Source organism: Strigops habroptila, chromosome 1 (genome assembly GCF_004027225.2).
Source record: "Strigops habroptila isolate Jane chromosome 1, bStrHab1.2.pri, whole genome shotgun sequence".
NCBI classification, from domain to species: Eukaryota; Metazoa; Chordata; class Aves; order Psittaciformes; family Psittacidae; genus Strigops; species Strigops habroptila.
The window spans coordinates 133,913,800-134,184,330 of NC_044277.2; the positions used below are offsets into that span (position 1 = coordinate 133,913,800).

Here is a 270,531-nt window from a genome sequence, read left to right on the forward strand (position 1 = left end):
GATCTCTACAAGTGAAATGAACCGGTCTGAACCAACTGGGCTTCAAGGGCCTCCTGCAGCCAACGTAGCAGTAGGGAAGCCATCATTATGAGGCACAGCACGGTCTTGCCCAGGCTGTGACCTCTCTTGCAGCACCAGGTATTTAACAAACACCCTGGCATCATGGAAGATCCAAGAGGACCAACACAAACCACTGACTGCCCTCTTTGGCTGCTCCAGACGTACAATCTAAAGTGAATAAAAGAGCCAACTGAAGAAAATTAGGGTTTCAGAACTGTTACAGGGCCTGAACAGTGCCTCACGGCCACTACTGTGCACACACAGATTCGGTGGCTAGAAAGAACTGCCCCCTCCTCCTCCATTTATGTAGGTTTAAATAAAAGGTGGCAAATGCCATTCCTAAAAACCCCAGATATTCATAAGTTGAAATGAGAGTTATTACTCAATCAAGATTCTAATGGTCAGTGGCAATGGAAGTACTTCAGAGATCGACCATGCTCTTCTTCCCTCCACTGCAAGGGCAGGCACAGGCAACACGGGTCAGAAGTCAGAGATGATTGTTTAGTGGTACCCACAGTGGATCAAATGAACTCTTGGTAGAAGAGAATAGAAAGGTTGAATTCAGTAAGTTAACAGATGCTAAGAAAGATTTTTAAGAAAACCATGCAGACAGCTTGGGTAACAAAGTCTGGCAAGGGATTGGAAATACATGCCAGGATAGGATGCGTCTCCTTAGATTTTGCTTTAAAACTGTTTAAGGTATCTAACCTATTCTTTCAAAAACAACATCTGAGACCTCAGGGTCTTAAGCTTTCTGAACCAAGTCAGCTCCCAGGTACAGTGAGAAGAAAGCCTGCACGTCAGTCATCGGACAAGGCTTGGAAGCTGGAGTTTGTTTTTTGTTCTGTCGTTGAGTCTGAACAGCAGAATTTCTAGTTGTCTCTGTTTCAGTTTTAATGAAAAAAAAGAATGTAAGGTGTTTTTTTCCTCTTTAAATATTTACTGGCACTAACGGTATTAAGACAGCTTGCAAGGCTCTTCAGGTTCCATATTACTCAACTCTGTTTACAGTTACGTGGTGAAATACTGCAAGGTTCCTTTCCCAACCTTGAATATTGCTACAACATAGCTCCCTCCATTCCCTGCTCAGTTTATTCTCATGTGAATTAGCACACAGCACCACGAAAGCACAGATAATTCAGATACTGCTTTATTTGAAGACAAAGAGACTGTGATATCAGAAGACTGGGATACTAGAGACTGGGATATCAGGTTGGCAAGAGTTGCAAGAAATCTTCAAGTCCTGCAAGCAGGGATACTCATCTTCTTTCCCCATCAGGAGTGTTTGTTGCAACATGAGTTGTAGAGACAGGAAAAAGCCCATGGCTTGAAAATTCTAGTCACATCTGTAACCATTTTTCCCCCAGGGAAAGGAAGCCAGACCACTTGCAGTTTTCCTGGGCTCTGCGTAACTGAACAACTGAAAGAAAGGCTCTTTCTGAGGCTGCCGGTTCAGTCTTTCTCTCAGTAGACATGATACACGGATCAGACAAGTGGCCTCGGTGGCATTTACAACGTCCAGCCAGGCGTTTGCTTCTCCTGTTAAGCAGTAAAACAAAGGGATTTTGTGATAAGACTTACAGATCATTATAAATATAATAAGATCTGTTAAGAATCAGTTGCTTTGCACAGTGGTTCCTTTACACTTAACATTATTAAAAACCATATGGGTATTATAGTGAGAAAAGGACTCCAGAAAAAGAAAAAAGCCAGTGCTAGCCTCTGCAATACGCAGAGGCTTGTATTGCATCTCCTCATATTTAGGGTCTCAGGTTTCAGTCTGTAAAAAAGACCCAGGTTTTATAAATCCTTACGTACAATTTTTTATGTTATTTTTACAGTTTCAGATTTATAAAGTTTTTTAATCTTAATCTAGTTTTTTAATCCTAATTCCTAAGAATTCTTCTCCAGCCATCCCATCAGTTTCTGCAGCATATTAAAGGATTATAAGGAAGTCGTCACAAATCATTGAGAGATTACTAAAAGAGGCAATAATTACCGGTCTTTAAGGATTTGCATGGATTTGCTGGACCACCATCAAACATTTAAATACTTTTTCCTGATATTAAAATGGATTTTGCTGAGTTCAAATCCAGACCTCAGCAGTGGTGTTAAAAGTTTTAACTACTTAATAAGAGATTATAAAGGCACTTCTCTCCAAGGTTATTAGTCTGATTCCAACCAGGGCTGGATCACCAGGAATTATCGTTATCAGGAATCCATGCTTTTTAAACCAAAAGCACATTGGCAGAGCCATAGAGCAAAGTGGCAGGAGATGGGGAAGGTGGTTGTAGTCCTGCTGGCTCCTCCTCCAGCTGCAGGCAGGGAAGCCCTCGGAGCTCCCTTGCCCAGCCTGTCGTACATCAAGCCAGAGAGTATGTCCTCCAGAGCTGCCGTTTCCATCAGCACTCACCCTCTTTATTCAGGTTTCAGTCTTGAAGATGGGAAGGTCACTGATCCAGGCGTGGAACTCGGCTGTATGGACACACTCAGCACTGTCAAAAACGTTCCAGGAATGATGCACATGCAACAACTTTGCACAGTACCTGCTAGGCAGCAGTCGTGTGTAGTGTTCACTGTTGCTTACAATCTTTCTACAGGCTTATCCTCTCACCCAGTTACTGCATGATTAACAGAAAGGTCACCACAAACAGGGGGGGTTGTTTATGCAATAAAGAAGCTGAGCTACCAGGACAACACTTGAGTACATCTCCAACCACTGGGTTTAATGTACACTAGAACATAAACAGAGTATGTTACTCTGGATTACTGCAGTAGTTGTTGCCTTTAAATGGACATCATCTCTGGGCAACGCAGGAAGGCCAGTTCCTCTGAAAACCAGAATTACTGGGTTGAAGAATGTGTAAGCGTTACCTCATGCTCCTTTTTAGTCATCTTCATTATAGCTTCAGTAACAGCTTTGGGATCGTTAGTGCCTTTTGGGCAGATGTTAAAAGCAGCAAAACTTTGAAGTAATTAATTTTTAAGTATTAACTTTTTTTAACCAAACATTTATTAATTCTTTAGCCTGGTAGATAAGTCAGAATTTTAAACAAGAAAATATACAACCAGGAATAAACCCAAATCAACCAACTACAACCAAGATCCAAGTTTAAAAAGTGTGTATTTCTAGCTCTGATTGTTCCCAATATATTTATATTATTATTTTTGAGATATCCAAGTGTGGAGAAGCAATAAAGAGTAATAGGAGGAAACATGAAGCAGGAGACAGAGAGGTCAAGGTTTTGTTAAGAAATTACAAGGAAAACCTTTTTGATTACACTCTTGGCAGGGGGGGAGGGATAGAGTGATTCTTTGTTAGTTTTGAAAGCCAGGTTGGACGGGGCTTGGAGCAACCTGCTCTAGTGGAAGGTGTCCCTGCCCATGGCAGGGGGTTGGAGCTAAATTATGTTTAAGGTCCCTTCCAAGCCAAATCATTCTGTGAGACTATGATTTTAATAGCATCCACTATTTATGTGACTACACTACTCTAGAAGTGACAGCTCAGCCTAGGAGATTAATACTAATTTGGCATTTTCTCCTGCAGAACACTTAACCTGAGAATTTAAAAACACGTAAAATGTCCCACAAGTCAGCATACACAGAAAGCTGAGCAGAGCTGGTTGTCCTCATTCCTGAAGTCCATTTGACTTGGTGTTTTCAGGATAAAAATGGTTTCTTTTATTCCAACATACTGCTTCGGTGGTCCAGCCAAGGCTCACTGCTCTCTCTCAGTGAAAATCCAAGAGACTGCTTGGATGAAGGTTGTGACAATAACAGTGCCTATTCATCTGCACAGAACGAGGAGGGTTTCTTTTGGAAAGACTGAGGTTCCAGGATCACTTTCCAGAAACGAACAGTCCTCCACTGAGGTATGAACACTTTTTTAAATACAAACCCCTCGCCAGCCACAGACAGCAGCATTTGTTTCACAGAAACAAGGAACCTTCTGTTCCTTGACCTCTCATTAAGAAAGCGGTCTCCGGCCACAGTAGCATGTTCTTTAAACAAATCACGTTCCAGTTTTGGAGTAAGACCATATTCTAATAATAGTCCAATTATCACTTAACAAGGCACAATTACTGTCCTACCCGTACTGCCAGGTAGTAATGGAAGGATTTTCTTTGTTCTGTTTCGGTTTTAAGTAGCAACAACCAAATACATGCAAATCGCAATCTACAGGCTCACTATGTAAATTCTTATGAGATAGATGAGGCACGAATCACACAACTCTGAATTGCTAAATGGAACATTAATTGTTTGTAGTGAGACAGATCTTCAGCTCTTTAAAAGTTCACAAAACTTAAAACTAATGCAATTTAATGCAGTGAAAAAGTTTTCTTCCTCAAGAGGTGAGTGGCAATGAAATGGAAGAGAGGATGATTTCTGACTGACGTAAGAAAACAAAGGTGTTCGACAGCCCTGTTTCCTGTATTTGCCTGTATGCTGTATCCAAATCTTTAACTTTTACACTTCCATCATCCACGCACACAGTGATGGATGAGGCTCAGTCTCTACTCCCCTGATGATGTTTCAAGTAAGGAGCGACCCTGCTATAAACTGCCCTGTGGCTACAGGCACCACACCCCGAGATAACGTCATCTTGAAGCCAAACAGCAGGTAGTGCAGGTAATAAATCTCATCTTTTCTCAGTTCCTTTGGATCAACAAAACCTGGACATTTCACTAACAGAAATACGCAGTTGTTACCATTTCAAGTAACAGGCATGCTACTTGGCATTCAAAATCAGATTTTCCATAAGTGTATGAGGAAAATGGGTCTGCTTCGCCTTTGTATTTAAACAGATGCCGTGAATCTCAAGACAGGCCAGTATGTATTTTGAGTGCTGCCTGCACGCCCAGCTGAGGCACGTATGTCACTCCCACACTGCCCCATGCTTGAAAGACTCAGAGGGAACAAAGTACAGAAATCACCATCTCCCCCAAGTCATCTAATTCTGCCCACAGACAAACATATTGCAACAGGAACAATGAGCGCAGGCACAAATGGTGAAGAAAGTGGTACTTAAAAGGAAGCCTAAAGGAATAAAGGCGTAAATGACATTTAAAATGCTTTTAAATTGAAATAGCTCACCTCCCCTTTAGAATGAAAATGCTGCAAAGCCTTTGTGAAGATTTTATACATTCTAACAATTCAACAAAAGAGACTTTGTCATTAATGCTCGGTAGATACAAATAAATTATTCATTAGTAGAACTCACATTTGGGTTTTATTATACACCGTAAAATATACAGGAATCTTGAAGTACTGAAAGAGTGCAGGTAAATACAGTATTCAAGCAGTCACTATTTCTATGTACATGCTCATTAATTCTTCAAAAACCCCTCAAAATTATCAAATAGATCAAAATATTGTCCCGTGTTTCCGCACTATGTTCAGAAAACCAGCTGATAATTTACAATATCATAAAGATTTCCAGTTTCACAATACAAAAAGGATAAAAAGGAAATTGGAATCAGTTTGTAGTAATTTATTTGTACTTTACCAGGACATGCAAGGATTCCTTGCACGTACATAAACAAAGTCACTTGAAAAGTAACAGTTATATTTAAAGCAGAGCCAAATAAAGTAAATATTCATATTTAACAGACAAAACTTCAGCTTAGGTCAGTTTTTTCATTCTCCAGGCAATTCAACCCCCCACAGTAGTCTGTTATAAATTAAAAAAAAATAAAAATATCCGGGCACGTCTGAACTACCTTTACCGGGACCTGTTCCTGCTCTTTGCTTTCTAAACGGAGCACAACAAAGATACACAGCTCTTCCCACAGACCAGACACGGTTCTTTATTCTCTAATAGGGAAATATACTTTTGAATTCACCTCCCCCACCCCCGTAACTGCAGGATAAGGAAAAAAAAAAAAAAAGTGATAGGGAGATAAAATTTTAATCTTACACACAGATTTATGATGTGAGGATTGGACAAATTACTGAAAAGAACTCTCAGTCACAACAGGGTTATAGAGACATTTCAATTCTTTTATGTAGGTTCGTAATTTCCAGGTTACTCTTGGATTTTTAAATTAAAAAAGAAAAATCTCAATCCAAACCCCAGAAATTAACAAAAAAAACCAAGTCTAAAACTGTACAACAGTTACCGCTCCCCTCCCACGGCTCCCACCCCTGCCCTTGTTTATTACACTGTACACGTTTCACCCTGACTTCACCTTGTTAGCTGGTTTAAATTTAGTATTATAAAAGTATGACAAGTTTGTTTTCATTTCACCTAAAAGAGAAAGAAAATAAAACTTAAAAGCACATCTGCTTTCTTTCATGGTACATTTAATAGTGTCGGAAGGCTTTCAGATGATTAAAAAAAAAAAAAAATAAATCAACATTTAAAACCAAATCTAAGCTTCTTTTCCAGAAGTAATTAAGGTTTGGTTGAAATAACTTCTCAAATAACCTACTCCAGTTTTCACAAAAACTTAATTAAAAACAAAACAACAAAAAAAAAATCTTTAAGTTATTTGGTCCTTTGGCAATTTGCAGCACAAACAATGCCTCCTGTACCAAACTCATTTATTGCCTTCAAAATGGTTTTAGTTTCATTGATAATATCTAACTCTAGCATCCTTTGCGTTGTACGATAGTGTCGTTCATTTACATCAAGTAGGGTGCCCAGTCTGCAGAAATTACTCCCGGCACCAGAAACAGAACGGTAGAATACAGATAAATAAAACAGTTTGACATTCTTTTTTTTTTTTTTTTGCCATGGATTCCAAGTACTTATTCAAGAATTTATGCTTCTTCTGCAAAATAAGCTCTTAAAAATCCTCCTAGAGTCTCACAGATTTTAATTTTTTAATATGCAACCACATAAAAAACATCTTCTCAAAGGTCTGTCCTCTTTTTGTGTTCAGACACGGATAGCTTTATGGCAGCACAAGTCTGACCTTCCAGAGTTGACAGTGCGCTCTTCAGACCTACAAAACGCAGCTTCTAATAGGTCTCAGAATCTGAGTCATTGAGTTCGTCTTCTTCTGTGTACGGGTAGCCACCTTCCCTGCCAATGTTGTTGAAAGTACAGTAGGAGCTATGGTCACTCCTCATAATGGGCAAGGAATCGAAGGTGACAGTTTTTGAGGTGTTGGTGTAATGATTAATGGCATTGAACGTAAGGGAAGGTAACGTGCTGCTCGATGAAACAGGCATCATCGTGGCCAGAATGAGCGCGAGGCAGTCAGCCACATCCTTATTGGGCGCACAGGCCAAAGCTGGTGTATAACCTAGGAAGTCAAGAGAGAACAAAACCTTCATTTAAAATGAAGACAATGTAAAAACTTCCCCAAGATCATGTCATCTTTCAGCTGCAAAAGTATTTCATATCGCTTAGTTCCGCACTGCTTTTTTAAAAAGTCAACACACAACCACCCTAAAATTAAATGCATTATCAATTAGAATCTTTTAACTTTCGGTTACAAAACCAACCCAGGAGTTAGTGGGCTTTGGAACAGAGATGTAAATGTTCTATTAAGCGCAGCCAGACACTCCAGGCCAGGAAGAAAAGCCTGGCTATGAAAATAGTGAGGCAGTCACCCGGCTGGGGAAAGGCAGCTAAAGGCAAGCAGGAGTGATGGGTGAAGGCATTCACTAGAGAGCCACTGTAGAAACTGCAGCTCAACATGTCAGGGATTTCTTCATCCAGAAGCTTCCAAGTTCACCACGGACAGTTATCTTAATAAGACGTCTTATCTCAGTAACAAGCTGGTTAAAGCATGAGAGCCAGTTAACTGAAAAGGCAGAGTGCTCTATTTCAGTCAACCTATACTTTGTTACAACATATAGTAATATAAACTATAAAGCCAAGGGCTAACTTTTATTTGAGGGATATCACTTAAGAAATCCACAGAAGTCTGCGGAAATGCCAGCTGGATTAGCAGGCTACAACTTGCAGAGAGAAACTACCTGATGGTCCAACTGGTGTGGCCAAACTCCTGCCAGGCAATGCTACTGTGACAAGCCCCAAATGCAGGGGGACTCCAGCTGTGGAATGATTTGCAGCCAGGTTATGTAGTTGTGAAGTCTCTTCTGGGTAACTGTGGGGGGGCACTGGAATGGGTTGCCCAAGGATGTTGGGAATGCTCCATCCCTGGCAGTGTTCAAGGCCAGGTTGGATGGAGTGGTGGGTGACATGGTTTAGTGTGAGGTGTCCCTGCCCCTGGCAGGGGGGTTGGAACTAGATGATCTTAAGGTCCTTTCCAACCCTGTTCTATGGTTCTATGATTCTAAGTACGACCGCAGATAACAGCCGATTCTGCTCTCAAGACCCGCACAGAAGAGGTGGCCAGATCACCTTGTAGCACCCCTGCTGTACCTATCACCACATGTGATAGATATGCCCACACTGAACTGAACAGGAAGACTCACATTCAGGTACATTTGGAAGTCAAGTCCTGCACCACGCTCAGTCCACAACTTTGAGGTGTAAAACATCAAGGAAAAAGGCACACAGGTAGTTTAAAATAACAAATGGCTTTAAAGCAAACCGCACGATGGATTTCTATCCAGACTTCAGGAAGGCATGGCAGTGCCCGTTCTACCACAAGCTCTTCAACTGCTAAGGAATCATCTTTATTGTAGAAGTAAATCCAGGTCAAGTTTTAGGACAGAGCTCATGAGTAGTTACTGTGTCATACAACCACACAGAAGTTTTAAACAAGTGGGCACATTATGGAATATAACTGTAGGTACAAACTGAGAAAACGGCAAGCAGGGACAACCCTGCAGTTGATTATTTGCTCAGGACAGACCTTGTGCTTGATGCTTGGAACAGAGTAAGAAACAGTCCCTGCCCAGAGGAGCATACAGTCCAAGGAAACACACGGGTAAGTCAAGCACAAAACGCACCAGCTGACCATGCGATAGGGCCGTACAGAAGTGCAGCGCAGCAGATGTTTTCATTGTTAGTAAGGTATCACAGCACTTAAACAGCTCAGTTAACAGTCTGTAGAAGAGATACATTTTGAGAGGATTCAGAAGCAAGGGCCAGAGCTCGCTACATGTGGGTGAAAACTGCATTTCAGGCACGTAAGGCAGAACAGAAGGCTCAGAATTGATACTCAAATGCACACAAATCAATATCTACAGTTGCTGGAGGTTGTATGAAGGCAAGATGACACACAGTTTATTCAAGCTGGCCATATTCAACACCAGTTCTTTCACTAATGTGATTTGATAAAAGTTCAAAGGAGAAAAATTAGCAGTTATCTGCTACCTTTTTGGGTTTTTTGGTTTGGTTCCACTCCAGTCTGGGTCGTGTCATCCCCCTCCCCTTTTTTTAAAAGACTCCTTCTTGCTAAGATCTTGAATACTCACAGCTACGTTCCTTCTGGAACAGAGCATCCCAGTTCATCACAAAAAACATTAAAGGCCAACGTAAAGACTAAACAGATTACTTGTTTCTGTTCAAAGTTCTCCAAACCCAGTGTTCATACTAATATTTGGTGGTAGGTCTTAAGCTCCTGGCTTTCGTAAGTAGGAATGAAATATCAGAGTTTTATTCTTGCCTTAGACACAGCCAAATGAAGTAACTGCTTGCACCATGAAAGACTGACATCTGCATCCTCCACCACTTTATTTTTGTCTATGTTACTTTAAAATTATAAGAACGAATTATATTTTTATGTCTTCTAACTGCAAAGTGATTGTTTACATGTCAGGACAACAGTTATCAATACGTTAAATTTTCTTTGAAGATGACGTTGGTAAAGGTACAAACTCCACTGAAATACTCTTCCTCAGTTCTCATACAATATTCCCCACAATCTGTACTTGTAGATGGAGCAATAGAAGCAGAGCAAGGTGAAGCAGCTTCCTCACACAACAGAAAACAGAGCCTGTGTGATGGACACTGCCTTAAGAGCAGGGCTCCCCCCACCCAAATGCAGAGCTGCTCCTTCCCTGGGGCCTGAAAGGTTCCCTGAAGGAGCCTGCAGGGAAGTCAGAGGGTTATTAATGTGGTCAGTGCAAAGACAGCTCTCAAGATAAACTGAATGAAGTCTCACACTTGGGAAAGAGAAGAAAGTCATCCGAGGCATGAGTCATCTCGTAAGCATTTACAAGAAAAATTCTTTCCAGAAAACTGGAGATTCCAATATAAACCAGAATACAAGTAACGGAAGGACCGGAAAAGAACTAAGGGGAAAACATAATAACAATTTCTCCCCTTTTTTCTTAAAAAAGCTTTTTAAGAAAGGCCAATGATCACCGTAATGATGAATCTAGAAAATAAGAGAAACCTTTGTGTTATGTCAGTCTCTGGAGTTATAGAGAATGCCCCCTCTCACTGCTGTGGTGCACGTTAATAGGACAAATCAAAGATAGGCTGTAGCAGAAAATGCAGCTAGCCTAGCAAGTTACATAGCGAGGGAAAAACCCAAAACAAATGGAAAATTGAGAAGCTGGCTGAGTGACCAAAAAACCCCAGAACCTTCAGATGGTGTCAAAGAAAAAGCTAGTAATCTCTTTCAAGACCAATAAACTTGCATAAATAATTCAAACTCAATGCAATTTTTGTAGATGTGGGTGATGGCAAAATACCATCATCACAGGTGTGGAAATATGGGCAAAGAACTGAAAGATCTGAGTGAGAACTGATACTGATGTCACCCCCCAACCTTAACAACAACAACATTATGATTATTACTACTATTACTATTATAATAATTATTATAATATCATAGTTTTTCCAAGGCAAGTATACCAAGAGCCCATCAGTACCCTTTTGGGTCCTTGAAATGCCTTCTCCTGTGACGGTCTATACCAAGGATGCATGGAGCCTCTGGATACATGGGGTGCTTTTGCCACTCCTTCCCAGTTAGGCTGATTTCAGCCTCCAGTACAGTCAGCTCTTGGGATCCTCCTGTCACTCCAGAAATACAAACGGGTTCCACCCCTTGATACCTTGATGGCATCAGGGTACACTGTGCACCGGTATCTCCTAGAGCCTTATACTCCTGTGGGACTGATGTGCCAGGCCATCTGATCCACACAGTCCAGTACACACCAGTGTCCCTCTCCTCCACCTGGCTGGAGGCAGGGCCCCTCGAGTCCCGGTCACAGCATTTTCCATTTACTTCTTGTAAAAATTAGAATTTCTTCCATAGGCTCAGGAGTAAGATCAGTCCTTCCACTCCCTTTGGGGAACTGCCCACTGGAGCAGCAATTTTCCTGGAAGAACCCTCTTTTGTAATTGCTTTTCCTTGCAACTCACGCACCCATGTCTCTACAGTTAAGGCAGATTTTCCATCCCACTTCCTCATGATTGCTCTGTGGTCAGGCAGGTAGAATCACAGGGTACCCCGTGGTCTGTACCTTCTGTATCCTCTTAAGAAAGAGAAAGTTTCTATATCCTCTTAAGAACAGCTAAAATATTCAAAAGTGTTTATTTCTTCAGTCTGCTTTGCTAAACACAAAGCTTTCACCACTAATCATATTCTTAAGCCTTTCCACTAAAATAACAGTTTCTCCTATATTTTTACTTCATTAGAATTAAATAAATTAATGTAATTTTTTTGGTTTTGTTTTTAGAAACACTCCAGAGGTAGATGCTAAAATCTAAGACAGGCAGACCTAAAACAGAACCTGGCCATCACTACTGCTAGCTTTTCCATTTAATGTAAAAGGTACAACTATGGAAAATCGAGAAGACTTTTGCAAGAGGTTTTGCAAGCCTGCTGGCATACTCATACTTACAAGAACTAGGAAATCAAATTAGTGGCAAGTGAAATATATTGGTAAATCCCATGAACGTTTCCCTTGATCTCTCACAACTCAAAGTATCTATCACTTTGCACATACTGTACTTCAAGCTGGCACATTCATCCAACAGAAAAAGAATTCATTATGAATATTCTCAAGGCTTCTTAAAATTTTATAAACAAAGCAACTGTTACCAGAAAGAAAACCACAGCGAGGAACAAGATTAGTTCCTCAGTTGGCACACTTGGGATGAGAAACAGAATCAAAAGATAGGTTTCCCAATCTTTCCATTTTAGGGAGTTTCATTTAGCAGTTACCCCTGACCCTTATTTTAGGCAAGGAACGATCTTTAGATCACCCATGTCACTTTAAGCAGTGTAATCTGTGTTTCTACAAAGTCACAGTAAACGTTAAGAAAGGAAAAATTTTCCAAACTGGAAATATAATTAGAACTATTAATTAGGCACATCCCAACCTGATCCAAAAAACCCCAACTGACAACAAACCAGGAAAACCAACCAAACAAAAAAAATCCCCATAGCAAATCAACAAAAAAACCCCAATCCCCAAACCAACCCCCAACCCCAACAAACCAATAACCAACCAACCAAAAAAAGCCCCAAGCAACAAGCAAGAACATTCTCTCTCCACCCTCAAATCCCAGCTACTGCTTTCATTTAAGACCCACTGGGGTATGGCATAAGAGCAGGAGCTCTTGAACGCTTTTAAAAGCACAGCTTTGGAGGAGCACAGATGTCTTACAAGAAAATACGCAAATAAGAAGTCAGTAGATCTAATTTTCTTTTGTTCTTACAACGGGTAGGACTTTCTGTGAGGAAGCAGTTACTTTTTCTTACTTCTACGTACCAAAACACACTAAAGAGCCAGAAGCTTGAGACCAGTAACTGAGATCTGTAATTTGTACTTGCTTTTAAAAGATAACACCAGTATACCTACCATGGCAAAATGAATGGCAATTCAACCCAGATTCTTTACAGCTGAAAGTTATATTTTACTTTGAGCACTACTCAATGGTTCTTCTGACCATTTTCAGTATGCCAAAGCTAGTGTATTTATAGGGTATACATTATTAACTACAAATGCAAACCAAACATTTCTGTGCTGTGACCTGCATTGTTCTGAAAGTTTTCACTCTCCTTATACTTCTGCTGCTTTGTTAAAATGACCCATCACCAACGCATTTTTTTCCTATGGGGGAACGTACTGCAAGGCTCAAAGGACATTTCCAACAGGTTATTGCTTTCCAGCGGGCTGAGTTTAAGATCACTGTTCCTTATGGGGAAATAAAGTTAAATTTTTCTTACCATTTTCATCTACAGCAAGTACACTTGCTCCCTTCCCTAAAAGCTCTTGAACTACAACCGTTAGTCCATTCCGAGCAGCAACATGCAGAGGTCTGTGAAGACAAGCAAACTCTTATATAAACTTAGAACAAGATATTAAGTAAGATAGGTAGCTTGTATCTAGTTAAATGAATATTGAAATATTTATACTTGTATGTTATTTACACATTATATAAATATTGTGGATATAACAATTAAAACAGGAAAACCAGCAAAACTCTTCTCACTGCCAAGAAACTCTACAATAACAATTGCGTATTTTCTTCTTTTTAATGGCACCGCACAGTGGGGAAGTACCTACTAGAAAAGGCCTGCCTGCTTGTGAAATTTATCACGTTAAGAAGACCCTACTGTTGATAAATCCTTCGCTGAACTCCTGCAACAGATCTTGTCACATCTGAGAGTTACTGCACATCTCTGGCAATAATCATTAGCATACTAACAGCACAATGGCAGTCATAGTTTATTGCACATAAATGCTTTAAAGAGAATGCAGCAGCATTTCATCCTTCTTTTAGAAACTACTATATCCCATTGTGACTAGAGACTAAAAAAATATTTTAAGTATAATGCATGAAGCAAGAGAAGCAGATTACTTTTCAAAACCTGAAACTATTAACCATAACTCCATTTTGCAGTGACTTGATCTATCAAGAAAAGTGTAGCTTTATCTCCAGTATTCTAACTGTATCTTTTTCAAATGCAACAGTTTTTCAGCACTGGTTCCCACTGATTTAAAACCCTGCCACCACTCAACAGGAACAGAATAATCAGCTTACTTCCCTTCTGCTTTATACTGCTATTCACTCATTTTGAGATTCTTAAAATTGCTTGAACTAAGTGTGACCTATATTTTGATTTGGAAAGAAGTGACGACTTACTTAGAGACCAGGAATGCAAAAGATACAAATAGGAGCAGCGGTATCCATGGTGCTTATATTAAAGTATTAAAATTCAAGAACCACTGCACACCACATATATACTGAAAAATGTACTGTAATTAAAATAGTTTTAATATAGAGGCCAACAATTTTATATGCTTATCTCGCCACAAAGAAGGACATTGTTTAAGCTGGTTAGAAAGTCAGTTTAGTTACTAAAACACATTTGTTACACCAGTAATATTTTAAACAACTGTTAAAATCTTGCAATTTATATAAACATTTCATGGAGGTGTGAATATGTACCTATTTTTCCCTGACATTCCTTGATCAGGCTACATGAGCCAAGGCATGTGGGTGGAATTACATGAGCCTGTGGTAGCATACTTTCCCACTTCTTTTCCCATCTCATTATTGCTTTCTCTCTCTTCTCTCAGACAATCTCACCTAGAGCTTGAAATAAGGTAATCAATCCCTTTCCTGCTTCTGGTTATTTCATGCTGCTTGAGGTATGTTATGGTGAGCAGCAAGTGCAGAGGAAGTCTTAACTCCTTAGTTCAAGGAGATTTCTGGGAATAGTTGGAAGAACTGTGGTAGTTCAAACATTACACACTCCAGAAGTGATGTAAGGCCAGAAAAACACATGAGTTGCTTACGAGTTCCAGTAATAATAATGTTTGTTATTTTTATAAAAATAACAAGTTTATTATTTTTATTTCTAAATGGTCTGTGATAGCATTATTATAGCAGTCTAACAACTCATGTAGATAACTCAGCTACATATAAAGTGACAAATACTGCCTGTAACATAAACACATTCTTTAAAAGGAAAAAATGCAGAGTCATTTTAATAGCTCATCCTGACATATATCCTTAGTATGACATACCACTCCATTTTTAAGTTTTCTTTATGATTGCACTAACAAATAGGCTTAATTCTACTTGAGAGACCTTCACGAAGTGTTAAGAATACTGTATTATCCATAACATTGAACAGGAACAGAAAATAGTCTCTCATCCTAGTAGGAATAGGTGTCTTTTGCTACCAGAAAGCATGCTGAAGAATAAAAGCATACTTCAGCTAGGTTTTTTGTTTTAATTAGCTACCTTTGAAGAGCAAGTCTTAGTTTGCCTCGAATGAGTTGTAAACTGGAATGAGTTTGAACTGAAAAAATGTGCTAATTTATAAACCAGGAAAATACTGGTTTACAGGTAGTCTCAGTGGATCACACTAATTCCACACAGGATCTCCTGAGTCACAATATGGTAAGATTTATTTATCATACCTTTCACCCAGCTAAAACTAGAACTTTAAGTGTGAGCAAAACACTGTTTCACTTCAGGTCGGTTCAACTCTTGGTACTTATTAAGCAATTAAAATTAAACCAATTTGGAAAAAAAAATCTGAAAAAATATTCCTCTGTGAACAAGATACACAAACAAAACTCATCTGTAAAACACACTTATTGCTGATACGTACGTTTGCAAGGCTGCATTGGTGGCATTGATGAGGTTTCTATCCGTAATCTTCTCCAGTATTAACAAGGCACTAGTTTCATGACCCTTAATACAGAACAAACATCTGTCATATAACAAATACTCTTCAAAAATTGCTTTGGATGCCTTTTAAAATTAACAAGTTAGTATTTGCAAACAGTGCTCGATAACATTCAGCACTGGTAAGTCAGACTACATACACACCTTGCTGCAAGCCAAATGGAGTGCTGTGTTCTTAGAACTGTCTTGCAAAGTCAGATCAGCCTTAGCACTGCTAACCAGCACCTCTGGGGAAATAAAAGACTTGCCTTAATGTCTTACATTTGTGCAAAATGAAAGCATAATTTTGACAAAATATATCCACAAGAACACTAACTATAAGGCAGTTTTACCCATAGTAAGATTAACAAATGTAAGGGCAGAAACATGTTAAGCTTTCTCTTTACCAACTGTATTCGTCTGTCCATTTTCTGCAGCCATCATTAAAGGTGTTTTCCCAGAAGAATCTACAGCATTTACTTGAGCATTGTGGCTGAGCAGAAGCTGTAGACACTCAACATGATCTGTAAAAGCTGCTGCGTGAAGAGGAGTTCTACAACAGATCAAAAGACAATATGGCCATGTTCAGCCATGCTTTCTACTGTATTTAAAGTGGCATCCTGACTTGTCATCCTGCAGATACAAAAGACTGGGCAGTCCCTCCCACTGATCCTTTGAAGTCATTATTAAGTTGTGACTGCTGTCTTCAGAAAGTCATCTTCAAGTAATTTCTCTATGTAGTTTATAACATAGACAGATACAATTTGATTCAGAAAAAATAATATATACATAAGATACTACCTACCAAGTGATACAATTTAAAACATGCTCAAACTTGCCTATTCCAGCCCAAACCAGCATAATCATAAAAGGCCAATTCAAGTTTATTGAATCAGAACAGGATTTTTAAAAATCTAAAATTTATTGCTAGCATAGAATAAAAATAAAATCTTCAGAGAATAAAAACGGGGGAAGAGGGAATTAACCTAAGTAGTAAATACACCCCCCCAATTATTATATTCTTCCACTGTGCATTTACACTCTTACCTTCCTTTTGAATCTGTTGAATTTACAATACCAGCACCTAGTGTATCAATTAACATTTCTGCAGCACCTTCATTGTCATTTATCCTACAATGAATTAAACAGGCTGTTATTTACAGAATGATAAATCTTTTGTTAAATACAGCAATGAAATCAATAAAGAATAATTTTGCGCTTCCTTACACAGCACAATGCAATGGACTGAAAGAATTTCCTTCCATTTTCTGGAAAATTTCCTGTTCCAGGAGGAGCTCTACACAACTGTCATGACCTAAAGCAAATAGAAGAGTTAGGTATTAAAAGAAAAGGAAAAGGTCTATTTATGGATTACAACAAAAATTACGTGTCTAAATCAGATTAAGCAGTATTTTATTTGAAAGCTTCAAAGACACACTGGTTATATTTGATAGGACTACATTTAGGAACTAAGACATTTTTAGAATCCTGAAAATCAAACTAACACTTAACACTGTAAACTTTGTGAAATTTAGAAGGGATGTCATGCTGTCTGAAGAACATCCAGAACAGCTTTTTTTTGCCTATCAAGGTTGATTTGAAGCATGTTTAAAAAAAGATTTAATCTGAAACCATTCCTCCCATCCCTGTGAAGGTTAATTTTTTGGGGATGTGTGACACTTCTATTCACAGGTACTATGCTTAATTTCTTGAAAGAATCCTTGAAGCGTAAAATTAAGCAGGCAGTTCATAACAAAAATGTAGTACAAAAATAAACACCTCACATTATGGATCAGATGTTAATTAATTCCCCCTCAAGGTATCATGTCCGTCATCTTGTCACATTGACTAATATAAACTGAAAAAGGACAGATTTTATATGTTGCTTTTGTAAGTAGTAATAATTTCTATCTCAATATCAACGAACACATTTAGACTTGTACTTTACCTTGAATGCACCTTACCATTATAGCAGGCCCAATGCAGTGATGTATAGCCGTGATTGTCTGCTATTGCAGGTACTGCATCCGCAGATGCAGCTGACTGCAGGAGAGCTCCTAGAACACCTATATGTCCACATGCAGCTGACAAATGTATAGGGGTTCGTCCCCTACAGTCTCGTAATAAGGACTTAGCACCATGTTGAAGCAATGCTTCCACACACTCCTCATGCCCAGTAACTGCCTACGAGAGACAGACAGGTAATACCAGTTTTGCAAATATTTGTATTATAAGAGCAACAGTGTACAACTAAAGCAAGCAAATGTCAGGTAATTTCTTACATTTTCAAGTAATAACAAAATAAGCACAGTTTTTTTTTTATTCCTAGAAACAGCCATTCTGTTGGAAAAATAGCAATGTATTATAATATCGATGACAGAATAATTTCTTGGAATAATAGGGAATGAACTGCTAATCTCCAGGGCTCATTCAACTCTCTTATCTGGCAGAGACTATAAACAATCAGTATTTGGCATATGGCATGCATCATCCTTTTCTTCCTCCTGTTAACACTAGCCTCCACCCCGTACCAAGCAGCTGTACTCTGTGACCTCTCCAGTCTACACTTCACAGCAAGATTAAGAGACTCTATGAGTCCACAACAATTCTGATGGTACGTAGCAAACAGGCAAAAGCCAGACCTTTGAAAGCACCTAAAAAGACAATTAAAACCTAATAGCAGCAAGACGAGAATAATGAGAAATTCGTTAACACTACATATTAAGTCTTTATTTGAAATTAATACGTATAAAACTGGAAAGGACAGAAAAGGAATATTCTCTTACCCCTCTATGTAATGCTGTCCTTCCCCACTTATCTTTGGCATCTACATTTGCTCCTTTGTTAAGGAGTGAATAAACACAGTCGGTGTGCCCATTGAGAACTGACAACATCAGAGGAGTCCTAAGCAGAGAGTAAAATGAAGTGTAATCTACATGGAAATTAACAGACTAGCATTCAGCTGAAATACCACAATTACTATCTTTCTGGTCAATACTGTTAAAATTTACATCATCAATGATCTTCTCTAGCACTAACTTCACTCCAGGAACGACACTCATATTTCCTTTTTAGACTCCAGAAAATAAATATCCCTGTATCAGAAGGCCTGATTAAGGTACTAGAATCCATTTTTCCAGCATATAAGACACAGTTTCCTCCCAACTGAACAAGAACATTTTTCATCATCAGTATCATGTTTATTGCAAAATACACATTCACATTTGTCCTAGTTGAAACATCTATTTATGAAGTGTCTATTTATTAAAGTAATAAATTAAAAATCACCGATGTAAAACATTTAGGTTTTCCTTTTATAAAATGCAGTAACTTGTGAAGAACAGAACGTGTACAGTTTAAACTCACTGTCCATTTCCATCTTGAATGTCCACTGCGTTCTGTGGCTCTGCATTTCCTATCAACAGTCGCAAACATTCTGAATGACCATTGGTAGCTGTAAAACATCATAAAAATATGTGCTTTACATTAACTGCTTTTGAGTATACAGCTCAGACAGAATGGTAACCTGCTCTGACTAAAGCCCGTTAGCTTGACAACCCACTGTACAGCTTTACCATTGTTACAACTTTAATTAAAAAAAACCAAAAAAACAAACAAACAAACCAAAACCCATTCCCCCTCCAAAAAAAGAGAGAAATGAACACTAGAAAATGATTTCAGAAATCTGACATTCTCAACTGGATAGTATTAAAAGTAATTGATTCCAACTGTCAATTGCCAACAGGTATTTGTTTTTTTGCATATAAATGAGGTGGCACACATTAACCAGAATTAGAATATATGCTTATGCAACATCCACACGAAGAAGTAATTAAATACAGTAATTAGCATAACTTTTGCTTGTTTTAAGGCCCAGGTAAACACACAACTAGCCAATCATACACAGATTTTGTTAGCCAGTGTAGCATTTGCATAGTTATGAAATATTAACTGAAACCACATTTAGAAAGAGGGGAAGGAAATGTAATGCATAGAAGTAATTAACCAAGCAGTTAAAAAAAAAAAAAAAAAACGAAAAAGAAAAGAAACTAAGAGTTGAGAAATCACATTTAAATGCAACTCATGAAAGATAAATGATTGCTTGTTGGAGGGGAAATTATTTCTGACATACAGCTGCTGTATTCAGTCCACATAACAACAGTGACAATTCATGCTTCTCTAGCTGACAGAAATGCTAGCAGAAGTTAGAACCTAAATCAAATAGATGAATACAGCTTGTACTCATGGACAATAAATTAAGTGGTTAGAATGATGTTTTGTACATAATGCTCTTTTTACTGCCACATTTCTAAAACGCTGTAACTAAAAATATCAATTTAAATAAGGCTATTTTCAAAGAGAGGGGAAAAAAAAGAATATATCATGAATGCTAGACTTTGAGAAAAATAGGCTCATAGACATGTTCTAGGAAACCCAGCAAGAAAACGTTGCAAAGGATTGCTGTTATTTTGAAAACACTCAGCAGTCATTTAAATCCTTGGAAAAAACCCAAAGGATAGTTTTCATGTCTCTTCTCAAAATGGCAAAATTCTCCAAGACTCCAGTCCTATTTAGAAGCATTTTACTGCCAAGACAGGCAACACAATTCACATCTCCAAATTTGAGCCTACAGTCTGGGCTGCGTGAAAGATGAGGAAACAGGAACATGTCACTGAGGCCTGTCAGCACAGCTAGCCTAGCGACTTGAACGGACGAGAACAGTGCACCCTTCCAGAGGGCAGCACTCCTGCAGCCAAAATGATTTATTGGGTTAATACTGTTTTGTACCTGCAATGTCTTTGTTACATCTTTCTCAGCATAGCATATTGTCATTGTAAAATTAAAAAGTCGTTGTACATTCCTAAATACGCTTCTTAGAACACCAGTGAGACTTCTAAATACAAAGATGATCCACTTGAAAAGCCAAAACTTTAGAGGTTGGTAGTTAGCACATACCTGCAGCATGTATTGGGGTCCTCTTTACAACATAATCTTTCACTAAGATTGATGCTCCCTGGTTAATGAGCACATCTACACATTCCACATGTCCCTTAAAGGCAGCAAGATCCAGTGGTGTCCTTCCATTATTATTCCTCACATCAAGGTCCAGTAGCGACTGTACCAGCACTTCCAGAGCTTGATGGTGGCCATGATAGGCCTACAAGAGTAAGAAAATGCTTCAGTTTTCCTGTTCTTCTCATTTTTCCCTTTCTTGCCAGGATTACAGAAATGAAACAGTGAAAGCTGTCTTATGAAGCAAGTTTGAAGTGAAATGCAAAAACTGTCCTGTATAGCTCATTCAGGAATAGTAGTACATACTTCTGCATTTCATTTATTGTTATTGATCTATTTAAAAAAAACAAATCAAGAATGAATAAACCTATGTCAACAATTGTCTGCAATTAGATGAGCTATCATCACTAAAGAATGAAATACTTACAGCTAAATGCAGTGGACTTATAGGTGCTCTGTTGTCTGAATCATTCAGCATGTCAGTACCTGATGTTTCCATTAGCTTAGCAGAGAGAGAAAGTCAGAGTAAGTGCAAAACCCCCCTCGTCTTTAAAAACATTCAGCATAATTGCTACAGTTTCCAGTATACCCATATTGAAAAATAAAGGAAGAAAAATAATAATATAGGATTATAGTTTCCTTAGGAATTCTAGATCTCTTCCAATCTTTAAGAGTCAGAATTGCAGTGACTGCAACCTCCCTCCCCATATTCATCTCCCAAGATCAGTTGTTTAATTTTGCATACCGAGGCAATAATTAAAACAGAAACTAATTTAAAATGAAGCAGTCATATGAAATGATATAGATAAAAATGCATACAAAGGGACAATAGGGACAGGTGAGAACAGCTGTAGTAGGAAAAAACCCCAAAACCAAACAAGTAAGCATTTAGATTAGGTGAAAAGACAGCAAGAAAACAATATGAAAAGCCAGAAGGCAGGAATGATTTCTCAGAATAGACAAACATTTCCCAAAGAGAACAAATGGACCCAAAAAAAGATACAAACATTATAAAATAGGATGAAAATATCTATGCGTATACATTTCTATTTGTTACTTTCAGATGTGTTCTAAGATTTTAATTATTGCTCTTTTCAAGACCATATTAAATTAGTATACTAGTAGAATTAAAACATTAAAAGCATTTGAAAAACACCAAATGTATTCAGATCACTATGTTTTCATTATCACGCTTTTATGCCATGGTCATAAGAATGTTTAAGTAAAAAAATAAATAGCTTAAAAATAATTTTCTATTTTAAAATTCTGGATTGCAATTAAATCCAAACTGCAACTGAAATGAAAGAATACATCTATGCATTGAAGGAATGGTTGAATAAGTCTAAAAATAAACAGTATTTTAAAAATTACATGTTACAGTAGTACTTTAACGTGAGAAAGGATGTACACTTACAACATCAAGAGGCGTTTCGCTTGCAATCTGCAATTAAAAACATTCAGAATACAGTTTGAATACATTTGAATATAAAAGTATAATTTGTATAAAAACACTAAGTTGTATAACACAGAGAACATAAAATTAGCATATGAAATAACATACACAGTTTTACAAAGGGATTATTAAAAAAACTACCTGAGGCTTTATTATCTAAAATTCTATTATGTGGCCATTAGTTTCTGTCACTACATGAACTATTTTAAAAGGCATCTTTACTTTACAGGTTTTCCCTACATTTTTATTTGCTCCTGCAGACAACATTTGTGAAATTTCCTAACACTTCTCAAGTGGAATAACCTGTGGTTATTTTACTTCAGCCATCAGGAAAAAAATTTCGCAGTGTATTTTAAGTTAAGGAACAAACCAAAACTAATATCCCACATACTCAACCAGTTATCTCTTCATCAAAATGTATTATCTTTTTAGGCCAGTATCTAGCATGTTCTAGGTTCTCACCTTGCCCTTTTTACTTTTAAAGTGTACCAAGTGCTTAAATAGCCTCACAGGGGCTGAAAATCACTCTTGACCTAGCTTACAAATGAACCATCAAGGTGGAGGAATCCTCCGGCCTCTGCATCATACTCTGTAAGAGCAGCTGTTACAGCTTTCATCTACAATAGATCTTCTTACCAGTTCAAGACATAAGCGATGACCATAAGCAGCTGAATAATGTACTGCATTGTATCCTTGTTTGTCTCGGATCCCCGGATTGGCATCGTTTCTTAGCAAGTATTCCAGGCACCTATTTAAATTGACACATGCAACCATATATCTAAATGTTGAATTTCAGCTATATGTTAAGTGTCAAATTATTCAAATTCAATTGGAAAATAGAATACAGCACACAAGAACACTGATTTAATGTACAATATTGGCTAGGACTAGAGAACACCTAACTCATTACGCCAAGTCTTAAAGTCAAACACAAAGCTTCCAAAATTCAAAAGAATCCTCCTCTGCAGACATCCTGCCTCCTCTGAATTATCTGACTTGGTTAAAGCTAGTATTTCATGGCTATTTTCCTCCTAGCTATTACAATTGCAGTTATCTTTGTTAATATAAATGATTACCACTTTTGTATATTTTTCGGTAGCAGTACACTCTTCTGTACTTATAGAAGGAAGAGAACCAATAGCTGAGTTCTTCATGGTATGTATCCAAGAGTCATGCACACATACGCTTCCACTACCAGACACTAATTTATCAATTTATTTATATAATAAACACATTTAGTTGTTGGCATGCTTATATCCTACCATTCCTTACTTTCACCACACAAAGTTATAAGGCAGAACATGGTCATCACAATTTCAACCACAGCCAGCCGTGAGGATGAAAGATTAACTCATCTCCCTTTCCCTGTTTTTCTGTTTTCAAGAGATTCCATGCATGCACATAGAACAACTCCAACCAATAACCCTTCCTATTAATAATTTTTTGTTGTCTATCATTTCAGCAACACTTTGCAAAGTCATCATCATGACCCTGAACTGGATGGTGAAATCCCACAAAAGCAGCCATTGCTGGCAGGAAGACAGCATGACCCTGCAACAGCAGAACTCTCTGTAAGTTTTTTCAAGGAAGGGGTCAGCAAATGTAACAGGACAAGTTCATCATCTGAATGAGGTCCAGTACCAGCTGTGATGAAATAGAAACACATTTCAACATGAGTAAGAGACAGCTGTACTGGGTCAAGGGCCCGGTAACCTCGTGTAACAACAGCGATCTGCTGAAGACCTGACATTTGCTTTTCCAGTCATAGGTTGAAAGTAACAAACCATGTGGTGAAGATGAAAGGGAGAAAAAGCTGCAGGAAAAACTACGAACAAGGAGATGTCCAATTACAACGTACTCCGTCTCATTACAAAGTCGAGACAACAGGAGTACTCTCACCATGTTGTGCCCAGCATAAAGGAGATAGGTGGGTAGTGAAAAAAGGTAAAAATTCTCCAGTTTTAAAGAATAACACACATAAGATAAGATATAAGTAACTTTACAACAAGTTCAATGTATCTAATAAAAAGCTACTTGTAAAGCATATCTATGTTTGTAACCAACTAATTCAGGTTTTACTTGCCCAGTAAACAAATGCCTAGATTCCACTAGTGGCAACTGAACCTGCATGTTTTTATTTGAAATCAAACAGGATGAGATTTCTGAGAGTCCAAAGACAAGATAAATTGTCCCACTAAGTGAGAATTACTGTTCCTACATTTTATTTGTCCAGTCACCTAACTTTCTTTGTTAACCAGTGATTTTGTATTAACATTCATGGCTCATTTATAAATGTTAAACACTACTGGCCTTGGCTATCTAAATCTCTATTTCTTTGTTTTCTCTATTTGTGTGCTCACAAAAAATACAATACACTAAATACTGCAGGAAGCAAAGTCTACTAAAAACCCTTGAGCACCCATTCTTTCCAGTGGAAAACAGGTAATTATTTTTGCTGTTTGTTCTCATCCAGGGAAGAGATTATATTTGCATCTTTTGCATACTTAACTGCCCTCAACAGGCGTCTTTCAAAGGAGATAACAAAACTTTGTGAAAGAGCAGATAAGTTAATTTTATTTCCCATTTACTTATTGGTGTACTGTCTATTAAATAATTCCAACACAGAAGGAGCGTGGGCTTTTCTCCCCTAACAGCCGCTTAGTTTATCTCATTCTGCAATGATGTTTCTTTACCTAGTCTTGTCAAAACGAGGCTCGCTGGTGTTTGGTCCAGATCAGAAGCATTTGTTAAAGATATAAAAGAAAAACTTCCAAACAGGAACAAACCAGAAAATAATTTTCAACAAAACCGTCCTTGTCCCTAAAATCTGTCTTTAAAGATGTCTCAACAAAGACTATAAAATGCCCATAAATCTGTTTGGAATTTCTATGTAGATAATTTCCTGACCTTTTTTTCCCCAGGCTTTATATTCCAACTCAATAATAATTTTTAGCTTTATTCCTATTCTGAATATGAGCTGAGCGGTTCTGGTTTTCCAGCTGTTACTAATCATCTTGCTGCATCAATAAAAAGCTTTTCCTCAGGCTACTCTGCTTTGCAGCCTGTCTCTAGAAAGCCAACTGTGAATCAGAAGGGCAGTATCATGTGGCTTCCAGAGATGATTCTGTGAGTTATCTCCCACAGCTCTGCAGCATTGCCACCATCATTCTTGCTTTTGCCTTTTATAAGACAGATGGAAAACGATGTCATCTGAAGAACCACTATAGTTTGGAGGTTTTCAGAGCAACTGTGAAGCTAAAATTAACCCTAGCTCAACTTGTAACAGGGCAATTAAAGTAAGATTATCTCAGCAAACTCCAGCAGGAATTGAAAGTATATCTAAAAAGGAGCAGACAATTTTGTTTTGAAATAAAAAGGCTTATACTTTAAATATTAAATGACCATGTAAGTATTTTTTGTTCATCTTTCAAAACTCAATCTGTAAGTTACATGCCACCTTGTTCGTATTGCTACCTCATCTTTTGAAAGGTACCTTATTAAATAAGATGATGTGGCACGATGCAGCACTCTCTTCCAGTGAAGGTGTCGCTGGGTGCATTTGAAATGCGATGCTGCACACCAGCTTGTTCTGACCTGTGTGTGTGAGTGTGTGCACATGCAAGTGGTACTCTTCCCAAGTCTCCTCAATATATACAACATCTGGAGCTTAAGTAACCTCATCAATTTTGTGCTATCTGTGTCAGCTTTGCATGTAAGCATTTAAGTAGTTAATAACTATGTTAAATATTACTGTTAGTTACAAAAAAAACCAAACCAACCAACTTACAGGAGACATTTGTAGATTTATGGAAGTCTCTGGATGCGTTTCATTAACAAAAGTCTAAATACATCCCAAAAATTTATGCCGACAAGAGATAGAGGTTTAATGCCAAACATGATTATTTTAATCAAACACTAATTGGATAGAGCATTTTATACTGAAATGTTAATTTCGATCCTGATGTAGGCCTACTGTAACTCAGTCTACTTTTACAGTGTATTTCTGGCACAGATGTTGGGGCAACATTAAGAACCCTACCTAAAACACACCATCCTTCATCAGAATTTAATTTTAAAGCAAAATAACCCTACTGCACACAACTGTCATAACAACCCCCACAAATGAGATTTACTCAACCACTACACAGCAGGTGGGATTAAAAACTCTGTTCCCAGTGAATTACTGAATTAGGATTTAACCAGAACATACAGCACTTTTTACTATTGTTAATTTTTCACAGAAATACTTGTTACATAAAATATTTTATATACAACAAAAAAATTTCATATACAACGCAACACTGCCAAGTTTAATCTTTAAAAATGTAAAAAAATGCATTTGGCATTTTTTTCTGAAGGCAGAACATACACAAAATTCACAGCTCAAATGTTTCTAAGGAGAAAGGCTTTAGTACAACGCATGACACTTACTTTCCATCTGTGTCTGATGCAGCTGCATAGTGCAGAGGTGTACAACCCCTCTCATCAAGGTCATTCACACTAGCTCCAGATCCCACAAGGGCAAACAGGCACTGATAATTACAATTGGCAGCAGCATAATGGAGTGGAGTTCTTTAGTACACATTTAAATAAAAAGTACAATGGTAAATAACAGCAAAATAATATTTTAGAGACAGAAAAAGCAAAATAAAATGAAACTTAAATCCTCCTTACATTTTTTAACAAGTATTTGTGTTGAAGAATGCATCATTCCAATATTAAAAAATGAGGCCATTCTATAATGCAGAACAACCTCTAGGGGATCTATTTGACAGCCAAAATATGCACAAACTTTGTATTAAGGGAAGGTCTATACGAATTTTCTTGTGTAAACATACAGAGGAAAATGGAGTTTACATTAGAAATACTCTTTTGAGTTAAGTAATTTCAAGCCACTTGGAAAAATATGGACAAATCTAAGACCTGCACAGTAACTAAACAAGGCCAAAATAAAACAATTGACAAGTAGATGTTTTTGACAAACAGATCAGAATTTTGTCTGAGAGAGGCAAGCATATTTATTTTTAATTACAGCAATACCTCTGTTATGTTAGCAAAGAAAACTAAAAATATGCCTTGTCTACTTAAAAAAAACCCCCATAAAAATTAGTACTTATGTATATTCTCAGTGAAAACTTATTCCAGCTTCAAATACATAAACAATTCTCTAAATAAACCACTTTTTGGATAAAATTTCAAAACCACCAAGATGACTTAGAATTCCATTTTCTATTTTTAAAAAGAGATTGCTACTATAAATATCTCAATTTTGAGGAGACAGTCCAGCACTTTAAAGGGTTCTACCTTTTCCCTCTCCCTTAAAATTACTTTTCCCTATTTCTTTCCAGTTTTAACTATTTAATTTTTTTCCTCTTCTGAAATAATTGCTCTATAAAACATGCATGTTAAATAAAAAACCCAAACCAACAAAAAAGCAGCTTTCAATGACAAAAGTTGTGACAGATAGTTGTTCCTTTCTCAGGAAAGAATGGAAGTGGAATTTAAAGCAAAATACATCATTGACTCCCTAACGTTCTCCTCAAGTCCTATTCCTGCCATTCACATCCTGGAAAGTCATATTTTCCATGATGTGACGTGCAATTTTACACAAGTTCTGATCACGCCATCTAAACTTAAATATTCCTATACTAAAAATAGAAATTAATGTCATTCCAAAGAGTTCAGAGCATGAATGAGGAAACAAAAAGGAATGGATATAATGAAAGGAAAAGGTGAAGCAGTTGTAATAAAATAATGGATTTTTTAAACAAAAAAGCCTAGAAGTATCAACAGATTTATAGATTTGACTGACATATTACTTGGAAAACATACTAATGTCCTTGGATGAGAGCAATTTAAACTCATTAAATCCATGTTATAAGCAAAAGAGACTCAAAAATATTAGTCTAATATGGAACTCAGTCTTTAAAAACAAGACTAAACACCTACTTAATAAAACACAACAAACAAAATATGTTTGTAACTTTTGGTAACATGCTGAAGCATAGTTTCTTAGACATTGCATCTTAAAAAAAACATTTAAACTGGAGCATACAGACTTGCCCTCATAGCAATATGCTACTTCTGTAATACTTTTAACAGTCCTTAGCAATATACAGATCTAGAATGTCTTACCTCCCAAATCTGTCCTTTTTGTTGAAGTCTGCACCAGTATTTAGCAGAAGATTTAGGCACTCCAAATTCCTATTAAATTAATGCAATATTAATTCTGATTGCAAATTTTTTTTCTTTAATAGTGGCCTCTGCAAATATCAGAACTGCTACACGTACACATATCATATGTTGGTTTTAATGGAACTGAACTATTGTATGAACATTTTGAGAAATATGTTTTTCTATGTAAAATAGATTTCAGAATTGCAGGGCCAAATCAGGAAAGATTATAAATTATTTCAAATCCATATATAGAAATTTTATTGATATCAAATGGCATGCATAAAGCACATAAACATTTACCTAATTCAACAGAAATGTAAATTCTCTAAAGCAAACAAATAATAATACCTGCATATCACATGCTTTTTGCTACCAGGATTCCAGCATAGATGCAAGTTTTCACTATATAGTTATTAAGGCCAAATAGAAGTTGCAACATAAATATTTCACTTTTTAGTGTAATCTGTTTTCAATTCAATACAGTCATCATAATAGATGTACTATACTTCTTATTTTTTAAACACTATCGTAATAACTTTCCTAAACTGGAGATGAATGAGGGAATGTGTCACAAATTATGTGGTTTTATATGAAAAGATAGCATTTTAAACCTATTCAATTGCAACAAGGGTGTATCTATCAAGTATCTTTTGACTTGGAATGATTACTTAACAGTATTACTTAAACAACATTGAAACAGAAAAATGAAAATAGCAATATCATGGAGTTCTTGTGTCCCACAAAGTGTATCATGAAATTTATTACCCAATTCTTCCAGGCAATTTTGAGTAGCTGCTATAGAAAACCTACAATACAATAACAATAATCAATATGGATCACAACTCAAGTGATGAGCAAGTAGTTCTGACTACTTCATCCACCTAAACTCTGGAATTTAATTATGGCTTTTAATTTAGATTGATATTTTGTTTAAGGATTTGATAAAAACATATTTGCCAAAGTTGCTGTTCTCCACCTCATGCCCTACAGTGATCTTAGCTGGGCATGCCATCTTCAAATGCTATAAATTCTAAAAATTCCATTCCTCCCCAAGCATAAACCTAAGGCAAGGCTTGGACACTGCACTCCAGTAATTACTTATTGACCTGAATATTTATTTTTGTTTGTAGATAGACTCCATCTTGAAATTATTTTACTGTTTACATAAATTCCAAGGGAAGAGGGCAGGAAAAGCATGGAGAGGAAATAATAAAAAACCAACAGGAACGATCAGCAATTGAAAAGAAGAATGCTAAATATGAAAGCATGAATGCTTTTATTACATACCCTCCAGCTGCAGCTGCATGAAGACAAGTCCTGCCAAAGTCATCTGGTGTGTCAATGTCAAAACCTACAAATCAAGTATTTTGTAAAATGGTTATGTAAGACCACCTTTCACAAAACTCTTCTCATCTACCCTGAAGAGAAATGCTTGCTAAGCAAACTTAACAGCTACTTGCAGAAAAGCACTTCTTATGCACTGAACATTTACTTCATTTGCAACACATCCTTGCTATTTGCAGTATTCTGAAAAACAGGCATTCAAGTAAAACTGAAAGGGCTAAGAAAAAAAGACAAGTAGCTGCACTGAGGCAAGAGGCTATATTCTTTCTTATCCTATTTACCTCCTAATATTTCTGTGTAAATTAGTATTGAATATAAAATATATGAAGGTAATATGAAAATTTAAGAATATGCTAGAATTTACCAGTGTTATGCTGAGATTTATTTATTTATTTAAGGGGGAGTTTCAGCATTACTAAATCCAGAAGCTACTTACATTTCATCCTTGAGTTTAGCTCTTTAGTCCCAGAGAAAGAACTTTGTTAAGCTGCAGCAAAGGCTGTAAATAGTAATTACTTGCAGAGGAGCCCTTCAGAGAACATTATAGCTTTCTCTTCTCCATATGTGTGAACTACGTAACTTCAAATTTAAGATCACAAACTTTAACTGTGCAATTCCATATCTAACCATACATTTAGACATGAAGATTGCTATTTCAATCAAGTTTAAAAGCTATGTTTTTGGTTTGAGAAAACTACTATATTCTTGTAAGAGTCTTGCTTTTGTGTAACAAAAGTTACTCATTAGATCTCCAATTTTAGTACTTTTGCCTGGGAATGCAAGTTTGGGTGGTTTTGTTTTTGTTTTTTTTTTTTAAGGATTGTTTAACAACGATAAGTAATCACTAACACAGGATGTGTTATTCAAGACTCTTTTCCTACTCCATATCCCCCCAAACATGGGTTTTGTATGCACTGCTCTGTTCTCCCATTTCAAAAGGCAGTGATACACAGCAAACAATTTATGATAGTTTACCAATCTGATCTGAAGAGCAGTCTTTGATGCCTTTCCACATCTTTAGGTTGCCTGTCTAACACCACCAACCACATAAATGTCATTCAGTACTGGGACAGGGCAGATTGATGATTTTTTTTTTATTATTATTATTTTGTTTTGTTTAAGGTCTGCAGATGAATATTACTGAAATTAAAAATCAGAGATTCTCGATTTACGTAAATGAGACTCTTCCTCCCAAAACCTAAAGAGCACATTGTTTGCAGATACCAATCACACCAACGGTGTGTATCAATCAGCTGTTAGCAGTACCTCAGTCTTTCCAGTCTGAAGGCTGAACATACACTCTTTAAGTCCTTTCTGCTCCAGGCTAGATTTACCTCCAAGTTTGCTCAACTCATGTAAAAGTCACAGAAACCACTTGCAAGTCTTCCACAGGGATTCCTTTGCCATACTGAATCTTCAGTCAGGGCACAGCCAGCACAGCACCGTGTGCAGAAAGGAGAAAGAGCCAGGGTATTCCTCACTTTGAATTACAGAAATACTGTAAACTACAGGACAGTTCTTTCCTGAAGCAAATCCTTGCAAGCTTATCCATGACAGGGCAGTGAAATAAAAAGCCTCACCAGTGGCAGTTTTAGTTATACTCCTTTAGTTCTTCTCCCAGGCTTCCCTAGCAGACAATGTAAAGCTCGGGAAGGAAGTTCTTACTCTTCCTTCTCCCCAACTCTCTGTCTGTCACTTTTCTTTTTTCAAAACACATTAAGTGCCTTCAGTTTAATGTACAACCATTTAGTTTATTTTTCTTCTTCTGTTCCTGACATTTCCACAGTCCTTCAGACAAATCTACTTTCTCAGAACTGCAATGGTTCTAAGAGCTCAGAATTCACACCACAGCAGACTCTAGACAACAAGGAAAGTAATAACCTTGCAACTCTCTCAACTTCAGGGAGGAATCAAACAATGAAAGCAAAGCAAAGTTCAGGTCACATGTAACTAACAACAAACCACCAATGCAATGATTTCTTAACGTGGCAGTCCACAGAGTCTTTGGAGTTACTAGGCACCGAGTGCAGGAATAGACTAATCTGTATTAAACTAAAAACATGATGGAACGGAAATGGAGAGGACGCTCCATGAAGTCATTTAAGAGAACATTAGTCTTTCTCCTTGAAGTTGAATTATGGTCTGAACCAGTCATCTCACCTCTATGGCCAACTTACACCACACAAACACAACAAACTATAAATATTTTTATCTATTACTAAATTGAGACTTAATTAAAAGCTATTCTATGGAATAAAACATATAGTACAAAGCAGCTATACGATTTTAAAAGAGTATCCTACCTGATGAGAGGAGCTTTCTGCAGCAGTCTGAAAATCCACTTAATGCTGCCAAATGGAGAGGAAACATCCCATGTATACCCCGCCTAAGATACACCATAATCAGGTATCACAGTTTCATTACAATTAAAATAAAACAAACATGATTGTGTCCCAAAGTGCACATGCATGGTTTGTTCAGCAAACCACTTATTTAGAATACTGAGCCTTAGGAAAACTTCACATATTAAACGCCTTCTTGCAAGCTAGCAGGATGCATTAAGTCAGTGCAACAGCCCGTTAAAACTTTCAGAGCTTTTACTTCACATTAGAGGAAAATCCACTTCTCTTTCTTTTTGTACAAATTCCAATGTACTGAGTAGCTACTTAAAAGTACAGTACAGGCTAACACACACAGTATTTCCTATTTCAAGTTGAAGATGATATTAAAAAAAAAAATCATACTAGTCTTGTTAATCTAATAAATACAATTCTAAATTCTCTCAGTTTGCATTCATGTCAGTAAAGTTACCTACTTTGCAGTGTCAGCACCACTCGTAATCAGAGTGTTGATTAATAGCTCATGGCCATATCTAGCTGCTATGTGCAAAGGAGTATTTCCATTCTTATCTTCACAGTCTATTTCAGCTCCTACAATAGAAAGTAATTGCTAAGTAGGCATACAGATACTTTTGTCAGAAAAATAGAATCATAGCACTGATGATGATTTACAACTGAATGAGTACTTTGGATTTAAAAGTCTATATAGCTTTCAGTGCTATTTAGTAATAATAAGCCCCCCTTCCCCTCTTTTTACCATTTTGAATGATGGTTTGGGATCTTGAAAATCTACCATGGATAGCTGTCATGTGCAAAGGTGTTTTCCCATCTTTACTCTGGAAAAGAAAAAAATGCCCATGTTTACGTATGGCCAGTAATAGCCACAAAACTTCTACAAGATGGATACTGGCAGTGACAAGTCAGCATGACACGGCAAGCTTTTCAAAAGAGCTGCTCTTAATCACTCTTCCAGCTGTGAGTGACAACTCAGTGTTGCCCACTCGCTCATGATTATGCCTTTGTGATAATCACTCTCAAGAGGATGATGACAGCGCACAACTTTCGCAACAGGCCTGCGCCCAATTCTTCCCCCGCCCAAGTCTAAAACAAAACAGTGATTCTTTCTTTCTAGAAAATAAGTGTATTTACTATAGAGGTTTACACATTATGTTAGAAGACAACACAAAAAAAAAAAAAAAAAATCATGTGTTTCATGGAACTTTCTGTGAAGTGATATTTGTAAGCAATTTATCATAATCCACAAGTAATCCTAGGGTAGAACTATCCAACCATAATTGGTACTACATGTTTGACAGACATATCAAATGTGCACTTAAGTCATTCACCCAGTAAAGATGTCCTTCAGGTAGGCCAACAGTAAGGCAGAAGGTAATTTCAATTTTTAACAGCTCAATCAACAGTGCACTTAGAAAACCTTCTTTTTTTCCCCCCTGTTACTATTACTTTTGGATTACTTGCCCTACACCCATTATCTTTATCACAGGTAATGGGAAAATGCAAACATGACCCTCACAGAAAATAAAAGCACTCTTGGGTGTACATGCATGCCACATCTTTACATTTTAAATGCTGGCTTTGAAGAATATGATATGAACATATGTATTGAAATATCACACATTGCTGCCATGTGCAAAAGTGTCTTCCCATCTTTACTTTTCCTTTGGAAACAAATGACAAAGCTTCTATGGATGTGTTACTGAAAGTCTGCTGAAGACGCTTTTAGGCAGAGTTGTATGTGGAATTTTCAGTTGTGCCACTGCACAGAGCAGCATACACCACCTAGAACAATGCAATTATGGGAAAAGTTGTATTCTCAGACCTAGATTGAAAGAAATAAAACACCTGATAATGAAAGCCAAGTTATCTCCAGATGTTCCAGCTAGCAGATTTCTTTGACCATAAGGAATCCAAAAGACACATCCACATATCCATAGCAGATGCAAAGAAATGCAGAAAATCGGGCTGAAATCCACTCAAGAAGCAAAATAATTGTCCAACTCCTATCAGCAGAGGCCTGAAGGCCAAATAAACACATTGTAAGTAATGACTTCCCCAAGCACTCTCAATGCTCTGATTTTCTTACAAAGAGAATTTTCTTCTTATGTCTACCTTTCATCTTTCTCCCCACGGTTTAGTTCTGCTCTCTTTATCCAACCATTAATATTCTCTGTGTCAAATTTTTTCCCTCCTTTAAAACATTTTTCACAGATCTGGCGTCTCTTTCCCTTACTTTTCTCCTTTTTTAAGATGAAGGACCGATTAATTAAAAGGAAAATGATCATATAAACTTAGTTGGAGCGAGTGACTAAAAGTGGCTTTGGTGACTAATGTTCTGAACTTTAAAAGGGGAAACTCTGAGAAAGTAAGGAAATAAATTAGTGAAGTAACAGAGAAGAAATTAAGAGCTCAGATAACACAGCCTGCAATCTCACTGGCTCAGATATGCTAAACCTGTATCTCAAAGGAAGGCTGATGAGGAGTAAGATGGAACAGAAGAAAGTAGTTATTATCTCATTAATAAAGTATCTCCCATTAATAAAGTAGCACATTAATAAAGTATCTTACAAGGACATAAAAATAACAGTATTAGAAACTAAGGAGCATGGTGGTCAAGTGAGAACCCTCACAAGACAACTTGAGTAAGATCTTGCAAAAGACAGCAAAATAAGCTGCTAAATAGTTTTCCAGTTGTAAATGAAAATCACAGTACAATCAATAAGAGATTTGTAGATTTACTCCACTCAAACTTACTTAAAAATGCACTTAATGTAGATTTCTAAGACATTGGGTTTAATTATCCACAGTGCCTCTTTTTAGTCTAACAGTGCCCAGTTCCTTTGCAACCCAGGAATAACATAACACAACTGTCTATCAAACATATAAACATAGAACAGGTATAAAATTATATGAAGGTGATAATTTCCATGTTGAAACTAAACTGCTAGGTATAGAATTGCATTCAGAATTCCCTTCTTAGACTTCACTATGGACGAATGTACAGAATCAGAACCAGTAGCCAAAGAGTTCTTTAAGCAACAAAACAGGAAGGCTCTATTTATTGAACAAAGCACCGTTTCCTGAGATGCTAGGAGGCTGGACCACATAAACAAGGAGGTATCTTCAAAACTAGCTTCAATTTCTTGGGGTTTTTTTATGCCTTTATGGTCTATCTAAATATTACATTAACTACTAAATCTGATTTTACAAGATCAGATAGGATCAGAGCACATGACAGAATAGCCATGAGCTAATGATAACTTTCGCTGTCTTCGCCAAAACTCAATTAAGTGCAGTAATAGGAAAGAAATCACCCAAGTCTCCTCTATCACTAGAGAAAACATCCACAAAATACTTAAGATCATACGAAATTTAATTAGATCAATAATTGCTATTAGACAGAAAAAATTGACACACAGGACAAGGTGTTCTATCAAGTGATTACTTGGATATTAACTGTATTCAGACTACTGAGCTTTACAGAGGGTCAGGGGAAATGTGGGTCTATCATTCCACAGGATCCCTCCAAGTGAAATCTCCTCCTGGCAACAATTCTGATGTTATAGTATCACCAAAGGAAGTAAAATACTTTTTCTATTTAGGTCACTGAATTTTCGAGCAGCAAAGGGGCCCATAAAACAATTAATCCTGTCCCATTACAAGCTCATTTCAACGTGCTCTTCCATGCATGGAAATCCTGAATAGTGAGGAGAGAGTGCTGCAGTAATGAGCAGTACTTAACAGGATTCACTGTTCTACAGCACTACATGGACATTGACAAGACTTCAAAACCAAGTATGAAATTATGTCCTTTGTCTACAGAGGTGAAAAAAAGCATTTAACATATTTCTACTGTTCCATTATCTTTTGCTACATAGTCCCTTCTTGAGATGAGGCCCCCATCCACATATATACACAAACACCCTCCATCTGCCATCAAGGATAAGATGCCAGATGTTTCTCTTTTGCTCTCCCCTAACTAGGCTGTTCACAGCAGAAAGTGCTCTAATAGTACTGTCTAGTCTGCACCTAGATTATCATCCATTCCCTAACCTATTACCTCTAAAAACCACAAAACCAGTTGCACAAGGGAGGGAACTACTGCATCATATTACACAAACAATATATTTATGATGAAAAGTAAATACTTCAACAATTTTAAGAACTACTTTGAACTTCAGCCTTAGTATCTGTAAACTGAAAAGGCTTGGTTTCAATAAATACTTAGTAAGAATGCTCTAAAAGCATCCCATTTTAACTCTACAATTATTCTTAGCTATACAACATATTCTAATTCAACTTCCCTTTGCTATTTTTAGCGATTGTTCTGCTGATTAAATCCAAGATTTATCCTTACAGGCCTTTGCAGGGAAGCAGAAGTTGACTTGGAAACAATTGTCTTTTGCCTCAGTTCTTGCTTTTCAACTGTGCAAGTGATAAGTTTCCTTATACAAAATAAGGCTGTTCACACAGCCAAATTCACAGGCCAAACTCAGCCATACGGGTATAAATCCACAGAAACGCTAGTAACAGAATTACAATGGAGACACATATTGGTGCGGAAACAAGGAATAAATGCTGTTTTCAAGCTGTAATTGCTTAAAATCCTTATGTGACTCTACTTGCACCTAACAGTTCTGATCCTTACTAAAACACCACATTTTAATTACAGCCAACCTATAGCTAAAATTACTAACCCTTTCCACTGTAAAGACACTTTTCTTCTGCAGCAGGTTAACTTCAGTAGCCAAATCTTTATTAAGCTACTAGACTTCAACTGAAATTATCAGCTCTATGATATGCTTCAGGCTGCATTTCCCAGCCCCACCACTAAAATGTTTCAGAAAAAAATGATTCTATCACCTGAGAGTAAGCTTAAGACAAAGCCTGGGTTTACTCATACTGAATCTTCTAAGGATTTCTTCTTTTTTTTTTTTTTTTTCCCCTTCCTCTTTTTTTTTAATGTTACAGAAACTGACAAATCTATACTTTGGATCACACAACTTCAAACTGAATGGAAAAGAAGGCAGCAATACATCTCTGATGTTAAAACACCTTTTGTCACTCCAAATAAAAGTATACACACATTACAAACTTCAAACAATTTGGGAAATTTGCCAGTCACTTTGAAGATATTAGCCATTCTTTGCACAATTTCTAAGGTTACTTTGTGTTCTGACTAAATTTAGTCAGTAACTACAGTGTATACCATACATAAAGATTCTTATTTTAAGCTCAAACATAATGATTATAGTAATCTTTATCAGTGTTTTATTATGCTAACAGAACGTTGGAAGTTGTTTATTTTCATTCCTAACCTACAATTAAGGTGTATTTGAACATGAATAGCCAGAAAAACTATCATTTCTTGCTGTACATCTTTCTCAGATGAAGTCCTCCCCACTTCTACATCAGAAATATGTGCAGTCTTGAACCCTTGCAACCAGGTATATAGGAAAACAGTAATGTTTTACTTGGTAATATTATGGTTTTGTTCTTATCTGTGTAAGTAACATACATATGTAATCATTACTATATTTAACTTTGTGGGATTATTTTCACAACAGAACACATATTGCTGAGAAATGATGTTTCAAGAATGTAGGACAGAAGTCAGCCCTCTAAGGCTAAACCCTCAGTCACGAGAGGCAGAAGTTAAACAGCTGACAGAAATCATGAGAGAAATAACTAAAGAAAACAGGAGGCTGAAGTCATCATTTGACACCTTAAAGGAAATGAACAACTCTTTAAGAAAAGAGGTAAAATTAGTTATTTCCTGTTATCAGTAATTCTACAAGTTACAGTCAACAATTTTAAATATTTAAACTGCTTAAGTTTGCCAAATTGCTGGTTTTCTGTTTTCGTAAGACAGTAATTGTGTGAATGGCTTGAAGTATTTTCTGCACCTTTTTCTAGTACTTGAAATTTAGCCTCTCTGATTTTTTACAGTATAAAAAAGGTTGGACTTATTCCTCTGACCCACTAGCAACAGCAGAGCCTTATTCTTTCCCTTAGAGAAGGGAAAGACCTAACTCTTAGAACGTTGATGGTTCTGGTGCAACCCATCTTTCCCTTACTTCCCCTCACTACAAAATCTTCATGCTTCATTGCCCATGGCTGGGGGTTGGAACTGGATGAGCTTTAAGGTCCCTTCCAACCCAAACCAGCCTGTGATTCTGATATGTTAGGTGATGAAAATAATGAAAGCTAGGAGAAGAGGCACAGTTAAAAAGACTGTCTGTAGAGGGTTTATAGAATCATAGAATCAACCAGGTTGGAAAAGACCTTGAAGATCTTAAAAGTCCAACCGTTCCCCAGCACTGCAAGGCTACCACTAACCCATGTCACTGAGGGCTGCCTCTACACGGTTTGTGAACACTTCCAGGGATGGTGACTCCACCACTGCCATAGGCAGCCTGTTCCAATGCCTGACTACCTTTTAGGGAAGAAACTATTCCTTATCTCCAGTCTAAACCTCCCCTGGCGCAGCTTGAGGCCGTTACCTCTTGTCCTATCACTTGTCCCTTGGGAGCAGAGACCAACCACCTCCTGGCTCCATCCTCCTTTCAGGTAGCTGTAGAGAGCGGTAAGATCTCCCCTGAGCCTTCTCCAGAGTAAACACCCCCTCAGTCCCTTAGCTGTTCCCTATCACATTTGTGCTCCAGACCCTTCACCAGCTCCGTTGCCCTTCTCTGGCCCTGCTCCATCACCTCAATGTCTTTCTTGTAGTGAGGGGCCCAGAACTGAACACAGGATTTGAGGTGCAGCTTCACCAGTGTCCAGTACAGGGGAATGATCGCTGCCCTGGCTCTGCTGCCATGCTATTGCTGACACAGGCCAGGATGCTGTTGGCTTCTCGGCTGCCTGGGCACAAACTGGCCCATGTTCAGCGGCTGTCAGTCAGCACCCCAGGTCCTTTTCTGCCAAGCAGCTTTCCAGCCACTCTGCCCTAAGCCTGGAGCGTTGTATGGGGTTGTTATGAAGGAGAAGAAAAACCTTGTGATACATTAGTGTAACATAATGAACAACACAGAATAGGCTAAGCAAGTGTTCCCATTTCTTCTTCGTTGCCAATAAAGGAAAGGGGATAGCTTTTGAAATTGAAAATTCTCGTATCATTCAGATTTGGAAAGTGCAACTGAAGCATAGCTGTTCAAAGCTCACAGAAGAAATACCTCCAGCTTTGTGGCCAGTTCAGCACAGCCAGTACCTCAGTCTGCAGGAGGGGAGAGGGAGGCAGCCATGAGGAAAGATCACGAGGAGAGAGCAGGGGCAGCACTGAGGGGTGAGGGGCGGCCATAAGGGCAGAGCATAGGCAGCCACAGGGGGTGAAGGGTGACCATGGAGGGAGATCTTGAGGGGATATGAAGGGTGGCCATGGGAGGTAGGGGCGGCAACTATACAGTGTACGCCACTATGGGGTGCAGATGAGGGGTGGCTACGAGTGGAGATTATAAGAGGCAGCCATGAGGGGAGATCTCGAGGGGAGATCAGTTTGCCCTTAGTGACACTGTTTAGTGGTGGGCTTGGCAGTTCTGGGGTAATGGTTAGACTCGATCTTAAATGTCTTTTCCAATTTAGATGATTCTATGATTCTATATCCATTAGACATTATGCAGAGCAGAAAGGTGGCAACAAAAATAAACGGACTGTGACCTGTGTATTTTAGGACAAGTTGACAATAAACCCTGCAACACAACTCCCTATTTCTCCAGGGCACCTTGGTGATGAATTTTTCCACAACTGAATTTAAGAATGTTTTCATTAAATGAGCTGAATGTTTAAATAGAAGTGAGCAGTAACACATCTAATGTTTTTTCCACAGCAAATATCTCATTTTTGAATTTGTCCCAAATTTTCAGTGAGCTACTGATTTTGTACTAACGATAAGTCTAAAATTGTATTTTAGAATTAGTTAACTGAAAATCAGTAATCAGTGAGAATACCTTATGTGAAGTGAGTCACAAACCCTGTGATTTTTAACAAAAAACATTGTTAATATTCACCTCTTATCCAGATTGTGCTGAAATTCAGGCCTAACTAGTAAACAGATTCATTTATTTCAGAAACTAAAGGATAAATTATTCTCTTCCTGCCACATGTGGAGGCAATCAGATATTTTGTAAGAGGAATACTTGGACTTTTCATGCCACGTACCCGTTTCTCACTTACCCCAGAGCCTGAAATCTCTCAAGACAGACACTGCCACTGAATATTTCTGAACGCAAATAAGTTTTTATTACTAGAGTAAAAATCAACTTAATACAAAACAGGAGGTCACATATCTCCTCTCTCACATCTCAAGACCTTACCCTACACACTAGAGAACATAATAAAAGATACAGGTTCTAGTTTGCTTTTATATGTGTATGGATTAGAAATTCTTCCTACACTAAGACTGGATTCTAAGGAATATTCTGCAGCCAAAGACTTGTGACCAAGTAGAGATGTAAAGCATACACTGACTCTGCTCACAAAGTTTTGCTGGAGTAATTAAAAAACCCAGATGTTTAGGACTTTAGCCTAATCTACACCCGTCATGCCCTGACAGATGAACCCTGATTAACTAGATTGTAGGATCTTACATTATCAGCTCTTCAGCTGCTCCAGCAATTAGCCTGTTCATACCCATTTCTCTGGAATATCCTTATTTTTTTTTCAATGTGGCTTATTTATAAGAAAAACATGTTCTTTTGCATTTTTCCATATGATTTGCTCTTACTCATAGACTACGGAAGACAATTATGCGGAATTCTGACATTTAGTATAACCAAGATTGACCAGACAGTATTGTTATCTTTCTTCTTTACCCTTTTGGGCTATTTATTACATCCCATCGAGGTTTTTGGATTCAGATCAAGCTCCTTGAAGCAACATACTGGCTCATTTTTTCTACAGTACTTTTCACAGAAGTACTCCATCAATCAGTGGACATTTCTAAACATTATGATAACAAAATCATAAATGGATTTTGAAAAATTACCTCTGATAAAGACAAACTGCAACTTTAAGAGTGAATGGATGGCTTTGGATTCACCTACCTTCATATTTACATCTGCTCCGTTACAGACCAAAAGCTCTAAACACAACGCTCCATGTGTTGATGCAGCAGCAAAGTGCAGAGGTGTAAAACCCTTCTCATTCATTTGATTTACATTAGCACCGCAGTCTATGAGTTCGTTCACTACAACATCTTGCCCGTTGTAGCAAGCTACATGGAGAGGTGTATTTCCATAGGCATTTGGTTCGTTCATCTATCAGAGAAACAAAGCAAAACAAAAAAAAAAAGATCAGTTAGTAGGCAACAACCTGTATTACTGCAGCATTTAGTTATGACAAAGAAACATCATGACACAACTTTGTCATTATGTTTTGGAACTTTTCAACACCAGAAATTAAAGGCAAGTTCTGGATGTCGTAGTTTGACCGAGAAATGCGTACCGGGGAAGAGTACAATTACTTTATAAGTGAGCCAACCTCCTGCAATTGTCTCCACACCAGTTTCCTGCATGTAGTATGCAACTTTACAGAACACACACATGGAAACAACGTCAGCAGCGGCAATTTGCACAGACAGTACAAACTAGAGCACAGCACAGAGCTCTATCAGTTTTCAACAGCATTTGTGGGCTTCCGTTAAGAACAGAGATCAAAGGGCAGGGGCGGAGTGTACTGAAGTTTAAGTTGTTGTTATGCACAACATGATAATTCTGATCTACTTCTCAAGATAGAATTTTGGCAGCACCCTCCAGCCCTGTAAGGCTAAAATGTGATTCACAATGTAGATTTCTTATAGTTTCAGTTTGTTGTTAACATACTTTCTACATGCAGATATTGTACCATACAGCCTCGTAATTTAGTTTGCGTTCCAATATTAATTTGACCTTCCTTACTGCAGTATGGAAGTTTCTCACAATTTTTTGTATTACCCAAAACTTACGTGATGTAAGAAAATCAGTAATGTCTATATTTTACAAGTAACTGCAGCAACACAGTTAATTTCCTGCAGTTCAAAAACGATTGTGTAGCAAAGCTACGAATGGAATTCCTGACTTCTGATCCAATGAACTAAGAGTGAGAAATACCAAACCAACCAAAAAAATCTACTAAATACAAATTTATGTCCAAATAATTGTGCAAAATCTGTAAGGCTCTTAAGTTACTTGGGGGAATAAGGTTTTATAACAAAAAACCCCCATGTGAATAAAGACCTTTGGAAATACTACTTTCACTATATCATATCCTGCCCCTAAATAAAACAGTGTGCTACAAGACTAACGAGCATTTCAAACAACAAAAAAAAATATCACTTTGTTTTTTTCTTCCTTACATCAACTCCAAGATCTAGAAGATATTTGACTACACTTATCATCCCACTAGACGCTGCAGCATGTAAGGGTGTATACGATTTCTTGTCTTTGCATGTCACTTCAGCTCCGTGGGCCACAAGTAACTTCACAACTTCAATATGACCTAAAAGAATAAAGATAAAAAGAATGAAGCTGCATTTTGTATTAGGCAGCACGAGTTTACAAACTTGAAAATCATAGAATTGTTATAACATGAACAAGACATTATTCATTTGGACCTAATATGGAAAAGAAAGAATTGTTCTTGTATTCTAATTGTATCATGATCTATAAAAGCAACATAAAATATTATTTCCATACACCCCCTCCAATAATCATAGTATTTATACTGCAAAAATAATCTTGTATATTAAAATAATAAGATCTTGTCTTCTGCTTACACAAGATTTTTTTTCTTTTAAGACTTGAGAACTAGGGAGGTGAAATCACCTTGTAATTATTAAACATTTACTGCAAATTTCTGTTAACAACTTGAGAGAGAATGCGGCTGTCACTCTTCCACCTTCACCTCAACTGCTAACAGTCCCATTCAGGTTTTTAAGAACTCCAGCATAAACTTCGAAATAATTGCACAATATGAAAACAAGAGAATATTATATTTTTAAAAATATACACACAACCCCAATCCTACTTCCTTTACTTGCAAAGCCTTTAAAATGTGGACCCAAATCATACATGAATTAACAAAGCTCTATTTTCACAACTGACTCAGGCTGCTGAGGAACTTCTGAAAGCACCAACTATTCCCTTAAGGCACTGGGAGAAGAGGAAGATTCGAGTGGGATCGTGCGGAAGGGATGACCTGTGGGAAGTTCCAGGTAAGAAAGTGGAAATGGGAAAGGAGGGCAGGGAGCTCCTTCAGGGAGCTGAAGTAGTGGGCAGCCACTCTCTTTGCCATTTTGTGGCTGGGCCAGGGTCCCCAGCAGCACACCACTGCTGCAAAGGGCAATGAGCGTTCCCCTTCACCCTGCCTGCATGCTCCCCCGCTAGTTTGCATGCAGTTGTGACACTGCATGCTACGAGAAAAGCTATGAAAATGGAGTAAGCTAAAAAAAAAAAATGTCAGTCATTCTTGCTCAGTTGTCAATTTAACTGCCAAACAGGGCAATCACTGAAAACACATGAACAATCATGAAAACATCGCAGAATAAAGGAGCACACTTGAACTAAATAGACCATGATGCTTTTAGTGCTTTACCTTTGTAACTGATGCATACAGACAGATGTGGAATTCCTTGTTTTACCTTTCAACTGACACCTTAGTTAAAAAAGGGGTGGGGAGCACACTGAATACTTCTGCTTATCCAGTCTAGACATGTAAGTAAAAAGTATCAAAACCAGCCTTCAGTTTAAGTGCTTAATAAAAAGTGAGGGTCTTTGCTTTCTCAATAACTAAGAGAATTTGCAAAAGTTTGAATAGGAAGTCTCTACTCAAAGGAATACAGACAAAGTCAGTCACCGTGATAACCGTTTTATGCTGCATACCCGACAACACACAAAAGGACATTTCACCTAGCTATACTGATCAGAAACATGGAGTTCACCAATGCAGTGTGAACTGCTGCAATATTTCAGTTCTGAATTACTTCAGTATTGTAGGAAAGATGAGAAAGAGACATGTAAACATGATAACCATCTTCTGACCAAAATATAATGAAGATAAGAATGAAAACAAGCCCTATATGAAATAAAAGTATCGAAGATACTGAAAGCAATGAAAGGATGAGAGATACTGAACAGAACAGTGACAGAAAAACTTTAGAGAGAAGAAAAAACAAAAAAAAAAATCCCTGACCTGCATTGAAAACGCAAGCAGCAATCAGTGGAAGACACTCAAACAGAAGAAGAAGGTACTTGAAGTGGGAAGCGCTGAGGAGACATCCCGATACACTAATGAGGGCAACGCTAGCACACAAGAATGAAAGTCCATTTTAGTCGCAGCATTGCAGCTAGACAGCAATGGAGCCGGGTGAAAAGCAGGAAGGAAAGGAAACAATGGATATAACCCTAGGAAGTTATTTATAGTACAGTGACGGAAAGCGTAACTTCTTTTTTATTCTATGGTCAGTTTTATATGATGGAAAAGCTTTAAGGCTTTCTTCAAACAATTGGAGCAGTGTAAAATGGCTCAAAATTGGGGGAGAGAATGCCACAGTTGGGTTTTTTTCCTTTTTTGAAGACTTTCAAAAGCTTTTTTGTCTGCAAGGATATTTAGGTTGACCAACATCAGATAAATCACATTTTTTCCAAACAGTGTTCATTAACAGTTTCCTGTTAATAGCCTATCAAGCAGCATCAACTAAAACTGGAATAAATGTAGCTTATCTGAAAAATAGAAGACTTTGCTCTCATCTAGGTGAGCACAAGCCAGAAAACATCTCTGTCCTCTCACTGACACTCATCAGACCTCTGCCATCTCATGTCCAAGTTTCATTCAACAGAATTTGCAATAGTCACCTTGCGTAAGGTGACAGCCTGTCACAGACACTGCTTTGCATTTGAAAGTAGATTAGAAAATACTAACATAAAATAACACAAAGAACCTTCAATCAATAATGAAGATTGCTCTTTAACTTCTTAGGTTCAGGTACTGGTATTAGTAATTGAGATGCAATATCATGCAACTTCAAATTAGAATAGTAACGCTGTGACAATCACTTCGTAATTCACTGGCACATCCAAGACTTTTCCTCTTAAGACAGCTCAACACAGTTCTGTGGTTCTTAACATTTCACATATGGATTTCACTGCCTCATTTTACATTGCAATCAGATTCAGACCTGTGTTGTCAGGGACGTAAGACTAATGTGAAATTGGCCTGAAACACAGTTGTGCAAAGGCAGCAGTTACTAATTCCACTTTGGTGTGAGAAGATCACTTTTACAACCATTGAGATCGTACAAGCAAGCTCAATTTTGTAAACGTGTGGGTTTGCATTTATAAAGGACAAAATTTTTAGTCCTCAGACCAAAGCACATTTCATATAATGAGTGAGTTATTATCAACCCCCAAAACTCAGAGTAAGGTATTTGGCAACTATATTTAAATAGGTACTGCCCCACATGCTGCTGCTCATTTGTTTTGCTCAGTATGTAAATTTAAAATTGTATTTCCACTTTTAAGTTACTGCTTCCATTTGCTCCTTCCTGGCAAGACTAGGAAACATTGCTTGGACAAATGTAACAACTCCAAAGCAGTTATAAGTTACTCAGTGCCACAGAATAACCAATGAGTTAAGCAGCAACCTTAAGTCTGTTTTTAAGAGCCACCTCCCCACGCATACACATTGCACAGCATTATGCCTATTTATGAGTAATTCTCTCATTCATAACAAAGAGCATTAATACCAAACTGTACATCAATACATAACAGGAACAAAAAATTACAGATAATGAAGTCCTGTTTGCCCATTTCATCTTCAAAAAAATTCCCAGGCATGCAGATTTATACAATACTGATGCTAATGCTTTTATTCTTCTCTCTTGGCTGGATAAAATTACAAAGCGATAAGCTAAAACACTGAATGACAATCAAGACCATGGAACCATCTCAACTGGCTTCTTCCTGAAACTGACACTGAAACGTAATTGTTCACTGCTCACATATGACACGTCACATGTGTTCAAGGGCATTTTTAGACATTTTCTTGAAGTTAAAAGAGGCACTATGTTTTTATGGCTTCTGAACAATGTATTCTGCAATAACAAATGCAATCTGCAGTTGCATGTGAGTTACTTAGAAACAAAATGATCAGTTGAAGCTAAGAACTCTGCTATTGTCAGCCTAGGACTCTTAATATGCATTGTCTATGATTCACCTTCCAATGGTTTATATTGCTCGTATTTTAAATGAAGCTTGAGACACAAAACTCTACTATTTATTATAGCTATGCTGAAGAAAACAACTCCTACCACTTAATAAAATGGAAGTCTGGTAAAAGGCAATTAGGTGCATTACTCTGACAGTACTGCCAGTGCGTTGATCAATACCATGAGAACAGGAATTACCCACCCCTAGAATAAGAATAGCTAGGCAAGAATTTGCAGTTTTAGAGATGAAATATTCTTCTTTTGAAATACAATGTCCAAGGTTGGTGTAATGATTTTGTTTCAGGTGCCCCTTGTATTAATTGCTTACTTTCTATTTGGCATTATTGCAAAAGTTTTCACTTGTCATTTTACCTAGAAATATATAAACCCATTAAATACACATTATTTTTTTTTCTTTTTACTACCACAACAGTAATTGACTGAAACATGTACATACCCATATATGCTGCCCAATGGATGGCTCGTCTGTCTTTCTTGTCAAATGCATTAATATTGGCCCCTCTAGATAACAGTAAGCTGACCATCTGAGATAGAAAGAAATCCTTTATTCATAATGGAAACCTCTGCTTAAGTTAGACAAAGAAAATCATAGGAGAAAAACAAATATATGTGTTTTCAAAGGATTTCATTGTGTTGTTTCTTTGAGTATTCCATAAGCTTGAAAAAATTGGCTGCCCACCTTGGCAGCAATAATGAAGCGACTGTGAGGAACACAACTCGTCTACGGAAACATTTCCCAGTTAAATATGGCAAATCTGCGGAATCTTTGAAATCTTCAGGCAGGCTATTACCAAGGAATTCACTAAAATTAATCACTAAAAGCAAGCCTATTGCCAACTTGTCTCCAACTACCTATACACAATTACGATGGGAATTTCTCAGCAGTCATTTTTCAGGGCTTGAAAACTAGTGAGTTAGAGCTCATTACAAGCATTTCCTCCACATTTCAGTGAAAACACATTCAGTATGTTCACTATCTACTGGAGAGAAAAATATCTTTTTTTCTCATTTAAAATTTATCTATTATTAGTTTAACTCCACTTAACTCAGGCAAATTTGCTTCTGTCTTAATAAAGGTAAACGTTGCAATAACCTTCCAACTAAATGACGTAACATGTATTTTTCACAACCATTCTGTACACAGTTGCATACAAAAGAAATTCAAATACAAAATAGGGGTTGGGGTATTTTGAGGGGATGGGGGAAGCATGATTTTAAACTGAGAAACTAAACATCAGAAACATGAGCGACAGAACGACGAGTGAGAAACAAGCTAAGAAGAATAACTCTTACCTCGACATGTCCACTGAAGGCTGCATGATGCAATGCTGTTCTACCTGCTCGATCAGACAGATTTACATTGCTTAGGAGAGGCACCAAAGCTTCAGCACATTTCACAGCTTTGTTTGCAGCTGCTATATGTAGGGGTGTCTGCCAGTTCTTATCACGAGCATTGACATCTGCTGAATGCTTTAACAGCACCTGAACAGCATCCTGAAAGCATTTACAAAAAAAGAAGCCACTTAGTAATCATTTGAAATGCCAGCCTTAAATCCAAGGACAGTATAATGGAATAGAACGATCTGCGATTTGTTCTTTTGTGAACATCATCTTATACTTTGGGATTTGTACTTTACCATAAATCCAGACTTGGGCATGTTCTCAAGAACATGAGCAATATACTCCCTATGGGGTTCAACTGAATCAACTATTTCCAGGTGTTTTATCCAGTTCCTTAAGCTGGCTGGTAAACTGTTTTGTCATCACAACTAATTTCCAAAGGTCAATAAACCTCCTTAGGATTTCTTCCATTGTTAAGGATTAGTGAAGTACTATGAACTTATAGTGCATTTTCATCAATTTGCCAAGCAAAGATTTTGAACTGTTGGAAATGGCAAAGAGAAGAACAGCTTATTAAACGCACATTTAGAAAACCTTAGATAAAACAGAGCGTGGTCACAAAAAGTTTCAACATATACTGTTGCAAAACTCTTGCAAACCGTTTCTAATGTTGCACTGAATTCCATCTCACAAAGATTATTCACTTCCTTTTGTTAAAAGTACAAGCTGTGAAAATTTGACAAATAAGACTGTAATTCTTACAGCAAGATAAACAAATCTCATTAAAATATGTGCACACAATTGGGATGCATTAAAAGAAATAAATAAATCTGTTGGTCGTATCGACATGACGATGAATACTGCATTCTGCATCAACTCGGCCACCTTACCACAATTCACTGCTTTCAGTGACTTTCCAGCTCCAACACTTGGCATACAAATAAACAGTTGGCATGTTGAACTTAAAGTGTTACTGCAAGTCGTGACTGGAAATTTCTAATTACCCTCTGGTACAATAGGTACAATATACAACAGGTATATTGTACCATCCCAGAAAGCACAGCAGGCATACAAATATAGATGCCTGGAGTGTGACAGGAGTCACATGGAGTTGCTTGAACTTGTGCAGTTGATAGCCAAATCCATAATTCCAGCAATTTTGCATGTTTCAATGACCTTGTTTAATTGCAGCTGTCTTTGCCTCAAGAGTAAGTCCATTTTTTTTTTACTGAAACAATTATCAAGAGTTTTTTCATTACAGTTTTTTTCATCTAATGCCCAAACCCCATGTATGTCTGCCAGCTGGAAAACAGTGTCTGCATGTATCAACCACATATGTGGGCTCCTATGACTTACTGAGTTTACAATAGAAAATTTTGACAAGCATCTATCATCGCCTTTCGGGTAAACAGTCTGACTGGTTTACATGTTTGGTTAGTATTTTCTTTAAAATATTCTACAATTAAAAAAATATGACCGTGGTTGGAGTTCTTGAAGTTATAATTTAAGTCCAGTTTGTCTGCAGCACCCCCCTCTGCAAGCATTACTGACAGAAGGAGCTTTTATTGTCCCTCAGCTCCGAAGAATGAAGCGTTTGATGCTTTGGTCAGCTCCCAAAGGAGCAGCCTAAAAATACCTCAAGAACAACAAATAGCATTTGGGAATAAGGCGCCCTTGAAGATCCTTTTTCAAATGCTGTTTTGAATAACACAATCTCCACAAAACTTAGCTATTAGTGCTAGTGACAAAATATTGCAGTTTATCCAGGAAATTCTAAAGTGAAAACTGAAACAAGACTTGCTTAGATAGTTGGTGGACGAAATACTTGAAGTTCAATGCTTGTTAAAAGTATCCATCTTCTCAAACAAAAATTTACGCAGAATCCTTAAAAAAAACCCCATTTTTTTTGTTACATACTGAAACAAGCATTGATTTGACTCAGTGTCTCTGAGGAGAAAGTTTTGCATAAACTCTTCCATGTAACAAGCTCAGCATTTCTCTGTTTTTATCTTCTACAGGCATTTAAAATTTTTATTAGGACATCAACAACAGGAGAACAATAACAGAGGCATTTCTTACGTTACTATATTCTCCCAACTGTGTGACCGGTAGACTTAAAAAAAAACTTTCTACATACTTAATTTACAGTTTCTGGGGTGATTCTCAATACTATCAGTACTCATTAATCACTTTTTTAAAAAGAAAGATGTTTGCAGGCCTTATAGAACTATTTATTTCTTCAATGTCTGAAGAGACAAGCATGTAAAAAAAGAAGAAATGCAAAGATTATGCTATAAAAGCTGTACTAGATTTTAATCTCTACTTTCATGGTGAATCATTCAAGTTACTTTAAGAGAAGTAAATTGGACACTAGAATGCTGCATGCAGAATCCTCTGCTAGGGAAATGGTAGAGAGCAAAGCTGAGAACTGGAAGTGTAGAGTTTTCCCCCTTTCTTCCCACTCGGGCACATGAGAGATATACATATGTATATCTGTGTATATACACACACAGAGTCTCAATAGGAAAAACAAAGTAGCAAAAATGTTCTGCAATTCCAAACATTTGGAGTAGTTTCACTTTGTAAAAACTGAACAATGAACAGAAGGTAATTTGACATGTCTTATTTTAACACAAAGCAGTCATAAAAACCAAGCATACCTCACTACAAGATGCCACAGCTCTGTGTAAAGGAGTCAACCATTTGCTGTCTTTGGCATTAACTCTAGCTCCTGTAACAAAAAATAAGAGTAACAGAAATTTATAACACATTTACAGAAAGACTTGAATATTTTCAGTTACAGAGATAGGACTATCTCTGTAGCTACTTATTCTAGGCTCCTTAATACAGCACCATGCCAAAAATGGAAAGGTGTCTTTTCTCCAGTTGAAAAAGTCCACCCTTTGAAGAAATTCCTTGTACACTGCACCCATAATAGTTTTCCATCAAAGTGTACTCATCTTTTTACACTAGGTAATCCTCTCTCATCTTTTGCACTTCCAAACATAAAAGACTGTTGGGTAGAAAGACTGGCTCCTTGCCTTCATTCAGCAAAAAAATCTCATACTTTCCCACTACAGTTGAAATTCTCCATTAAAATAAAGAAAGACGCTACATTTATTCCCCATGCCTCCAGTTTCCTTGTGATTGGGGAGTCTCATGTGTTGGTATATAGAATAATGATGCTGGGAATTTGGGAATGAATCTTCTCTACTCTACCAGGTCAGCTAACCCACTTCAGGACCTCCCAGGTCTCCTTTCATGAGCTCAACTGCAATAACCACACCTCTCTGCTTCTAAAAGAATACCTGAGGAACAGCCGTGTCTCCTCCCACCCAAGGAAAAAGGTCTCACAAACATCTGTAAGGGACACAAGCCTGGGTTTGGATGTTAACTTTTTTTCTTAATAATAAAAAGAAAAGAAGGATTTGGGGATTTTTTCCTGAAGGAAACAACTGAACTACATTCTAACTTCCAGTGGTCTTCAACAAACCAGAAAACTTAATGATTAAGCTCAATGATTTAATTTCTTACTGATATACACATGCACATGTGTATACATGTGTGTATATATATATACACATACAATCCTATTAGTGTGCTCTAGGTGACACTGCTTGAGCAGGGAGGTTGGACTAGATAACCTCTGGTGGTCCCTTCCAACCTCAACCATTCTGTGATATGTGTGCGTATATATACACATACAACTGAAGGTTTTGATACCTTCAGTGGAAGTTTAGCCATCTAAACAGCTGAGATGTTACAGGATCTCATAACTTAGACATAATGTTATTGTTTTGAAAAAACAGTTTGGAAGTAATGTTGGAAAGACTTCACAGAACAATATATACCACATTACATGGTTAACATTAATGCTACATGGTCAGAGACTATTAACTTCTCAGGCTAAATGTAATATTGTTATGTCAGAACTACCTTTTTTTCTATGCAAAAAGTGCAAAAGGATGGAAGGCCAGTGAAACAACAAAACGTCAAACAAGCTGCTGGTCAGGATACTCAATTGAGAGACAGGGTATTTTGATCCAAGTCTCCCAGACCTGCACCAGCGAAGAAGTCTTTCCCAGTCCAGCTGAACCAAGCTGAACCTGACCAAGAAACTTAACAGTCTGCATAAAATCATGGCTGCATATACTAGGCAGTTCTCCAAGTTAATCAGTTTCTTGTCAATCCATCCCTTTCAGGCTTAAGAACACAACATGGAAGCTGATGCTGGATCCAAACTCCCTTTTTGACCCTAGGTCTTCCAAGTGTCAGACAGAACTTGAGGTCTAATCGGTGGCTACAAATTTCAGAGATTTCCATCTTAGCCAAATTTCAGAAGCTGTGGGTGTCATCCTATTTTCCAAGTTCAAAAGTTTCTGAATGGGAAAAGTCCAAGTCCATCTGAAGACACCCCCCCCCCCCAAATCTAACAAAAATCTAAGACACTTATCACAAATATCTGTTTTTGTCAGCCATCATAAGGAGCTAGTGTACTGCACCATACTGCGTACCATAACGTACTGTATCAAATTCTGCACAGAACTTGAGCAAAAAAAGAATTTGAGGAGTCTAGAAGATACCAGAAACGTATTCGGACTTTTGGCAACCCTTCCCAAAAGACAGTAACATGAATGATCAGTAAATGAGAATGTAATCAATATATTTCAAATGTATTTGTAATTCTTGATTGTCTTCCAGGCTGTCAGCCACCCCTTGTTTTTAGCAGACAAGACAAAAATAAGAGCCAAATTGTACTCCAAGCTTCACCTGACTTCATGTGTACAGCCAACAATCAAGTAATGAAGACTTTCAAAGCCTGACTGATTTCTACTTCTAATTTTAGGATACAAATATTTTTGAGGCATTTTAAAGGAATTAAAGAAGTTGCTAGATCATTAACCAAACCACTCTCCTGATTTTCCTAGTGAAAATGCATTTGCAAGATTTGAGATCAGGTCGATCCACCCAGAAGATGAAGCCTGGGACAGGAGAAACACCAGGCCCAGCAGAAGGGGAGAAATGCACATTTCCACTCCAAAGAAGTGGCAGTTACCCAAGCTCTAGTGAGAATGTGCTTAGGGTCCAAACCGTGCTTATGAGTTCAGCTAAGTTGTTCACTGACCTTTCTGGTACTTTAATACACAGCCTAAAAATCTCCTCAGAAGTGAACAGGAATAAATACAAAAGATACTACACAAAAGGTTTTCCCAGTGGTAAATTAATAAAAATTGCTACGACTAGAGAAAAGGAATATCTGAAAATGCTTATTGTTTCTGGTGAGAAAGAAAATCAGCATTAGCCAAAGAAATACCTAAGGAAATTTGAAGCAATATCTAAAAGTAGCATGGTCCTCTCAAAAGAACAAAATCAACAATATCTGCCCCCCCCCGTAAGTCATCTTCCACCCAAAGCAGCAAGAAAACCTAGGTCTAATATATCCCAGTTAAATTAGTGCAATGTGTAGACACTAAAATAAGTTAACTTTTCAAATGCACAAAAAAATTGTAGATTCTCTGACAAAGTAAAAAATCAAAGCTGACCTTTGACAAAAGATCTAAACCTCTGATGGACTTACATAAGAAATAATCACCAAGCTTGTTTCCCTTCCCCCCACCCCCAAAACAACTCTTAAAGAAGTTCCAAAATTGAAAGACAAAGTCTTTAAGTAATAATCAGAACAAGCACGCTACCAAAAAAACGCATATGCACTAATAATGTGAGAATCAGGAGTTCTATAGTTCTAGATATGTTAAACAAAAAAGTATTTTAAGTTAACATAGAGATACTTCCCCCTTAAATTTCTTCAAGAAATGCTGCCAAGAACGATTTAAATTTCACAAACCACCTTCTCCAGACAGCCTTGTATCTGAGGACATAATCCCTCTCTAGGTTGTTCTTTATTCCCTACCACATGATTTGGGGAAAACATTACAATTCCTCCCTTTTCCTTAGGATGCTTTCTATGAGATTTAAAGCTCCCTCAAACCTTTCATACTCCTACCCATGCAACAGTGAGGAAGTTTACAGCCTTCATCTGCTGGGCTAAAGCTCTACTCCAGATCATTGGAAACAAATGTTGGAAAATATATTATACCTTTACTGAGTACCTGTTGCTTAAAAATTATCTGCTTCAGGGTTTGCTTGAAGGCAGTTTGAACACAGGTACGTACATAATTCACTGTACAACACTGCTGATGCAACGTTATCTCTGTGAAGCTCAACCTGCTGACGTGTTAACCAGGGCATTTCTCACGTTTCAAATGCCTTCAAATGCCAGTTACGCAGCTGTTTGCTCTTTCAAAGCACAGCACAGAGTACCCCAATCCCCAATTTGTAAAAAAACCAACAAAAACCCCACCAAACCCAAACAACTTCCCCTCCCCAACACTAGCTCTTCCAGACTTCAGGGGCCTGGTCTTAACATGGTTATTAAAACTGCTCAAATATTTAATCTTTCAGTGTAAAATTTCTTATATTTCTTTCTTTTAATGCCATAGAGATCACAGGAAAAGGATCTGTGGGCTTGCCAGAGATACAGAACACAATACTGCAACACAATACCCATCATCACTGCTTGAACTTAAGAACTGATTATGTGAATACACTCCCTTAAAACTACACCTTCCAAACCATGTTGGTTTTTTATTCTTCCATGTTGGTGCACTAAACTGAAATACTAAACAAGATCTTCCCTTTCACCACCAACTTTGCTAGTATACAAAAAGCAGGATTTTTGCTCTGTAAAAAGGAGGGAAGCAGCGTTACATATTTTTTTCCCCCTCCCTCTTGAATCTTATATTTCATTTGGCAAGGGTGCATTCACAAGAATGACAATTACAAAGGCATGTTTTATTTAATAAATCTATTACAGAAGCTACTGAAAAGCTCAGTGATGCTTATTCAGGCAACAAAGGACTGGGCAGGAAATGCTGCAAGGAACTGCCACGCACCTCCTCCTTCATACATAAACTACCATGTAACTATATATAGACACATTTCAGCACCTCAGTGTTCCTCTTGTAAGGACTTTTGCTGAGATTCTTGCTGAGCAACTCTGCACCAAACTCTTCCTATTTGGAAAGGTCCTCAAAGACTAATGAATGCAGTGGCTACATTACTTATGCGTCACTAGTCGGAAATAGATTCAGAAAAGAAATGCAACAGAACTGACAAGCCATTTTCATCTTCTGTTTGAGGTCTGTATTTTTAGACTGATGGTATTTTCCCTTGTTATTGTACAAGATGTGCAAGTGATTGAACAATGTAATATAAGCAAATAAAGCAGAAGTGTTTTCATCCACATATACAATACAGACACCTGATGATCAGTATTTGAAGCTCTGAAATGTTTATTTAGGAGTAAAAGGTGTAAGATTTTCAGATTACGTTTTAAAAAGCTAGCAAACTTTTCTTAACTAATATACAGAAATAATTCCAGGAACGATCTTTATAGAAACGAGGGAGATCCCAGCTATAAATCACTGAGAACAACCAGCAGTCCTACTGTAATTAGATCCTATTTAATTACAGGCTAGTATTAACTTGAGAAGTTTTTCTTTCTTAAATGATCCACTTTTTATCTAGAGATGATGACCATGGAAGTACTCAGAGTGGCAAGCAGAAATTCTCAGACTACAGTGCAGAATGAACAGAAGGAGAAGAAAACTTTTCATTAGATAGAAAAATAATGTGAACATTCAGAAGGAAATACAAAAAAAGTTTGTAAAGTGAAAGATGATTTGAGATGAATTGGAGCAATCAGTAATAGATATCTAGGTTAATTTCCTATTGAAAACTTGGATACTTGGAAAATTATTGCTTCAGAAATAATGACTAAGACCTTACTGGGAGAAAGCTTCTTATTTATAAGCTAAATGCACAGTAGAAGATCTATAGAATAGTGAAAAAAATCTGAGAGGGACAGGACTGGAATGCCTCTTGAGCAGCCACAATGATGCTTCAATAAGATTTTATTTTTATTGTTTAAAACAAAATAACCAAACAAAAAAAAATCCACACACCAAAACAAACACCCCCTTCCCCCACCAAAAAACCCATATGGAGATACACTGGCCACAAAACGGGAGGAAAACCACAGTCTCCACAACTTTGCTGCCTTGTCAATATAAGAAGTCCATTTCCTTTCGCACCTTCATAGTTTCTGCCACATCCCAGCCACCAACTCCTCGAGCTTCAGAGAGCTGCACAAGGTCCTCTGACTCCTTGAACTACTGAATGTTTCTACCTTTTCCTAAGCCAGCTTCATTTTCTCTCTGAAAGAGCATCAGGGCTACTTTCTTCACAGCAACTGACTGTTACTGCTGCCAGAAGGAAGTTAGGACAGCTCGAAAAAGAAAACAGCAGCCAACATCATTGTCAAAAGAAGAGGAAGCAGCCAAAAGATACAGCCAGTGCAAAAGGAGCCCCTGTGAAATGCCTCTGGCATGTGGGTACATCTGCAACCCAAACAAAGGGAGCTTCATGCGGCTGTTATAGCTTTGCATCAGCTGAGCTGTGTGACTGTCATTGCATGTACTTTAATACTTGCATAGCTTCAGAATTAGATGAAAAACATAGGTAGAGTGGAGTTAACACTGGAGGGTCTTTACTATCCTCCAAAATCTGTTCTTACTGTAATCACAGTTATCCAGCGTCAGCACAATTCTTACATTTTCCAGCTGACTCAGAGGAAAGCACAACAAAAACTCATGGGCTGCCAACCCTTACTGAGAGCGAGTTTCACAACATATTCATGCTGGGCTCCATGCAGTGAAAATTTTGGGTTAAATAAACAGAAATGTGTTGTTAGTATTTTAAGTATCAATGCAATACACTAACTAAAGATATTGAGAAGAAAACAACAGATAATTCAGATGTTTATTTTCATGAACTGTACTAATTTCAGTGAAAGCAGTAACAGTCTGCATGGTAATTTAAAGAAAACATGAAAAAAAAATATGACTCAGAAGACGAAGTTCTGGGATCACATTAATCTGTTCTGCTTTTCACGTGTCACTTGCCTGCAGAATAGACTCTGATGGCATTAGAAGAAAGCATAGGACAAAGAAAGAATGACTCTTTATAAAGCCTTCCCAGAACAGTTCACATGCAGGACTTTACTGAAAGAAGGGTTTGATTTTTTTAATCAGGACCTCTTGGAAAGACCAAAAAGTTGGACATTCAGTTAATTACGTCTTAATCATTTTACTTTTCTACTTCTCAGTAGTTTGCCATCAACTATTTACACAATTAAAGTCACAGAATCATAGAATGGTTTGGGTTGGGAGAGACCTTAAAGCTCATCCAGTTCCAACCCCCTGCCACGGGCAGGGACACCTTCCACTAGAGCAGGTTGCTCCAAGCCCCGTCCAACCTTGCCTTGAACACTGCCAGGGATGGGGCAGCCACAGCTTCTCTGGGCAACCTGTGCCAGCGCCTCACCACTCTCTTAATAAAGAATTCCTTATATCTAATCTATATCTACCCTCTTTCAGCTTAAAACCATTCCCTCTTGTCCTATCACTACATGCCCTTGTAAAAAGTCAGTGCAATTATGCAAAGTAGACAGATGTGTTTGTGCACAGGGATGCAGAGTTGTACATACATCATAAAAATACAACTGTGATGTGTGTTACGACTCTTCACAGAGTAATACAAAAGAAAGAATGCTTCTAAAATTATGATTCTCAAGTGACTAAACATAAACCTTTGTTCCATCATTCCATATACTATAAACAACCATCTTCATGCCTCTTATTTACTATTCACCTCCTTAGCTAACAAATTTAGGAATGCTAATTGCTTATCTAGGTGCAATCTAACAGCGAGATATGATTTGAATACTTAAGACTGCCACAGACCACAGTGGTATGACAATTTGCTGGCAAGATGTTCACATCCTCAGGGGACAAGTTCATTAGTGTCTGGAGAAGATCAGTGTTTCAAGATGAAAAACAAAAGGCAATGTAAATGTCCCAGCCCCAAACTGGAGCAATTTTCTTTGCTGTTCAGTGTCTGTATCCAAACCATCACCTTCAGGCCCCTTGCCCACGTGAAAGACTACAATAGGGGAGGTCACAGGGCAACCCTGAGGTTTGGTGGGAATATATCTCGAGAATTCAAAAACTAAGTAAGTATGCTTGTAAAACTGCAAACTTATCCCACAAAAGTCTGCAAACAGGCTGAATCAGTTATATCTTCAGAATGTGCAATATGCGCTGCTTACATCTATAGCAAAGTAACACATTGTAACAGCAACATATGATTCAAAATACATACTTGAAAGCAACGTGGACTCCCTGGAGTGGGATAGAAAAGATGTTCCAATCAAATTAAAAAAATCCCTATGTCTAGGTAACATAGGATACACATTTTTTAATAGAAAATAATGAGAAAGAATCATGTAAGAGCCACTGAGTAGCGGAAAGATTAATAGTGACTTCAGTCATTTTGAGGTCCAGTTTAAAGAAAGAATGAAAAAGGCAAAGCAAACAGTCTTTGCAGTATAGCCTGCACAGAAGGAAAACTGTGAAGTGGTTCCCAATAACATTCCAGCAAAACTGTATTAGAGGACATTACAAGTTGCAAAGCCAAGCTCTCACAACGTGAGAAATGCTAGGATGAAAGTAGTCTACACTTCTTAGTTCCATCCCTTGTGCAAATATACTACATTAGGGCAATTAAATGCCACATACAAAATTTTTACTGCACAGAGGAGATTGCTGTTCAGAAATGTTATTTATTCAACAAACTGTTTTCTCATTGTTCAAAAAGAGGTCTTGCAACACAGCAAGCATTCTTCAAACCTTGCTGTGGTAACAGATGTTCTTTATTTGCTCCCTAATGCTCATCTATTAGGACAAAATGTAACATTATACATCTGTCTCAAAGGAGAGATCTGATTTCCAGCTGAAACACAATAGATGAATTTTCCCTATCTTTATGAAATGGAGAGGATAAATACACTTAACCTCTGTGCCCCCTCTTTCAATTGAGAGAATTAAAAGAAAAATCTTGGCTTGTGCTTTTTCAGACACCTAGACCTGATTTCTCAGAGAAGCAGCTGATGCAGCACTTCAGATACAGCTGTGAGCACTCACACTTCACCAACCTCAAAGATTTTAAATCCCGCATTCAGAAATGAGCAAGACTAAATTGGTGACTGCTTTTTAAAGAGTCTGGTTTAAGCTGCTTGCCTGAAATCACAGCTTGCAAGCAGGTAATATACAAATCAGTGGCCAAGTACAGCACAGGCTTTCAAACTCAACAGCCATAACATGCAGACATCGCTTTCTCATCCTGCAATTAATGCCCCTCTTCATTCACATACAGATGCATCAACAACTGGCATCTGTGCCTCCTTCACTGTACCACCCCAATTCATTCCCAGCGCAGCACCCCCTCCCCGTGAAATTCATGAGGCTGTGTTTTTATAGCAAGGCACAAACACGGAACTGAAGTCTGCGGCACTGCACATGAGCACAGCAAGGTTAGATATTGACAGATATTGATATTGCCTATACAACGCACAGCTTTTGAAGATCTTGATTTTGCAACTACTTAACCCATTGTTTTGTGTAAGTAATATTTATTTAATGAAAATCAAGATTTATCTGAGACATATCAATGCCTCCCAGTCTTCCTGAACAATCTACAGACACGGCAGCACTCCACAACCTCTCCATCACACAACATCTCAACTTTGGACTATTCATACAGCCCTAACTCTTAGTTCTTCACTTCTCTCCTTTGTTCACCCCAGTGACAAGTCATCCCCAGGCTATGTGCCCAAACAGCATGATGCACCTTTCTTCCCTTGCTGCCACCCACCAATCGGCATCTTGTTTCATTAATATTTGAACTAGAACCTTGCTCCTTCCATAAGCCCTTTGTCCATGAGAGGTTTTTTCTCCGATCACAGTTCTGGTAACTGGACTCTATTCACCCAAAACAGTCAGAAGCTCCACTCCCAGAAGCACCTGATTATAACTTTTCAATGTTTGTACATGGCTAGTTATTTGGGGATTTTATTCGATTTTGTTTTAAATCACTGTGAAAACTGAAACAAAAAGAAATATCCTTGCCAAATCCAAGATCTCTTTTCAGAATAAAGGGTTCATTATATATTTTCAAGAGTCACCAGAACTTGCTTTTTTTCTTGATAGGGAAAACCAGCACCTTCTCAGCAACACAGATGAACTCTTCTGGAGAAGTTATGACTATAGAATACTTCCATGAGAAAAAAACCCCAACAAAACACCACCATAATGTGATTCTAATTAATTATAAGCATATATAATTATATATAGAGAGAGTAAGCATATGTAATGAGAAAATTATATTTTGCTAAATTATAAAAAATTAAATTGGGCCTGGCAATTTCAATTGAAAGCCTGGAGTGACACCTACAATCTTAAAAGTGGTATTTCCTTAAGGCAAAATTTGTTATTAAAGGTTCATGGAGAGGATAGTGGTGGAGTGTGGAAATAGCCAGCCTTGCACAGGTAAGGTGCACCATTAAGCAGACTCAAGATCGAAGTAGTTCTGTGGGACTGTTAAAAGTTTTAATCTTTCTGTTTAACCTTAAATCTCCATATCAAGAATTCAGCCTCAAGCTATCTGATAGGTAGATTTATCCAAGCTGAAAGACAATCCATATCAGTCATGAAGTTCTGCTTCCAAGTTTTTGGGTTAGTTTCTTGGTTTTCTATGGGTTTTTTTTAAGACAAAGTATACTGTTTTACAGAACTTGCACTTTGTCTTAGTACAAGCAAATAGGAAAAAAAGACGTGAGATTTTAAAATACTCAGCTCTTCCTGATTCTATTCTGTGCATTTAAGCCAACAGCAAAGAATACTTAAAAATAATACAACCAACTCTGGATGTCATCACCTATGTTCAATTTTATCTTTCTGAAAACAAAAGCAATGCTAATAACATCTACCTATACAAACTATCATGTCTTTAAACTAGAGTTAAACTACCTAAAGCTGATCAAGCTATAAATAAAAATAGCTGCGAGAAAGGTTTCTACAAAGAAATATTTTAGAGCAGAACTACACAGTATTATAACACTGATAAGTCTTGAACCCAAAATTTCAGTACAAACATCTTTAACTTCTATTGCATTAAATATCTCAATAAATGCTATATAGACTATGATGTACATAAATATTTCTTTGGATGTGCATAGAGTTATTTTTTTCCATTAACAGGAACAGAACATACCAGATAAAATAAGTAGTTCAATAATTTCTGCATCTCCCAGATAGGCAGCAGCATGTAAAGGGGTCCTTTTCTCATTATCCTGTGGTAAGAGGGGGGAAAAAAGGTTTTATTTAAAATAAAAAAGTATGTTTTAGCATTCTGTATGAGTTATGAAAAAAACACTGCATAAAAGTGCATCTTCCAAATATTGTACATTTGATATTTTAGAAAACAATTATGTTAAAGACCTTAGTCACATTTACTAAGACAAGCATGCTCCTCCCTAAGGAACGCTTAATACCTACTCAGTCAACTAGTGTTTTCCTGACATACACAGATTGACAGATGCTCATCACATCTTTAGATTAACCCATTAGTTAGAAATAACCACTTATTTGTCTCTAGAGAGAGGAACTTCAGGCTGAATCTCCATATGCAACAACTGGTGAGAAACATTTTCTTTGGAAAGTTTAAAATTAGTTTCAGCCGTTACTTTTTTAAACATAAAACAGAAAAGAAGCTGGAGTGAGCAGGGGCAAAAATACCTAAATCCAATTTCAACTGGTTTGTTTACCGTAAACAAACCAAGAGAAGGTAGATATGCAATTTATTTTGCACAATAACACTCTGGAGGATGCAAGTAAGACCCAGCACTATTGATTAGTTCAGGCTGATCTAAGGTTCTTTTGAAGGTACAAGTAAGAGAACTTAGCCATACACAATATATACTGATGAAGATTCACTTCTGAAAGAGTAGCATGAAATACTTCTCAACTCTTTCAGGATCAGTGCCAATTTCTCTGCACCAATTTATAGCTTAATCAAAAGATCACTTTCATATCACAGTGAGTGATTAAACTGAACAAGAACCAACCAGTTTGCTCTATAAGGGAAGACTGCTGAGAAATCAGAAAGAGACAGACCATCGATCAGCATTCTGGTTCTGGCCTAAGCTCTGCTTAGATGGCTAGAGCTGCAAATACACTGGGGGTGAGGGATCAAGACTATAAGCAGCAAGAAATTTCAAGTCACAAGACACTTCTATTAATTTCACTCAAGTCACAACTACAGTAAAATTAATGCATATTTTAATTGACATTTTATTGTGAAGAGCATTCCTCTCCCTTGCTAAAATAATCTTCTTCAGTGAATCCCTACTTGAGAGCTAGGAACATACAAGATGGAAATTAAAGTTAATATCAGGAGAGATCTGATAGTAAAACTAGAGGTGAGACCCAAGAAGTCACTTCTAAAACATAAAAAGCAATTTCAGAACTTCAACATTCACCTCCACATACCCCAAGACAACACCACACACACAATCCCTGGCCCCAAACAAACTACTCCCCGTTTAGTACCTGCTCAGAAAACGCCAAAGTTACACAGTCACCATTTTATCAGTGTTCCCTAACATAATTTTCTGAATTACACACAAGTCATCCCAAATTGAGCAGTGCAAACCTGACACTGATGCACCCTGAATGAGGAATCTATACTACTTATCACTAACACCACACAATGCCTCACAGTACCAATTACTTGCCAGCATGTCTCAATTGCAGATAACACATTTATGACAAAAAGACAGCCCCAGCACCAAGGACTTGCTATCTAGGGAAAAAAAAGAAATAAAAAATAAAGAGACAGACACGAAGCACAAGGGAAAAAGTAATACACATATTAAACTTGCTTCCCCTACCCGAAGGCAGGTAAGACCAGCCAGCAACGAGAAGCAGTATTCATTCCTCCAGTCTGGAGGAGTGGAGTGACTGTAGCTAGCTAACACTTTGCAACCCTATTTAAGCCTGTTTGGCAATGCTAAAGAGCCTATACCCTGTAAGATGAAGGAATACACAAAACCAAGTATGATATTATGCTCTCTGCAATTTCGCTGCAGAATTCAAGAAAATAAGATGGGTGATGAGTTTGTCCCTCTGTAGAGAGAGTATTTGCTCAGGAACACAAAAACTGCATTCCCAGCTTGAAGGGCAAAACCTCATTATTGTAAAAATATTCATCACATTTGTTGTCATAGAATGTTGGTTTGTTTTTTTCATTTGGCTGTTCATTTGTAGTTTAGGGTTTTTTTTTAATGTCTCAGTGACAGAAGTCACACAAGTAACCAATCTGATATAACCAATCAAAAAACATCCAATAAAATGGTGGGGAGAAGGGAGCTAATCATCACCAAACCCCAGATTTATTTTCCTGAAAAATCCATGGTCCAAATTTCTGGTAAATTTGAGCCACGCTTCTCCAAACATCCAACCTCTACTAATGGAAACTGTTGAGCATCCTGAAACCACCAAGATACAAATACGAAAGCAGCTCTAACACAAGCAACACAGTCATAGAGTTGTTTAGGTTGGAAAAGACCTTTAAGATCATTGAGTGCAACCACTTCCACTCCAGCATTGCCATGTTTCCAAGCTGTTTCCAGTCGTGCAAACATTTCAGTTTTGGACCAGGGTAGCCCTGCTGGGATGCTCACAGCTTGTCATCTTCTGGGTCAGCTCCAGAGACTGGTATTTCGACACTCCCAAGCCCTAGGGTCTCTATCGACCACAAGTTTCCTGCATGCCGAGGGTGCGTTCACATAAACCCTTTTTTTTCCCCTCCCTAGTTTCACAACTGATGCTTCCAAACAATTCTTTTTAAATTTAACTTCTGTGAGAAAGTTTTTGGTTTTGTAGTTAAAAAAACCTGTTTTTCAGAACTTCTTACAAAAGCAGAAATGCTGCATTCAGCAAGCTATCATCAGTATGCAGATCAAAAGAAAATCCTAATTTTGTTCCAGTTGAAGTTTTACATTCTACTGGTGGATTTTAATAAGTTAAACCTGAGCAAAATTAAATATATTTGTATTTTAAATGCTACTAAAGTACAGCTATACAGACCAACTACTTTTTATTAAAGATTTGATGAACAAATTTAATCTGCAAATACAAACTACTGCATATAAAGCATAAGAGTAAAGAATGCTAATCAGGCTTTCAGTTTGAACAAGGAACCTTGGAAGCAGACATCTTGCAGCACTGATATATCATAGAATCATAGAATGGTTTGGCTTGGAAAGGTCCTTAAGATCATCTAGTTCCAACCCCCTGCCACGGGCAGGGATGCCTCACCCTAGACCATACGAATATAAATACTGGCCCTAGTGTTGTTCCTTTAATTTCATAAACTTAAATGGCACTAAAAGAAACATTCCAATAGAGAAGCAGTTTTATACATAAAAGGCACTGATACACAAAATGTAAGATCTAACACTGTTGGTACTATTTAATTCCAAATATTGCAGTGTTACTGCAGTATTTGACGGTACAGAAAAGCAAGTGTTGTGCCATCTTCATTTTCCAGTTCAAAAATCTGCAAGGCAATTGGGACTATTGCAACTGTAAATTGGCTGTAATGCTCTTATGGAAACACATCACCCTAATTGCATTAGGCAGGTTTTACACAGTTGAAAGAGAATGCTGGTATTCCAGTAGAAACAACAAAGAAATTTATATTCCTAATAGGGAACGCCAAAGTTTAATTCCAGGTATTGGTCACCGCTGTCAACAAACTAAAAAGCAGTAAAATGCCTTGGTCCTTAAGCAATCAGTTTTCAGAATGGCAGTTCTGAAAAACCCCATCATCATATTTATATGGACCTTTGGACTGCATTACATGACAAACATATAATCCTTCCATTCCTAATATTTCTACTTCTCAAGTTTTCCAAACATTTCACCTACACAGGGGTTTCTATAGGGATTACAACATGAGAAATACATAGGAGGCCTTATGACCCTGTTAAAGCCAAATGTGGAATAAAGTGACAGGGTAGTGGTGCTACAAGATTCTTCTTAACTCCCCTAACCTAGAAAAAGGATAATGTTGTCTCTGTTTCATTTTACCTAAACCACAGGGTTTAATTGTTTCACCATTTATTTCATGGATCAAAACTTCTACAATGTTTTATTAACCACTAATAACCATTAATTTAGTCTAAGGCTAATTCAAACATGCAGCATTCAAATCCACCTCTCTTTAAAGTAGTAAGTGTCATTTGAAATGTAACAATTTATTCCTGGTTTGGGTTCTATCTCAGCAACTGATTTAGAATAACTACACACAACTACAGAGAGCTTTAAGGAACTAGATGCCTTAAAGGCAGATCTCTTATCCCATATATACCCAGTAAGACTGCCATAACCTGACTATGCCTTCTCCATGAGTACATTAGGCTGTAACTTCAACTTGTCCTTCAAATAGTTCAACATTGACTGATCTGAAATCTCTGAATTAAAGTATTTGTTGGAAAAGCATGAATGCAATGTCCCCCTTCATAAAAACTCTCCTTTATGCGATCTGCTCTTCAAAACCAAATTTTGCAGTATCACTTTTAAAAAACTCATTATTTCGTGATCACACTTACAAAATATCATTTAATAAGTGTTTTCTGCTGCATCACTTGTCAGCTGCCTGCTTCAATACCATCTGTTCTGTTTCTTCAGAAATCAACCCTAAATACACAATTATAAATCTTGAAAGAGTTTCAATTCCAACATACCCTGTAATAGCTTTAATAAACTTTCCTTGCAAGTTGAACTATTTTTAAATATAACACTTTTACAGTGTATTTTTCAGCTAGGCTAGAGAGAGAGGACTATTCAACCAGCATGATTTGTAACTCCCGGCTTCACATATAAGAACATGATTACAAAATATTTCCAATTCTGTGAGTGTCCAAAACCACAGAGGTCTCTCCCAGCACGAAGCCCCAGTGCTGCACTTGAGAGTCACTATAACATAGAATTTTATTTGCAGATTTTGCTATAGTTTTGAGAATTATCATTTCATAAGGTAGACTGTCTGCTCTCTTTTTTTTTTTTTTATGTACACATTTAAATACTTGGCTTATACGTTCCAACTTTAAACTTCACAGAAGTTTAGTTTAGATACATAATTCTGTAACTGAGGCCATTCTTTGGAAGTGTCTTACCACAAAGTGCTCTTACACATATCTTAAGTTAGTTGTATGATTGTCAAAAAGATTAAGTATTAGGCTTTCAGAACTCTTAAATCTGTGTCTAATTAATTTTGTATTCCTACCCTGAGTGTAAATAATCTGATATTTCTTTGGGTTTCCCCCCCCAATATTTCTTAACTCAATTACAAGAACGTCACATTGCCAAAAAGTTAACAGATTTTAACTAATGTTGACTAACAATTTTCAGCAGCAGACTTCTATTTTCTCACCATCTTTCAAATGTAAGATGCACCTCCAATATAGTGAGCAAACCCAGCAAGCTACAATAATGGTCTTCTGCATGCTTAGAAACAGGAGGAAAGCATGCTATTAACCACAAAAATAATACATATTACACAGCTAACCACAAAGTATCATTTGAAGCCAGATGATAGATACATCATAGTTGACATGAAGAGATTTGTCATGCTTGATGCCATTAATTACTGAACTGAAGATCATGCTACTATTTGCATAAACACTTGTACTGCATTTCAATGAGAAAAGAGGGAATGGCTTTAAACTGAAAGAGGGGAGATTCTTGACTGTGAGGGTGGTGAGACACTGGCACAGGTTGCCCAGATAAGTTTTGGATGCCCCATCCCTGGAATTGCTCGTGGCCAGGCTGGATGGGCCTTTGAGCAACCTGGTCTAGTGGAAGGTGCCCCTGCCCAGGGCAGAGGGGTTGGAACTAAGTGATCTTTAAGGTCCCTTCCAATCCAAACCATTCAGTGATTCGAAACTTTCACTAGTGTGACTTTATCACTACACATTACATTTCAGGGCATATCCTTTTCATGCTATCTATTAGGACGCTTCCAAGCAATCACAAAAAAAAGAGAGGAGGAATCTTTGCCCTCTTGCTCATTATGACAACAGTAACCAGTGACTCTAGAGACCTTGTCTTGCAGAAGAAGTGTATTTAGCAACGAGGGTCACTTCAGCTGTAATCTCCAAACCTGAGTGTTTGTAGTTAAGATCTTCAGTACCAATTTAATAGCGCATGCTCTTTGACTTGATTCTAGGTAACAATAATAAATCTGTCACACTGTAGGTTAAACCACTAAATAATTTACTTTTGAGTGCCACTGTAGCTCGTGGAGACCTTAAAAAAATTAGACGGCAGTGATAGGTATACAGTAGAAAATAAAAGGTAAGTCAGAAGAGAACTACAAAGCAACCTGGAAAAAGGTTACAAGAACATCATTTTACGAAAGACCAGGAGTTTATACAAACATATAAGCGTCACCCTAAGCATGCATGTTCCTTGAGAGCACAAGCTTACAGTTTTCTGAATTGCCACAAGAAAAAAACCCCTAAAAATCCTGTAACAAAGTAATTTTTAGTGGATCTACAGTGACACACAAAGCAACCAGCAAGCACACTACTTTGAGCATGTTAGAAGAAAAAGCTATTACTATGTAATTGTAATGGAGACACTAATTCTCCCCTCCAAAATTTGGGTTTTCAAACCAAAATCAAACTTTCAGCAACTGCAAACGGACAAACCATAGAGATGTTCAGGTTTTGCATATGGACATATTTCAGAACTAAGACAGAAGTTTAACCTGGACCTGGGTGAATGGGCAAAAGACTGAGGAACCCATGCTGAGTGGCACTAGAAACTACAGAACTGGACAATCTTATCTATTCTGATTTTGTCACTAACAGCAATGACAAAAGGCTAAGAAATGTGGCTATATAAAACTTCTGAGCTATGTCCACATTTCCACCGTGAGAAATGAATGAACAACAGAATGAACCTTGGCCAGGAAACCTCCATCCATGGGACAGTAAGGTATCTGCCATGGTGAGAGTTTTACAGGGAAAACCTTAAGTATCACAGACACACCTTTAAATGGAGTTTTAGAGACTATAATAATGGTGACCAACTAATGCACTTCGTAATAGAACAGCTGTCCCTTTCTTTTCAGGTTATTGAAGCATTCCAGACAATCACATTTCTTCCCTAACATGAAACCTGGAGGGTACTGGAAGTCTTACAGAAAAATAGTAGGTCAAACATTTGAGTTTTACTTTCACCTAGAGGAGAGCAGAACGACACTGCCTGTCTCATATCATTCCACATTACAAGACACAAAGGTAAGTGGGAATCCCCACCAAGGAGGAGGCAGGGAAGAATTCATGTTGCACGACTTTGCTGGCTGGACATCTTTTGCAATCCCAAAAGCATCCTCATTTATCGTGATGCCTCCGGGCATTTTTTAAATTGAATTTCTGTGATTGAATTTGCTGTTCACAGAACAGCAGTAGAATCCATGCAAAATAATTTATTTCCTACTTAGCTCATGATTATTAGATTCTACTCATAGAAGAAAACTAAAACTGATAAAAAACTCTATCCTTACCGAACCATTATATGCAATTCATACACAAACTAAAATCTTATAAATAAAAAGCTCATTGAAAGTTTGGTTCCTTTCTAAAATGCCTGAAGAGTAAGAGTAATCTGGTGGGAACCATTAATACTAAGTTTGCAGAGAAAAAACATCAAGCATTCATATGTATATATTGTAATGACATATTCTGTTTGAATACTCGCTTATATTCAACCACATTTATTAAAACTTCCTTTTTAAGAACACATAAGATAGCTCAGTTGCATCTTTCTAGTATTTTTGAAGTAACACCTGGAAGTACCTTTAATAAAAATTGCACAAATAATATCACGAGTTCAAGTTACACGAGCAAACATCAGATGCCGAAGTGCTCTTGTCCAAACGTCAGTCTGGGTCTTTAATACCGGCACTACTGATGACAGCAAGGGGATGGGAGAAAATCTGCTGGTTTACCTTTCCTCAAATCCCAAACTTTAATGTCCACAGCAACTTAGGGAAGTGTAACCTTGACTGTGAGTTGGTACCACACTACAAATAAGACCGATGAAAAAGTAAACCGAAATTCAGAACAACTCATATTGTTAAATAACACTATTCTGAATATCTTTTAATAAAATTAACTCCTTGAATGCTAGCTGTGCCACTTCACAAGCATTAGGCACAAAACGCCATTCAGGTGTGACTGTTTGAAACTCTGCTCACTTAAAAGAGGGGCACCAAAAGCAAGACACACAAAGATAAGAAGTCACATTTAGCACAAGGAACAGCTGTTGAGCTTCTAGTCCATCTATGATTATGATTGCTTTGACCCCACAGTCAGCTAAACTCTCAATCAGAGAACGAGAGTAAAAATTTCTCATGTAAAAGATGTATGCTCAAAAAAACGCCTAAGCTATTTTGATGTAGTTAAGATGTTTTAACAGTGAGATTCAGTTCATGAGCATGCCTTGTTCTCAAGCTAGGCCATTCTGAAATACTAGATCTTAAAAAATATGCTGTTTTACTATGAAAAAAAGACAAAATTTTGTCAAATACAGGGTGTTTCTTTTTTATTTGGCTTCTGGAAGACCATTATTTTTGTCTGCCAATGACAAGAGAGAATTAAGTTAAATCTCCTACTTCTGTTAGAAGTTATATTACTTCTAAAGGTCAGAAATTATCAGTAGCAACACATGAGGGACAACAGGGATTGAGGTATTCTGGCAGACACTGCATCTTTATTTCTCATAACCAAACGGGTACGCAGCAAGGAGACTTTGTGACTTGTCATCAGTATTTCAGGAGACATATTTTGAAACAACCGAGCATCTGTGTATCCTTCCACTTCCAAGTAATTAACCTCAAAAACATCTCTCCAATTTTTGCTTTTTGTAAGTACTAGTTCGGGTGCTTTTTGGAAATACACATCTTCCCATACCCTTTAATCTTTATGTTCCATGGAGGTTTTGTAATGTTGCTGTCACTGTTGCAATTCTTGCTGGTCAGGTTTTCAAACTTGTGTACAGAACAAGCACAGCTTGTAAGAAAAGCTGAACCTAGGTCTCTGTTCTATGAAAATGTCTACATAACCTCTTTTGCCCAAATTATAAAGGCTAGGATTCCTTCTGAGTGAACTCAAGCATTGGATAAGGACCTGAATAACCAAGCAGGTTTTGTTAGCTGCTCCCTTGCACTGCAGGTTCCAACATCAAGAATTTGTCCCATTTACCACTAATAAAGGCTACTGAATTCTTGCCCAATACTTGGAACACATAAAGAGCTATTTGCTCTCCTTTGATAAGAGCAACCTGATCTCACAGAACAGCTGAAGCATTTTGGGTCTATTTTCTTTCCTCTAACTCAGGAATTAAAACAGAACAATTTTTAGGATCAAGACTATTTGTTAATATACCAGATCATTTGGGGGGAGGAAAGGGGGCAGGGCAACAACAAAAAAACCCCATCATTAAAATTTGAAAAAATACCCACCCACAAACCTCTGGAGCATTCTTAACTACGCTATATTTAAAAAAAAAAAAAAAAAGGATACAATAATATCTCATTAAAAATACTTTCCCTTGGCTCTACCCTTCCCAAATACCAAGTATATGATATGTAAACATTTATCTGGCACGTATGGCAGAAGCAAACCCCAGCTTTTAATCAGAATGCAGATGCTGATAAGAAAAATGATAAATAACCCTGAAACTATTTTTGAGAAACATGAATCAGGAAGAGAGCGGACTTGCCATAATGAGGGTACAGTGAGATGGAGCACATTTACGTAACCCAGCCTATGCTCACAGAGCGGGAGGAACGGGGGACAGTGACTGCCTCGTCTTACCCTGTCATCTATCTGTAACACTTGAGGACACAAATAAGAAAAGATGCCAAGAGTGAAAACAGTACAATACAGGCTCTGTTTCTGCTCCAGCGAAAGATCACACCACACTAGGTAAGGTATGCACATCACCACCACAGTTTAAATCCACCACATTACGTTTGGGTCAGTGACACTTTTGTTCAGAAAAACTGGGGCTTCTGCCTTTTTCATTGCAAAGGCTACTGCTAGAATGACAACCCTACACCTGCCTGATGTAAACCAGGTATTCTTCTCACTAACTGCATTGTCTTGGTGACAGGAAAAGATGTGGTTGTGTGTTTAATGTTAGCACCTCTTCTTGAAGTAAGCTAAAACATTATGTTTAATAGCTTCATAAAGTAAGGTCATCTGGCTGCAATATGTGAAGTCCTGTTTAGAGATCCTTGCACTATTCTGATCATCTGACTCATGCTAGCAGACAACACAGTCTGCAAACTGTGTTGTCTGCTAACACAGAGGCAAATTGTTAGGCAAGAAAAATCCTGCAGAATATATCTATTCTGAAGAGTGAAAATAAGAGTAAAAAAATCCCTCCACTCAACAGTAAGTGTCTGCAATACAAAACAAAAAGTCCCCCCATTGAACAGAAAAGAAACCCAACAGAAAGCCTCTGCTAGCACAGATCAGAACTCCTCCAAAACTGCTGGTAAGCTAGGATCACAGGATTTTATTTGCACTATTCCTTAGGCTAAGTGGATAGGGGATAAGCCTAGAAGATACATGTCATTATAGGTAGAGCTAGGAGCAACTACAGCAAGACATTTGCAATCCTTTGAGACAATAAGCCAGCATCAAGTAATTGATTTATAAGTTACCATAATTACATAAATACATATGCATAACTAGTATTTCATGCAAATAAAATCTGAAATTAATGATAAGGAGGGACCACAATAAAGTAGGACTTCAATAAAGACTGAAAAGAGAACAGAATTTCATTGCTTTTGGAGACAGAAAGGTACAGGCTGATGGTATCACAGGCCTGAGAAATTCCCCTCAAACTTCATATTCCAGACAGACACTGTATAAGAACTTGTGGGGCATGGGGCACACTCTTCAGCAAGAACCCAGAGAACCCCTCATTGCAACAAGCTTCCAGCTGATGTGGTCTCAGACATGACACCAGCACAAGCCTTTCTAGGTCCTACAGTCACTTACCAACACTCAACAAGAGCCCTTGTCCTTGGGCATTTATGGAATAGCCCTCCCTACAACATGTAGCAAATGAGAAACTCTTTTCCCAGTTTTTGATATACATCCATCCTTTATTAGAGTAGATTTAAGGAACTTAAAAAGGTTTATCTGCCTTGCACGAAGCCTGTGTACAAGGGCCAAACTGGATGAAGGAAATGGTGTTCACTGATAATGCATTAGCTATTCCACAGTAGATATGGCAAGATGGCTTTAACCACTTGCAAAGCGGAGAAAATTCTCTTGTTCAAGGGTATATTGTAGATGCATAAAGAGTTTTCACCCAGAAAGTTACTGCAAATAATCAGTAAATTCAAATCCTATCTTGCTGTTACTGGCCATGCTTTCTTTAAGGACTGTGTCAATGTTGGAAGTTAATGCACATTAAGTCTACTAAGCTTTTTTCTTCTCTCTGCTCTTTCAGTGGGGATGTTCTGTTCTCAAATACCAATCCTTTGCGTGACAGGCACAGCAACTGCCAGGAGTAACCCCAGTAAGCTCTTAACTATTCAAGACCTTGCCTCTAGCTTGTTTTGTAAAAGCAGCAGGAAATGCAGAACTTCAATTATGCTTTGAAAGTTACAGTCTTTAGTAATAATCACTAACAGTAATATGGCAAATCAGACATGATCTACAAAATCATTATCACTAAGAATCACACTGGAGACTCAAACACAAAATTCCTGAAACATTTAAACTTGATCTAAGTCTTCATGGTTCTCTACATCAATGCCAATTTTTCAATGTTAAAGAAATAACAATGACTGAAACAAAACCTGTCTGTCAAATCCCCAATTACTGCAAAACAAGTTGAGTGTACAGCCAATACGGTAAAACACTGCCATGTAGATATCCAAGCTTGTTTGCCCAGTTTAGCAAACAGTATAACCATATTAGCATCATACTCAGCAAGCTTACTAGACCTGATGAGAAGGAGGATATATTAGCCTGAGTAACAGACCACACTAATATTAACTCATACTAAGTCTCTAGAGAATATTTCTCATTACCTGTACAAGGCAGCACCATGCCATGTAACCACATTCTTCTTTTCAGAGAGTCCTACCCTTTGCAGTGGTGACTTTTTGTGAGAGAAGAGAATCAAAGGAATTCACCATACCAAGTAGCAACTTCCTGATGTTAGTCAGATTATCCCATAATTCTGTGGAAGGTTTGTTTGATCACTAATAAGAGGCACTCAATACATCTGCAAATCTCATTTGCACAGGCTAAATACAGTGTTATCAACATGAAGCAAGGCATTATTCCTCTTTGGACTGGCAAGTTTCTCTCATTAAGAGTTTCAATTCTGAAGAAAAATGCCTAATTATACAGAATTGTACTTAAAGCACTCTGAATCTATTTCTACACCAGAAGAGGAACTCACCACCATTTGGACACACTTGATATTGAGGCTGAAAAACATGATTCACTCTAAACCACTAAAAAGGAAATAAGACATCTGATTATTCATTACAGATGATATGCTTGAAAAACATTCCACGCTAATGAACAGGAAATCCACAACTTTTAAGTTCAGTAACAGTAAATAACTGTTCTATTATGAATTTAAATCTTATTTGAGTAGCTTGTGGATACTCTTCACAATATAACTTGCAGCAAGTTTCCACAAAACTTGGAAGAATTAAGTCTCCAAAGTCTCGTTTTCTGCAATCAGTCAGGCTTCAGATCCATGGATCAAACAGCCTTGTAACAGATCCTTTAGAAGCAGCAGCAGCTTTCCTATAGTAAAAGCTTCCCTATATTCCTTGCAGTAAAGCTTCTTCCTATCCCTCCAGATACAGAACATGAATATTCATGTTTTTAAGAACTGACTTAATTTTTTACCAAAATAACCCCTGGACATTCCCATATAGTAGTGCTGAACTGTATCGACTCCCTTAAAAACACCTCATTAAAACTTGAGCATATTTAGTGGCAAGATGTTGCACAAGCTAACTTTGTATCTTGTTAACAAAACACCAAACAGATTTGCCAGTGATATTCACATAATGCCCTTCTGAAAAACAATTCCTAGACCTTCTTGCACACAAGATACCTCAGCATCCCATTAAAACTGATACTTGACTCTAAGTTCCGAGCAGGCAGAACCTGCTCCTATCTCTTCACAGGATTACAAACTTTCTCCCATAAAATAGGATTCTTCACAGAATTTTCCTGCCATTCTTCAAATGTAAAGAATTTTCAATGAAGTTAACACTTTATAAAGCAGGAGAGCCTTAGGACTCATCATTTTACCAGGCTGGTCACACAGGAAATGGGGGTTCCTGTTAGTGGTGGAAACATTTAAGAAAATTCTTAAAGTCCATAGGCAAACAGCATAGAGAAGATGAGTGCTACCATTAGTTCCTGAGACTATATACTATTTTCCTCTCTCCCACGTGTATGAAAAATATATGTACATATACCGCATGTGAAATGAAAACATACCAAACTAAATAAAGCCATTAACTATAAAAATGGCTAAGCCTGTTTTGTGATTTATGCCCATCCTGACTCCACCTGCTCCCTGTGAGGTCTCATCGCCCCCCATTTGCCCAACACAAGATTTCTCAGACTCTCTGCTCCAGCACGCGAAGCTGGGTTCTAGGCAGGGGCTGCCAGGCAGGAGCTGCTGCACTGAGTCAAGGCCGATGCTCCCCAGCAGTGTTTTTCTACTGGAGGGATTCTCATTATTAGTATTTGTTTATACATGAATGTTTTATTTCTTCTCTGACCTCCTACAGTTATTTCAAAGGACTGTTCTGACTGCCAATTCATTACATGTTTTCCATCATTAACATCAGATAAGCTACTATACTTGGTAAAATATATGATTATACACACGTTTTCACGTAACTTTTCTGTGTATATATGTAGACACACACATGTACATATGTGTCTTTTCAATATACAGTTATTATTTGTGGGAAAACTCACAGTGAGTCACTGTGCTGGATAACCCAAAGGATGAAACTACATTAAAATTACTAGTACCAAATTCAGTTGTAATTCATCCTATGTTCTCATTATATTGAGAAGTCTTTCAAAAACTCACAAATACCTGTAATTTTATCCCCCAAACCTGATACACTCTAAACTGGAAATAAAAACGTATCACAAATAACGTTCAACCAAGCGGAAACCTTTCTAGTGGGAAAAAAAAAAAAAAGCCCAAAACAACAAAAACACCCCCAAAACCAACACCAAAGCTGAACAGGATTTTAAATAGATAAATTATTTGGAAAATTAACACACAGCTTTAAAACAATTTTTCCTCAATAAAACCTGAAGCCATAAATCTTAAGAATCACACCAGCTATAACTAGCACATTATAGAGGATGGGAAACTAAAATTTGCCCTCATTCCAAATCTCTAAGAAAAAAGTGTTCTCAGTAGTGGAAAACATGCAAATATTTCTATGTACTTTATTAACACATCAAAAGTCACTTTGCTGTGATTACAGACTCAAGATATTACAATATTTTTGGAGAGAAGGTCTTAAATTTAAGATTGTTTTAAATAGGTCTAAATTGTGCGTTCCTCCAAGGCATTATTACAGCTACATGTTCACATTGTCAGTCTAGACAGTTCAAGTTACAATAATTAGTGTCTCTTCATTAAATGTTTGTCTGCAATTGGAAATCAGCAAAGACCCATTAAAATAAAAAAAAAAGTTGTTTTCTGTTTTAAAAGTATTGCTCAAGAAAGGCAGACTTCATACCCTGACCTATTAACATAGGAACTACACCAAATAAATAAATTGTGCTCTTCAGAATATCTTGCTGTTTTCTGGATGCCTTTTTAATTCCTCCCTCACATTTACATCAGCAAACCAGAAGTTAAGAGTGCTGACTGCACCATCTGTCCTGCCAGGGAATACAGAAGAGGCTGCTCCACACTACCAAATACGTTAGTGCAAGTTTTTGGTGCCAACTCCAGCTGCCAACACAAAAAGTCCTGCAAACAGTCTACGGTGCCTGCAGGACCATGCCAAAATAGCTACCGAGACTGGATCCAATGCGTGCCTGGGACAAACAGACTAGTTAGCAAACACGTAATCTCTCACCTCTTCAGAAACAGCTTGAAGAGTTAAAAACTGCACAATTCCTGCTTAGCCTTTGCTACATTATGCTAGCTTTTAACTCCTATTTCTCCTCACCAGTTCAGATACAAAAGCCACACAGTAGCTTTGCTCTGACTGCCAAAAGCTTTATCTAGTAACAAGAAGCGTTACAGATGAATTGGCCTGGAAAATTACTTCCCTGCAAGCCTACTCTGGGTTTACCGAATCACAGTTACGAAACATCACAACCCTTTTCTCTGATCAATGGTCACAGTATTCCTGAAGTGGAAAGGAGTATGATTTGGACACGCCTGCATTCCCATTGCTTTTATCTGGCCTGTGCAAGTCTCTCTGTAAAACTGCCAAAGTTTTCTGTCTCCACTGTTTTCAAAGCTATTTCCGCTCCCTGTTAAGAACAGCCTCCCTGAACCCCCTCCAAAAGCACAGAAACATGGTATGAACCACCACTATCTGAAAAGCATTATGTATTAACCTGCTGAGCACTGACTTCCAGTTGTCCCAACCAGCAAATTCTTATACAAACGTGACTCTGAAGTTACAAAAGGCACAGATAAAAAAAAGGTATAACTCAAACAATTCATGCAAAGTAATGCAGAAAGAGGTTTTTAGAAGCACAGGTACGTCAAACTGAAGTGAATTTACATCTGTAGCTGTACGCATGCACACTTCTTATCAACAATAACAAAATACATCCACATTAGTCACTGGTCAAATAATTGGCTACAGAAAGATGAACGTAAGGGTAAAAATACTCCTAAAGATTACTTTTACTTCATTAGACATTATGGCTTTTTGTTTATTTGTAAGGTTCTTTACATTGAAAGATATTTCAATGTAATTGCTGAATTAGGCAGCAATTGTAGTTTCCCAGATAATGACATATAAAAAAAATACTTTAAATATATTAAATAGGTACAGAATATATTTGTATGATCAGAACCGAGTACGTTCCATATTTCAGTCAAGTCAGGATTCTCTGTTCTAGGCTGCATTCTCAAGTCTGCAGAAAAAAAACAACCAGTAAACCCACAAGGTTAAGATGAAAGCCAGGAGACCATACATTCATTACCAGTTTCTGTCCTATTTTACCTCTTTTAGGACTTTGCATCACAAACAATCCTTCTTGGTTTTTTATACTGTGCTTTAATTTTCATTATTCATTCCTGCATTTCTAGGATATTTGAAACTCCCAATAATCTTTCTCCTCATACTCACACTCAATGCATGAGAAGTGCTGGACTTGTCACCAGACTAACAAACCTATTTTGCTCTCTTTCAGTATATGTAATGACCTGCAGAGTAAAATAAGCTAAAACATCAACAGGAAATCAAATAAGATATCATATCTTACCCTAGACCAACAACAAGCAACATTCTCCTAGTACGCAAATAACACAAAGAAGTTACACAAACTTTGGCAGGACTGGGAACGGAGCCCACAACTCTACTGCAACAGCCATCCACACAGCAACCCTATTGCTCAAAACAACAAATTCAGATACTTACACTTAGCCCCCCTGTTTGTACCTGGTACTTTGGTGCTACCAGATCATACCCCTTTTAAGCACCAGGAACAAGACTTGTGATTTATGGGCAACACTTTAGTTGCCCATCTAGTACAGGTGGGGGGTAGGGAGGGCAGGCAGGATTGTTTGGTTTTATGGTTTTCTTTTCCCTTCTTCCCAAAACAGTAGCACAGGTGAGCTTTTATTTTATTTTTTTGGTTACTTACTATAGAAAACAAGACATTAAGAGCTGTGCTGAATGGCAAGTAGTCCAGAATAGAAATCATACAGATAACGCTGATTCCTACAGTCCTCGGCACAGTATGTGGAATTTCACTCTCCCATCTTATACCTTATGTTGGAAAAAACCCCACCAACTCACACATAAAGCAGCTTTAAAGTATGTTTCGTAGTTTAAATTTATTTTAATCTCACAAAGCACAATGAGCAGTAAGATACAGGTGTTTTGTGTTTAATGTATCACATATGTCAATATCACTATCTTAAATAGGAGCAGTGAGCACTTTTGAACACTGGGAAAGATCTGTGTGGTTTTGGGATTCCTCCAAATAGAGCACTTCTTTGGCTTAGCATAAGGAGAGCAAGGGACACACTGACACCAGTTCCAGAGGATCAGATGTTCATCCGCTGAGCTAAGATGAAGTGCAATCAGGTTATAAAAACTGCATATTGGGTTACCTGAAGTATCAATTCCATGGCAAGAAATATTATCCTAATAGGTCTAGGAGGAGGAAAGATTGTTCTGATTTTGAACAATCATTTCAATAGTCAGATCGGAAACCTTTAAAATATTTTTAACAGTAAACTTGTATTCCCTACACAGAATTGTATTACTAATAAGTAGGTGAGATGAAATATTCCAATTTCATGATCTTTTAAACTGAGCTTAGATCCTAAAAGTTTTGGTTACAAACAGAAATAGCAGTTTGCAACAGAAACAGGTCTCCAAATCAGAAAAAACAAACAAACAAATCCTGATTTCTGAAAGGCAATGCTGAAATCATTTAGTTAGCTGAAACTAACTGCTGAAAAGTACATAAAATTCAAACCAGCCATACTAATCTAATCAGCAAGAGCAGGAAATGTTGAGGAACCCCATTAACTGATAAGATATTAAACGTGCCGGTTATGACAAGACTTTCCTTATTACCAAGTCTCAAAAGTTCAGGATGGTACCAAGAAATAATAATAATTAACACATACACACACACACACACACACACAGAGCATAGCAAAAGCCATGCATAAAACAAACTGTATCAGGCTTGACATATGTGATATATGCAATTTAAGCCTAATCCATGAAACAAAAGCAGCTACTGTTTCCCAAGCTTTCTTGAGGAAAACAGGGGAGTGTGGAAGGGGGTGAGCAAGCCTTTCTCCTCCATTTTTCCATTAACTGAGCCTCAAGAGAGTTCACCTCCCAAATAATACATTTGAACAAAGTTCCTATAAATCAGTTTTGTCTATAAAGATGCTGCACACTTCCAACTTGCAGAGAAGGTAAGTCTTTTTGAACCACCATTTAAGCAGCTAGGGATACACTCAATTTGCTCTTTCTTCTCAAAAGATTACAACCGCAGAGTGGAATACAATACATACTTTCTAAATCTAGACTGAGCCTGTGACTCAAGAAGGCTGGTGTGGCATGAACAGAGAACAATCTTCTTCCTGAAAAAGCCTGTTTGCTATCAGCACGTCATCTTACAGTTGCACGCAGCGACCCATGTTATGAAAAGCTGCCTATCTCAGAATTTTTCTAAATATAATACTATGGTAGAAGACATCATCTGGTTTAGGAATAATGCTCTAATATAGCCCAACCTGGGTACAATCTTTAGATATTGCCATAATATCTAACAGTTACCACAGCCTCACTTTAAGAAGCCAAATGTACAGACCCAACTCCCTTAGCTTTAAAAGATTATTGAGCCAATTGCAATTAATGTTAAAGATAACATACTCTGGAAATAAGCAGGTAAAAGAAGCTAGATGACAAAAGAAGGAAAAAGCCACCCGCATTTCATCAAGACACCAACAACTTCCCTAGATGAATGTCACTGTCACAATGAAGACCTACAACAGCTCTATCTTGAGTACACTTCTGGGCAAAAGTAATTTGCAGAACCCTGCTCGGTCTCCAGTTACAGTGTCCAACCCATGCTCTGGGGACAGGAGGAAGGAAGGAATCTCAGCTATTAGAATACAAACTGCAAAATAATTAGTTGCTCATGAGAGGGGGAAATGACTCTGCAGAGGCATTGGAGGGAATGACTCCGGAATTCAAACAACTGTACTGAAGCACTTGGATAGCAAAGTGGAAAAAATCTAACATATACACTCCTCTAACATAATCCACAACTGTCAAAGCAGTTTATCACGATCCTTCTCTTTATTAGGAAATACACATAACTACTTCATTTTATTCACTTTTTCCCTCCTGTCCACACCAATTTTTAACATGTAATTAAGGGGACAACTTTGGATCTAGACTATGTAGGGACATATCATCTCCAGCCAAGTACATATAGCAAACGAAAACCCAAGGAAAAGAACAAACCACAGAGACAGATACAAAAAAAAAAATCCACCAGGCAGTTTACTTCATATCTACCAAGTAATGGGTGAATTTATATGCTCTTTTAGTTCCAACAGCATTTGAAGGGTTACAAGTGAATGTAATATTAAATACTGTAGTAGGACTACAAGTGCCATGGTAGGAAAGAGTGGTCATGTGTGATTAAGCATCTGCCTAAGATGAACAAGGTGGATGCATATTTGTACTGGATGGATTCTAAACACACCTTGGGTGTTTTCTAGCCTAAGATGCACACACATTCTGTTAAAGGGACATGTACCCACAGAAAGGAATAATAACCTCCAGATTTTGAATATTCTACCTGCAATATATTTCTTCACTGTTAACTACCTGTTAGCCTGAATTAACCATCTTCAAAGACATCAAACAACTGTCTGCTTTCCTATTTAAGCACATCTGCTGACTTCATATTTATGGGCAACTGTTTGTCAAAACTAGAGATAAAACAGAAACCAATCCCAAACCACTACCACATACGTACTGAAGTCCAGCAGAGGCTTTTGTAATAGTAGTTTACATTGTAAATGTAAAATCAAAAAAGCAGAAAGATACTAACCTAACTTTGTTCACAGGTGCTATAGCTATGAATGGTAAACCTGACTTACACATGAAGGAATAAAAATGAAACAATATAGACTAATCAGCTTTTAAGAATAAAAATGGCAATGTGACCAGAGCATACCTATGAGAAAATTGGGAAGATACACAGCTAATGCTCTCATAACTAAACAGAAGATTGAGTCTTTTGATATTATATTATCCATCATACCATCTTGCTTAAGAACATGCAAAGCTACTGAAAAACGAAACACGTCCAACCTCATTAAACAAAACTTCAGATCTGACAGCAAGTTGACTTATATGGGGTCCTACCTCAAGTTCTTCAAGACAATGTGAGGGCTCTCTTATAGTTCAGCTGGCATTGGTCAGACAAAAATTCTGCATAATGCTTTTAAATGTCAAAATACACAGACCAAACTATTTTCTTTTGGTTTACATCTCTCATGAAGAAAATGTAAAGAATTATCATGGTCTTGCATTGGCCACTACATAGCACCTAGATGTTAGCCTTTGCTTTTTAGCATCACTCTTGCTCTGATGCATTTGAAGGAGAAACAACTACATATATTCCCATAGTGTTAAGGCCTAAAAAGTTTATGTCAGTCTGCTTTAATAATCAAAGCAATTTCTAATCAAGGTAAAGAGTGTATGTTATATTATCCTGCATAGTGTCAAACTTGTATTAGAATTTCAATAGAAATTAAATACAGTAACTGCATGTTCAAATCTTGGAAGTTCACCCAATGAAATAAACTCCATTTCATTTCAGCAGCGCAATGTCTGGGTTTGCAGCATTGCAAACAGGACAGATAAACAGAATTTCTCATTTTTACTTATTAATATAATCGTTAGGCTTGCCTTTTTAAAAATCCACTATTAAACCTACCTACTGAAACCCCAGACTATTTTCTTATAACTGTCTACTTTATACTATACACTGTATATAATCAAAGTCTACATAGCATCACACTTGTCTAACTTTCTAAAAAGTCTGATGCAACTGTATAAACAAGCTTTTCAGTTACCCAAGCACTGCAGAAGTAACACTTGAAAGGAATACAGAATTAGGTCTTTACTATCAACACAAATCTACAAAGCTACACTCCTTCCCAGTATTAAGTGTAGGTGTAGGCTTTACTTTGCTTATTATAGAAAAGCATTAAAAGGTACAGCTCACAAACTGGCAAAGTTTTAAAGTGATTAGTACAGCAGAAAGCTGTATCAAAACAAAACTAAAAGGTACTCAAAGCTAATGGTGTTTGTTTTTACCTGAAAATTAACATCTTCTTTCTTAAAAATCAGTGCTCGAACTTCATCGGGATCTCCATTAAATATAGCTTGAACCAATGGTGGCTGAAATGAAGGAAAAAACCCATCTTAGAATATAACCCATTTTAGTTTTTAGAGATACACGTTTTTTTTCATACATAACACAAACACAAGATGATGACAAAATAAAACATCCCAGGCAGTGAAATAAAGAAACCAGCAACAGCATTTAGAATTGAAGAAATGCCAAGTTTCAAAAACCTCAAACACATGAACATAATCTAAGTCAATGAAAGATTAAGGGGGAAAAAAGAAAAAAAAGGGCCCAGAAGATTAGCTTATAACAGCTGGAAAGAGAACTAAATTAGGGCTTTTATGTGCTGCAAATTCTATACAATATAAGCAAGCAAACCCCTTTTACATTAGCAAGTGACTAAAGTTACTAAAGTTTTTCCACCTGTTTAGACAGAGTGGGAAAGCAAAGTGCATCAGATAAGTATGGTAACAAATTCACACTCACACACATCTATTACTAAATATAGCAGGGTTTCTTAGTAAGAAAAGCTGCTGAGGTATGCTAGCAAGTCAAGTCAGTCACTCGACAAAACAAAATAATTTAAATCAATGAAAGCACAGTCACCAGTGTTGATCATTTCCAGAAAGTGGTAATTTGAATCAGTTACATCAAAATTATGATTTATGCTATTTTTTATTTTAGCTTAGAATAGCTCTTGCTTGACGTACATTATATACTCTATCAGTTCTCAAAATAAACACAGCATATTACTGCAATGCAATGATTACATCAGTTTCTAAAGCAGTATTGCATAAATGTACCATTGAGGAAGGAGGAGTGGAACGGGGGAAACCATTTACTTCAAATACAGTTTACAAAGCCCTTTAAAAATCCTCTGCTATTATACAAGAGTTGAGATCTGTTATTGCTGCACCAGAAATAGTTACACGGAAAAGAATGGGCCCTTGCAAATATTAATTCTACAGCTAAGTTTCAGCTTTTCTCCTCTTCAGTATCAGCAGTTTTTACCACTTTGTCCTGTTTCAGCATCATGCATGTTCATGTTAAAATTAGTACTGGTATTTGCGACAGTACTGTAAGCAGGAAATATGCCAACAAAGGACATGCCTTACCAGCACGTTTCCAGGGGGCGATGGACGCAAAGATACATTTTCCTGAGGTAATTTGGAAATGAATGTGGGAGAATCATCTTCCACCTCCTCCAGAACAACAATACAGACTCGACTCATTCGATCCGTTTGAGGAAGCAAACGCAAACAAAAAAATAGCAGCAATGGTATTTTTGGAACCAGACCGCAGGTATCACAACAGGGACCATATGAGGAAACACTTTCACCTGTTTCACATGCCCTCACAAACTTGTGAGCGCTACCGCTGGTGCACTAGCATTTAAAACAGGACACTGCAATCCCCCCTTACACTTCATCTTTCAGATTTAAACACACTGAGATGCTCAACACAACGCTGAAAAAAAAGTTGTTCTCATTAAAATAAGATTTCCTTAGGCATCGAAACCACAAGAATGACACTGTGGAACGGCTGATAAAAATATCCCACGATCCAATTCCATTCGAGCAGCACTCACTGTCGCACACAGCTGTCCTCTCACAGGCAAATTTGTCTTTGTTAATGTCACAACTTCCACGGTGTCCTTCTGCCCTCACAGTGAAATCATTGTTGCAGAAGACACAACACCATCCTATTGAGGACAGAACAAGGAACAATTGCCCTGAGAGAGACGGCCGCAGCTATACCCGCTCCTGCAAGGTCAGTTTTAAATCAACCGTCGCAGCCTTTCTGGTGACTGAAAATAAACGCGCCTTCTGATCATCCTGTCATTCTACGGCTTCCTTTCTCAGCGTCAGAAACAGCCCAGCCAGAAAAACACATCTCATTTCCAACAGTTATTCAGGACCTGCTTAGAGGAAAATAATTCTTTCCCATGCAAGAAAAATATCTGCAACGTGCAGCGCGGCTGCAGTACATTTACATGCGATGAGTCAGACCACAGGGACAATGAACTCCTTGAATAATGCTGCCGGTGGAATCCAGCCTCCCCAAACGACCGCAGACGGTGTTACTCCATCAGGGACACAAGCAATGCGGAGTGTTCGATTCCCCTTCACCGGGCAGTAGCTCCATCAGAGAACACGCTAGGCAGAAATACTGTTGAGGAGGAATGCTTCAGCAAAACAAGCTAGCTACTGCACACAAAAGCTCAAATTACTGCCTGAGACTTCTTCTGCAGAAGCAGTTCATCACTCAAGTGTTGCTTTTGATCACCATGTGAATGCGGTTCCCATGATAGTCTTCATTCAGATTGAGGGGGAGAGGAAGGAAAAAAAATCAGACTCCGAACATCTTCTCTGAGCCAACTTCTTTATCCAAACAGCTGTCCCTGTGCCAACCTGCTTCTCCTCTTCACTTAGAGCTTCTGCTTATCAGGTTTTTTTACTTGACAAATTAAACTACACAATCAGCAGATAGCCTTGCAGAGCTTAGAAAAAGCCTGGCTGTCCGAGCCGGTCACTAACAGCCCGCAGGAGCAAAGCACAAACCACTGCCACAGCAGCATTCCCAATGAGCAGCAGCCTGGCGAGCAGCGACTGCAGCCTGGCGGGATGAAATGCCTAGTAATGCTCACATGTCACACTTACCAGAGCGCTCAGCCACTGCTCCCAGCGCAACTTCCTCTGGCACAAAAAAAAGCCGCCTTTTTCTCTCTTCTGGGGGCAGTCTTTGCAGTTATGCCTGTGCCAGCCCTGTGACTAACGCAGCCGAAAACGTAAAAATCCCATAACTGAGGAGCAACTGCTTAATATTTTCCACTAAAAGCCGCAAGAAAATCTGGTGTACTGGCTCTGCTCTGACTAACAACGATTTGAGCAGTAAACAATTCCAGCATTTTAACTGCTCTCATATGGCACTGGTCAGAGCAGCAAAGCAACCCTCGCTTAACTCATTGAAGACAAGGAACTCTCCATATGAATCATCTGAAAATTAAGTAAAATCAATCTCAAAGTAATCAGTTGACTATTAAAAAGACAGGTATTGATGACCAAACCCATGGTTATTTGCAACCAGTATAGACAAACATCCCCTCAGCTTGACAAAAACTACATTGAGTATAATTTAAACATAGTATTATAATAATATAATAAAATACAATATAGAGCCCTACAACTTGCTGAATAAATCTTTCAGTTTCAATCTGCCTAAATGGTGCTGGCTTGTGGGTGTATTATGTAAATGGCTTCTGTCAAAGTTGCTGGATAAGCTTCAGTGTTACAGGAACAGAGGGAGGGATTTTGTTCCTGCTGTGCAGTATGAAGGCACTTCTCATGTCCTTCAGTGCCTGGAAAGATCAGATTTTGTCAATGGTGCACAAGTTTCTAGCTTTCCAATAAAGCATTTGCACTCGGGTTTCACATACGAATCCCGGCAGAAAGACAGGTTTAAGCAGTACATTAAATGGCTTGGCTATTAATAGACATACTGAATTCCCACCTTTGGAGGCCACAGACAGGAAAAGCTCACATCACCACTCTTGAAATAAGTCTATGATAGCTTCACTGCAACATAATGAATTGCTTAACACACACCTGCTGACACTTCATGCAAGTGCAGGGTTTTATAAATGCAAAAGAGCACCTTAGCCTCGGGCTCCCTAAGCTCAGGACTGCTGACCTGGCTGAATACAGCACCAGTTTCTGATTCACCATGAAATTTCAGATTCAGATTTTCCCAAGTGCTCTCATTTACAGCATGTGACTAACAAACATCTCTACAAATGTATTTGGTTCATTATATAGAGTCTCATTGTTTGTACGCTGCACTGCTTTGTTCTAGCATTTCAACCATTTATTAAAAAGAAACAGCACAGATTCACATGAATACATATGACAACTCGTGTTCTTCTTGGCAACAGCAAAACCAGTTTAAATAAAACCATGGACATCCTCAAGGCTCATCTACTTAAACACTCTACTGCCTGCTCAGGAACACAGCAACCACACGCTAGAAAACAGTTTGCCTTCTATTTGTGAAAAATGCCCTAAGGAACAGACACTGTAGCTTACTTGCATAACTAAACACTCATTAAAAAACAACACAAATTATTAATCCCCCCCATACTTTAAGTCTACAAGCAAAGTACACTGACAAAATGCATACTTGGGTTTCATACTAGACACACACTTGTTAGATAATGGTTTTCTAGGTAAGGCCATATGTTTAGTGAAATGAACACTTTTCCCGAGTCAGTACATTTATATAGCAAGTAAAAGCTAAGGGTTCGACATGCTTTCTTTGGAATTACCAACTGGACATGTTGCTAGAGAGCGATAATGCCCAATTTAGTTCAAATTCTCCAAAAGCTAATGTTCCAAAGTACACTTAAAATCAGCTAGTTACCTTAAAAAAGCATGGCTTCACGCTCAGCTAATTGTGAAAATTCAGAAGAGTTAAGAATATTTGGATCTACCCTGATGATTATTCTAGAATTCTTACATGTAATTAAAATAAAATTAACACAAACTATTTCAAAAAACAAGTCAACATATTATATCTTGCATAACATTATATAATTTTGAATGGTGACATTACTAAGGTCAAAGAGTTAAAAGCCAATACAGTTTGAATTAGAAGAGAACCAACACAACTGAATCAATATTTCATTGATCTTGATAGCAATCTAAACCATGTAAGTAAGCAGAAACCCCTCCTGCTTGCACTAAGAATGTGCATGTGTGTAATTACTTCCATAACTAAAGGACAACCCAGTTCTAGAAACATTTAACTTCTGCTTACAGTGACGTAGCACTTGGAGGTTACTTAACAGAACAATCTTCTGCCCTCCCATCCCCTTCAACTGAAGGTAGTGCCTTCACCTCAACGATAACACCGTCTCTGATCATCCAAGGTATCCTGGTGCGCAAAAGACAGATTTCTAATGCTACTTCACAGCTACTCTGAAAGCCAAAAGCTGCAGGTCACAATTATACTAAAAGAAATCAAACAAAGGTTTCAGTTTTTCAGCAGATTATCTCAGACTAATAACTTTCAGTGCAGGAGAAGAGATAACAGCAACAGAGAATGAAAGCAGAGTAAATTCAAGAGGATTAAGTTAAGCCTCCTCTCCCCAAACTAATGTAGGAATCGTAATGGATTTTTGCAAAGGTATGAAGAAAGAACATTGCATCTCCCAAGAAAAACTTCTCAGTTTATCTTCATAAAACTTAAAATAACTCAAGAAGGTCATCAGCATCCATCTTCTCCAAATGTCACATACTTCCAATAAGAAAGCTTATTAAATGAGTTGTAGGAGAAGAGTCGAAAATGGCCTAACTTTAGAAAAAAGAATGCCATGTCTACTGGGGCTTGAAGGGTGATAATCCAATATCCACAATATCTAATTGTTCACAAAGGAAGATTTCCATACTTAACTCTAAAGTTTTAAGAAGTGCAATGGAGAGAGACTAGAAAGAATTTTCAAGTGGACAATAGTAAGGATATGCATTTTGCAGGGGGGGAAAAAAAAAAAAAAAACCACCACAAAACCAGCCCCTTTGTGTTCTGGCTCCAGTAGCTATTTGCAAATAATAAAAATTAATAAATAAATAGGTGTTATAATTTTCAAATTACACTTGCCTTTAAGGAAATCAAGTTCCAAGAGTCTTTCATGGGTGCATACAAACAGAATGTATTACAAGAATGCAACCTGCAGGTTAAAACATAGATAGCAGCCATGTCTACACTAGACAGTAAAAACATGAACTCTGAATTGGCTAAATATAGCATCCTTTTCTACAGACCTACCACTGCTGATGACATCGAAGACCTCACTGAAGTACATTCAGTATCAACGATCCTACCCAAATAAAGATTTCTCTCTTGCCAATCAGCATTTACCAAGCCTTTTTTGGGCTGAGATTAATCCAACTGGTTCAATTTTCTATTTTGTGTAATTAAGAACCTAGGAAAGGAAGGAAATTGTTCTGTCCGTTGCCAGAAAAAATGAAAAATTTAGACCCAAGTCTCTTGAATTATTTTTTTTAGACAATCTGTATCAGCTCCACAAGGTAAAAACCCAAATCTATGGATTTCTTCAGAAGACAAAGATTGCTTATAATAGCTACAGCTGTAAGTACATAGGCATGTCCCAGTAAAAGCAGATTTTTATATAATTTAGCTAGAATATTTACTAAAGTGTTGCCCACATATAGACAGAGATGAGTGTTCAGCATCACCATGAATATAAGCTACAATACTTCTAGAAGCCTCGTGAGTCACTCATCTGAACTCCTCTGCTGTTTCCTCCCCACTCCTGAGGGAATGAGGTGGAGTCAGCAAAAGGAACAGTCTAAAGCAACAAGAAATTACTACCTTTCTTCCCAATTTTACTCTGTTTTTTCCAGAGCACAGCTGGAATGCAGAAAAAAGAGAGTAGTTTTAACCTCTAGATTCCACATTTCTGCTTCCAAGGACAAGCAAAATAGCTTTGCTTGCACTTCCTGGATACCACAGGCAGTTCTTATTTTTTTTTTCCTGATGCAAGTATACAGCTTCTGTTAAGTCTCAGAGCTATTTTCATTAAATTAAGACTTCGCAATTAACAAAATCCAGTAACCGAATAGTCATTGCAACAAGAATTGAGACACAAGCATAACAAAGAAGAACAAAAAATCCAGCATTCATCCTAACTTTACTGGAGCAGCATAAGAAAAGTTTGTAATGCAAGATGTCTGTTTATGATTAAGATGTAAACTTAACTTGTATACTTAATCAAACTGTTACCTTTCACATGTACGTGCTCTGGCGGGGGGCTCCTATTGGTTCATCATCTGCATCTAATCGCAGCCATTTCCCTGTCTTTTGACTGAAACCGAAGGCAGCTACTACACCCAACAGCTTTCCTAATAACAACCATACATGTCTGATGGTGGAATTGTCATTCTTATAAAATTAACCAGAATTCAAAACAACACCTGTTTCAGGGAAGAGAGACCACAAAAAAAATGCATCTATCCACATATGTTGTTACGGATAGTTAAGATAAGCCTGTATCCATGAAGACAGACAAATAGATATAGACAACCTATTTCAGGTAGTATGGTGTGGGTTTTGGACAGGAGATGAGTGGTTTTAAAGCAACTTTTCTTTTTGGGAGAAGGTAAGTGACAGAAGACAACTTCTGTTGGAAAACGAAGAAGGTATTACCTCAAAATATCAGCACAGTCAAAGAGAGAAGCAGGCAAAACACTTCAGCATTTGTTAAACCCACACAAACCCACAGTTATTAGCTCTACACTTAAGGGTGTTTTGCAAGTATGACAGCTTTTAAAAAATGCTTTTGTAATACGAAAAGCAAGGCCCACTGATAGGTTATAGGTTTTTTTCACCTGTTGGCATAGCACAGGCAGAATACTTCTGGTCCCCTTAGTTCTTTCCAGCTCAGACCATATCCACAGCTAATTTTGCTTTCTGGCCCTGAAAACAGCATCAATTACAATAATAACCACAGTATCCTTCCAGGAAGAATTACCGAAGGCAGCAGTTTCAGCTGTGCACACCAGCTCTGAGGCAGAGTTGGAGGAAACAAACAAAACAAAAATCAAAGGCCCAGTCTCAGCAACCCCTGTTTGCTCTTTCACGAGTCAAGTGTGCTCTCCCAGCACTACCCAGCAGGTTGCTGGGAGGTGAGACTGGACAGGAACGCAACAATAATGAAGCGAACACATCAACCCAGAGACACTGGAAGACATCAACCCACTGTCACAGCTGGCACTGACAGCCTGATGTTTCAGGAAGCGATGTTATTGCGTCTTCCCAAGGAGAAGAAACATGTAAAGGTAGAATGGCTGGAGCAAATGAATGACTGCAGAATTCCTAATCTCAGTTTTATATCATTTACCACATTGCCTTGAAAGTGTTTATACCATAGTGCACACACTTATGAATTAACTAAAACTTAAAAATTAAGATCCTAATAAGATGTATTAGGGCAGCTGGTAAAATAACTAAGATAATTCCCTTTGGGCACACAGGCGCACACAAACACCAACAAGAATTCGTACATCTCCTTTGATCTACTTTTCTACCGATCTGCAGTCATGCTCTGAAGATGAGCACAGGAAGTGCTTATCTTATGTATTTCCCCTGCAAAAATTTCTTCCTGCAATACTGCTTCTGCAAACAGAATCAAGCTCATCATTTATCAAAAACATTCCAAACCCACATAATAAAAGGTCAATATAACACTGTCTTATTTTCACCATACAATAAGCTTGCTTCTCCCTCTTCAGAGAGGTATTCTGGGGCTTGCACATCAGTGCATGGTCCGCACTTCAAGGACAGATGCTATAATGCACAAGATCACCACCCCTCAGAGGCTGCATCCCTGAATATTAATAGATCTTCTAAAGTATGGCATAGAAGGCCTAACAGTTTCTTCTTGCTCTGACGCACTGAAACCAATTGTCTATGCCTGTATCCCAAGAAAATGAAGCAATTCTCACCCACCAGCTGCTTAATCAAAAAAACTCAACCAAACCAAACAAACAGAAAAGCAAACCCTGAATGTTGATCATTCATTGTTACATGGGAAAAGAACAAGTTCCAGCTTCCCTGGTTTCAGATGCTTTTTTTGGTTTGTTTTTTAACAAATCACTGCTCCTCCAGTGGATGATTAGGAACACATTATACTTGCTCTACCAGGACAGTCAGCTTCCCCACTGAGGCTCATTTAGCTGTACAGGCTTACAAGACAATAACCTTTATCTTCACTTTGCGTTTTTCTTAACTTCGGTTCTTTTGCTGGAGGCTGGAAACCCCCTCAAAAGAAAGGCAGCACAATGCAGCGCACCCAGATTCAGCACCGGACAGTGCTGGTGTTGAGATTGAAAATTAGGGAACTCTAGCTGGACCCAAGAAACCTGGAATCAAGTTTATGATTTCCTCATTGAAACTCTGCTGGATTGCCATACTGCCGAGCTTCTAAAGCAGCAAACATCGGTCAGGTAGATTTCTAGAAATGAGAGTTGCTCTGCTGCCTATGACAAGTGACCAATCTGATTCTATTGATAGCTCCACTCTCAACAATGACATATAAAATCTATCATTGCAGCATGTTTGATGAGTTTGGGATAACACAAACCAGTTACTCCATTCCAAATCACATTAAGGTTATTTCTTCCAATACTGCTGTTTAACACAGATCTGCTGGTCTCCTTTTCCCTCCTCCTCTCCCCCTATAAAATTCATTAGCTGACTGACATTTTTCAGCACCATTTCTGTTACACTGGAGTATGTATCACTTTTGAGCTGTGCTTCATGTTATGTAGAAAGAACAAAGAGACCTGAATATGAGCACCGAAAAGGTTCAGGTTCATAAAAGAAGTTTTAATTTTAAGAAATAAGTACAGTAGCAGGTAGCCATATAAAAAAAAGAATCCAAAATGTGTGTAGAACACAAATCCTAGTGTTCTACAAGACCTTCTACAAACTTGAAAAGTGATTCTTATGACTGAGTTTTTATCCTGTACCACTTACGGAATTTAGGCAGAAAAGCAAATGTCAGTTATGCCAGTCAGTAGAGGGCTTTCACATTTTTATGTCACCAACCACATGAATCCTCATGGGTAAGTTGCCATGGTTACAAAATGTTTGCTTTTATACGTTTGTCTGAAATTCCTATGGAATTCCCACACGGCCAAAACCAGCAGTGGTTGGGAGTGCTCCTCCAGCACTGAAGGACTTGATTCAGAAACACAAACCACTTCCACTCAGACTATTATCTGGGAAACACTAAAAAGTGATTCATACCATTTCGAGCCATGGAAGGGAGGAAACAAACATCACATTCAACTATTTAAAAACTTCAGTGATGACTCACATCAGGTTAGGACATTTCCAGAATCGGCTGCTTTTCTCGAGTAACAAATTGCTTTAGACTGTTGAAGAAAATAAGCTGTTGAAGAATACAAGTAAGACTGATCCACTCTCAACAGAATCATTCAACTATCAAAGAAAGAATAAAAGGGGAAGGGTTGAGGGGGTTTTTTTGCCTCCCCAAAACATAAACCCCAAGAAGCTCAGTGGATCATATCTCTGTAGGCCAAGGTCAGAAGGCCCACCAGCTGATAATTATGCCTATTTAAGTTTGATTTCAGCTGTATTTGCAGAAATTGGCTCGGAACTTTTGCTTCAGCAAGCCTGCTACCTGTCTAGTTTCAGACATATTAGTGGGCATTCATCTTGGCCCATGTTTGGCTTGGGCTCACACTGCTGTGTGATTTCAGCAGCCACTACTAACAAAACATTAATCCAGTTAGAGAGGCAACAAGATATAACCAATTCAGAGCAAGCAATAACAAACTGTGTGTGAAAAAGCTAAGAACAGAGCACAGCAGTGTATCCAAAGAAGTATTACGCAGCACTAACTGGCTTCTCGTGATTAAATGACCATGGGGGGAAATAACAAGTATCGGACTGAGGAAGGAAAAAAAACCTAAGTTTGTGCAATAAGAGAATATAGACTGTTTTTTCCCTACCAGAAGGGCATTTGAAAGAAGACACTTTGCATGGAAGCAATTCCTGTCTAACACTTCCCAAGCCTGGCCATCTTAAGGAAGGAAAGTTAAATTAGCTTTGAATGGCTGTCTGCTATTCACTCATAAGCATAACATTCTGATAAATAAAAGCACTAAGAACTACTATCTAGAGGAAACACTGTATTTAGAATGACAGAGCAATAGCTGCAGATATTTTCTTAGAAGAGTACACAATTTCTACCATTCAAAACACAGCTCTGACTTTGTCAGCAAGAAATGGACAATAAAATCTACTCCTTAAAAAAACCTATTCTCCATTTTTGTCACTACTGAGACTCTCCTAGTAGAAAGTTTTGGAAGTCAGTAACACTGGGGGGAGGAAGAAGCTGAAACCCTACCCAGCTCCAAAATTGTTGCGTTTAGAAATTTCTGTTCAGATTTTCCTACTCATCAGCCATGTGATGGTACAATCTGCCTACAGCCCAGGCTCCCCCTCCCTGTCCCACCCAAGGCAGAGTGCTATTCCAGGGGCTGTGAGGGAGGAGTTTGGTGGTGAGAGTTATTTTCCAGGATGGGTTTGGGAGGGGAGCATCCTGAATACATTGACTAATTTTCTTTAAAAGATGTGAAAGTTTTCTGTTAAACATGTTTGAGATCAGATTCTCTCTTGCACAACAGATATAGGAGTTGAAACAGAATGATAAATATTTGATTAGTACAATACTAAAAATGCATATAACATTCCCACCAGTGCAATACTTGTAATACAGTTTTGGGTAGATACCAATAGACTCTGGCCACAGAAGCCACAGTTCAGCTGGATTGCTCACATGTGGGATTTTGTTTCCACACACACCAGGGACTCAGAATACTATATGCAAGTAAACAAAATGATTTCTAGTTGCTATGGATACCACCTCGTTTATATATATTATCTCACTTCAGTATGTAAACACTCAGCAACACTGTACACAAATTATGCTGGTTCTCTTTAAAGTAGTGTGGGTCAATACCTGCCTCATGTATCAGGATTTTCTGATCTAGGGCAAGCTAAATTTCCTAGAAATTATTAGGAACCCATTGCACCTCCCTTGTGTCCAAGAGCGAGCTCCTTTCTGGCAACTGGAAACACTCTGGAAAACATAGCTGGACAAAATCCACACAGTCACACATACTACTACGGGATGACAGAGCTCATCTGAATCTTCTACAGCTGCCAAAATGGATGGCTTTTCCCAAAACTAAGCAAGCAGAGACACAGCAACAGCCAAGAGTCTTACTCGCCTGCTTTAAACCTTGCTAAGAGTCCCCTCCCCTCAATGCCCACCAGGGAAGCAGCTCCCAGGAGGGCTCTTACACATCCCTTCAGGATAAGAGCATGTAAGCAACATTTATTCTCATAAGTTACTTTTGCTATCAATTTTCCTGTTACTTAGAAGATTAAAAGGCACTTTCTTTGAAAAGCTGAGCAGTTCATTACTGAATTAAATTTCACAAAATATATGAAGTATTAATTTAGAACACTAATTAAAGCTTTATCAGCCTAGAAATCTGTTTCTTTTATGTTTGAGGTTGGGGCTTTAGGTTTGTTTTTTTTCAGTGCCATCTGAGGAAGTGGATGAGTCTGATTTCAACTGCTGTCCCCCAGAGAGACTCTTCACTCCTCCCTTCCCCACATGATCCACGCACATTCACATCCCCTTCCTCAGCCAGCACAGGCCACTGCGTGATTCAACTGCCCCTGATTTATTTTTGGGTTTTTTTGCCGGTGAATTATTGGAGCCAGCTCACCACGGGCTGACACAGAGCAGTGGGAGCATTCAAACTGCTCACTGTGACACAAAACGATGCAATTGCTATGCAAAACCACACCCATAAGCTGAGCTCCCTCCATCAGCAGTATACCAGAACTACTTCATTCCTTCTATTTTCCCTAAAATATCTCAAAACAGCCTTTTTGACAACTGAACTTTTCCAGACTTGCACACTATTACATTCAAGTGTATCACTCATTAAATTCTTTCCAAAAACTTACTTATGAGAAGAACTCAAGTTTTTCTCCCATGATTTACAAATCACTCCTAGTAAGTTTCTTTTGAAAACAACATAGTATTTTGCAACATAGAGGTGTCACAGATTATATTAATAAAACTGTACCTTCAGTACTAACAGTATTTATAAAGCATACGGCAGTAAGAACAGGCTAGAGAATTTTAGGGTCCAGTTTAAAAAAATGCACATAAAAACAATCATGCATGCAGACTTCACATGCGAACAATTTATGTATTACCATGGGGGCACAACAAGGCAGTTACAGCTTTACACAGTTATCCCTAAATGATTTAAAAATTAAACTTGATGTTAGGTTTTTATTGTTGGGTTTTGTTTGTTTGTTTTCCAAACAGGATTATTTTGGGGTTCATTTCTTCCTAACACTGGCTTCGATCGGTGATTTATCCAACTCAGATGACACCTAAAGGAGAACTTGCAAAGTAAGTTCTAGCACTCCTAGAAGCCAACAAAATGCTTTATAAAGGAGTACTTATAATATAGATTCAGAAAGATGGTATCAAAACAGAATACATAATATATGTGAAGAGCACTTTATTTATTTAAAACATTAAGAAGATTAACTTTTACATACTCCTGCTTCTAAAAATCCACAGGCAACCAGTTATTTTTTCAGAAGGAAGTGTTGATCTCCCAGGTTTCTTCTTGATGTACACTGACACCTCATGGACATTTAAAAAACTTTTAAGATCTACTCTTAGTTCTGTCCTCTGTTTTTAAAAATCCAATCACTTTTTTTTGTTTTTTACATGTCATATTGTCCTCTTTAGAAATGTCCAGGACATCACTTGGTCTATTGCTGATTTTATCTTAACAAAATACTTAGCACTTGTTTGTGATGAGCAGGGGGGCTGCCCCCCCGAACAGTGAACCATGGAACACAGAAAGACAAGGTACCTCTCTCCAGGTGCAACCAGGGTCCTTTCCAACCCAAACCATTCTATGATTGCATGATTACCTAAGAATGTTAACAAAATTCACCATTTCCAGTTCAATTTATGTCCAAGTAGCAATAAGCTTTATTTAGCACTGTTGTACCATAGAAAGAAGTGAGAAGACAAGGTTCCTTGCAGATTTGTGTTCTGGAATAGAGGTGTGTTATCCTTCACTTTTCCCAACAGGCTAGCATGTATGAAAAGAACAAAACAAAACAACCCTTGGCCATTTCTTCTTTCTTGCTTGAAGCAGAAAAATCACCCCCTCTACCACGGAAACAAAACAAAACCCCGTGAGTCAAGAAGAAAGTCTGTAGCAATCTATGTAAATAGTCAAGTCACATATCATACACCGCAAGACTGAAACACTGACAAACTACTCCTTGCTAAATAAAATGATAAAGTCTTCAACAGTGAAAAGTATGAGAGTAATATAAATGTAATAGGCTGATAACGCTTATTTGCTAGGGGTATTACTGCTCTTCCAATACCGTAGAGTTTATTAACAACATCCATGAAATGCTAATATACAGAAAAAAAAAAATCACCAAACTAATTCTTTTGAAATATTTATCTTTACCTAAATCTGCAAGACACAGCCACTTAAAGGATATTGTTAGTTCTTAAAAATTAAAAGAAGCTCCATTATGTCATTTCTTTAGAGGTGCTACTTCAAATTTATTGATCTTGTGAAAAAGAACACTTGAATTTTGTTTTCTAAAATGTTTATAGCATTCCTAAACATGATATTTAAATATTTTGACAAAATCTGTGAGGCTTAGCAGTTCTAAACAAAACTATAAAAAACAAATGGAATAAAAGCCTTTACCTCATCTCTTTCCCATGCCTAAGGGAAGAGGAAAAGATTCTCAAGTATTTACTCTTAATACAACCTTTATTTTACATTTCTACTAAAATCGAATTTGGGTAGCACTAAAACCAAATCAAAAAGGATGAAAAGATTCACTTTCCATCCCAGAGAAAACATCCCATCAACTCTTTGTCCCACAGGGCTCCTGGCTTTTAGCAGAGATGGAACAACCAAACTGCCAGTCAGCATATTTTCCCAACACATTCCATTCCACCCCAGCCAAAAAGCAGCAGCTGGTAAATTCCATTCATCGTGAAAGAGAGTATATTTTTCAGTCAATACTATCACCATCTGGTCTATCACCATCTGGTCAACAACAAGTGAAATATCACACCTATTCTCATTTATAAAAGATTAAAATCAGGTCATCTTGAAGCACACACTTGAGAAAAAAAATCCAGTGTAACACACTTAAAACTAAAGCTCAGTTTGCTCCACTCATATACATGGAAGAGCTGCTACCAACATCTGCAGAAATGGTAGATGATACTAACTACCATAAGCATCCAGCTTTTCAACTCAGCTAAACTTCAGATGCAGGTTGTCTGCATCAGGTGCCAGAATCAGTTAAAGACCACAGAGTGGGGCAAACAATAACACTAAAACAAAAAAATAAATCAGCTATTACTAAGATTAGGAGAAAAATAAATTTCATCTTCATCAATAGCACTGCTTATAGTAATTAAAGTTACAGCACCACACTATTTTATAGCTGATATGTGAAATTTTGAAAGATCAAAGAAACAGGCACTATTCTGGTACCCATTACACACAAATAAATCAACTTATGTTTTGTGGTTTTATTATTATTGGGCTGTCAAAAAGCAGCTCAAATGTCCTTGAGTTGAAGTCTCTTATCTATATACTACACATGTTTTCAGATAGCTTGTAGCTGTCTGGCAACTCAGTTTTCTGAATTATTTACCCCAAAAGAATAATTTCCAGCCATAACCAGTTGCCATAAGCTGTAAAAAGTGGACTAGTAAGCACTGTCCAAAGACTACTTATCCTTCAGCAAGTGCAGTTTTTGGTACTATTTTACCTAGCACTGTATTTCTAAACAACGATGTCCATCGCTTTTGTATTTGCATAAGAGCAAAATAAGGTGTATCAGCAACCATGGCTTTCAGTTTTCTAACTAAATCAGTATTAGTTAGAAAATTACCTTTACAGCCACTTCATCCCCAAGAAAGACATAGGGAGGAGAGGGGGAAAGCAATACTTCTTTTCACCACCTGGAAGTCAAGACATTTTGCCCTAATAGTTTGATTTGCATTTAAGTTGTGCCGGTTTGATTCCTGTCCAGGACAGGTAAGGCGAGAAAAAATACCAAACATATAAAACTGGGAAAGATCAGATGAGAGGACAGGTCTGCAGCCTGAAGCTTCACACACCTCCCCCACAAAGCAGCTTGGCCTCCAGATTCTTAGTCCATGAGGTTAAGGAACCAACAGAAACTGCAGCTCTTCAAAACCGTAAAAATACAAATGGTACCAGAAGTACACAACAGAACCCACTTGATTATTGTATGTACCTATGGAGATTTAACAGGATTATTAAAGAGGTACAAAATCCATTTACCTATACAAGGAAAGAGACTAATGAAACTTCTTGGGGAAAAGAAGGTCAAGTCAGGTTCTTTGGGGCACTTCAACAAAACAGTTTTACTACTGGAAAACAGTGAAAATGCAGCCACCTTTCTCCCTGTAAGGATTAACTTAATCCTTCAGGAAGGCACAAAGTATCTTAGAAATTAAGCAGGCTGGGTTTCACAGCACAGTGCCAAATTTGGATGCAAAAGTTGACTGAATAGACTGATGGGAGCAGGAAGAGGTTCTGCAAATCTCAGCATGTTCCCTACTAAAGGACGCCTGGTTTTAACATAACTGCACTTGAAAGTTATGAGGAACAGGGTAAATGGACTCCTATTTTCTAACGTGGTGGTAGCAAGACCGAAAAAAACATGCGAGTGCTGCTTCTTTCCAGGTAAAGGTCTCCTTCAGTATCAAAACAGTACAATTAGTGAAAAAAACAAATCAGAACTGATAAACATGCAGCCTGCTGATTAAAATTGCCTTATTCAGCTCTTACTCAGCAGTAGAGTCTCCAGTGATGTACACTAGCTTCCCAGGTTAATTTACTTGTGAAGTCAAGCATTGCAAACTTCAACACTTTTCCAAAATCAAGAACAGTCTATGTATATACAGTTCTTCCTAAATAGTCATGACAAAGATGACATTTACATCTCTCTAAGCTCTTAAAATGTTTTTCACCATGCCAGGTTTACATATCCTTCCCTCCATAAGGGCTTCAGCTTACCAAGAGGAATGAACAAAAACCAGCGTAACAGCTTAAAAGTGCTATGCACTCCTCAACGGCAAACAGCTGGCTGAGACCTATACTAAAAGATCTTCCAGCAAACCTGTGCAAGTTGGGAAGGACACTGGCTTTATACCACTGAAGTAGTTATGCAAGCAAATTCTAATGTAGACTTTTGCCAACATGGACTACTTTGTTCAGAGAATCCGTAGACACTACACTAGCAATAGCATGGGATAATCTCCTGTAGTGGAGGGCTTGACACTAGTGCTCTTTTTGTAATTTCAAGACTACTTTAAAGTGCAAATAGTCTCAATCTATTTTCCCATGCTAGGACGAAAAACGGAATTAGCCGAACTAGAGCCTAAACCAGAAGGCAACAGCCCACTCAAGAGTCACTGTCATGAATGAACACGAGAACAGACCCAAGTAAAAAAATAATAATCCAACTTTTCAAATGAAACAATGATGCTCAGTCTTGAAACTGGGACATATAAAACACAGTTATGAATCTGAAGCAAAGAAAAGAAAAATCTTATAAGAAATCACACTGAATGCAACTTCAGGTAAAAAGCTAAAACACACCAAAGGCGCTACGATAGTAATGTCCTGTGTGTTCTACTTTTGTTCTCTTAAAGACTTCCCCCACCGACCACCTGCTATATCAATTCAAGGTCTAAAACAATTTTTCTCATGGCCTTATACAATCCAGAAACTATCAAAATAAACATAGCCAACAAAACAGTACCACCACAAACCAAATGATCTTATACAGTTTGCTTGTTTTCATGCTATAAAAGTTTAATTGCAGGCAACACCTCCTGACAAGTTTTACCCTTTTTTTGTTTTGTTTATCCATTTTATTTACATGCCAAACTAGCTAGCTATTTTTACTTATTTATAAATATACCTAGCTATATTTAGCTAGCTATATTTACCTTTTTCCAAACATGCAAAGGACAGAAACACTACATACGCAACACTAGCTCAGGTTACTGCGCACTGGTATTGGCTGGGATAGAGTTTAATTTTCTTCACAGTAACTTGTATGGGGCTATGTTTTGGATTTGTGCTGAAAACACTGTTGATAACACAGGTATGTTTTAGTTACTGCTGAACAGTGCTTGCACAGCACTAAGGCATTTTCTGCTTCTCACACTGCCCCACCAAGTGAGCAGTAGAGAAGCCGGAGGGGACGGAGCTGGGACAGCTGGCTCACTGACCAAAGGGATATCCCAGACCAAATGACATCATGCACAGCAATAAAAGCTGGGGAAGAAGAAGGAAGGGGGGTATGCTCTGAGTGATGGCGTTTGTCTTCCCAAGGAACTGTCACACGTGATGGAGTCCTGCTCTCCTGGAGATGGCTGAACACCTGCCTGCCCATGGGAAGTGGTGAATGAATTCCTTGCTTTGCTTTGCTTGCACAAGCAGCTTTCGCTTTACCTGTTAAACTGTCCTTATCTCAACCCACATGTTCTCCCACCAGAGGAATGGGCTGTCCGCCAGAGTTAAACCAAGCTAGAAAATGGCAGAATTAAGGTAACATGCAATCTTGACACATTTACCTTAAACAGAATAAAGACCCTGCTTAATTACACGTCCTTGCTACTTCATGAGTTTTCAGATATTTCCTTTACAGATCAGTTCTGTAAGGGGGACCAGTGAAACTTATGCCATAGAACCCACACTGGATTTCCTTAAAATTCCTAGTATGTTATTTCACTAAATAACCTGAGCACTTGAAGAGCGTTAGGAGAACAAGGAAATACAAAACAGAAATGCCACACAGCTCTAAATGATATTATACAGAAATTTCTTACCATGAAAAATGCCATGTGACCAGATGCAGTAGTGTTTATACAGCATGACAAAGAAAGATTAACAGTGGAGTTGAAATGGCCACAGGAAAAATTATTTCCTAGTTTACATGAAAAAAAAATAAAAATCAGAAGTTAAATACTCTTTCACTAGGATTAAATATAACCCAGTAGATCACAAGTTGAATTATTTTGCAGAAACTACTACTGTCACCTCAGAACTAAAGGTTTAAAGTATGTTAAAACTGTTGCTATTGTTTATTGAGGCAAACAGAACTGTATCTTGGGCTGCTATTCATTTCTCTGTTTGCAGAACAAGCAGCACAACTGGCATATTGATAAGCCAGCACTTCTTGGGACAGAACTGGCAGTGTAGTCAGCAACATGTGAGATTTCCCATGCCAGAAAGGGTATCAGTGGAAGTTTCAATGTACTTATTCAGCTGTAGTCTTTACTGCTAAAGGGTTTTTCGCTGACGGATCTTTTTTGTGGACAAAATAAAGGAATCTGTATTTTTCCCTCCTCCTCTGATCCGGGATGTTTATAAAAAAGCCTAGCCTTTGTGGATGCCTCATTTACACCCGGGGGGCAGTGACCTGCGGGAAACAAACCTCAAAAGATTCAGCTTTCATAGTTAAGAGGGCATGTCAAATTAGGGCAAATGGAGAGGTTAAAAGCTGTGATAAGCAGGTATGGAATCTTCCAAAATAACTGTATCATTACAACAATGTTTAGCTAAATCTTAATGATAAACAAATTAGGTCAAAAACCAATACTCAGTCACCTTTCTAAACTGGGCAGAGCAGCACATAATGTATTGAGCCCCAAGATAGCCAAGGACAATACAGCTGTAACTATGTGTCCCCGGTGTTTTCTTTGTGCTGCCACTGCAGTTACCTTGCTGTCCCATAAGCTGTCCTGTAAAGCCCAACTGGCAGAAAGCTAGAATGCTTTTGCTGATTCAGCCCCCAAAGTGACCTACTGTAAGATCAGCTGAACAGCAGTGCAAGAGGAGAGCTGGGAAACTCCCAAGGGAGGGATACGAAGGGAGACTACCTTTTGTAACACAGGACTGAATTTACTATCTTTTTAAACAGCACTCAAAGTAACTTTGCTCACCTGTGCAGATGCATCTTGGCTACTGGTCTCATCTACAGATTCAGACCTTTAATCATATTCCCAAATTATGCTGTAAATAAAGTCTTACTTTCTTTATGTTCTTAGAAAGAAGGTACAAAAAATGCTGAGCAGTGAAATTATAGAGCTCAAGTCTATAGAGACCAGACAATAAATAGTGTAACATAATCAATGGTACTTAACCAGGGGCGATGCATCATCTTTTCTGTATTTTCTGCACAGCTCCCCCCCTCATTCCTGTCCACACACAGCGCTCAGCAGAAGGTAAAGCAGACAGCACACCTCAGATGTGCAAGCTGCACAGACAGAAGGTCACCCTCAGCATCCCATGACCACTCCCACTCTACCTGCAACACTCTTCCCTTACCCACATTGATATCCTTCATCTTACCAAGCAATTTTTGCTTAGATTAGCACAATGAAGTATTCTGAGCACTTTGAGTATTGGTGGGAGTATAAGTTTAATACACTTAATACTTTTATAAGTTTTTTCATCAAAAGATGGAAAGAAATGTCTAACAGGATTCAAACTTTGTGTCTGTAATACATTGCACATTTTCAGATCCCACAAATACTGTTTTCTGATCTCCGCATTTTTTAACTTTATCTTTGTGTTCAGATTTGTGCTTGCATTACATTGCTTTGAGTTGCAGATTATTTGCCATAACTGACAGAAATCCAGAATCTCTAAGCTGAACAGCAGCATGATGAAAAACAAAGGCTTTGTTTTGATGATTCTTCTTTCCTTGAAATTTCAGTCAGACTGTCCAAGCAGTCATGTTAATCCAAATAATAAGCTGGAATATTATACGTGAATATACAAAAAGTGCAAAGTAATACTCTAACTTTTTCAGTTTGAAAGACAGAAAAAGAGGACGATTGGTGGAAATCACTCTTAAAAAGCGCAGCAATGTCAAGTTTTGTCGCTTGGTGGCAGCACACCAAAGAAAACCGAAAGACTCGAGCAAGACCACAAAACTTCTCAATCAGCACCTACTCCATTATGTCTCTCATACAAGCGCCAGAGTTCCTGGAAGGCTCTAGGTAGTTCACAAATTTTAGACACGCACCTGAATTTTTAAGACTAGTGACTTCACATTCAAGTAGACATTAAAGGCTTAAAATTAAGAGAGTGCTACTTCAGTCTTTCTGACTAATGTTTACAGGTTCACCTGCCTACGCCACAATTACCAAATGAGTGCTAAATAACATTCCCAAGCAGGCGTAAGCAAACAGAAGCAAAACTTGAAAGCCTGATGTCCCGCCGGTGCTAACTCTTCAATCGAACTGAACTAAATAGACGACTTTGATTAGGATGCACCATCAGTTTGGATTTTGCCTTCTCCCCATGCTACCAGAAAAAGCCTACAAACACATCAGAAAACTCATTACAGTAATTTAAACTTCTCCTTCCAGCATCATTTCCACCACCTGATGCTGTTGCCAGCATTACACATTAAAGGCAGCACCACATGCAGTAAATACCTGACAGTGCTACTATAGTCCGTGACAATGAACCAGAACTGATAGTCTTTACCCATTTAAATAACTTATGTTAGGCAAAGGTCAGATTTATCAAATTAATAATAGATCATCATAATTGAATAATTTAACAAACATCCAAGAAATGTTTGAAACTACTACTACTGAAGCAGGAAGGAGATGTAATGAGAACACAATGATCTGCTGTTCCTTGTCTTCTTCTTAATGTAGCAAAGGCTCATTTACCACATGGGAAACAGTTTCTCTCAAACTGATCTTGTACACCAGCATGTACAAAGACATACAAACAGTTGTTTTATTTCTGTAACCAGATGATAAACAGGTTTATTTTGCACTATTTGTAACCTACATGCCAAACCTACCTATGGCTAATAAGAAATTACCCTATGCTATCACATCATTAACACACAAGTTGCAATGGAAGTTCTTTTAGATTTATTTTCTATATATTAAATGTTGATCAGTATAATTTCAAGATCTTAAACACAGTCATTTCTTAATAATGATCCCATGCAAAAGCAACTAATAAAGTATTTATAGTATCTTTTTTTTTGTACTATGCATAAACTGATATTATTCAAATACTTGACATCTGAAACAAAGAATTTCAGAGAGCAGACTATCATTATTTAAGCATTAGGGAGATTGAGTCATCACACTAAGCTAAGTATAAGGAAATACACTCCACATGAATCACAGAAAAGTGACTGTGATATTTACAAATATTAATAAATTCAAGTAGAGAGGATAAGCTTTCCCTCCCTTCCTCACACCTGATAGCATATTGTTACCTACTATATATGCAGTTTGGTATGGCCCTTCAATTTGATAAGCTTTATTAAAACTACACTTTCACAGGGACACACACACACACATGAAACAACTTAGCCTAATCCATCATAACAGCAAAAAGATAAAATGGAGAGCAAGAGGGAGAGATGAGAGCAAACACAGAAAGTAAGACAAGCACTGCAGTTTGCCATCAGAGGGAGTACAAGCCTTAAACAAAAGCATCCAGCTTCCAGGTGAGAGCAGACATGCAGCTCTGGGGCGATTATGAACACCTACACAGGTTTAGGGGAGGGCTGGTCCTGCACATTTTTGTTGATAAACAGCATATATGGGAAACAGCTGCAAGAAAACAAATAAAGTTGTTGTAAAACAGAGCTACTATACAGTTTTGACATAGAGACAGACATGGTCATGGGATACTGAACAAGAATTTCCAAGTTTTGCCCATTTAAATTAGTAATATCAAATACAAGTTAGGAAAAAGGTGCTCCTGGTCTGTTTTCTCAGTAAGCTTTCTGCCTTCAGAAGTAAAAAAGGATACTGTATTACAATACAGAGCTTGAATTGGGGTCCGACTAAAATGAAAAGAGACAAGCTGAGCAAATAAGGCACTCAAATATACACTACCCTGTGCTTTATCCATGCTCTCACTTCCCCCTTGCTGCTGTTCAGTGCCAAGTGTGACTTAGCACACTGTATGCTCCTCTGCATTACCTGTAAAAGCAGATCCTCAGCTGAAGCATGGATAAAAGAGGGGAGAATGATCCTACTAAAAACGAAAGTAACACCTACCCTCCCCTAAACCAAACACGCAAGTTCCCAAGTCTCCTTTTCCTGCTGCTAAAGAGGGAAGAGATAAGCCATTTTTCAGCATATTCAAGACCTACCGGATGAGGTCTAGTTAACACTGAAGTTCTACTAGGCTCAGCCTATTTGAGAAGGGAGAATGTTTGCCAAGGTGCAGAATATATTAGCTTCCTAATACTAGGTAAGTAGTTACCGATGTTTCAAAGGTACTGACGAAGTAGCAGAGTAGGGTTACAGTACCTCAGAGTATTTTCTACATCCAAATGGTGCAGCAACTTTCTTAGGTAATCTACGTTTTTCCCATTTAAAAGTGGCCTCCACAAAATCAACAGAACTCTGGCATCTTTTAACAATTAAGTCAATTGCATTTTAGTCTGGGGCGAAAAAACCCAAACAAAGCCACCAAAACCAAACACAGACAAACAAAATCCCCCCAAGCCCAATTCAGAAAGGAAGGTGAACTAAAACCTGATTTACAGCAAAATTATTCTAGTCGGGGTGGGGGGAGGGAAACACTCTTTTTCACAGGAATCAAAAGCTGGAGGAACATACTTGGTGTTAAGTACCTCGCCTGCTTAGGACAAGTGTAAATGAGTCATACCATCTGTACTCACATTCAAAGGATAGTCTGGCAAGATAGCAGGGAGAACACAAAGCAATATGACGCTCTGCTTTTAATGTTATGGAAGCATTTAAACTGGGGAATAGAGGAAGACTTATCAGTTAAAATAGGAACTACCCACATTAACAGACACTGCACACCTTATTCTCAGAATTTATAATTATTGGTAGAATTCTACCCAGTAATCTATAGTGCTACAGAGATACCTATAGACTGACATATAAAGACACTGCAGAGACTGATTAATGTTGTATTTCATATGAATATATTTATCCCACAGAATAATGCAAGAGACGATCAAAGTAGAAAGCAAATAGATTGTAGCAAGAAGTCATTCCAGAATATCAATAATTCAGAGAGAAGCTATTTAAGATAACCATTTGTTACAAAGACAAGACAAAATGCATCAACAAAGGGAAAAAAAACCAATCAACCTACAGAATCAAGGCTGGCAAGCAGCCTCCTAAACCGAGTTGTGCTGAGCAGAGTAAAATCAATAACCACACTGGAAGGAACAAGGGACCTCACAAAGATGCGGTGTGAGACTAACCCCAGCAAAGGGGGCAGAGGTCTCATCCAAACAGATGACTTGTGGCAGTATCTGAGTGAAGACGGAGAAAGCCTGTGCCAGCATCTGGAGCAACGTACTGGCTATTCCCAACGAATGGAGCTGGGTGGGTGGAGGACCCGAATTCATGGAAATCATAACCAAGGCGTAAAGGCTTATCATGAGACAAATCACTAATACTGGAAAAATGTGCAAAGCTTGGGTTTGTTTTTCTTTTAAAAAGTCCTTAAAAATTAAACTACATGGAAAGCTGAACATTATTTTTGTTGTAATAAAACCAATATATTCTTAAATACACACCTAAGCTTTACTTTCAATCTCAGGATATGTAAGTCGACATATATGGCACATAACACTCCACTATAAGGGTAATGGTTTTAAACCAACAGAGGGTAGATTTAGATGAGCTCTTAGTCAGAAGTTCTTCCCTGTGAGGGTGATGAGGCTCTGGCACAGGGTGCCCAGAGAAGCTGTGGCTGCCCCATCCCTGGCAGTGTTCAAGGCCAGGTTGGACATAGGGGCTTGGAGCAACCTGGTCTAGTGGAAGGTGTCCCTGCCCGTGGCAGGGGGTTGGAACTGGATAAGCTTTAAGGTTCCTTCCAACCCAAACCACTCTGTGATTCTATGATCTTTTACATCAGCTCAGAGTTTGTAGTACTAAATTATGCTAAAGACTGTTTCAACACAGCACAAACATGTAGCTTATTTAAGATGATTACATTTAAAATAAGGAAGGACAACAAATTCTCCCAAAGACATTCCTGGATATCTCAGAAGCTAGAAGAGGGAAGAACAGACATCCATCTACTGTTCCAAAATCCTTGTGATAATTTGTTTATAGCTGCACCAGGCCTGAGAAACATTAAACGTACAATTAATTTTTTCTCCTTCTAATTTTATGCCTTCGTCTTTTAGTTGGAAAAATTGTTCACCATCTTTAAAAAAAAAAAAAAAGGAAGAAAGAAGGAAAAGAAGAAATAAACCAACCTATGTTGATTTACTTCATCTTCTAACTTTTTTGTTGGTAAAATCAGACACGTTATTGCAGAGCATTCTGCAGGTTATATTAATAGCATTTACAATTCCCAGTAGGTTCAGCAGCAGCCGATATTCACAAAGATGTCTGCCCCCAGTAATCACAGTTCACACGTAGGCACATTAACATAAACCAAACACCATTAATATATATGTCCAGCTGTGAGCAGAGTTGATTTGAGGGGAGGAGAGGATGTGAGGGGGTAGGAGGATGCTATAACCACAGCACTTCCTCAGTGACTACCTATTTACCAGGGACTACCACTCAGAGGAGCTTCACAGGCAAATGAAGCAGTAACTAAAGCTGTTTCATTATGAACTGGCAGAACTGTCAGAGATCACAGCAAAAGTATTACACCATTTTTAAATAGAAGTAGATTCAAAAATAGATTTAAGAGCACTCCTGCTGTTGGATCCTACTTAATGATTTGCTATTCAGAAAAAAGCTTTGAGCCAGAACAGCTCCCTAGTATAAAACAAGAGGTGAAATAATAAATCCACAAGCCTGGATAATCTTGAATATATGAAGCATCGCAAATGACCTAAGTGAAAACACGTGCTGATCCTCTGATGTGCACACCACTAGTAAAAATGAAAAATTATGAAGGCAGAAGAGGAGTAAGATACCTCTAGAGATTCCAGAAACCTTTACCTACATGTTATTTCAGTGTGCGCACATTGCTTCAAACCATAACTGCATATACAAGAAGTCATTATCAACTTGAAAATTTCTTATTATATACCTGGGGTTGACACAGAGTTTAAAAAAACACAAACAAAAATAACACTACTACACTCAGACACCATTTTTACAGTCCTCAATTTAATTTTTACTACTCTAAGTGCTTCAGAAAGAATTTCAGTTAGAAAATTCGGGAAGAAAGGAAAGCAAGTAGAAGATGAATTTTGATCTGACTTAACATTAAAACGACAGATAAAAAGGTAGACAATAGCATTGCTTCTTAGGCTGAGGGAACAAATCTTTTAACACTATTTCACACATCTTTTAGCAAGGTAATTATCTGGATAAAAATAAGGAAGCGTGCCATGAGTCACAGCAGTTCAGATGTGAATCAATCCATCAAGAAAGTTCACAACCAGGACAGATTTTTTTTTTTTTTAGAAGCTACAGCTACTTTTCAGAAACATTGTACTTTAATAAGGCCAGAAAAGAGTAATGCTTTCCAATCTGAACAGATGCTTGTCACATTCAAAGAGGAGATTATAATTCAAGAATTGATGTTCACACATGTTAAAATCAAAGAAGAAAACAGAGGTTCGGAGCTATTTGAGTCCATGTTTGTCCACAGTAGGTTACTTCTCAAAGGTCACAGTTTGGCTTCACAGAAACCTCAGTGCTTGAAACACAAGAGAACTGAAGAGTTAAAACCCCTCAGGTTACTACTATGGAACAGTGACTTTCTGGTACATAGCTGTCACATGTTTTACAACAGCCACTGGAAAACAACAGTTAAGATGGTTATTGGGTAGAGAGGAAAGCATTACATACTTTAGCTATCTGCCAAGGAGCAAAGATTAGACTTGATCAATCGTACTTATATGACAGCAGGGTGGCAGTTGCTGAGGGAATCTTGTACCAGCTGTATCACCTTTAAGAACTTTAATTCTTCATTGAATTTAATTAATGGAGTTTAACCACCACAATTTTATTTCCATATATCTGAATTTTAACATTTCCAGTCAACCTATTATGAGGGTGGGAAAAACAGGGAGGTTAGGAGCATTTTAGAAAATACTATGAACCTACACATCCATCAGAAAGAAAGACAAAACATAAATCCTATTTCAAATAAAAAATATGCATTTGTGAAATGAAATTAAGTGATAGGCATAAAAAGAATGTCTACTGGAAACATTCAGCTCATGCATTAACAGGAACAAATCATCACAGGTAAAAACCTGCTTGGAGTTTCCTACCCCCCAAAAGGAAAGTAATACATCTCAAAAGACTATCTTTAGAGTAATTTTTGAAAGCAAAAATAAAGTGCATCCAAATGGCCCCACTGAATCTTTAATGAGAAAGTGATGTAACACATATGGAATAACAGTGCATGTGGTCATTTCTCTACTACCAGGGCCACCAACCCAAGCAGCAGTTGTCATCTTAATCCTATTGACTATGTCTTCAAAAGGCGATTTAAAAAATAGACAGAAAACCACAGCAAATTATATGGAATAAGCAGTTCTTTGAATAGACTTATGAGTATGCAATTTCACATAAACCTTTCCAGAGCTGCTGATGCACATGGATTTTTGTTGTCATACCAGCCTCCAGGCTATTGTTACAGGACAAAAACATGGCTTTAAGGTGGGACACATCAACTATTTCTCTCAGAACAGAGGTGTTAACTGTCAAGCTTTTGACATGGCTCAATGATCTATAGCTTTTATTTCCCCAAAATGCAAGCTCTAAAAGAGAACTGGCCAGCAGGCTCTGAGGCACAATTTTAGCATATGGATGTAGCAGCACTTCACCTTACAAGAGGCCCAAATCAGCCAGTGACAGGTCAGAGATACGAGCAAAAAGTGTGATTTGCATTTTACAGCTCAGTGTGGTTCCATGGGAAACGCAGAGGATACATTCACACACTTCAGGACCTCCTCCAGGGAAGAACCCAGTTGCTTGGACAGGATATAGAGCCCAACAGCCAGACACCTCTTTCACCTGCACTCTGTCAATTACTTAAATTGCATCAGTGCAAGAGCAAAGTTGGCATTGTTACCTGCCATGCAGAAGTGGCATAGCTGACTCTGCTGCATTAATACAGCCTGCAAAGGGGGCAAAGTCAGGTGCCAGGAGCCAGTCATCTTCTCTATCTGGTCAGAAGACTGCTGTGCATATGGGCACAACTTTTAAGCTCAGCAGGACGGGTCACTACAGGAAAAAAGGGGGGTTTGCAGGGCAAATTAAGGCGTAAAAGAAGATTTTAAAAAAAATTATTAAATTTCACAGACAATGGAATACCGAAAGGGGTGTGAAAATGACAGGTTAACTGTTAGAGCTAAACCCACCTGTATGGTAGACGCAGACATTCCCACAAAAATCATTCCCAAGTAAAGCCACCTACTTAAAGCTGATCACTTAAACCAAATCAAGATCTTATTTATTTATAGCTAAAGTGTCATTACACTGACTAAACAGAATTCACTTCCAAAGTACTTATGGTTACCTCCAAATACCTGGGTGCAGTGCCCTTTAAAATAAATAAAACAAGGCAGATTTTTCTTTGACAGACAAGAACCCAAGGAGAATGGTGCCACACGGAAACGTAATGTTTTTCACTTCTTCAGGGGTGACGAGGATAGGGGTCAGATGGGAAAAGGTCGGGGAAAGACAATCTTCCAAACGCAGAACCAAAGAGTGATGTGCACTTAACGGGATGTGATCCAAAACAACCAAAATCAGGATAAAAGAACCACCCTATAAAATAATATTCCAGCAAACATACCACATCTCTCCACAGCAGTGAAGCAGTGCTGCGGCAGTTTCTCTGCCCTCAGTCCCAGGCTCTTTAAACCCCTCCACACAGGGAGGAGACAAGCAAGCTACCACTAAATCCTTGGGAAGAATACACCTTCCAACCAGACGTACCCCTCCTCAGAACAGAGAGCTGACTGCTTTACTAACACTTTTTAAGCTAATTTCTACCTGTATTTAGATGAAGGGCAGACGCAGTCAAATCAAAGTAAATTACCTTGGTTTCTATTTTTGCTCTTTGGATGCATTTACATAGCACGCAATAATCTTTACAACGCATTAATTACTTCACTTTTATTACATTTGCTATACTTAAATGTATGATTTTTTCAGGGCATTTGATATAACCAGAAAATAACAAAAAATGTCTGAAGTTGGCTTAACTACACGGACAGTTACTGAACTGAATCAATCACTTGGGGCTGGTCACAAAGTCTGTCAAAATTTCAGGATAAGTACAACTGTGTCAGACTTCATAAGAGAAGCTTTTCTTTTCCCCAGCTTCTTCTGGTTTTCAACACTGAACAAATCAAGTAAGAGGAGTAATTGTAAAGAAAATACCATTTGATCCAAAAGAGGCTACTGTTGTCTAATGCCACTTTCAAGCAATGAACTTTCACAAACTCGTTCCAAGTGCTTAGCTCACGACTTCCGTCCATGCCTGTGAAGTTGTTCAAATGTAATCCTTTGGCAACAAATACATACACTATTTAAGCACGTTTTTAAAATTTTTCGTATGCAAGTAGATGGTATACTTAGATCTTAACAAGTTATATTCATATATTTCCCTAATGTAACTTCTAAATTTGAAATTTCCTTGTCCTGTTCTCTACATCTCGAGCTGAACATTCCCTCAAAGTTCCCACAATCCACGCCAATAAACCACACTGAAAATAGATTAACCTTTTGTCTAGTCTTATCACTAAGAACTTTTGTACAAAATAATACAAAAAGCACAACAGAAAGTACTGCATATCTCTCATAATTTAGAGAACATTAAGTACTGAATAGCAAGAAAATTACCATAAATGTCACGTAATTCACAGTACTGAACCTGATTTTTAAACACTAATAGCCACAGGTGTTCTTAGAACTTTACACACTTTTAATAGCTTTCATTTACTTCAGCATAGCTGAATAAGATTCTGCTATCATGTCATACTCCCTCCTCTTACACAGGAAAGCTAGAATTGGATACTTAGGTAAGCTTTCTTAAATATCAAATCACTTTTTTAATTAACACTTTAAAAAATAATTCTTCATTAAATGTTTGTCAGTCTGGTGTCACATGTGTGCCTCCCCTACCACTGCATTCCATTTGTTTGGTTTACACTTTTCTGTCCCCTATGTGGGCTTTGACACCTACTAGGACCAGCACTAATACTATTATTCTCCAGTCACCTGCTCTACAGCCCACAGCAGAGACAGATGACCTACTCATGGAGCAGCCCCTGAAAGACTAAGATTTTTAAGCAAATACATAAAAAATAAAAATCAAAAATGGTGTTGAGGAGCAGTTTCAAGAGCAAGCCAAGCAGAGGCTGTAACCTGACTTTCACTGAGTCTTCCCAGCTTCTAAAAAAGCAATTATGAAGGCTAAGGGCTTTCACTTAACCCTTTTGTATTCTTTACTTTTTAACTAAAACTAGTTATAACAACAATATCTCGTAATAAACATACAGGTGATACGTATACAACTATTTGGTGAAGACTGTTCAGTGCAATTTTATTATACCTTTACTTTCCAAGATAATTATTCCCAGTGCAGTCTTACAGCCAAAAGACATTTAAAGCAAACAACAAAAAAACCAAAACAAAACACCCAAGCTTTGTAGTTTTATCATTGGTTATTGCAGAAAATTAAACCAGAGGCAAATGCATGAATACCTTCAATCATAACCCACTGATTTGAACAGCTTTGCAGCAGGGTCAAACTGGGAAACAGAATTAAGTAAGGAAGTCCATCTTGATAAGGTTTTCATTAATGGTGATTTGAAATGCTATCTTTTCCAGCTGCTGATGAAAATACTTGCACAGCCAACGTGCTTATGTTGTGGCATCAATACAACCATACTAGGTGATACGTGGAATATAAAACACTAAGTTCAACTACTGTTTTATAATTCAACTTCTCATAGAGCAGAGATGAAATATTTTCTTCCATTACAGAAGACTTCCACTGATTCTTAGGCTGACATGCTTCATTAATTATTGTTTGTAGAGAAGTGATTAATTACTATTTTAGTTTATTCCAACTTAGCAGTTTTTCTATGAGTGCATTTTCTTACTAGATATTTCCATGCCCCAAGCATGTATCTTTCTGCAGGGAGATAGAGGGATCACTAGTCACAACAGGCATGACTCCAAGCCGTCACTGGATGGTCTCCAAGAATTGGAGCTGCACACACAGAAGCATACAAGGGAGTTAAGAAGTTGAAGGGCTCTCTGTCCATACATGTCTGTCTGAGGGAAAAGGCTGCAGCAAGTTCAGACTACTTTTGCCATACAGTTTTCAGTTAACTGGACTACCTGAACATGATCTTGTATTTTCACTGTAACCTCTCGAAAACAGACAAAGGGAAGAAAAAGTCTTTCTGATGTCATTTTCAGAGCTCTAATGTAAAACTACGAGTAGTAGAGCATGTTATCAGCCTAATAAGGGAGAAAAAAAGAGACTTTAAAATGCTGCAATAAAGCTGGCATGCAGTTGTCATATGGGAGATTGGAAAAAGCTGAGGGTCCTGAAAGGCAGCACATGTGGTAAACAAGTATGTTACAAGAGAACTTTTCTTGTTTCAGTGTTTTCACAGTCAGTGTAAGTCAACACAAGATGTTATAAATAGAAGCAGGCATCCTTAAGACCCTAGGTTCTCTCACAATTGAAGAGGAACCACACTCAAACCCCAAAACAATCGAGAACCAGACAACAAAATCAAGCACACTGCTGATTTTCAAAACACATTCTAAGAAGTTCCAGGCCAAGAGCATTAAAGCTACTTTCCCAGGGAGGTTCAAGGCAGACCACAATCAAGTTCCTCCATTCATCCTCCAGCCCCCAAACCAAAGGACACTCAGAGAAGACACCCCTTGACTGCTGTTACAAAGGAAGACATTAGAGTAAGTTTATCTGAGCCGAAACACTCTAGTTCCTACTTAGGAAAACTTTCAAGGAATAACTTTGCAGTCCTTTGCTAACCTAAATAATTTGTCAGTCCTCTCCCTTTTCATCACTTTGCAGAAGAAAAGAATGAGTGACTGCTTAAGCTCAGCTGCAATCAAGTATCAAACCATGGCCTCAGGCAGGAGACTAGAAGCCAGCGAGTTTCAATCATTATTGTTAGAAACTTTGCAAATGAAAAAATATAACCCAAGAAGCAGCATGTCATTAAACTCCATTCTAAAACTGTGAAACTCCTACCCTTTCATGAAAATGTACTTATCCACTGACTTCAAAGATTGAGGTTCATTCAGGCAATGTACTTACTCCATTTCTCACATACAGTCCTACCCTAGTCCCTACCAGAAATACATCAGCATTCAGTAGTTCACATATCTGTATTTCCTTCTCCTATCTGTCAGTTGAAAATGTTGGCCTTCACTGTGGTAGAGAATTTCCAAGTCACATAATTAGCACCACTTTGGCTGTTAATTAACCTCATAAAAGAAGAACAGAATAACAAGAAAAATGTATCTTGATGTACTGAACCTTTCTTGTTACAGGTCATTTTCATTGTTTCTTACCTAACAAAAAACCATGACAGAGCAAATACACACCAAAGCAATTGCCACCTCACTTCTGCAACCACACCGTAACAGTATGCAAACTAAGAACCTGGCATTTTGAACAGGCATCCTGTGATGATTCATTGCTTCACAGCCATGCTACATGTCACTGCACTCTACACAAGACTAGGTCATGAAATCTTGAGGTCAAATGACACCATTCTAACAATCCCTTCTTTCTTGAAATATTCATCCTACTTTTACAAGCTACTTTTCCCCAAAGTAAGTGGCGTCAGGCAACATAACGTAAGCACTAGTGGACACTGTAGTCATCATCTATAAAAAAAAAGGGATATGGGGCTTTTGTGAACATGCCTAAAACACATGTACTTCAGTAGAGGCAGTCAGGGCTCCCACAGTGCAGAAGCCTCAACTCCAGCAGGCATTTCCAAGATCTTTTCTGCAGACACGTTCATTCTCTTTGGGTTCAGTTAACTGTGCTACCACAAGACCGAGCTTCAGGCCTAGAAGATTTATTTCTGCTTGTGGTCATTCAGGAAGCAAAGAGCCAATTTTCTGTAGAACTTTCTCCAGAACGACAGTTCCAGAATGACTTTGCAACACCTCCAACCAGCATGGAGAAGAGCACTGCTAATACCAGTATGGCAAGCTTCCAGGAAAGGGGAGCTGAACTTCTCCTCTGACAGTCTCCACAGACACCACTGGCATTGCTATTCCTCCTGTCATTCAAACAGATACTATTTCTTTGGCTTATGTAAGTTCCAGAGAAGAACTTTATAGAAGGAAACGCACCTCACTGCTCCCCCATGTAAGGGATTGGATGTCAAGACAGGAAACCAGTGTGATACCCTAAATACTTACGGTATTTTCTACAGCCACTGCAACAGCAAAGGAGACTTTCAGAGCAAGCTTAGGTTGAAATACAAAGATGTAATCAACAGTTTTTTAACTCATGCCTATTTTTCTGCGAAATTCTTATACTTGTGGGCACGGAGTCACAAACCGTGGTACTTCTACTTTGATGCTAATAGTCATTCTTAGTTATTCCTTAATTATGTATGCAATAAGTTTAATATTTTAATGATTACTAACGCAGTTTTAGCACATATGCAGAACATTGGAAGAATTTTATGAACCTTCAGGTGAGGAAACCTCATAACTAATGTGTTCAAATGCAAACTGTGAAAAATACTGCCTTTTTTTAAGCAATTATGGCTTGTTAAATGTTGTGAGTCTTCAAAAAAAAAAAACCGAAAAAAAAAACAAAAAGCCAATTGACAATGTGCAAAGTCAAAGCCCTCTCAAATATAACAAGTGTGGCTGCATGCAGCTATATTTGCCCTTCCAAGATGTACCTGACCAAAAAACATTTTTTGCATCTCTGGGTGTAGAAAAACCACAGAAGGCACTCTCTCCCCTATATTATTCAGAGTGTTAGTTTAAGATTATAGATGCTGGGAGAGTCCCCTTCCTGTGCTGTAGAGAGGTACATTGGGTAAAGAAAAAAAAAACCAGGAACCAATGTCTTGAAGTAATTGCAAACAGAGCTCCATAGGGTAGCTGGCTACCGATTGGTTTTTGGATGATCCTTCACTATGAAGCTCTAAAGTTCATCAGAAGAAGAGGTTTGATGTTCACAGATACATACAACCTGCGATATCCTAACCATTTTTGTCCTTCTCCTTCTCACTCCAGTGATTTATAGATCCCTTCTTCATTTTTCTTCTGCTCTTGTTATGAAGACCTTCACAGAACTCCTCTTTGAGCTCCTTTCTTCTGAAGTAGATTAACTTGACTATGTACATCCCTGACTGCAAAAATTATAATTTGTTAAGCTTATGGTAAAAAGAAGAACAGACAAATGTCTATGGACAAGTAATAAAATGTTAGTTATTCTTTACTTGGAAAGTTCTATTTCAATAGACTTCTCAGTCTGCAATCCAAGTAGTGTTAGATAATAATCTTTAAATGGCTGTGTGCTTGTGGAGGGAAAGAAACAGAAAACATTGCATCATGGGGTAGAAGTGGAATAAAAAAAATGATGAGCTGAGTGGCTACTATAGGATCAGGAACAATGCAGGACATTAGCAGCACTTGCAACCTTTTGGGTGACAGAGAAGTGAGGAAAAAGTGTTCTTCTACAAGTCCTCCTTAATACGGAAAATTACCTCCCCCAGAATGAAAGAACACTATTTAAAAAAAAAAAAAAAAAAGGCAACAGATACAGCAGAGCTGTAAAACAAAATACTGCTCCTGGAACTGAGACAGCAGCAAAAGAAATTAAAGCTATCAGGCAGTACCAATACATGGTTCTAATTTGGCAAAGAGACTGCACAACAACACATTAGTAAGCATATGACCTCTTTCTATTGATCTTGTTTTAGCAAACATTAGCAAGAACCGAACAGAACTCTGTAGTTATAAAGGAACTGAGGCAAAGGGTAGAGAATTCCATTAACATGCTATATCTGAAGTGTCCTTGTACCATGACTTGGGATGTTTCACTAATTCAAAGCAATGAGTAATAATGTAACCAGAAAAATAATGTTAGCATTTTGTTTTTCTTCACCTGCTTATTTTATGTGTGCTCTGCCTTCATTTTAGCCTACCAATACCACTTTGTGGGGTGACGCTGGTGAGAGAATGAAGTATTTGCAGAGGCAGAGTAAAAGCAACAGACACCACACAGATCTGAGACAGGAAAGAGACATGAACGCTCAGGATGAAAAGAAAGGCGTTGCATAGACTACCTGCCCACTATCATGAGCAATGGACAGAAGAAGCAGATGACCTAAATAAAGGGCATGGAAGGAGAGAATACCAATTACCCCTAACATTATACAAAACTGTGTCTGCAGCCATAGATTTAAATGACTGCATTATGCATTAGATACAGATTATGTTAGTATATAAATAACTACAGAACTTCCTGAAAGGAAGGTTTGGTTTGTTATTTTTTTTTTTCTTCCCAGCTTAGCTGTCTATGACTCAAATAAATCCTTCAGCTATAAACTAGGTAGATACTTGGTCTCTTGTGCTGCCTGCTGCTGGATGACCACGTTCCTGAACGGAAGGTCCGACCTCCTCCCTGTTAAAAGGTACCAGTACAGATAGAGCTATCAAGATGTACAGGACAAACAGTAAAATTCTGAAACAAAACACTGAATTCTTCATGATTGCTAGAATTTCTGTAAGCATTAAAACGGCTCATTTTGGCCTCAATGCTTTAAATACTGCAATTTCATTCTCATTTTGTCATGCTGACTAGAATCTTGCCTGTGCCCCCTTCTCTTCCTTCCTTAAGGTAATGTTATCTTCACTTCCTGAAGTAAACAAATAAATAAATAAATAATGCAATGTACCCATGTTTTCTTCTCTGCATGGGATGGAAGTACAGGATTTTAGCACAAAGTGAGAGTGAACCTCAAGTATAATTGCAGAATGACCAAGAATAACTTAAAAGCAAATGCTCATCAGCTGGAATTAGGAAGTCCATTAAGTAACAGTTTGTTGTTTGAGAATATGGAAACACTAAATATTTAGGATGGCTTCACAATAGTTCAGGATTCGGTCAGAAATAGAGTAACCCATGCAAACAGGCAAAGTTATGTACAAAATCTAACATTCACTAAGTTCTCCTAACATGAGTCAGTTTATAATTAAGAGGCATTCTTTCCTACTTCTTTCCCCTCCATCCCCATAACAACATAAGCTTAAGCAAAGTGTTAGAATAGGTAGACCTTTGCTTTATACTTCTCAAATTCAAATATAGTTCCAGTAATTTTGTGAGAAAAACATTCATGGGTTCAAGCTGTCCTAAATAGGGAGGCTTTAGTCATGTAAACAGTCTATTTACTAGTATAGTCCACCCAATTCATATACACACATTAGTGTAGAAATAATCAATGAAAATCTAAGGTTATATTCAATTCACAGTAAAGAGCATCTCAGTATTAGGGAAGACATTCGGTGCTTCAGCTAACAAGTAGTTCCTCAACCTACAAGGATGCTAAGGACCAACTATTTTGCCCCTGTTTCATTTGCATATCACTGCTGGTGCTTCCTCTTTAACTCTCTGCACTCACCCAGGTGGCTGCCAGTCTCACCTCCCTTTCTGTCCCAACTACTCGGTCCCTTCACTCTTGCCTTAGCTCTAGGTTTGTGCTGAAATGGGTCAGTGCTGTACAATTCATCAACACCTGAGCAATCACAACTGAATTAACATGGTTAAACTGGTATATACCCACCCCTTGACACTGTCATTACAAAGGACAGGAAGAATAACATTCCCTGAAATTTCTGAGCTTAAATATTAAGATTCTGTCCTCATCTGCACAAAGCATAACACCAAGACACCTCATTCCAGATTCATCGCCAAATGCTAGATTAGAACTTGTCCTCCACCCCCAACAACAAAGGAAAGCAACCCCCCCAACACTCAGCATTGTAAGCTTGCTCCCAGCACTCAGCGATGGGCTGCTTTGTTTATTTTTTTATTGACGTGAAGTGTTTTGTGATTTGTATTATGATACAGGTTATTTAAACAAACATTATAAATAACTTTGAAACAGTCACTCGCTGTAACTAAGGCAACAAGTCTCCCACTCCATTTCCAGAAATAGGAATAGAGGACTAGAGGTAAGAACAAAATAAAGAAGTTGGCAGGAGCAAGAAAGCAAATGATCGGGTATTAGCTTGACCTCAGGAAGGCCCAGCTGACTAGAGAGAAATAAAAGGTGCAGCACCCAAGAAGCAAACTAGCTGATAAAAGATGAAGTGGAGGACGTGAAGTGTGTAATACCAAAGATATTTAATTTCAGTCATCTCATTCCACAACCCATTTCAGTGAATGAAAACAGTGACAGAAATTTGGGAATGTAACAATCCACATCAGATAGCAGATTGCTAGTTTAGTCTCAACAACTGTTAGTTTCCTACAGGAATCACCAACTTTCTTGTGGGTGCTAAGGAAGTCTCTCTTTCATAGGCTAGTGCACATTTGCCTAATTTCCTCTGCTTCCCAGTATTTGCTTCGAAGTAATGGTCACAAACCTTCAATGCTATCTACATGAATAGACCTTTATACCCTCACAGAAGGCCACAGAGTTAACAGGATCTGCCTTGAGGATCTGACTGCAGAATCAAGGCTTGCTTTGTTTCTCCCCCCCCTTCCCCCCCCCCCCCCCCTTTTTTTTCTAAAATAGTTTATTTTCTTGACTGAGAAGAACTGCTTGCTCACAAGCCAAAAGTTCCCGAGTTATCATCAGGCAATCTGATCCCCCAAAACGAACACGTGGTAGAACCAGGTTCTCTCAATACATTCTAATGGAAGGGCTGGTAATTACTTTGTACAACAAGATAAATGGATTTCAAGTTACTCAAAGTTGTCCATCAGTTAAAGAAACTTATCTTTTCAGTACATGTCGGTTCTTAGCCTAGGAACATGAGAATTAACAGCAAGACTTAAGGTGTCTCGATAAGTATTATACCTTCCTAATTTATTCATCGTGTATACAGTTAAAACAGATTAGATGAAAATTTTATGAAGAACGTGATGAAAAATACAGAAGAGTGCTTCTCAATTTCAACAAGTTTCCTGATGAAATTTTTTTTTAAAGAACAGTAACTTTAAAGTAATTTCTACCCCAAAAAAACCCAAAGCAACACAAACCCACATCTCATTAGCTTATGTCTGAACAGAATTTGTAGAGCAATACCACATAATTCCATTCCCACCATATCCCTCCCTCATCGAACAGCAGCAATTCCTTTTCATCACCACAGGAGACCATTCCTCCTCTAAGTGTAACAAGGAACTAGTTGGGACATTTATTCTTGGCATGAATTCTAAAAGAATGAACTCTAACGCTGGCAGTAATGAAAATAGCAACCATAGAGGCATTCAGAGCGTTCACTATGACACTGCAAACATTTGTTTAACTGCCAATTGAACAAGATCCATCTTAGCTAAGAGAAAGATATAAATGGGCAATAAAGAAGTCAGTGCTCTTACTGTTCAAGGACTTTCAAGATAAGTGGTCACTCTAATATCCTCATGCAGTTGTTCATATGTCGATCCTTTCCACTCACATCTGACTTTGGGAATAAATGCATTGCCTCAAGCAGAGTCTAACAGTCACACAGAAAAATCCCATACAGATTCCTTTCAAATGTTCATTACTGTGAGCCCTAAGATTTCTTCCTATTACATATTTAAGATACAGAGAAAACAGGAAATGCATAATTAAAACTATGATGTACTGAAAGAGAAAAAATAAAACTTTATCAATTATAATGGCACTGCATCCAATGAGCTTCACCACAAATAGTTACATAGCTGCAAAATTAAAGAAAAAATTCAGCCAGTTTTGATTGGAGCTTCATGTATTTCAACAAAAGCATACTGAAATATAGGCTTACACTAGCCTAAAAGACAACCTGTAGGCACATACACAGACAAGGTTTGTAACAGAGAAGCAACAAATCCCTCTGTTGTTAGGCAATCCAAATTTCACCTACCCACTAAAAAAACCTAAACTGTTGATTACTCGTTAGGTGTAAGAGAGACTAACTCACAACCCTTTCAAGTGAGAATTTACCCGTCCTGGGAAATGGTTAGTGTATCTGGAAACTACAAACAGGAAAAAAACAGAACACATTTAGCCTTTCACAGTTAGCTATGCAGAGTTGAGAGGGCTTCTACACAGGACACCAAGGCATACTGTTACGGAGACTCACAACAACTTACCCCTTTTCTTCTCCACCCCCTCTGCCCTCCCCAAAAAAAAGGCCTGATAAAACATCACTGAACCTTCACCTAAACTTTGCTTTCAACGCAGTTTCTTACAGGAGAGTACCACAGTGTTTCCGGAAGAAGCAAACTTTTACAGCTTCCCTCTCACCTGGCATTTTAGTAGTTAAAGCAGCTTCTGATCTAAATGAACCTGGTATACAAGCACCAATTTATAAAGACAGTAGGAAGGAAAACAAATTGAAGAGCAAATACCTTAATCATAAAGTACACTTACTATACTTTTCATCTCACAATATTTTTCATCTCTACCTTGACTAACTTAACCTTCAGTAGCAGAACTTGCAGATTTGCTTCTTTGTTTTTAAACATTTCTGTCCAACGTTGCACAACAAACCACGAGCAACAAGAGCAGAATACAGCTTCTATTTGAATGATTGCTCTTTCTATGCCAGTTAGTTTGTTGAGAATTACAGGTAGCAACTTCGCTCAATACAGTTCAATTTAGCTTCAAAAGCAATTTTTGCAAATACAACTTATGGAGTTTTTCAATACCTATATACTTTGAGAGCAAACATAAGTCACTTCGGATAGTGCAATGTACACCTTGGATTATTTCAAAACTCTGAAAGATACTCCTACCCCATAGGATTGCAAAGCAATAAGGCTCAAACAGCGTTAACACAAAGTTGTAATTAATGTACCGGCTGGCTGTTTGTTGAACCCAAGGAAAGACCTACTCTTCTCAGTGCATGGAAAACCTTTATTCTGAAAGTCAAGTGTATCAAATCAGCCTCCAAAGACAACCAAATATTTGAGCTTCACAAACGCCTTAAGCATCCACAGGATCAAAGTTTTGTTTATCAGTGCACTAAGTAAATTAAATCAACTGCAAGCGGAACTGGGATTTCACCCTCTGAGCTCACCTAAGAGCCTCAGAGCAGAATGCCTCACCTCACTGTAAGTTCTCAAGCGCTGCTTTTACACCAGCTTGCAGTAACTTCAAAAACTAAACTAAACCAAGTGTAACAAAATATTAAGCTGCTTGTATGCCCTAAGTCTGCCTCTCCTGGGCATAATCCTGACATTGAACTAAGCAACACAGAGCATTTCTACATTACCAAAGAACAAAATCAACAGGTTTCTGTTGATTTTGGAAAAAAATCTTGAGAACTATATTAAAGTAACACTTTATTTAGTAGAATTTTTGTTTCAGAAAGTTATTGATCTGGGTGTTGTAGAAAGGAAACTAGCAAATCACTTCCTACTAGCTGAACAGTTCAACCAACAGAGCAGCCTTTATGCTTGCCCACGAAACCCAGCCATCACCTTAGAGACAGACTCACTATAGGGATTACAAACATACATGACAATTTATTCTAAATGAACACATCACTGTGAAGTAAAGTATATGGTTCAAGCAAACAAGAAGCCTATTTCATGAAATACCAAACACCTCTACTTTCATACAGTACCACAGAGTGGTTTTTATAGTGAGCAGGTAGTATCATAATTTTAGTGCAGCATCTTGTCCTGAAGTCAAGACGTCTCGCAGCATACTGCAGAACACTGACCTGGGGGAATTCTCTGTAGCTAACAAAACTGAGATATTTCATGTTAATATGATTCCTCGTGATTTTTTGCATTCTTAAAGAAAACAATTTTAACAGAATTCAGTTTGTAAGAACAGCTTTATCAAGAAACTGACACTTATCCAGCAGAAATACAGGTGATGCTGAAAATCACTCCCTCTACGAAAGTCTCTTCAAAACCAGCACTCCACTCCCTCCTCTGTCTTCCTTCCCTGCCCCTAGCACAGTCCCTTTAAGTAAAAGAGTATTCCAATTCCAAGTGTATCAATGCACCTTTGCAGGTCCATGAAGTTTCTAAAGATGTCCACCTAATACTTCTGGATTAAAACCTGCGTTACGACAGAAGCCAAAAGCCTCACAGGCATTACTCTGTCAGACCAGTGGTCCCACACAGTGCAGTAGTTCACCTCAGCACCAGTCAACAGCAGGATCCTTCCCAGAAGTTCTAAAACACAGTCCTCTTATGCTAACATATTGATGACGGGGGTTTTTGCAAGTTATTTCGCAATGATTAGTTGCAGAAGAGTTGTATTCCTTGGCTTTAATAGAAGGGCTTTTTTACTAGAAGAGGTGAACAAGTGTCCATTCCTGTGGAGAGCCTCCTGTAGAACAGTAATGAAGCCTAAAACGAAACCTAACCCAAAGACACTATGTGTATTTCAGGTCCATTCATAGATGAGGTTCTAAAATACTACGAGACTTCACGAAGTTTGCATACAATACAGCAGGACATAAAGATCCCTGTCCCATACTGCTAAACGTTTTTTAGAACAAAAATCCCAAGGGACCATGCAACCTGTAAAGAGACAGCCGCAGATGCAGGCTGATGAAAGGACCGGCAGGTAAGGATGGGCCGATACTGATGAGCATAATAAACAGACACAGGATACCAGTTGCCTAATCAAGTTTCTAGGTTGGCTTTTTCCCTGTAGTCCCTTTTTTGGGAGGGTGGGGTCTTGGAGCGTTACAGTCAGTTATGTGGAGTATCAAGGAGACAGCAGCAGGGCGTGTGAGCTTTTACACAGAATTTGGTCTAACCCACGTGAAACCATGAGAAAACACATCTTCTACCAAGCACCTTTCCATAGGCGGCAAACTGGCAGCGCAGACCCTCCCACCTTTGTATCTCGGTACTGCACAGGAGACAATAGTAGGACAGGGGAGCCACCAGAGGAGGACAGGGCAGCCAAGACAAGTATTTTTCATAAGCGGGGATGGAAACCGAAGGAAGAGCCTAGCGAACAAAGAAGGGTGTGATGTGATGAAAGCAACCACTGAAGGCACGAGAAACCTTCTTGTTTTCAGAAGGGGAGCGCGGACTCGGGGAAGGTTTGTCAACACCATGGAGGAGGCAAAACACACGGCAGCCGAACAAAAGATTTTTAAAGGCCTGAAAGGGAAAGGTGGTGCGTGAAGGGGCGAGCAGGCGGCTCTCGGGCACGGGAGACTGCGACCGGCAGCAATGCCTCGGCCCGGCTCCGGATCCCGGAGGAGAGGAGCCGGCTCCCGCTGCCGGGCACGCCGGCTCACATCGCGGCTCCCGAGCCGCCGCAGCCGGGCGGCTCCAGCCCGGTCCCCTCACGCCGGGCAGCCCCTGGGGCCCAGGCTCCCCCAGAGACCTTCCCGTTCCCAGCACACCGGCCCGGGGAGCCCGCAGCCCCCCTCGTCGCCCCTCCCGGGCCTGCCCCGCTCTCCTGGCGGGAGACGCGGCGGGGACCCCGGCCGGGGCAGCCCCGCGCGGGCAGGGCGCCCTCCCTCCGCCCCGGAGCCAGCCCGTCTCGGCGGCGGGCGGGGAACGCAGCGCATGGGGCGGGCGGGCTCCCGCGGCCACCTGTTAGGCCCGATACCTGCGCGGGGCGGCGGCTCCCGCCAGCCCAGCGGGGCCACTAAAGGGGCACCGCCGCCCGCACCGGGAGCACATGGCGGCTGCTGCCGGGCGGGCGCCACCCAGCCCGGTCCCCGGCGGGCCGCGGCAAGCAGCCATGCTGCCCGCCCTGCCCGCCGCCTGTCACACACACACACCGCGGCGAGGAGGGGGCGGGGAAGGGCGCGCAGCCGCCGCGCCCGGCGGCACCGGCAGGGGAGACGAAGGGAGGAGAGGGAGCAGCCGGCGCCGCGCACCCACCTGCTCGCGGAGTTTGAGGAACACCATGGCGAGGCCGCCGCACCGACCCACGGACCCACCGAGCGGCCGCCGCCTCCGGCCGCCGAGGGCTCCGCTCTCCGCGCCGCGCCGCCCCCCCGCCGGCCACGCCCCCCTCCGAGCCCGCCGCGGCCGCCGGCGCCACCCCGTGCCGGGGCCTCGCGCCGAACCCGCGCGGCGCGACCGCCAGGGGCGGAGCCTGCTCTCGCCACGCCTCCCTCCCTGGCCCCGCCCCCTGGCGCCGCGCGCTCCCTGGGAGCTTCCTGAATTAACCGCCCGCCGACATCAAAGGCGCCCGCCCGCGGCCCCTGCCCGCACCACTAAGGGCGGTGCTGATTGGCCCGCAAGAGGAGGGGCGGAGTAAGGGCGGCGCTGATTGGCGGGGCGGGTGAGGCGGGCCGGCAGGGGAGATAACGTGAGGTGGGCGCGGGCGAGCGGCCGCTCCTGGAGGAGCCGGGCCCGGCCGCGGGGAGTCCCGGGACGACGGCGCAGTCTCGCCCGGGGGTTGGCCCGGGGGGGTGTGCAGTCACCGCCCGCCGGCCCCGAGCGGGTGTGAGCCCATCGCTGCCGGGAGAAGGCATCGCCTGCTCCCCGCCTGCGTGCGAAACGTTCGTCTCTGGTGGAGGGTCAGTAGAGATGTCCCCTGTTGATTCTCGTGTGTTTTGAGAAGTGATCTGCAGGCTTGGTGGTAGCCCGGTAAACAGAAGGAACATCTTCATAGGTGGGACTTCAAAAGCTGCTTGTGAACGGGACACAGAGCAGCGTACAAAACACAGCACAGGAATCCCGCGAAGTGCGGCTCCTCCGTAACCTAACGCGCAGCCCGGCGAGGTGGCTGTGTGTGAAAGGGTGTTTGCTGCTGAAATGTGGCACCCTCCCCCCAAAAATAACAGACTGAGGAGACCAGGTTTGTTGGAATCACTGCGGCAGACAGCGCTGATGTGAATGATCCAAGTTTCCTGACTTCCCGGTAGTTTCAAAATTGATTGTGACTTGGCCCTAACACCCCACGTGTAGTTAAATCTACTTACTTTAGTATTACCTCAAGAAGATGGGTTAATAAAGCACCAAGGTGCACTCTGTGCACGCCCGTTTGTGAGGCTTTGCCCTCGTTCATGAGCTGCCTGATTCCAGCAGGAGCCTGGCAGATGAACGAACTCTCCTGATGCGTGGCAACATGAGAAAAGCAGAGTTTTCTATAGGTGTTAGCTGATGTTCATCTTTTGTGACCTTTGAATACTAGTGGCCTGATGGGGTGTGCTTAACACGTTATTTTATTTTAACCAGTTCAGATTGCGGTCCTGTTTCACCAGCAAAGGAAAAAGCCTCAACATTGTCACACTTTCTAAATAAATTTTGTTGACATCCAGATATGTCCAGAAATGGTAATTATGGTTGAGTAAATGTTTTAGTTAATTTCAGATAGCCCCCTACTTTAGTACTTGTGCCTTTTACCTACTTGTTTGTGTGTTTGTGAATAGAAGCATACTGTATGCAAATACCAAACAGGTTGACTTTGACACTATGCAAAATGCTCAAGGACTGTGATAACAGCGTGGTAAAGAGACTGATGGTTGTGGAAATTAGAGATAATTTTATCAATGCAGTCAGTGAAGGAGAAAATGACATCAGGAAACATTGCTTTTGTCTGTCCACGAATTAGACTGCTCCTTTTCAAAGTGAGGAGAATGTCTGGGAGCTGATAAAGTTCCACTTCCTCCTGTGAAGCTTATCAGTTTATGGAGTTATTCAGAAAAAAACCCACCTACTTTCAGTTCACCTGCTATTTAGAGCAGTTTTTGTATGTAACAAGCCATCACATCAAGCTGTGGCACCTGGAATCACTAGCACCTCTTGCAGCTTGGAGCCAGGCACTGTTTCGGTAGGGGAAGGCGCATCTTTATTGTATCGATTCCCCAGCTCCTTACTCCAATACTCACACTATAGCTAAGGAGCAGGCCTGTTGCTTTTGCCATATGTACTTAAATATGTCATTAACCAGCTGAACTCTGACCCCAGATCATTGTTGGGTTTGTTTCCCGCTCCCCGTGAGTTATGATACAGTATGAAGAAGTGTGAGGGGTAAAACATGGAAGTTACAACAGCCATCCTGGAGACTGTTCCAGTTTAAGCACGAGTGGTTGCTGAGGTAGCTCAGTGAGTAACGCAGAAGTGGGGAACTTTCTGGGCGCTGTTTCCCTGGTAACAATTGGTTACATGGGGGTACTTTTTCTCAAGTCACAATATAAATTATTGTCCTATTCTGCGTCAGACAGTCCAAGTGGTTATTACAACTAGAACAAAAATCTGACAGTATCACCAACGATATCATCTGATCTGCTTATGTCCCACCGAATGAATTGTTTGACTGCAGAGCTATAGAAACAATAGAAATGAAACCTCAAAAGTTCGATGTAACCATGCTGTAAGGAAATGAGTGCTTTATATTTATTTATTACCATGTATTTCAGGGTAACTTCACCTATGTTGCTTTTAAATGCTGTGTTAGAAGGTAGGTAACTCCCGAGGCATCCTGTAGGAACAGTAACAGAAAGAATGTTTCACAGGATTCTAGGAGTATTGCCAGACAAACATCCTGAAAGCCATGGCATTTCTGGAAATGTTCAGAATATACATCCGCCAAGGTTAGAAATTTCCACAACACTTTAGATGGGACAGTTTGTAAATTGTTAGCAGTGCTGCTCTCCTGAGGGCACACTTTCAGCAGAGCACCACAAGCTTTAACTGCATGGCTCCCATTAATGTTAAATCTTCACGCTGTAACTTATCCCACAGCATGTAACACTACCCAGTGTTTTAAAGATAGGACCGTATGTGCTGCGCTGAAATACATAATGGGATCGAATTGAAGAGACCATGGAAACCTCATACTGGAGATGTTTTGTGAGCTCCCCTGAAACATGCTCATGATTTATTTAGTTTGCCAGGAATGCCTGTATAGTTAGCTCTTTCTGAACAGGTTTTCAACCCCAGTGAAGCAGGTATTTATTCCTTTTTCATCCTTATACACGGGTAGACAGGCACAGAGGTCAGCAGACTTACACGAGGTCATGGCGTGAGTCACTGCCGCGCTAGGAATAGAATCCAGGAGACCTGATTGCCTCCGCCCCTCTCCAAACACTGCCCCGTACTCCTAAATCAAAGCAGGGCTGAGTTTATTTTTGTACAGAATACAAGGGGTCTGAAATCAATATAATGTTATCATTTCCTATGGCGGGATGCTTTTACCTTTATGACCCTGAATCAGCATTAGTTGGGAGCTAGTCTTCCAATGGAAACCACACTCATTTTATAATGGTATGCTGGGAGCATCACCGTAAAGGTTTTTACACATGCTGTGACACGTTTTATCCATCAAAATCTAAAATAGTCAAGGTTTTGTAATTCTGTCCCAGTTTGAATCATTGGCTGTTCTTAGTCACTGATTGTAATGGAAACATATTGAGTATCATAATGGCATCATCAATCAAATACCATCGATTGGCATTTCTAAAGCCCCATTATGCTTATGGATGCTCATTTGACCAATTTTGTCCCTGTTTGGTGCAGACAGGAGGAGGGAAACTCATGTGCCCTCCTTATTCAAAGAACAAATTTAATATCAGGAGGAGGGTGGGACAAATATGAGTGTCCTTTGCACAACTAGCAAGCGGCAGGGGCCTGCCGGACAGCTCTAAGTTCCTATTAGTCAGGTATTCTAAGGAAAATTCAAGTAGATGTGAGAGAAAACTGAAAATTAAGAATATATAGAGTGAGGCAACAATGGTAACAAATTATAGCACTTGAGTTTTGATGGGAAAAATGTCGTGGGGTGTTTGCAAGATGTTTGGGGTGTCCTTTTGCTACCTAATTGCCAGTATTGGTAGTAAATGATATATCAAGGGGATACGAAGGTGCCTTTTACGTAGGCAGCAATTTTGGCTTGCATATTAGAAATCTTGTTCACATTTCTTTTAGTTTAAATAATATGCAACTTTCCCCCTCCCCCCTCCCCCCCCCCCAAAATTCTGTTTATCTTCTTCAGCAGGATAGTGGAGAGTCTAAAAGAGGCATAAAGAAGGTATAAAGGACCCTGAGCTCTGGGCTAACTTTTACACAGAGGAGAATTTTATCCCAAATTTTGTTATGATTTCTTATTTTAATAACTCTCAAAACTGTCCGGATATTAGTGAAAAGAGGTTGTACACCTTTGGGAATGTGATCATAAAAGACTATTAATTCTGAGTAGCTGTAAAGCCAAAATGAATCGAATAAAGATTAAAGAAATAAATTGTACCTTTAAACTTAACTGAGACAAGGAAAGAGAAAGAAAAGACATAATTAACATATTTTCTAGTATTAGTACATCCCAAGATGACTGCTTCTTCACACTGTGAATATCAGCACCCTTATACATTCTCACATCAACTTACCTTGGATTAGTGTTTATAGAATAGAATGTTTCGTTATATATTTCTTTATAGGAACAGAATGTTTTATCAATGTTTTATTTATTTAACAAAATATTCTGGTTTGTTTATATAAATAAACATATGCCTCAAAATGTCTTTTTGCCATGCTCATTGCACCTCAGAATGGACAGTATTGACTAACTGGAAACTCCAGTGGGATGTGATCTTGCAAATGATGTTGTCTGGCTTGGCCAGTTCTTCGAAGAGTAACACCCAAAGTGAAGCACAGAAAGGAATGGGTTTTGGTCAGTCATCTTGGCTGGCCAAAAGCTTAATGCACCATAAAAGTCTTGCTGGGAGGTTTTATGTGGCATGCTACGCAGGGGTATTTTGTTAAAGATGCATTTCGCCAGCGCTCTAGCAAAGTATTAAATGGAATAGTAAGTGGAAGTAGTGGCAGTATTAAAGTGGAAATGTTGATTTTCATATGAGAAGCAAAATAAGGGCCCTGACTTCTGAACAAGAAGTTTCTGAGCATCCAAACTGCTTACTTTCTGATGATGGCTGATGTAATTCTAATATCCCAGCCAGCTGCTCGTTTAGAGAAGATTTCTGCATACATAATTTTCCTTTCCTGATGAGCTAGAGATGCCTTATTGACTATATCCTCTGGGGTTTTGATTTCAGAGTGGTTTGGTTTCAATTGTGGGAAAGTAATTCCAGTGTATAGTCTACATATACACATAGTCTACCATCCAAGCTTGGTTATAAAGCACTTAAGTGGTCACCAGGGCGGGGGGTGTGGGAATGAACGAAAAGACGTTTTTTCAAATGGCCAGATTCCAGTTGAAATGAGACTTGTGAAAGTTAGCTACATGTAACACAGCGTGAGCTGGGAAAGGAGGACAGTTTGGGATTCTGCTTTCACAAGTTCCCTTTCCACACCCAGTACTGCAGGAGTAAGCGCTACAAAAACGGGGACACTGTGTCCTGCAAAGAAGTTGAAGATGAAGAAAAGCTTGTTTTACCAATACCACAGTCATGGTCAACTTTCTCGGCTCTTGTTCCCCTCACGACTGCACTATAAACCAAAATGCAGCAACTAGACACATGTATTCTCACCTAGTAATAATTTATTGCCTGCTGTCACTGTATGTAAATGACTAGTACACATACAAATGTAGTGATGCAGCTGCATTGCCACACTTTGAGAACCTCAGATAAAACTTTAAAGTTCATAAAACACTCTTACAGGCTCCTTAATTGCTACAGCAGAGAGCATTTCATTGTCCAAACACAGTGGAAGAATGATCATTCTACATCCATTGTGGAATGAAGGTTCTGTCATAAAGAATATCTGTCTTTAGAGCTGCTTTTTTCCTGAAGTATGGTTTTTTTAATACTTTGATGGTGTACGTGAGACTAGAGCCGCACAGATATGTATGTACACTCTTAGATAAATACTTTTGTCATCTAAAGGAATAAAGTGCTTGAGGCAGAAGACAGGAATCTCTGGGAAATACACTACTGTGATGAATATATTTGTCAACAGAGTGCCACAGTGATGAATTTCAGGGAAGATGAAAAGGTTTTTCATGACAGCAAGGAATTTGTAACTCAAAGAAGAGAAAATGAAGCAAACAGTTTGCATTTATCTTTGCATCTTAATAGACAACCTTATTCCTGTTTTCATTATGTTGTCTTCATTCTCATGCTAAAGGATTTCCATCTGTATAAAATATTAAAAAGAAATGGAGTCTTACAGGTAAGGGTTAGCACTCTTGTCAGTTGCAGCAGTTAGAGAACCTAATACGTGGTTATTTTAGTTTGAGGTTTTTCATTAGTACTGATTTTAGAGCTTCTTTGGACCTGACAGTTGACATGCACAGAGAGAATGCATTAAAACACCTACAACTTTGTTATTAATTACGATTTGATAACTTCCTCCCCCCATCCTCCCTTAGAACATATGCCACAAGAAATGAAACCAGAAAGGCTTTTCAGCTCTTTGATAGCTGGGTCTACCACTACAGCGCTGAAATCAGTCTTTGTTTTCTGTTAGTAGGTGAAAAGATTGAGGCCTGAGCATGAGTAAGCTGCAGGCGGTGTGTTTTCTGTTCGGGTTCTGTGCTGGTGAACATGCTCTCCCTCCTCACCTGCCACAGCCTGAGTTTCATATCTCATAGGGCATGCTGCATAAGCTGTATTTTCATTTTTTGAATAGCAAAGTATTATACTTTCCTTGGAAAAGGGGAGAGAATAACCTCCAGATCAGCCAGCATGGAGATGAATGTAATTAAAGCTTTTTTCTGAAGACATTAACACCAAATATTCCCTAAAGAACTGACTGTAGAGTTCTACATTGCCATGAGGTGAATTTGCTATATTCAAATTTATATACACTGAAATAGCATAATTAAATTGAAAAACTGGAGAAGTTCCATGTAACATATTTGGCAATGGTTCTGCACAGGCAACTGGTCTGTGCAGTGCTGATTTAGGGAAAGACCTTGCATTTGCACACATGCCCATTAGTAAGTGAAGCAGAATGTGAACATGTATGGAAAATGCTGCACACACGGTAGACTTTTTTTTCTGAACTGCAGGTTTTCCAATTATATAAAGCATTTTAAAATGAATTGATTTGGTTTTCAAGAGTTATGTCATGCAATCCTACTGTGGAATTTAAAACACCTTGTGTTATCACAGTAGGTTTTAAGTTGAATGTCTTCCAAAGTATGAATCTTGGCACAGTATCTCCATTAGACCTGCCATAGATACAATGCCACGTAGCATCCTCCTCGCATTTGAAATATGGCTCAGACTCACCCACCCCCACACACATTATACCCTTATATCTGTTTCCTTACTGCTGTCATTTAGAGTGGGCATTTGGCTATATGTGAAAGTTTTGATTTTATCATAATTATTATTTGCATTAGTGTTGTAACTAAGATTTCCTGCCATTAAGTTCTTTTGCAACTTGTTACTAATACCAAAGCAGCACACTGCCAGCTGAAGAGAGTCCATTTTAGCAGTAGCCGCCATACAAGCACAGAACAAAAAGGCAGTTTCTCTCCCAGAGATCATTCACACTCACAGGTGTGGTGACTGGTTGGGTCATGGCTGGATTAGCTTTTGGTGGGCTCCCCACCACGGGCAGGGCTGAACAACTGCAGACACCTGCAGTGGAGGAGGAGGAGTAGTGTCTGAATGATGGCAGACAAGGCATGTGGGGGTCCCTCCTGCTGGGTGTTTGGAGGGAGGAGGGAACAGCTACTGCACTGCCCAGCTGAAGGTCAGAGCTGCTGACCCACCCAGGCTGATTTCAAAGGTCTGAAGCATTAGTGATAGGGTCAGACCGGTGAGATCGAGGTGAATTAATCTTGCCGTGCTTTTAGCGCTTCCAGAAAATAAACATGTCCATCAGAGCACCCCAGGGCATAAAGAGCCCTGGACCCACGGTGCCCTGGCAGCTTTTGGTGGAGGAAAGCAAGCCGGTTTACTGCATGGTGCCTCAGCCAATGGTGCACCTTCCTCAGCCCCACCGAGCACCCAGCCACTCGCTAACCTGGCATTGTGGCTGGTTGGGGCAGCAGGCCGGCTCTGTTGCCTGATCACATCTGCTGTTAGATATTATTAATAACTTCACTTACGGAGACCAGCTAGTACTGTGCCTCTCCTTGTGCCAAACAAATCCAAATGAGATGTAGCTCCAAACTCCTTTTTCTGGCTAATACCTTTGCTCCTCTCCCATGGAAAATCCAACGCAAACCCCTTCACCTGACATCTGGTAGAGACATTCACATCTTCAGGGCTGAGGACACTGCACCACTGCCCTCTCAGCGTGGAAACCCAGCAACGCCCTCTGCACTGACGTGGCCAGATCCTGCATAAATGGGCCCATGGCCCATTGTTAACAAGGACATACAATTACTCACAAGCCAGAGCAGAAGTAATGTGCAAGGCAAAATGATTCTGGCTGGGAATTACATATTCATCCATCTGAAATCAGTGTTTGTCTTCTTTCAGTTCTCTTTTGGACAAGCCTGCATGAGGCTGTGCCGTGTGAGGACACGCAGGAGAAAATGGGAGGGAAGAAGAAAGTTGGTGCTTCAGTTATGGTAGTAAAAAGCTGCATATCTCAATGCAGGATATAGAGCTGGGTGTATATATTGGCAGGTGTGCATGTGCTAAGCTGCAGATTTTCACCCAGTGCAGTCATTCTTGTGATTTCTCTTGGACCATCAGCTATGCCAAGCTAGAACTGCCTCCTGATAGCTGAATTTCCAGCTCTGTCCAAACACTTCAGCAGAGTAAGAAATAACATGTACGGGCATACTCTGATCAACCATAAAGTCAAGAGGAGATACCCGTTGTCTGAAACTTTTACTAGTTTAAGGGAGGTTTTGATCTTCATAAGGTTTGCAAAACTACATCAGCAGACTGGGGGAAGCAGAATTTCCTGGGGATAACCATCTTGGCAGGCTCCAGAGCAGGACATGGTCCGAACTGGTGTGTATGGCACACCAGTTGATAGATGCCTGCAGCGTGGGGACTGCGCTGTTCACCTGAGCCTGGCAGCGAGGAATCATGGCCAGTCCCAGGCAGTCAGCACCCGCAACAGCAGCCTGGGAAATGCTGGTCGAGTTATCTTCCAGCTTCATTTTTCTGATACACAAGTGTCAGATGTGCTAGGTAGATGAACAGTTGCCAAAGTAAGAGTGGGTGTATTTTATGAACAGCATGAAAATCTTGGTTTATGGTTGTATCAAAGAAAGAATCTAGTCCCTGTGTTTGAAAAGGCTAAGAATGTGTACATTCAGTATCTCGTGTATCCTGAAGTCTAAGACTGCAGCAGGGAAATGAAAAGGATACCACCTTTCTTAGTTTTAAAGACCTCATGACATCCGCATGCCTGACTCTGAATGCTTGGGGTTGGCACTACCTTCATTTCCATTATCACACAGCCCTTTTTGCCACGTCCCCGAGCCAGCACGGTGCTCTTCCATGTCAAGAAACGCCAGGGTGGGTGAAGTGCACTATCAGCTCTCCCCTCACTCTTTCCCAGAGCTATCTTACTTCTGTTCAACTCATTGATTCAAAACATTAGGCTTGAGAAAACTCTGGAGAGCAAAAAGGAAATCCTTGCTATCCCTTTTGTAACATAAACTGAATTTTTCTTTACTTTCTTCAAAAGTAAAGAAAAAAAAAGTAAGTACTTTTTCTTACATCAGTTTAATTTAGAAAATAAAAAGTATTCTATTTGCATTCACACTGACATATTTAGTGCTGTTTTTAAATACTCTTATTAAGTCTAATTATCCTCCCAAAATACATTTGCATTTAACAGTGTTTTACAGTACCCCGTAGCTTACTTTCTATAATATATCAAAAGAAATATGGGATGTTTTCTTTGCTGTCTCCCACAGCAGTCTAATAAAGAAAATGAAGAACCCAATTTTTTCCTCCAGTATGTGTCCCTAAAACAGTGTAAGGGAGCCTGTGGTCTTTTCTGAGACAATATTTTATATCCGCACTCCTAGTCCCCTTTGGGTTAAGAAAAAAAACCCCCAAACCTTAATTTGAAAACATGGAATACATTAAAATCATTTAATTGCACGGTCAAGGTATGGGAAAGGATAAATTAACTTGGGGATGGCAAGGGGCAAAAAAGGACTAGCTGAAAAATATTACTATCATGTCTCTTGATTTGCAGCCCATAACAAACCTGGGTATAATACTGTAGCTGATAAGCCCTGTGACTTAAGGATGAATCCCTTCAATTCTTGGGTAATTGAATGGCAGGGACCTACTGTTGGAGACCTTTCTCCAGAAAGAAGTCACGGCTGCTCTCCAGAATGGTCGCCTGGGCTTCTACCTGTGGAAGCAAAAGCTGGCATTGGGTTAGATTTCATCCTTGTAAATTGTCAGTCGCAGTCAGTGTCCCAGCCTGGTCAGGGGAACTTGGCAGCCCTCATGTCTCACAGGTTGTACACAGCTGCATGTACACATACCGTAACACTAGCAAAAATGCCATTTTTCATAATTTCACTATTCCCTATTGGATAATACACAAATATTTATAAGATGTTGGATCTGCACAGAATGCATAAAAATATATATAATGTATATATATGTATATAAAACCAGTATAGTTCAATGTGGTTAGAGTGCTGCTACACCTTATTTCCAAGACCACATTGTAAGTGACTATTTTTCACGCAAGTAACAGAAAATGCTGAAGTTTGTTTTCTAGGGAAAGAACAAACCTATTAGATGATCAAAGGAAGCTATAGTAGGGAACAAACAGATCAAGATAAATCTAAAAGAACAGTGTAAATCCATTAAGCTGGTAATTGTCTATGTGTGATAACCTTATTTTAGATACTACATTTTTCTTGCAGTAATACTGACACAGCACTATAAAATTTAGGGCTTCTTTTCATGTCTGCTCCATCCCAGTGGGATCTCTGCCTGAAATACTGCTCCAAGGGATACAGCACATAATCAGTCCCTTTGAAACAGCTTCAGTAATGCTGAATCCATATAAGTACGGATGCCAGTTATGCTAATGGGACCGTGCTTCTTGCCATCTCCTAGCAGCGCTGTAAAACTATTGTCACACTCAGCAACTAAATTTGTGTAGCATACAACCACATAGAGTATGGAAACTTACTGCATGATGGAGGTGACACCAAATGTTCCCAAAACCTAAGCCTGCTAAAAAGACATAGCAAGCAACAGGTAACTGTAGAAAATCTGGGAATGTTTTTCCTATGTTCACCTTTCTACTTTTCCTATATACACAGCTCCAGAAGATGCAAGACTAATGTAAACAATATTTATACTGTCCTTTCTTGCTCCTTGTTTCCCTCCAAGGCAATGCTCCATCCTTAGGAGAAGGCACTGGGAGACCATAGCGAGCTAGCAAAAGTTCAAGATGCCCCTGAGAAAAACAAAGGCACATCGTTAACATCTTGTCTCCATTTCCTCTTTTGGGCTGATAAGACCTCTTTCAGAAATATGTCATTCATGCCTTGGCTGGGCATTGCCTTAGGCTCAGGCAGGACCAGTCTCTTGTGGTTTCTCTTTTCCTCTCTTATGTCTTCTCACACAGTGGCTCCTGCGCAAGCATAACTCTTCTTCCCAAGCAAGAAGGGGGGTTTTAAAGTCTACACATTAAAACACCTACATTCCCCCCTGCCCTTACAATGCCCTTCGACTACAAGCTGCACATACTTTCTGTAGGCATAACTTCAAAATAAATGCCTCAATCAGGAGGCCAAGGAGCTTAAGCTAAAGACTTAAATTTCAGCAGAGGGTAGTAGCACATGGCCTCAGTGCATCGCCTGAGGCTGTAATTTCAATACCCATTTGCATATGAGATGGACAGTATATATTTTTACATCAATGATGTGCACACCTGTGCATGCTTAAGGTTTAGAGCTTCTCCATCAGCCCTACAGAAATATCTTTACAGCCTGGCAATGTTATAATCATCTCTGCTGTACAGCATGGGCCAAGGTACAAATCAGCTTACGTGAACAACACCATTAAGGCTACTATAAAATCCTGCTGAGGACACTTTTAGGGTGTGGTGGGAATAATTAATATAGATCATGAGAAGACATAGGCAGAAATATGGGTTCGTCAGAATAAAAGCTTTTACACATGATTAGTCAGGAAAAGAGAAAATGACAATGCAAGATTGACCAGTCTTTACATTATTGGGCTATTACTTCTTGCCTCAGTGGAAAGTCCTTCCTTACTAGGCTTTCTTTCCACAGTAAATCCTGTTGGCATCACTACAGTTCCAGGATTGCAGTGTTTCAGCAGGCCTTCATCCTTTCTTCATGCACACTTATTACAAATGCTACAGTCTTATGGAAACAGCTTTGAAATCACCACTGCTGCAGATGCATCTCCCTTCAATTCTGTCATCGCTTTTTGACCATGACAATTGCAGTCCACAATCTTTTTGTAAAATCAGTAAAAACCTAGGAATGTTAACCTTTTGTTTAGTTTTTAAAGCAATAATGTGCTGTTGTGTTCTCCCATCCTCTCAGCTGCCCTTGAAGGGATGTCCCACTAATGACACTAATTCCATGGTGGACAGCGGTTGCTTGGAATTAGCACTGTAGTTAGTGGCTGGCAGCTTTCCTGGGGATAGACTTCATTCTCTGTCATGCCTGCAAATCCATGCTAATGTTCCTCCTTTACTTCACAGGGTGTTGGTTAAAGGGCGAAGGCAGCCTACAGCATGGGGGTCCTTGAGCTCACGATCCCCGGCTCACCTGCGCTGTCCCCGCTCCATAGACTGCAGAGCTGTTCATGAAGCAGTTGCTAAACCCTTGCCATTTACAGCCTGCCATTTGAAAATGTATCTTCACAGCTTTCAAAATGAGGTAGAAATGCTAATCTTGTCAGATGTCCTGACATTTACTCTGCCTTTTCTTGAGTTAGAGCCCAGAGATGTGCTATAATGTTTGCTCATTAAGCTGCTCCGGTGCCCCAAACACAGACTAATTTCCAAAATCAGGTTTCCAGGCACTGACATTACCCCATAGTGCTGACAGTGTTCAGAAAACTAATATTAGTTTTTCTGAAAAAAACCCCAAAACAGAACAAAAACCAACAACAAAAAAAACCCCACAACCCTTTATTATTTGCTTAACTGGTTCTGTAATATTATTTCTCTCTTACATACAGCTCTATTTTAACTTACTTATGTTTGCTGTCTGCTCAATACTCTAAAAAAGGATTTGCTTAGAAAAAAGAGCTGCCTTCTCTACCACAGGTAGCATTGCCTTGACTCCAGAGCAAAGGGGCAAACAGCTGTCAGCACCCGAGGGAATGTTCAGGAGGAAACGTCTCCACCTGACAAAGAGAAGCAAGGACATGACATGCCACCATAGCAAGGCAGACCCTTCCCTCTGCATTTCACTGCAGGCTTCAGCCTCCCATCCTCCTGTGTTTCTGAGGATCATACTGTTTCTACGTGTGATCTGAACCGCTCGTCAGAAGTGTTGAGATACACTGGACAAAACACCCTCAGAAAAACCTCATATGTCATACGTGGAGCTGCAAAGATGCATACAAAGAATGCAGAAGTATACAGATGGGAGGAAGGAGTAAAGGTATGTGCAGAACTCAGCTGTATGGCATTTGCCCATACCTTACGCTATTTGAAGCTCGAGTAGCGATTTCATCATTCCTTGCTTGCTACTCACTGCTGCCACCACGTGTTACCACAATTTTTGTCTGAAATAATAGTGCCCCTAGCAATAGAAACGTGTACGCTGCTGCGGGCCAGGAGGACCTGACAACTGGTGAGACAGTACCCCAGAGAAGAGACGTGAGATGGGCAAGCCATCCTTGGGAGACCGGGCATTGCTGGAGACAGTATAACAAACTTCAGAACAGCCTTGTATAAGCAAAAGCATTGAATTCTGAATCAAGGATTCACGCTATTTAATACCAGTAGAATTTGTGGATGTGTGTTAGGAAGTGCCAGGGTAGTGCAAGTACATGCACTGACAGTCTCTCTCTCTCATGCCTTCCTCTTGCACTTGGATTTTTTGTCATGCTTTTTGGGAATGACAGGTGCATTAATAATGAACAAATGTGGACTACGCTCAGTAAAGCAGTTTCTTCCCAATTCCCATGATGTGATATCGTGCCTATTCCCTAAGGAGTGAAAGCCAGATTTCCAGTTTGGGCTCATTAAGAGTAATTGTGGATATTTTTGCTATCAGTACGAATGACTAATTAAAAGATTTTAACATTTGCTGTGTCTCCATGATGCAAAATGCGGGTAAGTTTTACCCATGTCATCACCCACTGCATTAAAAACAAATCAGGCTCTCACATAGTAGGACAGCAAATTCCTACAAGCTAAACTTCCCCACTGTGATTTGATTTTCTGCTAAATTTATTTCATTGTAAATAACTCTTTAAGGATGACATTTAAGTGACAATCTGTTGATAGCTAGTCACAAGCTTACAGTATATAATTTCAGTGGAATATCTTGATATGTGAGTTTGTGTAACAATTTGCTGGTTTATAGTCACGTTGAGGGAAATGGAGCATATGCACGGCTTAGCTGTTCTCTCTTCCCTCTGTCTTGCAAGGTCTGAAAGTACATGCCTAGGTATAAATGCAGTGTTACCAGTTCTCACATTGGTTAATGTGTTACCAGCACATACTCCTGGGCCAAAGAATGATTTCAGAATATCAGCTTGCATTTAAAACACAGAAGCAAGTTTAGTTTCCAGCTTTCGTGACTAAGAGATAATGGACACGAGCAGATTTCAGCAGTGTTGAAAAGTAACCATCATACACTAAGATTAAAGCCTATATTTTAATAAACAGGACAGATTGAAGTAGTTAGTCCGTGATTTCAAGGGTCAGTTTTCAAAGAAGCAGTAAAAAATGTGGGACTCTCATTTTATTCTGTGGGGCAGGAACCTCTTTATTGATTGGAGGAGAAAAAGGAAGGAACCTGACTTGATTTGGTATCAGTGTAAGGCTAGTGCAGGCATCAAACCTGTGTTCACCCTGTGTCCTACTGAGATGTTTCAAAAAGTATAGAAAGTACAAGATCACTTCTGTAATAGGACCTAGGTCCCTCAGATGGAATTAAGTTCATTATTTTGAGCCCCAACACTTTCCACTGCCAACCCTCCCTGATGTGGCATGCTCTTCATACGTGCTGCAGTTTTGGGCCTGGTGGCAGTCACCCAGCAGTCTGTCTTAGGCTGTCCCCAATACTGCAAAGTTAATATCCCATTTTCTTCTGCCATCTCTTCTGTTTCCATCTCATCATGAAGTGCTTTGCTGTAACATACTTTCCTGTTGCTTACTGCTCAACTACTGGCTCTTAGAGAAGCAAAAAGGGAAGTGAGTGCAAACAACTAGGAGTGTCCTGTCATTAAAAAAATGAGGTTGTATTTAATTTCACTTTCTAGAACCACTACTTCCAACTGGTGGAGTCATGACATTTTCTACTTGAGAGACGAGACTAAGGAGAATAAGGTCCTCAGATTTGTGCTATTGTCTCTGACTCTTGGTTAAGGTTGTATGTCATTAAAATGATGCTATGATGACATATATTCTTTTGTGTTTGGCAGACGAAAGTGCTTGTGGCTCCACTAATTTACTTCAAAGCTGGTGTGGGTGTCCTGAGTGCTCTATAATCTTGAAACAACCGGTGTTGCCTTGTTGGAGCTGTCACTACAACATTTGATGGAAAACAGAAAAGGAAAGAAAGTGTGTATTTTGGAGGATGTGAAGGGATTGAAATCAGTTTAGAAGGATAAATAAAGACAATGTTTCTTTAACAGGGAAATCCATACACGACTTTCCTACCAAGTACAAAAGGATCTACATCAGCTACCTCTAGGACAAGTCTAAAAAATATTGCAAAAGATTTAGGCAGTCATTAAACATGACCCTTGTTCTTGGCAGCAGCACAAGGAAAGCAACAAGCAATTAAGCAAGCGACTGTTGAAAGCACTACTGACTGATTTCAACACTGAGTTTATTTTCAGCTGCGAGATGTTTTTGCCTCGTTTCATTTTCTCATCTTGAAAGTAAGACACATGTCATTTTAGTGTCTACAAATCTAGTTATGGTAATTTGCATTATACATTTAGAATTGGCATCAATTGTTTTCATACATGCTGCAGCATCCAGAATTACTGTTTATATTTTTATGTTTCTGGGTTATACATTTTTCAGCAATTCTCTGGAATCTGCCAAGTAAGGTGCAGTATATTGCTGAGGTCTGGAAAAAAGGCAGCACTGGGCCGATGGTCTTTCAAGGCATAAGAAATGGATAAGAAGACTTTTGGTGCTTTGCCCGTTCATCTCACTGAGCAGAACCAAAACAGTCTAACTGCTCGAAGAATAGCACTGGACATCTGCCTGGCTACTGACAGGTGCTAAAAAGACTTTCCAAATTGCCTAAGTGTTTAGCTACCAAGCTTCTCTTGATTCTCATGAAATTAGGAAGCTCAGCAGTTGGAAAATCTCACTAGGGTCCAGATTCTTTGAGATATTTAAGCAGTTTTACAAAGATTCAGATTCTTTTACCATAAGAACCCAAATAATTTTATTTTTAGACACCTACTGAAAAAAATTGGGCCCTTTTCTCTTGCCTGAAACACTCGCAGTGAGATGCAATACAGTGAAATACACAGAGGGAACCTCTTTTAAGCAAGTATATTACAGGCTGGTTTACCTTGAATAACTTTTTTCTCATTTCAGTTTTTATGAATGAAAAAGAATATTTCTCGACTTTAGAAGAATTATAAATCTGAATAGGTTTTGAATCTTCAGATCTGTTACAGCAGACCCTCAGTGGGATATTGTACTTGGAAGATGATGGCACTATCTACCCTGATAAATGAGGAGAGAAACCAAAACTTCACAGGCATTGTAAGTTCCAGAAATTCAAGTATTGAAGTAACAACAAATTCTTTCTGTGTAAGTAGTAAAAACTGGACAGAGAGTGGTAGCTCCTACTAGAAAGTCAGCCAAAAATAGAAGTCTGTCGTGTATAATCACTTGTTTACCTATCCCAATTTCATTCTAATAATTGCAATCAAACTAATTAATAGGCACCATTACCAATTAAAATATCTCACAAATTGTATAAAAATGAACAATGTCATAAAGCTGTGAAAAGTCAAATGTTACTCTTAAGTTCTTGGATTCCCTTCCAGCCCTCCTCGCTGTGATTCTGAGATTCATCATGCTGGAAAGCCTTTCTGTAACTGATTTGACCAGCAACATTAGTTCCCACATCAAATCCATTTTACTCACGGGATACATGAGCATATGTGGCTAGAAGTTCTCTGAGGAGTGGAGCATTGCATCCATCGTTTCATTATCATTTGTTTCTGAGTGTGCTGTGGTCTAACTCAAGAAATTTGTGAGATATCAAGAGCCCTGGTAGTAGAAAGCCTCTGTTTTATTTCAGTTTTGAAGGTGAGAGGTGGGATGCTCAGCAGTAGCTGAATTTCTGTAGCCTAAAGGATCACTGAGAGGCTTATTCAAAAAAAGAAGAAAATAAAGGTGCATCATTTTTCTTAAGATAACATTAAGAGAACTGTTTTTTATTAACCTTTAAATAATGAATGAACTTTCTTCCATTATTTCACAATGTGTACCCTTAAATAACTTGGCATTATGCTTGTCACATCATAAAATTAAACTGATTAGATACAAGTTAAATAACTGATACAGTTTAATAGCCCGTATAAATAAAATACAAATGGTAAGCAAATAACTTTAATAATAATAAATAGGTCTAATACTGACATTGCAATGTAATGAAGCTCATTTTTAGACATACAGGTGACAATTCGCTTTAAAAAAAACCAGTTTAACCTGAATGGTGAATACAGCTTTCAAGCCAGCCAGAGGAGATAGGAACATGAAGTTATATTCCCAGATATCCATGTTATTTTGGAAAATGGTGCCTTATGTGCAAGGGAGTGTCTCCCCAGCATCAAAGCGTGAATATAAACCAGTGGCATCCAAAAGAGAATGCCTACATGTCCACAGACTAATCTGGGGTTTTCTTTGGTCTTTCAGCTATGAGACACAAGAACCTGAGATGAAATCTAGTCCTAGAAAGTGCTTCTCTACATGTTGCTGATATTCCCCTGAACTCCAAGACTAAGCTGCTTTACCTGAACTCTCATCTTGGTGTATTGTCCTTGAAGACAAGCCCTCCGTCCCTCTTAGAGGAATGCAGTTTCCTGTGCTTCCACCTTCCTGAATATATGCCAGTTTAAATAAGAAAACTGCTGTGTGCATTTCCATGTAATCGATAATAAAGATCTCTCATCTTCCTTCTTACAGAGCACTTTAAATGCCACATCTCAGCCTGGCATTTATTGACAGAGACAAAAGCTACAACATAGTTTAGCAGCCTCCCCACTGCTCTTGGAGGAGCTGACGATGCAACACAGCCATCTGGGCAGTCCCTTGCTGTTACTGTGTGCCCTCCTGGTAAAGAACAGGCACTGACAGTGCTCAAACACTGATGCAGAAAAAGCCCTTCCCAATGTTCCCAAGAACTTCCCAGCCCCATACCCATACATCCATGGCTGAGGATACCTTCCTGGATTGTCCTCCCAAGAAGTCTGGCCCACTGCTTCCATTTTGTCCCTTGAGACGAACTGTGTTTGGATACTATCTGCCCCTCCCTGCTCCTACCTACCCAGGAGGCAGGAGTGATTATATCCTGTCTTTCTGCATTTTTTGATTCTGTGCCTCATCAACACTTTTCTGCAAATGGTGGGTATCTGCGGATTGGTTTTCCTCAGCTGCTGCTAGCCTTGTGGGAGACATCAGCACAGAACATAAGAACATCTGATGAAGTCCACTAAAACCTCATCATAGCTTGTCCTCTGTCATTAACATAAGGTTGTTACTGCATCTCATGTTTATCATCATATGCTCTCTTGAACGACCTGTTTGTTTTTACAGCTCATCTCTGAGATATTTTTACCTTATTCACCAGCTATTCAATTCTGTTATGCACTGTAACACAAGAAAAAGGTCCTCATCACAATTTCCCAAATAATGAGCATAAGAATCAAAGTTAGATGTCAAAGTGCATTCACTAATAGCTATTTGAGGGAGCAAGCAGGGTTTATTCTATTACTGACCAGCATTTCTGATTCTTGGGTTAATGACAAGTTCTTCTGATCCTGTTGCTCACCAAAAGCTATAATCAGAAACAAAATCTAGATGAGGCTGTTTCTATTATTCTATAGTGTGTAAGGTTAATGTCATGTACTTTGAAATAACTCTCATTTCATTTCAATAGGACTTTCATAGTGTAAAACATACTATATTCACTGAATACAATAATAATTATGTTCTTGTAGCTTGAAGCAGAATCATCCACTTTTCAGGGCAAAAAAAAACAACCATCAAATCAAGGCTACGATAATGAATAAGGAAGGATAATTCAAGCTGTGCTTTTTGTTTCTTATTATCCTGGCATCTTTCCTTCTACTCTTTTCTGTTCAGCTTAAGTGATTTGACTTCCTAAGCCAATTCTTTAGCTAAACTAGTGCTCTAATTTTAGGTTTATCATATGGCCTACAAGAAATTTTCTTTAAGTGATTCTGCAGTCATTAATTACTGTGTTGGGGGGCAGAAGAAGAAAGAACATTTAGACTCTTCTTCTAATTCATCCTGTGTATATTTGCAGGGAATTTAGTTCCAAGAAAGCTCTAAATAATAAAATGCATGGCCTCACAACATGCTGCAAGTGCTCATTATTTGGTATCCTAATACACTCTGACTGCTTTTGCAAACAGATGCTTCAAATACTATTCTTAATTAAATATCAAGGGTTGGATTCAAATGTTGGTCCATGCCAGCAGAAGATAGCACAGATCTTGGCAACAGGCCCCTATCTAGCAAAAGAATGGTTGTGAATGCCCAAAACACTTGCAGGCTCCACTCTCTTGTGAGAGACATCAGGATATGATGCAAAGAGTCTGGATTTGGGGGTATTTCTCAGGTGTCAGGGTGGTAGTGCAGTCCAGATGGCCACTTGACAGCATGACATGTGCTTTGGACATGTTGCTCTCCAGTCAGGGTGGAGAGCTGCTTAGTCGTATCATCAACCACTTTTAATGAAACTTTTAACGAAGGTACAGGAATTAAGGTTGTGGAAGGAAGAACTGTGTACTGACCTTTCACTTAATGCCTCTCTTTTTCTGTTTATTATTTCTGGGATTATTTCTGTTTAATAATGAATGGATGTGCAATGTTTTTTAGATAGTAATGGAGTAATGGAGATGGTAAAAGATTTATTTTGGGCATGGGGAGTGGCTCAATACTCAGATTTTTGGTGTTCAGTCTTGACACAGAGAGGAGATAGAACACTTGGAAAGGAGGCAAAGGAAAGCAGGTAGCAAAATGACCTTATCTTTGAGCCAATGACTTCTGAACCATGTCAACATTGCACAGCTAATCTTTCTCAAGAAGACTAAGTAGCTTTAAAGAGCACGATGACTGTACAGCCCTACTGGGCTGGTACCAGAGATTTCCGAGATTTCCAAAGATTCAGCATTTATCTGCAGTGTTAGGGCTGAAGAAAAGCTAGGACTTAGGACAGTCCGATCAGCCATTGCATCGTATATACTAATTGTATATATAGTACTAAGCAAGGATTGGTTTTTTAGATCATTTTGTCTCATGGATTCACAACTTTGTTGGGAAAAGGTTTAACCTGGACAGCAAGGCTGAACTCTTTTAGCAAGAGGCACATACAAAATGAGAACAGAAAAGGAGCAGGAAATAAAACTAAAAATGAAGGAAGAGACAGAAACGTAATTTTGCTGGCTCGTTTGCTTCTTGGTTCCCTTCTCTAGCTCACTGGTCAAGTTATTTCTTTGGCTTAACGGTTCTTTGGGTACCCTGGGCTCAAAGTCATGGGTAGCCTGGGGCTGATAAGCTAATAGACCTAGAAAGCTTTCCAGGCTGCCTGTTCTCCAAAGCCCCTATGTCAGGCTGTTAACCTCTCCAGAGGTCTATTACCTAGTTTCCAACATAGGAATTTTAGTCAGCTGGTTAATATCCAATGCTCTATTTTTTCAATTTAAAAGCCATAGCGTTACCACTGTCCTTTGTGTAGTATGAAGTAGGGTTTTATTTATTTTTAACTTTGCTGTCTTTTATGCACAACTTTGTAGAGCAGACTGATTCCAAGTTTTATTTGCCTCATACGTCTATATACCCTCATGAAAACCAGGGCACCTCAGTCTACCAGCTGCATTTCCTCAGCATGTATAGACACAATTTCTAGGGCAGAGAGACCTGGGTGGTGCCTCTTCTCCCTTCACCACTGAGTCTTAGAGAAAAACTGCCAGGAGAAGGCAGCCTGAGACTCCAGCTGGTGAGAGCAGCCGAAGCAAGGCTTTCTGGATGCTCAGGAAACATTTCACTTTCCTATCACTCTTTCTCTGCCGTGTGCTCGCTGGCTCTGGTGCTGCCTCTCTCATGATTGCCTCACCTCTGTATCACTCATTCACTGATCTGTTCTTTTCCCTTCTTTCACCCTTCCTGTTCAGAGTCATCCTTATTTTACAGTTTTCTTTTTGTTAATCTGATTTCCTCCTAATTCAACTCACCACAAACAAGAAAGAACACTTGTGGAGCAAACATCCTAATTTTTGCCATCATTCCAGTGAACCTCATTGCTTATGGATTATACTTTTTTCCATACTCCATTTACGTCTGATCTACATCTATTTCAAGCCGTGTAGTACAAAGACTGCCTGTGACTTTTTGTTTGTACAAGGATGCCTCGTAGTCACCATTAGAATAACTTGTTAATATTAACACTGACATGTAAAGTTAAACTAAGCAGGACCAGCACTGTAGGACTTCAGATATTCTGAAGAAAAAGCACTTGTATTCTAATCCCAATTTTACTTTATTAGGTCCTTAGTTTCAGGCACTGCAAAAAATCTTCAGTGTCTGCATTTTACCAATCTAGTGTTTGCTTCATGCTCAAGTGTAGTTTATGTAAGTTATGAGGCTTATGACCCTCATGGAAAAAGACGCCCCTTTTTGATGGAGAATTGGATGTTTAGCACAGCAGAAGCAATAAAATTCATCAACTGGGGATGCACACTCAGGTATTCCTGAAAAATTCCCACTGTCTACTTGAATGGGAATGGTCACAAAAGGCTTACAGGCAGTTGCTGCTTGGAGAAGGTGTCTCTGCCTTTCTCTCGCCAGATCTGTTGCATAGTAATCCCTGAAGAAGATTAGAGGCACAGCTCTAAGGTGGTAATGCCTTTTCTCCCCTATCTCCACTGGCATTTTTAAGCATTGACCCAGGCTTTTTACCAAGCCCATCTGTTCTACTTTATGCCACTTCTCTGCATTATAAAAGAACTAGAGGGCCTCTACTGGGAGGCACAGCAGAGTACGATTATCCTCTTACGATACCCTCACACTATCCTTCTCTGGATGCAGTTTACTGCTTGGTATCCTAGTAGAGTTTCACCCTGGGTGTGTATTCAGCAGTCTTCAGGGCTAACACGCTATCCATGAAGAATTCCTGAACAGCAAACAATAACCATGATTAAGGAATAGAAGTAATCCATGCTTGGAAGGATCTTGGCAGCAAAGATACAAACACATGTGTAGACCTGACAGATGCTATGGAGGAAGCAGCTACAAGATAGGCTGAAGGCCAGGCAGCCAGTGCATGGGGCTGCTGCAGGTAGGCTTGGACTCTAAGAGTGAAAGGGCCTCTGGAGTCCAGCAGCCAGTGTCATGTATTTCCTCCCCAGGGTGCAAATGCTGAGGAAAGCAATATGCAGAGGGGAAAACAAGCACGAGCACACAAATGTATGAGAACTCCAACATATGATTATGCAAAATGCAAGGTGTGGCTGGATGCACATGTTTTCTCATTAACATGACTTTCACATGATTGCAACCAGAGATAAAATCTGTCATCATGCAATCAATTTGTCTTTTTTCTTTTCCTATTTTGGTTTTGTGTGTGTGTCTACCTGCAAAAGCGAAAATCAGGTGAGGAAAAAGGAGCATACAAAGAAAAAAATATCTATCAAAACTGGCTGTATTCCCTATAACAAAATTTCCCTTTAACAAAAAAAGACAATTTAGTGTTGACATGCAGCTTATTCTATCACAGCCAGGCAAGAAATTACCTTCCTGACAAGCATTACAAGACCATCCCAGTCAACAAACTCTTTAACATGTCCAACTGCATGGTGTCTTATCAGCAATAAACTACATTCCTAGTGGGTCAGTAAAGAGTTTTCAACATGCCAGAATCAGGACTAGTTTTCACAAGCCCAGTTGGTGGACAAACAAAACCAAAATATTCAATACAAGCTGCTTTGAACAATCAACTATGTAATGGTGAGTTTTAAAATTGTGAGGGGTTGTTGTAGGCACCTCCACAAAGGTAAAACTGTTGCTTTGTATGTCAGTTATTTCTGCTTGTACTTTTCCACCCAATTGGTTTGCATGTCTGGCAGAGTGCAACTAATTGCCTTCTTCAGTATTGACAAGATCTTAAACAATTCTTTTATTTCTATGCAAAAATGAAGAAAAATATTTATTATATCAACTTGGAGTTACAAGAACAAACAGTGTGATTGGCAGAAAGTTTTAAAAGAATTGAGAAATTTTTGTCATCAAACAGCTAAAGCAACCACAGAATCAGAGCAGAGTGGAAATGACCTAGGAACTTTGGAAGGACTCAACCTTTTTGATTTGTCTTTGCAGTGCACATGCAGAAATGTTGAAACCCTCCTAAACAGCGTTTATCTGCAAAAATATATTACTCAAGTGGCAGAACAGTTTTGACACAGTATTGCAGTGTTATGCAGTATTGTCTGCAATCCTTTCTGGATAAGATTCATTTAGCGTGCCCCCTTCCTCAAAGGCCAGGTTGGACAGGGCTTTGAGCAACCTGGTCTAGTGGAAGGTGTCCCTGCCCATGGCAAGGGGGTGTTGGAGTTAGAGGAGCAATAAGGTCCCTTCCAACCCAAACCATTCTATGATGGTATATATGGTGCCATTCAGTTGATTTTTACAGTGCAACATGCAGAAGACCAAATCCCAATGAGGTAGTTTCAGGAATTTATCACTTATGGCATCAGCTATGGTATATTGTAGCAATTAGCTGTTTGCAAGAATAGAATCTCTCTCCTTCAGAGCGCTATGGTCATGACAATGCATCAACTATATGAGGACATTACACACTTTTATAGGCACAATTACAAGGATTGAATGAGTTTGCTGAATATATTCTCTGGATGGGGTAATGCTTAACTGTAATCATATATTGAATGAAGCATGCACATTATTTCCTGTGACCTGATTAGTCAGAAATAGTGTTTCCAATATTTGGAATGAGATTGTTATCAGTGGCAATAAAACAAGCAAGACTATACTTGACGTGAATTGTGTGCTGCTAGCATTGCTGAGTCTTTGAACTTGTGTATGAAACATTTGAGAGACTAACCCTAACAAACTGAAATGGAGGTAAAGCAAACAGCTTCAGAACCTGATTATGACAGCAACGAAGGTGTGAGATAATGAACTCGTTTTGGGAGAGCCACTAGCAAAACTGCTTCTCAAAGAAACAAGAAGTGTTGATTTTATCTGTACCCTAAAGCAGGCCAGTTTCAGCCTGATTACTTTGTCCCCTGTCTAAACTGATTTCTGTATAAGGTATACAGGAAGTTCTTGTATCAGGAATTTGCTAGACTCAAATGTGCTTGATTATATGACTGTTTACATGTTGACATGGAGGTGCTTTCCTACCAACCTCTGATCTCAGCTTTAATTCATCTATACAGGGCAGTTGCCAGAAGCTGGAGCCTAATTCCTGCTTGGGTTGGGGTGGGCTTCCTCCCCCAGCTCTCCCTGGAGGCCCCACACTTGTCCTCCCATCTGGACTGTGGTCCTTCCAGTTTCCCCACATTCTAATTCCAGAGAAATGGTTATTTCTGGGAAAAGGCATGTTCTTCAAGGGCTGTTCCTTCCTCTTGCAGAGGGAGCTGGGTGATAGCAAGCACAGCAGTGCACTTACTCTGACTCCTCCCACCTGCACATTTGCTTCTGCCTTTATCCTCATTTGAGGATCTTCTACTGAGCTTCCAAGGAGGCACTTCTTAGTGAAAACTCAACTTTCCCAGAGTTAGTGCCCATTATTTTGACACAGTGTCTCAGATTCAAGCGTGAATGTTTTTGTATCACAGAGCTCTCTGGGTCCAGGGGGCTTGACTGGCCTGTCCTCTTCCTTCTGACTCCGTCACTCTTGATGTGGGTTCAAGTACCTTCTCATCCCAAAGGCTTTATCTAACATTAACCATTCCTCAGTTTCACAACTCTTCAGTTGGTTTTCCATCCAGCCTGTCCTCACACTCCCTCCAAATACCTTTGGGATTGTCGCCTCCAACCAGAGTAGTCCCAACATATACAGCTATCCAGGATACTAGGTGCTGCCTGCATCACTCTAACCAAGATGTTTCTTAACCAACTCCTTGCTGCAAGGCAGTTCTTTGAAACACATCAGAGAGTGCTTCTAGGCCACTTTACTTTGCTGCCATATTATTCCTTGGTATCTTCTCCCCCTGGAAATCCCTACAATTGTCACTGATACTCTATCTGCAGGCCAGACATGTACCACCACAACTTCTCTGCTGCATTTCCTCCTGCCATTTTTGTAATGCCAAATGGCATTACATTTTACTTCCCATGCATTTTTCTCTGGGGAAGGTCAACTGCAATACCACTGTCTGGAGCTCTTCCCTGCAAGCAGCAGTGTGTGTTTCAAGTATGGTGGCCTCTGCTACTTCAGTGTTTCAATAAATCAACAGTTCAACAGTTTCAATAAAGCAAAGCCAGTTCCAGCATCACAAGTTCATTTTATACAGGATCCCTTTCATGCAGATTGTCAATTCTCTCACTCTGACAGTCTAGTGAGTCCTAATATTTTAACTTGTGCCCATCTGCTTTTCCCACCCTTGTGTACCAAAGACCCAATCTTCATTATAAGTCAACACGAATGTCTTCCAAGTTCTCCTTCTTTATTGACTTTCAACTATTGTGTTACAACTTTTGATATATGGTTGCTGGCAGCTGTTCATGCACTACTGCCTACCTGAACCCAAAGTCCCATATTCACATACTTTTTACATGCCGTCTGGTCAACACTCTGCCTGGGAGTGGCACCGGAGTCAGGCGACCACCTTTCAAGGGTTTACGTCTCTATCGCAGTGCCTTCTGGTCCTGCTACCAATGTTAGTAAACTGGTATAGAAAGAGTCCTCTTCGAAGATAAAACTGACAAAAAAAATTACATTCACAGATGGGTGCCATAAACAAGACTAAATTCTCTGTCATAGGTCAATGGGACATGAACGTTTGCTCACTACGTTCACAAGGAATTGAATAAATGCAGGGGAATAGCCAGAAAGAGCTTGTCTTTGCAAAGGCACTCTCGATGGGTCAAGAAGTCCCTGCACAGTACATTGCTGGCACCTATGTGAGTGTTTTTGGAAAACATAGGCTGCCCTATTATATTCTTCCTTTGGCTTGCATTATTGCCGACAGTCAGAGACGAGACATGGAGCTAGCTGGATCTCTGCCTGATCACCTTATAGTATGTTAATTTTCTGTGTTATGAGACTGTATTTACAAGCGTTAAATACTTCCAGGAAGTTCTTGGAGGTACTGAGAAAGCATAAAGGAAGATTCAAAGGAGTCTCCAAGTTAAAAGCTTGAATGATCAAGCTGTTGATTACACATCAATAGTGACAAAACAGAAAGGACGGGAGAAGATTTTGAAAGCAAAACCTGTTCATTTGGGTGATTGTAAGCTGTCATTCAGGGTCATTTGCTAGAAGCAGTTTCTCTGGTTTTCAGTTTCTGTTTTCTGATCTTGAGATCTGAAAATGTTGAGAGTTGCCGCTAATTAAAACCTGCGCTAATGCAGAAATTAACCCTAGAAACTGCAAGGGAATTCACAGACTTTGCAACTGCCCCTCACTTGTTTGTGTTCCTGGGACAAATTCAGGCAGAAATACTAGAAACCTGTTTACCAAACAAGCAAAGCTGTGGAGCTGAGCACGTTCTGAGTGCTGAGGAGCACTTTGTTCATCATTAACTGACTGAAGCCCAACAGTGCTGAGGCAGTTCCTTTGTTGAGGGGATCAGACAAGGCAGTTTGTAAGAGCCTGACAGCCCGGCTCACACAGCTTTGCTGCCTTAATTAACACACTTCTGCTCCTGGGGAGGAGGGAGCCTTGGCACCAAATGGGAAGAGCCTCACAACTGGTTCTAAAGCCACTGAAGTGCCACCAGCTCAGATGCTTCACAGGGCTAGCTGGCATCACAGGCTGCAGCTTTCCCTTTTAACTTCAGTGAGTACCTAGGAGAAGCAAGCAAATCTGTTTCCTGTTAAAGAATGACTCACACAGGCTGTTTGGCTTCCCCTTGCTATGTTGGTGATAGGGCATTTGGCTGTGTCTTCCAGTGTACATTTTGTATAGAAAATACCTGATGTACACCTGTGATTTGGCTTTGTTGTTGCATAGATGTGCGCGGGAGCAAACACAGGTGACTCACGGGTGTTGCTAGAGCTAGGTAAAAGAAGTAAGCTGGACAAGGATGTGATCGGGTCCCAAGTCCATGCCTAAGTTTGTCTGAAGTACAGCAGTTCAGGAAGAAAACTGGAAATTGGCATTCCCAGAGTCTAGATCAGAGTGGTGGCCTGTGCCTGAGCTGGGGCAGAGCTCCTGGCAGAGGGGAAAGCAGCACTGCCTGCTGGCCAGAGAGCCTGGCCAGCCCTCTCTGCCCCACTGATGCACATCAGCATCATGCCAAGAGCCTCATGGTGCTGGAAAGGGAGCAAACAACAGGTCTGGGGCTGCCCCACAAGCCGGTGAAGGGACTGCTGATGCTGTCTTCTGCAGGGCTGGCACATGGCTCTGCTATCAGCTGGGGTTGCTTGAATGAAAAGAATTTTAAAGAATTTGGATCAGTTTGTTTTTCTGCACAGAGGATGCAAGCGCTCAATGCTTTACCTGCGGGTAATACAAACAATCCCTATATCCCTCTGTGAGACAACTTGTGCTGAACAAACTTGTTTTATCGCTTTGGTGTGCTCAAGGCTGTTGGTTTTAATTATTTTTATTTCAGCACCACACTACCAGAACCAGGGCACCATCTTCCCAGCAATACAGAATGTAAAAACACCTTCCCCAAAGAGGAGATGATCACAGTATGTTTTGGAGACTAAAGGGAGGATGCGAGGGAGGAAAGGTGCACTGCAGCAAGGTTCTTGCTCACAAGCATCCATCAGTTTAATGGCTGAGTGGAAGCTGGAAGCTGGTCTTCCTGGCACTATGGTGTGCACCCCCTTTTCCACTCACACCAATCATCACATCTGCACTTTTGGTGATTAACATGGAATCTGTCCTCTTGCCCATGCCATGTAGTGCAGACCTTTATGTCTGGGCAGGCTGACTGAGTACTACTTTTTTAAACACATCAGATCAGCCCTTCAGCTGTCAGGGTATCACCCCACAAACATTCATATAAGAGCTAGTCCAGAACAACCATCAAAGAGAGGAGCAACTTAGAGCCAGGTCTGACTCCATAACCCTTACAAAGATAAACAACCCCTCCAAATCCTGTGCTTGAGTGAATACAGTTTGAAAGATGACAGCTACATATTCAGAAGAATTTGGGGTAACTGCAGTCAAAATTTCCTTCTACAACAGACCCAGTGGAAGAGGAAATGTGTGGTGCAGACAACATCTATCACCAGCAACATCTCTGCCACCTTCTTCTGCAGAGTTTTGACCTCAAAAAGGGAGAAGTGCCAGACACTCAGAAAATACTCTTTATATTGTGATGTTAAAGGAAGTGCTTGAAATACTGCGGTGACGGATGACATTATAAGATACTCAAGGTTACATTAGGAAATGAACTACTTTAAAATGAGGAACCGCCATATGAACTGGCAATCACATCTCACTCAGCATGCTGTTATTTATCTATCACCAGAAGCACACATGGTGTTTAGCAGACAAAGGAAAAAATAAAAACCCTGCAGCATCATATTGTTAATCATAATTAGACATAATCAGATTGGAATATACTTTGTCAATTATTTTTCTTGTATTGTGCAGTGTTATATTTGTTGGAAAATGCCAATTTATTAAAGGGGAAGGATTTTGAAGAGAAAGATTTACATAAATGAATTTCCCATGTAACTTTTTTGAAAGAAAACATTCATACAAGGAAATGCTTTAGACATCTCTAAATGAAAACATTTGCATGTGAAATTAACCTTTTGCTCTTACATGTAAGTTGATGCATGTTAAAAATACACCATCATTTCTAACAGAGTCAATGCAAGGTTGTGGAGTGATCACAAGTAAGCTTTGTGATAATTTCTCTTACTGTAAACTGTAAGGATCTTTGTTTTTCACCCTGAATTGGTGTACAACACATTCTATAAACTGCTTATTGCTGGAATTTTTTGGTAAAGCAATGCAATGAGGTACGAAAACTTATCAAGAATGAGGATCAGGATAGTGCTGGGTGGCAGAGACTGACTGAGAGAATCACACAGATTTAGACACACAGACAGGTTACAGACTATTTAGGCTGAGAACAATCTACGAAGAGCAGTAACATAAGAAATGTCATAAAGTGTCTCCTAGAAAGAGACAAAAGGAGCCCCAAGGCCAGGTGAATTGACAGGGCTTAGGGGAAGAGAGGCAGCGGGGGAGCACAGTATGATACAGAGTGTATTGCTAAGGAAATGGCTGAGCCAGGAAAGGATGCGCTATAAGGAAATGTCAGCATGAATATTTCATATGTTGACCCTTTTTGTAGTTTCAACATATTGAAAGACAGTGACTGTAATTGACATTAGACTCTGGGTAGAGAATGTAATTCCTATACCAGGAGATTGACATATATTACCCAAAAAATGCAGCTCTTGGCTATGTTCTGCAAGGTGACATGCATTGCTACATGTATTCACTGAAGGAGCATTATCATTATCCACCCAAACCTTAATTTCCCATGGAATATCACTCTTGCACTTTTTCTTTCTAGCTCATGTTGCAGTTTCATATATAAGGCACTTCTGGAACAGAAAGGTATAATAAGACTTAGTAGATACAGGTTGAAACCAGACGAGTTCAGACTACAAATTAGCTAAGGCATTTTTGCTTATCCGTGAAGGGAAGTAAACATTAATGAGGACTGTAGTGGATTTTCCACGATTGGAAAGTTTAACATTATAATTGGTTGTTTTTCTAGCACCAGGCACTACTAATGAGTTTTGCTCAGGAATTAAGAGAGGGGCATTCCTTGGTCTGTGTTATGTGTGAGACCAGACTAGCCCCTTCTGGCCTAAGTTGTTGATTACCCTAAAGCAAACTCTCCTGCCCTCAATAAGAAGACATTTGTGAACTAAAAGCTAACTACAGGTGCCCCAGGTTCTAGCAAACCCCTTTTATAATAAAAGCTATTTCCCTGGCTATAGTTGTATAAAATAGCATCCTAGATACAGGATATACATTTGAGGCCTTTAAGTTATATACCCTCTGGTAGTTAATGCAGTGTCTAATGGACTCATCTAGCATAGGAGTGAAAACAAGATATGCTATTAAAAGGTTTATGTATAGACCCTAGTATAGGCTGGTGTAGCTTCTTTTCTGTGTTTTGAGATCACAATCTCTGTTGTCCTTTCCCATGAAATCTCTCAAACAGACCTCCTGTCTGCCTGAACCCCAGGCTCCATGGACGTGCCAGGACCTCACATTTTTGGAGTGCAGGACTGGGACTCTTGCTGCTCTCTGGACTGCCTGAGCTGTCTCACTGTTGGAGAAGCCTTTCAGTGAGGAACTGTTGCCAAGACTGCCCTCTGCTCCTTACCAGCGGGGCTTTACTACTAGACATATTCCTTGTGCCATTCCTATAGTGCGTAAGAAGTGCATACAGGAACTAGCCAGCAGATTGACTTCATGTCACGCATCCATTGGGGGAGCTGAAGAAACTGTATCAAACCCTGCACTTGTCCAAGTAATCCAAGGCATGAAGTTCATGTGCCAGAGGCTTGTAAACTGAGCCCTGCATGCACTGAAAGCACAGAGCCCTCTTGTGAAGGGGCTGAGCAGAGAGCATCTTCTCTAGGTGACCTAGAAGAGGGGGGTTTGCCAGGCAACCTCTGCCATGAAGACACACCTTGTTGACCATGAGTGAGGATGCTCTTCTCATCTCCAGCCACCCTGGGAGCTGTAAGTGCAGCACAGGCACAGAGCGCTAAAGGACCAGGAGGCTACTCTTGTTGCTGAAAGTTAGGCATTTACTGAAGTGCTTTGCTGAATCAAAGCCCTTAAACTAGAGACTTCTTCATCAAGTAGTACAATGTCATTGTCTCATGTGGCACTTTGCACCAACCTGTACAGTGAGTTTCTCTCTAGGACCTGTAATGAGAAAGCCAGTATGTATTGAGCAGAAGATGGAAGAATAAATCCCAAAGTTTGCGTTTACCTCACTTCAGTTTTGGCAAAACTTCCCTGTTGTCATCAAAGGGATGTTGTTTGTTCCAAGTAAATTTAAATATTAATATAGGCTAAAATGCAGAATAAACCAAAACCAAGGAAAACATTTTACTGATCTATAAACTAGACTGAGCAAACTGCCAACAGGGAATAATGCTAAATGGGCACTTTAAGCTACTCTGTGGAATGTGAGTGTGATCAATTCAGTCCAAGCCACATTAGTCTCGTAAAACCTGAGAGTAGCATTTTCTCCCAAGGGTTTCCTTTGAGGGATATTCCTCTCAGAGTGCAGTATCATAGAGACAATTAAGGATGATAACATTTTTTGCATATACTAAACAACTGATGAGTCAACATTGATCAAGACATGCTTTCATCATTAGTTTTTTAAATGCACTTTCAAGTTCACAGTATAGTTGTTGCCACTGAGCTGATGAAAGCAGTAATGACTAGTGAAAATTATTGTACCATGACCCTGTGAACTACTTTTGACACGCAAATCCTTTCCAGTAAGGAAAAAAAATAGTGTTCTCATTAACAGTCTGTGCTGTTATTCAGGTGGAAGACAAGGTGGGTATGAGACTTTCATTGGCACATTCTAACTCTTCCCTCCCAGATTAATTGGCATTAATGTTCCCAAGTCTCAGTGATGGTTGCAGGCTCATTACAGGTGCTGCTTTGCTTGTATATCATTGCTGTCCCACAAGCATATAATTTATTGCTTTGAAAGGATTTCTGGATATTTTCCCAGATGTAAAATCACAGAGGCTTATATTTAGTGCTCCAACTGACGACATCCCTACCTGCATATATTCTCTCTCTCTCTCACACACGCACACTTGGCTTTGAACTCTGACATTTATCTTGTGTCATAAACTCCTTCAATTAACCAACACAGTGCATTAGTGTAATTGTTAGTCCCGGCCTGAATTCTCTTTTGGAATGGCTAAGCAGAATTGCAGTAATGTTGTTGTAGTTCATATCGTATATACAGTCTGCTAATAGGCATTTAAGGAGTTATTGGTGAAGGTCTTGCTTTGGTAATGCTCTTGCTTCAAGGTTATTTGTATAAAAAGGTGTTTAGCCTTTGTAAAGAAAAGCTGTGCATACCTCTGTTCTTCATGCACAATAACATGAGGCATTACCTTTCCCCCTGAAGTGATCATCTTGGCTTCTCTATATAAATGTTCAGCCCATTAGGACAATTCAGGCCTTAAAACAAATGAAATGATTCATTGAAGGGTGCCCTTGAAAGTGCAGGGCCATAAAACAGGAACAGAAAAAACAGCATGAGCAGAAGCAGTCCATTTCTGGACTCATTTGCTTATGTCAGACTTTTTCACCCTTTAGACAAAAGTGCAAGATGATCCAATATCAACTAGAGTTTGGGAAACCCACAGCATCACCCAGAAACACGCAGTTCAGAGGAGAGGGAAACTACGATCATGTTCCTAACTGTCTGGTTGAACTTTGTGGAGAGAATTTCCTCCCTCTTGAAATATGAGGGGACACAGAAGGATCTGGGAATGCTACCAAGCACCACTGGATCATCACAAGGTGGGACTTCCATCAGCAACACTGCCTGTCAATCAGTCCTAAATGGTTTGTTTTGAGTTACCATGCTAACCTACAGGCCCTGGGTGCCCACACCATTTGTGGATGATGGTAGGACCAGAGCATGAACCAGTCTTTTGCTTTTTTTGACAGGGATCCAAGAAATTGCTTTTCACAGTTGAGGGACAGGGGAGTTTTAGAGCAGCAGAGTTTACATGTCTCCTATCCTAACACATAGCTAAAAGAGCCTAAGAGCTCTGCCGGGCTGCCTGTCTTCATTGTATTGATCCCTGCTGCAGCAAACCCAACAGGGAGACACCTTTAATTAAATAATCACCGACCCTCAAGTCCATCAGTTACTGTGGAATCACAGCTGTTTGAACACTAAAATGATGCTTTGTCAGATGTTTTCAACAGTCTTTTCTAGACAATCCAGTATTGTTTCGTATGGAAAGGGGAATAGAGTTGCTTGGTTATAGTGACTTATTCCAGACGTGGTGTATTCACACCCAGAGCAATAATTAACATACTCTTAAGAAGGCATGCGGGGAAGGGAGGGGATGGGGACGGGGGTGTGGACTGGGAGACTTTCCATTGCTCTGAGATAATAGCCTTAGTCACACTTTACAGTACTGTGCCATTTCCATGAATTTACCCATAGCGAATCATTTGTTTCTAGGGTGATTCATAGCCACGGCTGCTTCCCGTCTTCCTGGGGGCTTTCTGCAGCATGAGGCTTCTCACAGTCACAGCAAGACCCATGCCTGAAGAGGGCTGTCACCAGCATCCAGCCCAGGCTTCTTTTCTGGCAAGAGAGGGTGATAAGGGTGGCAGGCTGAACAATGGATGCTCCTCCACAAGCAGATTAGCGGGGCCCTGCAGAACATCATGTATCTTTTAAGGGATGCTGTCAAGAAGAAAACAGCAGGTCAAATCCTTGGTGAGAGCAAATTAGCCCAGCTGCATCAGCTGCACTGCGGTTGGTGGAGCAGCGCCAGCTGATAGGAACTGAGAATCTGACCCTGTCTATCTAGGAAAAACCGTGTGTATCTGGGGTTTGAACAATGCTGGAGAAGGGATTACTGCAATCCAAAAAAGCGTAAGCTTTTTGCTCACTTTTCACCACTTGTGCTGTTTCCCATACTCTCTGCTGGAACCCCGATGCTGAGCAGGTCTGGCCCTTATGAACGCATCTTTGGCTGTTGTGGGATTGTAAAGTGACCACATGTAAAAGCCACAAGGCTTTCTCACCAAGATGAGAACAAGCTGCAAAAGGTTCTCAAGCGTACCCAATTTCTATTACATGGAAGGCTGTACCCAATCCCTTCTCACTTTGGGTGACGCCGAGGAAAAGCAGCAGCAGAATTTGCTACCCTGTGCCACCCCAGCCTGCTGGCACCCACGGGGGACCTCTGACGGATGCGATGCTGCTGCAGCTCTGCTGCAGGGATAGCACAGAGAGGAGGGGACAGACCATCCTTCCCACCCCCCCACAAGCCATAAACATGATGTTCTCTGTGGGAATGTCAAGTGCATTTTGAGGACTGACAGAAATGTCATAGCACATCGCAAGTGCTTTCATCTCCTCACCAGAAATAAAACACATGTCAGGTCACAGAAGGCTTTTTTCACTCTTACCAACAGTGCCGGCTGTTGTCTGGCTGTGTAGGATCTCCCAGCCCCTCCAAAGGCATTTTTGATGCCAAGGAAACAGCTTTTCATGAAAACGCACCCCTCTCTCTTCCTCTCAGAGTTTTTTGTGTTTTGTTTTGGTTTTGTTTCAGTTTGGTTTTGTGGTTTTTTTGGTCACTTACGTCTGAAATAAAAGGTCCAGCTATCTGGAGCCTGTTGCTTCATTTGCTGGGGTTTTGATATCACTCAAACCAGGATTTTTCTAGCTTTCCTGGATTGTGGTTAAACTTTTTGCAGAGTTTCCCCTTCAGATGTTCCCAGATGTCTCAGCTGACACTTCCTTGGCATATATTTCAGGAGAAGAAAGATGTAAAAAACCCCTGTCACTCATTCAACTGGATTTTTTCTTGCTACAGTGCTATAATAGTGTTGATAAATACTGAAGAAAATTGTCATCAGCTCCTCTTTTCTCCCTGATGGCCTGGACATGTCCAGTTTCGGTTTGCTGGCTGATCTGCAAACTTTGTTGGCAGGTAGCCTGTATGGTTTAGTCCACAGTTCTGGGCTGCTCTTTTTCACACTCACTTTATCTCTGGAATTTAGTAGGTTTCCCAGAAGTTACCTTTGATTCTCTGCCACTGTGCAAACAGCATACTACCAATCATGTTTAATGATAGGTTTCCAATTACTGCTTATTACTCAGTGATCCAGTTGCCAAAAGCCGTTTGTTTTATTCATTCTGTGGAAAATCTGCCCTAATCATTTGCCCAGATCTATTCAGTACTTAAACTGTGAAATCGATTTTAATAGGCCTTTAGGGATGCGTATGTAACCCATCATATGTCCTCAAGTGTGTCTGATTCCCAAATGAGGTAAATCAGTCCCATTAACCTGTAGCTAATATTTTGCTTGATAAAGTGGGCATCATGCATTTATGAACCAGAAAGCCAAGTGTCTTCAGTCTCTATGGATTCAGTGAAGAAGCAAACTTAAGCACTGGAACAGGTCCATGTTTTTGGAAAATCAGCTGGAGGCATCTGTGTCACACTGATACAGCTTTGTGTCAGCCTTCTGTCTCCAGATGCATTTGAATCTAGAGGTATTACAGTTTTTCCACACAGTGTTTCTGCCTTCCATCTGTCTGGGACAAGCAAAATGGTTTGTCTGGGTTGTCCTGTGCAGAAATGGTCCAGATACAGCCCAGGGAGCCGAGCACCTGACACCTCCAAGCTCACTGAAGACCCTACAGGATTGCTTACAGATGCAAAGGCTTGTCCCATGGCATTTGGCGAAACATTTTTGGCTTTGCTCTCATTAAATATCCAAATATTTTGGCCTTTAGTTTCTGGCACTAGTGACCACCCTCTGCTCCACTTGTGGCACTGCCCAGCACGAGCAACTCTGGGAAATCTTACATGTTGCTACTCAGACACTTCCTTAGCTGCAATGTTCTTCCCAGAAAAAGGGCTGCATTTCCATATTGCCTAGCTGAGGAGCTGAAACTGCCCTTTAAGGTAATCCAGGTGGTAAGAGGTGGTGGCACATTAAGACTGTGCTTATTACACAGCACACCGAGGGGGCTTAGTCAGAGGAAGACACCCAACTGTAACATTAACTGGTTTTGTGTTATCTCTGTAGTCTTCATGTCTGCAGGTCCTCCTGGGTTCTACATAGCTACTGCAGTTCCTATGTGTTTCCTCCTCACACACGATCGGCAGCAACACATCTCTTCTGTAACCGATAATCTGGTTACTGCAAGAAGGCAGGCCAATGCATGTGCGTTTTCTTTTATTGGTAGCTTTTAAAGCAATCAGTCACAGTTTCCTAAAGACTGCTTCAAATGAGCATCAGTCCCACTATTAATAATTTGATTTCAAGATGAGCTCATGGGCATGGCACGTCCCCAGCACAGTAATTACTTGGGGTGCTTAAGAGCAACGAGAGCTCCTGGAAAATTTGATAGAGTACTAATTATATCAGAAAGGTTTTTAATGATTACTTTCTGTACAAAGATGGAGGAACAGAATAAGGTGTGTATTCTGCATATATCCTGAGTGCTTGCAAATGACTTTTCCTTGCATGAGGGGCCTCATGGCTGCTTTGATAAGAAATATTTCAACCCCCACAGGAGCTCTGGCTTAGTCAGGGTCAACAAGTGACTGCACCTTGAACATGGCATTGCCCAAACGCTGTACATCTGTGCTTCCAGAGCCTTAGTTTTTCTCTCTTCACCTCTCAACAACAAAGCATCAATCTTTGTTTTTAAACAACACTTCCTATGACAACTATCAACCCTCTAAACAAAATCCTTCCTTCTTTTTTTTTTTATGTTCTCCATGCTCTTTCTGTGATGTACACAGTTCTTATTCAGTCCCTTTGTGTAATGCACCCCCGACCATGCTGGTAAATTAAGTAGGAGTGTGGAATTGTTTCCAAGATTAAGGGCAGAATAATCTTCCTACTCCAGGTGGGCATTATTTGTTAAAGACTGTTTGAAAATAACCCAAAACTTACACCCCAATGACATATAACCCATAACATTTCTGTGGCCCTTTTTACATTTTACAAGCTGCTGAATTTTACAAATTTTCAACAATTGAGTTCCTAAGTGCAAAGAAACTTAACTAATAAATCCAAAATCAGATTATTGCAATTTAAACAGACCAGTGGATATCATCACATAATATCAGGAAATGACCCAGTCCTTCCAGTTTAATTTTGCATTGAAATAAATGTATTCCAATAGCATTATCGAAGGTGAACTGTAGAGGTGCTGGGATATGATGTATTTATTAAGATACACCATGTACTTTTTATCTGAAAATACCCTTCAGAATCTGTGAAGTTTGACACATTCTTGTATTATAAACATAAATTATTCATAAATAATTTCACTTACAGGTTTGACACTTCATAAAGCGTAATTTCCAGTAAGATGAGCATTTCTGAGAGGCTCTTCTCTTTGAAAAGAAGTGTAAACAGTCATATGTTGATATCAAAAAACTGAGCCTTTCATTATAGTAGAATCATCTGGAATCCAAATGCAGTGGTCCTAAATTTGCCCTGTAGTTCAAAAGGATAAGGAATATATCCCTTACATAGCAAATTTGACATTCAATTTCTAAGCCTCTTTTTAAAATTAATAAAGTTCCTCCCCTGCCTGAGGATATTTGGTGATGGTTGATAATCTAACTTCTCCAAATCTTCATTCCCATCCCCCTCCAGTTGCTAAATCTGATGTGCTGGTTGTCTTGTTCATGGCATTTGGTAAACACTAAGCCTGGAGAGATCCATGCTTGGTCTCCTGTAACCAGGCGCCTTGGTCAGTATGAGGCACCAGAATGAATGTCCTCATGCGCACAAGAGCTGGGCTCATTCTGCTGCTGCTGAAGAAAACTGCAGCAGCTCCATTTACTTCGAGGGGAGTTGGAAATAAGGAGCATCTTCTGAAAAATTAGGCTGTTTTTATGCAGTGTATACATGTAGGCTTGGAAATTCTGGCCAGTGCTTTACATGTGTACAAGAACCACCACAGGGGGATACACCTGGATACCTCCTCTCTCAGCGAGCCATTTTAATACCATCTGTGGGGTTTTTTTAAACTATGGGGGGACTGTGACTTTTAAGAGAGTTCCTTATTCCCAGGCGACAGTGTTTGAAACACTGTCTATAGCAGCACTTGCTTGTCCGCTGCTGCAAAGCTTATTATTGATCAATCCACTAACATGTCCATTGGTTCCTAGAGGAATTTCACATGTATGGACATTTCTGTCACATAGTCTTTTAGCAAACTTGGGTAATATCATGGCAATTCTAGCACCCCTCTCCAAAAGTGAAGAGCAATGTGAGCCACATGTATCAGCCACATGAAGCCTGTTCACCACAAAGTGGAGAGCTCCGGCACAGCAGGACAGAGCAGACCTCAGTGAGAAGCCCATTCAGGCACTGGGAAGGGACAGCCAGCCTGGGTAGGAGGTAGATTTGGGGCTACTCATTAATAACGTTGCTCTTCCTTTCTTTAAGACAGTGTGATATTCTTCAGTGCTTAAGCACTACATCTGTTGTCTCTTTTTCGCTCACCTTTAATTATCCTCTCTAAACTCCACAGCATTCAGGGCTACTTAGTCTCTTTGTTTTCCAATAAGTAAAACTAACGACCATTTTAATGCTTTAGATACATTCATATCTAAAAAGGTAACAAAGAAAAGCCTCCAGTGTCATCCTAGATGAAACCAACATGTTTAGCATGCTAGCCTGTGTTATAAGCTTGAGTATTTTTTAGAAGTGAAAATTCAAATTCCCACAAAAATAAAATACTGGGTGTCATTTCTTAGTGACTGTTTTTTCCCAATTTAGGAATTAGATTATGTAGAACAGATGGGGCCAAATTTTGCTCTCATTTGCATCAGCCTAACTCTGTTTATTTCAATGACAGCAGCTCCTAGCACAGTTGAAAGAGGCATCTCTTTCTGGAGCTCCTGGAACATCACAGCTCAATAGCAAAAAAAGTCAAATGAATGCTTTCAAACCTCTTTGATTAAACAACCAGTAAAATGAAACAATTTAGGCAGCATATGGTGGTGTCACTTTCACAAAAGATGTTGTCACCAGCACACTGTGAAGATGGGATAATGTCAAAAAACAGGGAAATACAGTAAATAAGTCAGAGGGTAATGGTTGTGCACAGAAGAGCACCAGGAAAAAAGAAGCAGCCAAAGAGACCCATCAAACAGAAGCAGAGATATCACAGAACAACGGAGCTCATGCAAACAAGCTCTTGTTCAGCTTGTACATTCTTGTTCAGCTGGAATATACATTCTAGTTTCAAATAGCAAGCATTTCCTTATGCCTTTTTAATATGAACACACAGAATTTCTACCAATATGTGTGTGTATGTATATACATATAAATATATGTGAAATTAGCACCATATCTTAAAAATATAACTTGGGTTTTAACATAGATATTGCTTAATGACTAAATGTCATGGAACAAATCCATTTATTGTAGCAATGCTTATGTACCTGATCTTCTGAACACGACCTGCACACAGCTGAATATATGTATTTTCTTGATGTTTGCGTTTGCTGTTGGATGCTTCAGGCTTGACTATATCTAAGGATAGGTTCCCTGAGAAAGTGAAAGCATGGGGTCAGAGGAGGAACACAAAGGATTTTAGAGATTCGGCACAGGAAAGCCAGGTAAATGTGGTGGATTGAGGATATCTACTGTTTTGGCCTGAAAAAAACACACATTACCAAGCCTGCAGGTATATCTGAAGGCTGCAGTGCAGCCCAGCTCTGCCTGATGGGACTCCCAGCATGTGTAACATGGACCCATACTGCCCAGCAGGGATTTATCCAGAGGCACATGGAAGATGGCTTCCCAGGGTGTAAAACAAAACCATTAAAAAAAGCAGGCAGTTACAGTGAAAATACAGGGAAAGTTCCATAATCTGCCCAGGAGCAGACCTTAACCTTGCACTATGGAATGCAGGGTGGCCAACTCCATCCCCCTCCTCTGATGAGCACTGCTCTGGGCCACTCAGACTGGGAGTACCAGTGTGGAGGTTCGCAGGACCATGTCACGTCATGACCTGGTCAGCGACTGTGGTATGAATTTCAGTGAAAACCAGTTTCCTCCATTACTCTCAGTTCCCCTTTGCCAGCCACAGAGGTTTTGAGTTATTCCTGTCTATTGCACCAAAGTGCAGATTATTAGCCTATGCGTCAGCCTGTAATTTGTTTCATGATGTGAGCCTGTATGCCTGAGTGGCTCCGTTCCCCTTTCTTTCAACAAAGCCAGTCCATCCTTTAATTCAATTAGAGCCCTTTTTATCTGGCTTCCTCACAGATACCCAGCAAACCATGCTCTTTGCTTTGCAGATGATAAGGATACTGGCACCCTGGAATCTTGAACTCAAATTTTATGCAAGCTACAAAGACAAGGAGACTCTATTTTTTTCAATGAGCACATCCTGACCATCTGAGGTACTGAGCTTTTGTTCTGCTCCAGAAACCCCCTTTGCTTCAGAGGAAAGAAATGCTCCTCAGCATGTGCTCAGCACCTTGCACACCCCACAATTAAGTCATTTCCTGAAGGCCACAGAGTGAATCAGAAACGGTGCCAAGAATTTAATGCGGCTTCCTCAATCCATCCCCTGCTAACCAAGAGCACAAAACCATGCTCTGTTTACATAGAAATTAAATGACACTGAAGTTTTACTATTGCATGATTATGACCCATTTGTAATTAATTTTTCTCTCAGCTCTTTCTCCGTATTCCCATCTGGAGCATTAATTTCCCTGTTGAAGTTGCATGTTTTTTTAGAAGTCTCAGCATCACCCTCTCCTGCAAAGGAGATGTCACCTCCTCCAGTCTCTTTTATCTTTCTCCTGGACCCTGCACTGGATTTGTTTGGGGTCCTACTCTAGGAGAGAGAAGGCTGAAAAGAGGACACTTCTCATCTCTCTTTGCAATCAGGATCTCCTAAAGACAGGGTCTAGAACCAAGACTGGGGGCTGCTCTTAGGCAAAGTCTTCTCTCCTCTGCCAAAACAAGGGAAGAGAAACATTGCCCAACCCAGCATATTCCCCTTGCAGGATCTACTCCCTGGAGAAGAGGTAAGATTCAGGGCTGGGGAGAGATTTAACATCCTGCAGTCCAGAAACTGGACTGGAGTGACCTCAGCTATGACAGTTCAGACCCAAGCAACCTAAGGGAATACTGCTGAGCTGCTGTTTATGTCATTTCCACCCCCATCTCTCCAGCATATGGCCTTTCCTTCTACTATCTATCATCAGAACTGATACTGGCTATATCAGACTCTTAGAAGGGCTTTTCCTACCACTGTATGATAATACTTTTCCCACTTATGGCTGCTCATCCAGTACTGTAAGACCCTTACTTCTGAAACCATGCTAACTTGCATGCTCCCACCCAATTGGAAGTGAATCTACATCCCATCTGCTCTGCACACGGCTATGCTGAGTCCCCTTTGTCACCCACAGCATTGCTGTCACCCCTTTGGAGTTGCCACCTCTTCCAAGGGAGCACAACCCACAACAGTACTGGTCCCCAAACACATGGCAGTGGCTGGGGGTGGGAGTTTGCACAGTCTGTGCAGCTCACATTTGTTATATACTGTCTATTGGAGATTCACACCACATTCTGCCTCAGGCCTGCTACCAGGAATCATGTCTCAGAGACCTGCCTGCTCTCCATGAGCTTCACTGCAGCTGGGAATTTTCCTCTCAGGCTATGTTTTAATTATATTGTCAAGGGTTTAGCCTTTACTGAGTGTTTTGTTTGCTCTGGACTCAGCCTCGTCTCCTACCAAGAGTTCAACATCTTCTCAAAATCGCAACCTTGGCTCATCGGGCCAATTGTGTACTTCTCTGTGCTTTCACCATCCTTTTTGTTTGACACTTAAAAACATATTGCTCACATTTCATATGCTGCCGGTACCACTTAAATGCCTGTAATACAGTTTCACATCAAGCTGCATTCTCTTGAATTAAATGGAGACTTTCACAATCATCAAATGCTTTAGGAAAAGCAATGGTTAGAAATTAGGCTAGTTTAGTTTAATTATCTTTATTTTGGCACCCGTTGCTTGCAGTTACAGACAGACTGAGTCACTATTTAAACTCTTTCTGGTAGCTCTTTATATTTCCAGAGAATTTCAGCCCTGGGAGGCAGAAAGCTTTCACACTTCCTTTCGGGGAGTATTCTCACTTTCTTTCGATCCTGGTTCCCTCTATTGCTCAGCAATTACTGCAAACCCTGATGTCTGGGCTCCCAGACTGCTTCCCTCCCAGTCCCAGTTATAATCAGACACAGCTTTGAGCCTGACCCACAGGAACCTCTTCACAGTGTGGGCATCAGCTCTAACTGGGTGTTGCATGGACCACTCAGGAGTGCAGTCCCCTTGCAAAGGCAAGCCTGCAAAGGGTGGTGAAACTGCTTGAAAAGTAGAGATCAACACCATTAGCAGTCTCGAGAGAGGAACACAGGACCTTTCTCACAGATTAAATACAGAACAGTGAGTAGAAATTAGTATATTCTGTACAAATAGTGGTTTTCTGCTTTCCCTGTGGGGAAAAAAGCAGAAATAATTTCCAAGAAGGACATGCTAATATGCACAATATCATCTCTATTTCAAAGAAATCTTCCTAGGTGCCAATAAGTGCATTGATAAGACAAAATCCAAAGCCAAATGACAGCCCCAAATCCATAGATAGTTCTCCCCTTCTCAAGAAAATAAAAAATAGTACACATTGTACATCAATCTGTTTCTTGGAAAACTGGCATATTGCAACACCCGGGGTTGGCTCGGATGCTTCCATAGCAGCCAGACTCTTGCAAGCTTGAGCACTGATTGCTGAGGATGGCATCAGGCTTTTCTCCATGGCAATGCAGACCACTTCTGCTCAGCCATCTGTCTTATCCGTCACCTTTTAAATTTCACTGCTGTCCTTGTCCTTGCAATTCTGACATTTCATATGCAAGTGTGCTGCATACAAATCCCCAGTGTAGGATTTCTGCATAAAATTCCAAGTGCTGTTAAGAGATTTTATTTAAATGAAGGAAGGAATACATGTATTATCATCACAGGGAAGATTATAAGAACTTGCTTTTTTCTTTCCCCCACTGACTAAGCCAGTGCAATTTTATTTAAGATTACTTAACAGATCAAAAATGACAGGCTTTCTGAAATGTATTCTGGTTTTCTTATAGGCACCACTCAAATTGTTAATTCTGCTCCCAGATGCTAAGGAGTTACATAATGATAATAATTACCTTGTATTTCTATGGTATTTTCATGTCCTGAGTATGTTCTACAAGCTGAACACGGCAATAAATGGAAATGCCACCATTTCTGAGCGGTTTACAGCTACTGTCAGTGCTAGGTAGATAATAAGGAATGATAACCTATCTAAATGAAATACTTCAGGCAGGCTTGTTTGGAATGCAGGCAGCTACAGAATTGCAATTTTCACATGAAAATGTGGTGATTTACTTAAAGCTCCTGCTCTTCAAATCATGGGATTACAAAGTTTTTACTGGACATACCTCTCTTTTCATCTGCAATTGAGAAAAGCTTGAACACAGGAAGCTCAGAAGCTCAAAAACAAATGAAAGCAATCCCTGCTATATTGACTTTGAGGCAGCGTTATGATTTGAGAAGAAAGAGGAGGCTGCACCCTCCCTTTTCAATACGTGCAGTCAGCAGGCACGGTTTTTGACATTATGCTGACTGCAACTTGTCACAAAGACAAGATGCAGCCTACGTTAATTAATAGCGGCCTGGCAATCACTACTCACACAGCTTCCAGCGATCTGTGTTTTCAAAGAACAAATCTGAGTCTGATCTTCTCTCTGAGTAATGAATTATGGAATACCTGAACCCTGGGAGGATAACATACATGACTCCACTGCTTACAGCCTGTGGCCATATTGTTATTAATTCTTTGCTTTATTGATTGTTCACATTAAAGTTATGTGTTGGAAAGTCCTCCTGGTCCCTCAAGAATCAAAATGCTCCCTAGATCTGCCATAATCGCAGTTTATGGATGTCAGGATATATGGGAAAACCCATTCAAATTTGTCAAAGATGTGAAATTGCAGAGGATTCATTTAACCACATTGAACTCCCATGAGCATGCTCCTATCTGGAGCTAAACTTCTTGAATTTGATCAAGTTCTCTTTATTTCTGAAGGAGTTAAATTAAGCCATGGTGCAGCCATTTTGGCTGCGAATGGGAGTCTAATGCAGGGATTAGAGCAGGCTGAAATCAGCTTTATTCTTTCTGTGAAGAATGGCCCTCAGTGTGACGATCCAAAAGGAAATCCATGTCCTTCTACTGCTCCTCCTGCAATCTTAGGGCCCTTTTTTTCCCTCCATCCTGGAAAAAATAGTAAATGGAGCAGATAGCCACAAAAGACACAGCACTTGAACACAGAAAATGAACATCTCGCCTGCCGGCACCTCATCAGTTGACTCAGCAGTCGAAGAACCTTTCAGTTCTCCATATTTATTTGCTCAGGATGGGAATGCTGCTGCTTTCCATGCAGGAACGTCAGACTGCCCAGGCCTTTTGCAACCCTCACTGTCTTAGACATTTACGGGTGGGCAGAGTCCAAATGCCATCAGCTCATTTACAGCCCTCCTGAAGGGCTTTAATCCAGAGGATGTGCCAACTTCTTACATCTGAGCCCCCTCCAAGTTTCTTGGCGTTACTCCTGACAAAACAAAGGAGGAGCGGAGGTAGTCAGGAATTGCAGAAATACTGGCCCATTGTGTAGAGCTTGCAAATGCTAGCCAGGCTTTAGAAAAATGCAGGAATCCATGGCTGATCCAGCAAAAAGAGAGAAAAAGATGAAGATAGCAAGCAAAGCCTGCCTGCTTTCTAAGCTGTGTGTTTTGTTTATTCATATCAGGACCACAGAGCAAAATGGGTGGATATTTTGTTTGTTTCTTTCTTTTTTTAAACATAAAGAATGACTTGGCAGCAGGTTTTAATTTGAAGAAAGAAATGCAAGTCAATACAATCTAGATGATTAATTCTGTATAAGCAGCAGTTGCTTAAACTGGCAAGCTTAAAAATTCCAAGGGTGCCACTTTATCATTTATAATTATCTAATGTTGAGTGCCTTTTCCTCTACTCTGCTTGCTCTTTGAATTAAACTGGAATCCAAAATTTCAAAGCTAAACTATTTGAAAGAGATTTTTAGGAGGAGAGGAAAGAAGAGTTGCATCTGAAATCTTTTTATTTGCAGTCCAATCTAAACCCACAAAGGCCTTAATCTGAGATTCCCATTTCAAAAGGAACTGACATTCTGAAAAAGCAAGATGTGATAACGTGTTAATATTTTAAAATCTGAACTGAACCACAGCCTTCATTCGACCTTGACTCTCCACCTTAAAGCTTCTCTGCCTCACTCCCTCTCCACTTGCTGCACATTTAGCTAGTATCTCTCCTGCCACAATTCGGGTTTCGTATCTCATTTATTTTGCTTTTCCAGCAAATTATCTTTTTTCTTCCTTATCTATAAAAAGGTCAAAAAGGAGAATTACCGTGCGTAGGAAATCGGCATTATTTCCTTTCTCATTTGCAGCCAGCTGCCAAGCACAACAAACACACCGAGCTGCAGCTATGCTCCCTTCCCCTCCCGCCCCCCCTTCCAGACCCGGTCAAAGAAAGAAGCAAACCAGCTAAACAGGAAGTGCTCTGGGATGTGGGAGAGGAGTGTGCTGTTTTCTGCGCTGAACAGCAGAGGGGGGCAGCAGAACGGAGTCTGTCCGGCAGCGCAGGGGCTGCACAGTCCAGCCGCCAGAGAAGTCCCCGGTACCGGCTCCCCAACGCCTGGGACACCCTAAGTCCCCTCATGCACTAGCGTTAAATATATTTCCTCAATGGCTGTGAGGTGAACGAACCTCTTTGGCGCCAGACCACATGTCTTCAAGATGATGCTGTAGGGATTGCCTGCTGTTAACTCTGTGTTACACTCTTTGTGATCCAGATCTGTAGAGATGTTGAGTGCCTAACTCCCACTGGTTTGGAGTGGTCTCCACAGCCCTTTGAATGTGCACCAGCTGCTATTTCCCTAGGATAAGTATGTATGAGCAAATGACACATCCAATTATATTCAATCGAATCCAAGCTCGCATATAAGAGACTCTGGAAAGAAGTTCAGAGTGGGGAAATTACATAGTATCATTACTTGAGCATTCATGCTTTGCTGTGCCTGTAGTATCTATTTATTTCATAGAGCTGATGCCAGAGGAGATGAGGGAGCTGACCCACCAAAAGAGAGCAGAGGCCATTGGAACTGGCTCATATTGGGTTGTGAGCTGTGTGTGCAAGGTGTTAGGAAGCACTCAGCCTGGAAAAAGCTCATGAGAAGGGCTTAAATTCATGAAACAAAGGATGGGGAGGCCTTTTAAGAAGGTTGGAGACTGCAAGTATCAGCTGCCTCCCAGGTGATACGCAAAGCCTGGAAAAGAGGTTGCCTTGAAAGTCACCTGGCCTTCATATGGACCAGCACACAGATCTTTTAGCTGCCTGCTGAATAGCCTTGGCATGATACCAAGCTATCTATGATTTGTAAGCAGGTAGTTTGGAAAGTGTAATAGCCTTGCAGGATGTCCAGAAATGGGGCTTGCTATAGCCAATATAGGGTTTGCCATGTGATCATATCCACTGTGCATTGTGGTACACCCAGATTTGCAATACAGCACATGCTTATAAGTCTGGGGACTCATGGCCTGGAGTGGCACTTCTTTGAGGTGGGCTCCTTCAGATGCAAGTACTGAGCAGGGCTAGTGGTAACATGTACCTAAAGAAAGGCATCCCTGCTCTGAAGTTCTTTTGGGAAGCCAGGCAAAGACCCTGCAGATGTTAAAGCAGATGTGCATTTGTAGAAGTCCCCAAACCAAAAGCCTAATTTTAAACAGATGGCACTGAATACAGAAAAAAAGGGAGCCATGGTGAATGGCATTTCCTGGAACAGCAAAGAAACCCAGGGTCTTCAAGTTGTCCTTCTGGAGTTAAACCACGTTACTGAAGGTACAGCAAATCTGGAAGTTCTGCTAGGGAACTTGTTGGAGGACAGTAGCTGAAAAGGCTGGTTTCAGTCTCCCAGTAGGGCACAATCCACCAGTTGAATTGCTGTGAACTGCAGCCAGGGACAGGCAACCAGTGAGATGTGAGGGGCAAAAGTCACAGGCATTGAATCACATATTCTAGACTACATGTGCACATGTGCATATATGTGTGCACCTGCACACATGTGTACATGTTTGTGTATCTAGCTCAACTAGTAGCTGAGATGATGACCATGTATACTAGAATAACCAAATTCACAGTTCAGTAAAAAAAGGAAACCCTGAGCCTAAGCAACAAAGACTAAAGCCAAATAAATCCATTAGAAGGGTATAAAAAGACTGCAAACCCGTAAAACCAGCGAGCAAGTAACAGCACTTTGGGAACAACAGAGAAACAGCCTTAGCTTCAATGAATGTGCAATTAGTATTTGGGGAAAACATAGAATTACAGGGCAGTTTGAAGACTCCATCCAATAGCATGTGTTAAATACAAGAAGTTGAGGATCCCAGTCCCAGTTTGTGAAGTCTTTGAGGATAAGAAACTCTATCCATTCTTATCTCTACAGTGAGCCTGTGAATTAAAATGAAGTTACCTGAAGGGTCATCCTACCCAAAATTACACTTAAGTATTTCAACTCCTTCAAACATGCCGCTCTGGCAACAGTGGCACAACCTTTTACTAAGAAAATAAGGCAGATAAAAACCCCTACATAAATTACAGATAAATTGCACTGGACTTCATTTTCTAACCAAACCGTGAGGTAATTTGTGTAACACGGGTCTCTACACCTGATTTTATTCATTTTTAATAATAAAATTCCATCCTGATTTTATTCATTCAGACTTCCCTTTTTCTCCCTGCAGTCTTGCTGGCCTTGCTTCCTGCACAATGATAATACCAATGTTTACTAAAACCTTTGCATACATGATTTCAAGATACACTTTCACAAGTGTATCTTGGAATTCTCTTCTTCACAAATGCTTCTTGCCACAGTGAAGTGTCATGTCAGCAAATATTAAAAGCACCAAACCCGTTAGTAACAGTAGCTATGAATAAGTGCAGTGCAAACTGCCAGAGTATTAAGGCTGTTGCTTTTGTTGTGGAAAGGGAGTGCCAAAGCAGATTGCATCCACTAGATGAATTGAACAGAGCAAAGAAATGATCCACTAAAATAATAGCTCACTGTCTATTTTCCCCATAGCAATCTGTATTAATTCATCTCAGAAGAACAAATGTATAGGAGCTGCCAGACGATATGGCCAGAACTAGGAAAAGAGAAGAAAGAAGATGAGGCACTCACGGCCGAAGAGCAGTGGGTATGATGTTGGGCTGAAATATGCTGTTTCAAAAGCACTTACAACAGCTCTGACACAGGGAGGGATTCAGGTGCAGAAATAGTGCTAAGACACCTGTGCGCTGCCAGAGAAAACACTGAATTCCTGTGCTCTGCCCAGCACTCTGACGGGTGTCCTCAGCCTAGGGAAAATCGGGCACAGACCTGCAAGAGGTGTTTCAGCCTCTGGGACCTGCAGAGGGAGAGGTCTGCAGCACGCAACACGGAGGTCTTGCAGGAGTATAAGGAAATGTCACCCGGCTCCTGAGGGCAAAACCAGTTTGTCGGAGCTGGATAAATCCAGCTTGTGGTCACAGGGGAGTTACAGGCTTGTAGGGCAGAGCACAGGTACTGAGATGCCGGTCAACACGGATGAATAAAGAGGATTTGGAAGCAGACATAATGCTGAAAGGAAGTTAGCTAAAGAAGGCAGTGAAAGCCACTGAAACCCCTTTATGAAGCTGGGTTGAATGGGAAATGCAAATGGAAGAAAAAGTCCTTTACTTCATGAGTGCCTGTTGCTGGCCACTACCTCTTCCCAGCAGAGGAGTACATTTGCTAGGGGGTTACTAATGCAGACAAGGATGGCATAGCAATATTTTATTAACAGACATATTTTATGTACTTGGTATTTTGTCACCTGCAACTGCAATGTTGGCATTCCTGGGGTCAAATGTAGCTTGTAACACTGTCATATTAGCCATATGCAATGATTTACAACAGGATCTTGGACATTTGATCAGGATAGTGGGTCATGGTGAAAGATTTTTAAGGATCAAAGTAGACACCACCTCTGTTTTATAGCTTAACTAAAAGATCCTTATGAAACCAGAGACCCTATAATTAACTTTATAAGAATACCTAGCAATACAAGCACGTTGCTCAGGCTGCTCCCTGATCACTCCCAGCAGAGTGCCAGCTCTTTCAGTGAACAAAGCAAAATCACTTGCTTTCGCCCCAGATGGAAAATAAAATTAGAATAAAAGAGATGTAAAGCTAAAAGGGAAAGGAAAATTGGAAGGTTTAAGGAGAGAGGACAAACAGAAGGGGAGAGAGGAAAATGACTACTGAGGAATATTTGTCTTGCTTCCTAGTATTTTTGTGTGTTATGGCCCTATTTTGGGCTACAATGTTACGCAAGTTCCCCAGCCTTTTCCTACCCGCTACAACAGTGGTGAAGCCTGATGGATTTTGCCAATAGAGGCTCCCACCTCTGTTTTGACTTTTGCATTCAGCAGCGGTACACAGTTGTTTTTTCCTTTAGCAGATCTTCTGCAGAATGGGTGCGTGTTGGCTTCATTGCTTCCAGCAAAAAGAACATCCAAAACCCATAACCACACAATAACATCAGGGTGAGGTTTAGCCAGCCACAGATTTGGAAACTGATTTCAAACACAGGCAGTAGGTTTTCCCTCACATATAACTTTTATATTTGTTTTCATACTTAAAATTCTCAGAAATAGTTCGGCAGAGAGTCATACAAATAAAGCATAGTGAGCCTACATGGAGCCCAGGGCATACAGCAAAAAGACTGAGATTTAGTAGAGATTTTAATGTAAGAAAAACATTGTCATTACTCGTATGTAGGAAGTGGCTGCTTCCCTGAGCTAGAGTGGACAGGGGAGCTTAGTTGGGCCCTGCATTGGGTGATATGGGTAAAACATTTTTAGCTGCATCCCTGCGTTGAGCATGAGATTCTCAGGAGAAGGAAGCAGCACACAGGACTTGAGCATAAGATGAAGAGTATGACTCAATGCGTTTTGTCTATAGGCAAGCTTCATGCAAAGGCACTGCACATAGCAGCAACGGCGGCTTGCGGTTACACAGCACACAGCCCTTAAACACCTCACCTAGCAGTGGGTATTTAAAAGAGGAGCATCTGTTATGGCTGGTAGTTTTTACTCTATGCCATTGCTACAAAATGCTGCCTGTACAGGTGGCAATGGAGTACAAACCAATAATTCCTGTGCTTCTGCAGTATGGTCAAGGCTGACCAGCTCAAAAAATGTAGTTACGATAGAAGGAGTCTCCTGTGTAACCAGGCTTCCAGGTTCCTCTTTTGGTAGCTGCCAGCGACATGAGTGAGCTGTCTCATGCCAGCTCTGTATGAGCAAGTATCCCCAGCACACTAAGTGCTGTCCTGCTGGGAAGTCACCAGCACCCTCCTGGCTGCCTCAGTGAACCAAACCTATGGAAATAAGCTACAGTCACTAGAAATGTCAGGCCAAGCTCAGGTATGCTATATACAGGTAGAAATAGAGTTTCACAGGGTGTTATTCACTTACACCAAGGCTGGTTTTGCCCTATGGCCTGAAAGTGCTAAATGAAGCATTAAACGAAGCAATGTGTGATGGTGGATTGAGCAGATACTATGCGCGTATCAGGGCTAAATGGAAGGGATGGTTTTTAAGGCTGTCTAGTTTTTATTCGGGATGTGAAGTTGAAAATTGAAACTGATCAAAAAAAAATCAGATCCTGTGATTAGAGGATTTCTAGAATATCATTTTAGTCAATACTGTTCTCCACAATATAAGTCTTGCTAGTAGGACAGATGCCACCAGAACACTGTCAAAAAGATAAGAAATGCTGGCCTTTTCTGGTCCCTTCCTCCAGGGAAGTGACACTGCAGGAATACTGCAATAGCAATGTGGCATGAAAGCATAAAATGCACTACATCTAACTTGCTCTTGGGAGATTACAAATTTGAGTGCCATGGAGGACAAAACAGAGTTTGGGTAACTGCACTCCAGGTAAGCACTAGCTGTGGCGTATTGCAACCAAGAAATTTTCTTGTGGTGGAAAAATATTTGTCAGAAGGAGCTTTTTTGTTGACTCTACCTCTCATTCCAGTATTGTTTGGGGGTTTCTAGTACCAAGAAACACAGTGTAGACCTCTATCAGGCTTAAGGAGAAACGGAGTCATCTAGTAGTCAAAAGAAGTCTGTTGAATAGTTTGCTGTGTATTACCATGGGTACAAAACCAATCCAGGAATGGCTGTGTCTTGCGATATACACGCAGCCACAGACAAATTCAGCACAGAACCATGATTAGATGCATATCGAGGCAGATGTATTTGTCTGTTGAGGCCTGGGAATTTTTCAAGATACATTCCAGCAAATCTTTTTGAAAACCAAATCAGAATTTGAAAATATTTCTCTTCTTTTCATTGATTTCCAAGTAAAAACCATCATGTCTTCCCCATGCTGCCAATGTTTAGGAAATCCACTCCACATCTGGACAATTAAGCTGCCTGGAGGTGCTCCAGCCCTGGGCTTTGAAGAAAACACTTTAAATGTTGAAAGAAAACACTGATAAACCGAAACCAGGGAGATGGGCGGATCCTATCAACTTTCATAAATCCAAGATCATGTACATATGTATTTAATTGCAGAAGCAGTTTCTGTTCTGCTTTGAATTGCATTAATCTGAAACATTTTTATTGCTCCTCACTTTTACACTTCGATATTTTGCCCCGATGTGCTTTTTTAATTAATAGCATTTCAGACTGCTGAGATAACTTTCAAGCAAGATAACTGTTGCCCTGTGCCACTATGTACCATATTCTATCAGTTTATCTTTGAAAGGTTTAATAAATAGCATGACATTTCAGAGCTTTCCTCCCCATGGGAAATGACTATGTCCAATATTCCCTTCCTGTCCCCTTTTTAAATTGCTCTTTTGGCTTCTTGGTTTTGCTGGAGGGTTTGTAGCCCAGTTGTGAGTGCTTGCTGTGGTGAGAATGTTTTTCCACTCCCTTTAGTGTGAAATTCCAGGTACAGTATTATGTCATATCAGATCTCTGTGAAAGAAATGCGTCTTGGCTCCAAAAGAAAAGATTAATGGAAAAATCATTCTTAACCTGCCAGGAAAATATTTTTTACCCTTCAGCATGAAAACAAAGTGAAGAGTCAGCTGAGAGGTCTAAAGATTAAAGGGAAAGTACTGTTCCGAGCTTTTCTTAACCTCCGATCCCAAATTATCTAAATGCTCTTAGACGAAGTGGAAAAAAGTAAAGAAAACCAACCTTGTTTATTCCTATGTAACAGAGTTCCTCATTAGCAGTGTTTTACATTGGTATAAACATTACTGTTGGTTTTACCAGCAGTGTTATTTTCAGCAATTGTGTCTAGCGAAAAAGCTTAAAAAATTACTGGATAATACAGAGTGATGGCTTTGGCTCACTTTGCTCTTTATCTGTCTAGCAGCCACAGGAATTTTCTAATGCTAAGTAAAAGCAATGAATTGTAGCACAGGCAATCCTGGATCTTTACTGTCATATTTTGTTGAACTGACTACAGTGCATTAAACTTCAGAAAAGACAAATAAATATGGAGGAGGAAGAGGGGAAAAGGGCTGACACAGCAAATTTTGTGTTCTTGTACACAGATACCAAGTACTTGGCCAGAAGGGTGTATTTAGCTGAGGGACACATGGAGTAAATTTGAGGTACTGCGTGCTCTTCCCGTCAAACTCCTGATGGTCCCGAGGAGAGGCACGTTGTGCCCCAGTGTGAGCGCTGCCCTGCGAGGCAATGCACGGTGGCCTGGTGTCCCAATTTGGCAGAGAAGAGCTGCCATTCCCTCATCCAATAGTCAAATTCTAATCCACTTAGTGGAGAGCAGAGTGTTCAGCTACCCTGGGTCGGAAAGAAAACTTCATTAGCTTTGCCTGGCAATCTTATTCACTGGGATCCTAAGGCAGTTGATGGCTCTTCTGGCCTGCTTGTGGAATTGCTGAGCTGCTGCTTCCTATTAGCAGTAAAAAACCTCCTGGTGCCTCCAGCAATTTCTCCCGAAAGAGCTCAGTGGTCCTCGTGTGCCTCGGTCCTCTCTCTGTTACACAGCCAGAGGGGCAGGGGAGCCAATGCCCCCTGCCACTGAGCAATGCTTTGGGCGTGCGTTTGAGACCTTTTGGTCCAATGGGGCATTCGCAGCTGGTCACAGGAAAGAAACTGAGAAAGGGGCATCCTTTAAAAGCTCTTTTGCAAAGATCCAGGCTAACCTGCCAACGCAAAACAAAGGCAGTAGTATAGCACAAAGATCTGCTCCAGGACTTACTAAAATCAACAGGTACATTAACACCACTTTGAAGGGGAATTTGATAAATGCCTAACTTGAAGCTGGCCAAGGAGAAATGAAGCATGGCAGCCAGATTTTTTCGAGAGAAAACAATGCTACGAAGTGTGAGGCAAAACCAGCAGAAAATAAAGACTTCGAAGATGGAATACACCAACAGGCTGAGAAATTCTGCACTCTGCTCTTCTCTTCTGAAATGTCCTTATGCCAAGTGGCAGCAAACTAGGGGAGCAAGTAGGGGTCAGAAACTAGAAATACTATCCCAAACCTACAGAGATTCCCATCTTAGCATGCCTTATACTCTTGATCAATCCAGCACACACACAAAAAAAAAACCTTGGCAAAAGACTGAGCATTTCAATTGGATAAATTACTTCCACATTTAATCAGCCAAGACTGAGCTGCATTTGTTAGTGAGTGAAAAACTTCTGGCAATTTAAGGCAGCTGCTTATGTCATTGTCTTCTCTAATGCTATTAAAACACTTCTACATTATCACTATGGAGTCTGACAAAACATTTGTTGTGTGGAACAGGACTCAAAAGTCATGAATTTTAACCAAATTTGGATGTAAGGAGAACATTTTTCATAACTGAATTATAATGTTCTCTGCCATCTGTCAGGCTGGTTCCACAGCTCCGCTCTTGTCAGGGTCTCTTCTCAATGTTTGACTTGTCGCACTCCTGGAGAAGAGTTGCAGAAATAACAGGCATTTGGGGCTGATGAGTGAACCCTCAAATCAAAGGTGTTGTGACCTCAAATGAAACATGCTAACTTTTGATGTAGAAATTAATAGCCATAATATTTTGTCTTTGGTCAAACAGATTGTTTTGGTCAGCCTAATGTGCAATGTTTCATTTTGGGAGTGCAAGAGTGGTAGGCTCTTCAACATGTTCCTCGGATATAAAACTAAATTTTATTTCAAAATAAAAAATGATTTTAGGAGAAAATACTGAAGATCTAGATTTCTTTTTCAGCCAGCTTAAAAAGCTGGTTCTATAAATGGACAAATTCAAAGATAATTTTCTTTGCCTTGAATCTGCATTTTTGGTCACAGTTGAACAAAAAATACAAAAACATCACCAAGATCCAACCTTGAGCAAGCTCCCCAAACAGAATTTGAACCAAAAGGATCCATCTTCAATGATGGGAAAATGAAGCTAGGCTGCTTCTTTCTCAATTCAGTTGTTTGCTTCCATGTTATTTGATCTACTAACAGAGTACTTTAACAAATTTTCAAGCTAAATTAAGCCTCAGTAATTCAGAAGTTCTACTGTGTAGTGAAGCAATGCTGTAATTGACAGATCAGTCTCCATTTAAATTAGCTCTTGGGAGGATTAGCTATATGGGGATTAAATCCTTTCATATCTGACCCAAATCCCCCCAAAATTAGTATTAGCTCCCTAAGTCAGCTGGTTTAAAATGTACTTTGATCACCTTGGGAACTTGTCTCTACTTCTGACTGACAGGATTCCTGTATTAAAAATAAACTCATTGCTCTTCTCTTTGACCCGACCCTGAGAACATGCCATGAGCCTTATAACACCACACAAATGAAGAGCTTCATGTATCAAATCCAGGCCAGTACATATTCATGTCATCTGCAAATGAATTCTTATAATCTAGCTTTTTTCTTGATTTGTTTGGAAGCCAAATACAGGATTCTTAATTAAAAAAAAAAAAAAAAAAAAAAAAAAAAGAGTAAAGACAGAATATTCCAGGGTGGTCCTAATCTTCTCTTCTTCAATTTATATTGTTATAATGCCAGGGATGGAACATATGGGCAGAGTGGAATGTCAGACAGGCAGAGTATTAGGAACAGACAGAGTAGCATAAAGCAAGCAACCTTCATGTAACTAATTTACAATGTGTTAAACTGGATCAAATTCCTACAAATGTGATGTTAAACACTTACGTATGGCAGTGTATTTTTATGGAACAGGATTAAGAAATGATGTAAATTTCCAAGCATAAAATTTTGGCTGATCAAAATCTTTTGGCAAGTTAGCCATTTTCATTTTGAATGAACACTCCATATTACCACTTTGTCTCCAGGAAAGACCATGTCTTCATATAGACCCCTTGAAAATTGAATGAATAATTTATTTTCCTTACTCAAAGAATTTTCCCTGCACCACTAGCATCCCCATTTATTTCCATATATTTTATTATGTACGAATCAAGTGAGTTTTTTAGTGGAAACAGACCTTATATGTGAAATACAAGCACTTAACCAAGTTTCCTTAACTTCTGACCTATTAGCAACAAAAACCTGTCAAGAGATCCTGCAGCAGAGGAACATTTCTGTTTAACGAGGAATGCCAGCACCTGACAAGATGCGTGGATTTTGGAGAAGAGGTTATAGCAGTATATAGCAGATTATAGCAGTTTCCAAAGTTATAGATGGAGACTACATCATCACCCAAGTCTCTAATAACATGTTTCAAGATAGAGAAAAAAACGTGGTACAGCTCAGCTCTGGCTCTGCTGTTTCCTCCTGTTTTTGCATGACTCAACCTTCAGCTGCAATGCTGTGACTGGAGTTACCCTTTTGATCTGACCAGTTGAAATTCAGGATCTTGCCTATTCCAGCCAGAAGGAGAACTGGAGGTAGGCTGAGACATCATCAGGATAACTCCCTCTATGCAAAAACATACTTAGGTCGTATTTCTGACACACAGGAAGCCTTGAACCACCCCACTCACAGATCTAAACCTGCTTTGGGACCATATGCCTCCAGATCCAAGTGCCCAAGTCAGGAGTGACATGTCTGGCCAGGTGGAGGTCCATAATTCATCATTTGGTGAGATTTTCCTTTTACCTAGCTGAGCAGAGCAGCATCCTAGCATAGGTGCAAGAACAGCGCTGCCATCCTGCCCTGCTCGCAACTGCACCAAAGGTCACAAATCCATCTGTGTGAGGCTGAGCCCAAGCACATCTATCCCACCCCTTGAGGTTTCCTCAGGGGAAGTGAAATTCTGGTTTTTAGCTAGAGGTGTTTACATTCTGCTAGTCCACCAGTCCCTTTTCTAATATTTACGTGCACAGTTCCACTCTCAATTTGTTAATTCTGGCCCAGCTTTCTCACTGATTGCACAAGTAGACTCCCCCAAGTTGGTTTTAGTTGCCAGATGGTAACTGATCTTAAACCATTAATTTTTAAACAAATCTAATTGAGAAAAAACACCAACTGGGGAGCCAACTCTGAACCACTGTGCCCAACTAAGGTAACTAAGAAACATTATTTTCTAACGTTTCTGTGTCAGGATCTTCAACAGTACTTTTGCCCTAAGAAAAGCAAATTATGGCAACTCTTTTGTAGCTGGCAGAAAAATTCTTGATAATGTCCCTGCGAAGCACAGCTGGGATGGGCAAAGGAAGCGACTCAGAATTGGTACAGTCACACTTGTAGCAAGATGCAAATGAAACCACAGGCTCTATTAGGTGCCTTGGCCTGTTGTCACAGCTCTTGGAGACCCTGTAAAGCCCACTAGGAGCAGTAAGTACAAGGAACACAAATGCTTTTTGTACTGGGAGTAAATTGCGTTTGAAAGGTCTCACCCAGCTAGTCTATCTCTCAAGTCTGAAATAGGGGAATAGAGGGTTAGTGCAGCTTTCCGGAAGCAGGCAGCACTCCTGGAAACGGTGTCTTGGGCAAAATAAGGAATGTTTCTTTGTTTTGGAGGAAGAAGAGGAGGAGGGATGGTGGAAAGAAGGTGGCTCTAAGGAGAACCATATGAGCAAGAAGGAAGGAATCATTTTGTTTTCTTTACCATCTAATTAAAAAAGCATGCTACAGAACATTTAGACTATGGAAAGGGCCATGTCTCTGGGACTGCCTATTTTGACTTGTGGGATGCTCTTGAGCATGAAGGAAGTATTATGGGCAAAAGACTGTGTGACTTAAGAGTCACACCCACCACGTGACATTCACCAAAATGTCTGGGCATGTAGAATGCGCAGATGCTTTGTCCATAAAGCTGTGTTGAAGGGCAAAGGCTCCCTGAGAGGGAGCTGCGCTTCCAGCTCATCCATACAAGCTCAGCAATCAGGAAAATAGAGGCGGGTGGATGTGCAGGGAAAAGTTCCTGTTGCGCAGCAGATGTTTTCAGCCTGCTCAGTGGAGTCTTCTTCCAGCTTAAAATTAGGGAGGCCAAGATGAGGGGACACAGATCAGTTCAGGAGTTCATAGTCCTGTTGACTAATTTTCTACTAGTGAAATGTCAGGGTGTGTTTGCTTGTACTTTGGGATGGCTTAATTCCCCCCCCCCTCCTCTGATGATTCCTGTCCTGTAAATGTTTTTACCATTGCTGGTTAATGAATTCACTTTAGCCTGGCAACTTATCTACTAATGTAGTTTTAGCAGCAGATAGTTGATATTTACCAGGCTGGAGTTAAAAATACTTCACGTGTTAAATTTGACTGTTGATTCTGAGGTAACCAGTCAACACAAGAGCATAGTCCATAAGTAAGAACAGATGCAAAATTAATCACATACTTCTTTTTTTCCCGTTTCCTTCCCTATGACTTTTCTATTCTTTCTGTTAAACCCTGACTCTTTCCACCTTTTCCCTGTGGCAGAGAATGACACCTGCATGCCCAGCTCGCAGGCAAAACTGCCTCATACAGTCTTTCTGCTGGTAAACACTGCAAAGTGCTCATCCATCCTTGCAATCCCAGGAGTCAGTGTAATGACAATGTTATGTGTGACCAAAGTGGTGCCAAGAGGTGCAGGCTGCAGTATGACAGGAACAGAATGTCCCTAAGTGGCCGGTGGCCAGAAAGCTGGGAGCACATACCACAAGAAACACTGCCGTATGCCTCCCTTTGTCTTTGCTTTTCTTGCAACAGAAAGGCTTTTGTCTGGCCCGCCATTGCAGTTCCTATGGCTTGTTTTATGCTCTTGTTTTCTTAACTGGCTGTTCCCACAGTGATCCTGTATGCCAACGGGAAAAGCCCCAGAGATTTTTCTTAGCTGGAGTGGATTAAAAATTCCTTCAAGCACAATGCTGCCCAAGTACTCATGGCAATACTGCAAGGAGAACATAACATAGCAAAGCAGCTAAAAACGGCCCCAGACATTCCCCCCTCAAGTTCCCCAAGCTAGGAAGCTTGCTCATCTGGCATGGCTGCTGCATAAGCAACTCCAAGGACTGGGTAGGGAATCCTTATGGGCAACAGGGATGAATAGGGTCCATCCTGCTCTCAGGAGGTCTTTCTCCCAAAAAGGCCACCAGGCTTGACACTGCACTGATTTCTGCTGACTAGCGGTATCTGAGAGGCTGGACTCTACAATAGAGAGTCTGACAGACACTGATGGGGTTCCTACAGCCATTGCCTTCCTTGCCCTGCTGCCTTTGTTAGGAAGGATTTAAAAGGTTTGAGGGGCAGGCTATGAATAGGCTTTGTTCTTTGCCCTGTAGGAACGTTGTAAAGGCAAGTGAGAGATGTGCACTGTGGTAAGCTGACTGTGCTTATGTCTGGTCTTAATAGCATCCTGCCTGCCGTTTTGACACCACAAGACTAGGATTTCACAGTGGAAGGACATAAATCAGCATTAGTTACCTTGGAGAGTGTAAATGAACTGTAAAGTACACGATGTGCTTGACTACTGCAATAAGAGCACCTACGTGCCACAGTCCATGCCACATAAATTTTGGGCAATTTAACATAGCCTCTGCCTGTTCTTATTGAGAGCAACAACTAGTTAGTATACCTTCCTAGCTCAAAACAACAAAAGTATGGAGGGTAACTACACAAAGACTCCTTAGGCCTATTGCCATAGGTGTTTGTTCATCCTCAGGATGTCGATGACTGCCAAATCCCCAGCCCTCCTCAAAAGGCAGAGGGGGAAGAGAGAAAAGGGGGAGCCAGTAGGGACCCAGCAGTGATATAAAAGGATGCAGCTGGGAAGGTGGTGGAGCTGCTGATATCAGTGCTACCTTGCCTCAGGTAGGACTACAGATATGTCTGTCACAAGGATGGGGTAACTTTCCCCCTGGAGGAAAGCTTGTCTCTCCCTCTCTGCATCTTCAATGGCCTTCAGGCAGTGAGGACCCTTTCAGTTTGATCTAAAGATGTCTTTCCACCCTCGAAGCCTTGTGCTCAACTTTGTCCTCAGCTAGGTTCCTGTGGTCCAGAAGAGTGGCTTGATCTGCTCTTTCTGTCCTGCAACTTGGACAGCTGAGAGAGGCACTTCTAAGTATCTCAGCTGGCTGGCTTGAAGGGTGCCTGCTGTCATTAAGAAGAGGATAGAGGTGGCTCCATAATGTCCAAAGAGAGTTTCAGCAAGTCCTTGAAAGAACATTTTGCTCATTTTCTAGCACATGTATCTGAAAAACACTCACTGGATATTAAAAATAATAAACATTTGTTAGGTAATAAATCCCAGACTGTGCTTTCTTGATAAACTAGATGATTTTGTAGGACTCTTCAGTGACTGAAGGCAGATTCTTTCACGGTGGTGTCATTTGTTTTGAGCTTTGCTCTTTTGTTACCTGGTTTTGCCTAGACCCTTCTCTACAAATGAGAAAAAACCCCTCTAATTGCCCTTTGTGTAATCTTAAGGGAGAAATTCAAGTAACTGGTAAGGTAATAAATCCGTACTACAGATCATCACTCATTTTTCTTATGAATATAGTTAAGACTTTTACCACTGGTTGGAGAGGGAGAAAGCAAAGGTTAGAGCAATTCCTCTGCTTTGTTACCACAACAGACTGCAAAAAAATAATAAATCCCTCCCTCTCTCCAGCTATTGCACTAGTCCAAGTCTGTGCAGTGGGACTGTGAGTCATGTCACCAACAGCTCTGCAAGTACAGAGCTATTTCTACATCCTAACAAAAGCAATTCTGTAGCTCAGGATGACAAATTCATGAAACATCTGTGAAAGGTCATGAAACAACCTGCCTCTTTGGGACAAACAGACTTTCTTCTGAGGTCCCACATTCCAGTGAAAAATCTCTGCCTCCCAACACATGTTGCCAAAAGTTATATTAAAAATATCATACCATAAAAAAGAAAAAACGTTGCTATAGCATAGTGCTGTTTTATTTAGGTTTTTTAGCAATCTCAGAAGAGCAGTTGTAATATTTTAAGAAAACAGCAAGCCAGCAGCCAGGTATTAGTATTCTTCACACTGTGCAGATACTTCCTCACATCGAAGCCAGACCCATCTCTGCTGTCCCTTTCCCTCTCTGTATAACCTGTGCAGCTCAGGGGCCAGAGGCTGCATATTTTCCATATCCCTCCCTTTCCCATTCTGGAGACCATTCCCAACAAACCAAGACAGCTACGAGGGTGTCTACAAAGAAAATAGGCTAACTGAGGGTGAGGTGAGGGGTGAGAAAGACCCTTAGGGCAGGGCATGAAACAAGTTAGCTTGGGCATCTGTGTGCCCACTCTGAAGGGAAAATCTGCACCCTTTGGATGCCAGAGATTCTTCTTCTGGCATGAGTTGGTCTGCAGATCACATGTGGCAGTTTCAAAGCAGAAATCTTCTCCTACGGGTTTTAACATGGGAGGGGACAATCTGGCCCAGCTTTAAAAAAACCCGACTTTTAAATCCCTTGGAACATAGTTTTCCTCTCTGTTTTGTCGCTTATAATTATAGGTGTTGCTACTGCTCCATCCATTGTTACACCAGACTAATTCTTTCCATCATACCCACTGTTTCCAGTTGCTTGTAACTTTGTCAGACCTTCAATTTTAAAGGTCTGAAGTCTTCCATGCTCGTTCTCTGCCTAAGGTCGATTAGGAAATACCCCCAAAAGTTCAGATGCTTTCCAGAACAAAAACCAGCAACAGAGGCAGGTTTCCCTCTCCACATGCGCAGATCACTGTGAAGGTTCAGAGCAGGAAGTTGAAATTTGGCAGAAAGACAACAGTGAAGTTAGAAAGGTGTGGCACACCATCTCACTGATGGTTCTTTCTAATCTAGTTGACATAGACTTGATGAGCAAGGTACCAATGCCTGCCCCTCCTGCATGCGTGGTTGAGTTTGACGAGTTGTTCCTTGTTACTCTGCTGCTGAAGCAGAGTGTAGCTGGTAGAAGCTCAAGCTCCTGCCACTCACATCCAGGCACTGGTGAGCCTGAACCCTGGTGCTGTTCAGAAGGGACCGTGTGGGGTTCTCATGCCATATGGGAGAGAGACAACGCGGCACATGCTCTGACAGAATCTGGTTTAGGCTGATGCTTTGGCCAGTGCTGCAGTGGTAGAGCAGCTCTGCATTCCCAAGGCAGACAAGTCTGAACCATCTCATCTGTGCCACTGCCACAACCCTGTCTGTAAAACTGGGGAGGATGCACATCTCAATAATTTTATTGACCATTGCTATGGACCCAGAATGCTAGTAATATAAATTGCATTGATACCAACCCTGCCCTGGTCTTCCCTGGTGCACAGTGGGAATACTTGTGACTAGCTTCTTCAGGGGACTGGCCACCTGTGTGACTTTCCAGGGCTGGCTCCCCTCCCACAGAAAGTGTGCTGCCACTGACTGGGTGCACTTTGCAGAGCAATCCATGCAGCAGTAGGTATTCCTGAGCTGGGTGAGTGTGCTCTCATTTTCCAAATGAACTTGGTGATCAGCAGATCTGTTAAGGGACTTCGCACCCATATTTTCTAAACCTCATTGCTAACATTTCTCATAGAAATCAAGGATGGGATATGCTCTTCATACTTATTCAGTGGAAGTAAATCTATAGCACAGTTTGGAAATAGAACAGAAAGGACTAGGCAGCCCTCCTCCATGGGCTGGTTCTTTGAGCAGCTCTCAGCAAAGCAACCAGAGCAGAAACAACCAAATGAACTCTGGCTCACAGTCCCTCCACAGTATTTCCTGAATTGCTTTAACCTGACAAAGGACAAAGTATGCAGCAAAGGTGTCACCATCACGCAGCTGCACCATTTCCAGTGGGTTACAGGTCTGTGGCTTCTGACATCTAATCTGCCTCCAGCCTAAGGGATGGACTCAAGAGACTAAGTCCCCCAATCTCTTATGTGTTCAGGTTGCTTTCTGCCACATACATGGAGGAGGCAGCAAGGCAGAAAAAAGCACTCAGGTAAAAGACATTATTAATGTTGCTTCTTCATGCATGTACATTTTGACACATCATTCATTTTTAAATAGCATTTAAAACAAGTATGAATAAAAAAAAATTCTCTTTGCAAATGTGAATGCTCCAAACATCTAGGACTGCGTGCTCCATTACTTTCAAGGAAGTAAAGGCTCATGAGTACCAACATTATTGCTGAATCTAATTCGCTTAGATCTTAGAAAGTCTTGTGCACAGCTTTTAATTACATGCTTGAATCACTAAAGCAGGTACAAAAATAACATTATAAATGTGTATAAATATCTACTTAATGGACACACGTTCACATATATGTAATTTAAGGTGGTTTTTGCATATTATCTGCTGCCTCTATTTGCGACTAGGACTGAGCCAAGATGTTGATTTAGTATTTCCTTTTCTTCAGCTTCTTGTAACTTTCTTAGGATAAATTCTCCTGTTTACTCACACCTCAGAATTGCAGTAACTCTTACCGCAGATAGGAAAAAATTATGTTTTTCAGCTATTTCCTAACATTACCCAAGTACTTCTAAAAAATTACTCTGAAAAAATGTTATTAAAAAAACTGCTTTCAAAACTGGGGTATTTCTCGGTAGGTAAAGATCTGTTTAACAGCCAGGACTGTAGATCTATACTGATGAACTGCATTGATTTTAAAGGAACTGCTTGGAGTGGTAGGTAGGCTTGTACAGGCTGGGACATCCTGTCATATAGAATTTTCTTGCCTCTCAGCACTCACTACAGATGCATTTCTGTTGTTTCTTCACCACTTGCACTGTTTTATTGGAAAACAAAAAACCAAAGTTCAGTAATTCATTATACTAATTTTGAAGAGAATAAATTTTTAAGTTTTTGCAGCAAGAAGATTTTTTTGTTCTGGATTTGACCAGCACCAACAGCACTACACTCCAGCTCAAAGACTTTGCCGTTATGTTGCAATTACATTACAAATAAGGTGTAGGACAGACCAAGATACACTTGAGAATTGAGATGCAGGTAATTGAATTAAAAAGAATAAGCCATTTTTCCAAGAATGATTTAAATCTCTACACATTTTGAAGCCTTCTCTTGAATCAATATCTAATAGGCCACACCACTGACTTACATTCCAAAGTTACACCTGCTTGTTTGTTAGAAAATTACCATGCCAAGGGAATACTTTGCTTTGGATTTTAATCCTGGCCCTGTTGTTGCTTCTGCAGATTGCACCAATTCAAAAGCCAGTGACTTTGGCTGATTTATGAAGGACAATTAACACCCAAGCAAAAGTACTCTAAAATCCATCTACTGCTAACAGAAAGGACAAAGTCATAAAATGCACATTTGAGTTGGAAAAAGTAAAAAAAAAAAAAGGGGGGGGGGGAGGAAGAGCTGAATTCAATCTGACAAAGAAGAAAAGATCACCAAGAGAAATTGAAGCAGGAATAAAACACACTGAGTGCTTAAGCAGTGAATTGTTTTCTTGAGCACTTGGCTAACTTCCGGGGGAATCTGGTAATCAAAGAACATAGGGCAAGTAAAAGCCTTCTAGTTGTGGTTGCTCAAAGAATAAAAAAGGCCATGTATGCAACAGAAAAGACCAGATGAAATACGAAAAAATTACATTACTATTCAGCAATATGACCACTATATTAAAAATACTGGTGTCATAAGTATTTTCTCACTTTTTAAGCTGCAGGAAAACACAAATGAATCTTCCAATAGAAAGAGATTCCCCAAATCCACCTCTATTTCTTCTAGGACTTCAGCGAGAGGAAGAATTCTTCAACAGAGCTACAGTCTGAGCCCATTTTCTCACCACTAAATGCCTTTTGGAAACCTAACTGAGCTTTTCTATCTTTGTGTTTGCTAAAATTATTCCACACAGTGATTTTGCCTCAGCTACTCTATTAGCAGTTGTTAATCTGAGCTGCTTTACAAAGTACTTAAACTCACATATCCTATCCTTGGCACGGTCTTTGAGATCATTTAGGTGCTGAACAGGTCAAACTCGAAAGTTTCAGCAGGGGATGGGTCAGTGAGGAGAGGGACAACACAAATTCTTTGCAGCAGAGGAACCATAATTTGAATCGGGACTTCGAAGACATTCATTTCAAGCACCAGTCTTACAAACATATCTCCCTGGATGACAAATCCTTCCCATAAGTACACTGTAACTAGTCAAAAGCACACCCACTTTCAGAGTATATAAATACTTTGGGGCTGGTTAGAACTACCCACATATTAACATCATTTATGACAGTTGTTTCAAAGCAAACAAGAATTTCAAATTGCTCTGGTTGGATCTTTTTTATAGGCAGTTGTAGCGTGCTGGAGGTAAACCTTGGAGAGCAGATGCTTCAATGGAGAAGTGGCTGTGAAGCATGACCTACCTTTACCTTCCTTTCTTCTTTTCATTTTTTTTCTTGAAAAGCAGAATTAAGATCATCACATTACATGATGCAAAGCAAAAAATTTGTTCATCCAGGGCTCTCATACAGAAACTGATATTTGTGGTTTTCAATGCAATCTCCAAAGAAAAGCAGAGCCCAGCATTCCCACTTTGTAAGCAATAAGAGGGAGTGGACTTCCCCAGAAGTGGAGTGACTTCCCCAAAACCATGTGACAGTTTGGTAACAGAGATTGAGGCAGAATCCATGTCTCTTTGCCATGCTTTGATGCCTTTATCCTTACCCAAACAAGTGAGCAAACTGAAATGCAGTGGAGAGGAGCTTGCAATGACCACTACTCGCTAAGCTGTTCCCTTATAATTGTTCATTGAATCTGATGCCCAGCAACTGCAGCCACAGGAAGGGTAAGAAATGAGCTGCAGTTTAGTGAGTTGGTGTTGACAGAAAGAAAATAGCAAAGATGTGGTAGCTAATCTCGAAGCCTCCCTGGGCTGAATTGCAATATAGTCTGGGACTTGGGCAAAAACCTTAGTCTCCAATGAATTGTCATGTACTATAGCTTTATAACCTCAAAGAGAAAAGGCACCAAAAGCTTTCTGACAAACCTCAAAACCACTGTCTGATCATGACATTCATAACACTGCTGAGTACCAAATCTGGTCTGCAGCAATATTTAGGTCATGCAGGTCTGAACAAGAACAATGGGAGAACAACAGAATGAAACACCGTCTGAAAAAAAGGTGAGAGACTATGGGAAATCCTACACGTTTTGCTCATGCTGCACATCTGTCTCCTCTCTTTGCCCTGTTTTGCAGTTCAGATGAAATGCTTGAAGTTGTTCTTTTAGCCCAGTTGAACTGCTGTTTTTCTTCACAGCAAACCTGGAAATAACTGGATTTTGCAAGAGAAAAATAAATAAACTGAGATTTTCCACGTAATCCCAGCATGGAAAAACTACTAGCAGGCTTAACACTTTTTTAAACACCTGGGCAAAGCACTTCACAATTTGTAATTCAGTCTTATGGTACCAACTGCAGAAACTGAGACTGAAATGGAAGTTATCCTTATTCTGCATCCTTTCTTATTGTTCAAAACTAACTTTGTCTTTCCAAGCAGACATATATGAGCATATACCTTTAATAAAATTAGACACAATACAGTTGCCTTCCCTTCCAGTGGGTTGGTGGTATCGCTCATCTATTCAATAACAAATATGGGCCTAAAATTATTTTTTAAGCTCTAAACTTTATCCATGGTTTTCTCTGGAAAATCTCTCTAGTTCAGTCTCTGTTTTTTGTGCTCCAAAGGACCAAACAAGTTGATAACGTGTTTGCCAAGCTAATAAATCAGTTAGCTGGCACAATGTGAGAAAAGTCCTGCATTCATATGCAGCACCTTTATAATTATAACTCACTTGCACGGACAAGAGCAGTCACGAAGCAGTAACTTAGCTCAAAATAGGTATGCAAATGTTGGCTGTACTGGATCACTAAGCCACCTGCTAGAGAGTCATTTGCATCTACTTAAACAGAACAGGGTTTATTGGAATACAGGCTGCTTTCTTTAATATCTATTAGGATCTAGGCAGGACAAAATTAGTTTAATGAAAAAGGTCAAATTCTGCAATCCACACACTAATGAGAATTTTGAAGAGCTAAGAATGACAGCATTAAGAACACCTGTGTTCACAGAATCAAATGAGTCTCCAAAATAAATGTCAAGATTGCTTTAGAGGCAGATGAGTTATCTTATGTGCTTGTATTCAGGAATGCAGCTCTCCCTGCACTGACAAGTTTAACACCAGAGCATGCAGCAGCCATTCCAGGTAAACAAGCTTTCCACAGAATTTTAATCAGAAAGCTTTATCAAAGCAAAGATTTTTTTTCTCCTGCAAAGACAATAGGCACCATCCTGAAGTGCCAAGCATGGCAGCTTCTATAATGTGATACATGTGCCTGCCTGTGATCACCTCTTCAAGATTTAAAGCCTATGTGCTGCCAACAAACAGCCATACTACAAAAAATGTTTGATCACGCTGAAGTATTTTCACTATGCAGGATTGTGTCTGGCCCTGAATCTTTTCCAGCTCTGCTTCCTGCCAGCATTGTAATAAATCCATTAATAACTGTGGAGTTACAGCAACATAAGCCTACAGTCTTCTTACCTCCAGTGGACTCATCTATTAAAACAGAGGTCACCTGCCTTTGCTGGTCACTACTGAGACCAATAGAAATCCAGACCTGCTACTGCAATGGAGCCAATGTCTTTACTGGCTGAATCTTTAATCAGAAAGTTACAGGTGTGGCCAGACAGCTAAAACAGACACAGACCAGGCACCAACAACTTTGAAGCAAGTACCCCTTTATATAGCAGTTTTCCACAAACTCATCAGGACCTAATTTTAGGATGCTTGCATCTGATGAGGTAGAAAGGGTGTCTGAGAGATCCTGGGTACAACCAAAACAATCTGAGACATTGCTCTTCATTGTTGACTGGAGATTGATGACAAGAACACTACTATAGATTTTAGCATCAGTGCAGTAAAAGTATACCTAAATAACCAAAGCGCTAAGAAATCAGAAGTAAATGCCAGTATACACCAGTCTTAAGTGGAGACATTTTAAAGAATACTCAGTAAGTGATGTAAGCATTTACATATCCTGCTTACATATCAATGTGTTTTTCTTCTCTACCTGTATTTTTTCTGCAGCAAAGATATATCTATACAAAGTCTACACAGCACATAAAACTGAAAGGTGGAACATATGTGTCTGATAAACAGCCTGTTACAAGCTGATTGTATTTCAGGATTGACCCACTTCAGTTTACAATTTGTTTTATGTTCTTTTGAAACTGCTTTGGTAAAACTGGGATTAATTTAATACACATTTTATTAAGATTGTTTGCAGTAGGGTAAGACAAAGTCATGAAGTACAGCAGATGCTGAAGCACTGAACTGCCTGTAGTGTTTAGGGCAACTAAAAATAAAGCATGTCAAACTACAAATTCCACAAATTTCCTGATTTCTTGGCCCCACTCACCCTGTTTCAGATCCATGTTAGAGTGAAAGGTCTTTTATACAATTCAGCCTTTCCTTAGACAATATGATAGGTATAACATTAAATTATTTCCATGCAGCCACTGTGTTCAAACAATAAAATTCTCAGTCCAACTCATTTTGTAAATATGCTATAGCTGTTCAAGGGCTCTCCAAGCTCATGTGATTGGATAGATGGCCCTCAATGGCCAAAAGAAGGGAAAATTCTCTGCTGGGATTTTTCCATCTGGTTTACATTGCAGTTCAAACTCTACGGATCAAAGAAAAAGCATTTTCTCTTTCACTGTGTTATCTAACATGAGCCAAAGTATTTTTGGGTCTGTTCAGTGGAAAAGCAAGAAAGCACCACTTTATGGAAACTACACCTAGTTTTATTAGTTTCAAGTCACTTTTTAAAGTCATAATGTACAATAATAGACATGGGCACCAGTCATGTGAGTGCCGGTACAGGGAGCTGAACAATGAAATCTTTGCTCAGTTTCTATTTGGTCCTGAACAAAAGCTGTGACATCCATTCCTAGAAAGCTAATCAGATGCCTGCAAGCTTAGATGCAAACATAAGCAAATTTTTGGCTTTTTGCCTCCAAAAATCAATAGCAGAGCTATTAAATTCCTTTAGAAGTTTTAAGGCTCTCCAGACTTCAGAGCTTGGGCTAAAATACAGCAGTCTAGAAAAACCTGTTTCGTTAGTGGTACAGAGTTTTGACCTGGAGCTTTCTAAGACAGACATGCTCTGCTTTCTTTACCTCTTAGGCACTTTCTTCTGATGTTTCCTAGTTATATCAACAGCCCCTCTAAGTTAAGTTCTGGTGCTTGCTTCTTGTCAGCTGGCACCCAATCATACTGCCTAGTTAGCAGAGGTGGCATAAAGATAGAAAAAGCCTCTTAAAAGAGAGAAACCAAAGGGAAAAAAAAAAAAAAAAAGCCCTGACAAAAAACCCCCAAACAATGTGCAAGATGGACTCCCTTGCATCCTGAATTTTATAGGAATGTAACAAACAAAATCATAGAATTGTTCAGGTTATAAAAAACCTTTATGATCATTGAATCAAAACATTAACCCAGCACTGCCAAGTCCACCACTTAAGTGCCTCATCTACATGTCTTTTAAATACCTCCTGGAATGGTGACTCCGTCACTTCCCTGGGCAGCCTGTTCCACTACTTGACAACCCTTTTGGTGAAGAAATTTTTTCTAATATCCAATCTAAATCAATCCTGCTGCAACTTGAGGCTATTTCCTCTTGTCCTATTGCTTGTTGCTTGGGAGAAGAGGCCAAATTCCACCTCACTACAACCTCCTTTCACGTAGTTGAGGAGAGTGATATGGTCTCCCCTGAGCCTTCTTTTCTCCAGGTTAAACAACCCCAGTTCCCTCAGCCAGTCCTCATAAGACTTGCTCTCGAGACTCCCCCAGTTTTGTTGCAGTTCTTTGGACACGCTCCAGCACCTTCCTGTCTTTCTTGCAATGACATATCCTTTCAGTGACAGGGTACGGGACTTCCAAAAAACCCCAAAACACCCCACAATCAAACCAAAAAAAAAAAAAAAAAAAAAAGGAAAAGAAAAAAGCATGAAGTAGCCCTAGTTTTGTAATTTTTCTGTCTCTTAAACATTAGAGACCCATTTAGTAGCTGCAACCTTACTGAGAAACAAAGGATGTCAGTTACACAGGTCAAACACTTTGTTCTGGATTGCTGATAAAGTCTTTCAGTCATATCGGCATTCTAATACGGATCAGAAACACAAAACTTATACAAAATTACTAGATTTAAACTTAGAAGAAACACAAAGATTAAATAGATGTACAGAGTGTACCCATCTGATCCCATCAGATCTTGGTGAGAAAACCCTCAGACAGTAAGTAGAACAGGCAACTTAGTGTGCTTATTCTACAAAGTCTGTGAACAGCCCAAGCTTGCAAGAGGTAAAGGAGCACACATAGGAGCAAGCACAGACATCCAGAGTGTCCAGCTGTTAGAAAAAACTTCCTTGTCTGCAGAAAACCAAGACATTTCTACATCAGTCTGTGAAAAGGAAAGGAATATGCCCAAGAACAGTCCAAAGCACATATATTCTAAACAAAAGAAATTTCAGCTATGGAAAGGAAAAAATTTCATAATTCAAGAGCTAGATACATCCACTGATTGGAATATTATGTTGGATTTAGATGATTATTACAAACAGGACATGACTACATTGATTAATATGACATCTGAATCTAAAATAAAGATTTTGCAGAGAAAGTTGACTCATGTGGAATGCAGATGGGTAAAACTTAAGGAGTACACAGGGCAGATTATTTGCTGTAAGGAAACACAAAGTCTTGAGAAATAAAATAGTTTACAGTTGCATATGGAAATGGAATACCTGTTCTTGGGTTGAAAACATATCGGAAGGTATATTTCATTTAAAGACTTTATAGTGAGAAGACCTTCAAAACAGGAAATATTTCTATAATGAGGAAGAAAACAGAGCGCAGCTCTGCATGAAAGCTGATGTGGTGTAATTGTGGGCAGCCATCAAGAGGCCAAGGCCAGCTCCTCTCCCATCCTCCTTTGGGGCTGCAGCATCTGCTGTCCTCTCATGCATTGGTCCAGCTCCATCAGTCCAGCTTGCTCATCTCCCACAGAGCTACTTACTGTTCCAGGAGTTAGTCTGGCATTGAATCTTTTCCTGTCTTGACCAGACATTTACCACCCGTTTACCATAACCAGGCTGCGCATGACAGTGAATGGAGGAGGAGCGGGACTGCCTCTTCTGGTGGCAGCCTGCAGTTAGACCAAGTTCCACATAATGTAAAACTCAGTGTAAGCAAGAGTAAGCCGAAAGAAGAGACAAATTGCCAGCAAAGGAATATCATAGATGTTACATTGCTGTCTGTTTTTAATATTAGAAAACTTCTTAAAAAATAAACATTGCTCAAGTTTTATGACAGAAAAAGCAGAATAAAAACAGCCTGAAATTTCACACGCAGATATGTGCAAGCAAACATTAAATCTATGGTACAAGTTTGGCCTGGGAGTATTAGTTGCTGTTGACTCTGGGCAGTGGTTCTGCATTACTCCTGTCACTATCCAGATCTCCTTAAAGAATATATGATCTCATGTATTACCTCTATATTTAACAGCTATGACAAACTGAGGGTAATGACAGACATTGGATTACAATTTGCTTATTATGTTTTGCAACAGCTGTGATTTGAATGGCATTACTTCATAACCAGGGAATTACAGTTAAGGTCTCTTGTGGAAAACTGTGTCAATATTGTTAAAATCACATTTTAAAAAACACCGTAAGTTAAGTTTGCATAGGTAGAGAGTATTAACCTCCAGGGCAACACACTTGGGACTATCACCTGTGGAAATCCTGTGTAAGAATAGCTTTATATATAGGCCGCTAATGCAAAAGGTAAGAGTTTTGTAAGTTCTTGCAAATGCAATGAGAAGGTGAGACAACGAAAAGCATTGCAAGCATAGGCCTATGCACATATATAGTATCAAAAACACAGTCCTTGTCCCAGAGTCATTGGTGTCTAATGAAGCTGCTTCTGTGAGTTGGTTGTGATGGCCCTGAATACGACAGAGTGCTCGTGTATTTTAACTCCTGCATGGCACTGGGTTTTAGCTTCCAAAAGGTATTGTGGGAATTACAGGTGCTTTTCAGAGAAAATTAAACAAGGACTTGAGCCACAGAGATGTTGCAGGAAAAAAGCAAACGTTCAAAACAGATGAGATTGTGGTCAAAGTCAGTGTGGCACTTAAGGTTTCACAAGAGTAAAAAGAAAACATTGAGCCAGCATTTAAATTCTGTACATCAGTGACAGGAGCAGAGGAACATATGACGAGAGGCCTCAGGTTTTTGTGGGTCCCCAGGCATGCACATATTACATCCTAAAAAAACCAAATAAATAGCAAACCATGAATCTAGAGAGAAAGAGCATTTCTCTGGCAACTACAGCATGGGCTGATTTCTAAAGGAACTCCATAAACCCTAGTAGAGAGGCTGTGTGAGCCAAAGAAGGAGAAGAAATATATCTGGGAATGGTAGCAAATGTAGGTGGAACCAAGAAAATCTAGGACACTCTTTTAGTATTGCTCCCTACTGAATGCAAATGTCACCTTGGTGTGTGATGTTTTGTTCAGATCTGGAAAGAGCAGGATACGGGAAGTAAAGGAAAACAGAGGTCTTAATGAATTCCAGGATTAGAGGATTGAGAATAATTTATAATGAGTTTAATGTTAGCTCGTCTGCTGCTTATGAAACTGCTAGGAATAGATTAATGTATTCATTTGTTATGCATACAATTAAACCAAAAATCTTTCAGCTGATTGTGAATTGTTTATAGAGACCAATAATTACCTGATATATCCATTTGAGACAGGTCAGCAACTACATAGACTATCTCCTAGCTGGATACATAAGAATAATTTACCGTCGGAAAGGATGGCTTAGGAAGCTCGATTCTGTTGGACAAAGTTGGCAGTACGTGGGGAGGCAGAAGATTAAAGAAGTGCAAGACATTTCAGACATGTAAACTTTCCTTGTGAAGGGAGTTTACATTGCCTGATGCCTGATGTGTCCTCTTTTAAAATATTAGCTTTATTGGCCAGAAGCCCAATTCTCTGATCACATTCACAGACAGCTCTCATGTGAACACAGGCTCAGACGCAGAGGATGAGAAGAAGCTCTTGAAGTCTGTATCTTGGATGATATGAAGAGGAATAAAACCCCCATCTTGTTCTGTGAAATAAGTATCGCTGCCAGCTTATTGCAAATACTTGTGGTCAAGATGCTCAGCAGATGTGCATGTCTACAGTGTTACTGACTTCAATAGCATAAAGACAGCTTACTCTGGGTAGGGCAAAGCCTTGATCCTTCATAGTTAGCAAGTTTTACTTCCATGGAGGTTTGCATGGATAATGTTCAGATTGCTGAGCCATTTCCAGAAAGCAAACCATGGGGCTAAGCAATTTTTTTTCCTTTAATAAATTATTGTCCTCCAAAAATAGAAGCTTTGCACAGAATACAAATTTGCCTTTTATTTTGGCTAAAAGGAACACCTCACAATTCCAAAACTTCACAAGCCTACATGAGGCTGACAAAGTACATATTCCTGTATATCTGGATATATAGCTGGCCTGCTGTGATAACTTCCAGTTTTCTGCTGCTGAGGAATTTTATTTGGCATGTAAAGTGGTTGCTAGCAACCACATATGGCATCCCTGCCCCATAGGAAGGGCTTTATGCAGAGTTACTGTCCATCCTCAGATGGCCCCACGCCTGCAGCAATGCGGGCAAACTGCCCTGGCAGTGGCTGCCACATTATCAGGCAGATGGGATCTGAGCAACCATGTGGACTCACCACAGGTGAGCAAACCAAGCAGCAGCTCAGCCCGTGAGCCGTACTAAGGAGACCAAGAGAGAGTTGGGGGCGTCCCTTCCTCTACCAGCCGTGGGACCTGGCGGCTCGGCCCGGCACTGACTGCTGGGGATTTTATGCTTCGTAAGAGTTAAAGCGCACTGAGGCGATTTCAACCATTCTGGGCGAGAGACGAAGCCATTTTTGTGAATGGTTAAAAGCCTCATATAAGTTGAAGTTTGTGATTTTTTTACTGTACCTGGCTGCCCAGCACAGTGAGGTAATACATCTCCTCACTAGGTCAGGCACGGTCCCACAAACCATAGAGCAGTCCAGCACTAGCACTGTTCCATGTCTACCTATGCAGGCCAGATGTTTGTGTTTTACAGCCTACAATAACACAGACATGAGGCCCGCTGACTGCAGGCAACAGTACTCCAACATCTCACATCAGACTTGGGTTTTGTCTTCAACAGACATTCAAGGTGCCTGTAGCAGTTTTCTGTTGGCTGTTGAAGACAAAGGCTTCTTCCCAAAGGATCAGTTGATCAAGCTGAAATACCTGGTTTGGACTTCATCCTTAAGACAATCTTTATATTTTGCTGAAGCAAATGGTACTTTTTTCCTCTGGAAAAATTCAACAGAGGCAGTTAACCTCAGCCACATGTATCTACATTAGTAATATATTTTTACTACATTATTGAAGCCTGGTGGATTAGAAAGCCTGCTGCATAAATTACACTTGCAATCCTTTGCCAGCAGCTCAGGGCGAGACTAATTTTAACCAATCATCATCCCTTCTCCTCCTTATGGGCTGTACTAGTTTTCAAGAGGTAAATTCCCCATAACACTCAGGGTTCTAGTTTTTAGGCTCTTAAAAAACAACATAATTATATAATTACATAATGCAGAAATACTTTCAACCCATTACTATTATGAAAATAGAAATGAAAATCTCAAGTTTAATGTGCCCAGATTCTTGCTCTGGGAAAGGGCTTGGTACAGGAAAACAATGCAAGAAAAAACCCCTTTAGGCTTTAGAGCATGGCTCAGAAGCCAGGATATATTGCTCCCAGTGCAAACTGACACCTGCTGCACCTTCCCTTTACACTGTGGGTGCAGGTGAGACTGGCAACGGGTTCAGGATCGCTCCAGTGAGCAGAACTAGCAGAGAAACCACAACAAGGAAAGAGCCCATCAAAAACCCTGGGGTTAATGAACCATGTGGCGGCATCTCGAGATTCTCATTTCATTCCAATGAATGGTTGTAAATGGAAATTAAAACCACCAGCAAAGCTAAAATCATGAAAGGAGGAAGAGATTTACAGTCACCTGCATGGGTAGTTTTGAATCCCTCATTCCCTCAAGATAGACCCTTAACTCACCCAGCAGGAACTGTGGTTTGTTGGGCTGCTTTGGCCATACACATTTTCCACGTGAACACCCAGTACATATAATCTATATTCCATGAGCTGTGTGTGTTACTAGGGGTGGGACTCACAGGCAAAAAAAGCAAAGGTGAAGCCACATGTTAACTGTTTTTTACTCACTTAGGCTTTTAACATGACATGGAGAGAATACTTGATTCTTTTTCCATATTACACATACTCATGCACACCTGTGGGGCGTTGGTTGGGGTTTTTTTATTTTTATATTAAGGTCTATGAGAAAGATCTCAGGAAGCTGTTACTTTCTTAAGTTCTTCCCTAACTCACAAAATCAGAATTGATTAAAAAAGCAAAAAGTCATCTGTGGTGATCTCTTGTGCTCTCTTTTGGCAGCCTATTCTGCTGCAAACAGCCATTTTCAGACCCTCCATTACAAGGAGGCAGCTAACAAGACTCTAGACTGTCTAAAAAAAAGTACCTGTCAGCTGGAAGCAAGCCTGAATTGCAAACTGAAGGCATTTTAGACACAAGATGCTTGACAAGTGGTTGTATAGCTGAAAGAAGATTATTTCATCAGCAATTGTTTAGCTAAAATAATTCCCACTGTATGAAAGATATCCTCCTCCTTCTTTTATCTAAGGGAAAACTGAAAAAAATCCAACACGTAAACTGAATTAAATCATATCTTGGTTTTTGAATTAAACTGTTTGATCTTTCTGGTTTTTTTAGGCTCCGGGAGCTGCAGTTTGAGGCCTTAGTTCCTGTTCTACTCCAGTGCATTTTACCAAAAAACTGTGGTCAGATCAAAGCCGTGTTTCATAGGAATCTTGATCATAGGATAGCACAGGAAACGCAGGTCAGCTGGGGAGCAATGCTTGTACAGAACTGAAGCATGAGCCTGTCAAACTATAAATTTCATGAGGCACCGCAAGAGCAGAGGGAACATAGGCTTGTTTTGACCTGAGCTAGAACAAAGTATTCCTGCTCTGTACAACACACTACTCCAAAGTATTTTTATCAAAACCATAAAAATGAATCTGAATTAATGCCTTCATTCGCCATTCTGTGAAACAGAATTTAAGACTTTTCACCCTAACTAGACACTTTTGCTTTTGAAATGATCTGGGTTCTCCAATAGACAGAGTTCATTTCTCTATGAGCTCAATAAGGGCAGCTTATGTCTCTCTTCTTGGAAGAAGTGGTAGGATGATGGACTCGGCATGCAGCTGGGAAGTTGCTCTCCACAGCAGTGGAGACCCCAGAGTGTGTAATTTGAATAGGAAAATAATGAGCCCTTCTTAGCATGTGTCTTTCAGGAAAACACACCTCTATAATCCCCATGGCCACATCACGTACTGAACACTAGCAACATGTCATTTAGAAGCAGGAATAGATCAAATTTTAAGGAAGGGTGGGAAAAAGCATAGGCAAGTGGTATAGAAAACAGTAACTATAAACCAGCTACATCAGTAAAAAGTCGAATTCGCACTGCTGGGAGGAGGAGAGCTTTCCATCAAGGTTAAAAACAACTTCCTTGTGGCAGCAGCTGGGAAAGAGATGACACTGCAAGGAGTCATAGTATCCATGTCCTCAGCATGGCTGAGCAGCCGCCGAGCAACGGGGCATCACGCACCCAATTCCACAACAAAAAACCCTACAGAGGAGTTGTACAATAACCACTAAAGGGCAGGGAGGGAAAGGGCTTGGTTAACATTCTGGCGGGATGAATTTGGCAGTTGTTAAATTCCCAATTACTTAGGCCTTTATGAACCTGGAGACTGAGTTCAATTCCCAGACCTCCTGTGGTAGCAAAGTAGGGACCAGAGCGCTACTATGGCTGACCATCTCGATACAAGTAGCCTGCAAAGGGAATTTCCCTGTCTCAAGTTTCAAATCAGCTGAATTTCCAGGACCATTCAGATCAGCCTTAGGAAAATGTTTGTTTCCCTCCTTTACTTCAATTTCAATATAAAATAAGTGCAGAAGCTTCCTAGCCTGGAAACACTTTAAGTGTACAACATGTCATGGTCTGTATGGGCCAATGGGCTAATCAATCACTGGGATAAAAAACAGGTGATTGACCTGACCAGCCACAGATGGCAGAAAAGGGAGAAGGCTTCCTGACCTGACTTTCATGAGCAGGGACAACCCACAAAGATGTCTAGCCTGCTTTCCGAAGAGCTGTAATGAAACCCCACAAACAAGCGTGATGCACAGTTTCCTTATTAACTGAGAAATTGAAGCAGAGGGGGATACTCATATGACCTAACTGCTGATACCTAGCATAAGTCCTTTAGGTTCTTGGTAGGCAACAATAAGAGGGAGAGAGACACATGCACCTCCCTAGGGGTCAGACAGTTTACCTAAATTACACTCCTGCTATAAATCCGCTTCTCAATAGAGGAAGCATCTCTGTCTCTCTCCATTAATAATATTAAAGAGTCTAGTTCCTGACTTACGAGCATAATCAGTGCCATAGGTTTGGTGCTGCTAGTACTACCAAGTTGTGTTTTCTCTTTGTAGTGTCAGAGCTGTAGAGCAGGCTGTTCTCTGATCTTTCCTAATGGTTTCTGTCTGCTTCCAAACAAAGGAAAAGCATAATTTGTATCTAGGTTGTGATTGAATACCAACATACTGGTAACAGATAAGCACATAGCAAACAATGGTTTTACAATGAAAGACAAGCTAAATATTAATAAACGTCACAAAGTCTTCTTCATGGGGACCCACTTGCAGAAAACAGCTTTTAGGGCTGTACAAGCACAGAGCATTACTGTAAGTGATCAGGGATACTTACAGCTGGGGCATGTGTAGCCACTATGACACTAAATAACTCAAAGATAATAGACTAGCTATATACGCACGCACATACACAAATAAAGCAAACAAAACCATCCCACCTTCTCCTGGAAGATTGCCTCTGGTTGGCTGGCTGACAAGAGGTAGCCCATCTCAAAGAAGCAAGATATAATAAGAAAAAGCAAGGCTGTAATAGTTTTTATTAGGCCAGCATGCGCCTCTGATGCAGTGGTTGAGGTTTTTGGGGTACGTATGCCCCTCTCCAGGTCTGAAATAGAAATAGCAACTACTGGCCAAGTGTATATGGGAGCAACCAGTCTGAGTTGTGAGCAGCTACACCTAGACTGTCCTAATGTTTGCATGATGCTCCTCAGTGAAAATGTTCGGCTGAAAACAAATAGTGAATTCAGGCCAGGCAGTTCCCCCATGACGACTCTCAGAGGTGCTGCCTGCCCTGCCTGGGCAGCTGTTTTTAGAGAGGGATGGTGTCTATATGGGCAAAGATAGTAAAAAGCAGCAAGACAGCGAGTCATTTTCAGGCCTAAAACAAAGATAAAAGCCAAGTGGAAACATACTCCACAAAACATTTCTCCTTTGAACTGCTTTCCTCCTAAGGAGAAGCAAATGTTTTATCCTGACAAAAGCTATAAATGAAAAGCTCTGAAGTACTTTTATCACTAAAGTTTCCTATGTTAAAAAAATCAGTTATTTTTTTTTCTCCTACTCTTCGCCTAACCCAAAAATATTTAAATATAGGAGAAGAAAGGGTGAAAATAAAAGAATAAGGGGCTTTCAGCTCTAGAAACATTTTTTTCTGCAAGGAACTTGGAATGACTGAGGTTTGTAACAAAAGTTGAGTGTGTAATATTTTCCACTGCTTACGGTTCCCTTCTGAACTTCCATTTTGTGGGAATACACTTGGATCACTGCTGACCTGTCTCTGGAAAAGGCTCGCTGTGTATTTTGGCTTGGCTTCCTTCCATTTCTGCTCCTCTAAGTCTGTTCCCCATTTCAACATCTCTTATTGCCACATTTCCAAACATGTTACACAACCCTAAAGAAACAATTTATAGGAATATTAGTAATTCAGCTGTGACCAAACAAGCACTTTTCCCTTTTAACAGATCATTCTCTCCTGGGAACCACAGTTATGTGTCTGTTTGCTCATTTGTTTACAGCATTGTACTGGATGCGATGTTTAAACAGGCAAATGACTCAAAGCAGCATAAACCTGTGAAAGCCAGTGCTCTGCAGCAGCTTTTCAAAGCAAAACCTGGCTGGAAACATTCTGTGAAGACTCTTCCAACAGAGCCTGGAAGAGCCTTATATGTGAGTGTGTAAACTTCCTATAGCCAGTTGCGCCAAATACATATAGAGAGATCCTACTTTCACGTCTATAGCTTGAGGTAGCACCATCCCGATAAGAATCTTGAACACTCCAGTGATGGGTTACATTCCTAAGTACAGGGCACTCTTATAAAACCATCACATACAAGGATATGTCACTGCATAACTTACCCCAGGACTGGAGTACTCATAAACAACAAGTAGCTTACAGGCAGTCTCACCAAATGTACTGAAATTCACAACTCTTGCCTGATCTTGCAAGCCCTATTTGCTTGAACACTGGCTCCCATGGGATACTCCTACAGGCCATTGGTTTGTAAGGTCAAAGACCTCAGTTTTCAGTATTTTATCAGAAGACTGCATCAAGTTCAACGTCAATCTCTCCAGAAAAAGAGGACCCCTGTTATGCAAGGTTAAAACCAGAGCCACAATCAAGACCTTTTCATCCGCCTCTGCAGAACAAGAGCTTCCAAATTCATAACACGCAGTGTATTTTGCTGATCTTCAGTTGTCCTTTTTACTCCACTCAATATGTTACTCCAGAGCTTGCCAGGTGGAGTATCTACCTGCCACAGTTTACAGCTTGACACTTTAACATGAAATGACTTCAAATTTATGCACTCATTACTAGCTGCAGCTCATGGTCACATTTATTTCTGCTCAGCAGTGCTTCCAGCGCTTACAAAGACCTTTGGAAAAGGTTTGTGTCGTGATTTAAGGACAGTAATTTTAGAAGCCATCTCCATGAATTCCACCTTCAAGTCAACCCAAAGGAAGTCCTGTAGCTATTCTGTGCTCTCCCATGGTCATATGCATCCTCTGTCATGCAGTTAGTATAATCTAATACCGATGTTAAGTGGAGATCTGTGATCAAGAGCTACTTAGCCTCTCACAGAAATAAGAAGTCTAGAGACACTGTCCAAGTCAGAGAGCACAGGCAGAGCAGTGAGCTGCTGAGGCAGCAGTCACAGCTGATGGCTGCCTGACTCCCACCTCAAGGTAAAGCAGGTCTACTAAAGGCAACACACCCAACCTCACCTGTGAGGACACAAGGAGATGGCCTCACAGACACAAGATGACATTTTACCATGTAAGGCACCCAAGAAATCCAATACAGTCTGCACTAGCTTCAGTGACAAGCAGATTTTATGTTTTCCTGCCCAAAAGCGGTCAGCTCTGCAATCTGCCCAGCAATGACACAAAGACACCTCTCACCACAGAGACGTCTTCATCAGAAAGGCTTACCCAGAGGTAGGCAAAAAGAAGTATCTCTATCACTGGTGCCATACAATTACCGATAATATCTTCAGCCTGAGAACATGAGTACAGAATAACACCCACATACCTGTGCCTGAAGTGACAGATATAATTCCTGCCATATGTTGTTTCCTTTTGACATCTTAGCAATATTACCGATGTTTTTTCTGGCTTCAACTACTGCTTACCTATAGGACACCACCATCAACATCGTTGCAAGGGCAGTGGGACATCTAGCTACTGGGTGACATGTAGTCAGTACACAGCGGCTGTCCAACCAGCCTAACTGGTCATTTCACCTATTCCCTTCTCATTATTCTTTCAGAAGTAAAGCCTCAGGAAAAAGTTATTTTTAACAATCTTACCAGTAAAACTGAGGAGCAGTGATGAGGCACATGGCAGGGAAGGGAGTGAGGGGTACAGGGAAGCAGAAGTGTTATAAGCTACTCCCCATAAAGCCACTAAATTGTGTAATACACCCCCAGCTTCTAAATGTCAGCACTAATGAGTAGGTTTTCTCCTGCCTCTGCAAGTTTTCCATTTCTTTCCAGGACAGAACTGAAGGCTATGTGGGCAGTAACAAGGGAAGAAGTAGGCAAACTAAGTGACAGATATTTGTCAAAGAAATTGGACAGAATATTCCCACATCCTCTTCAAAGATTTTAGTTGCTATAGAATCACAAGAATAGCATTGGGCTATAAAGGCACTGTAAACCAATAACTTTCTTCCATTGTCCAAACTGGTTGAGGGATAAATGGGAGAAAAATACAAGACTAAGGCCAGAGCCATAAGCTATTGGGAGCTCTTGGGACTGAAGGAAAATTGGTTTGAGCCCTCCTGTGTGAAATTTCTGGGAAATAATAAAGTTAATGAAAACCTGCCATATCCAGATTCAATATAGAGATTTACTGATGGCTGTGCCAGCACAGTATGATCTGCCAATTTGCTGGCTACCCGCAACAAAAAAATACTTGGACTTCCTTAATCAAGGACATTTTATCCGCATTCAGGCTGAAATACACTACATCCTAACATACCAGAACCTTAATAGATGTGCCATAGAGATATCATGTGGACTAATTTCCTCCTGTGGGAATTTTAACTTGTCAGTACTAAAGCAAAGCTCAAAGATGCATTGGGCATTGTTTCTAAAGCACTTTGAACATAAAAGAACCTGATCCAGTGTTACTAAGACCACCTGCACTGACTTTTACCTGTCCAAGGAGGGGCCAGAGCATCCCAGAGCTGAATGTCCTGAGGAAAGGACAAACCTGGGCTGGGATGAATGCTAAGGAAGAGGCCCAGGGTGTCTGCTGTGCTGTTCTGCCATTTCCACTACAATTACAAGAGGAGGAGGCAGCCAGAAATGCCCCTTGCTCTGGGCAAGCACAGAACAAAAGAAGGCAGGAGGGGATGACACAAATGTAATGCTTTTCTTAGAAGCAGATGTAACCACAAGGGACACAGCTAGGACAGAAGGGTTCAGACTCCGTGTTTGCTTTTGTGCCCTTCCAGCCTTGGTATTCACCTAGACCTTGTTGCATCACAGCACTCACGCTGCTGGCCTGAGTCCCTTGGTACGTGCTCCAGGGGGATCTGGGTCCTCCCCACCCCACAGGGCCCACAGCTGCCATCACCACATAGGAACATTATCTGAGGTGGTGGCAATGTGTTGCGAGTGGCACAAGACCAGCTCAGGGCTGCTCACCAGTTCTTTAACCACTGTGACTCTTCACCCAGCGTACAAGCCAACCCCTTCATTCCAAATTACCACTCCTCTTTCAAAGAAAAGTTAATGAATCAGAATAAACCAGACAGAGTATGAGGAGGCCCTGGGGAGGGTGCTGGTTATGGCCAGTGATGCCTTGCTAGTGCCACGGGAGCCCTTGCCTTGCCCACAAGACCGCAGTGGCAAACGGTGCCTGCAGGTGTTATTTCATTATGCTGATTACTGCTTTGTTTTTCACCCCACATTTGGAAATGAAAGCAACTTTTAATCAAGAAGAACAAATGCTGACATACAGGCAGGATTTTTGGTTTGGTCTTTGGTGAGGGCGATGGCACAGCAAGGGTGTTTGCAGCATTTAGTTCTGGTCCAAGATACTTCCCACATAATTAGCCCTCTTGCCTCTGTGAAACTATCCAATATATACTTTCCCCTAGTGAGCAGTCCCATCTAACCACAGCAATCAAGTAGCAAATAAGACTCTGATTGTCCATGCTTCTATTTTCCATCTTCAGCAGAGCACATATTTTATTTCCATTAGAGTTTCCAACCAGTTTTCTCCCATCCATGACAGACATAAAAGAGGGCAGTTAACTCCTAACTTTCCTGAGGCCACCTCATTTCAATGCCTGCTATTTAGATTCTCTGTTACTCTGGAAAGTGAGGGAGAAAAAGCATTATATGAACAATTCTATCTATTGTGCTATGAGTTTGTGGTAACAGTAATGCAATTCTGTCCCCAGATCCTCAGTTGTTCTTTCTGAGATGATTGACTTAAGAATGAAGACTCCTACTCAATGTTTTCTTTTCTTCCAAATAAATTCATCATTTTGAGGTAGGTTTGGTTGTTTTTCCCCGAAATACTCAATAGACTTAAGCAGTGACTAAAGACAAGAAGATTGCTGCTTTTCAAAGAAGCCAACCCCATGAGACTTCCTGTCTCTTTAAGCGCATTAATAAGAATAGGAGAAAGGCAGAAGGTTCCCTAAAACATACAGATAATGAAACCTTACAATAACAGGCTCTGGCCCTCATGGACCCGGGGAATTAATGAATCTGTTCACCTTTGAACAGTAAGAGCTCTGAACTCAGGTAACTGAGGATCACCAAGTTCACTTTACAATTAAGTCTCTGCCACATCAGCCTTCCACAATAACTGTCCAGGAAAAGAAAAATATTGTGAAGTGTGGAAAAAAACAAACCAAACCCAAAGTATTTTAACTTGGCTTTGTACTTATTCATGGCCTATGTGACACCTGCTTTAATCTGGATCTTCGCTTCCTCTAAGAAAAGATTTCTAACTCATTAAAATTGCCTACACTTAAACAACTCAACCATCAAACAACCAAATCTAAAAGCAAGCCGGGGGGACAAGGTGAGCTTGCTGTCATTTATGCCTATGGAAATTTGGTAGATGTATGGCCACTTCCTAAATGATTATTTTGCACACTGGGTGCTTATGGTAGAGAAAGGAAACCAGACAACAACAGTGAGTATTTTGTTTAAAATTTCCTCAAGAACTTCCCCAATTAGGTAGTCCAAGCAACACCTATAAGAAGAAATAATCAGTTTAAGGTAACATTTTATGTATATCTTAGTCATTACAACTTCCTTCAGCATTTAGAGTTTACAGTGTGTTTGCTGTTTGAAAAAGATTATGGTAACTATATAAACCTAAGCAAGCTAGAATTTTATTCTGAAGCAGCTTAATAATTGCCAGTTTGTTTTTTGGCAAGTGAGAATTTGGAGAGATTTGTGCCATACCACAAAGGCACCAGAAACTGGAGAATTGAAGGGTAAGGAAATACAAATGGAGAAAAGTTATTTTGAAGTATGTAGTCTGAAGTTAATAGCTGATAGCAAGGTTAATACTATGAGGATTCTGAAACTCACATTGCAGAAAAGAGGAAAAAAACCAAAAAAACAACACCCCAGTATTGTTTTTATCTATCCTCCCCTCTTTTAAAAATGTATATAAAAAGGGAGTATTTCAACTGGCTCCAAATGAAGACTAAAATATATTGGTCATTTTCCTTCACTTCTGGTTGACAAGCTCACTTTCACGCCAAGGTAAAACACAAGTAGCTCTAGAGTCGTCTGATGATCACTAGAGGATGGGAAAACTGAAGCTTTTTAGAGAAATGCAGCATTCATAAAAGATATCAGTAGGTAAGAATTCACATCATATCCTGTACTGCTTGTATTACCTGCTCACAGTCTAACAGCACTTTACAACATGACCAGGTTTGCATAATGGGAAACTGGGACACTGCTGATTTAAGCTTAATGCACATACAGATGCAAGTTATTGTTTCTATCACTTGTGTCTCAGGGGAGCCATTGAATCAAATAGACACTTTCCTCACAGGCAAAAAACCAGGTAAGAATAGCTCTACTAGGCTAGAGAGCTATATCCTCCAGCTCAGTATCCTTTTTTGGACAGGGACCAGTAAGAGATGTTGAAGTCAGACTATAAGAACAGGCTAAGCAGCACACAGTGATGCTTTGCCAGAATACGCTCCAAGCAATCGACAGCTTTAGGACTTCTCAAGCCAGAAGCATATGCTTGTGTATCCCAGCTGCTAATGAAATTTTCTTCCATGAGCTTGTCTGGTTGCTTTTTCAACCTGGGTAGAGTTTTGGTCCCCACAGCGCTCTGTGGCAAAGGCTGCCAGAGCTTAACTGTGGATCATGGAAGATAATTCCTCTGCCTCCTGAACTTTTAAACCTGTTATTTCACTTGGCATCATGTAACAGAAATAGTAAAGAGTGAATGACTGTTCCTTGTCTACCTTCTCCGCTACTCTTTATTTGATAGCTCTCTACCATATTTCTCTCTCCTAGTCATTTCTTTTTCATGCTGAAGAGCTGTAATCTATTTAGTCAGGCCTTGAAAGGAAGCCATTCTGCACCTCTGATCATTGCTGCCTTCCTTCTTTGTATGCTTTTTCCCTACTCATCCTTTTTGAGAATGGAGGATTCCTGAGGTGTGCACGCCATCAGCTTTTACAGCAGCACAACCGTTTCCCATCTTTTTCTACTCTATTCCTTTCCTAACACCACCTAATGCTCTTTTTGCCTCTTTGACACTCACTGGACACTCAACTGGCATTTTTACAGAACTGTCCAAAATGACTCCAAGATCTTTTGTGATTACTAATAGCTACTTCATAGCACTTTGCTGTATGTGCAAAATTTAGGCTGTTCTCAAAAGCACACTACTTCGCTTTTATCAACAGTAAGCATCGGATAGCATTTTATCACCTAGTTATGAAATGTGATTTTTCTACACCATTTTTGAAATAGACGCTTTCTCCTCTCCTTTCATCATTCTCTACCTCCCTTTGCCAGACCACCCATGAACAATTTGGGCATTGTTGGCACTAGTATGCATCTCCAGGAGCCTCCAGTGTCTCCTCCCCCATGAAAACTTCCTACAATTCGAGTGAGATTCAGTGTATAAAGAAAAGCCTCTCATGTAATTTGGTGTGTGGCATAGCCTGTATGGTGTCAACAAGCACACATTTCCCTTAAATCCCAGGTCACATCTGTCAGCTTCATGCAGATATTTGGATATTGCAGAGCATTACAGGCGGAACAAAGTGCCTATTTTTAGGCCACTGAGTCCAACTCTTTGTTTCCCGCTTCTTCATGAATTAGAGACGTATAAGAACAATTGCATTGCTTAGCAGTTTTGTTCCTTTTCAAGAGTTCGGAAAAGCTGTTCTGGAAATTCAGACCTACCATATAAACTTTTTACACATGCAACTACTTTAGAAAAACCTCTAATAGACTTGCAAGGGAGGAGATGCTTCTAGAAAAGCAGTGATAACACTTTCCTATCACACCTTATTTGTTTATGCACCTATTTTTTGCTACACTTTCCACAGTTTTCTTGATAGAGACATGACACTTCCTGGTCACTACTTCCCCAGACCCTCCTGAAAAAGTATTTCGTATATTGAACTCACATTTGCCACTTTTTAACCATCTGGTGCTAAGGCAGTTTTAGATGCTACATTATAGACTGAAACAGTTCTACTTCCCTACACTGAATGTTGATGCAAAGATGCTGAGCTAATCTGAGCACTGTTTCAGTATAAATTTATCCATGAATTAATCTGTAATCCACATGCCATGATCAGCCCTTGACAAAAATGAAAGAGGACATGCATCTAATTCTTGGTCTCTGGCCTTTTTGTGTTTAAAACCTGTAGCCATACCAGCAACTCCTCCTAGGGTACGCACAATTAGGAGTTGGCCAAAAAAAGTTCTTCTGTCCATGTGGTTTGTATCTAGCCCTTTGGAGAACATCCTACAGTAGCAAAATGGATTTTTTGGGGCCAGCATTTGCACTGGGGCTATGCTGCTATTGCCACATCAGCAAAAGGCTCTCACTCATCACTGACATTTCTAAGCCAGCAAAACTTTTACAGTGGAGGCTTGGCCTCTGTTTTAGTACTTTCCCACGGCTGCCCCAAGGGCCACAGCAAAATCTCAGCTCTCCACGGCTCTGTGGCCCTGCCTCCAGTTTCAATCTTCTTCCTGCATCTTTCCTTCTACCTGTGCTTTCAAAGGAAACCAGCCCCAGCTACTTAAACGTGTTTCCCACTGTGCCTACACTAGATGCATGCCACCAGAAAATGGAGGAAAGACAGTGGGGTATGAATCGTATATCTGGATTTTCATTGGAGAGATGGAGGTGAAAGCTTCTTGGGGATATTTAATCCATGAGTCATCACCATCTTCCTGTGAATTCAAAATGTGAGTAACTGTTTGAATTGATTAAACAATGTCTTCTTTTGTGTAATGAGTAGTAAAAATATTACATTCTATTTAGGCAAGTATACTGTCATGTAGAGCTGTTTTAGAGGAATCGTTGCTCTTGTCCACAAGGGAATCGATCTCCAGGTGGAATTTATTCCTTCATAGGGATCTTATTTCTCTGTAACATCAGATGCAAAGTCTCTCTATTTTGTGATTTATTCACAGCAAGTCTACTGGTAAGATACTTGAATCTTGCAGTAATATTTAGACAAGCTCAGTTTCTGGCTAAAACTGCTGTAGATTATTCCTATCCTTAGCCAGTATCATATCACGTAAACGCATTAGGACATTTTTCTGGACTACATTGTCTTTATATGTACTGGAACAACTACAGAATAAACAAATGGAAAGGCATTCCCTATGGCTGACATGCGAGTTGGAGTATTCTCTCGATTCCTTGAACTTCATTTTCAGTGTATAAAGGTAAGTCCAAGCAGCAAAACCATACAACGGTCACTTCCTCTAATGTCCATCTGTGGCTACTTGTCTGAAAGGAATACAGCGTGTAACGTGCCTTCATGAACACCCATGCATCAATACATCCTCTATTCACATCTATTTCATCGCTATGCTGCACAGGTGTCCATCAGGTCCAATGCTGTTTTAAACACCTTTTGTTCCTTGCCTTCTTCCTTCTCTACCTTCCTCAAAAGAAGGAAAATCTAAGATGAAAGTCAAGCCATGCTGACTCTTCAGTAGGCTTCCGTGGCTCACCTCTGCCTGGAAGATCCCTGTGCACAAGGACTAGTTCTGGATACTTCACACCAGATCACAATGGTGCAAGAGAGACAGCGTTACCAAAACACCATACCATTTAATACAGCGGCCTACTCTGCTGCTTCAGAATTTCCCAGATGCTGGGATTAAGGTTGCTTCTGTGCCATGCAAAGTGCCAAGGAGCAGGGAGGGTGGGAAGATTAAGAGATAACAGACCACATTTTGACTGCAAAGAGTAGGAAGACTCTGGAGTTAGATTAATGAAGAGCAGCAAGTATACGAGACCCTTTGTGTCTTACCCTGCTGCTGTACTTTTAGGATTATATACAATCTTCAAAGGTGCATCCAGAGAGCAAGACATAGAGCAAGTGGCTGACATCAAGTGAGCAGACAGCAGCTCCGTAGAGGGCTGCACAGCTGCTTCCCCAGCACACAGCAGCACAGGGTGTGCACGGGGCTGCTGTGGTGTGTCCAGATGCCCATCAGGGAACCAGCTCACTTGGCAAACATTGCAACTTGGACAGCAGCACATGGTGCTTCAGATGTTACCCACAAAAGTGGTACAACTCTTATTCCCCCCCTCAGGATTTCAAAAGCCTTCAAGAGCGTAATTTTCACTTTGGAAACACCATAGAAATATTGGGCTATAGCGGCTGGAATGAAGCATTAGTTTAAGAGCATGAAAACAGAGATATCCTTCTAAGTGGATATGGTTGACAGTATGCTATGATAGGTTAAAAAACCCAGTGACGATAAATATCTCTGAGGTAAAGGTTGAAGACAGGGTGAGAGATTCCAGCTAGGTGGATGCTTTAGCCCAAACATCAAGAAGAAACCTGCAGATGTTTCAGGGCCTATTTCGACATGCAAAGCTCAAGCTAAGAGTCTATAGAACAGATGGCAGTTTCTGAGTCACTAAACATTATTATTTGGCAACAAACTTCTGCTCTTTCAACCGTTTCTTAAGGGATTCTTGCCACAAACTGCTGTGAAAGCGATGTATATTCTGTAACATTCAATTGCAGAGTTTCTAAATTGACAAGCAGAGCTCCATAGAACTGTAGACACAGATACATATTTAAATAAAAGATCTAAAGTAAACTTGGCATACATTTGCCTGAGTCAGAGAAACCAACACTGAAGTCCAGAGGCCCACCATTTTCTCTGTATTTCTGGGTTATTTATGTTTGTACTACTATCTCCTAACAGATCAAATCTTTTCTTTGGGTTTATTTTTAGGAAATTTCAGTAAATGACAGGGGAATTAAATCTTAACACTAACATCTGGCACTGGAAACAACTTCTTCTGTAAGATATCTTTAAAAAACAACCACGCCATGTTTATAGGTTGATTCCAACAATGCTACTGTGAGTGTTACACATCCCACTCAACAAGTAGACACAGGCCGAGAAGATCAGGTACATAAAAGGATTCAGGTACCCAAATGCTTCCTGATTTCATTTAATCTGAGTTTGATGTGATTTAGGTACCGAAACACTTTACAGGACCTGGCCCTGTGTATCTTTGCAAGTAATAGGCATTACTCCAATAGTAATGCCTATTGGAGGCATTACTCTCACCAACAGGATTAAGAAGTCCCAGCTCCAGTCTCATCTTCAGTTTATTAGGCTATAACTTTTCCTCAGTTGCATCAACAGTGTTAATAGAAATAGCCCATGACCTTTCTGTGATAAGGGTCTTTATCATAACAGCCTCCCAGAGAGTCACAGTGTCTATTGCAGAGCTAATAATAGACAACATTCCTACAGGGACATAATTCATGGGGCTGCATGCACAAAGCATGCACCAAAACCTCATAAAGCACCAAATGAATTACGCTCTGAATAAAATCCAACAAGCTGCGTGCACTGGACAGTGATATGTTCAATGCAAGCTATCTGCATAACAGCTACATATCTTAAACCCCAAAAGAGAGAGAAATGATAGATGGTAGGCAATAGCCAAATGAGTGTGTATCATAACTTGGGCAATAATGTTGCTATTTTTGCCTCTGTGGTAACTCCCTCTGCCCCTTACACATTTTATTCCTCTCCTGCAAGACTGTTGACCAGGAAGAGAAGGAAAACTATGAGCAACAAACGCAGATCATATTCACAAGAGATCAGTATGGTCTACTTGAATCTGGGAAGAGGAAGCACAAAAAAGGGGAAAGGATGGCTTCGCTTAAGGCAAAAGGAAACTTCAGAGTTCAAGCATCTTGCTTTCAGAAGCAATATCCTCTTTCATAGAACATTTGGAAGGGACCTTAAAGCTCATCTAGTTCCAACTCCCCTTCCATGGACAGGAACACTTTCCACTAGACCAGGTTGCTCAACTCCCCCCCGTACAGTAAATGTATAGTTTACCAAGTGAACGTCTGCTGGATGAAATGCTTCTTTCTCAGCAATATGCCGGTGATATCTAGAACTGCTCATAATAGAAAGCAAAGACTGCAGCTATCTTCTATAAACAAATATTGTTGCTTGTAACCACATATGTATCCAGAAAGCGATGACTCCTTTCTGTGTTGCCATTTAAGTTGTCATTTTTGGCACAAACCTGCATTTTTGAAAAACAGAATCAAGGCATCATGTTACACAGAAGAAAGACATCATGTTCCGAGCTGGAAAAATACTCTCCCTTTCCTTTGAGTTTTGTCTATCAAAACAGGGCAACAGAGCTTTGTGACCTTGATATTGTACACTGATATCAAGGTGACTGCTGTTATATCCTGTTCACTGTGCTAGGTACAAAAAGGAACCTATTCCATCAGTACATATGGTAGTAGTAGTTTAGGAAAGGAAACAGTTAAAAAACCCTGATCTAAACTACAGTCATAAATAAAGGGAAGATGACTCTCATGGATAATTAGCATAAATATTTTGGATTTAACTTTTAAAGTTCATGGGCTTTCCTACTATTTTCCTTATCCATGCTGCAATTTTATTTTGTGGCTGATTCAAGGAACAACAAATCTATTATATGAGTAGTATCACAGCCTAGGGTCATTGCAAAAGTATGTAGAGCAAAATCTTGTCCCTTCTGAAATGCACAGGAGTCTGTCATTGAGTTCAATAGGGACAGGATTTCAGCCATCAACTGAAGGTGTTTCTAAATAGTAAGATGAGGCACCCAGCTTAAAAACGTATCAGTTAATGGCAAACAGTGCTTAGATAGAATTTTGTGTTCATACAGTTTTGCTGTTTGAGGGACTTGCAGTGAAGGCACATGAAATTAATCTCCAAAGTCAAGCTTCATGAGATCTCCTTCTGCAACTACGTAGATACACAGAATTAGGTGTCATTAGAGAGAGCCCTTTGAGATCTCGTCTTCTCCTGTAATGTTTAATGCACTCCTGGTTAGCAAAAGTGTCCAACAACTCTAGAGATGCCAAATGTTTTCTGACTTGACTTTGTAGTGGCAGACATAAGATACTCCCTAAGGATTTAACCTTGCCAAGCTTTCTCCTCCTTTGTATTTTGTACTCACAAAATATGACATCCATGCATCTCTACTGGTATCTCGCCTTGCTCCTGAGCTTTGACTAGAAGAAATATCTGCAACACTTCTGCTTGTAGTGACCTCACTTCTTAATGTCTTTTTTTTTTTTAACTTTTTTTTCCCCCCAGCAAGTAGGAAGCAAAACAAAACATTGACTCATGGGCTGAAAAAGATCACTATGTCCAAAGAAACCTTTGGAAGGGATGCCATTTTTCTCCCGTAAGACTGCATAATCTTTAGAATATTCTTTTCCTAAGCAACACATTCCATCTCACTTTGAGCGCAGTGTAAAACCACCTCACCTTTCTCATCGCTGCACATTTTTACAGTTGTTTTGTTGCTGCTTCAGACACTGTAAAATGCACCAGTTCAGTCAAGTGTTGCTTCAGTCTGTATGAAAACAGGCATGAGAAATTCAATGCCTTTCTCGTTTCTTTCCCTTCCAAACTCCCATCAGCCACTATTCCATTTCTTCACAAACAGCATCCAGATGTTAACAAACATCTCAAACTTACTCTTCCCTCAACCTTTTCCTATTTATCTATTTCTACTATTTATTTTGTTCACTCTGAAGCCTTTATTATTTGCTCATATTTCCAACTCACCACAACATATGTTGTATGAGTGACAACAAAAAATCCTTTAATATGAACAAAAACAACATTATTCGCTTCAAATTCAGGGAAACGGAACCTGCATTTAAATTTATGCTTGTTGAAGCTTCCACTAAGACTTTTCTGGATGGGAATTTAATGTGGAGCATCACTGAATGTTCCAGTTGGAGTTCAAAAGTGAACTTTTATTTTCAGACTTCAGAATAACAAAGAGTGATTGAGGATCTTTTCTGTATTTTTAAAATGTGCTGAATTCAGTAGAAAATAGGTCCCCAGGTCATGAACTATTCATTGTAAATAAATACAGGTCTGATAAGGCTTACCAGTAACAGAAGAAGAATATGCAGCACTTTGCACAGGCTTTGTAGCATCACTGAAGACATTTATGGACATGATGATTTTGACTAGAGAAAGGGGGTTTAATAGTTATATGGAAAATATGAAAATATAATGTCTTTGCCATAGTTCCCATAATTGTGTGTACAATGATAGGACCCGACAACAACGAAAACTGGCCTATCTCCAGAGTCTTGGGACTGAGGCTTAAACAAGGGGGAGCTTCCCCAGCAATGTATTACCTTCTCAGGAAGGCTCCTGCAGGCAACCTGAAAGACTCCAGGTTATTAAAAGAGGGTGACAGCCAAGTCTGAGGACTCACAGAGTTTCTTAGGGAATCTGAAAACTCCAGCTACCCGAGACATTGTTCCTTTGAAAACCACCGCAGGACCTGAGGTGTGGTGCAAATCTGAGCTGGACTTTTGCTAACTGAATCATAGCTCTCCTGCTGTGCACCCTGTCCTGCAGAGATGAGGATAATCTTGTTTACTATTGAAAAACTCACTTGTCTGGCTGCTATTTGTGCCACAGGACCAAGGCTTGCTATGAAGGGTTAAACTCTTGCCTCCAATTAATATTGTTTAGTGAATCTAATGGGTATGCTGGGTTTGCCAGCCCAAGCTAAAGAGTGGAGAAGAGCCAAGGGCTTACCTTATTTCAAAGCCATGACAAGGGCTGGCAGCATTGAGGAGATCAGGGAAATAGAGAGCAGACACTGTGGAAAGCCAGAACCCTCCTGGCACATAGAGCCTTGACAACATACAAACATTGCTCTTGGGCCTCATGTTCAGATCTTCCCTCAGGGGAATTTGCTGCTTGAGCACAAGATATTTGCTAACACCTGAGGTCAGAAAGCAATCTCTGTGCCTGCCCTGTGGGACTGAAGCACATCTAACCCTAACCAAAATCCATCCAAACCAACATTTTTAAGTCCTTGTTAAACTCATATTAGCCTTTTGGAAAGTGTTTCTGCTAATCAGAGTAACAGCTCAGCTATCACTGCCAGATAGGCACTTGCCATGCACAGGACTGTCTGCACCCATGCGGGTCTGCAGCGCCATGTAATATCCTGTACTACCATAGTGTATGTCCTCGACATCCATAGAACTCCCCAGTGGGTGCAGCACCAGCCACTACACTGGCCACAAGTCTACTTAGTGCTGCTCAGATGCCGCCTGGTGTCTGCTCCTTACCAGACTCTAATGCTTTGTGCTGTCGCTAGCTGCTTTCCATTCAGAGATGGTCTGTTTTCCAACTCAAATGGGTTTAAACGGGTTTGGGGTTACCGAAGCGGTCAAGAACCCACCAGTGGCCTCCATGGGAGCAGAGCCAGAAGAAAAATCAGCCAGAGCAAAGAAAAAAGAAAAAAAATCATGGTTCAGCTTTCTGGTTTTACTTCTTCAAGGACTTTGCAAATGGAAGTAAGAAAATTTTAAAGGAACTGGAATTATGTAGAAAATGATAGTTATTATTACAGCCAGCCTCCAGAGTCTCCTGTAAAGTTAGAGACCCATGGGCTAGATTTTGCATCAACACAGTCCTTGGTCCAAACAAGCTCCAACCCAAACAAATAAGAGAGGAAGGAAAGAAAGAAAAACAGGGCAAAGAAAGTTAAATTAGAGTACTAATAGTGCTGTCTTTGAGTGCAGGCCCTGCGCTCCGCTCCTGAGCAGAAAGGTAGGAGAAGAAAAATCCACAAAAAAACGCACAGTAAATGTCTTGGTTACAGTCCCCTGCTCATGCCACTGTTCCAGGGTTGCTATTTGTTTCCCTATGAGACAATCTCACTTTCCCTGGCAGCTTAGATTATTCTTCCTCCTCCTATCTAGACAAAAATATCAGGAACATGAAATGAGACTGCAACTCATGCAGTAGATGCTCTGTTATCCTAGAACCATAGAATGGTTTGGGTTGGGACTTTAAAGTAGTTACACACCCCGCAACCCCCCCGCCATGGTCAGGGACACCTTCCACTTCAAAGCCTCATCCGACCTGGCCTTGAACATTTCCAGGGATGGCACAGCTACAGGTTCTCTGGGCAACCTGTGCCAGTGTCTCACCACCCTCACAGTGAAGAATGTTTTTCCTAATGCCTAATCTAAATCTCCCCTCTACCAGCTTAAAGCCATTCCCCCTTGCCCTGTCACTACACACTCTGGTAAAAATTCCCTCTCCAGATTTCTTGTAAGCCCCTTTAGGTACTGGAAGGCTGCTACAAGGTCTCCCCGGAGCCTTCTCTTCTCCAGGCTGAACAAGCCCAACTCTCTCAGCCTGTCTTCGTAGGAGAGGTGCTCCAGCCCTCTGATCATCTTCATGGTCTCCTCTGGACTCGCGCCACCAGCTCCATGTCCTTCTTATCCTGGGGGCTCCAGAGCTGAACACAATACTTCAGGTGGAGTGTCACAAGAAGGAAGTAGCAGGGCAGGATCACCTGCCTCAACCTGCTGGTCACGCTCCTTTTGATGCAGACCAGGATACAGTTGGCTTTCTGGGCTGCGAGCGCACACTGCTGGCACATGTTGAGCTTATTACGACAGGCTAAACAAAAATCAGTTGTGATTTGAGCATGATTATGGGAAAGGCCTACATTATTTTAATTTGGTTTTAAATAATCTGTGGTCTGCAGCTGCATACTTGTTCAAGGAAATAACAGGTGTAAAGTGATCACTGACTGTATGTGGCGAAGGACCAGAATATTAAGATAATTCGTTGCTGCGGTGACTCAATGCACAGCATTTCCCAATACTACATGTCCAACATATTCATGCTTAGAATTTTCTTGTTTGGGGTGGAAGAGAGTAGATACTCTCCTTACCATGCAGAGGTCTCTTCAGAGAATGCTCCACAACAACCCGTCCACTCAATTTTTAGAAAGGTTTGAGATATATAGCAAATCTGGCATAGCATCAGGTTAGAATTCAGGATCAGACACATCAGGACTAACCAATGCCAAAAGCCACATAAGAATTTGGTGTAAAAAGCTAGAAATTCAACACTCATTTCACAAAATCCCACCACCTGGAATGAATACAAATAGAAAATGAAGTGACTTAGATTGGAAACTTCATATATTAAAAAACAAAAAACCACCACGATTTGATCAGTTTGCTGTTGGCCTATTTACCAGAACATGTTTGCCAGGAAATTTCAAGCCAATGCAGTCAGTAGATGACTGCTTTCTTAGCTTCTTCACACAGTTGCTCTCTTACACCGCTGTAGTCAGCCTGATGCCGAGATATCAGTTCAATCACACATTAAAAAAACAAAAAAGACATTTCTCTAGATCTTTAGAGGTGACACTTGGTATAACCCCTTCTGCTGTATTTTGAGTCTCATTTCAACCCCTCCTATTGCTGTCTTTTTAGTTCTTGCTGAGCAGTGGTTAAATCTTGTTCATGGGAGAAGTATTCTACACCAGCATAAAAAGTCACTTTTCAATATATCAGTAGCTGACCTGCTGTGTTCTGTTTGTGAAATTGTTCAGCGAGTTCCTTCCCTGTTCTGTATGATCTACTTTATATAAATGATTCATGAGGGTTTGGGGGTTTAAGAGTATGCAGTAATTATACAAAGGATCGTATAAAACATTTATGAGGTTTAGATAAAATACACCTGCTGTGTGGATGCATTACCTACCAAGTCTTACCTCATTTGGATTGGATTTCTTTGTTTTGGCTCTGTTTTCAGAGTTTCCCAACCTTTCCCACTCTTTCAAGCCATATAATCTTCTAACCAAAGAAGTTAAGAAACTAATGTCAATGAAATCTGTTCAAAGCTTTCACTTTTACTGATTTTACCCCTCCAGATATTCATAGATATCACAAATCTTGCTCTGACCAGAGCATGAGTATGCCTTGGCCATTGTACTAATGGTTCTGGAGGGGACTACTCAAACAGTAGAGAGCACTTGTCAAAGAAAAAAATGCTTTTTCTTGCTTGCACTGGAAGACACAAACCAGCACTTAAAATGCACCCAAAATTAAATAATTTGATGTCTTCTCTTTCTAAAAAGGCCAATATTACATAAACAATGTCATTAAGTGTATGCATAAGGATACCATGAGATGATGACATAAACAAATGAGTTTTGCCAGACCCAAGTTTCATCTCTGTATCACTGCTCCCATAGGGGAACAACTGTGCAGTTATCACTCCATTACATTGATGCATGGCTTTTATTCCTTCTAGAAAGTGAAAAACTAGAAGATTAACCAAGTGAAAATAGCTTTGCTCGTTAAAAAAAAAAAAAAAAAAAAATCATCATTTTGTCCACTTCATATTAGAATGAAGAACCTCAGTAGTCAAGGGCTTATCAGTACTTCTTAATGAACTAATCTCTTAGGATTGATGTCTTTGGTGTCCTTTTGTTTTCATCTGAATCAGTGAACATCTTTTAATCTCTAATATTTCAAATTTGTTTCCAAAGAAAACTCTTGTATGCATCATTTCTTTAGAACAACAAAAGTAGTGTCCTAGAAGGATGGTGTTGAGCATGAGGATTATCTTCTTCACTGTAATGCTTGGTGGTTTATTAAAAAAATAACATTCCATGGCTAACAGAATTGCATAATGATACTAAATAATACTCAAAAAAAATAATGAAAGCTTTCTAACAATGTTTTTGGAATAGATCCTGAAAAAACTGTTAATGAGCGACCTTCAATTCATGAGGAGCTGAGGGATTAGACTCACATGAGCTGCTTGTTTTAGGAGATTAAATGATAGGAGACACAATAGGCAGCATTGAACAATCAACATCACTACTGATGGCTGCACAAATACACCAACTCCATGGACAACAGGGGTAAAGAGGATGATAGAAACACTGGTGAGGAAGTTGTAGCCTGCCAATGCCCAAATCTCTTTAGCTTGGCAGGCTATGTGGCTTATTCTGGTGGTGGGCAGGACTGTATGGTGCAATCAGCCTTCAAATGTGCTGCACAGGCATTACTTCCATGCACGTCAGTGAATCCAATGCCATTAGTAAAGGGCTAATTACTTCAGTTGATTTACAGGCCAGAAATCTTCATGGACCATTTATAGACAATTTGATCTGAGTGGTCATCCTTTTTATGGATAACACATCAAGTAGGATGAAAGAATAAAACCCTCTGAGCACTAGCTGTCTGCTCTTGAGTTTTAAACTTCTATACAGATTTCAACTAACAAACAATCTCTACATACTAATTCTGGGAAAGATTTTTGGAACATTGGTCTGCAGTTGGGGTGGAAGAAGTACAGATGAGTCACTTTTTATTGGTTGCATAAACTTTCATTTCTAGTAAATGATTTTCTAAACGTGTATTTCATTTTTTTTTGTACTTGCTGATGTTGATTTGGCATTGATTTTGTCTGCACCAGAATAACAGTGGTTGCTATTTTCATGGCAAGTTTTGTTTTCACATATTTGGTAACAACAAAAAATAGTTTTCCAGCACTAAATCAACCAATTTATTGTGATTCCAAAGCTGACAAGTTGTGGCTTCTCTGTGGGTACACTTAAGCTTACGCTTTTCAGCTAAGTATAATATTCATCCTGCCTCCCAGCTGGATTTCACTTACAGTATGCATGACCTAAATCCAAAGCAGCTCCTTGTAACCATGATCAGAATCCAGCCCAGACAGTTAATTCAGGAAAAGAACATAAAAATACCACAATAGTATTTGATATGCCAAGGAGAGCATCATTATAATATACTAACATGCTAAATATGGTGGAAGAGAACCAGCAAGTAGGTAAAGACTTTCCACTTCACTCTGCTTTGATGGGACTTGGCATATACAAGAGATATGGATCACAAAGTGTATGGTTAGAAGGTCAGCCTCCATATGTAGCTAGACTAGTCCAAAAAGACTAAATTTCCCTCACTGGGGCACTGCCAGGGACATCTGTGCAGGGATGGGGACCGACAGCTCAGTTGCCCTAAAAGCCTCTCCCACATCCATTCCGAGCAGCACGTTGCTTACAGCAGCCCACACAAGTGAGGTGGGACAGAGGCCCCCAGCCAACACGATTCAGCCCTCCACTTGCTCTGCTCAAGTACTAACTCACAGACCAGTGATACATGGCATAGGAAAGCTCAAGGCCATTTCTTGCCCCTCTTTGGCAGACCCTGCTACTCACCACCATGTGGGCAAGTATGAAAAGTGGCAGCAATAAAGACACCAAAGGATGGTATCCTCACAGTAAACGATCCAGCCTCCAATCATATTGTGAAGGATCTGTTAGTTTGCATGGAGCTGTGAGAACTGGAGCTGTTTAACTGATTTTTCCACCCATTATGTTCCACATCACTCAAGAGCTGTATTCCGCTTTCTGTAGTCACCTGGCACTAACTTGATGTGATGCACCAGCACTTGCATTTCCAGATCTGGCACAAAACACTTACAAGCTGCAGGCATCATCTGCTCCTCACTGTGCTGTGAAGACACGCTACAGGTATCCACGCCTTCTCTTGTCCCACTGTGTAGTTTGAGGTTACACTTGAAACATAGTTCACTGCCTGCCTTTGACTTTGCTCATGCTTGAGGGAGGCCAGCTTATTGCCTGGTCTCGGACTAATACTTTCACTCTTCCAGAAGGGTAGCTTCCCAATTGCAGCACAACCATGCCTTAGCTCTGCATGCCGAGGCAGATAATGGGAGCAAACTGCTCTGCTTTTCAGTGGGTACACTTTACTCTGTGGGAGTTTTTAACCCAATATTCTATTTAAACACTTGTGTCTTTATTACAGAGCAAGAGAAAGAGCAGGACAACTGCTGTCCTTCACTTCAGACAGGAGGCCAACTTATCTCAGTACATTGTATCAGACATGGGGGCTAAATACTGCTGTGTGCTTGTAAGCCAGTTTCAAACTTCTGAGGCAAAAAACTCTGAAACGCATTAAATGTGGTTATTTTAATTCCTTGCCTGCCTGACACTCTTGGACCACTCCTGTCGTTTTTCAATACTAAGCCCTTCAGCCTTCACTAAGCAAGCTGGAAATTGTGTGTGGCAATTTGACTATTTTATCTATTTAAGTGTATTAAGGTCTTCCAAAATAGCTGGGAATAAGATCTAAATAAATCTTAGATGTATAAATACCCAGACTCATTGATTACAAGATTTGGTAACAATTCTAGGGGGAATGACAACAGTTTGAAATGAAACAAATCTTATTAGTCCTGTCCACACTTGATCACCTGGGGCCACTCTGATTACATTGGGGAATAGGTAGCAAAGGAAAACCAAAGTTGTCAGCATTATCACAGGGCTGACCAGAAAGGGAGCCAAATTCCTTTATTCCTGAACTTTAGCCATTACAGCCCATTTTCCCTTTCATTTTCTTTAACTAGTAATCAGCCATGTCTCACCACCCAAGAATGAAAGTGCCCTACAAATATGTTACATACTAATAAAGGAATGCATATTTTTCCATCATCTCTAGCCTCCTATTTTAGGAGGTTGGTTTTGGCTTCTTCCCTCATCCCTTTTTCCAGCAATATTTGTCCTTCCCTTTCCCTTCACAGTTTCTTAAGCTTATTTCAGTGGGGGCTCTTGCCATCCTTCTCTCCCTCGCCTCTTGCTCACCCGCCTCTTTGCACTTGTTCCCTTAATTATAGTTCCTACAGTTTTCCCTAAAACAGGCTGGTGTGAACCAAGTAGCAAACAGCATTGCCCTAAATGCAAAGATGTTTAATGGACTAAGTGGACAGAAAGCAAACTCCAAGAAGACAAAAATGCCACTACACAGTCCACACTGAGGAACGTCTCCAAATACTCATGAATAAACAAGATATAAGGGACACAAGGGCATTCAGTCACAAAGATGGATGAAGTAACAGTTTCTTCTTCTCAACTGCCCGGCGTTTAATATATCAGTGACATGGCAGCAAGCCTTGGCTGTAGTACAACTTGAGCCTGTGTGGATAACAGTCTGTATCTCTGCCTTGTGGGTGCCACATTTATGCCATGTCAAACAGTAGTGTGGGAACATTTGCAGAGTTTTGCCTCCAGAGTGCAGGAAGCAAATAATTGCATGCAATTGTCAGAGGCATTCCAAGGTCATACTAGCAAACGCATGTAATAATAGTATTTATTGTTCTTCTTTCTCTAAATGGACACCAATTAGCCTTGCCCTTTGCTGACAAAACCTTCCCATTCTTCTCAAAACAGGATCTTTGAATGAGCTTCTTGTGTTCAGTTATACAACTCCTCAACATACTGTAATGTGCCTTATGAGTCAGGGCAGCTGAGTAAAAAGTAAAGACCCAACACTGACATTTTGTCTTTTGTTATAGTTAAGCAGTTATGAACGTGGACAAAGCAAAAGTTAGAAATTAAGGCGGTGAACTTGCCACCTTGCCAGAATGCAAGTGGATGAAGCTTTCTTCTCAGAATATGAGATAACAGAGATACAAGGATTCAATTAGCCCCTCTGCAATATATATGAAGAGCACATAATTTACCTTTATGTCAAGCTGCCTGCAAGTACTTCAGCTGCCATTCTGACTGTCTGCCACTATGTGTTGTCTATTTATGCAGTGAGAAACAAAAGAGATTGGTGTTTGGGGTTTTTTCCAGTTCTTATGTCCTTTAATTTTTGCTTTGGAAAGAAATTCAGTGAATTTTCCCATTTTTCTTCCCCTGCAACTCATATCAGATGGAAAAAGAGAGAGGGGAAGAAGGGCAGTACAAGAAGAGCAGCAGGAGGAGAAGTTAATACCTCAAGCATGTCCTCATGCCTTTAAAATTCCAAGAAAGGATAACTATTTCCATTTCACTTCAGCCAGTCATCATCTCCTCTCCTATGGAGTGCTTGAGAGTGGAGGAGTGAATGCAGTAAGAGGTATATCACAGGCAGCTGAAGCAGGAAACCTGACAGTGTTTAAAAGGTCAGGAAAGTTTCCTCTCAGTGAGCTGGAAGTTGTGATGTAAAGCCCAACCCTTTCATAGAATGGCTTGGGTTGGAAGAGACTCTAAAGATCATCTAGTTCCAACCCCCCTGCCCTATGTTCATTCTCCCATTTCACTGCTTACAATGTTATCCCCAGTTCACTCTACATCAGGCTTTAGGGGAAGTGTTTTTCTCCATTGATTCTCCAAAGGTGTTTGCTTGTGGCCACATCTAAATACCACTTGTGCAATTCATGAACCACTAGCACTAGTTACCCTCCTTTCTCTTGTTCCCTAATTGACCTAGGGAAAGCAAAATGAGATAAAGGCAGGTTGCAAACAACAGTTGTTCACTGAGTGACAAGAGCTTTGGCAAACTCAAGCTGAACATGAGTCTTCATAGAATAAATTTGCATGAAGATTATCTGCTGTTATCTGAAGTCAGCAAACTTCAACCCTTCCACAAGGCAAGCATCTGAGCACTGCTGTCAGCAGTGAGGCCACTACACTGGTAACCAAACAATGTCAGCTCAGCCAGCCCAGAGCCTGACAAACCCAGATCTCTGTCCCTTGCATGCCACAGGGCATCTTCTGGTGCTCAAGGCTGTCCGTGAGGAGGGTTGATTCCACAGTCTAGCAAAGCTGGCTGTCAAAGAAGATTATCTGGGCATTCAGCCTACATTTTTCATTTGTATTTTTCATGTTTCCACTAATTTATGCATAAAAATAAGCTACATGTATACATTAGCTTTTCTGCATTTTAACAGCCCAGTATTTCTGAGTGAATATTAAAGAGATGGTAATAACAGGGCAAGGCTAATTAAACATTGAACATGTTGCTATGTAGCTAGCATTTTAAGGAGAACTACAGCTGCTATGATGGGATTTCATTTATGTGCAAAAAAAAAAAAACCCTCTTAAAATAATCATAGATACATTATTCAGAAAAATAAAATATCAAACTATTTCAGCTGTCAAAATAATAAAATTATCTGGTGGGAGCAAATCAAGTCATTTAAAATTGTATAAGAAAGCTCCAATTTACAGGAGGAGGTAAGGCTTGTTTCTCTTACACCCTAGATGATCGTGGCTATGATAACACGTTTATGATGGGTTTGCATGAAATAATCCATTCTTAAATGGAACAAAAAAATATGAATATAAGCACAGATCAAAAGTGTCAGCAGATATGCCAAGTGAGAGCTAGAGATACAAAATATCTTTTAAGAGTTCAGTAAATAGCTATTCTGAATGTTAACAAGTGAAGGCAGGCAATTTAAACAAAGACTGAAGCAGCAGGCAAGCCATACTGCACTGCCTTAGCTGTCTCTCTTAGTAAGCATCCAGTATCATCATGTGACTGTTATTTTCCTATTTTTGATTTATATGGTAAATCAAAGTCTGAAATACAATTTTCCATATGAAATCTAGTTGCCAACTCCACTTCAACTCTGCTAACGTAGCACTGCAAAGTTCCTTTTTCCCCCCCGTTATTTCCATGTCAACCATTAACTCATTAAGCCTCCTTTTTATTTTTAAGATTACAGTCACTGTAAACACCCTTTTATATGTGAAAACAAACCTAACTTATCATAGCTTGTACTTCTCAAGCATCACAACAACCATACTGCAGTTGTACAGACATCTCATTGTGCCTTCTAATAGCTGTGCAAATTACAGTGGGTTTACACAACTTAAACGTCTGCAACTTCAGCAACTCAGTAGACAAGATAAGTACCAAATTGAATGTTTCCAAGTAGCATCAATTCATCTAGGAAAAATGGTTGGTAAAATTAAGTCTCAAAACCAGATATGGCTGTATCTGCAGAGCCATCTGGTCTGATAAATGGCATAGTGGCTACATTAATATGGAGAAAAGTCATAATTTAAAGCCATATTGGTTCTGCAGGATAAGCCAAAACTTGCCCATTGGCTACAACTACTGCGTATAAAAGCAGGCCCCACAGCCTCACAGTGTTAGTGAAGCATTCTGAACTCGAATGATTTTTAAAACCTGGAATGTATTCAAGCAGTATTCCCAACTCCCGCAAAATTGCCCTTGAAATAAGGAAGATGTTGGCACACCACATTTGAGCAAAACCAGACTTTTGTAGTAGGATGAAGCATTGAGCCATTTAGACCAACAGCAACAAAGATTAGATGCAGCTAATGCTGGTGTTTTATATAAACATAATCAAGCAGGTTATATCCCAGCATTTCAACAGCCTTCCCTCTTCCAGACAATCCGTCACCCCTATGATGTAATAGGGGAACCTCCAGACAGGAGAAACATTTTCCTATGCTGCTTTTTACTAAGGTTTCAAGATTCACTGCAGGGTTATTTTCAACAATTGTCCCCACAGGTCAAAACCATCTGTTTAAGACATGCATCTGTAACAAGTATCACTGTCATGTTCCCCAAGGCAGCAAAATACAAGGAAGATTTTGGCAAGATTAAAAATGAACGAAACATCCCACTAAGACTGAATGCCAATATGCAAAACTGGTTAAGTAGTAGCCATGCATAAAAATCTCTGACATGAACTCTGCATTCCAAGATTGTCTGTGCTTCTAAATTTGAGGCTTTGATTGCTAAGTGAAATATCTTCTTCATGAAGGTCTTTAAGGATTAGACAATATAGTCGCCAGAGATAATTGTTTGCATTCAAAGCATAGCACCTTCTGGAAGGAATAACTGTCTGAGAAGAGAGAGCAGCTGCTGGGACAATCCTTTGAGCAGACTGAAAGGATAGCATCTTCCACGGGGAAATGGGAGACAACAAATGAGGTCCCATGGATGTGATCTGCAACCTTAAGGGATGGTAAAAGATGGGTGCTATAATTACAATTTTGTACAAATGTTTGTCTTGAACATACAGAGAACATGACATAATGAAGACTTCAACCTAAACAATAGCCATTCTTCCCAATCCTCCCTCACTGCATATTTGGTGGTGAGTCTTCAGACCCCCTAGCTTGAACCAGGAAACTCTACCTAAAAAGATAAAAAGCTCCCTGGCATGACACGTGGCAGAGGGTCCAGGTCTGATTTTTCTCAGCTCCCTGAAACTTTTCTCCTGAAACTTGCAGAAGAAACAAGGCTTAAGAACTCCATGACCGAAGAGACAATCATATCTCTTGAATGGTGTTAGGAACAAGGCAAATTGAAAAACCTAAAAGATCAGAAATAGTATGGATGTCCCTGAGCCTAGTTGAGTCACTAGCAAAGTAAGTGTAAGTAAGATCATACTGTTAAGTACCAGTTGATGCACTATACACACACTCTCATTATGGAGAGAGTTAATCAGCCACAGCCCAGACCACAAATGAAGCAGACTTCTTTTGGACTTAGAGACACAAAGGAAGCCTGGCAAGACTTCCAAAAAACCAGAGGTCAGCTCAGGTAAATAAGCCCATCTTTGCTTCAAGAGCAACACGGGCAAATATTTTTTTATATTAGCATAGGGAAAAAAACATATATACTTGTCTTACACCTTTGTGCAAATCATTAACAAAATGACCACATCACAGCAGAGAGCGTAAAAAAATATTTCTATTTTCATTAGAAATAGCACAACTGAGACGATGTCTGACAGTAGGCTACAGCTTAGCAAGCGTGAGTTTGAAACATTCACGAGAAAGTGTGAATTTAAAAAGGTAACAAGCAATTCCCACCACCCCAGATTAAGGGCTTGGTAGAAAACAGTGCCAAAATAAAATGCCTACTGTAAAAGCTATAGAATGAGACTGTGATCCATATTTAATACTCGTCATTAAAAGATACCAGTAGAAAATGGATAGTTGCCTGATGACACTTGATTTGTTAGAAGGTTGAAAACAAGTATCTGCAGTGTTACAAATTCATGTTAGAGTTGCTGAGGATTTAGAGATATAAACAGGCAAAATGAAGCCCTGAATCCGATTAGGAACCCCAGGATCTCTTAGTATCCTGGTAACGATTCTTTACCTATCATCCATGATAAGTCTCAACAGCCTGTTTTTTTCACAAGATATTAAATAGGGGTCATACAAAAAAAATCACCACAGCAAATGAGCTTGGTGTGCGAAAAAACAAAAAGGTTTTTTTGTTCCAGAAAAGGTGCAAGAGAATCAGGCATAAGGCCATTCATTCTGCAAGATGGGCAATAAGGCAGCTCGATGTGGCAGCCAGCCACCCCGGCATGGCAGTGCATGGCACAAATGGACTTTATCCAGGACCAACACCGCCGATGTTTCTCAGGAAACCAGAAGATCACATAGTAAATAGGAGAGCACACCCCAGAGACTAATTGAGTTTGGGCCCTTGGGTTGTTCTAACACATCTAGAACCTTCTCCTAGTCCAGATCCTAGTCCATAAGGATACAGACTCCTTACAAACATCACCTTCATCCATGCAAAAGCTTAAAAAAAAATCTAAAAAAATAAAATCAGACAGCAAGTAAATATTGAGATTTCAGGAGAACAAGTTATTTTTTTGTAGCTGTTAAGAGCCACACTGAGCTGTGGGTAACAGTGCATCACAAGCTCTTTGCTGCAGCACTCAAAGCTCCATTGTGAACCCATATTTAGAAGAACCAATGGAGGATTAGCAGTGACAAGCCTCTCATCCTACTATGTTGAGATGTCCTAGCCATTTTGAGACTTTTTGTAGAAAGGATGTTCTGGCTGCAAACCCATTCCACCAGTAAAATTTCTCTTACAAAGGAAATGTCATTCAGAGCTACAGTTGTTTACACCACTCAGTTCCACCAACATCTAGCTGCTAGGTTACTTTTACAGCTTTGTAGAAGAGCTCACTTTAAGGTCCCTTCCAACCCAAATGGTTCTGTGATTCTATAATATGAAGTCCCACACTAACTAGCTACTTTTACATGGACAATAGTTGTTCCACCAAGAATTCATGCAAGTTAAATGAAACAAGACCAATTCTTTTCCAAAAGAATCACCCCCATTACTGGCAGCAACGAGTTTCACATCTAGCTTGAATGGTTTTGGTTCCATATATTGTATTTAAGCACCTAATGTTAAATTTATTCCTTTGCTTTGCTAGTGTTCCTGTTGGGTTCCCCTCCCCCCAGATAAAACATCAGAGGTGTAAAACAGATTAGTCACATCTGAGACATTCCAGCACATTGGTTTGCCAGCCATTAGCAATCCAAATGGAGTTCTGTGTGCAGCTTCTGCTAAGAAAGCAAATGCAGACACATTTTTCCAAAGCTTGCTCAGATAAAGAGGGGATCCTTCAACTCCTTTGCAGGAGCCAAGCAAAATGCATTAGCTTGCACTTCCAGTATGCAGGGCCAAGGGGAAAACAAACAGAGAGCTAGCCTCATTTATTGGCCTTGTGCCCTTTCCATGCCACAAAATGACTGAGGCAGCATGGAAGAAATGTTCTCCATACCCTGATAAAACATACAAGCCAGCTTGCTTGTATCCTCATTTCCAAAGGCCTTTGCTTTACTAACAAGCATAAATGCATTGCTGCTTTTTGGGTGCCTGTATGATATCCAGTGTTTCCCGTTCCATAACTTGAATTTTGAAAGAGTCCATACTGTCCAGGAATGCACCAGAAATAATGCTGTGCAAGAGGGTGAGAAAGAGAATGAGGTGCAGTTTTGTATGTAATATGATCTACAGACTTTCATACTGCATGCAGTAGGAATAAAATTAGTCATTAGCGAGATGAAGTATAAATTTTACACTCCTGTACTCAGTTACTTAACTGATCTTCCCAGAAACTTGGCAAAAGAAGTGTACTGTAGCTATGCATATATATTATACTTAATTATGGCCATTAAGCCTGCAGTCACAAGATTCAGTTTGCCTTTTGCTGCTAAATTTGTACTGCAGCCTCCCAGATTTTGTAATAGTTACTGACAAGGTACAAAATAATAGTCCTGTGAAATCATGACCCTGATTAGTAAAGGGGTAACTGTACTCCCCTCTTCATCTTCAACAGTCCCAGTGGGTTTATACCAACAATAAATTTGGTTTATTCTTTGAAGATGAAAGTTACTATAAAGTGCACTTTATTAAAACCACTATAAGGACTTGTTATTTTTGCTCATATACTGCTGAGTGATGGTTTCCAGAAGTCTAATGGCACCCCCTGAACATGCACACTCACTTTACTTTCTGGCTTGAAGAATTCCTCTTAAAATTGTTAGCCACTTTTCCAGCATTTGGTCTGTGGCTTCTCAGATGCTTCAGGACTATAGATGAGCCCTTCTATAACCCAGACAGCTGCGTGGGAACACAGACTTACTGTGAGGTAGAAGTGATACAGCATCTTAATAGATGATGATCCAGTGGACCAGGTTCAGTGTCAGATGCTGATCTTTACTCTTGACCAGGCCATGGACTGGTGGGTTTGGGTTTAGATGTGGCAGTGCCAAATTCTCACCATCTTTGACCTCAATCAGAAAAATCCCACAATTCATAGAATCACTGAATGGTTTGGGTTGGAAGGGACCTTGAAGATCATCTACCAACCCCTTGCCATGGGCAGAGACACCTTTTGCTAGACCAGGTTGCTCCAAGCCCCATCCAGCTTGGCCTTGAACACTGCCAGGGATGGGGCAGCCACAGCTTCTCTGGGCAACCTGTGCCAGTGCCTCACCACCCTCATAGTGAAGAATTTCTTCCCAATATCTAATCTAAATCCCCACTCTGTCAGCTTAAGGCCATTTCCCCTTGTCCTGTCACTACATGCCCTTGTAAAAAGTCGCTCTCAATCTTTCCTGAGGCCCCTTTTAGGTATTGAAAGACTGTTATAAGGTCTCCCCTGAGCCTTCTCTTCTCTAGGCTGAACAAGCTTATTCTAGTGATGATTTCTTCCTCTGCATGATGACTTTCATTACATATGAAAAAGCCTGAGAATCCTGCAGGACCATTTATTAACTTCTGAGAATTTCCCTCCCCCTCTTTCCCATTTGGTGCAGAATCTCTGAATCACTCTTTTCCAAAAGAGTGTCCCAAGGCTCACATGAGCCTTTTTTTCATTTTTTTTTTTTTTTTTTTTTTTTTTTTGGGGCTGTTGACAGAAATATTAGTTCTAGCAAGAGAACAGCCCAGGTTGGAGTACCCATACAATGACACAAATCTACAGTCACCAGGCTCTTCCAAAAATTATGCCACCTCCAGGTATGCATCTTCAAAAATAGCACTCTTCCTACCAAAACTGTCTGCTTAACATTTTCAAGCTCTGTTGTATGGATTCCAAGAGTATGATTTCTGAAAAGCACTCCAGAACCTTGAACAAAGGCTTTGTTCAAATTACTAACTGCAAGCCTGCCTCCTGAACTCTCCTTTTCTCCCCCTTTAACAGCTCTATCATTTGTTTCAGTTTCTGTATTAACCAGCCAACTGGCTTCTCAGACCACATCTGCTAACCACCTTCACAAACCAAGCATCCTGTCTATGCCTAGAGAGACTTTCTCCTAAACAGGAAAAATAAAAAAATTAAAAATATAAACTCACAACTTAATATGAAGAGGAAAGGAAGGGGGGGGGAGGAGGGGGATGTTAAAATCTATTGTCTTATACCATATACAGCAATTAAGTGAAATAAACTTTCACTTCAGTCACAAACACAGAGAAAATGAGCTGAAATAATAGTCACATATCTCAGTTTGTGTTCTTGTGCAGCTCAAAGTACATCCAGAGTCTGGTGGGTGAATGAAACTAGTTTTCCTGGCGTTTGACAGCCAGAAATCCCTGCCTGAATGACCTTTACAAACCAAATGGTATTTTCATAGGTATATCTTTTAAAAGATATATCAGTGTCTATTAACAATCTGTCTTGCTTGGTTTTGGAGCAATTAAGCCATTCTTGTCTATTCCTATTGCTTCTTGTTTGACAGTCAGAAGTGACCACAGCCTGTACCCTCTGCTACCTCTGCCCTTTTCCTGAGATGCCAAGGAGTCAGAAGTTTTAGAGATTTAACCCATTGTTATGGCAATTCTATTCTAGCTTAGTTTCCAAAAAATCCCTATTTCCACCAAAGTTTCTGTTAAGAATAGAAGAAAGTGCAGAAAAATCACACAGACAACTCTTGCAAACTACAGGCATGAGGAGAATTTTCTTATAAGAAGTGTTCCTTGTAGTTGCATGCCTCACCTCCTTCAAGCGCTATTTTTGGAAAGGACACTATTTTTCTTTTTACCAGTTCCTTTGGAACAACCTTTGGATCAAGGTTATCTCCTATTTTAAGGCAGGAGAAAATAGCTGATCCAAAACAAACCAGGATTCACAGTGATTGCCACAACATGGAAGCAAGTCTGCTACTGCTGGAGAATTTCCTTTAAATTATTCTAAGTTCTAGCCATTAATGAACAACTTCCCAGAGCATCATTGTTAAACAAAATGTATATAGATAGCAAGTTTTAAAAGTATGATAATAAATTAGAATTATATCCTTTATTCAGATGTAGAGAATTCAGTTCTATACTGACACAGGGGTGAGAATAAGAGATTTTTATCTATTCCAGTTTAAAAAAAGAAAAAAAAAGGCAAGAAAGGAAGTATCTTCAGCAGTGGTTTTACTGATTTCCTTAGTCACCCTGCCACAAACCAGAGCACACAGCACAGGATGATAGGATAATCCAGGATGTGGATGTGTGAGCCGTGGGAGTAGACCAGGTTGGGTTTATTTTCTAAATTTATATTGTCATATGTATCTACACACACCCATATAGTATATACAAAGACTGGAGTTCTATACACTACACATTTACTTTCTATCTTTCTCTTTAAAATCAATCCTGCTTTTAAACACATAGGCCACACACACAGCTCCCATGGATACCAGTGGGAGTGCATATGTGCATCTTCAGGCTAAACTTAGTTTATCTAGCACATCTTAGGCATGAAGCCAACCTTCCTTTTTTAATACTACTTTAACTTTTATTCACTCTACATGAATATCAGTGATCCCAAATAATTCTAAAGAAAAGTACAGGGTTTGCTTTGGATACTTGAACAAACATTTCCAAGACCTACATCAGTATACAATGCTTCACATTTTATAGAATACCCACCCATTCCTTCTCCCCGACCTCCCTGCATTTCAACAGGGCAGGGAGAGCAGGGAGAAGGAGTCTAGTCCTTTATTCTTGGAAGTGAATTTTTACCTACACACAGCTGAACTGCATCATAACTTCAGTGTTAATTCTTATGAATGTAATGTATTTTAAAACCGGAATTTAAAAAAAAAAAAAAAACTAATAATGGCAACAGGCTTGCAAAAATGAGTATTTTCCACATTCCTCTTACTAAAGTGCTAAAGAATAGAAGTCTTGCTTGGGAGATATGGAGAGAAGCCATAGGTCCAACCCTCACACCTGCTATATTAACATACACTACTCTTTCTCTGTATTTTCTTCATACTAAAAATGAACAAACAGAAAAATAATATCTACAGCAATCTTACCTCACACATGTACCCCACATTTACTTCAGCTCTTTCTTCATAACAACATTCCCAAACATGGCCTCTGTGCTCTCAATTTATGCTCACCTGCTACCCAACTGCAGCTCATTAAGCTGCACACCTGCAGTGACTTAACTTGGGCTTTACTCAGCTCTCAACTCTCTCCAGCAACAGTGAACTTGTTTGCTCTTCATAACCATCACTGAATAGTGTCTTCTCATCAGGGCTTTTACAACTATGACATTGTCTGCCAACTTCCCCAATAAGTCAAACCCCTAATATTCAGCAGGTATCTGAAGAGCAGGTATTTATGATTTTGAGTTCACACAGTTACATAACTGTTCAGAAAAAAAAATAAAAAGGTGATTTTCAGCTGAAGAAGACCATTGCATTGAAACGGGTGCAATCAGTCACATACTGCATGTCACTCAATGCTTAGTGTGTCAAGAGATGCAAGAGCAGTTAAAGCTTTTTCTTTTTACTTACCGTAAACACCATTTCAACTAAAATTACTTCTTCTGGGAACAGCCTCTCCATACGAATATTGTGACTTCTAAATGCTGCCTGTATTTGAAGTGTCTGGGAAGAATACACTGTTTATCCATCTCCTGTATATGCAGAGAGAAATAGAGTAGATGTGAAGTTAGAGCTGCACACCAGGGAAAGAGTACATGGTAGAGAAAAAAGGCTTTGCTATGGGTGTCTTAAGCATCACTCAGATTTCTAGAGATGCTCTGTTTGCAAATGGTTTCATGGCCTGCTCCGTGGAAGTAAAATAGATTTCTGACCACAGGTGAAACTCTACCAGCAGAGTTCCCCAGGCAGGACGATTTTGTTCCTGTGACCTTCCACTTGTAGGGCTGAATTTATCCTTAAAGTAACTCTACTGATGTTGTTAATATTACATGAGGGATCAATTTCTCTTACCTCATTTGTTTCATTTTTAAAGCCAAAGAGGCCAGGCCAGCCACTCCAGAGGAGTAACCCATTTTATTTCCATTTCCACCTCTGCAGCTACAGCAATTTAGAGCCTGCTAAGAACCTGTCCCATTGATCTCTAATGGTGAGTAAGATTTTATGGTCAGCAAGGAATGATTTTTTAGTAAAGGATGTTGACATTAAAATAGTCCCAACCAGTCCCAGTTTGGAGCTGGGTTCAGGTTACCCCAGGTTGGGGTACTGGGGGTTGAAGGTATGACTGCAGCTTAAGGATATTAGTAGCAGTTGAATATAAGAGACAGAAAGTAGTATGGCATGTGTATTGCCCACAGTGCTTGAGATATATAATTTCAAGGTAGGTTAATAACAATGAAAAGTCTCACCCCTCACAAATATCTGGTAACTGTCTAAGGCTGTGTTAGAGGGTAGGTTTCAGGCACGGAGTACATACTACTGCCCTTAAAGTCCTGAGAGCTACCATTTCTAAGTCAGCTAGAAGCTGTGGTGCAGTAAATCCAGAAGCTGTCACTCCTGTGATATATTTCCTCTACTTTCCATCAAGTGCTGCTGACCTTCATGCCTAACAGAACTGCTTTTGCAAAGCAGTGCAAAGGTCCATGGTTTCCATGCTCCATTTTACATTGGTCACGTGATTTATGAGCAGAAATCTTATAAAAATGGAATTTCAGCTGCATTTACTTCACTGACAGCTTGGCAAACATCTTATAAAATACAATGTTAGTGCCAAAATCCCCGCCTGTGATCAACAGATTTTATCAAGCTTTAATAGCCTCCAAAACCAGGTTCCAAGGAGTCTTATTCTAATTTTGTTAAGTTGCTCTTAGAAAATGTCATTGAATGAACACTATTTGGTATAATGCCAAGTACACAAAACATCTATAACACCTTCAAATACATTATATCTTGTGATAATCTAAAAATGTGTATTTCTTATTGTATCCTGGGAAAAATGGGGAAAGAAACTTGGTTATAAAACCATTACAGTTCCTGTTCACCATGTAATTAGTCTCACTTTATGCACTGACTTTCTTCACATCTGTGCAAATAAAGCCATTGTTACAATGCAGAAAGAGCTGTGGCATATATAATACACGCAGCTATGAAACCATGAGTGCTGCTACGTGTTGAGTCTTTAAATGGAAGGTGGCACATCTGCTTTTGGCATAGGAGTGTAAATCAATCCAAGATGTTTATTAAAGAGTAAGTAACAACCTGTCCACACGCTCTTTCTTCCATCCAGCCTTGGTTTTGTTCTTGCTTTGTTATTTTCCTGGCAGTTAAATATGGGCTCTGCATATTGAAAGTATGTGTTGTTTCTTCACGTACGGATAACATAACATGTCACATAATATTTAACAAGTGTGTGATGGGGAATGGTTTGGACAAAAGCACAAGCCAAAATGAGGTAGGGAGGAAAGGGTAAGTACAAACAGCTACACTACAGTGACTGAAAGGTTTATTACTCTGAATAAGGCAACTATGTTTCCTAATACTTTTCAAATTAAAATTATTTGATTTCATGTTCTAGCTCTTGGCAATTAGTGAACAAAATTTGCAACAGTGAAGAGTGGTTAATATTTTCTTCCTCATCAATCAGAGGCATGAGCAAGCATTAAAGAATGGAGTAGTCGATACGTCTTGAGTTCGTATTTTCTAAGGGCATGTATACCTTCCACAGCTGGGTCTGACTGAGCAGGACTGGGAGGAGACTAAGTGTTTCAACATTTGCATGGGTTGACCAGCAGGAAAGACAACACAATATTGGCACTGGTCAACACTGGCACCAGAGGCTGGCCTTTTCAACCAATGTATTTGGCTCAGCCTATATGTACCATGTTCCTCTCCCACTGTAGAACAACAGTTCAAGGATAATATCTTTTGTGGGCAGCCTCTTTGATGGGCTACCTGCATGAAGCAGCACTTAGGAGACTGGAAGCAGGGAAGGCGGCAGTGGCTCCAGGCTTGAAGTTAGAGCCTGGGACATGCAGTGCTCCTTCCTCTTCCATCAAAGGATGTACAGGAAAGTGTCCTAGGTTGCCAGGGGAGAGAGACTCCCTCACAGCTAGGCAGGAGAAGCAACCCACTCTGTGTCCCAGGGAAGGGCCTGCTCTCTAGCATACTTTTTAGTAACGACAGGTAGAAAGAAAATACCACGGATGTGATCTTATTGACTTCCAGGTTGATGAGAAAGCAAAGCTGTTCTTCAAGCACATTTTGGAAACGACTCATGTCCTATCAGATGCTGAAGGGCTGATCCCTTGGAAAGACTCTTTTGTATGTATTGGGAAAAACACAGTGCTTTCCTGGCCTATTTTTAAGAGATGAGGTTGGAAAACAGGGAGGTTGATGGGAGATGGATCAGGAAGGCTGCTTGTGCAGAGCTGAGGATCGTTGTGAGAAAGTTTCAACAGACAGGTCCATGATGAACAGGGAATTGATGCTGCTGGAAGCGTGGCACTCAGTGTTTTATACTTGCATGTCTAATTGACTAAACTGACCTCCAAACATCTTCTGTAACTGCTCATTTCTTCGTTGTTAAAATGGTCAAAAGCCAGATTCCATACGCATACATTTCAGTGATAATTTTACCTGTCAGCTCTATCCTAAAAGTAGCAAAGATTGCTGTAAATTTGTTAATTTGGTCTCTTTTCATTTGTAGTTGAAACATAACTGACCCAGGTGGATTTGCTCAGCAACACAGAACGTACCAGGGCAGAATTTATACAGCGGTTACCACTGCAGCCTAGAATTATCTTGATCAGAGCTGTTACAGCATGCTGTTATAATACTTTAGCCAGGGCAAAAATATTAATTAAATTAAATCAAAACATTTGGCCAGATCAGAAAAGTTAAAAAAAAAAAAAAGAAAAAAAAGAAAAAGAAAAAACCCCAGTAATATTTTCTCTCATTTATTCCACATGCTCTTAAGTTTCTCCTTTTCTTTCATTTTCTTTTCTTCCACATGCCTGATAATATGACTCTGTGGAACTGAACCTTTTGCAAGTCACTGGTGTCAGCTTTTTGCAGAGTGCCTTGGACAGGTCTCTTCATTTCCATTTCATTTTGTCTTTCTATGGCTGACACATATTGTTATTTAAATGAATGCTTTTGAACTCTTTTTGTTTTTTTTTTTTAATGCAAATGTGTGCTGCTTCTCTATTGAATTGAAAACATCAATACCTTTTTTCCCTCTGAAAAGTACAATAAAGAATAATATTCTCAGGCTGAAGGTGGGTTGGGATGTTACATTTCTGTGAATTTAAGCTAAAAAAGGAAGACACACACAATGGTGAAATATAAAAATACTTGCTAAATCTTCCTTCTACCCAACATATGATTAAAGCAGTATTACATCCTTTAAAGAACAGCTGAGGTAGGAAAGGTGCCAAGACACAGCAGACTGGTCACACCACCTCAAGGCGTTCTGCGTAAGATTGAGTGGGGTAGTACACACAGAAATGAGAGACACTACATGCCCCCAGCAATTTTAAGGTGCTCTATCCCATCCTTCCTCTTGAGGGACATGACTCATTTTAGTTTGAAAGTAGGTGTCCTCTCATTTTTAATTTTTCTGGAAGTTGTTTACCAGGAACCATAGGCTGAACTTACAGAACATCTTACAGGGTAGTAATTGGGAAGAAGGGAAAAGAGAATAAATCCTTGGTTCCCTTTAGAGTATAGTGCAAAAGTCTCTAGACTTTTCCTTTACCTATAATGTCTAGAAATGTACTTTATAACAAAAGGCGAATGTGGAAGTTCTCCAGTAATCACATGGCTCCTAGAGCTGGAGCCTTCGGCTCATCAGATATTACAAGATATGCAAAAAATCACATCCCATGCATCAAAAGGGTTGGTAACACCTGAGTTAACATCCATACCTGATCTCTGCCAGACCAAGAGGCATGTGACACTGAAGCATGTGGACTGTCTCATCCCTTTCCCCATTGGACAAGCATCCATCTTGCAGCAAAAAATGTCACGGTCCTTGCCCACTAGCACCCGTGCCAGCAATATTAGCAAACAGACCTCAGAGACTGAGCTCCCCTTTTAATCGCAGAAGTTGCTGTTTTCTTTCAGTGTCAGTAGTTGTTGTTCCAGCCCAGGCTTTCTACATGTTATTCCTGGACTAACAAAACCTTGAAGTGCTGCTTGCCCTGCAATACCAAATTTATGGATGAGGAGACAACTTCAGTCTGCCAGGTGATAATTTGGCATTCTTACGTCAGTGCTAAAATCCTTACAGCTGTAAATATTTAGTGAATATGAAATGTACTCATATACTCCAGCTAGCACATTACCATATGAATAAATCTAACCTTAAATAAATCATGTGCTCTCCATCTTTTGTTCAGTTTATAAAATTCTTGCTTCTTGCTCTTAGCTTTCTTAGCTTAATACGGCTATTCAGAAGCAGAGTGATTCGTGGTTTGCCTTGATTTCTGTTTTAATACAGCATTTTTCTTCTTATATTTCACCTCTTACAGCTTTTGCAAAGTTTAGGTTTGTTAGAACAAGAACAGTGAGGGCATTAGGACCAAGAGAAAGACGCACACATTGCTCTGTATTATGTCTGGCAAAGTGCTTCCTGACTGAGTGCCGCAGTTATGTGTGAAACAAAGTCAGGGACCGACTAGTTCTCATCTGTTGATCACAGTTAACTTGAAGCCTCTGAACGGGGGAGAGCTGTCAGATCTGCTTTCAGAGATAAGGAGCTTCAATCCAGGCAGCCACTGAAAACTTTGAAGAAACAGGATCTACTCTGGAAGGAAACTATAAAAAATGGAATTTCTTTTAACTTAGAATTTATAAAGGGAAAAAAAAAAAATCCAAACTTTACTTACTCTTTTCGTCAGATAAACATGTGCTTTCCTAACTAAGCTGGGACTCTGTATCATAAAGGATCTACTTTTTCTCCCTGGATCCATGCTACGTTTTATTACAGTAAGTGCAATATTAATAAGAATGTTATATTTTGTCTGTAAATAGAGAGGAAAGCATGAAACGGCATCAGTGAAATGTGAGGGGAGCAAAAAAATCCTCTTGGCAGATAGTGAAAACCAGGGCTTTGCTGCAACCCGAGGACCAGAGTCTGAGGAAGATCTGAGTAATATTTAACATGACCATCTGTATCATTTTGTCACCAACAGTATGTTCTTGAGGAAGAAGTGCAGATATGGATCACGTAAGCTGCAGTTTCTCTTGTTGTTGCTGATGCTGGGCTTTTTGCTCCTGATGGTTACAACGCTGAATCCACCACCCAGCAACCAGAGCAAGGAAGGGACTTTCCAGCCTGTGGAGTTCAACCCCCGGGAAAGGTATCAGGTGGACTTTGCGGAGACCCAAGAGATGCTGGAGACCCAGGAGGAGAGCCAGCAGTATTACCCTTTGGATGGGCTGTCACCTTTCATCTCCCTGCGGGAGGACGAGTTGATCGTGGCCGTCGTGTCGCCCACCGGCAAGAAGAACCACAGCAAGGCCAGGAAGGGCTATCGAGTGGTGAAGCAGCAGAGCAGGCGGCCGGAGGGGAAGGCAGAGGGAGACCCCGAGTCCCAGCTCCTGCCCCTTCCTCTGCAGGCTGCGGGGGAGCTCGGCCTGGACACCCATGGCTTTAACGAAGCGCTCAGTGAGCGGATCTCTCTGCGCAGGGAGCTGCCTGAGGTACGACACCCGTTGTAAGTAAAACAGCCTATTTCATTTCTGAGAGAAAACTTGTCTCTTGTCGCCGTCCCCCTGAACCTCTCCCCTTCCCAGCCCCGCGTCTTTCCTATCCAACTCTCCGCTCCGCTCCGGCTAACCCTTTCCCGGCGCTGTGTGAGGAGCACTCCCGGTTCCCCACACCCAGGGGTGCTCCCAGCCTCCCTCCGCCTCCCCGGCCCCGCACCCGGCGGCAGCCCGAGAGGCCCCAGCCGGGTCCCGGCTGCCCAGCCGCGGCGCTGGCACACAGCCCCCGCGCTGCCCGGGGCGGCGGCAGGTGCTGCCGGAGCCCGCACGGCACACCGGTGGTGCTTCCAGGAGCCGACTGCCGGCAACAGCGCAGGGGGACCGGGACGGGGGTGACGGCAGCTACGGCTTCCCGGGGGCGCTGGGTCAGAAAGGAGGGTACGAACGAGGGCAGTGCGCCCGGCTGAGGGCTGCGGTACCTGCGCCTCCCGCACCCCTCCCCGCGGGCACCGGGCACCGGGCGGCTGGGCCCGGCACGACCCGGCCCGGCCCGTCACCACGGCGACGCGGCGCCCTGAGGGCGGGAGGGCGGGCGGCAGTGCCCCCTGCCGGTGGCCGCGGGCGGGACGCCCTCCGCCGCAGCAGGTGCGGGCAGGGGAGCGCTCTGTGTGCCGCGGGACCCGCGGGTCCTCGGCGTTGTCTGCCTGCCTGTCTGCTGGGGCTGGGGACGGCGAACGGCTTGGGCGTGCGGGGTTGTCAAGCAGGAAAGGCGGCTGCCCGGTTCGGCCAGGTCCCTGGCCCGCTCTGCAGCGGGGGGACTCACGGAATCACAGGACCATTAGGGCTGGAAAGGACACTGGAGATCATCCAGTCCAACCCCCTGCCAAGGCAGGGCCACCCAGAGCAGGTTGCACAGGAACGTGTCCTGGCGGGTTTTGAATGTCTCCACAGAGGGAGACTCCACAACCCCCCTGGGCAGCTGTTCCAGTGCTCTGCCACACTCAACATAAAGTTCTTCCTCATGTTGAGGTGAAACTTCTTGTATTTTAGTTTATGGCCATTGCTCCTTGTCCTGTCGCTGGGCACTACTGAAAGAGTCTGGCACCATTCTCCTAGTACCTATCTTTGAGATATTTCTATGCATTAATGAGATCCCCTCTCAGTTTCCTCTTCTCTAGGCTAAACAGGCTCAGCTCCCACAATCTCTCTTCATAAGAGAGATGCTCCAGACCACTGATCACTCTTGTGGCCTCCGCTGGACCCTCTCCAGTAGCTCCTTGTCTTTCTTGTACCAAGGAACACAGAACTGGACACAGTACTCCAGATGTGACCTCACCAGGGCTGAGTAGAGGGGTAGGATCACATCCCTCGACCTGCTTAGCTGATCCTTGTGGAGCACAGCTGTAGCAAGCATTCGTGTCTGAGATGGAGGAACTGCCATTCGTGTCCTTTCTGTCATTTTAGGATCAATGATCTAGGTCTTGCAGTGTCACAGGCAAAGCATTACACGGAGCACTACAAAGTGTTTGTTCTTGGAGCACTCATGCTTCACTCCTGCTATCAGTGCCGTGGTGCAGCTGGTTGGGAATAGCTTCACAGGCTCAGTAGCTGTGCTGTCCCCAGCCCTGCTCTGCCCAGGCACTCAATGCTACACTGCGAGTGGCCACCCCTCCGCTTCCCACTGCTACGACTCGTTCTAACGCTCAAGCGATCTCCTCATAGTGGGCCCCTGCCAGGGCTGTGGGGTCCCTGGGCTTACGGGCTGATGACGAGTCAGTAGCTGGGGCTTTCAGCTTTTGCAGTATAACAAGTGACCCGACAAACACTGAAAGGAAACTCCTGGGAGGAAGCAAGGTGGAGATTGGTGTGTCTGACCAGACCTGCCAACACCACTGTGGCTAGCAGCAGCCAGGCTGTAAGGCCACAACAAACAAGTGTTGCATGTGAAGCCCCACATGTTACATTTGAACCCTATGTGTTATATTTGAAACCTGGAGACTTGGGACCCGGTTATTCCAACTGCTCAGGAGGGGCCATTCATCACACCTCTTACAGATGGGCTGAGGTATGCCTATGGAGAAGGAAAGGGATGTCAGTGGCAATCTTTTTCGCTTGCCTACTGTAACAAAAGCTATTGTAGCTTTCCTCCAGTGGAAAGATGCATCAGAAAACTTAGAAGTTAAGACACAGAGTGTATATAATAATAATTTTTCTAGTGGTCATTTTCACATGTTTAAAGACACCTGGTGTCTCTGATTTAAGGGGATAATCTTAAGGAAAGAGAAATGAAACTGTTTTCCATGCTTGCTGATTAGGTTCAGTGCTAATTTGGGTAATTCCTTTGAATAATGAAATGCTGAATAATTTCAGTTCTTTTTCACCATGCTTCACTGGCAACTCTTTGAACTATGTGATGTTCAAAGGAGGAATGATGACCCTGCCTGTGATGTGAGCCAAAAACCAGTTTTACTTTGGCAGCTGACAGGCCATCCAACAAGAGACAGGTTTAGTTAATTCTACTCTTGGTGAGATTTAAGGCATGGTCTCTTGGATGGCTTTTCCTGTCTGACTAGTTACAGACCAAAGAGCTATCAACACCACAGCATATGCAGCCCAGGTTGATCTGGGCTTTGCAGTTGTTCAGATCTAAATCCAGATCATAAACCTGCAGCAGACTCTAAGCCAGTGCTGTCCTTCATGGCACAACACACAAACCGCAACGATATTTTTTAGCGATAATTTATTTGGGGGGGTGAGTTGTGTCTAACTCACAACTACATCACAAAAGTTTTATAGCAGTGTAAAATGAGAGCAAACCGGTGATGAATCAGATTGTCTATTATTACTCTATTCTGATTGAATCATGCTGTTCCTAATAACGTCTGATATTACTTAGTCAGAGAGAACCCAACCAGTTAGAAGCATTTCAGTGAGTTAGCTCCATGGAATGAGTCTCATTTCACTTGAAATTGACAGCCCACGAACAAATATCCTCACCTGGAAAGTGCTACTTATACCTCTCTCACCTGACCCCAGCATCTAACATAACCCACTTCTCTTTGCATGCCTTTCCAGGTGAATGTTTTATGCTACTTCTCAGAAAGTAGATGCATAAAACGGTCTCTTCCAGCACTCCTACTGATCTCAAAGTAAAACATCCCCTGACAAATGAATCAGGTGCCTTGTTTTTCCACATTTACTTTGAGTACTAGTTTTGACACAGACAGGATTTCTGGGTGAAGCAGCTTAATAACTTGTCCAGTTGTATTAGAAAGTTGTTCTTCTACACTGAGGGTCATCCTCAGAAGTACCTTCATCCCTCAGAGTGCTTTGTGCTGCTATCAATCGGTCCAGCTGCTGCTGACACCCTCTTGTAACAGTGGACTCAAATCAGGCCTGCCATGTGACTTCTATGATGGAGGTTCTGCCTGAGAAACAAAGATCTGTTCTCCTCACTTGGGCTTGAGTGTCAAACATATCCACGCAAAGACAAACTCACAATGTATCTAAAAAGGTTTTGAGTTTCATTACAAAAGCATAGCTTCCACTTGAGTGCTGTTGGGAGCTGAATCTCAACGAGACATTTTCCTGAAGGTGAGTGGGAGTTGCAGTTGGCAGTGCCTTCGCTGTGTCAGAATTGCTCTCCTGTTCATTGCGGCATGTGACAATTCCTTATTTTTCACAAACTGGATTAAATCACTATGTCTCCTGTCAGTCACAGCCTTGACTTTTTGAAATGCCAACTTATGATGGACAGTCTATGAAACCGCTTCAAATTACAGGGAATGTATTTCTGTATACCAGTACCCTTTTGCATTTTTCTGAAGATTAGATATCTCTATTGCAAGTCTTTGCCAATCTCCATGGCAACTAAACACTCACAACCTAGGTTATGTATTCAAGTACAGTTATTTTCAATTCTTTTCCAATTAAGATTCCACAACAGCCTGATTTTCTTGCCATAACCAAAGTACAAGCAAAAAGGCATTGTAGCATTATGGTGGAAAATATAGGTGCTTAATAGCTGTACTGAATAGTCCTGGTTGTAAGCTGCCTGGTAGTAAAAGGACTGCACCAGATCTTCACTTTTCTTAATTTCCTCTGGATTCTTCTGCCTGAAAATACAAATACTTCCAAGTCATGAAAGTATTCTCTTCTCCATCCTGCTGAAAATGGAAACAATTACCCCATATGAAATTGTGAAATAACAGCTTTGCTGATTACAGAAAATCAGTAAACCAAGGACAACATGGATTCATTGCAATGTAAAAATCATCAAGAAAATCTCTCTTTATGCAAAAAGGTATCAATGTGAAATATTATAAACTATAATAAATTATTATAACTGTGCTCATTTAAAATTGATATTCCTATGGTTTACCTATAGTATTCATTTATTTTTATTTGTTATTAAATCATTCACCTATGGTTTCCTTTAAATGATAAGCAGCTTTGTGTCCTGGATAGCGTCTAGCATCATAGGGCCTCAGTCTATGAATAGAAGCACTAAGTAAAATGGTAATAAACATAGAAATAGTAAAATTATATCCCTTACATGAGCTTCTGCTGAGTAGCTAATTGTTTAACAACCACTGTAAAAGCTGTATGAGGATTTGCTTGGCAGTACAAAAATGCTGAAATAGCAATGGGCCACATTCAGCCAATTCTGTAATTCCTCGAAGAAGCTCTTGCTGCTAGAGGTTAAGCGAGTTAGGAAACAGAATAACTGCTACTCAGGAAATGAAAAGATTTTAAAATGTGTTTTCTAATGTGAGCAAAGCAGATACAGATGCACATTCTCTGCATCTCCACAATGGGCATTTGAAGGCCTTTACTGGAAAATGTGCATCCTTATGCCAGTATAGTGTGTCTGGTGCCTCTGAACCAAGGCTGGTACATCAGAAAACACTTTTTGTTGTGAATGCGATTTGTAGATCCTTTACTTACATTAATGAAACACTCACTGTTTGATGAGGGTTTATAATTTTCATATACTGTGAGGGTGAATAGGGAGTGTTTTTCAGTCTTAAATGCTTGAGCTGTCAAAGCAACATCTGATTCACAGTAACATTGATGGAAGTTGCTTCAATGTCATGGGTGAAATCTTGGCCCTATAGAAAAATGAGGAGCCCTGGGCCCCAGCTGGCATTCTGGAGCATCGCTAGGAACGCCATTCAGGGAGTGACCCATGAAACCGGGTGTCTTGCAGTAGATTGTGTCTGTACCTGAAGTTGTAAGTAGCAGAATATGGCACAGAAAGAATCTGCCCAGCTGGAGCCTCATTCATCAGTGATTCATCAGAAAAAGCAACGTGTACAAATTTAATAATATATTTACTGTCTTAAATATATCTTAAATGTATCTGTATTGGTTTTCATTGCCCATGTAAGGATCCATTTCTTTCCTGTACAGGACTGAGATATTGGTTTCCTCCACTAGGATCATGGTCAGGCAGTGCACAGGTATACTGATCTGTTGTGCAGATGAATTATTTTACTTGTTAGTCTTAAAGGTACTGCATTTCAGTTTGCTATTTTCTCTGTTACTTGAGAAAATGTGGAAATCGGTAGAGGCTGACTGACCTGCTTTATCTCCTTCTCTGCTTTGTCTAATTACCTTTTCGGTTTTCCTTTGCCTTCTGGACCATTACTGTTTGACCTCTGTGTTTTGAGGCAGTCAGAGCAGAAGAAAGTATCCCAGAACACAGTAAAACTTTCCTCTTTTTTGTATTTTAATTTTTACAGTGTCATTCCCGTATTTTCACTTTATATTCCAGTCTTGGACACCTTAATACTCCCTTTTTTTCATTACAAGTTACCTGAGATCTTTAAACTGGTTTCCATCCTTGAAGGTTTTGGTATAGCTTTCAACTTTGCTCTGAGAAAAAAGTACCCAGTTGTACCAGTGTTTCCAGCGTCTCCTTCATCTGATCCTGTGCAGGTGCCTACAGCAAGAATACGACTCCAGTCTGCCTACTGCCAGTGTCATCATTTGTTTCCATGATGAAGCCTGGTCTACTCTGCTGAGAACCGTGCACAGCATTATGGACACAGCCCCAAAAGCCTCCCTCAAGGATATCATCCTGGTTGATGATCTCAGCCAGCAAGGTATCCCCCATTTCTCTGTATGTGAGCTCTTTTTCCAAAGCTTCAGGGAAGAAACTGTCCTCCTCCAAGAAGTGCATGAGGAGAGTAGAAGGAAAAGAGGACCCTCAGGAAGAGAGCTAAGCAGAGCCCTGAGCTGGCTGCCAGGTTTCACTCTTCCATCCCTAGAATTCAGCTTAGCTTTTCAATTTGTAAATACATTTCTCTTTTTTCCCCCATCATTTCCAATCACCCTGAACGTTTTGACTTTAAAATAAAGTCATAGTATGCAAATTTTAGTCTTCCCACTGGACCAGATCTGCTGTCATAATTTCCAGACTTGGACTTTGGCTGAATCATAGAGTGGAAAACTCCACATTGCTGAAGCAATCCAAGAGCCTGGGAAAGCCAAACACCTGTGGTGTCTCATTCTGATCTGTGCCTTTTATGAGATTATGAGAACATCCACCTATTGCTGAAAACAGGAGAGGAGGCTGTAAAGTTTCGCACAGGAATAGCTTCATACCTAGTGAATCTCAGTTTCCATTAGTCTCTACTTTGGCATTTTGCTGCTATGAGAATATTTGGAACCTGGCCTGCTTGGCCATGTAAAACAAATGCCCCCAAAGCATTTTACCGGCAAGAAGTAGCATCTCCTACTAATTTGCTTTTCTGTAACAGCTTGAATCAAAGCTAAAACATTTCAGTGACCATTCTGTTTCTGACAGGGCCCCTGAAATCAGCTCTGAGTGAATACATTTCTAAGCTGGATGGTGTGAAACTTATCCGGAGCAACAAGAGGCTTGGAGTCATTCGAGGTCGGATGCTAGGAGCTGCACGGGCAACAGGGGATGTGCTCATCTTCATGGATTCACACTGCGAGTGTCAGAAGGGCTGGCTGGAACCCCTCCTAGCCAGGCTGTCCAGCAACCGGTAAATATCCTCCTGACCTTGGAGCTTCTTCATATGCCAATTTCTGCTGAAAGAGATGTACTTGGGAAGCTTTGGGTATTTTTTTAATCCTCTCTGGGTTACCTTCTTCCTTCTGGTCACATCGCTTTTATTTTCTACCTTATCACCACAAGCATCACTCTGATGCGTGGGAAGCAGGGTAGGTCGCACAGCTGATAACCCTCACTTCACACCCAGCATCACTAAACTGTCAGAGTTTGTAACCATTTAGAACTATAAGAATGCTTTCTGGTGGTCTGAATTAAAAAGGTTGCAGTCTCAAGCTGTTTGCAAATTGGCAAACAGCCACCAGAGAAACTACTGCAAGACTTCATTATTTTTACTTTTTAGCTGTCTCAGTGATGAAATCAGGGATGAAATGCTTTGTCCTCCTGAGCCAGTTTGGCTACATATCAATGTCACCTGTGCTGTCTGTGAAGATACAGATTCATATTTTCTGAGTTTTTCATGTTTAGGTTGGTGCTTGGCCCTGCTCTTTAAGGTACAGTTGAGCTCATCTATGCAGTTCCCAAGTCTTTCAAAGAGATTAAATCACTGCAAATGCTTCAAGAATTACATAGCAGTAAATCCTTCATTAAATGGGCTTTTCTGAGAGAGAAAAAATTTTACATTAACATCTCTATCATTACCTATAAGCCATTTGGAAAAAAATGAATTGCTAGAGAGAGTAAAATTAAAAAACCTCAACCTTTAAAACTCTGACCAGACTGTTAAATAGTCATACTAAAGACCTCCACAGGCTCTTCCCAGATGCTGGAACAAGCTGCTTTCATGGCTGATTATGTTTGCTTATAAGAGAATTAACAGGAGTTTTTTAGAAATTATAATTTGGATAAAAACAGTAATAATACTGAAAGCAAGAGTAATGCTGCCCTAGGATGTCAGGAATATTCTTTCGTAAAAGGTCCTCCTTGGAAAAGCAGATTGGTTTTTTGTCTGCTGACTTATTAGATGGCTTATTACGACTATGCTTCATGATTCTTCTGCCTTGAGCTATAGTCTATTGTTGATGTTCATGCAAAACTCTTATCTGTATCAAATGTCCTTATTCAAGGTTGTATTACTGAAATTAAGAGGGTTATAGAAAGTTAGGACCCCACCACAAGTGTGGTGATTCACTGTCAAAAATTATCCCTTTTGAGGGAATGCAAAGCCACCAAGCCTACTATTGCTCTGAGATTTCATGAGAAAGGGATTCTCTTGCTCTATAGGGCCCATATGCTCATTCATTCTTCCAGGAGGGCAGAATTTAACACTGAGTTAACGGCTAATTGGATTAATGGAGCAAAGATAGAAGAGCGTTTAGTTAATAGTATGGACTAAGCCATCCCTTTCTGTATGCTGTATCAGTCACTGTGTCTGAGCCTGGAACTTTGTCACTGCTAGTGTGGAGAACCTGTGCCATTCTCCAGTGCACAGGGAAGACATGCTCAAAGGCATCTGGCAATCACTTTCCTTCGCTGTCCCTGTTTCCCCAGCTGAAGAATGGTGATAATAACGCTGACCTGATAAGGAAGTTAATTCGTGACTTTTCTTAAATTGCTTGTAATGCTTGCATGGAGATCACTATGGAAATGTAAAGCATTAGCATAGTCAACCTGGCCTCATTTAGCAGTTGAGGAGCTATTAAATTGGATCATGTGCACTCCCTGAGACTACCTAAATGAGGCAAGCACAGTGAAAAAAAAGCTTCCAGTGACTGGAGAAATATCCATCTTTCCTCTTCTTAATGTACCAGTCAAGCTCCTACTCACGCATTTTTGCTGAAGAGACAGGATGGGAAAACACTTAATCACCGAGAGTGGGTGAGTTGTTTGCTGGCAAGGAAAAATACAGCCTTTCCAAAGCTCAAACCTTTGCAGCAGCTTAACCGAGCTGGAGGGAGATTTTAACTTTGAAAATTGTGATTAAGCCTAATTTTCTAGACTTCTGATCAGATCTACAACTACTACTGTGACCTGTCTTTTAGAGATGCTGAGAGATCCTTACCCAAACTGAGACCTCACAGTGAGCTGAACATACAAAACCAGAGATACCCGCAGTTCTTAGTAGACTGTGGTAATAACAGATAGGATAAACATGAGAAAAATTATCCCAATTTTACAGGTATGGAAATGTTTTGCAGATATTTGACATTTCACCCCCCTGTGTGATGGCTTTATTCACTAACCCAATCAAAATTATTTTCAGAAAAGTATTAAGTCTTTCTAAAATCATTACTCATGCGTATATGGGCACGTTGACTGGGACTGTTTCTGTGAAGCATACCTAATAAATTGACTGAGAAGCTGTGCGTGAGCTTAGTATATTGCCTAGAGAACGGTTCAACGGTCTGTGTAGCTTCCCGTGACATTTTGATTGTTCAAGGATGAATTCTGTAGATACCTGGACAACATTAGAAAACTCGATGAGATGCCCCATAGATCATTTCATTTGACAACTGTTTGTGTTCCAGGCTAATTCCAGGTGAGTAGCACGGTGCCTAGTAGTGCAGCTGTGCCATTATTACAGCCATCTTTCAAGAGGTTTGCCTTTTCCAGGAGACTGCAGGAGACAGCTGCTATTTTGTATTCGGTCCAAAGGCAGTGAAAGGCAGAGGGGGCATATAATGAACTGTGCTATGAAGCCTTTAAAAGAGTCTTCCTTTAACCAAAAACAGTGACCATCATGTCAGTAGTTCTACTAAGAAGTACTAAGAACTGAAGCAGGATGACTTTTTAAAAAAACATCCCAAGTGTGGTTCCTGAGAATACTGCATGAAAGCAAGATGAGCCTTGATTATATTCTTGATAAGGAATTCCACCTCTAAAGAAGGCATGGGCACCATAACTGTGGCAGAGGGGTGGCTTGCAGAGGGGTGGCTTACAGAGGGATAGCTTGCCCTTAGGATCTTTCCCCTTTCTCCTTGCTCCCCTTGCTCCTTATTGCAAGGGCTGTTTTCCACTATGTTGGTGCACTGCCTATACCACAGTTCAAATAATACATTAGGAAACAGCAGCCTGTGATACTATTCAAAGAAGCCTATCTAGTTCCTAAAATTCAAAGGCCTCAACTTAGGACTGTGATTTTAAGTAACTAATTTTTAATGAAAATGCTGTTAAACAGAGTAAGAAATTAATATTGCAGTGGAATGGTATGTTATCCACTCCCTTTGGATGGTCCCATTCTACTCCCATCCACTCCCAATGTTTGCTCCCATTCAGGAGTGAATTGGAGCCTCTACTTGTAGATACAGGAGTTCTTCTATCCAGAAAATGTCTGTGTGCTTCTAGTTTTATAGTAATACATGAGAGAGAAGGGAAATATTTTGCACTAAAGTTGAAAAGCTCCTTCATCTATTTTTATCTGATTCTCCACTTCTCAGTGGCCCAAACCCCAGCTTTTTGAGCTACCAAATACCTGAGCCATCTGTTTTTTACCTTCTCTCAGGTTCAGGGAAGCGTGATATCCAGAGCCCGCAGATCCCCAGCATCTGAGCATGCGCTTCCATGCTATTCTTGTTTTGAAAACCTTCCATATACTCACATCTAACAGCCTGTTTCCTGGGACGACTCCTTTTGCCTGATCCTTTTATATGCTCCATTTGCCAATAACACTCATTTCAAATTCAGTAAATTAATGTTCTGCATTTACATGGTACATTATGTGAAGATATGCTCTTTCTTTACAATCTTTCACAGTTGATCAGGATCAGTAGGTGACCTATTTTAAAGAAGTTGAGATAAAGAAACTGAAGACAAGAATTTAAAGCCAAAAGCAAATATTACTGCCAAAAGTAGGAGCAATGAGGATTTAGTCATGATCTATGGCACAGCACCCTGACTGTCCAGTGCAAAAAGGTATTGGTTGCTCCTACAGATTTTGGCACCCCCATACAAATTTGAATGTTTTAACAAAAAAGACAGGCTCAAAAGATTACTTTTTTTTTAAATAAAGCATTCCCTTAGCAGTCTACCCAGCAGAGACCTGAAATATATGTTTAGTGCTTAGCATATGAGCGGTCCACCAATTCAAGGAGACTGTTCATGTGCCTTGTGTTAGTCTGGAGCTGGTCTGTAGGGCAATATTGAAGTAATCCACTCTGAAACTGGTTGAAGAAAATATATAACTTTCATGTTTGGGTTTGGGGTTTTTTTGTTATTGTTCCTCCCTATTTAAAGGGGGATTTAAACACATTAAAATCCATTCCCTTCCCAGCAAAGGAAAGTACAAATCAATAAAAAGCACTTCCAAAAAACCAGCGTATCTAAAACTTCAAAACAGATGTGTTAATTAAATCTTCCTCCCCTCATGTTACTTATTCTAAAAATAAAAAAGAACATAATGTTCATGGTGACTGCAAAGGGTCATGGGAAGACATTTCATTTGCAATTGTATTTGGTTGAGAAATCCCAAACCAGGAAATTGTTCTTGTTTGGGTTGCTCTTTTTCATGGAATTGTGACCTTTTGTAGTTCATGTGTGTTCCAAGCATTTGAAATATTCACAAATGAGTCAAATGGTTCATAGCCTTGCTGATAGTTGTGTTTGAATTTCCTGTTTTTCCCTTTCCTTGGATTCCACAGAGTAAAATTAGCAGTAGTTTGCCAGTGTGTGTTTCATTTCAAAGTGCCGAGAAGCTGCTGACTGTCTGCCAGTTACCCAGTTAAAACGAAACAGAATAGCTAAGAACATTTTCCAGCTTTCAATTGCCTTCTGCTGCAAATTTGCATTTAGAATCAAACATCAAACTATCACTGAATATGCAGAAAACAGATATTCTATTAAAAAGAAAAAAACATTAATACCAAAAGATAGGTAATGCACTGCTTGACTAAGATTAAAATTGGACGTTGGGCAGTTGTCATACAAGATAAAGTTACCAGATTCCTCTATTTCAAGTCAGAAAGACACTCCTAACATTTAAAGTTTTACTAAGGTGTGCTGCTCTTGGTTTCGGCACAGCTAGGCCAGTTTATACTAGGTGAAGATCTAACATTACACACCAGGGTAGAATGTGACCTGTCCAGTGAGTTATTTTCAACTGTCTTAAACACTGTAATTTTCTGTGTCATAATTTGCAGATAGTTTGGATAATTGCTTGGTCTCCAAGCCATCAGAATCCATTACATCACTGCAGGTATTTTTCTTGAATGGCATTGAAGAATTAATGCCCAACAGCAAGCAAAGCAAAAGCATGTATTAAAAATAAACTACTGTTTCAGTAAGAACTATTGCTGCAGTTCACAATTTTATGAGCAACTGCACTGATACTAGAAGCATTGGAGCTTCAAGATTTATAGTGGCAACAAATTTAAGGTGGATCCAAAAAGAAGGACAGGTTGGCTGAAATTCTGTGAAAATATAGGATAGTCTGAAATGTCTGAATCATCTGATCCAGAATATGTTTGAGCATAACTGAGTATCCGCATTGTCTCTGCCTGAACTCTCTCAGGTATGCACATGTGGTCTAGTCTTCATGGTCAAGGTTTTTTGAATGGTTTAGTCTGCATTGCCTCCTCTGGCTTCCACTCAAATACGCCCTCCTGATATTTCCCTGTTGACTCCAAAATGGTAAAATAAACTACCCTGGGTCATTAGTTCCTCAATCCTGTCTGAATGAGAATGGATAAACAAGTAGCAATATATAAAACGCATTTCAGCAAGTAGCATCAAACTGAGGTGGGAAGAACGCAATGCCAACTACACTCCTAACCACACAGTTGTCAGATACTCATACACTGGAGAATGCAGCAGGCTGTAGAAATTACAATTACAGTGACTTTTCATTTTTTTTGGAAGGTTAGTCATATAAAATCCACCATTTAATTTGTTAGGTGGATTTTTCCCAGCATATTACAGAAAAAAACATCTGCTTGTGCGAGTCCATGAGGACATTGCCTTTTAAGTAACTTCTAGAAGCAGTTGGTTAGTTTTCTTTTCATGCTGTTAGTGAGTAAAGGTTAAATACAGCTTGCAGTAGGAAGGCTCCTGCCGCCTTGAGTTTGAGGTGGTTGCTCCTGTCCTGAATACAAACTATGTCACACAGGTATCATGAAGAGAATCAGGGGAGGACAGCAGCTTTATTATTTTTACTATCATTTCTTTCCTTTTCTTCTTGAGTCCTGCAGGGGAATGAGAGCAAATAATTGCCTTAATGTGCATGCCTACAAATGTTGCAGGTGACCATGAAATTGTCTTCTCTATTTATAAACCCAGTGCTTTTTTCTAAGAGTGCCTATTATTACGTATTACAAAGGCTGGATTTACACCTGAATGGAGAAATATAATCACATCTTTATTTTAAATCTTTCTGCCTTTAGTTCATCATAGTCTGTTCTTATTAGGAACAAAGGAATAACTGAGTCATTTTAATGCTATCCTCTGCATAGTTCATCTCATACAGTTCACTAACTAACAGTAGCCTCTGTTTCTCCTTGGGCTTTTAAAATTCTCTACAGGAAATGGTAACTGTGATAAAACAAAGTTTGGAGTTTCCCCCCACCCTGATACTGCGAAAACATTATTCTAGTGATTGTAAAGGTAGAGAAGATATACCGAGATTACATTAACATGACCTGGAGCTACCATCTTCCTCAGCTGGCTGGTCTCTGCCTCGGAAAAGTACAAAGAGTAAACTTCGCTGGAGACTCCCGAGATGTCCTTTATTGATAATATTATGTTTTAAGCATATTTCTCTCAAGAGTGATCTCTGACCAACTTATAACTCTTTCAAAGAGAAGATAAAACTCCTACTTTTGGCCCCAAAATCAGCCATTTAATTTCTCTCCCTCAGTTTTAACAGGAAGTTACTTTCTAGGGCAAGAGCTACTCCAGAATGATTGCCTATATGGATACTCTTACTCTAGAACATGAATTGGAGTAATGCTGCTTACGGTGCAATGGCTCTGTTCTAGCTCTTAAAAGTAGATTCCACACTGTGACAGTGCGTTTGCAAGAGCATTTTAAGCTTGTGATAAAATATGAACAGAAACTGGTTTATTAACTTCGTGATAAATGTTTTTGCAAAACAACCAGCAGAACAAAATAAGGGTAAGTGCACTCTTCATTGACCTAAAGTGACAAACTCATGAAGTGTGTTGAGTATCTACAGGAAAATCAAAGAATTGCAAAGTGAGGTCAAAATTATCTTTTGTTATAAATTTTGCATCCATGCAAAGCCTATAGCATCAGAGGTTGGGGCCTCTGTGTGAAATAACTTTATAAAAATTCTGATGGCGAACTCATAGCAAAATCCTGAATAGCTTTATATGACAATGCAAGTACAGGTTATCAATAAATTATTGATCTTTAGCTCACTGCAGCCTCAGTATTCCCATGCAGTGAGCACCTGAACTTCTATCAGCTGGGAAAGTAAGGGCACTCAACATTTAGAGGAGTGCTTGTGTTTGACAGTGTCAAAGAGGAGAACCACCGTTTACTAATAGCGTATTGAACTTCATTTGTGCTTTGGCTTTGAAAACAAAGGCTACTGTCTTTTTCAGAAACAGTGTCGTCTCCCCCGTCATAGATGTCATAGACTGGAAGACTTTTCAGTACTATCACTCAGTGGGCCTGCATCGAGGTGTTTTTGATTGGAAACTAAATTTTCACTGGGAACCAGTGCCAGAGCATGAAGAGAAGGTACGACAGTCTCCCATCAGCCCTATCAGGTAACAGTCCATCAGCCAATATGTCTCTGCTCAGCTCAGCAGCGAAACTGTACAACTTGGCTCATCTTCCAGCTAACAGGAGAGAAACGTGGTTACTTGCATATGCTCAGCTAATGTTTTTTGAAGGGATAGCCTTTTGGTTTACACTGACTTCGTGCGGCCCTTAGTAATCATTCTTACTAGGTTGCAGTCATCCTTTCAACACGACAAATATTTTTCGCACATCAACAAAACTAGTATACAACCTGACCAGACAAGCTGTGGAGGTTTGTAGGGAAAGCAAAAGACGGGTCATACAGAGCTAAAAGAGATGTCTTAATCATGATCTGTTTGTCTCTTGTTTTGTATGTATGTAACATTTCCCACTGTCCTGAGCCTTATTTGATAATTCAGCTCTTGTCTCCCTTCCCCAAGCGAATCCTAGAATTAGGTTCCAGTTGTTTTTTCTTTTGGTTAGATAATTAATTCATTCAAGATTCAAGTGATGTAATGTTATTGCTATGGAAATGGTGGGATTTTCACCCTTTACATAATTCCCTATCCAAAACTCAAAGCATTCATTTCCAAACTTTTCTACACAGGAGTCCTGTGGTAGCTGGTGCAGTGGTGGCCATGGATCGACATTACTTCCAAAACATTGGAGCTTATGATTCTGACATGACCACATGGGGAGCAGAAAATCTGGAGCTATCTATAAGGGTAAGAACCTTAATTAAAACACCAAGATGTGGTAAGTATTGGGCTTTTAAGGAACCTGAATGAAAAGTCAAGCAGCAGTTTATGAAAGCAGTTAAATGCAGAACATCTTGGAGTATGGGACTAATACTTTCCTTGCAGAAATCTATCCCCACGCTCCATGACCTGCCAGGACTATATAAGAATATACAGCTGCTCTGAGTTAGGAGCATTATGTCAGGAAAAGGAAGCTTCACTGGCTATCACTATCTTCCTGAGGATCGGTTTCAGCACCTTCTGAAAGCTGCCTAGTCTTTTTTGGCATTTAACATGCACCAAAGGGAGAGTAGATTTATTTCTCTGCCAACCTGTAGTTTAAATACCAAATTGTTTATATTAAATTGTTTGCATTGATTTTTTCTGGATACAAAGAGTAACTGATATTAAAAAGCAATGAAAACTGCAGACACAAAGGATGTAGAGTCTTTAATGTCCCAGACAAAAGAAGGTGTGTCCCCGGTCTCTTCACTACACTGCACTGTTTGTGCACAGAAAAACATAAAAAGCATATAAATAGCCACACTCAGTCAAATCGAATGTCTGATTGCCCAGTATCTTCTCTGTGTCTCTGTATTTGCGGGAAACAGTGTATGAAGAAGCACATAATAATGCTCTTCCTGTTTCCAGCCATGTGCAGATTAGCATTTCCTGAGGCAGAGTCCATAGTAAAGGAGCTTCTCCTGTTTAGATGCGGGTAACCTACATAAGGTAAACTCTTCTCATGCTTTCATCTGTGTTTCAGACCTGGCTGTGTGGTGGCTCTGTAGAAATTATTCCATGTTCCCGAGTTGGGCATGTCTATCGAAATCACTTTCCCCCTGCTTTTTCCTACGAAGATGCCATTGTGAGGAACAAAATCCGAATAGCAGAGACCTGGCTGGGCCCTTTTAAAGAGAACTTCTACAAGCATGACACAGTGGCTTTCTTAATCAGCAAGGTAAAGACATCTGTAGTGGTTTGTTTCTGAGGAAAGGAGTGTGTTGAGGTAGGTGAAGGGGTTGGAATAGAGGTGGGGGTGTCTGTATGCAAACATTCAATGTGAATGGTGCTGGGGATAGGCTTTGTATGAAACCTTCCAGTGGAAGAGCAGTCAGATCAGGAAGGAAAGAAACTTGTACCTAGGAGTTGTTTGCTGAAGTTATCAAATCTCTTAGAGTATGATTCCTCCAAATGACTCCTTCTTCAGCTTAGCGAGCAAGCTCTGGTTTATTTTTCCACTGATAGGACATGGAGGGTTGCAGTGCATCTGAAGCGGAAGCTAGTGGCAGTGTGTGCAGAAAAGGGCCTTCCTAGAAGATTAATTCTTCATAATTGAAGGTCTTCCTCATGTGATTCATGAGGATATTCAGTAATATTCATGGGTATGTGGCAAACTGTGGTGTCTCTCCCACTGGAAGGGAACATCTCTGAGTGGTCGAGTGACAAAAAAGGTGATTTTTTTTGGCCTGAACTGGCAGACATCCAGAAGCAACTGTCTGTAACTGAGAAGGTTTGATCTCAACATAGCCTCTATTTACATGTTACTTTTTCATTAGGAGCATCACTCAGACAGCAGTCTGACCTCCAGGGATTTGGATTCCCAGTAGCCTGTACACCAAGACAGGTTTACAAGCAGGTGTGTGGTGTAGTCCTGGCATGCAGCCACACTTGAATCATCTGCACACCCACCAACAACTGCAGAATGACCACACTTGGTTTTAAGCCACTGTATAATGCATTGCAAATAAGGGTCAGTCAAGGGACTGTATATCCCATGTATTACAAACCAGTGAATATTTGTTTAGGAGCCATGCAGCTATGGTTAATGTTGTTAATGGTAAGTTGTTAATAATGTTAAGTTGTTAATGTTGCTGCAGCTCTCTGGAATTCTCTGGCTCCAGTACCTGTTCTTATAATGATATCCTCTCCTACAAGGCAGTTTTGAATGAAAACATGTCATTTATCTTCCTATTCATTTAGCAATGCCATGCTTCTAAGGCAAAAAACATCCACTGAAACATTTAGGCAGAGCTTGGCTAGGTTCTGTGCAAAGTTTCCCATTCAGTTTTGCTCCTGCATTTCAGTCCTGCACACCTCAGGTATTGCATTGCTGGCCATCATCTAAGAAAGCCAGACCAACAGGAGCTGCATTACAGTAGGGAGAAGAGCTGTGTGTCAGCATGGCTTCTCTCCTGTCACCTACTCTGACCTCCTCACACTCCACCAGTGGACCTGCCTCTCAGGCTGCCTAAGTCAGCCCGCTATGATAATCCTAGAGTCTGAGACCATCACATTTCTTTTTTTATTCTGTTTTCATATTTTTTGAAAGCTTCTCCCTCTTTCTTTGAACTCCACTGGCCAGGCGTTCATTAATTGACTCACAAGGGTTACGGCCATGTAATTGGAAGGAGGACACTAGGCCAAGTCTTTCAAGATGGGCAGTTAGGCCCTTAAATCATTTAATAATTTCCTGAAGGCCTTTCTTGTCAACTCAGAAGCAATTTTCTGTACTAAAAACTACAGCCACCACTGATGCAGTTGACTAGCTGTAAGCACCATGACCTTTTGCCTGAGAGTTCATTCAAGCCAGTATATACTCTTAATACTTCTAAGTATGATGCTCATTCAAATGATCAATTTTATGATGTCTGTGCTCAGCATACCATAACATAAAAGGCCCTTTTCTTTGTTGCTTTCTTTCACAGCCAATATTTTCAGTATGTCAGTGCAGCGAGATGTTATTCAAAAGACACAAGCATGCCATGACATTATTGCCGCTCCCCTGCAGATGGGCCCTGCGGGGATTTAGTACACTGAGAGGGTGAGCGGAGCCACCTATTGGCCGCTACAAAAATCTCCGAGAGCCCACTGCAGAAAACAACTAGTGACCACCATTTAGGTTGCTTTTGAAGTCTTCTTGGTTTATGGTCTGAATCGCATCTTGCACAGAATTTTTGTGGCATCAGTGTTAATGCAGATGAATAAGGCTCTTCCCAGCTTTCTTCTGTTTCAGCCGCTGTATCTTTTTCTCCTTTTCTTGGGTGGTGGTTGATTTATTTCATTTACAAGCAGTTTCCTTTCAGATTGGTTTACACTGATAATTATTTTCTTTACATTATTTACACCACTTATTCAGCATCAAATGCAGACTGTAACTAGTACAACAAAATGAGATTTACTGCCACCACCTTCTTCAGCCAAAGCAGTCTCATGAGAAATATCTCATTTTAGGGGAAGCATTTTACTTCTCTATTTCCCTTTCCCAAGAAAACCTCTTGGGAACAGGTTTGTGTGGTGCTAAATTGCTGAACCTTGTTGTTATGTTTATTAAATCTAAGACCGATACTAAACTATGAGGTTCTCTAACGTATTGCAACTGTTGAGCTTCGCCGGTGCAGCTTACAGGGGTTGGCAAACATGGCATGATTGATCCCTGCCTTCAGAAACTGATACCTCTCCCTTGATCTTGAATGCCCTTCATTTGTCAGTGCATGTCACAAAGCCCTTTTTTCTTTCTTACGGGTGCAGAGAAATAGCTGGTTTGAGGACAAGTTATTTATGGGCAAATCTTTGCTTATGTTACCAATTTTAATTTCTGATGTAGGAATCCAACCAGTTTCCTGGAATCCAAACCTGCATTTTTAAAAAGTAGAAATGTGAAGGGGGAGGTCTACATCTGGCAAGAAAGAGCAGAGAGACTCAAGGGTGGTGAGATATGTTTAGTATTTGGGCACTGAGAGATTTAGATAAGTGTTTTGTGTAGTTCTGAAACTGAAGGATTAGACACCTGCTTAGAGCTTTTCAGAAATATTAGCCATCTTCAGCGCTAAATACCCTCAAATATTCAGACTGTCAGTCCTTTGCAGTGCAGATGCCTGTGTCTTCGCCAAGGGTTGAAGGCACTTGTCTTTCTTCAGAACAGAGTTGCTACCAGGAAGGGTGAGAGCTGATACTGTGTGTATATAATTGAAGAAAACACATAAATCATAGAAGAGGTTTTATGCCTTTATAGCCACAAAACACATCCACTTACAAGATTTAGTAACTGTCAGATAATGATGTGATTGATAGACTATATTTTGGGTTAAATTCTCTGATCACTTACATCCTCTTATCATGGAGGACTGACAATAACTGGGTTATTTGGGCTGTTAAAGGCCAGGAAATTGAATTTTAATCAATGGGGCAAATTCTATGCTGAATGACAATCTAATGCTATTCCACTGATTTCAGTTTAACAAATATCAAGCTTGGCCCTGATTTTTTAATTTAAAAAATGACAGTGACTATGTTATCTTGAAGTATAATAATAACTTTTAGAGGAAATACTTATTTTCACAGTGTATGCTACTTCTGAAACATTTACTGCCATCATAATGCCAGACTAAATGCTGTTTTAGCACAAAGTTGGAGGAAGGCTATAGCTAGTCCTCCTCTTCTGCATACTAATGATAGATATATATCAGTATCTATAAAATGCAGGATAGAAGAGAAAGTAGAAATAATTTCTATATGTAGTCATTTTCACTTCTAACATCACTAACACAAATATACCAGTAACCTTGTTGTCCCTATGCTTTCTCCATGAAGGCAGAGAAGCCAGACTGCAGTGAGCGCCTTCAGCTACAGACGAGACTGGGCTGTAGAAATTTCCAGTGGTTTGTATCAAATGTGTACCCTGAGCTCTCCCAACCTGAAGACACACCAAGATTCTCTGGCAAGGTAAGAGAAAATACACTATAAAGAATGATTAGTGGGTTTGCATTGTTCAAAGACCCCAGTATTGCTTCCATGTACTCAGTGAGCATAAAGTAAGAGGCTGTTCCTGCTTTGGAACATTTATTGTCCAAATAGACAATGCAAGAAGGATAAGAGGAGAAAAAAGAGAACAGAGGAGACAAACAGCTGGTCACATAAACATTGAAAGACAACCAGGAGCTGAACCCAGATTGTCTAACCCAGTTCAATGTCACAGCTCAGAGGATCCTAACCTTAGTTTCCTTAGGTGCCATTAGTAAAGGAAATGAATTGTGTTGCCTCATGCAGATGGCCTTTTATATCAGATCAGTTTGCAAGATCAATATGCAAGATCTAGTTTGAAAGAAAAGAAAAAAATCCTGAATTATGTGCAAAACCATATATCATAAAGGGATAAAATCACAAAAACATTAGCTGAAGGATATTTTGTTTGTATCTGATTGTGCTTTATTTCAGCATAAACCTTTACTTACAGCTTTACAATACTGGTGTTGGCTTCTGTGCAGATTACAGACCTGGAAGAGCCATTGCAGAAGGCTCTATTGAACTCTCCCCTTGCAGTGGCAGTCTAACCCAGGTACTGTATACTTTAAGTACATAGGCACTGTATCAGATCTAGAGAACCATCCAGAAGACGGTAACCCCAACCGTTACATAAAAATGGCTGGGCTGGCATTAGTGGAAATACTGACGTGTTCAAAATCAGGCATGTGCTACGGCAATGATGCTCAGTCTTCTGCAGCTGAGTGTCATTTGAAACATGGCAATGTTCCATGTGTCACTGAGGCCAGATACCCATGCTTTGCTCCAGCAGACACCATTAAGTGCCTACTTGTTAATAGGTTTGGTGGTGTCTGGAGAACAGAAAGTCTGGCAGTAAAAATATATATAACAATACTAGAATAATGGGGATGGGTTTCTCCCTTAGTGCCTAGCTTAGTGGCTAAGCTGCAGTCAAAGACAGGAGGGAAATTCATGTAGACTCCCAAGTTGGCATTAGACTTGCAAGTTCATGCACCAAGAGAATCCAAACCAATACAGACTGACAGGAGATATTTACTCAAAGTCCCAGGCAAGTTCTGCTGCTTACATAGAGCTCAGGGTGAGCTACAGGCACATTTCTAACTGCAATGTGTGCAGACACTGCAAGAAACACCCATCTGTTCAAATATTTATTAAACTGGAAAATTTTATTATACGATGGTTTACTTTATCCATAATTACATTCCACAAAGCCTTACCTTAGGTAAATAATTACACCAGATTTAGCTAGCAGAGGGGATTGCTTTGCAGGGTCAAGGCTCCTGGGTCTCCATCACTCATGTTTGGGTTGCATCTTAACAAACATGTACAGGAAATTATTTTTGGAATCAGCATTTAAAAATGAATCAGGTTGTTCCTTCCATTATTGTTCAAACAAACCCTCCCTTTTCCAGCACTTTGAATATAACAGCATGAAGGAAATCCGGCTTGGTTCTGCTCCGCTGTTTTGCTTAGATGTCAGACACGGGAAGGTTATCCCTCAAAACTGTACAAAGGAGACAGACAACAGCCACCAGCACTGGGATGTCCAGGAGGTCAGTAGTGACTACTGTCAGGGGAAGGCAGCTGATGGGACTGTGGGATCACTGGGTGATTGGTAGGATTCATGTGTGGGGAAAGGATGAGATACTTGAAGGGCAAGTTTCACTTGTGTACCATTCATAGCCAGGATATTTAGGATGTCTCTTGCCCCTCTGCACAGTCTATGTGAAATAAATTTGGTTTAAAAATACAAATTCCAGGAATCCTACCTAAATTCATATGTCCTTGTTTTAACTGTTTGTCTTACTGGCTTTATAGGAATAGAATCAGAATCAGTGGTTGTGAAAATAATAGCAAATCTTGCCCACTTCTTTTTGGCAGAGGAAGGGTCTGGGAATCCTGAACCCAGCCAAATGAGAGCCCTTTGGGAGTAGGGGAACATTGAATGTCCTGCATTGTAAGAGACGAGCAAACTTCCTATTAGAGGAATTTGGTATTACTTGGTGGACTTCACTCGGCAGTGCAGGGACTCCTCTCCATGACTGAAAAAAGTCATGCCCTAGAGCAGCCTGGGAAAATAGCCATTACCGTAGTTGTAGGGATGCTGCAATCCTCTGGGACAGTTCCTGCTGTAATTTGTTTCGATTCCCAAGGGAAGCATTGGTCCTTCTGAAATTCTGTGGTCTGTAGTACTGTAGTTGATGCTGATGACAACCTGTACTCACAGGAAACAAATGGTGATAGTAAAGAGACTTACTGAGTTCTGTACCTACCAGTTATGTCAGCTTTGAAAGGAATTATGAATACTCACCATGCTCTGGGCTAAAAGCTAAACTCAATGATCATGTTTAGAGCAATACTTTAAAAAATTTGAATAACCAGTCATTACTGGTGATCTACTGTATGTAAAAAGTTTCAGAAACATGGCCTAGCTTTTACTAGAAACCCCTTATTTTTAACGTGTTCTTTCTTTCCCTTCTTCTCCCATCTTGTAGAATGGAATGATTGTCCACGTCCTTTCTGGCAAATGCATAGAGGCAGCAAAGAGTGAAGATGAGAAGGACTTGGTTTTGTTTGCATGTAACAAGAATGCAAATCAGGTGTGGCAATTCCAACGTTCCCATATGCTACGTCAGAGGTGACTGACAGGTCTCTGTGGAGGTCACGTATCCAAAATCTACCATTACTTCTGTTTGGGATTTAAGATATATTTCCTGCATGGACAAGAACAATGTTTGTGTTTGCTGTTGCATGCAAGGAAGTTAGGAAGGTCTCTCCTTCGAAAGCCTGGCTCAAATAGTTGCCACCAGTTCCTTGTTTACTCAGCTCTAGCTAAAAATTCTATTTATTCTGTGAAGCAGGGAATAAAGAGACTGTGAGCATCAATGGATTCTCAACTCTGCTATTGCAGAAGACGGTTAAGCATGCCCTTTGAAGGAAACATGGAAAATTGGCTGCCAGTCAGCTCGTCTTCAGCATATTCTGTGACTTGTGAGGATACAGGAAAATGAATGTTTGTGAAACTTTTGAAACTGTACGAGGAAGCCAGCCAAACCAGGATAAGAGTTTAGCCTTGTTTTACAGAGCACTCGACTCACACAAAACAAAGTAGATTTTCTATGCACAAAAGTAGTAGATGTTTTCACATGTAATAGCTAAAATTTTGTGTTCCAACTAGCCTGAGCCAAATTTCTACCCTCTGTGAGATTGCACAGAACATAAATTAGCACTTAATTAGGCACTAACTGCTCTAATTGACTTGGAATACCAACAGTCCTCGGTGTTTGGCACACCCTTCCTCAAATCCTTTGTCCACAGTCTGATTTGGATGGAAGAATGAAACTAAAATGTTAGCATTTTTTTGGTTTTGTTTTCATGCAATTTAAGAACAACTCTTCAGGAAACTTTCTGTGGACTATGGAAGATGATTGAACTAGATTAGAAAGAAGGGTAACAACTTCCCTACTTATTTTGAAATGGAAAGTATCAGTGGCATCCATTTGCTCTTATAAGGCTACAGTGACAGAAGTGCTGGCTGAAAACAGCAAATGAAGGGAAAGAGTGGCTACCTAAGAAGAAAATACTGGTGCCTACTTCCACTTGCTTGCAGCATGAGTTAAGTCTCTCACACTGTAAAGGGTAAGGGCATCATTAACAAAACTTCATTCGGTTTTGAGATTTTTTTTTCAAGACACGGAGTTGTTTTTTTTTTTTAACGTAAAGCACATTGTTTGAACGTTAGAGAAAGGAAGAACAGCAGAATATCCTGCTTAGAGCCTTCCAGTCACCTGCTCTTGTTAAATCATAATAAGTTGTTTCAGGCATATAAAACTGGTTATGACAGAAGACACGAACAGCATTCTGTGTTGTGGTGTCCAAAACATTTCCCAGTGGGATCTCTGCTTTGAGTGCTACAGATCCCACACCATGTACAGGCATCACTCCAATCACCCTAATTACCACTCACTCTTCGATAGCATCAGGATCTAGTACCATTTGCTGCTGTGTCTTTTAAAGTTTCCTGTGACATTCTTGACAATGCTTCAACTTTCAGCTGAAAGGATGGCAGCAACTTCTTCCAGAACACAAGTGACCCCTGATCATTGCCCAAACTGAGGGTAAGAGAACTTCTAAAATGGCAGAAAAGCTGAGTGAAATGCTGTTTTAATGACACGTGATTCCTTTGTTTTAAATTATAAGTATGCCAGATTTTTTAATTATGTATTATTTATTCTATTTTGGACTCTACACTGGGAATATCATTCCTTCAGCATTTACCTTAACGTTAAAAAATGTGTATACAAATATGATCACTGATAACAAGTGGGATATACCACAAAGAAGAATGAAAATATTTTTTGCTTTGAGAGGAAATGTTTGGAATTAAAATTAAGAGAGGTGAACACCTTGTACTGCTTTTTCACATGATGCTCAAAACCTAGAAAATAAGGTTTGCTGTAGATAGCAATGTACAATAGAAAGATATGTTACATAATACCTCTTCCAACAATAAAATGAAAATATATGGATTGGTATCATTTAAAAACTAATTATTATACTTGTTGTTTTTAGTAACAGTGTAAATGTGTGTTCAGTTTCCAAGGGAACCGAATTCCAGGGCACAGGCCAGAAGGGTGTGTGGTCTGGAGGTTTGCATATGGGTACAGCCAGGGGACATGGACCATGGGCCATACCATGGAGCACACTTCCCTCTAATATAAACATTAAAGAAAACCCAACACAACAGAACATAAAACAAAACCAACCAAAAAATAAAAAAACAGTCCAAAGGAAACCCATGTATCCCCTATTTTTCCTAATTTTATTCCTGTATGCCTTTTAAACACATTGGTTGGTTGTACCAATTTGTGGTCATTTACACTTTGCCCCTATGGCTGGATCCATGAACTAGGCTCTTCTCCTCACACAGGTTGTACAAGGGGCTCAACAAAGTGTCTCTGCTAAGGGTGCTAGTGTGTTTTCCTCATTTTTGCCCATCTTTCACTCAACGCTGTCAGACAGCGATGCTCTGAACATCACAAAACATGGCATTACTTTTAGCTGTGTATTTGGACATGGACAACATTTCATTTCTAATTCCCACTGACAGGAGGAAAACATAAGAAAATAATGTTTCAGGCAAGACTGAAGTAGCAGTTTTATCTTTGAAGGCCTCTAAAGTACAGCCTTGGGCAAGAGTGAAGGAATTCCAGCATAACACGAGTAAACATCTTATAATGTAACTCCAGCTTTTCCTTTGAATTTGGCAACCCAGGCATAACTAGTGCTTTGAGCCAAACCCACCCATGAAGCTGAGCTAAAAGGTCAGATTCAAGAACAGGTTACCTTTCAGTTGACAACGCTTACTAAATAGCGTGGTTTATTCCTCTTCCAGCTAGCTGGAAATGGAAGAACGTAAAGGCCTGAAGTAATCTTCAACTTACTTTTAAACCTAGACCCAGTTGATTCAATCAGTATTGGCTGTAGTTTGGGGTTTGTCCTGTTAGGTGAGGTGTCATCCCTAATGCAGAGAATGCATCCCTAATGCAGAGAAACAGAATAGCAGCATGTTCCGTGTGTTAACCTGAAGTTTGAACAGGAGGAAGGAAGCAACCATGAGGATAAATCCTGTAGCACAGAAATGTTCAGGATATCTGCCAGTTCACATGTAAGTGCCTCCGAGTCCTCCCTTAGAGGTGCTGATAGAGCTGTAATACTGTCTGCTTACTAAAACGCAATAGCTTTCATTACAGATTTCCCCAGGAAGGAATGGGGCTACGCTGAGGCAAGCAGAACAAGGACAGTAACAGCCTAGATTTTCATAACAGCTGGAAGGTGACATGTGAGTGAGAGCTTTCAGATTCTGCCTATGTATCTCATTTGATCTCCAGCAGTTTGATTCAAATTACAAATGTGTTGGGAGAGAGTGAAAAAAGGAGTGTTTCGCAAACACTAGTAACTTGGCTTATGTTTTTAAGCTATGCAAACTGCACACTTCTGCCCTGAATAAAGTATATCAGTGCACAGTGAAATGTTGTATTTGTATTTCTCTCCATTGTGATATGATTAGCTGATGCTTCTTTTTCCTCACGCTGCAGAACAGCTGCTCTGCAAAGAACCCTGTTGGAAAGCCCCCAGTGGCAACACCTTCATTTAGCCGTCACCTAATGGCCTTATAGGAACGTACAGGAGCAGCCTGTCTCCACTCGCATCTTGGAGGGGGTTTGACTTTATAGTCCTTTGCCATAATTCCTATCAGTTTCAATGGAAAGGCCTGAACAGGGGCTACAGAAGTGGAATCTCTGGAAAGCACAATGTCTGGCACGCTCTTCAGACAGCTCACAGCTGCTTCTTCACCAGGTGGCTTGGGAGGATGTACTAGAAAAACAATCTGGCTACATAACTTGGGGTAGCAGGCACAGTGGCTTTGCTGTCTTTCTAGCTTTTGTAAAACAGCTATCCCACTTGGGGATTATTATGCATTAAACATGGGACGGGATTCACCTCTGTGAACTGCAACCACCTGAAGAATAGTAGCAATTAAGCAAATTGTCTAGGCTGCTTCTACTGGTTAGCAGAGACCTCTTCCAGAGGTAATGTCTTGTACTGAAACAAGACGGGCGAATCACTATCTAGAAGTGCTTGCTTCCTCTACTGATTAGAGGGAGTCTTAATGATTAATTTAGATGGCATGTGTAGCCTTTAAATGGGAGTTAGGTGGAAAGAACACCACTCAGAGGGCACCCAGGCTAAAATCCCTTCCAGGAGCCCAACCCCAGTGCCCAGCTCTTCCAATTCCCCCCAGATCTGGCTTGGGTTCAGGCACAGAGATGAAAGCCAAAACCAGACTCCCTTGCTACCATCTGCAGTTTCCTCAGATAAGCTTACATCCAGCAGCACCTTTTTTTGACTAAAATAGCTTCTCTGTTCCCAAACTGAGAGACCCCACTGTGAGGATGCTGTGTAACAGCATGATCTGGTCCCAACACAGTAAGAATGTGAATTTTCAGAAAAGTCTGTAATATTTGAAGATATTAACACCAATATTAGTGATAAATCTTCTGTCTCTTTCTGCAGAGTAGGCTAGAAAGTTACAGCAGAATTTTCACGATACAGAACAGCTACAGATGCCAGGATTGTTAGCAAGGTTCTTCTTTTTAGCTTGAACCTAAGGTACACGCAGACCAGCCTAAATACATCGGAATACATCGTTCCGTTTCTAAGTAGCTACACAATGACCTTTGCTAAAGTCCATGACCTTTGGCAATACTATCATGACATTTATTTACACTAACAGTAATTGTGTTGCAAATTGAGAAAATGGTGAAAATGATCCATTTTTAAAAATATGCATATACCTAATATATTGTGAAATAATCTATTTTGTGCAATTAGTTAAAAGATTCCTACCACACATCTCTGTTCTTTGCCATATATTCATTAGTTTCTCAGTTTTAGATGGATAAAAAAGAATCTAATAATGTCATTTATAATGTTATAGGCATAATCAATCTTTAAAGGATTGCATCCTTTAGTAGTATGTTTTTCTCAGTATTTTTTTTCTCAACTTCTGAACTTAATATGCTACTGGGTGAAAACTGGGGGTTTTACAGCCTCTTTTTCATCATGTAATGTGACATTTACATGAAGAATTTAATTGCAGATATGAAAGAAAATCAGCTGGTACTTTGATACATCAGGAGTTCATCTCTCAAGACTTGGATCAGATATTTATATCTGAGTACAAGCCATTGAGAGGCTGCTTCAAACACAGTGTATTCTGTCAATCACCCTTTATACATATGGTTTGGGACTGAACGAATCAAAAGGGGTCAAAAGCTGTAGCCAAACTAAGATGTTTGATGCCAAACAGTCCTATAGAGAAGACAGTTCAATGCATTAGCATCATCTTCTTTTTCTTTCCCTTTTATAGCATACACTGCCTGCATTGCCTGCTTAGAAGTCAAGAGCCAAGCAGTGAACAAAGAGACAGTTTCATAATCAGAATATTTCAAGTGGGCAGACAAATAAAACTCATCACATCAATTAAAAAGAAGCCTTGTCGTTCTCATTGGCCAAGTTTTCTATCTAAACCACTGGCTTTTTGTCATCTTATCTAATTGGTGTATGTGTCATACCCATCGAAAACTCGTCATCTGCGCTGCCAAGAGCTGCTTTTACTTACAAATCAGTCAACACATCATATAGCCTGGAAGACCGCTCGGTGTGACTGAGCCACAAATGCTTCCTGAGTTCACGTGGTTGAGCTGATGGATCACCATCAGCTCCCCAGCGGTGGCAAGGACTGTTCCAGGGCAGTTTGCTGTTGATTCCTTCATTTGCAGAAGCAAAGGAAACATTAATTTCCTAGTGCAACACACCGTGCTCACTCCGTGGTGTCTGCGTAGATATGCACACGTTCAGCCACAGGAACAGAGCCTGGTGCTGGTGCTAAGGAAATAACTTTTAGTTTTACATAAACAAAGAGCAGTTTCGGCTCCAGTTCCTGCTGTTGGAACAACCTCCTGCGTGCAGCCCAGGACAGCACTCTTAAGGTTCCCTAGTGCCAAAAACAACTCTCAAAATCAGTGATGGGAGGGAAGGGTGAGACAAAATAGGTCTTGACACTGAAAAGTAACTTGATAAGCAGAATAAGTACAAAGAGGCCACAATTTGCTAATTACAAGAAAATGCCCATCTTTTCAGAAAAATACAGTATTTTCTAAGTTTTCATTCAACGTTAGACACTGTAACATGATGCTCAGGCTTGGCAGAGGGTGGTAATTCCATTCTGCAGAATTTCCAGGGTTTCTGAGTTCAGTTTCGTTTCAGTGTGGAACAA

General features: G+C 40.1%; 2 protein-coding genes and 3 long non-coding RNA genes across 10 annotated transcripts; 1 reads left to right on the top strand and 4 right to left on the bottom strand.

Moving 5' to 3' along the window:
• Positions 1 to 1,188: 1,188 nt before the first annotated feature.
• On the bottom strand, positions 1,189 to 2,846 carry LOC115618822. The gene is made up of 2 exons (XR_003994859.1): positions 2,474 to 2,846; positions 1,189 to 1,599 (listed from the first exon to the last, which is right to left on the bottom strand). It is a non-coding gene; the product is annotated as an uncharacterized LOC115618822 (long non-coding RNA).
• Positions 2,847 to 5,271: 2,425 nt separating this feature from the next.
• ANKRD28 (ankyrin repeat domain 28) lies at positions 5,272 to 124,609 on the bottom strand. 2 transcript variants are annotated; one of them, XM_030510588.1, is made up of 28 exons: positions 82,782 to 84,308; positions 81,633 to 81,716; positions 60,681 to 60,759; positions 50,111 to 50,181; positions 47,403 to 47,603; positions 46,546 to 46,633; positions 42,240 to 42,382; positions 40,951 to 41,163; positions 32,649 to 32,727; positions 32,368 to 32,482; positions 31,856 to 31,938; positions 29,496 to 29,559; positions 28,167 to 28,235; positions 26,463 to 26,603; positions 22,668 to 22,779; positions 21,993 to 22,019; positions 21,006 to 21,080; positions 20,522 to 20,723; positions 18,932 to 19,019; positions 18,352 to 18,469; positions 17,530 to 17,749; positions 16,793 to 16,880; positions 16,613 to 16,696; positions 15,973 to 16,118; positions 15,731 to 15,813; positions 15,510 to 15,592; positions 13,110 to 13,201; positions 5,272 to 7,310 (listed from the first exon to the last, which is right to left on the bottom strand). In XM_030510588.1, the coding sequence occupies exons 1-28, from the start codon at positions 82,896 to 82,898 to the stop codon at positions 7,024 to 7,026; spliced, it is 3,252 nt and encodes a 1,083-aa protein (XP_030366448.1). In that variant the 5' UTR covers positions 82,899 to 84,308; the 3' UTR covers positions 5,272 to 7,023. The 2 variants fall into 2 exon arrangements, with proteins under 2 accessions (XP_030366448.1, XP_030366537.1); XM_030510677.1 differs by lacking the exon at positions 82,782 to 84,308 and adding an exon at positions 124,410 to 124,609 and having other exon boundaries at positions 5,537 to 7,310.
• Positions 124,610 to 169,158: 44,549 nt separating this feature from the next.
• On the bottom strand, positions 169,159 to 171,261 carry LOC115617328. Its single transcript, XR_003994572.1, has 2 exons — positions 170,222 to 171,261; positions 169,159 to 169,386 (listed from the first exon to the last, which is right to left on the bottom strand). It is a non-coding gene; the product is annotated as an uncharacterized LOC115617328 (long non-coding RNA).
• Positions 171,262 to 234,179: 62,918 nt separating this feature from the next.
• On the bottom strand, positions 234,180 to 239,771 carry LOC115608908. The gene is made up of 3 exons (XR_003991683.1): positions 239,705 to 239,771; positions 235,353 to 235,474; positions 234,180 to 234,780 (listed from the first exon to the last, which is right to left on the bottom strand). It is a non-coding gene; the product is annotated as an uncharacterized LOC115608908 (long non-coding RNA).
• A 166-nt stretch (positions 239,772 to 239,937) lies between these two features.
• GALNT15 (polypeptide N-acetylgalactosaminyltransferase 15) lies at positions 239,938 to 267,721 on the top strand. 5 transcript variants are annotated; one of them, XR_003991681.1, is made up of 11 exons: positions 239,938 to 240,026; positions 240,974 to 241,498; positions 247,428 to 247,594; positions 248,299 to 248,503; positions 256,026 to 256,193; positions 256,775 to 256,892; positions 257,671 to 257,865; positions 261,498 to 261,629; positions 262,172 to 262,242; positions 263,102 to 263,242; positions 264,185 to 267,721. XR_003991681.1 is itself a non-coding variant. In XM_030488375.1 (11 exons), the coding sequence occupies exons 1-11, from the start codon at positions 240,001 to 240,003 to the stop codon at positions 264,329 to 264,331; spliced, it is 1,926 nt and encodes a 641-aa protein (XP_030344235.1). In that variant the 5' UTR covers positions 239,938 to 240,000; the 3' UTR covers positions 264,332 to 267,721. The 5 variants fall into 5 exon arrangements, 4 of the variants coding, with proteins under 4 accessions (XP_030344235.1, XP_030344253.1, XP_030344244.1 ...); XM_030488375.1 differs by having other exon boundaries at positions 262,141 to 262,242; XM_030488384.1 differs by lacking the exon at positions 239,938 to 240,026 and adding an exon at positions 240,182 to 240,767 and having other exon boundaries at positions 262,141 to 262,242.
• Positions 267,722 to 270,531: the final 2,810 nt, after the last annotated feature.

Coding starts and splice junctions, on each gene's coding strand:
- GALNT15 (XM_030488375.1), top strand. CDS start 240,001: ATGAGGAGACAACTTCAGTCTGCCAG. Junction 256,194..256,774: donor TCTCCCATCAGCCCTATCAG/GTAACAGTCCAT, acceptor TTTTCTACACAG/GAGTCCTGTGGTAGCTGGTG. Junction 256,893..257,670: donor ATCTGGAGCTATCTATAAGG/GTAAGAACCTTA, acceptor TCTGTGTTTCAG/ACCTGGCTGTGTGGTGGCTC.
- ANKRD28 (XM_030510588.1), bottom strand. CDS start 82,898: ATGAGTCGAGTCTGTATTGTTGTTCTGGAGGAGGTGGAAGATGATTCT. Junction 81,717..82,781: donor CGCCCCCTGGAAACGTGCTG/GTAAGGCATGTC, acceptor CCTTCATTTCAG/CCACCATTGGTTCAAGCTAT. Junction 32,483..32,648: donor CCAAACCATCATTCAAAATG/GTAAAAAGAGGG, acceptor TTTCTATTGTAG/GAGCTGAAATAGACTGTGAA.